General features: G+C 36.5%; 3 protein-coding genes across 3 annotated transcripts in view; 2 read left to right on the top strand and 1 right to left on the bottom strand.

Annotated features, from left to right (window-relative positions):
• Positions 1 to 13,846: 13,846 nt before the first annotated feature.
• smarca2 (SWI/SNF related, matrix associated, actin dependent regulator of chromatin, subfamily a, member 2) lies at positions 13,847 to 59,405 on the top strand. The gene is given in 39 exon segments (XM_052556983.1): positions 13,847 to 14,023; positions 14,025 to 14,072; positions 14,258 to 14,387; positions 15,220 to 15,293; positions 15,295 to 15,568; positions 15,764 to 15,841; positions 18,049 to 18,336; positions 20,730 to 20,819; positions 20,822 to 20,850; positions 21,799 to 21,972; positions 22,845 to 23,018; positions 24,478 to 24,648; positions 24,824 to 24,874; positions 25,019 to 25,149; positions 25,999 to 26,056; positions 26,298 to 26,398; positions 30,555 to 30,695; positions 31,148 to 31,342; positions 31,979 to 32,045; positions 32,174 to 32,231; positions 32,234 to 32,274; positions 32,903 to 32,971; positions 33,263 to 33,336; positions 33,338 to 33,362; positions 33,713 to 33,820; positions 33,900 to 33,986; positions 35,090 to 35,136; positions 35,310 to 35,476; positions 35,645 to 35,808; positions 36,765 to 36,992; positions 39,800 to 39,877; positions 42,879 to 43,097; positions 50,569 to 50,795; positions 55,071 to 55,176; positions 55,505 to 55,606; positions 56,291 to 56,349; positions 58,235 to 58,251; positions 58,345 to 58,523; positions 59,274 to 59,405. Coding segments are annotated over 39 exon segments (4,542 nt in total). The 3' UTR covers positions 59,310 to 59,405.
• Positions 59,406 to 81,822: 22,417 nt separating this feature from the next.
• On the top strand, positions 81,823 to 241,587 carry adamts3 (ADAM metallopeptidase with thrombospondin type 1 motif, 3). The gene is made up of 22 exons (XM_052556227.1): positions 81,823 to 82,190; positions 84,192 to 84,216; positions 85,298 to 85,698; positions 101,300 to 101,456; positions 122,033 to 122,220; positions 189,579 to 189,662; positions 191,094 to 191,250; positions 197,408 to 197,513; positions 203,162 to 203,305; positions 205,771 to 205,903; positions 208,809 to 208,922; positions 209,007 to 209,152; positions 210,099 to 210,274; positions 212,012 to 212,145; positions 216,017 to 216,140; positions 221,777 to 221,857; positions 225,580 to 225,743; positions 229,926 to 230,082; positions 230,665 to 230,797; positions 235,547 to 235,754; positions 236,750 to 236,867; positions 239,169 to 241,587. The coding sequence occupies exons 1-22, from the start codon at positions 82,125 to 82,127 to the stop codon at positions 239,645 to 239,647; spliced, it is 3,495 nt and encodes a 1,164-aa protein (XP_052412187.1). The 5' UTR covers positions 81,823 to 82,124; the 3' UTR covers positions 239,648 to 241,587.
• Positions 241,588 to 281,929: 40,342 nt separating this feature from the next.
• npffr2a (neuropeptide FF receptor 2a) overlaps positions 281,930 to 288,358 on the bottom strand; it is an 8,613-nt gene continuing 2,184 nt past the window's right edge. The window contains exons 2-3 of the mRNA XM_052555706.1: positions 286,373 to 286,472; positions 281,930 to 284,729 (exon numbers count right to left, since the gene is read on the bottom strand). Of these exons, the coding sequence (XP_052411666.1) occupies positions 283,889 to 284,729; positions 286,373 to 286,472 (941 nt within the window). The 3' untranslated portion in view covers positions 281,930 to 283,888. The remainder of the gene's footprint in view (positions 284,730 to 286,372; positions 286,473 to 288,358) is intronic.

Raw genomic sequence — 288,358 nt, 5'->3', positions numbered from 1 at the left:
TTAATGATTAAAATGGACACAAAATAATTAATATGTACAACATGTAGTTTGTAACTGAATGTAAAGCACTATCAAGGATCATACTGAACTTTCTCCTGAATTAATCTAAAGAAAAAAAGAAGCTGTATCATATACTAGTTGTTGCAGGTGAGTGTTTGCCAAGGCCTTATGTCAAATGCCATTCACCTGATGACTTCTCTTCCCACAACAAGTCATCACGAGCATAAAACAAGGTGAAAAAGTTACATACACACCCGTCCTACACAGAAAAAAACCCTTCATTGTTTCCAGATCTGAAAAATGAAAACAAAGATTTTCCTTTTGAATGCTAACGTGAGAGGGCAAGGACGTACGAAATGATGTCTATGTACATAGGAATCAGAAATTAATTACAGATGGGGCAGCTGTCGTTCTGCCAGTGGGAGCTCAACAAAGCTGAGCGGAATACCTGAACCATGAGTTTAGAGGGGTAAACACTTAACTTATTCACTGCTCCTTCATATGGCATCTGATCTTCTGTCAGAAAAAGACAAGCACTGTTATGTCTACAGTCAATTGAGATGCAATTACGTTGGACTAATCTGTCATTACTGCTAAAACGAACTAAGCCCAGAGACATTGTATCAAGTCACATGCATCTGACAAAGCATTCCTGTCAGATAAGCTTGTTGCATACCAATGAGCGCAGCACTTGTGTACTCAGGCATAGCATGAAAGAGAGAAAAGGTCAATGTTTACTGTATGTGGCATGCAAAAGGCCGATTAGCTCAAGCTGTCAATGATACGACAGATCTGCCTTCTTCAGAGTGGTTTTGGTTTACTTGTCACCAGAGCGCCATCGTTTATTAATTGTCTTTTACTGACATCCATTTGGTGCCTTGATGATTCAATAGGCTCCTTTATGGCAGTCAGCGTTTGGCCCCTGAGAATATGAGACTGACAAATTAAGATAGAAAGTCAGGCCAAAACCGTTTCTCACATACCACAAGCTTCATGTCTTGCTAAAGTGTTTTGAAAACCCGAGATCTCCACTGACATGGCTTGCTAATGTATGAAACTCCTCCTCTATGGCCTGTATTCATTACATGGTTCAGAACGGCCAAAGACACTGACCGGTCCTGTGCTGTCTTACTCTCTGAAAACAATATCTTAATCCATCAGAAGTCCTCAGAGGGCCGGACAGGATGTGCAATTGCTTTTTTTTTTTCATATGCATGTGCATGCATGCCCCTAGAGAAAAATAAATATACTAAAGAAGTATTTGAAATACATTTATTTCATGCTAAGTATACTACAAATGAATTTTGCAGTATACTCACAGTTTGCTAAATTGTAACAACTAATTTTGTGCTTAATGCACCTTAATTTGTGAAGACCAACTAAAGATATACAGAAGTATAATTGTGCTAATGTGGAACTATTGCAGGTATCATTTAAATGTCCTGCATTAAAATACTGATTATTATTCAATAGTGACATTAAAACACATTTTAGCTTAATGTAAAGAAATGTGCATTGTGCACAAGTAGTACTCCAAATAAAGTTTAATTATAATTTTTATATCAGTATGACTTGAGCAATGTGTCAGTAAATATGCTCATAGGTTTGAACTATACTATGAAATAAATGTATTTCAAATATATTACCTTTTTTTTTTTTTACACCAGGGTGGACACTGCAGATGTTCAAAATGTCAATATATTGAACAGATTTATGTTTTCATTTCTATAGCGTGTGTGCTGACATTTTAACATTGACTGTCTCTGTCTCTCTCTCTCTCTCACACACACACACTTGACACTAAGGGTGCGAGAATGAAGTATCTCTAACAACTCCCAGATGCTAGTTGGTCGTTGGTGTAAGCCAGGTATTTTGCTGACATCATCCCTCAGGAGTTGAAAGTATTCAGTGTGACAAGTTAAAAACACATTGTAAGCTTAAATTGCTAAGCTCATCTTGGTTTGAAGCTAAAAGGTAAAGCCAACACACTCTTTTCAGAGCTCCAGACTAAGAAAATGTCTAGGAAGCAACTGGCTCCTATATGAATATATATAAATATATAAAAATGATTTACCTCCCATTGAGGCTGCCATTGTAGTGACCCTGATCGTATGTCTTCTATTTAAATATCTATTTTGCAAGAATATGTATGTGTGCTTTAAAAATATTATGGTCCCAAAATGTCATCATCAACTTATAGTTTTACAGCCAGTTAGAGATTCCATTACAATACATTCAAAATAACAACTGAACCTCTAAAAATATTATGTTTAACAACAACACATTTTTGTTAATAATTAGGTTTTTTTTTTATGTTTATTTTTTTTATTGTTTTAATGATTCTTTAAATCATTAATGGCACGAAATTAAATCATCACAGTGGATGCAAGAAATGACTACTTTATAACGGCAAATATATAGATCTGAAATGATCAGTAACAATAATTATTAGTGTTCAATTGAGAATTATAAAAAAAAATAATACAATTATTTTGTTGAACAATTTAGTCATAATTTGTATCCTTCCTTTTAAAAGTTAAAGGAACAGCCTTTTTGTCCAGTGGAACATGGGTGGGTCGGACATTTCTCAATTTCTTTTATTTTTTAGAAATGATTTACCTTTGCTTGTTGGAACAGCGTTTACTCTTCTTTACAACAATTTACAGATGTTTGACAGATCAGACAATGAATTCAAACCTGGGTGCAGGCCAAACCTCTGATTCTCATGAAACATGTTAGACAACATGTAAGTGAGCAGCTACCCAGTCCATGGACAAAATTTAGTTGATTCTCTGTATTTTTTCTGATAGTAATGTGTCTTAGTTTAGCAGATGTCACGCAGGTAAAAATGATGAACAGACAACAGAGGATAATAGTGAGTGGCAGAACACCTGCAGCAAAGGCAACTACAAAGAGGCCTCAATGACAGCATTTCCTTCCCCCCAGTCTATATCTTGACCCCTCTGGAATCCCGCACCATCTTGGAAAAAGATTTCCAGCACTGCTCTTTATCAGATGCTTGTCCCAAGAGCCTGTTTAAAATCCCGGGGTTCGCAAATTGAGTACCGGAGCGGTGAAATTAACGGGTCAAGTGATGGAAGGTGTCCCACACCTGCAGATAAATCCAATTTCAATGGGATGACAGAGGAGCAAATAAACAGAGCGTGCAAGATAAAAAAAAAAAGAAGAAGGATGTAGCCAATTGGCCAAGAGGGATCTTTAAGAAACAGTTTATTGCCATAGATGGTCAAAATGGACACTGCTTAGATTCTTAGAAGTTAGATTTAGAGGTGCTTGACAGGTTCATTTGTTTCTCTGGATGTTTTATTTCACAAGAACAGACATATATGGTGTCTGTACGATGATAAAAATAACCCCAGTTCATTAGGCCACAACTTATCCCTGCAAAACAAAAGAGCCTGGAACCAGAGAGTGTCATGCATTGAAACATGACACGAGTATATTCAAACTTTTAAGTATCCTCCACAAACTGATATTTGTTTTAGGCATATTTGGTGTCAATAACATCAAATTCAAAAGCGTAATAGCTCACGACAGACCCCTCTGCCGTGTGGCTTCATTTAAATACGAAAGGCTTAATAAGGAAAGTTATCCACCTGGGACGCTCAAAATACCAACAGCACCACGTACAAAACAAACAAGCCCCCGAAACAGATGTCACATGTAAAACTAAACATAACGTGCCTTTGGTTGGGTCACACCTGGAAAACACAGGCAATTAGCCAAAGTAGCCCATGAAAGCCACTCCAATCCATGACATATATATTTAGCTGCGGCCGCTGTGCAAATACAGAGCGTGGTGAATGCCGATACTGCCGTGGTGACTGTAATAACCGATGTGTTCATATGACACCCACACGAGCTAAAATTGTCATGAATACATTACATTTGTTAAAACACTTGGGCCTATTGAAATGCACATGGGATTGTTATTATAAGGCCTATTTCCATAAAACTAAATGCCTATATGTGTTTATTCTGTTGTACTCATTTGACCTGGTAGTTAAAAGGCATATTTGAGATTTAATCACTTGGCATTAAGCTGCTAAGTATCATTTAACATATTTAAATAATTCAAATATGCATAGTGACTGATCACCTGACTATAGGATGAGTACAGGTTAGGCGACTACACATGCCCTAATTTGGACAGTGGGCAAATTTCATGGTGGGCAGCCAGAGGAGGTAATGGTTTTAAGGCAAATTGATTTTGAAACCACTGTCCACTGTCATTTTCCATGTCAAATAAATGCTGGTCTGGTCTTTCCTGACCAGTGAATCTGAAGTGGAGGCACTAACCATTCAGGTTATCTGGAGGCTTTATTTGGATGAATTTACATTCAGGAACCTTGCACACATCCTTTTTGGAAAATGGCAAGAAAATGAAGGATTACTGAGGAAAGGAAGCAGAGACAGAGCCAAAACCATATACTTTGTTTACCTGTCCAAAGGCTATTCAAATACAACCTTTAGTTTGTGCCTTGCAGTCCAGCAACTTTTAATTTGATTCATTTCACTTATCTGTCTATTGTTGATTGGATTTAAAAAAACGCATATGACGATAATGGACAGTTCATAGTTATCATAATGGACTTAACATGCTTTGCTCAGTATGACCAGGTTTACATTTTATATTATTTATGATCGATTGTCTGTAAAAATAAAAATAGAATAGAAAGAATAAAATAAAATAGAAAGAATAGAATAGAATAGAAAACTTATATTGAATATCAACCTGTATATAATCTGTAGCATGTTTTAATGAGAGGAATCTCGGCAATCTGAAAAAAAAAAAAAACCTTCCACATTTAACTTTTTTCTCTTTCTTTTTGTTGTTTGTTAAAAACCCTGAATCATGCTCTGAACAGTGCACATAAAATCTCCACCTGTGTTACAAAAGGTCATTTATTTTACCATGCGGTTGGAATTGACTTGATAAGAGAAACAGCCACTAGAATGCAATCTGTCATTCCAACACTGAAGTCATATTCCACAACATGCCTATCTCACCTGATAGCATCAGCCAGTTGTCAGAGGAAGCCTTTTGGGCGATAAGGTTACACTGCAACCCAAATTACATGCTGCTGTTACAAGTTGTAAATACATGATTACTATCCAAAAATACAAATGTATCATTTCAATATGGTTTACATATTTTAATTTATAATGTAAGAAAAAAACAGAACTTAATCTATCTATCTATCTATCTATCTATCTATCTATCTATCTATCTATCTATCTATCTATCTATCTATCTAGCACATGTATATTTGTAGCTATAGCCAATAATAAATTGTATGGCCAAAATTATTATTATTATTATTTTTTATTTTATGCCAAAAATCTTAAGGATAAAGATTTTAAATACCATGTTCCATGAATATATTTTGTATATTGTCTACAGTAAATATATAAAAACTTAATTTTTGATTAGTAAAATGCAGTGCTAAGAACTTAATTTGGACGACCTTAAATGCAATTTTTATTGTGTAATTCTAATATTTTTTTTTTTACATCCTAAGATTCCAGATTTTCAAATAGTTGTATATCAGCCAAATATAATATAGTGTTATTTTAGGAAAAAAAATTTTGACCTTTATAAGTGGTTTGTGGTCCAGGGTCACAAATAATCAGTATATGTTAGCATGCCTCTTGTTTTGCTAAACAGCAGGATAAAACTATGACAGCATGCTGATTCTGTTGTTTTTAGGGCTTTGTGGTTTAACCTTCATCTCTCAAGCACTCAACACCACTTGTATCTGTACCTGCAATGACATCTGAGGTTTATTCAGGTCTTGATTTCTCTCATGTAGGCCTACATATGCAAACAGTGTGCTTTATTTTAGGGTGCTATGAAAACATTTGCCAAGAACATGAATATAAATGTACATTAATGTTTACAAGTGAAGTTAAGATAAAATCAACAATTTCATAGCATATTGCTATTTACAATGACATTACAGCAAGTCTGAAAACTATTGTAGGCCATTTAAACAATAACTATATGAACCAATTAAATGTTTTATTATGATTATTTTACTAGGTCATTTCATTTGTATATTTGTGCTTTATAGCATGGTTGGCAAATTAGATCATTAATTAACTTATGATATAAATGAGTTACAAGGGTCAACACATGAATTACCCTCTTAACACTGAATGTTGACTGATGAATACAGATTGCGTTTTACAGATTGAATTCTTAAGCACTGCCTCCCTCGTGTGGTTACATTATAAAACTGACGTTTTAATAAAAAAAAAATAAAAAAATGAATAATAAAAAAAAATAAACATAAAAGCACACCAAAAAGCTCTAAGAGGCGCGTAAACCAAAGGGCTTATTAAATCGTACACATTAAACAGCCTATTATAGGCTTTTCAGATAATTTTTTTAAACAGTAAAAATGAAGTTCAAAACGTAACGCCCAAGAGAAAACATTTCGGCCAATAAATATAAATAAATAAATTGTAGCCTACACGCCTATTATTGTGACAGCTTGCCTCATAAAATGACATTCATGAACAATAGTTACCCTTGTCCTGAGAGAACTGTTTTACATTTTGTTAAACATTCTTGTTACGCAGCAGATCAGATGTGATATGCAAAACTATGGTTAGTCTATATTGAAATTGTAGTTCAGATTCACTTTTATAGGCTATTCTAATTAAGAAGCTTTTGTTGTTGAAAATGGATACGATTAGGGCTTCAGAGACGGGGACCAATCAGGTACAGCCCTCCAAATGTACCAACAAATCTGAGGCAGAGGAGTTGTTATTTAACGGGGAGTATATTTTCGGGAGTATATATCCAACATTTAGTTAATTATTGTTAAACACTAATTTAAGGATGAGACACATATTCATTCATCACACATGTTTTTCACAGCCAATAAAATGCATTGTTCAGCAAACAACAACATACAGGGACTGCAGTAGGCGTGAATACAACTTTTCAGTTCTGTGACTGTGTAAAAACTTGATCATTTTGAAGCGTGCGTCCCCTAATGCCCCAGCAGACTGCCGAGAAGTTCCAGCACTTTCGCTGATGCGAGTGCGAAGTGAAAGTGCACTTTAAAGGCCACTCCCCTAAATAATTCACGTGATGATCTATGTGTTGCTCAGCCAATAACATCAGAGAGACGACTGTATTTCCTGCGCTCTCAACAAATCAGATATGACAAATCAAATCACTAAAAAACGCGAACTTCAACTTGTCAGTGAAACAGAGGGGGAGGGGGAGGGGGCAGGCATATTTTTTAAGCTGAAATAATGTGCTAGACCTATTATTGTGTTGTTTACCTCGCAGAAGGTAATTGAGTTTAAATACTCTTTGCTTGGACATTTATACCAATGTCAATGGACAGCATTTTTGGAATTTGCTGGTGAAATGCAAGGGGCAAGGAACTCGACCGGAAGTTGAAGTCGGGTGGGGGCTGCCATCTTTTAGCAGAACTTCACTTGAGTTAGCATTCCCATTGACTCCCATTCATTTTGGCGGCGAATAACTTTACATCTGAGGCGTTTAAAGACTCTGTTTGTCCATTATTTATTTCTAAAGATACATGACAATGTATAAAGGGCTCCATTACCTTCTATGTTACATTATGGCCCCGTATAAACAGTTTTTGTAAAAAATAGGCTAACGATTGCGTCATAACCACTCGGCTCTCTGTCGCATTACCGTACAGACAGGTGGAGAAGCTCGCAGGCAATTAACTTAATATGGCGTACTGGCGTTACATTTTAAAATACTATACAAAATAATTAATCAGAATACTTACTCCTGCTCACTCACGACAAAGAACTCTCTGCTCAAGCTCGCCGTCTCTGCAAGATTAACGATGGCAGTTTGCACGCACAGCCACTTAGAAGATTTACATCTGGCAGACAGGTTGCTGACGTCGTCAAGCTTCGTTTGAGTCTGCGCGTCAGAAACGGAAGTGCTAAAAAACACTAAAACTGGGCTTCATTTGTCTCAATTGAGTTCCAATGGGGTCGCTGTGTCCATTTCTTTTACTGTCTATGGTGAAATGTGGCGTGCTAGCATGCTAACATAACTGTACAGCATACGATAAGCGAGCCGCTGCTCAATTATATTAGACAGGAGGATTTTACTGCATGCTTGCTTTTAACTTTGGCAGCATAAAATCAGATGAATAAACTGCTCATCGAAGAATGCAAAACTTTGTAATGTCAGGAAAACGAAGCGCTGTTAATAAACGTGCATTGGTACTGCGCTGTTGTGGGAAGGTCCCAGAAAGTTTGAGATCTCAGGAAAATGCAATGGCGTGAGGAGACACTCATGACAGCAGCTCGAGGATGCCATGATCCGATCAGAGCAACTCTCTCCAAATTACAGCACTGCGCCGCACTAGATGTGCATTTATTTATGCATTGCAATTATTCCATTTTTTAATTAATTAATTAATTTTTATAAATACATTTTTTTCTTATAACATTACGGGTGACGTTGGACACTCCTAATTATCAGTTGCTTTTAAAAGTTTTTCGTCATTCTGCTTTGAACAGTAACCATAGGCCTGCATTAGTGCATTTGTGCAGCCTTTTTGTTCCTAGTTATTCCGTTTGTTCCATTTTGCGTAGATGAACTTAAAGGGTTAGTTCGCCCAAAAATGAAAATTATGTCATTAATAACTCACCCTTATGCTGTTCCAAACATGTAAGACCTCCTTTTATCTTCGGAACACAGTTTAAGATATTTTAGATTTAGTCTGAGAGCTCTCAGTCCCTCCATTGAAGCTGTGTGTACGGTATACTGTCCATGTCCAGAAAGGTAAGAGAAACATCATCAAAGTAGTCCATGTGACATCAGAACTTTTTCTGATGGAATTTTGGAATTGGAATTTTGAATTTTTTGAAGCATCGAAAATACATTTTGGTCCAAAAATAGCAAAAACGGCGACTGGCCGAGCCAGATAACAAACAAAACATTGCATCGTTCACGAGTCAAGAACCGTTTCTGTCAGATGCGTCCGATTCGTGAACCAAGGAGCTGATGACACTGCGCATGTGTGATTCAGCGTGAAGCAGACCGACACACAGAGCGTCTGAACTGAACTGATTCTTTTGGTGATTGATTCTGAACTGATTCTGTGCTAGTGTTATGGGCGCGGGTAAACCGAAGGCTTGAATCAAGGGCAATCATCGCAAATGACGCCATTACGTCGAGCGCAAAAGAACCGGTGAACCGTTTTCTTCAACCAGTTTATTGAATCGAACTGTCCGAAAGAACTACTGGTGATCCGAACACCGATGCAACCGGTTCTTCACTCGTGAACGAGTCAGTCTATTGTTCGTTATCTGGCTCGGCTCGGTGTCCATCACAGCAGTTCAGTCAGATACTGTTTGAGTGCATGCATTACTCCGGGATATTGGTTTGTTTGAACTCAGAGGGAGTGTAAGCCACATTTAAAAAACTGAACAGCTTAAGTCATTTGTGGATTAATGCATATTAGAGACGCGAATCGTTTAAAACGATTCAGTTACATTTGGTGAACTGAATGATTCGTTCGCGAACCGGATATCCTGTTTTGATTTGAACTCTCTCTCACAACAGACACAGAAGAGAAGACAATGCTGAATAAAGTCATCGTTTTTGCTATTTTTGGACCAAAATGTATTTTCGATGCTTCAAAAAATTCCAACGGACCCTCTGATGTCACATGGACTACTTTGATGATGTTTCTCTTACCTTTCTGGACATGGACAGTATACCGTACACACAGCTTCAATGGAGGGACTGAGAGCTCTCGGACTAAATCTAAAATATCTTCAACTGTGTTCCGAAGATAAAAGGAGGTCTTACATGTTTGGAACAGCATAAGGGTGAGTTATTAATGACATAATTTTCATTTTTGGGCGAACTAACCCTTTAAGTCGTTCATATATATACAAGAATAATTACTGTAATTTTCAACGGAGTGTGTAATTAAATGTTAACGTGTTGTTACATGATAAAAGAGTACCATTATCTCACCCTGTGCCTGTTTATTTATTATTAATTTTTAAAACTCCTTTCCGTCATTATTGGCATCCTGCGCTGCTCGGGGGGCGTGTCAGATCAGCGTGGATCATTGTTATGCAAATGACGCTGGAAGAATTTGCATCAATTTAGAAGAACTCTATTTTTGTCCTCTGAGTCTTTGTATGTTTCGTATTTATACTTTTCCCTCCTTTTCTTAATAAAAAAAATACCAGCCATAATAATAAAGCAACATAACAATAAACCAATATTACAAAAATAATATAACTTGTTTAATAATTTGTTTATTTTAATTGTGCTTATTATTTTTACTATTAATAATAATAATAAAGCAATATTAGAATTTTAATGCAACTTATTTATAAAAAAATAATAAATGAATTGAATAGCTTTTTTTCCTCTTTGTACTACCTCATATAATAAGTGTCAGGGTTTCCACCGTCATGGAAAATTCAGTAAAATGTAAAATGTTGTTGTCCAGGGCAGGAAATAGACGTTGAAATTCATTACTCAAAATGTGGATCCTGAAAATTCATCATAGTACACCTGCATTTATTTCCTTATTATGACAGAACTTGGTTTCAGGTTACTTATAAATTATGATGCAATAAACCACAAGAGACTGTCACATGCGTGGCCTCTCTTGGCTTATTGTTTATTTATTATTATTATTTTTTTTAAATAAAAGACAACAGATGTTGTGCAAAGTTTCATATATATTTAGGGGCCAAGCACCGTATCCATTAGCCTGATTTCCTTTTTCTTCCACTGCATGTCTATGGAAGCCCATAGGACTGCTTGGAAAAGCATACCCATAGAAAAGTTGTGAAATTTGCCACACTGATAGAAAAGTCATGATCCCAAATTTGGAGTCTCTAACCCAAACTCTCTAGCGCCACCACTTGTCCAAAGTTACGCTCATATTTATGCTATTAACTTGAACCATAAGCCAGAAAATTAAATATTTTTTCCTCTGAATCGTTGGCTCTTGCAAAGGTTTTTTTTTTGCTATATTTAATTGTTCGTAATTGTTTAATTTTTACTCCTTTTTCAAAGTCGTCCTGGACCGTTGCACCGATTGTCACAAAATTTAACCAGATTATCTTCAGACCATGCTGGCAAAAGTTATGGAATTCAAGTTGATTCGTCCAACCGTTCTTGAATAACACTTGAAAGAATTCTACAAAAAGCATGTAAAAATGCAAGTGAGGCTATATCTCCACAACGGTTAGACATATTGAGACCAAACTTGGTGTGTGTTATAACAAGGATGATCTGAGACTACCTGCTGCATTTCGGCACTGTGCCACCTAGTCAGGAGATATGAAAATGCATTTTTTTGCTCATAACTTTTGAATGGTTGGGCCAAAAATGACATAATAATGACATAATAAAATTTTCCCATGTCAGCCATTTTGGATATCTGCCTTTTTTAATTTTGTCATAAAATACTATAATTTATGAACACATTGACGGATTTTTACAAAAATCTGTAAGCATCTTTGACACCATACCCTGATGTTACTCAAAAGGTTTTAGACCACCTTGTAGTCAAAATTTATAATTACATTTATAAAATTCAAATAACTTTTGCTTACATTAGTCTATTGTATTTTCATTACATTTGACTCAGATCATCTTCAGATCATGCTGGCTAAAAGTTATGGATTTTGTGTCAATATACAAAACGGTTCTCATTTAGCATGTCAACAAATTTGCTGGAAGGATGCCAAACTGCATATGAGGGCTGTATCTCTGCAACGCTTTGACATATTTACATCAAACTATATATGTGCCATTTGACACCTCAAACTGATCCTGCCACATCAATTTGGTAACAGCCAAGTTGACAGTCAAGAGTAACAAACCATTCATTAACTGTTAATTATTACATTTCCAAAAATGCTAATAACTTTTGATTGCATTAGCCTATTGTAATGAAACTGGTGTCAAAATATTATTTGGGTCATGCCAACAACATAGATACCAATTTTCCCTCAGACGTAATTTTTTTAACTCCTCCTACTACACCATCATTGGTCCAATATTCACCAAAAGCGAAACCGTTTTCATACAGCACTGCAAAATTTTTTAGGCCAAGTGCCAAACTGCATCTCTGCAAATTTTTGACATATTGATACCAAACTTTGTATGTGCCATAAACACCTCAACCTGACCAGTGTTGGGGACGTTACTTTAAAAAAGTAATTAATTATAGTTACTCACTACTTTTTCCAAAAAGTAACTGAGTTAGTAACTGAATTACTCTATAATAAAAGTAACTCGTTACCAGGGAAAGTAACTATTTGCGTTACTGTAATATATATATATATATATATATATATATATATATATATATATATATATATATATATATATATATATATATATATATATATTTATTGCACGTCAACAGACAGCAAGAGTTTTATCCTGCACTTCAAGTATTATATCTTAGTAAGAAAAGTGTTTTTTGACCACTAGTTTTGTAGATGCGTGTCACACATTACATGTACACATTACATGCACGTTCTTGCCTTTGAGCACAATGAATTTGAAGTAGTGCTTATATCTTCACCTTGAAAATGCCAACTTTTCATCGGATTGCTCCTCGCCATCTCGCCATCTCTGCTGCGAAGTGCGAACCTCTGTGTAGCTGTTGCGTGTGTGTGTTTGGCTCTGATTGGCTACCATGAAACACATGACTCTGCCTTAGCCAATCACAACCGCTTATCTCGTCATTAACCCACTTGCTCACTCGCTGTGAGCCAAGGGTGCGTTCGGATTGCATATTATTAAATCAATGCATAGTAACGCACCGCATTTAACGTTCAGTAACGTTAACGGCGTTGTAACGACGGGAAAAGTAATTAGTTAGATTACCCCGTTACTGAAAAAATAACGTCGTTACCTAACGCCGTTCTTTTAAACGCCGTTATTCCAAACACTGAACCTGACCATGCCACATTCATTTGGTAACAACGCCACCTATTATGCGAGCAATAAACCATTCATTAACCGTTAATTATTAAGTTACAACAAACTTCTTGTCTGCCATTTTGATTCATGTTGTTAAGCTACTTTTTTTTTTTTTTTTTTTTACTTCTCATCAACTATTGGTTAGATTTTAACCAGAATTGAGTAAGATGATTTTAAGACTGTGCATGGTGACAAAAAGTTATGGATTTTGTGCCAATAAACGAAACAAAGTTTTTGTACAGCGCCACTACAAATTTGAAGGCATAGTTCCAAACTGCATCTGAGTCTGTATCTGCAAATATTTGATGCCAAACTTTGTATGCGTCATTGTCACCTCACACTGACCAAGCCACATTAATTTGGTAACAGTGCTACCCATTGGTCAAAAGAAATCATATTACTAGTGGTTGTATTTATGATTTTTCAGCCATTTGGACAAAAATACTGAAATCTTAAAATGGTTTTATATAATCATTCCTGCAGTTGGTCTGAGGCTTGCTTCTGTAATGTTTGGCCCCATAATTGCTGCTTGCAGCTATATTAATAATCAGAATAAACTAAATTCTTCAGGTTAATTAGTTTTGGTAAACAATGTAGCAGCTTGTCACAGTCTGTTATAATTTATTAATATTAAGTTTTATAGCAACACTATTATGGCTTTGAACCATCTTTTTCATAAAATGTTTTGACTTAATGTATATATATTTTATTTTAACTATTTTTAAAAATACTGTAAATTGGGAGTCAAATAATCTTTAGAATTTGTAGAAAAGTGAGAATCTGTAATTTACAGTAGGTCCAACCTTTTTTCCCCCTTCCTTACCACAGATTTTTAATCAATAGATGTCCACCCCTAATGAGCCATCAGTTGCGATGTCCTATGCTGGTCCCTCACCGGGTGCTGGCCTGTCTCCGGGGCCCATTCTAGGGCCAAGCCCTGGACCCGGCCCCTCTCCTGGCTCTGTACACAGTATGATGGGCCCCAGCCCAGGGCCACCAAGTGTCACGCATGCTATGCAGGGGCCAAGGGGCTGGAGACTATTCACAGGACATGCACTCAATGCATAAGGTAGAGGATGGCTTTTGGCACTGGTTTTATAAAAATAGATCAATAGTTGTCCAGTACATGCAAAACCAGAAAAACGCTATAAATAAATGTAAAGGCTCCTGATGCAGGTTCATTTTTTTAAACAGTATTTTTGAAGTTGCCAGTTTGCCAGCAGCATGTATGACTAATCTCCTGCTTCTATTCAGCCTATGGATGGAATGCATGAGAAGGGGATGGGAGACGATATGCACTTCGGCCAGATGAAGGGGGTGGGAATGAAATCCCTACACAGTGGCATAGGTCCTCCACAGAGCCCCATGGATCAACACAATCAAGGTACAATTACATATTGGCCACAATATAATAAGAAAGCACCCAGAGGTTATAATTTTAACCATAATTGTAGTTCACCAGAAGAGGCTCTTGTTCTTCTGCCACTGAAGGAGGTAATTAAGGCAATTGTCTCACAGTGTTTATTTATTGATTTATTTATTTTTTGTGCACTTATCTTTGGGGCTGCCTTTATGTTATACTAATTATCCTCATATGGTAATATGTAAAATCTTTTGTACTTTGCTTTCTTCACACCAAGATTTTCTCCGATCTCAACCTTTTACTGTTCTAAATGTATCTTTAAATGTTCATAATATTCTGCAATGAACAGTAATGGATTGTTGAACGAAAATGCAGTATAAATGTTTATTTATAATTGTTGATGGTAGCCTAAAGTGAAATTCAGCGGGCAAAAAAGGTCCATTGTCAGTAATGTAGAGAGATGCATGAAGCATAAGTTATACAGAAGTCTCTTTTAAACCAAGCAGCTTTCTTTCAGTCAACATGGTAATTTGTGTGACCAACTTAACTCCCAGTAAAATCTTTGTGGGGAACGTTTTCACTCTTATTCAGAACTTCCAAGCATGCGGATTCCCATCAAAATGGATTTTGCTAAATTTCACAGTAAATGTGGCCACACCATAATTTTTCAAAATTTACATTTGTACAGTCTACACTTGAGAAATAACAGTACATTTTCAATCACATTAATTAAGGCCTCCATTCTTCTACAAAAAACTGGTTTATTCTACAGAAAGAAAAAGACGAAATATCAAAATAATGACACCTTTGATAGCAATAAACTACATAAATCTTGCCTTTTTTTGCTTCTTAGGCTACATGTCCCCTCATCCCTCGCCAATGGGCCAGGTTCCGGAAAATGTGCCCAGCCCTATGTCAGAAGGAGGAGCCAACCCCACCACAAATGTCTCAGGATCAGTCACCCATGATGCCCATGGATCCACAAGGGATGGGACAGCAGGCTAGGGGTCTGTCTGCCTTCAGCCCAGTCCAGCTACAGCAACTAAGGGCTCAGATCCTGGCATACAAGATCCTGGGTCATGGACGGCCTCTGCCTGAGAATCTACAGTTAGCTGTGCAGGGCAAGAGGAGCCTCCCCACCATGCAGCAGCAGCCCATCAACACTGGCCCCTACAATAGACCTCCAGGTGAATATGCTTATGGTCATTTTGGTGTTAGTAGTCTAATTTCCTTAGGTTCAAATTACATTAGTGAAATTTTCTCTTGTACTTTTATTTTTGCAGTGTTTTAAAGCCTGAATGCAACTGATGATATTTTGGATGAATTTGGTCGTCATGTTAGTTAACTTTTTTGTAATTCTTTTTTGGCATTTCATAAACCTATTTTTGTTTTGCTAGGTATGCCAGCAACAGGCCCATGTCCCTCTCCAGCCATGCAGACTCATATCGGTTCTGGGCCAAAACCCTGGCCCGAAGGTGAGTTTGGGATGTATTTATTCTTAAAGCAGTTGCATCTCTGCAGTCCACCAGATGGCAGTGTTTCTTCCCCCATCTTTTATTCATCCTCATGTTTTTCCAAACCTGTATAGGCTTCTTTCTTATGTTGAAAACAAAAGAAGATATTTTGAAGAATTTTGAAGAACCAGACAGTTGTTGGTCCCCATTGACTTCCATAGTAGGGCAAAAAACAAAAACAAAAAAAAAACTTTAAAAGTGACTATTTTTCTATTTTAAAGTTAACAATAATTTGTACATTATCATAGTATTACATAAAGGTCCCATGATGTGGTTTTATTTTCTTTTTTAAAATCCTTTTTTAATGTTTCCTGAGGTGTACTTATATTGTTAGTATTATTTTTACATTTCAAATTTAGGAATAAAAGGCATTTATATCCTGATTTTAGTCATCTGTCTTGAATGCTCTGTTTAAAGGGGCGTGTCTGCTGTGCGACTCAATCAGAGTAAACCCCGACTGTTTTGACATCTTTCCATTCGAAATGCGTATTACATGTGAAACCCCTCTCTAATACTTTTTCTGTGGTTTCTTTTACTATTAAAGCTGTTGAGATTAACACATTTTCTTAATGTTAAAAAACCTCATAAAGTGAAATTTTCATCAAATGGGACCTTTAATATATTGAATTAAGTTTTTATTTTTATATTTTCAGCTTTAATTATTATTTTTTTGGTAATTTTGTTGTGCTGTTATCATTTTTATTTGTTTTTGTATTGTTAATATTTCGTGTTATTTTAGATTTAGTTATTTTAGTGCTTTAACTTTTTATATCAGTTAGTTGCTGTCCAGCATCTCAGATCAGATGTCCAGTTTTAAATTTTTCATCTAATATTTATATTTTATTTAAGACATAAATAATAATTCTTACAAATAAGAAATAAGAGAAAATCATAGAGGTATTCGTGCCCCTGTCTTCAAATTCCAGGGTACATATTCTGGTTAAGCCTAAATAAGATGTTTACGTGGTTTTGGCATAATGCTTTATACTAGACATGGTAATCAGCATATTTTGAGCTTTAGAAGTAACATTCATGAAATGTCCAGACAGTCACGTTCTAGTACTGCTGTGCTAATCTGCTCAGTCTTGCTTTATTGTGCTGCATGTAGTTATTCAATCAAATCATCTCATATATGTCCATTAAAATGGCAAAGGTGCATTGTGAATGTAAGCCAGTAACCATTTTGAAAATGAGACATTTAGAGTGCATTTTATCTATCTGTATATCGATTTGTTCATTTCTTTTATGTTTGTATGTGTTGTATTTGCTCCAGATACTGATTAAATAGGAGCAAATTCAGATTTATGTATATTCTTGTGCACATATAAATGCTCTATATAAATACAACTTTGAAATTGATTAAAAACTTACCAAGGGGTGACCTTACAGAGGTTAAATCACCACGCCAACATGCTTTCAAATGACAGGGAATTAATTTGTGGATTGTAAGATCTTTATTGAAAAGCCACTGAAGTTCTCACAAATTAAAGTTCATTGTTCATCTTTTCTTTTCAAGTGAGCTTGATTGGTGAGTCAGCTTGGTTTAATTGTAATCCACTCCTGCTAATTGACTGTGCTTGTGGAAGATAATATGCATCACCTCAGGTCAGTTGACATTTTCACTGCGTTTTTTTAGCTCGATATGAAATGACTATGGACTGTTGCATGCCCTCACGGCAGGTTCAACTACTGATTGATTGTGCCCTGCCTGCCAGAAATAAAGATCCAGAACTTTTTCTTCTGAACATGCTCTTCAATTATCTCGTGTTTATGTTCTCATTGAGGGAAGGCATGCCCTTTAAAAAGTTTCTTTAAAGGCATTGAATTTGGTTTGGAATGGGTCATATGAGTCCTTGTAAAGATTTTTTGTTTCAGTGGTGGACGTCAGTTGTTCACAGTGTGCTTTGAACTGTTTTAAAACCTTCTGCAAACAGCCTTGATTAACTCTTTTAGTATGATCAAACATCCTGACGACAATGGGCTTCTGAAATATAAAAGATGTTACTTACGCTGTTTCATAATGGCACATTCTATTGATTGTACTGACAACAGCGTAATGTATCACTGGAAGCTTAATGCTTTTTGGCAACATGAGCATTTCTTTCACAGACATGACATTTTGATAAATCTCACAAGACGTTCACAAAGAGCATCTCCTTTATTGTCAGGCCAAAGCTCAGAGACCCCAAGCGCTCCACAGAAGCTGTTGGTCCCAGGTCCCAGCGGCAGACCCTCTCCAGCTACCCCGCTGGCCCCCACTGGCACCCAACCTGTGCCCAGCACCTCCCTCACCTCCCAAGCACAACCTCAGCCACCACCACCAGGACCAGGACCAGGCCAGCCCTCCCTCATTATCCAGCTTCAGCAGAAACAGAATCGCATCGCACCGATTCAGAAGCCTCAGGGTCTGGACCCTGTTGAACTCTTGCAAGAGAGGGAATACCGGTATGTAATGAGTAATTCAATTCAACTTAATCTACACCAAGCAATCTACACTGGTCAAAGGAGTCATGAATTACAGTTTTGCAGAATTGTTATTAGTTCATGATCTTACCTCAGATGCACTAATGTCTTTGTCTTCTAATGTCTTTGTCACTGCAGTTAAAGGGGCATGTCTCTAAGACTCTTTATCCGTTATTCCAAATGTGTATACATACCAAGTTAAAATAATTGCTGGGTGATTCTTTGTTAACTAAACCTGAGATCCTCGGCTTAAATTTTGTATTATATTTTTTTTTCAGAAGAAAGATAAACATGATGAAAGCCAGAATATTTAATGTTGTGGATGAATATTTACTGATTAGTCTACTATTTTGTAAAGGGGTTTAAAAACGGCAATTTTCACCTTAGATTCAGAGCCAGATTACAGGGGGTTAAAAATGACTTCAGAAAGATGACAGCATCATTCTTTTACTTTTACACTGAGATTGGTAGGTCAATTTGTACAATCTGTTGATTTTACCAATCTTTGTTGCATTATGTACCAATGGTGACCATTCAAAAATGGGGAAAGAGCACTTTTTCAAGTTTGCAGGCCTGCAGCTCCAAAAGTATTAAAGATATCTTAATGCCCTTTTAGATATTGGGTCTTGACAAACTTAAGTTTTGGTGTCTTTATTTTTAAGGCTCTATATGGTTCAGTTCCAGACATATTAGGAGACAATTTGTTAAATTGTTCGTATTTTCATTTTCAAAAACCAAATGTGGGACACTTTTGGAAAAAATATGATACTTGTTTTCTTTTTAAAGAGGAAAGTCTGATGAACAAATAATATTCAAACTAGAAATGTGTCTTGCTTCCTTCTGTCAAAACAAGCTGCATTGAACATGAATGTCTTACAATAGAGTGCAATAAATATTATTTTTTCAAAGTTTGCATGTCTGTAACTCAAGAAGTATTAAAGATATTGCAAAATCTTTTTCCCAGAGATAAGGGGACCTCAATGAGATCTGGACTCAATCTGAATTCATCTTTACAATCTGTTAAAATGAACACAGTTTCTTTCAATGATCACTTAAGCTTATTCAAATATAGAATCTTATGAATAGACCATTTTTTTATTCTACAATACATTTCTACATTTTTAACCCCCTGTAATTTGGCTGTGCATCTCAGGTGAAAATTGCCATTTTGACACCCCTCTACAAAAAAGCGGAGTACTCAGTAAATATTCATCCATGTTCATGACATTTAATATTTTGGCTTTCATCACTATACATGTTTATCATTTTTTCTGAAAACAATATTAGCAAAATCAGTAATTTGAGCCAGGAACCTCTGGTTGAGTTGAAACAGAACGACCCTGCTTTATATTTATTTTGCTGGAATATCTTGAAAAGTGAAAGTGACATTCATCTAAGTATGGTGACCCATACTCCCAAAAGCACACGCACACACGGAGCAGTGGGCAGCCATTTATGCTTCGACGCCCGGGGAGCATTTGGGGATTTGTTGTCTTGCTCAAGGGCACCTCAGTTGTGGTATTGCTGACCCGAGACTTGAACCCACAACCTTAGGGTTAGGAGTCAAACTTTCTAACCACTGGGCCATGACTTGCCTCTAGTTTTGTTGCTGAAGCAAACAATTACAGCTCATTTGGACTACAGTGCTTTTTCCAGATATTTTGAAGTAATAATTTCACTCATTTTAATAATTTCCATTCACGTAAAATGCAAAAATAAAAAAAAGGCATATGGCCTGATTGAACTGTGCTAGAGAGCATAGACTGTAAAAAACAACAAAACACTCTGAAATATCCTGTGAAATCGGTGCTGCAAAAGCTTTGCAGAATCCACTTGTTCGTTCATTATTGGTATGGCAAAATGGTATGGAAAAATTGACACCATTGTTAATGTTTGCAGCTGATCAGATGAAACTCGCGGTTATGGTAATATGTGTGTCATTTCCGTAACCTGCTCTAAACATGAATGTTAGTTAATGTTAGAGGACAGTGAGCAACCCTCTGAGGTTTCTGACAGTTCCTTAGAACTTGGTGATTAGACTGGCTTGCACTGTCTGAAGCAACAGGAATGTGTTGATTGTTTGATGTACCTTGAGGTCACCAGGTTTTTTTTTTTTTGTTGTTGTTGTTGTTTTTTCCCCGGTCTGTACTATCTATTTTTTTATGAAGTGAAAGGTTCAGATCTTGCAGGTGATTTAGACTTCTGGCGAACTCTAAGGTAACTAAAATGGATTAATGCCTAGGAAGTTCACCTTCAGAGACACCTCTATTCAACAATACATCTGATAAAACAGATCCGTGCTTGATTGAAGGTTCCTGCTCTGATATTTTAACTGAATGACCTTTATACATATACATATACTGTCCTTTTTCATTTGTGTTCGAAGTCTTCTTGATTGCTCACAGAATTCAGGAGCTGGAGAATGTGCCAGGATCACTGCCACCTGATCTGCGGACTAAAGTTACCGTGGAGCTGAAACCTTAAGACTGCTCAACTTCCAGCGGCAGGTGGGTTATTGACATGGCACTCATTTTTTGTCATATTTATTTATTCATTAAAAAAAGTAATTCATACAACAATTTCTGTGATGAGGATGTTTTTATTCTATAAAAATGAATATTTTATAATTATGTATAAAATTGTTATTTAATAAACATTTTATGTTTTTGAACTGATATCATAAGGAAGACAAAATAATTCTTAAAAACCTTTTTAGAATAGTTTAGCATATTCTTTAAACTCATCCATTGCTTATTAATACTGTATTAATATCATGTGATGCAAACAATTCAGATGTGTGTACTCACGTCTATACATATGTTATTTTATATTATGTCTTTTTTATTGATGGTTACACTACATGATATTATATCATTTAATTGAAACCTTCCTTGAAAATGGTATAAAAGCATTTCTAAACCCTTGTTACTCGTATATATAATTAATTCCGGTATAAGTGACAAATAAATGTCATAAATTATAACAATATTAATAAAGTACTCAAAATATTCTCACTTATGCTGAACACAACTAATACAATCTTCATAAACGCATATTTCCAGTAATTTATTACTAATAATTCACTCATAAATTGGGAAACACTTGCGTTTGTTGTTTCTTAACAATCAATAGAATCATTTACAATAAGCCTTGTGCATATTTTTGATTTGCAGGTTCCATTGAGCTTTGTCCTATTCCCATTGTGTGTCTGAAGTTGTGCTAGGAATATTTATTTTTGCAGGACAGTGAAACTCACCATTAGAGGGAGCTCATGTTGTATTTGTAGCACACAGTCCCTTCACAATTCACAGCCTTTTCTGCTGTAATTAGCAACAGTTGTGAAAAAAGAATGTGTGAAATGCATGAGAATATGATTATCATTTGATGAAACTCATTAGCTTAATGCATTTTGCCACAGATGACTATGATGATTTTTTTTCTTTCTTTTTTTTTAGTTGAGGCTTGATGTTGTAGCCTGTATGCGCCGAGACACAACTCTGGAGACGGCCCTGAACTCCAAAGCCTACAAACGCAGCAAGAGACAGACGCTTAGAGAAGCTCGCAGGACAGAGAAACTAGAGAAGCAGCAAAAGATTGAACAGGAGAGGAAGCGCCGCCAGAAACACCAGGTGATCAATGAATGATTACTGTACCAAGTGTAATCAATTCAATCGACTAAATAAACTCAATAAACTAACAAAAACAACAAACAGGCACCCACAGCAAAAGACTTATTTACACAGTTTATGTGCTTACATATTGACTAAATGATAAAGCTGTTTTTAGAGGAGTCTTATCAAGAGGAATCAAATACCCTTGGCCTGAACAGTCATGGTGTGGCAATAATGAGGAAGTACGATCTTCGACCTACACACCAGAAAAAGTGAAAAATGTTCCTCCTGGCAGTGTGTAATAGTTGACACTATGTCTGACCTTCTGAGAGTGCCTAGAGTTAGAAACAGGTGGCTAAAGGTTTTTTTTTTTTTTAAACATGTCTCTAAGCATTTCAGTCTGACAATAACAGTTTGTGCAGTTAAAACTCTAAGCACAGATAGATTTTTTTTTTTTTTTAACACACAAAGGCAGCATTCACACAAAAATATTTAAGTAGCAAGTTTTATTCTTAGTGTCGTAATTATAATTCGAGCACGACACTGGTGCTCTTAAGTAGGGTTAGTCATGTAAAAAAAAAAAAGAAATATTTCAAATGCTGTTCTCTTGAACTTTCTCTTTGGCAAAGAAATCTGAAAAACAAATGTTAACTGTTGAAATGTTGATAATAAGACATGTTAAGCATATCTTACTGATTTCTGAAGAATCATGCTACACTCAAGACAGGAGTCCTGGTGCTTAATATTATTCTTTTCCATCACAGTTACTTTAAATTATAACAATATTTCACAATATATGTGACTTTGTTTAAAAAAATCTAAACTTATGGCCAACACCAAACTCCAGATTTTGCTCTTGGATTCATGCTGTGTTTTTCTTCTTGTTGTAGGAGTATCTCAACAGCATTCTGCAGCATGCAAAAGATTTCAAGGAATATCACAGATCCATCTCTGGAAAAATCCAAAAGCTGTCTAAAGCCATCGCAACATGGCACACCAACACAGAGAGAGAGCAGAAGAAGGAGACGGAAAGAATCGAGAAAGAGAGGATGAGGAGACTAATGGTATGATATACTCAGTACCGCCGCTCCCTATATGTCCCAGTTCAGTAGGGCACCAACTCCCAGCGGGGCACCATCTCAGTTGCTCAAAAACCCAAAAAAGTAAACATGCGCCATTCCCCCATCAGCACTCTCAACCACTTGCACCTCATGTTTGCGGCTGAATGTTCATAATTGATTTATGGACATCTATGCCAGGTTAAAAGACATCAGCAATCAGACGCAGAGAATAGAAAATACACTTCAAAAGTATTTGAAGAGAAAAACAACTTTAATGTGTTACTTTATGTGTCAACTACAATGCGCACCTTATGCATTTTTTATATTTATTAAAATAAATTGTAAATCAATCATCTTTTTTTTTCTTTTTTTTTGTTGGCTGTTGACGTTCATAACGAGTTTTAATGTCGCAAATCATTTCCCCACCACCAACGTATCTAATATTCCCTCGGTCTTTCCAGGTTCCCTTACGAAGATTTGTCTTGGTTTTAACAATAATAACACCAAAAATCATCATTCTTGCAACCATGGTAATAGCAAATTAACCATGGTTTTGTTACTTCAAATATGAATATACAAAGAAGTATTACTATACAGAAATATTATTGTTGTTGTTATAAAAACTAAAAACTTAAAATGCATTATATAAAAACAATGATGTAATAATGACTGGTTAATAACACTGTTAAAAACACATAATGTAGTTTAATACTAAATAAACAATTTATGTACATAACATTGTTATAATAAAAACCTACAAAGGGAGCCAAAGGGTATTAGCTGCTGCTACTGTACACTTACAGGATGATCAAAAATCAAATCTTTGTTTAGGCCATTGGCCAAACATTTCATTCAAATATTCACTTAAACTATAAAATAAATTAGAGTCATAATAAATGTATAGCCATAAATAAATGTCGAGAGCTACAGTTGTCATTTGTGAATAATACAAGTTATTCATTTATTTACTTTTTTTATTTGATTCAAGTTACAGTATACTTTCACCCCTATAGTAGTTTCTTTTTTTTCCCAACATATTTGAGGAAGGGGGGCACAACAATACAGTCCTGCTTAGGGCACCCATTTGGCCAGCAGCAGCCCTGGATATACTTGTTGGTATACATTGGTATTAAACATGGTATGTTTCAGCATCATAAACTGTATAATATTTTTTTACATCGTCTTGCTGACTCCATTCCAAAATGAGCATACAGCACATCACACAGTCTAGTGCTTGAATAAATAGCCCAATCCGTGATTTTTCTTCTGTTGAACATTAATTCTTAAATTAATTCATTCTTTAAAAAAAAACATTTTGTAATAAAAATATTATGCCTGTATATTGTTTAAAATATATTGAATTTATATATAGAAAATATAACTAAACTAAATCCCTTCAAGGCTCTTAGGGAAGAGGCTTTTCCTTAAAGGTGCTCACAGGCTCTCCATCTGTTTTCACTAGGCTGAGAATGAAGAAGGTTACAGGAAGCTAATTGATCAGAAGAAGGACAAGCGTCTGGCCTACCTTCTTCAACAGACAGATGAATACGTGGCCAACCTGACTGAGCTTGTCTATGAACACAAGGCTGCTCAAGCTGCCAAGGAGAAGAAGAGGAAGAGAAAGAAGAAAAAGGTGTGAGAAACCGTCCAATCGCTTATGATGAAGATTGATGTTGTTATTTTAGACGTGTTTGATTTGGTTCAGTCCTTACAGTTTATTTCACTCGACTCCAGTCAGTAGCTTTAGGATATTTCTGTGATTATCAGACACTCTATACTTGTTTATTTCTTTCATCTGTAACCTTTAGAAGGAAGCTAGCGATGCTGAAGGAATGGGAGCCATCGGGCCTGATGGAGAGGTAAATAAATTGCTGTGAAAATGAAAGCAGAGTAAACGTGAAAAACCAACTGCTGTATGTCCCTCCAGTAAACACACTCTGTCAAACCTAATCTAACACAGCTTGTCACAGAAAAGCTGCTTTTATGTTTACTTATTCGTGCAGCTCATAGATGAGACCAGCCAGATGAGTGAGCTGCCAGTCAAAGTCATTCAGACTGAGACGGGGAAAGTGCTGCAGGGGACAGATGCCCCCAAGTCCAGTCAGTTAGAGGCCTGGCTCGAGATGAACCCTGGGTAAGCTGCCCTTACATTGCATCCTCTGTGTGTCCTGTAATTGAAAACATTTCCATAAAAATATGACCCGTCACTTGTATTGAGCTGTGAAGTGTGCAGAAGTGATTTGTGAAGGAAATGACGAAAGGATGCACTGAAATGTTGCTCACTGAAAGGAACAAGAACAAATAATTAAATGCAGGGACATTAAATCAAATAGAAATGAAATGACCGTACATGTGTATCGTCTTAAAGCGTCTGCTAAGAAGAATATTGCATTAATAAAGTATAAAACCTTTGAGACACTGTAGTTCACTGCAATAACATTAGAATTGATAATATTTAAGTCTGCATTTAAAAATAAATCATGTTATAGATCTTATTGTAAACAATTCACCTGTGAATATGTTTCTTTTTTGAATTGACCTCATAAAGGTCATACATTTTTCTTTTTCAATAATCTGTTACACTCAATACATCATAATACAGATGAAAAGATTCGTCGCTGCTTCCGTATCATTTGACCAATGCAAGTCAAGTATTCCAGAAACTGATCAGAATTTTGGTTTGTGTAATCATTCATGTAAAACTAAAAAATGCCATATAAAATAGTGTTTAAAAGGCTCATTTATAATTAGCATTTTCATGTGTCCAGAAGTTTTGGGTTTGGCCAAGAATATTCCTTGAAGTGCATCATTCGATGAAAGGGTGCTATCCAACAGAGAAGGCAGCTTTGGAGCATATTTTTTTTTATTTAACTGTGGGGGTGAGGGAAAGCTTTGATAAACAGCACCTTTTTGGAGCTCGTGTTGTCAATAAACCATCCTAAGGCTTTGAGAGTTTACTAGTGCATTATGCCCTTTAAAACAGCTATGAAGTTGCTCCACGGTCAGACAGTGAAGACAGTGGCTCGGAATTTGAAGATGAGGTGAGTGTCCTCTTATTCTCATTAAGCATTGACAGCTCCTTTGGGTTAGAGTGAGTCATTCATAAGTGCACAAAATCACACATAATACTATCCTTTTCTTTGCGTCCATAAATTGTCTCCCATAAGTCTTTTTAGCATCTGCCTGAGTAGCTCCTTTCTTTTTTAGTTCTGCTGTTATATTGTGTAAGTCATGCAATCATTGAGCGTTAAATGAGTGAAATGTACTAATACTCCCTTTTAGGATGATGAAGAGGTGGCATCCAGAGCTGAATCGGAAGAAAAGAAAGTCATCGATCCCAACAGTGATGAAGTATCTGAAACGGCAGCCAAGCACATCATAGAGTATGTTGCTTGTTCTCACTTCGAAGCAAAAAATGCCTTTGTTGAGCTGGAGTGCAAAAAAAGTAGGACGGCAAGATTCGGGTGTCGATAGCTGTTATGTTCTTCTTTTATTTCTTACTTCTGTTAGCATATGCCTCAGCTGGAGTTCACCATTTGCTGAACATTATATTGGGGTTCAAAAGTCCAGTTGTGAAAATGCTTCTATTTTGCAATTTTCCAGATTTTAGATTTTATTTTTTCATGGCGAATTATATTATCGGCTGAACAATTAAAGCAAAAAAATGGAAATTCAGTATACTGTATCTTTTTGTCTCTGTTTTACTTTAATAACAGCAGCAATTGAGCTGCAAGTATTTAACATGTACCTCAGATGGCCATGATATGAGATGATTCAAAACATAGTTAAAGCTGCAGTAGGTAACTTTTGTAAAAATATATTTTTTACATATTTGTTAAACCTGTCATTATGTCCTGACAGTAGAATATGAGACAGATAATCTTTGAAAAAATCAAGCTCCTCTGGCTCCTCCCAGTGGTCCTATTGCCATTTGCAGAAAGTCATCCGCTCCCGTTAAGAAACAACCAATCAGAGCTGCGGTCCGTAACTTTGTTTGTGTTCAAAATGTAGAAAAATTTATATAATAAGCGAGTACAGCATTAATCCATTTTCCAAACCGTGTTTTTAGCCTGTCCTGAATCACTAGGGTGCACCTATAATAAGTGTTTATATTCGGACTATTTTAGATTGCTTCGGGGATACCGCAGCGGAGTAACCCAGTACCTTTGTGATTCTTCATAGACATAAACAGAGAGAAGTAGTTCCGGCTACGATGTTCTTCCGCAAGATGCAAGCAGTTCTGTTTATTAACCGCTAGAGCGTCAAAAGTTACCTACCGCAGCTTTAAGAATAAGGATATCAAAAACATTTTTGTTACTTGAAAAAAATAAATGCTAACTTAAAATAAAATATAAATATCTTAAGCTGATCTTATTTCAGCTGGTTTCCCAGGCAGCATTTCTCATTTTCATTTAATTTAACTTCTTTGTCATAAAGTTTAGTTAAATTTCTTTGTTGGGAAGTTTATTTGTTTAAACTTTGTTTATTTACTGGTTTAAATTTGATTAAATTCCCCAGACTTTTGAACTTACTTGATTACTAGAGCTGTCAAAATATTAAAATAATAAATCAATTAACCTGTAGATGTTTTGTTTAACACAATTCATCTCAAATTGTAATTAGATAAAGTTTTCGGTAACACTTTCTATGAAGCCCGTATTTAAAATACATAAAAAGTTTATTCTTAAGGCATTATAATGAATGCATAATGCATTTTAAAATGCAAGGTCATACTTTTTTCATAGTTATAATGTATTATAAGTCTCATATCTTAACATTTTTTTTTATGCTACTTTACTTAAAGTGGTCAAAAACCACTTATAAGTTGTAATAATATTAATAAAAATAATAATAAAAAAATTCTCTCAAACAGCCATACGATCAGATATCAGATTAGATGAATGTGTAATTTGACACATTTGCTTTGAAGTATTTTTATTGTAATATCAGTTTGATTATTTTGATGGTACCCTTTAGAGTACAGTTTATGTCTGCTTCTGTAAACGTATGCTAACACTTTATTTTGATGGTCAACCAACAGATAAACTGACTATAAGTGTCTTTGCAAGTACGTCGGCTTATTCTACCATACTAGATTCAACCATTCTTGAGCATACTAATACTTTGTTCAGATCTTAAATAAACAGTGTCAAGATATGATACTGTCCATTATACTGTAAAATAAAGTAGATTAAATATGGTTTTCATTGTATGTTATAAATAATCATACTCTTAAACTTACAACCACAAATACGTAGGTGTTATGATGTATTATAATTGCTATGATTATTCATTCATTATAATGCCTTAATAATACCCTTATATGGGCTTCCTAGAAAGTGTTAACCAAGTTTTACTCTTAATATACTAAATGAGCACTTCATTAGCTTTACATTCACACTGCTTCTTAATACAAACATCTAATCAGTCAGTTTTAATGGCGACTCACTGCATGAAAAGATGCACACATGGTCAAGAGATTCAAACCTGAGAAAAGCCAAGAAATGTTACTTAGACCGTGAAGTGATTGTAGGTGTCAGATGGGGTTACAGTGTCTAGGGAACTGCAGATCTCCTGGGATTTTCACACACAACAGTCTCTTGAGTTTCTAGAGGGTGGTGTGAAAACTAAAAAGCACCCCGTGAGCAGGCAGTTCTGTGGGTGAAAAGTCCTTGTCAATAAGAGAGGTTGGAGGAGAATGGGCAGTCTGGTTCAAGCCGACAGGAAGATGAAGTAACTGAAATAACCATGTGCTGACATTCTCTCCTGCACAGCAAGTTCAGCCTTGAACTATTGTAGATGGGCTATAGCAACAGAAGAGCACATCAGGTTCACAACATAAATCTGTAGATCTGTTTTGCCTTGTGTCAGTGGATCGGGCTGATGGAAAAGTCTTAATAGAAATGGAGCATCATTTGAATGGCACAGCTTATTTGCATATGGCTGCCAGTCAGCACAGCCACCGATTGCATAGTGTTCTCTGTAGAATCTTTTGTGAAAACACAAGGCATGTCATTTCAAGCTGGTTCAATGAACGTTTCTGCCAGTTTCCAACAAAGGGGAGTTGTAGATCTTGTCAACACTGACCATAATGTCTATGGATTGTTTCCAACATCTTGTTGAATTCTTGCTGTAACGAATTCAGTCATTAACGATATCCAAAGTTACATTGCATTTTATACATTTTCCCTGGAAATTGGACTCATGTCCTTTGCATTGATAGCCCCATGCTGACCAGTGAATTTACAGGAAATAATCAAGTGGCCACAGACTGCACAGAGTGTAATGTATATTTCTAAAGGGTTGTGCATCCAGTTTTAATGTATTTATTTTACATATATTAGACAAATTGATTTGGTGAAAGGTGCAGATTTACCTTGTTTGTTGCAAGCATCGCAAAATAAATATTTTTGAGACACTTAAGTTTAGGAACCAATTCTCATATTATTAAATTGTATTAAATGGGTGATTGATTGTGATTTCACTTTTTTAACATTAGTTAGTGTGTAATGTTGCTGTTTGAGCATAAACATTATTTGCAACGTTGCAGCACTGAAAGTTCAATGCAAACGGAAATATCATCTTTTAAAATTCTGGCAGATTTAATGCTTACAAAAACGGCTGGTGAGGGGGTCCAATGAGCTTCTTCCCAGGTCTGTTACTTCACGAACCCAGATAAACCACGCCCCCTGGAACACACAACAGAGGGGGTAAGGCCATGTTGTTCTGCTTTAGAGAAGAGGAAGAGAAATCTAGGGGTGCATGTAAAAATCTGTTCATATATGAATTGCGATTCTGTCTTCTAACGATTCTAATGGATTCATAAGTTTCAAAACCAACGTTCTAAAGCAGTGGTTCTCAATCCTGTTCCTTGGGTAGCCCTGCTCTGCATCTCTCTCTCTCTCTCTCTCTTTCTCTCTCTCCCTCTCTCATTTAGATCGTTAGATCAGCTCCAACTGTTCCATTTATACACTTGTTTTGACATAGAATTGAGAAGCGTTACATTTTGCTATGCTGTATTAAAGTTTTAATCAGAATAAAAATGTATATCAAAAGCTAACAGAAGCAGTAACATTTACAAACAACTGTGTATGTAAAAGTATGAGACAACAGCAAATAAACATGCATTATGAGCCGTGCTTGCACAGGTTCTACTGTAGGTGATCCTCTTCATTAATATTCTCTGTGTCTCAATTGGGCTCAAATTGATAAGCAGTATAGAGGACGTCATTGTTTACAATGCAACCGGAGCATAAAAGTCATAATCATAAAACACTGAGCCAGCTAACCAATCTCAATCCATTGCATATTTCTGAGGTGGGGGCTTCATTATAACAGGAAATAATCGAGGCGTCTGTGAGAGGAGGGACAGTTCGGTGTGAAATAAAGGTAAATTATGTTAAAAATAATGCGTAAAAAAAAAAAAAAAACATGAACACATGTTAGAACAACATGAGGAAGTGTGGGCTAAATGATGAAAGACAGATATTTACATTTTTGAGTGAACTATCCCTTTTAATGTTGGACCCTGTGTTGCAGGTCTGCTAAGCAGGATGCGGATGACGAGTACAGTGTTCAGGCAGGAGAGACCAGCTCCCAGTCTTACTATGGAGTGGCCCACGCGGTCATAGAAAGGGTGGAGAAACAGTCCACCCTACTGATCAATGGGACCCTCAAACAGTACCAGGGAAAGGAACAGTTAAACCAAACTAAACTGGCACCTCCACTGTTACATTGCACTCAGAATCCATCTTCTCTGAAGAGAGCTGTGTAGGGTTAAATGATATTTCAAGGGATTATACTCTAGAAATGGAAAGAAATCACACAGAGAGGAAATATCAAAAATTGAGTGGTTTGTATTGAATCTGTTATCCAGTTTGTGCAGTAATGGATTTCGAAAGGAAGAGCAAGCCCCATTTCTTCTAATTTTCTTTTCTTCCCAACCTGATTGCTGGAGTGTTTTAAAGAAAAACTTCAGAGAGACTGTTTATCCTTTTGAAAGAACTAAGTGAGCACTTGGATTCCTGCTTTGATTCCACTCAGCGGCTGTGAAACACCATTTGTGTCTATTGTCCCATGTTGTTCAATGAACTAATTTTCTAGTTGTCTGTTTGTAATGATTTTATATGAAGTTACCGCCATATAACAAGCCTTTTTGTTCAGATCCAGGGTCTGGAATGGATGGTGTCTCTATACAACAACAACCTGAATGGTATTCTGGCTGATGAGATGGGACTGGGGAAGACCATTCAAACTATCGCACTTATCACTTATCTGATGGAAAACAAGAGGCTCAACGGGCCATACCTCATTATTGTGCCGCTCTCGTAAGTCCAGCAAACAAGCTGTGAATAACGTGATAAGGTGTAATGAGGCGAGCTGCCTGAGAGGATTTGCGGTGTAATGGCTTCATTAAGTAGCTAAACACTGTCACACATAGTTCGGTTGACCTCTAATGACTGAAAACACAAGAGGGATTCATGATAGTGATTTGTGATGTTGCGTTTTAGGCAACATATGGCAGCGCCTCAGGCCACTGAACCGTTGTCATATTGATCATGCATGACTGGTTGGCTGGAGATTGGATTACATTGATTCTCTGATGGCAGAGCATCTTGTAACATTATTTGTGTAGTTGGGGGTGTTTTATATTCTCATTAATGTACATTTAGGCTGTGCTAGGATATCCTTCCCCACTAATGTCACGGAGACTTCCTGTCTGTAAAAGCCCCTGTGGGACATAGAGAAAATGGCCATCAGCGCTGTTTAAGCTTAAATTAATGTGATTGATTTGTGCAAGGGCCAGAAATGTCCTCAAACTGCCTCACCTCACATCCATCATTAACTCTGTTCCACGATCACACCATCACATATCATTTAGGGATGTGACTTCATTTAAAGGTGAATCAGTGGCTTCGGATATAAAAATGACAATATTGATTTTTGTTCCTCTTTTTTTACAGGACTTTGTCCAACTGGGTTTATGAGCTGGACAAGTGGGCACCAAGTATTGTGAAAATTGCCTACAATGTAGCCATTGATTTTTGTTATCACTGTGTTGTGTTACTTTGGATGATATTGTTTTATGATGTAATATTGCTTGAAGGTAATAAAATCAGAGGTAATAACGGTTTTTTTTTTTTTTTAATTTTAATAAGGGCACACCATCAATGCGAAGGTCTTTGGTGCCGCAGCTCCACAGTGGGAAGTTTATTGTCCTTATAAGTACATCATCAAAGACAAGCAAATTCTCGCCAAGGTGCAGGCCACATATTTGCATTTCTGCATTTGCAGACACTTTTATCCATAGTGACTTACAGTGCATTCTAAACATAAATAAACTAACGTTCAAAAGTTTGGGGTCGGTAAGACTTTTAAATATTTTTTATGCTCACCAAGGCTGCATTTATTTTATCAAAAATACAGCAAAACAGAAATATTGTGAAATTTTTATAGATTTAATATGTAACTTGTATCCATTAGTCCAGTCTTCAGTGTCACATGATCCTTCAGAAAACATTCTTATATGCTTATTTGGTGCTTAATAAACATTTCTTCTTATTTTATGCTCAGTATTTTAATGGAAATAGTGATACATTTTTCAGTATCCTTTGCTAAATAGGAAGTTAAAAAGAGCAGATATTTTCTAACGCTGTATAAGTCTTTACTGTGTTTTTTGAACAGTTAAATGCTGCCATGTAAGACTATTAATTTCTTTCTTTCTTTAAAAAAAAAATAAATAAACCTGACTCTTCTGAACTGAACGGTAGTGTACTTTTTATGTTCATGCATTCCCTGGGACTCAAGTCCATGACCTTGGAGTTGCTTAATGCAAAGCTCGTTCACTGCCTTTATGCTCTAATTGTTGAATCTCTTCCAATTCCCAGATTCGCTGGAAGTATATGATAGTGGACGAGGGCAACCGCATGAAGAACCATCACTGCAAGCTCACACAAGTGTTGAACACTCACTACGTTGAACACTCACTTCGTTGCTCCCAGGAGGCTGTTACTTACTGGAACTCCTCTGTAGAACAAATTACCCGAGCTCTGGGCCCTGCTCAACTTCCTTTTGCCCACCATCTTCAAAAGCTGCAGCACCTTTGAGCAGTGGTTCAATGCTCCTTTTGCAATGACAGGAGAGAGGGTAGACTTATATTTCACCCTTGTAGATTTAATTGGCTCTTTTTTATATATCACTGGCTTAATCAGTTTCTCTCTGTCATGGATTGCTCTGGTGTTTGATAGGTGGATCTAAATGAAGAGGAGACCATCCTTATCATTCGTCGTTTGCATAAGGTGTTACGTCCCTTCCTTCTGCGCCTCAGAGTCTCAGTTGCCTGAGAAAGTAAGTAGCCACTCTGTTTTTTTAGACATTGTTGATGGTAGTAAAAATAAAAATTAAAACTAGATATGCATTGGATCTACTAAATAGAACATATAGTGCCTTGTCAAAGCAATTAAATGGTTACAATTAAAATCAAGCAATTAAAGCAATTAAATCCAGTCACAATTCAGGATGCAAATATGTTTACTATAAATATTTTTTTAATGGTCCATTTTTCTTGTATTTTTTGCAAAAAGAAATGTATATTATATATTCACAAAATTGTTGTATTTATTTAACATTTTTTGAAATAACTCTATATGGCATGCAATTCAGGCTATGTTGATGCATTGGCTCTTCATTTGTCACAGGTGGAGTATATCATCAAATGTGATATGTCAGCCATCCAGAAGGTTCTGTACAGGCACATGCAGGGCAAATGCATCCTGCTCACTGATGGGTCAGAGAAAGACAAGAAGGTAAAGAGAGAGACTGTATGCTGCTGTGCAGACTGAGTAGATCTTCAGAAGTTTTTACCATGACGTGTTTCGTCCACAGGGCAAAGGAGGAGGCAAGACCTTAATGAACACCATAATGCAGCTGAAGAAGATCTGTAATCATCCCTACATGTTTCAGCACATAGAGGTATCACCATTTGATTTAGTACACTGGAGTGTTAAAATCTTTAATAATACACCCACATTAGTCGGGATACGTTTGAAAATGCATGTGTTCCTTTATGTTTTGACTTTATCCATACAGTACTGTGACAGAATTTTAGTCAAGCGAAAACTGAGCTTTAAATTTATTTTCACAATGTAATCTGAACTGTGAAAATGGAGGTTTTCGGTCATGTGATGTATATTTGACCCTTATTGGATGTCAGGGGTGTCCATATCCTGCTCCTGAAGTGCCAGTGTCCTAAAGAGTTGATTCAGGAGTGTTTAAGTTTAGAGCTAAACTCTTGTGGACACTGGCCCTCCAGGAACAGGCTTGGGCACCCCAGTTTAAAGCTATACTGACATTGTTGAGCCTACTTTTCTTTTTCATTGTGATGCTAAATAATAAATGTTGATTTATACAATATTCACATTAAAAACAATCTAAGAATATTTACTCACAATGATGACATTTGTGTTACTGAGAATTACATGGAATGACGATTTTGAGTGTGACCCGGACGCATCAGTGAGTTGTGGGATAGTTTGCTAATATAGCCAGAAGAAGAAGAGTGCCAGAAGAATAGCTTGAGAATTGTATTATGTCTATTCTGTTTGTGTCATCTCGGTGAGCTTTAACTACTGTATGTTTTACACATGCACAGCGAGGGGATTTAAACCTTTTCAGACATGTCAGTGTGGATGAGCAACTTTTGGAAAAAGCTTAGACACTAATGTGGACATAGAGTGTTTTAAAACAAAAACGCTGTTTTCAGATATATGCAGATCAGTGCGGATGTAGCCTTAATGGTACACCGAAAAACGAAAGTTCTGCTTTAGTATTACTTTCTTTCTCCTGAAGAGCACAAAACAAGACAATAATGAAGAACATTCATACCATGAAAGTTAATGGGGTCCGAAAACATTGGACCCCACTGTCTTTCACTGTATGGATACAAAATAACTTCTTTAGTATCACCTAGAACGACTTCATAGCTGTTGTCGTAGACCTAAAAACATGTCAACAATCAAAATGAAGCATTCAGCAATGTCATGATATCTGAAAGTGTCTATTTCGTACCTATTTAGGAGTCCTTTGTTGAGCACTTGGGATTTCCAAATGGCATTATCAATGGGTGAGTACGGATCAAATAGACCATTACTTAACCTTATCATGATGTGTTCATTCATGTCAAATGTGGATCATTAAACACACCACAGGCCTCCCTCGCTACATGACTCAGACAGTGGAGCTGTACCACGATGAAGGCATTGACATTATAGACATGCTTTTTTCTTGTCCACCTAGCCCTGACCTGTACCGTGCCTCTGGCAAGTTTGAATTACTGGACCTCATCCTGCCCAAGCTGAAGGCCACCAATCACAGAGTGCTTTTGTTCTGTCAGATGACCTCTCTCATGACCATCATGGAGGATTTTTTTGCCTACCGTAACTTCCTCTATCTGCGAATGGATGGTCAGTAATCAGTGCATTTCTTCTTTAATGATTTCCTGTCCTTCGGGAACTCAGTTCTAGGGAGTTCCAATTTGTGCTCCACCACTTTCTCGTTTAATGAGTGTGATCACACGAATAGGCTGCCCTTTCTCTTTCATTAACGTGTTTGCTGCTGGATGTGTCCTCCAGGAACTACGAAGTCTGAGGATCGTGCAATGCTTTTAAAGAAATTCAATGACGAAGGCTCAAAGTATTTCATCTTCATGCTGAGCACCAGGGCAGGAGGTCTGGGCCTCAACTTGCAAGCTGCAGACACCGTTGTGATCTTTGACAGCGACTGGAACCCCCACCAGGTTTGTGTGAATAACTGCCCAGATTAGAGAGAAACGAGACAGTTGTATGGCTAGTTTACAGCTCAGCAGTGATCTGTCATTTGTAGATCAGACTTCAGAAACATCAGAAACTTCAGAAACATCTTGTAGTATGTGTATGTGAAATGAAACTATTAATTACAATCATTGTTAAAAAATGATGCTGGAAATCGATCGTATATTTATTAAATAATTATGAAAAAAAATGTTTTGTCATTACATATTTATTATTAAATTAGATTTAAAATATATTAAATAGAAAACAATTATTTAAAATTGTAACACTATTTCACAATATTACAGTTTTTACTGTATTTTTGGTGGTGAGCAAGAGACTTATTTTCACATTTAAAAAAATTTAATGGTAGTGTATACTTGTGAATTTCTTAATCATTAAAAAAAATTGTTCTACATATGAAAGTATACCATGAAGTCTCTCTTCAAAAATTCCCTGTAGTCTCTCAGTATGTAGTCTGTCTCTAATATATAAGTTACATACTGAATAATTTGAATAAAAGAATCAGTTTAAAATAGTTTTGAAATACAGCATCTTAACACCACAACACTTTTTCATGCCAGCTAACCTGGAAGTATACATTCTGAATCAATGTTTGAAATCTATGCATTTTTTTTGTTCATTTATAGTTAATTTATGTGTTTATCTACTGTATGTGTGGTGTTTGTTGGATGAATTATATTTTATGCAGCCGCTTGAAGTTTGGGTCTTTTCCGCACACATTTTCACAGAGGAAGCTAAATTTATTCCTCCATCTGCCTCCACAGAATAGTGATCTTCAGCCAATTTGAAATGTTTCTTTTTTAATTATCTTAAGAACAAGTCAGAAAGAATTCCCCATGCCCCTTCTAAATAGTATTCTCTCTCTTTGATTGTAATTGATGTAAGCTTGTAATCACACAGCTGTGATTTGAATCATCAGGACTTGCAGGCACAGGACCGAGCCCATCGTATCGGCCAGCAGAATGAAGTACGTGTACTGCGTCTGTGCACTGTAAACAGTGTGGAGGAGAAGATTCCAGCAGCGGCCAAGTATAAACTGAACGTTGATCAGAAAGTCATTCAGGCTGGCATGTTTGATCAGAAGTCCTCCAGCCATAAACACAGAGCCTTCTTGCAGGCTATTCTGGAGCACGAGGAACAGAATGAGGTGAGTCACTTTAACAAACACAGATGGCTGTAAAGTTTCACTCCGACAGAATTAGACTGGCTAATTGTGTCTAGTGATGCACTGAGGTGACAATTATTGGAAAGAAGGGCCAACAACAAAGTGGCAGATTATTTTTTTTTTTTTCTCATTTATGTGAATATATTTTTGGGCCAATTTATACTTAGTCATTTGAGAGATAGGTCCAGTTGGCTATGCATATTTAAATTACTCTGCCACGTAATTGTGTCTTCGCAAAATTGATGTAAATCCAATCTACTATTGCCACGCACAAATATATAAATATGCAAATATAACAGAGTTAATTTCAGATTCGGTTAACTTGTTGAATGCTTTCTTTGCCACACATAGCAATACGTGTTGGAGTTTCACAGATTCTCCATCTGTGTGTCGCATCCATGTTTGCTCATTCGTGTGTGTATTCTGGAGCTCTCAAACGTCTGTATTCGGACACTTGTTTGGTGTGGAGTAAAGTTTATGTACTGTATGTGGCTTGAACAACCAGATGCATTTTAACTTAGCAGTGATTTGTCTTTCGTGGAGATGATTTTAGTGATTAGATTGCTGTTTGCCTCAGCATAACAGTAGTTTTCCGATCTTTAAAAATGTTTTAAACATTAAGGGGATAGCTCACCCAAATATGAACATTTTGTCATCATTCCTTCATATCTTTTTTTCTAAACGTTAACACTTTAGAATAAGGTTCCATTAGTTAATGTTAGTTAATGTATTAATTAACATGAACAAACAATGAATAATACATGTATTACTGTATTTATTCATCTTCGTTAATGTTAATTAATGAAAATACAGTTATTCATTGTTAGTTCATGGTAATTCACAGTGCATTAACTAATGTTAACAAGCACAACTTTTGATTTAAATAATGCATTAGTAAATGTTGAAATTAACATGAACTAAGACTTCTAAATGCTGTAGAAGGATTGTTCTTGCTTAGTTCATGTTAACGAAAGTAGTTAACTAACATTAACTAATGGAACCTTATTCTAAAGTGTTACCTTCTAAACTTATATGAATTCCTTTCTTATGTGGAATAATTCCAATAAAACAATCAAGATGAAATTGAAGTGCCAACTTTAAGCTTTAATTCAAGTTGCTGAACAAAAATATAACATAACATGCTTACTAATTACAACAATTTTTGTTGAGAAACCTTTGCAGGCAAAAACTTCCTATACTCATGCATTTCATCAGAGACTGGGTTTCCTCTTTTGAGATGCTTTGCCAGCCCTTTTTTGCAGCTGACTTCAGTCTTTCTTCCTTTAGTTTTGTCTTCAGCAAGTGAAATGCATGCTCAATCAGGTTGAAATCAGGAGACTGATCAGGCCATTGCAGAAAATTCAACTTTTTTACATTCAAAAACTCCTGGGTTGCTTTTACTGTATGTTTTGGGTCAAGTGTACATTTGTATTATGAAGCACCGCCCAATCGACTTTGCTGCATTTGACTGAAACTGTGTAGACAGTATATACCTATACACTTCAGAATTCTTCTGGCTGCTTCAGTTTTTTGTCACGTCATCAGTAAACACCGGTTAACCCAGTGCCACTGGAAGCCATACATGCTCATGCCATCACACTGCTTCACCAAGTCTCACAGATGATGCTGTATGCCTTGGATCATGAGCTGTTTCTTGCCTTCTACATACTTTTTTCTTCCCATTATTTTGGTATAGGTTGATCTTAATTTCAGCTTTTCAAAGAATGCTTTTCCAGAAGTGGTGTGTCTTTTTTAGATGTTTAGAAGTCTAATCTGGCCTTACTTGCTCCTTGTGGTGAGCCCTCTGTATATTATGTATGTATGTATGAAAAACTGCTGTGATGGTGTTTGTAATACAACTGCTGAGGGAATAATGGTAAATTTACCATCATTATCTCTTCTGGCCACCATAAAACATATATCTATATTTGTTCATTCTTGAAAAGTCATTGAAAGGCAATACTGATTTTTATTTTCTTTGACCTTTGGTGCAAATGGTAAAGTGAAAATTATATTTGCTGTGGTCTCTTATATACTGTACCTCTATGTAAGTTTACCCAGTTTATTTAAACCCAGAAATGTTAAAAGGGTCTAATGTTCATTCGTACATCTTTTTTGAGAAGGGTGTTTTCTTGTGTTTGCACAGAAGTGAGTGCATGCCTTAACATATTTGTAAAGATCTTGAAAATGATATTAAAAAGCTATTGTCACACAATAGCAGGTTACTACATATTTACCCATTACAACCACAAAAAAAAAAAAAAAAAAACCTGCTTCAAAAATTTCAACATTCTTTTATGTGAGAATTAAGTTTTGGCACCATGCAAAGAATAAAATTGCGATTTGTAGATTAATTGATTTTCTTTCTATGAATCATTTCATCATTCATGGCCTGTTCCATTATAATGTCACTGCCATTTATTCAACAAATTACAGTTTATCACCGGCATAAATTTTTAAGCTTTGACCCATAAGAGAATGCCATTCAGCAGAGGGCGAAGTCTGTTTTTCTATTTATTTTGACTGTGACAAAGGCTGAAGGAAAGGCATGCAATTTTTTTTGGCAGAGTAGCCAGAGTGCAGTTAATTTTGAGCTGAATTACTCACGAGTACAGTATAAAGCATTTATTTGGTGCCTGATAGCACCTGTTCTGGTGATATTACAACTTGAAAAAGCAAGGCACCCATGTGAGATGTTAATTTAAAAATGCCAGGTTTGAAAATGCTAGTTACTTGCAAAATAAATGTGTCTTAATTATGTTTGTTGGCATATGTGTGTGTGATACCAGGAGGAAGATGAAGTTCCAGATGATGAAACTCTCAATCAAATGATTGCTCGTAATGAGGGCGAATTTGAGCTTTTCATGGTAAGACTGAAATTGCACAAATTTTGCTACTTTTACAGGTGATTGACAGTAATTGCCATCTCTTTGAAAAGAAAGCCACGTGTTTTTGTGAATTAGTGCATTTTGAATCCATTTAGAAGTAGAACAGGAAGTTATCAGCAGTGGTGGGAAGTAACGAATTACAACTACTCACGTTACTGTACTTAAGTAGTTTTTTCGGGAACTTGTACTTTTTTGAGTATATTTTTAAAGCTGTACTTTTACTTGTACTTAAGTACAAATTCAGCAAAATAATCTACTTCGTTACTTTTAAATCATAGTTCGTTACTGAGTACGCCCACAATTTGAATTGATATTCAAATTTTTGAAGGCACTTCAGTAGCCAATAAAGATATCCGATCATAAACGGACCAATCAAAGCGCTGATATCTGAACCGGGAACAGCGCCGCTGCAGCGGGTGATCAGACATAGATGGAGCTCAGCGTCATCTATGGACTCAGAGCTTGGAGAAACAAACTACATGGTAGTGTTATCATAAATATCTATATTTTGATACCGATACTGAAATATCTGACACGGTTCCATTACTCATTTTCCACCGTATCTGAATATATACCGATACAATCTGCGTGTCTCTCTCCTCTCCGAGTGAGTTTGACACGCATCCGTTTCCTGTCACTTACAGTCTGAATGTCTGCGCGGGATTGCAGGTATTCCGCATTATTATTATAATTCCTGCGCAAATGTGGCGAGCGCTTTATTGTAACATGAGAACACTGTCATGTAATCGCAGAAAACTGGATGCGAGCTCTCAAATAGGCCTAATATACAAATGAACTGCTTCTGTGCAGTCGCGATCTCTCCGTGCTTTTAAAGTAGAAATTATTTCTCTTTGCTCCTGGATTAAAGTTTGTCAAAAGTTTTCAACAATTCAGAATAGATCCACGCCTGACCGATGAAAATCCTTCAAGAAATGTTTTTGGTTGTAAATGAAATGCATCAGAAAGTCTTTCAACAATCAAAGATGGAACTTTAATTTCTTTACAATGTAAATTTATGATAGAAATGTTTTGGAATGGGATTTTTGTCTGATTTGTACATATAAATATCCTGTCTACTGCATCAATACATTTTGCAGTCATTGCAGGTCAAAGCCATCTGATGTTCTATTTATCTACATAAATAGTCCTAACATATTGTATATGGCTCTTAAATCTGTGCTTGTAAAAATTCAGTGTGGTCATATTTTTTTAATACCTCAAACTGAATTGAGGTCATTTGTTTTATAAGTTTATTACTGACTGTCTTTTTTTTTTTTTTTTGTAAATTCAATTCAGTTTAAAATCAAATTTGAAATCAAGCTTCCTTGTGCTGTAAGTTACCCTATTTTAACGACACAAATACACAGAATGAGCAAAGGTTTTGAGATTTTTGTAATGGTAATTGGGGGCTTAATATTTATTTGTAAATAAAAGCCTATGTAATATATATTTATTATATAAAGTGAATGTGTCTTTTTAGAAGACTTGGATTAAACCAATTTCGAAGCTTGAAATAATGAGTGCCTTGAAAAAATGGATGGACAAAAAAAAAAAATCTACAGGTATATGGCAGTATACAGTATGTGGTAGTTTTGCCAATGGTATTGAAAATGATTGTACATCATGAAATCAAAAATAGCTTTTTTAGTGCACAGTACTAGTCTTGCAGCAAATAGTTGAACCATGCAAGTCAATACACTGGGAAAAAAAATAGTCTGCCGTCGCTTCCGGCTCTGGAATGGTGTTCTTGCTTTGATGGAGTCAGTTTGATGGCCTGGGAGAATCCTCTTGTTAAGTATGACGTTAGGACTGCTGTTTCCGGGTCCAAGCCTCTACTCATTTCACTTGAGAATACTATCTTTGCACTCATTTATTACACTATTTCATTAATATTACATATTTAAGCTACGCGTAATTTGCTGTGCACTCTACAGTCTCCGTGCTCACAGTGTTTCAGACACTAATATTTTAGCTGAATCAGTTTGTTGTTTTTTGGGGGGCGTCTGGCAGAGCATTAGGTCCCAGAAGTGGTGAAGGATTATGTCAGACGTAACAAGCAGATATTCTTAATGGGGTCCTATTATGCTTTTTCACTTTTTGAATTTTAGTCAGTGTGTAGTGTGTATGTTTGGGCATAACAAAGATCTACAAAGTTACAAATCTCAAAGTCCACTCCAAAGAGAGATATTAAAAAAAAAAAAATTAAATCCCTTGTCAAGAACTACAATAAACAGCTTGTTTGGACTGCAGTGTTGTTTTCCAATACAATATCAAATTGATATGGCAATATTGATGCCATCCTTATCAGAGGGAACTTGCTGCTTTGGCAAGGGGCGGGCAGTACTGAAACACCATCTGAGCTGTTCACCAATCACAACACACTGGGACAGCTAACCAATCACAACACATTTTGCTTTTCGGAAGGCAGGTCTTCATCAAACCCGGAACTAATCGAGACATTTGTGCCAAGCTGTCGAGAAAGGTATTGTAATAATGTAAATTATGTGACAAATAATGTTTTTCGAACCACCAAGCATGAGAGCATGTTCTAGTACACCCCCAAAACAAATTCAAGTAATTGTAAAAGTGCATAATAGGACCCCTTTAACCACTCCTATCCAACCAGATATTGAAGTTAGTATCATGACCACTAATTAACATGCTTTGCCAATAAGATAAAAGTGGGTTTTGTTCAAAGTTGCTATTATCCATCCACATAGATCTTTGATATGAATATTTTTTGGTAACTAAATATCGCCAGCTAAAAAGTAACTAGTAACTTGTACTCTGAGTACTTTTTGAGAGGAGTACTTTTTACTTTTACTTAAGTACTATTTTGACAGCAGTACTTTTACTTGTAATTGAGTATTTTTTCATCAATGTAACAGTACTTGTACTTAAGTACAAATTTTCAGTACTCTTTCCACCACTGGTTATCAGTTACTTTCAAATGTAAGTAATCCATTAACAGCACTTTTAGCGCATGGATTTAGACCACCGTCAAGAGGATGCACGCAACCCTAGGCGTAAACCTCAGCTAATGGAAGAGGATGAGCTGCCATCATGGATCCTGAAGGATGATGCTGAGGTGGAGCGGCTTACCTGCGAGGAGGAGGGGGAAAAGATTTTCGGCCGTGGTTCTCGACACCGCAGAGATGTCGACTACAGCGACGCATTGACGGAAAAGCAGTGGCTGAGGGTATGCTGCTTGTGTTATATTTAGCTCATTATAGTCCATGACAAACATTATTCCATGTGTCATTCTTAAACATAATCCCATCCATATGTTGAGAGCTCTTGTTACCGTAACAACAGGTAGTCTTGCGATCTTTCTAATGGTCTCTTTTTTTATTCTGCATGAAGGCGCACAGTGATGACAGTGATGAGTGTTTCCAATTTGCCATGTTCAAGTTGTTAAGTTACTTTACTTAAGGTTCAGTGCTGATAAGTGTTTACCTATTATTTATATACAATAATAGTGTTCATTAATATTATGATTTTTGTGCTTAGCTTTTAATTCAGTTTTAGTTTCGACAAATTTTTGCTGAAGTTCTTCTTCTGATTTAACCACACTGGTACAGACTCAGAAGCATTAACTTGACCGTAAGAACTGAAATGAAGCAGTAAACTAATGAAGTGTAGACAATGATCATACAATTGTAGAGCTATTAGTATCTGTCTTATTAAAGTGAGTGTCATAAGCTGGGCTATGCAACACTTACATTGGCATCATGAACAGAAAGCTCAGCAGATTTCTGCATAGCTGGGACAGCCATCATTTATAAAATGTACAAAGCCCCTGTTCTTTGAATATTAATTTATAAGATATTTTGGTTAATTTGACTGTCAGCTACCAATAAGAGTGAAGTGATCTTCTGTCTGAGACTAAATATATGGCAAAGGTTTTAGGACCTAGAGAACCAGACTTAGATATAACAGTGATCAGTTTTTGGTGGGGTTTTCAAGTCACTGGCTTTATTGTATGTTTTGATCAGTTGAGAGTACGAATCAAATTTCAGTATAAAAGTCCATACGAATCAGAGCAGAGCCAATATGTGCTGGCTGAGGTTGCAGCTTCAGTCTCAGTGAGGAGAGATTCATGGAACTACCAGTTTCAACACTTGTTCAGTAAATAGGTTCTTAGAGGTTTGACATCACTGGAGTTAAAATTAAGTTAGAAAATTGTTGTTTAAATCTGTAGAAATATGTAGTTTTGCAATATAAATGTTTGACGTAAAAAAAAAAAAGAATCAAAATCAAAACTCAAAAAAAGAAAACATCAAAATTTTACTCAAGATAGTGTTGAAGAATTAATGTATATATATTTTCCTTACTTCTAATGATTGCACATTATATAGCCACAAGATTCCTCTGCAAGTTTTTCATGTTCTGTAAAGGATTTTGGTTGCATTCTGTAAATTATGTATTAAGTGGGTTGGAAAAGGTTTGAAGCATAGCAAACAGTGTCTATTATATTCTCAGTCTGCTCATCTTTTTTCCTCAACTTATCCTCACCATCATGTGATTTCCAAGACAACAACACAACAGCCAGGACAAATACAGCTCTTGTCTCTGTGTGACAATTCAACTCGATCAATGAACCCAACTGCATTACACTGAATCTCCCAATCCCAAATAGCTTATTTTCTTATTTGCCATCCAGACACAAATTGACTGTCCCTTACTCTAACAAGCTTCTTCCTCTGTCATTTTCTTCTGCAAACCAGTCTCAGTACAGTCCTCCTAAACTATTTCAAAGCTACCCAGTGGATTGTTCCGGTCAATAATAAGTGCTGAAACTGTTTCCTTAGGGCACTGCGGTTGTTCTTTGGTGAGGGTTCGTCTGCTACAGGGTTAGGCTGGAAGTTAACAAGAGAAAAACTGTATTCGAGCACAGAGGTTGAAGGTGTAAAGCAGCAAGGGAGGTAATTATATGTGCAGCCAGTTCCTTGTAAACAGAGAGCCACTGAGGAGTAAAAGTATACTGAGAGAGGAAGAAAGTTCGACACATGGCAGTCAGATATTTTGGAGCAACAATGTGGGGTCTGTTAGTTTTATGGAATGGAAAAAGACTTTGATTAAAGCTATCAGAACCACCTTGCTTTTATTGTGGCTTGACAGGTGATTTGGGCCTTGAAAATAATCTTACTTGGTGTCTCACTGTGTCTCATATTCGCTTAATCCTGATGGCAAACGAGACAGTATTATAATGTTTGCCTTTTTATTACTAATAATATAAAAGCAATTGTTATAATACTTTCTGTATACATTACTTCCTTGGTTTAACCGTTCTATCTGATTATTAGGAAAACTTCTATCCGTATTAGATAGAAATGTTAATGTTTAAATAAGAGGGAGAATGTGAGCACTTGTGTGCACGCTGTCCAAATAAAAGTCAAACACATCGGCCAAGCAGAAAAACGTATCGGCTGATACCGATATTTGATAAATGCCAAACATGGGCCGATATATCGGTCGACCACTAGTATCTCCTCATCCACCACCAGTGTGCAGCATCCAGCTGGATCATGCGAAGGCAGCCATAGTGCTCCAGAATGCCCACCATACACCAGCTTATCGTTGGAGAGGAGATAGGGTGATGAAGTCAATCAGTAGATATGGGGATTGTTAAGAGACCATGATGGTCAGAGACCAATGGGGAAATTTGGCCAGGATGCAGAGGCCACACCTCTTCTCTTTTCAAAAGACATCTTGTGATTATTAATGACCAGGACCTCGGCTTAACATCTCATCTGTATGAGGTGCTTGTTGACAGTATAGTGTCATCATATGACTGCCGGCCATATCACCCTGTTAAATTTGTATTTAACATGTTAAATTTTAACATAATATTATATTAAACATTTGTATTTAACGTGATGAAAATTCAATAAAACATTATAAGTTAACAATATAATGCTTTAGGGGTGTGACAAGATCTCGCGAGATCTGACTGGTCTCACAGGAATGTGACGGTATCCTTGTGCACACCTTTCAGATATATTTACATCACACTGGCTTGTTCATCAGTAGTTGTATGTAAGATATTTTATGTTCAAATCAGGCAAGTGGCCGCATAAGCGGGAAAATTATACAGTGTAGTCTTTATCGAATCATAAAAACAGAATTCACATCAGGGATGTCATGGAATTAGTCAAATTTTTAATGAATCAAAAGTAGGTCATTACGCTTAAATCAAATTATGATATGGACTGGTATCTGTAAATATTAAGCAGCAAAAGTCAATTTAAATATGAATGCTGCATGTTCTGCCTGTCACTTTTAAAGGTGCTTTGTGTAATTTTTAGCGGCATCTATCGGTGACCAACGCCTCAGTCCCCAGCTCAGTACCTCCCTTCAGAGAAGCTACGGTGGCCGACACAGGTAAAGATGTCGTCGGAAAAGACAGCAGAGAACAATGAGATTTCTTTACGAAGGTAAATCAAAGAATTATATTTACTTAATTATTCAATAAATCAATGTTACTGCGAATGTTAATGTACTTGTTATTGTGTACTATTACTACTACTACTAAAATTAAACAAACATTATAATATATATATATATATATATATATATATATCATGAGAAAAATTAAAACATTTCATAGGGCCTTAAAAATTTCATTTTTGTTAAACTTTTGATAAATTTATTTGAAAGTTTCATGGTTTTAATTAATTAGACATGCTTTTTAATTGATACAATTTCATTTAACTATTTAAAATGAGTCTAGAAAAATTTAACCGAATACAGAAACATTAAAGCATAAAATTTAATAAAATAGATATTTTATTTCATAAAGAGCAAGTTGAGTTCAAAATGCACTTACTTCTTAGCGTTTTGTGTTTTTGAGTTAAATATATTTCCTCATTGAGGATTTCTTTAAAAAAAAAAGGTGTAAAAATCTTGTCTCATCTCATTCTCTTGAACCCAGTTTCTTGTCTTGTCTCGTCTCATGGGATAAGTGTCTCGTTACACCCATTTAATGGTTACATTTCCTTCAAAAAGCAGCTAAAGAAAACGAGCAAAGAATATTTCCATTACCAAAGAACATCATCACTGACTCAGTCTACACTTCCATTATAATCAGTGAATCTTTTGTACTTACATTGCACGTACATCTGCACTTTGTTTATGATGAGAGAGTTCGCCAGTCAGAATTCACTTAGTGTGCGCTGAACAACAAATCTCAACTGTTTCTGCGATGACTCATTTGCACCTCTGATTAGCCATTGCATTCATAAGCTCAACATAATCGTGTGTGATTGGTTATAATGCGCAACACTGTAAAACACAGAAAAAGAGATATAATGGTACAAATAAGACCTTACATTTATTAGATATTATTATTATTATTATTATTATTATTAGGCTAGTAATAATACTACTACTAATAATAATAATTGTCTTGCTATTATCAGGTGCATCAGCCACAGGCGATATCTCTGGCTATCGTCGATTCATGATATATCGTCTATCGACACAACTCTACTTTGTAATAAGTCTCCACACACAAAAATGGTTTCTTTTGTAACTTGTGCTTCAAATCATTCTCCAAGATTGCTTTTACAGAGGAAATTATGACGAACCATCTCCCCATCGCAAAGCTCAATGGCTCAATAAATTGATTTTGACGCTTGACTGCACAGAGTTTAGCAAACAGTCAACTGTGTTGGGAGAATGAAGCCTGTGGCGAGGTGTGAGAGATTACGTATCAGTCTAGGGCATTTTCCATCAGCCTAAAATCTGTCCTTGCCTTGTGCGATATAAAATCTAAATAGTGTATATGTATGTACATTATGTGTGTTGTGTATATGTGTATGTGTGTTCAAAAGAAAGGTCAGTCACCCATAGTGCTTCTGCTGCTGAAAAGGGGTCATTCACACTGACAGCCATTAGTCATTAGTTTTCAGTGTGAAATGGACACTTGAGGCTACAGTAAGATGACGTGGGTGTCTCCAGTGATTCAGCAAAGCTGAGAAAAGATAACTTTATGGTAATAAGCATTCTTGACCCAACCACTAATAGGAATAAACCAATTGGAACTCTTTTAATGCATCTCCAGTGCAATACTGTAGCCAAGTGTGGGCAAGTCAAAGGAGAAGTACATGTTACTTTGAGCGCTTTCACTGTTCTCAATGTTTTGTTCTTGCCCACATACAGGGATCAAATTGATGCATAAAAAGGTTTTCTTTTGAGGGACTTTGATATGATGCCTTACGCACCACTCAGCTTTCAGTATTAAAAAAAAAAAATTATGTTCAAAATGTTAATGGGGCACTCTAGCCTAATGTTTAGAGAGTCCAACTTATAACCCCAAGGTCCTGGGTTCAAGTCTTGGTACAGGCAGGAATTGTAGGTGGGGGGAGTGAATGGCCAAAGCACTCTCTTTCACCTTTAATACTACGATTGAGGTGAGACAAGGAACTGTACCCCCAACAGATCCCCAGGCGCCGCAGCAAAAACAGCTGCCCACTGCTCCAGGTGTGCTTGTTTGTTCACTACACACTGATGTGTGTGTGTGCGTGCACTTGGATGGGTGAAATGCAGTGCACAAATTCAGAGTATGAGACACCATACTTAAGAACTTGTCACGTCTCACCTTTAACTGCAAGGTTTGGAACTTCATTGGCATCGGTTAATTTCAGTTTCAATTGGTCATGAAAACGTGATGAGATATATGATCATATTTCAAGAACAGCGAACATTTGGAGAAAAGAGAGAAAGAAAGAGGGAAGACAAGACACATTTAAGCATCACAAGGCCTGGTGGGCAGAAGAAAATAAATCACATCATATGGCTCAACCTGGAATTTTTTTTTTTTTTTTGCACCAAAAATGATCTGTATCGATAAAATGTAAAATGTAAGTTGACTAATATTAAATGATTACCTCGCTCTTACCTCGTTCTCTTTATCGTTAAACTGAGGCTTCCCACTCTGCTTCTGTGAACATTAAACCATGCCTACTTTGATTTGATTGGCCTTCTCAATCATTTTGACATTGACAAGCACTGTTAGACCGCTGATCTGATCTTTGATCTGAAGTGCCTAGTATGTGCCGCCGTCACACACGCATCCCTATATTTATAGCTCCTAACAGGCTGTGTGACTATGTTAAGTTATTAACTCAAAATGTACGTCAGTATGCAGTTTTCTCTATTGCTCGCGTGCCAGGGATTATCCCTCTGCATGCCACCTTTGGCATGTGTGCCGTAGGTTGCCAATCCCTGGAGTAGAACATTCCTTAAGCTGTCATTTTGTCAGACTGCCTTTAATATATGCTGATTTTAGAATAACAAGAAAGTTTTGAGTTCTGTTTTTATAGTACAGTGACATATTATATTATATGTCGAAAGATCAAGAGGATTTTGGTTTCTCACTTCATGACTCCTTTAAGTAATGGCTGCTGAAAACTAAACATTTATAAATGACAATTTTAAATATAGAGGTTATTTTAAATTTTTATGAGATTTCACAATAATACGGTTTTGTTCCAATACTATAAATGTATGTTTATTTCTCTGTCTTGTTTCGACAATTTATAGATTATACCCACACAGTCTGTGATTTTGAAGTCTGCACCCCCAGTATCACATAATGTCACGAGCACACCCTTTTTTTCCCCTCAGATTAGTTCTGTACCCACAGGTGTGACCTCACCATGACAACGGTTGAGGTGATAGAGAAGGGGGTTATCCATTATTGGCTCAGCGTTACTAAAACACAGCCAGAGGTGTCCCTGCAGACAGCCGGTATTTGAACCCAGGATCTCAGACATGATGTGTACCCCCTGTGCTGACCTGGTGGATAATGCACAAAATCTGTGTAGTGCTAAAAAGCATGCATAATACGTGCATTTTATGTATCTTAAAACAGGATTTTTTTTTTTTTTTAAATCAAGTACAAACTCAAAACTGATTGTTTTAGTTATTTAATTTGGGAATTTCTCCACAATATGCACTGTTAGGTTGGGTATAGGCCAGGACCCTCTTGCATAATGTCTTGGTAGAGAGCCAAAATCAAAATTGCACCACTGAAACTCTCGCATTCATTTGTTTTTATGTGCGAGTTTTGGTTTCAAAAGTGGATACTCTTTAGGGTCTGTTTATTTGTTCATTGTTCTGGCTCTGTGCGTACACACATTATGCTCAAATGAGGGCTCTGGCTCAGCTGCATAACAGGTGTGTTGATTTACTTTGCTCTGAGGATCAGGTCTTCTGTATTGTGATAACTGGCCATTGAGTTTTACAGCAAATCTTAGAGAAGCGCAAAAACGGAGATTGATGGTTTTACTCTGGAGTCTCGCTCATTCGTAGTGGAATTGCAAATGTTTTGGGGCATATTGTGAGTTTTAAAGTCTTACTGTGCACATATGACTCAGCAGGACCACTTGTATACTTCTGCTTCACAGCAGGGGCAGGCATTACGCCAAACTCAACAGCACAAAAGCAGTGAACCATACAGTATATTCATTGAAGGCAGGATGGAAAAGAGATACCAGACAGATGGATTTAATTAAGAGCAGTTGTGCACAAATGCTGATCTCAGTCATGTCAGTTTGTGAGACTGATGAAAGTCTAAACGGCTCCATACTCAGGGCCCATAGTCAGTTTCTTTACATCGTTATCCACCCAATGTCACCTTAACTGTTGAACATGACCTCTGGCAGGCTATAGAGGATGGCAACCTGGAAAAAATTGAGGAGGAAATACGGCTGAAGAGGCGCAAACGTAGGAGACATGTGGACAAAGACATGAGGCGTGAGGACGCTGACAAAGCCAAGAAGAGAAGGGGACGTCCTCCAGCAGAGAAGCTCTCCCCAAATCCACCCAAACTCACAAAACAGATGAATGCCATCATTGAGACAGTCATCAATTACAGAGATGCATAAGTGCTGTTAAACTTCCACGAATGGCTCATAGTGCGTACCCATTCCTCAACCTTCTGTGTTGTTGTAGGTGACACTTTGAACTGGCCGCTCATGTGTAGTTAAGTGACCTGGAATATCTGGAATGTAATTATGTACCGTTGAACTCTCAGTGGCTTTGTGCTAAACATACTGTTTTCATATGTTCCAGGAATTCACAATGTGGTGATAGACAAATAGTATGTTGACAGGCACTGTTACTGTATTCAGGATATTCCATGTGGAATGACTCCTCATCCAGAATTAATATGAGGTGAAGTAAGTGAGGGCAGTCATGTAGGATGTAGGCATTGTCAAATCTAATTTCAGCCAGCTAAAAAAAATCCTGCATGGTGTTTTACATATATAGTGGTCTTTTCAGTTGATTTGTTCACCGAACATAACTGTTAACGATTGAAAATGAATATATTCCAATTCTCAAGAATGTCCGTAACCGATTGTGATTTCAAATTAACAATCAGTTAATCATTAACATTAAAAATGCTAAATGTATTCACAAAGCTATTTATAATCTACAAATTTAAGCAAATATACTAAAATTTTTATTTTTTTCACTATGAATGCAATTTTTTTCAGTTTTTTTAAGGTTGGTGAGATTATTTAAAATGTTTTTGAAATATGTTTCTCATGATCAACAAGGCTACATTTATTTGATGAAAAATGCAGAAAAAACTGTAACTTGTGAAATATGTATTACAGTTTGTAATAACTGTTTTTTGTTTTAATCTATTTTAAAATGTGAAGTGCTTTAGTCACAGTGTTACATAGGGGTGCACGATATATATTGGCCAATGATTAATGCGCATCTCGTCAGTTAAGCCGGTTATCTAATCATCGGTTAATATCATCAGGTGCGTGATTTCACATAGAGCAGCTGTTATTACACACTAGCTACACTACAAATCCACGTTCATTATCAGCTTGGATTTGTGCAGCTTGTCAGTTAACAACGGCTCCATGTAGTTACAGCTGCTCTGTGTGAAATCACACACATGATTGTATTTACCGCTGATTAGATAAGTGGCTTTATTGATGAGATGTGCATTAATCATCGGCCGATGTATTTTGTGCACCCTTAATGTTCATTTGGTGCTCAGGTAAAATTCTTATTAGTATTGGTATTAAAAATGATTGTGGTACTTAATATTTTTTGTAGAAACAATTATACTTTTTCAGGATGTTTTGAGTAGAAAGTTAAGAATAGCAGAACTTCTTTGAAATGGAAATATTTTATGAATATCTCTCAAATATCTAAATATCTATGAATATGTATTATAACAAAAACATCAGAACAAAAAACACGCAACTTTTGAACAGTATTCTATATGAAATTGTATTATTGTAATAATGCACTTTTTTGTAATGCAATAATATGCGCTTTTGATAAATAATTTGTTATGGATTGTACGGATCGAGGTGATTATATACTTCAAATTACAATACATAGTGTTTGTTCAGCAGCATACAGTACAGTACAGTACAGTACTTAGCATTAGTTTACAATTATATTGGTCACAGTTATCATAGACATCTTACATCAAACCCTTTCAGAGAGACTGAACGATGGTCATTGGTCATTCTTGTACTTAAACACACTGTCAAAGTATTTGCAACTACCTTATACATTATTTATAGTGAAACTGTTATGCCTGAGTCTATCGAGTCCATGCTTTTACAAGCAAAGGGTGTGTGAATCATTTCTTGTTTGCATGTGGTGCACCTGTGTCAGGGATGTGAGATGATGGGCAATTTTTCTCCCTCACTGATCAGATGATTAACTGAACACATTTGCAATTAAATTGATTAAGTGGCAATTAATAAGTTTAATTTAATCAATTTTTTTTGTTGGTTAATCAGTGTTCTTATTTGTAGCTGGCTGAATGTCTGAATAAATAATGCACTGGGATGTTGGGTAATGGACTGTCATGCCCCTCTGAGAATTTCAAATCAGCTTCAGAGTGACACTCAAATTGTGGTGCAGCTGAGAAAGTCTTGTCACACTCGCCATTGGTTTGATTTCAGCAGAGTGGAGGATTTGGAATTACACAGGCGCCTCTTGTCAGGGAAAAAACCCATAGCTTGATGTGTCACCCAATTAGGCTGCAATCCCACAAATTGAAGGTAATTCATCAGATTGATATGCTGGCTGTCTCTTTTGGTCTTCTAGTTAAAAGCACATAACAGTTGTGGAATAATAATTTTGCTGTCTGAACATGGGCAGTAGTTTTACATGATAGACAAAGCTCTCTAATCTAGCCCCTGTTTAAACCAAGACATCTAGAGATGCCAGTTAGGTGGTATTTAAGCTTTCTGAAACAGACTTTCTTGGCAATTATTTCAAATTTATGATGCTGTGGGACTTGATGAGTAACATAAAGTGAAAACTAAGCATAGCCTCATTTGTCCTCAAAAGACTAGAAATTCAGTCTCAGTGACACACTCTCAAGACTAATCCCCAACAAAAGAGCAGAAAGTGCTTTCAGCATTTCAACTTGAAACATGTAATTTCTGTCACTAGCGCTGACTGTTTTCAAACAGGTTTTATGAAGGACGGTTAAGGCCATTGGTTGGCAGATAGTATTACCCCTTAAACTGAAGAGATCGTTTCTTCACTGTTACAGATTTGAAGAATTACATCACTTGTTTACTATTCCTCTGCAGTGAATGGGTGCCATCAAAATAAGCGTCTAAACAGCTGATAAATGCAGGACTCCAGCTACATGTTTGTAAAAAATGTCATTAAGACATTTTTAACTTTAAATGGTTTTCAAGATCAAGCATTGTCAAGCAAAAATAGTCCACAGTCCTACACAAATGTGTTGGTGGATTTTGATGCAAGTGGACAAAATCTTTTTTTACTGAAAGGCAGCATTATTATGGATTATGGACTTATATTTTGGCCAGAAGGGATGGTTTTAAATTAAACTACTTTAATGATGGATTTGTTGGTAGTAATTGATGGGCTGGATTCGCGTGGATTATTATTATGATGTTTTTATCATTTGTTTGAAATCTTATTCAGCACACATTCACAGAGGATCCATTGGTGAGCAAGCTATGTACAGGCAATTATAAATTTCTCCTAATCTGTTTTGATGAAAAAACAAACTGATCTACATCTTGGATGGCCTGAGGAGGAGTCATTTAAATTTGGGGTGAAATATTTCTTTAAGACACTGTTTAAGGACCATACTCAGTTCTAATATTGGTAAGTGGCCAATATTAGTTATATATCTTAATTGATCTGTGTCCAATTATATATTTAATTGTGCATGTACATTTTCTCTTTTTTACAAGAAAACTAAAAAAATCTGTAAATCTGTTCAAATGATCTCTAACAAATGATTATCCATTTTTCAAAATGTACATTATAATATTATGATTATTTGGACAAAATAGTATACTTTTAAAAATTGGATAGCATAAAATTTTTTTGATAACATGTTTTTCAGATTTTAATATTGGTACATTCCAGTATACAGATGGCTTGTTTGTAGTTCTCTTTGCATATTAAGTCAGGATAGGATAAAATATTATTAATATTAATATTTAAAATGATTGCACACCTTATTTTGAAGTCCTGTACAATAGAATTTCTCCAATTGATATTGCAACTATTTTTTTTTAGTTGCTGGATATGTCCATAATAATGACATACTATAGTTTGGATTGCTGCGCTGCCTGTTCAGAAATCTTATACTAAGCTTCTACCAGTTTGTGCTTTGTTGAAAGCTGTTTAGCATTGTGCTGCAGTCTGCACACCTAGACTAACAGTAAATATGCATCTGCAGCAGAAACTATAGATTGAGGTGTTTATGAAGGTCGACACACCATAATTGCACCAATTTAAGCCCTGATTTAATCTCTGAATGTATAATGAATCATCTGCACTGTGAATATTTAGAGTAACTGTTACAGACCGATATGGGCAGATGTCAGGGTCCCATGAGACAAAAAAAAAAAAAAAAAACACTTCTTGTTGGCAGTATGTCTCAAGAAATATTTCTTCTAGAGACCTTTATATCATTTCCTGTTGTCCTGGATTTAGATTTGTATTGTCTCCTGTTGGCTTGGGGTGGGCTTGAGGGTTAATTTTCAGTAGACCACCAGTATGATGATAATGTAAACCAGTCTGACATTATTTCCGCAAGTTGGAAATCGGCCTAGGCTGATCGCCTAGTTTATCTCTCAGTCTGCAGTCCGAGGAAATCAGTATAACCCTCAATCTCTGCCTCTGATCACAGATCAGCCCGTCAGCTCAGCGAGGTCTTTGTGCAGCTGCCCTCCAGGAAAGAGCTCCCTGAATACTATGAACTGATAAGGAAGCCAGTGGACTTCAAGAAGATCAAGGTAAGTGAGTTACAGTATGTATTTTATTTCAGTGTGACCTTTACTTTACACGTTATATGTTCTGCTGTGACACACTACCCTACAATCTGGACTGGCACACTGGACGATAACGGTATTACCTTACAACAGAGAATTGGTTTTTGATGCAAAGCCAGATAAACGGATGTTTTCACACTTCTAATGGGCTGCTTTACTCACTTTATGTGTTTTTCGTATTAATTTGATGATGTCGTGGCTCTTATTTTCTGCTGGCAACTTCCTCAGTTGATAAAGCTGAACCCTACAGGTGAAGAATGTTTTGGTGGAACAAGTGTTCTTGTTCATCTAGGAGCGTGTGCGTAACCATAAGTACAGGAATGTAAGCGATCTGGAGAAAGACGTCATGCTGCTTTGTCACAATGCTCAGACTTATAATCTAGAGGGCTCTCAGGTGTGTGAATAAATGGATTGAACAATCTCCATTACTGTCTTAAGTATGAACTCACAGAACTACACCATAATTTTGTTGTGACTATATGTTACACTAATTCCATGAAGTGCTTGTCATACATGCAAATACTAAGCATGCCATTATTGAACCAAGACCTGAATACACACTGATGTGTTTGAAGAATAGTTATCATGCATTATTACATTTGGATTCTGGGTTTATCTGAATAACTTCATTAATGCCCGTTCCCAGTTACTTATTAATGTAAAGCTTTATACGAACTGTACATTATATTTCAGATATATTTATGCAGATTTCTTTACACAGTACTTTCACTGGGGTTTTTGCATTGTGTATTTTTGAGAGGATTACAGGATTACTGACCAGATTTTGTCTGTGTCTGAAATCAATAATTCATCGTTTCTGAAATGAGCACGATCTGGAGATGCAGTCCAGACCACTGCAGAAATATAATAAACTTTGTATCCTGTTCTTAGCAATACTTTTTATTTGAAAGGAGTGCTGCAGATTATGCCTTTATTATTATTTTTGCTTCACCTTTCCAGGTTTTAAGCATATTCAGAAATGTATTGACATACAGATTACAGATTTATTTCTTAATTTGTTTCTGTATGTTTTGTTTGTTCAGGTTATTGTTTTAAATCAGCCTTTGTTTTTTTGTAGATCTATGAGGACTCCATTGTTCTGCAGTCAGTATTCAAGAGTGCAAGACAAAAGATTAAGTGGCCTTAAATACTATGTACTTACATTTTAATTAATAATGTAGTACAATGTACTTATTGTGTACATACATGTTTTTACATTGTACTTATATTAAAAAAAAACTACATGTAATTACATCTGTATTTAATTTCTGTAATTACATTTATAATTACACTGTTGACCCATACTTTACACCTTAACCCACCCTTAAACTTACCTATACCTCCAACCCTCTCCCTAACCTTACCTTATCCCACCTCAATAGCAGCAAAAGTGTTTTACAATACAACATGAACACAATAAGTACATTGTACTTATTTTTTTTATGTACGTACATAGTAGTTAAGGCCACCTAATATAAAGTGGGAGCACTAAAGCTCTAGATGTCCCTTTCAATTGCATATGCATTGATTTTGAAACATTTTTGAATCATGAATCGCAGATCCGGACAGTAATCATTTTAAAACACTAAGAATCAAATGAACCGCAATTTCTATAGCCATTTAATGGTTTCAAAATATATACACATTAAATTACTACACGAACAAATGAATGGAGACCTTGAACAATGTTCGTGCCTTGCTTCTCTCCTTCACTCGCTCCACTATTACTGCCCAAGACTGTCATAGGATTGTGCTCGCGCTCTGTTCGACTGATGCAGCTGATGTATGATCTCTCCTTAGTACTCATGGCCAGTAAAAGTAGTTTTAGTTTTCTGTAGGTTGTCAGTGGCTCTCTGCATCTTACCGACGGCGTTACAAGAGCAGTCAAAAGCTGCATAAATATTGCATGGATGGAGCAGAAATGTAAGTGTCTAAATCATACACATAGTTCCATTGAATGATAAATGTGTTTTAACAATGCTGATGAACCGAATGTACGAAGGAAACTGTTACAATAACCACAGTATTAATAACGACCTTGAAATAAGAGCGCAAGGTTAATCTGATAATCAGATGTATCAAAGTAGTGTTTGTTGCTTTAGCAAAGAAACAATGGTGCATTTTCTCTCAGAATCATCATTCGCTGATGGAGAGGAAAAGTTAAAATAGCTACTATAGCATTTTATTTTGTGAAAATGAGATAAAGAAGTTTTCAAACTGAAAGAGAAGTGATCTCGCTCGCATAGACGTGCTAGGCTATATCTGCAGCTTAACTGAATAAAAAGCAGAATGAACTGATGAAACATTAAGGGGAAAAAAAACACAATAAATAAATAAAATTTATGAATGATGCAGTGTGAATTGACATCATTTATTACAGTACAGAAACTATAAAGTATATTTTCTACCTTATTCTGTGCAGAAAATTTTAATAATAGCTAATTAAATGTAGTAGCCTATATAAAACTATCATAAAATTGCCATTAGGAAAAAAGAAATAGCAATTACAAATGATTGATTATTGTCCAGCAGTGTATTTGATTTCCTACAGCAAATTAAAGGTAAAAAAAAAATAAAAATAGAATTCCTTTAAAAAAATTAATAATAATAATTATGATAATACATAGGATACTTACAAAAAAATGATTATATTTGACATTTCTGTCACTTCTGAAATGATGGCTATGCCACCCTAGTGTGACAAAATGTTAGCTTATACATAATACTTTTAAAGCTTTTTTTTTATTTTTATCTTTGCTTACATTTTAACATATCCCATCTCATGCCATAGCATCAATAAACTAGCATCTAATGATAGACAAAAGGTTTTTTGTTTTTTTTCTCTAACCTATGGTTCTCTAACCATAAAGACATTTTGCACTTGTGCAAGCTGTTAGTAAATCTGGTCCTAAGGATTTCTTGATGTTTTTAATGTTTAGTATTCAGTTTACATTTGATCAAGCAAACAAGTTAACAGAAAAGTACTTTGAGAATAAGAAAGATGTGGGTGGCAATGTGAAAGATGGGCTTTTAATAGATGTGAGTGAAATTTAAAACAATATGGGTGTTATTCAGTAAACATGACCATTTCTATAAGCTAATTTGTATTTACATCTCTTCTTATTTGTGGAGTTGTGTTGTTTTATATGAATTACATATATTTTTTAATCCAAGCTAAGTCAGTGAAGGTGAAAATTAAGCTGAGTAAACGGGACGAAAGATGTCAGGACAAAGGCAAGAAGAGACCAAGTCGTGGAAAGGCCAAGCCTGTGGTCAGTGACGATGACAGCGAGGAAGAACAGGAGGAGAACGTAAGTCCGCCATTCCTCTCATCAATTAGCCCTGTCATTGATACAGTCTGTTTAGCTGGTTGACATTTAGCTTAATTAGACATCTTGTAAAAAACCTCAGGTGCATTCATTGACATTTTGACTGAATATACTTGAGGAGGATATTATCACAAAATGAAAAACAGGCTTTGATTTAGCACTCATGGGATGGCTAACCTGCAAAGAGGTGCTTCCACTCAAAATGTATCCCACAGACAGCCTCTAAAAATTATATAAACAGATTAAAAGATGCCTAGCCACATGTCCTTATCTTTAATCTTCTAAGAGGTGTTTGAGATGTCATGCATTTCCCAGAGGGAATAATAAAAAAAAAAAAAGGATTTACTGTGCACTGAAACTTAGCTTTAATTTCTCTGTCTTTATTCCACCCGCCGCAGTTCAAGAGGAAAACGTAAGTCTGTTTCTCTCACTTTCACATGTGCTTTCTTTCAGTCGTGTGATTGCTTCATGTCTGCACATCAATCCTGATAAAAAGTCAGTGTGTATATGACAGAACTGTGTGACCAAGGCCTATGAGTCAGTGTGAGATTGTCTCGTTATCCAGAAATAAGGAGGCACATTCAGTAACCAGCTCAGTCCACGAATAATGAGCCTCTGCGGAGTAGTGTTCAGTCAGCTGTGGCGTGGGGGTGACGCGGGTCGCTGCAGCTCTGCCGTGGGGCGATCTGTGGTCCGCATGTGTGTGTAATGTCATCGTGTGTTTGTTTTCAGGAGCAGTCAGAGAGGAGCCTCAGCGATGATGAGTGAGGAAGAGGAGATGAGCCGATCATCAGCATTCCCTTCACATGTTTATTTGCTTCTTTTATTGACTTTCCTCACCCAGCTCAATTATTCTGTGATCGCGAAAAGATTGATTTATTTTATTGTATGTTTAAACACTTCCATTCTGTTTTGGATGCAGCTGACTGAGGAGTAATCCACAGTGAGGAAAGATGTTTTTTGCACCTTTAATAGCTTACAGTTATTCTGAAATTTCCTATGTGTAGTGAGGAATTTGAGATGATTTCTGTATGCTTGTACATAATATACATTTATGCAATGTTTAAAAACAATCAAAATGTGTTTGATTTGCATCAAAGAATGTCATTTATAAGCTATTCTGAGCTTATAGCTTATAAGCTATTCTTTTTTAAACTTAACCTAACCCTTGGTTAAACCATTTGTTTCAGATTTACAAAGCATATCATAAAGTATTCAAGTGTTACTTCGATCGAGGTCCTCATTACACAAGCATTTTGTGATGTCTAGATTAGATCATATATTATAGCAACATCTATATTGTATTGCATGCAGCACAGAAGCCAGCAGAGATTAGGAATGTGAGTGCGCTGATCAGCCCTGCACCGATTAAGTGGTATGTGAAATATGAATTTGACATGCCTTTTGTATCATATTCACAGATGACTTTCTTTCATTGGTTTTTATACTTCATAGTCTGACTTGTCTGCTTGCTCCAAGGATAAATGAAGATTTGTTGGTTGCAGTGTCATTTGCTCCACTTTCTTTTTTTATTTACAGTTTTATTAAGAGCATCTCACAGTATTTCAATATCAGACTATAAACCAGCTCACCTTTTTTCATCTGTGGTTATTTTTCTGTTTTCATTAAAAAAAAAAAAATCCTGTGTTATGGAATGGGCTGTTTGAGTCTTTGCTCTTATACCGTATTGGAAGAAATATATATATATATTGAATGTTGTCAATGAGAAATCTTTTTGATCTGTTCTCCTGTGTGCCATCAGTCATTTCTGACATCATTTTTATACTTGCTTGTACTTGGTATCTCCTCTAAAGTGTCATCATCTTTATTCTCCTTGCACACTGTCTTTGTGGTTGTAGCTCATAGCCCTGAGTAAACATTGCCAAGGATGAACCTTCACTTGTTGGTCTGTTTCTTTTTTTTAATGTAACATCATGCTGATTGTCCTCGTGCTCCTCTTCTAATAGCCATGTGAAATCAATCCTTGTGTACCAGTCATTAAGTGCTAGGAACATTTAGAATATCCCTCTTACGGTTTAGGTGTATATGGCTTCATCTGCTTTATTAAAATGGAAGCTTAATATCCCTAATATTCGTTTGAGATAATTACTTGTCAGGAACTGTTTACCTCAAGCCACTAAAATATTACAGGAACAGTCCCCAAGCAGAAAACCAAGATTAAGGACCTTGCTCAAGGGCTCTTCATTTACCCACACACACAAGCAGAACTTTAACATATACAGTAAGTCAGGCCTTTTCAAACTGCTGTCAAGGGGGAACTGATCTGTTTTATGTCATAGGATATTAATTATGCTTAATTTCAAATATTTACTTTTTCAGAATGTAGCCTTTATTTCACAATTTATATTTTTGATACAGTAAAAATGAGTTTTATACACAACCACCAAAAAGCACACAATACATTGATTAAAAGGGAGAGTAAAGACATTTATTAAATTACAAAAGATTTCTATTTCAAATAAATGCCATTCTTTTAAGCTATTCTAAGCTTTCCATTCAGGAAAAAAAAGGGTTTTCAACCTTAAGCATAAGATGAAATGTTTTTTTTTGAGTAGAATTTTGTATGAGATCATGTGACACTGGAGTATTTCTTATTTTTTAACCAGACTTTTAAATGGTAATGTAGCTGCCTTTATGTCCCAGGAAGGGGTCCCGTACAAAGAGGCCATCATTTTTCAGGGTTCTTGACAGCCAGAAGTTTGACGAGATACTTGGATGTAAGGTTGTCATTACTCCTATAGTTCAGCACATTTATGTGTGATTTACAGTATTGCACTGACTTAAAGAACTCACATCTGGTCAGTTGTACATTGTTCAGCCCACTTACCCACCAGAAATAACACAATCCCATTTTAAGTGTCCTACCTCATATGAGCACTGAGAGGCAGTGCAGAGGTCCTTTGGAGGTTCTTTTTTTCCCTTCAGAGATCAAAAACACCTTTTCTTTCAGCGCTTCAGCCATTTAATTGGACTTCTGCTAAGCGTATTCTCTCCGAGAGTACACAGTCCTTTTCTGCCCTGTTTGTCTTGCACTTTGAAGTGGCAAGCTGTTTAGATAGCGGTAAGCCTCAGAAGAAAGAGATAAATTGGATGGTAATCCGTGTCTCTGTGTCAGTGATGTCAGCTTGAAATAGTCAGGTGCAAGTGCAATCCCTGCCATTCCTCTGTAGCCTTTGTGAGTTCTTTTCCGATCATCCGAGTTCCTGATGTGGTGATAACTAAGGCCGCTTCTCAAACAATCTCTCTCAGAAGTGCATTGAAATTATTCATGTATGACTGAATAAAAGGACCAGGTGCTCCCTATTATTCGAAGTTATGCTGCTAATCATGCTTTATATCACATTTTTAAGTTCTCGGGCCTATGAATACCCTAAAATGCATCACTTAAAAGGACTCGGAGAGAAAGCATTGATCCCTCTGGCATTCCAGAGTTCGTCATCGGTTAACTGCATGACTGAGGAAGCCATCCCCTACTGCTGAAATGAATTAAAACTTACCGTATATATCAGCTTCACCATAATCTGACCGCTGAGCCAGCATTTATGTAACCTGACTAAAGTATTTCCACCTCTGGGGACCAAGATCAAAGACGTGGTCAGCGAAAATTTCTGTCGTACATTCATAAAATGCAGCACTTGAATTGAATTAGCTTATTCAACTTTTAAACTAAAGGCAGATTAAAGGGGTCATATGAATGTTGCTAAATTATATGATGCTAAAAAGAATATTATTTTGTGTATTTGGTGTAATGAAATGGGTATATGCGTTTTAAAAACACATTATTTTCCACATAATGTGCATTATTGTTTCTCCTCCATGACCTGCCTTTCTGAAACACATTTTTTAGTTTAAAAAAATCAAGATGTGCTTTGATTGGCCAGCTAACCATTGCGTTGTGATTGGCCGAATGCCTCAAGCATGTGACGGAAATGCCCCTCACCATAATGTGATGCTTGTCCCGGTCAGAACACTGGCACGACAGGTCAATAAAACCCATTACAGATGAGGCATTTGTTGCATCCAGTGGGGACATATATTAATTACTGATTATGATGACGTATATGGTCTTGTACGCATTACGAATTCCGCTGCGTAAACATAAAACCATTTCTGCATTTGTGATCGAAGAAAAACAAGCACTACTTTACACTGCTCAAATCTCACGTTTGAATCATCAGTGGCAAAAAACATAAAAAAAAAAACGTACTTACAGACTGAGTCAGAAGCACCAGACTGTCCTTGCAAAGAGTGAGGAAGTTAGGAATGGCAGGCTCCTAGAGTGAGGAACGGCCGGGAGCTAGAGTGAGGAACGACTGGGAGGTAGAGTGAGGAACGGCCGGGAGCTAGAGTGAGGAACGGCCGGGAGCTAGAGTTAGTAATTGCCAGCAGATTCGTCGAAGGAGTAGCTGGGGCTTGCGGCAACCACATGTGACGACCCCGGGCTGGACTTTGTCCATGGTGAAAGCAGATATGGTGATCCACAGCACAAAGCTGATATTTTTCCTCAGCGACCAGCACGGATCAACTCTAGGCATTCCTCTTTTGGAAGGCCAAACAAAGTAGTTTTGCTTTCACAATGAAACATAGCATCTTAACATCATAGTGAGAATAAAAGGTACTCCTTCTTTCTTTGCATGAACATTTGGGCACCATTATGCAAATCTTCCCGCATCATGACATAGAGATGTTGGGGCGTGTTTAATCGACCCGTTTTAGAAGGCCGTGGACAAGTCTTAATTTTATAAAGAATATCTCTTTGGATTTGAGACTTTATTCTTTGCAACTTTAAAGCTCTTCTTTATGCACCAAGAACTTGTAACACTCCAACGTGAAAGAAAAAATTTAAATCGCATCATATGACCCCTTTAAGGCAAACCCGAGATTAAAAGGTGCTTTATAGAGAAATCTATAGTGTAATTTATTAAATGATAATGCCTTATTTGGCTCTGGTACGGTATATCTGATTTGCTTATATAAAGTTCTCTTGGATAGCAATAGCTTGGCTCAGTATCATCTCAAATGGAGAGTGCTTAAAAAATCAAAAAGAACAGAGTAAAGAAAACTCAAAATCAGTCCTGCAGGAACATTCGTACATTTGAATGAGATAAAGCCACACTAAGGGAGCCAAAATCTACTGCCTTTTTCATCTCCCATGTGTCTGAAACCAGTAGAAAAGTGCTTTATTCAGATGCATCTGTACCAGAATAGAATATGAGATGCTGGCTAAACAATCGCATCTTATTTCACAGGCTGCCGTACAAAGGAATGTTTGAAGTGGCTTATTTGGAGCACTCATGAGGACTGCATATCAACTATGAGCCGTGCGTTCAGGTCTACTCTGTCTGAAGTCAAGCCGTACACACCGTCCACATGCTTACGTCCGCTCTTAACCATGACGCAGGATTTCCTATTCTCAAGATTTAAAAATTAAACCTGAACCTTGATGTGGACCAAACAAGCAGACCAAGATTAGAACCATTTTTTAGGGATTATCAGTCTGCATCCAAACAAACTCTGGCATTGTTTGACTTAAAGGGTTAGTTCACCCAAAAAATTTAATTCTGTCATTAATTACTCACCCTGTTGCCTTTCCAAACCCATAATACCTTAGTTCATCTCCAGAACACAAATTAAGAGATTTTTTCTTATCGAAACATAGACAGCAACACCACAAAAATGTTGTAAGGATAAACTAGTTCATGTGGCATCAGTGGTTCAATTTCAGTTTTGCAAAGCTAAGAGAATGATTTTTGTGTGAAAAAAAAAATATTATTCAACAATTCTTCTCCCTGAGTTAAATTCATTCACCATTTGCACGTGTTTTCTCCTGAATACATGAATTCGCTAAATTCTGGGGAAAGTGTGCATATACTTTGTGGTGCTCTCCAAAATGGCGCAAGATGTTTACTCGGGGAGAAGAATTGTTGAATAATTTTTTTTTCAGAAGTATAAAATATTTATAAAAGTTATTTTTTTATTTTTGTCAGACCAGACGAGTGCTTACAGGCTCGGGACGGAAGGGCCGGTTTGCCCCGCCAGGTGGAAACAGTACAAGGACACATCTGAATCACAACCAACCGTGCCACCGGGTGGGGGTCCCCGTATACCGCTTGGCTGATCCACCGTCAAGGGTGGTGAGGGGGGAGGAACTGCTAGGCCGGTTTCTGGCAGTAAAAGGTGCCATCCATGACCTAGTGAGCTCCTCATGCATTTCCAGGTAGAATGACACCAGAGTGGGGCACTGAGAACTAGTGCAGGCCACCCTGATAAACCAAACCTCAAGGGCTCGGGATGCGGTGGAGTTTTCTACTCGAGCCCTACCCTCTTGGCAGCCCATGAAAGCATAGCCATCATCTCCAGATCCGTCTTGCTCCAATCCTGAAGGGCAAGGGCACAGCCAAATCTACCTCTACAGAGAGCTCAGACTTGCCCTCCTATACATCGATCGATCCGGTCATCACGAGGAGCCCCAAAGGATATGACTGGTACGCTCTTTGTGGATCACCCAGTGCGTTCCTAAGGGAGCACAGCTGGCTGCGAGAAGAGGAGTGGCGGTCCCTTTGAGGTTGGTTCCTTAGAGGGTTTGCCGTCTATCATCAAACCGCCTGAGCTACTGCCAGAAGTAGTGCTCCCCTGACTTCCGCCAGGAAGAGAACTAGATTGTGGCAGAGGCAACGGAACTCCAACCATTTTGAGGTAGTGGATCCTGGTCCACAACTCCGAGATGGTCATCTTCCAACAATGGGAACATGACTCATCCACAAACGCCACTTCAGCGTGCTTTATGTCCAGACACGTGAGGCAGTGATCATGACCATTACCCGGTGCCAGGTAATGACTGAATCCAGAAATGCTTGGGTGAAATGACATCTTTAAAAAGATGTTCACCCATGAATGCTCTTTTATGATTGCTCTTTAAGTTGTACTGAAGCACACAGGGGAGGTGGCCGCTGCAACACTACAGGGGCTAGTGCAGCCTGTAGTTTGCACCCACTCAACAAAGGTCGACCAACCCGCTGTCATGCCGTGACACCCGCTTAGAGAAGCTCCTTTGAGAGAGCTGACTCGTTCAACACACGCAGCTTGACAGAGCAGAATGATAACACTGTGAAAAGCTGATTATGTGCTGCACCGATTGCCTGCTTAAACTCACGCTGTGATCAGTGGCAGCTGGATGCAATAATCACATGCCAGTATGCACTGGCTCGTTTAGTTTACAATCAAAGTGACATCGAGAGTGTCTGACTGAAAGGGAAATACACGTATATATATATAACTAGGGGTGTGCGATATGATGATTTTTGATCGTGGACGATAAAAATCTCTCCACGATCTTCTTTTGAAGAAACATTGTAGTATAGTGCTACACGCACATTCTATCAGCTGCAGTTCTGGCGCCTCAATCATATACTGTACAATGCTGCATGCATTCACAGCAGTGTTTACTCAGTGGTAGAGTTACTCTCTCATTATTTGCATGTGCTTTTAAATGTTTCATTCACGCGCTGGTCTGCCCTTTGCTTTTTCTGAGTGTCATATACACCCGAAGTGTGCGCGTTAAAGCTTGATTATTGAACTAAGTTATCTTTTGCACTAATACTGTCAGAATGCTAAAGGTTTACATGTAGACTCATGTAGTTGGTTATGTCTGAAATGAAAGTAAACAGATGAGAGAAAAAATTATACTTGCCTATATATTAGATGCATACAGGCTTTAAAGGGACAGTATGCCTATTCGGTTGTTAAGTGATGATGTAAGAAGCGCTGCTTCCGGGTCCAAGCCTCAATTCGCTTCACTTGAAAATACTACCTCAGCAGCCGTTTATGAGCACTGTTTATTCATATTAATCATTTAAGCTAAACGCTTTCAAACTTACTGTATACACTACAGTCTCCGTGCTCACAGCATCCCAAACACAAATAATTTTTATATATTTTTTTATATTTATATTTTCATTGTCTGGCTATCTGGGACTTCAGTATGGAGTTAAAGGTTAAGATTATAACTTTTTCGCTAGTATTCTATCACATTGTGAGTTTATATTAGCACCTTTTATTGTTTTCTCGTGGTAACTGATAGAGCGTTTGGACACGGAAGCGCTGCTACGTGACGTCAGACTTAACAAGCGAATTAAACATGCAGCCTACTGTCATTACTGTCAAGGTATAGATCACCCTAAAATTTCATTTCTGTCATTATTTACTCACTGTCACATTGTCCCAAAGCTGTATTAACCCTTTGGAATCGATTAACATGTATACGCGTTATGAGACATTTTCTCCTGATTATCTGAAAAGAAATGACACTTTCAGTTTTGATCAGACAGATAAGAGCAATACATCAATCGAATCTGTAAAGGGTCTACCTTTTTGTATACAGATATAATAACAACAAAATTTTGTGCATTTATAAAATAAAGATAACAAACAAGGTGTGCTGTCTGCAGCCTTTGTCTGCGCTGATCTTCAGTAACAAATGCGTTATTAAAATGAACTGTAACTCTGTGAATACTCAACGAAGAGACATGAGAGATATCTATAGAAAGCCTGATATGTCTAAACAACTAAAAAACTAAACAAGTGCGAAAACAAATATTATGTGATAAAGTAATCCATATGAAAACAACTTATTTCTTGTGCTGAACACAAAAGAAGATATTTTGAAGAATGTGGGTAACCAAACAGTTGCTGGTCCACATTGAATTTGATAGTAGCAAAAAATACTGTGGAAGTCACTGTGGACCAGCAACTTTTTGGTTTTCCACGTTCCTCAAAATAGCATTTATGTTCAGAAAAAGAAAGAAACTCATTTAGGTTTAAAACCACTTTTGAGTTATTAAATGGTGGTATAAAAATAAAACACTATGACAGAAGTGACAGCTGACAGAATTTTTATTTTTGGGTGAACTATTCCTAAAAAAAAGAAAAAAAGAAAAACACAAAGAGAAAAATCACTCTCTGCTCTTGACTGAAGAAATTTGCTTTAGGAATCAGTTTATGAATTGTTTTATCTTTTAGATTTGTTTATTCAGTTTCTTGAATTCTCATGCTAAATACACCTATTGTACCTGAAAATAAAGCACAGTTTGTTTTATTTGTATATTATGTGTAGTTTTAATGTGTATTTTGTCATTCTTTTATCTTTGATATTAAATAATTATAACAAAGATTTTTATTCTCTTTGGCCGAAATATCTGCCATTAATTTTTTTTGTTACCATGAAAGGCTTTGTCTTTATAATAGGGAAATTAATTTGGATGTGCGATATGAAAAAAAATAAATTATATATTTCTTTCTCCATATCACCCATCCCTACATATAACAGACCATTTTTTTCTGGTCCCAAATGCTTACTCTTAAAAGCAAACAACATACATGCTGTATAGTATAACTGAAAAATCATGATTTTATCCTTTATTTCCATACCAAAATCTCAGTTGGCCAGGCAGTGATTCGTCTTTTCTGGATCTTTAAAATAGTGGTGTCAAAAACACTGTGAGCCTGGAGAAGTGTAGCATGAGTTTTTAAAAGTTTAGCTTAAAGGTATGAATCAATGGTGCTCATAAACAGCTGTTGAGATATTATTATAACTTGTAACTGTATTCAATACGTTACAACAAGCGGGATCACTTTGAACCTATGAACATGGCATTGGTAGCACTGTCCTTACAGAAATTAACCATGGTTTTACCACAAATAAAACCCAAAATCCATTTTCCCTATAGTTAATCCATGTTAACCACAAATTAACCATGTTCCTGTTAGTTTAACCATGGTATCTATTGTAGAACTATGGTTTTACAAATGGTTATCAATGTAACAAAAAAAAAAAAAAAAACATGGTTACTACACTTTTACTATAATAAAATCATGGCTGATTTTTTTAAGGGCATGCTTTACCAGCTTAGCAGTTGAAATGTCAGAATGCTGTGGTATTATTTCAAATGATCATGTTAGTTGTAGTAGTAGTTAATCACACTGCAAAAGAACATGTTCCACAACTGTTTGAAAACCAGAAAGTATCCAAATACTATTAGTTTAATTTTGAATACTTTGTACACTATTTTTGTCTAATGCAGTACGATTAAGACATTTCTAAGTGTGTCTTAAGTGTATATATAGAAAGTGAATTTAAGCTGAAGTTAGTGTGTGTTCTTCTTTGGAGCAGCTGTGCTGACATGGCTGGCTGCCGACAGTGCTGGAAGACCCTGGGATGTGAGTTCACTTTGGGTAATGTTGAAGTATGGCATGCGGAGGGGTGCCACGGCAGGAGTCTGCCCTCTGCTTGATGTGCTCCAGAGGAATTTAAGTCTGAAAGAGGGGGCGGATTAAAAGCAACAGTCCCAGCAGGTGGTTTTATTGTATGGAGGTTGAGGGAATATGTGAGGTCTGCACTCTCTTTTTGTCTGCCATTTGTGTTGTTCTTGTTCAAATTTTCTCCTCTCTTTTGCTTTCTTTCTTTTTATGGTTTCACCATCTTTTTAAAAATTTTTATTTTTAAAGAATTAGCTGAACACACAAAGTATTTTAAAATTGAAGAACAGAAGGATCTGAAGAACAGATTATTATTTTTCCATTATCCATTAATTTTTCAAACTACTTCTCTTTTGTAGGGTCCTAGGGATGCAGAAGTCTATCCCAGTGTTTTGGGCTGTAGGGAATACCGCAATGGATGGCCAGTTTTTACAATACTTTCTTTCTAATCACACAACATGAATAACAAAATAACCTTATGTTTTATTTTCAAATATTTCCAAAGTTCATCATAATCAGAATAATTTTAATTGCATATAATGTAAAAGTGAGTGGTTTGCATGTGCCATGAAATATCTTGCTGTGATTAAATCCTTACTCTGACTACGTTTAAAAAATATTTAATTATTTTATTGTATTCTTAATAAGACAATATTATTACACATAAGGTCTTTTCATAAGTTGCTTTTAGAACATTCCATTCATGTTCTCATTTTACATGTTAACCCTTACCAAAACGTAGTATACTACAAGTTTATTTTATTAAGTATACTTAAGTAAAGTTCACATATATTTTTAAGTATACTTTATATAGCAAGTATACAAATATCAGTGTTCTGTGTTTCAGTAATCATTGGGACTATATTGGCTCACTTTCTAGTATATAAAAATATACTTTTAAGTATACTTTAAGTATAACAGCAGCCAACTTTGAGTACACAACTAGTTTACCTCAATGTTTGTAGTTTGTACTGCAACTTTACTAAAAGTGAACTTACAGGTATACTGATAGTTAATAGTTAGATAATTAAATACTTTGTACTTTGTCTAATTAAACTACTAGTTTAGTAGTTTCATACTGCAAGTACACTCGTTTTCTTTAAGTGAGCTTTACATAATACTTTAAGTATATTACTATGTTCCTATGTAGGTTTTAATTTGTATATATTTTGTTAAATGAATATCTGAACATACAAAACATCCAAAGAAAGAACAGGGCTTGTAAACAAACACATTTTATTCTAGCTTCATGTATTCTTTTTTTAAACACTTTAATGTGGGTAAGTTTCATAAAAAATAAATAAATAACATTTTGGAACAAAAAGCTGAAAAAAGACTATGAATTGGATTCAGAATGATAATCAAAACGTAGATGTGGATCAACACCTCAAAGCTTGACTATATTTATTACCTCTTCATCAGTCGACATTTTATTCCATAACAGTACAGTTTTTATGTTGTTTAATGTCAGATGATCATGTTAGATTACATGTGTTAGTATCTGGTGTTTCTTTTTTCTTCTTCACTTGTGTGTGTGTGTGTTTTTTTTTTGGAAATTCTGTACAGAATATGTGTACTAGCGCCCTCCACCTTTAGGAGTATAGTTCAAATATATTTGGACTTTTTGTAAGTATAAGTAAAGTATACTTAAATGTAATTTTAAATATATTACTGAGGAGTACATAAAGCCAAAAAAGTGAACGTAAACTAAAAGCATACTTTCCTATTTTTAGTTTAAAAGAAGTATACTAATAGCACACTTGAATAAACTTTTTTTTTTTTTTTTTGTAAGGGATAGTAAAGAGATCGATTAATGACATGTCATTACATCCCCACATGACGCCATCAGATGTCCCCTCCAGAAATTAATCTATAAACATACAGCTTTGGGTGTTTCATGTTTAATTTTTTTATAAAAAGCTTCAAGTGCAATTAATTATTTAAATGTGCATACAGACAACAGCGGTGTTGAATCTCTTTTATTTGCCGTCAAACCGTTGACCATTGCCATGTGTGTCCTGTTGCAAAATGAGACGAAAATTCCAACATGATGTAACAATGTGATTAAAGTGTGTATATGTCTAGAATGCACTTCAGTGTGTACGTTATAATTATGTGTAATTGTCAGGTTGGTGTGAGCGAAAGAGCTGTATCTGGAATGACAACACGATTGAGAAAATACTCTGATTAAGAATCTACCATGTACACAGATATTTTTGATTACCTTAATCTGACTAAAGTCAACTTTTAACTGCACTTGAAGCTTGAAATGAAATGAAATTGAAATGAAACATCCAAAACTGTATATGTCATCATAACGAAGGAATTATGGAGATGGCGTCGCGTGGGGACGTAATGAGGTGTGCCATTAATGGCGATCTATGTACTCTAACATGTAAAATGGGAACATTTTAAAAGCAACTCATGTAAACACCTTAAATATAATTTTGTCTTATTCAGAATAAGGTTAATAATTGGATTACTGATGACCATGTAAACATAGTCAACAATGCAAATAAAATAGGAATACTCCATGTCTTAAAGTCTGCATGAACCGGAAGTTGCTGCCGACATATTTCCATCTGAAACGGGATAAAGAATAGAAGGCGTGGTTTTATTTTTGCGCTCCTCCTTTCTGTCTCTTGGTGGGGTGGGTTTAAGATATTCTGCCCAAGCCATCAAACTCACATCATCAGAGAAGGAATGCCATTCCAGAGTGGAAGTAACTGTTCAGATTACCTTGCACGGATTAATTGTTCACATCAAGACTAGCAATGTGCGCCGATAAAGTAAATAAAGTACATTTTTGTTTTGTGTTTGTATTTATTATTATTGTGTTTATTAATATAATCAAAAATCTCTTTACATGGTGTACATCATCTTAATCGTGTTAAAATCAGAATATTGTTGACCATGTAAACGTATTGGAAATAATCTGTTTATTGGTGCACATACAAATCAACAATGCCATGTTTGCCCCACCCCTGGCTTCTTTTTAATTGGTCCAATACTTTAAACCTGACATTGACAACCTGCTTGTCAAAAGATAAACTTGACAAAATTTAAATAATATGCACTTACTGTAGTAAGAGTTTGCTTAGATGCTTTTCTAAATTCAGCTCTTCTTTAAGTTGAAAATGTGTTTTAACATAGTGATCATGAAGCTCAGCAAAACACAGTGCCACATTTAAATACAGTACATCCATCTGTCAGGATCTTGGTAAGGGAGGAACTCAGGTGCAGACAGGGATTCTCAAACAAAGGGTTTATTACAAAAAGGGGAAACAAAAACCCACGAGGAGGAAAACACGGAGCAAGGTAAAGACTAAATAACTAAAACAGGACTGGACTGACAAGATAAACAAGGACTCTAAATACTAACTATAAACAAACACTCACGGTAATACAAACACTTCTTAAGGAACAATCACAGAGTGGAACAATCACAATCACAGGTACAAATCTCAATGACACGACGCAAGACAGAGCACACTAGGAGATCTAAATAGGGGTACTAATCAAGACACGACAGGTGTTACAGATAGGACAATCACGACACGACTAGGATAACAAGGGGGCGGGGCAAGGGAACGAGACAACACAAGCACATGGCCCAAAGACAAGGCCATGCGCTTGTACACAAAACATGGGTCTGTCATGATCCTGCCTCAAGACTAGGAAAAATCAAGGACACGAGGGCAGAATCATGACACCATCTAGTGCATAAGTACATAGACCAAACAAATTCATGGCTAAGAACAAAAGCAGCACAGTGAAATGAAAAGCGCATTCTGCGTCACTACGGATCGGTCCTGTACTCTATCTGTGAGTAAATTACTCCTTTCCCTGGCATAGGTTTTCTTCACCAGTGCATTAACATAACTATTGTTTGGTGAATTTTTGAGGACAAAATCCAGTTATTTCAACAGGAATCCAGGCGCTCAGAAATTTTGCACCTTGGTGATACATTTTCCAACAAAGATTTTCCATTGGTTCAAAATGGCCGAGTCTATTCGCCGTGTTGACCAGCAGTAAACTTCGAATTCAGCTTTATCCGTGGCTACACCATTGGCATTGCCAATGGACATTTTTTGCACATGAAATTGTGGTACAAATTTCACACCAATGTGTGTTTTAAAAATCACCTTATTAATGACAATTGTGCTCTGTAAACACTACATGTTGATTAAAAGCAAACATGATCATCAACGTGGGTGAACAAATTGGAATTCATTGCTAAAAGGAAAAGTTTCAATCGTCTTTTGTGTACATGGCTATATAATGAATGTGTAAAAATTAGGTACATGAGACTGGCATAAAGCAGTCATGCATTTTTCCTTCGGCTAGCTTTTTCTTTCTTAAAATCTAGAAATGTATTGGCTCATAAATGCAACTGTCTTTTTTGTCACTCAAATTCAAGAATCCCTTTGGGAAAATATGTTTTAGAGATTCAAGTTAAACATAGGTTTGTTGTGATGGTGGCACAGTCCCAAAAACATTCAGATTGCACATTCGCTACAAACATTATAGTCAAATATGCCAGTAATGTGGCATTGAATTCTACTGAACATTATCACTACCTGTCCATGCTTTGCAGTCTATTAAATTACTCTTGAGTGAGAGAAAGTCTCCAGCAGGATGCTCCAGGGAATTGCTTTTCCAAACCATCTCACAATGAAAGATTTTCATCTGTGATTAATGGTGTGCTTTTGCATAAGATATGAAAATGGTCAGACTCTTTGAGATTGCTAGTGTGTTCAGATATTTGGTGGATATTTCACTGGGGAAAACAAATTACTGAATGAAGACAAATTGGTGGGTTGGATTTTAAGTGATCATTATCCTCAATGGACTGGAGCACAATTGGAATTTGTGAGCTGCCCTGTTTTACTGCAATGGTTATGACGGTTGTTCTGAGGGAGTTTATCATATGAAAAATGTCAATGTGCTTTCTGAGATATGAGGCAGGTGACAATGTCTGGGGAAATGTGGGTTGAACAATAATGTACCTCTGTGTTCATTAGAAGCGTTTCATTTACAAAGCTGTTACACCATCTCCAGCTGAGAAAAAAGACAAAGTCTTAATAAAAATTGAATTTCCCAATAAAAATATTGTTTATTTATATATATTTTTATGAAATCGAAATCAATTACAGTAAAAGAACAATGATTGTATGGAGGTAATCGCTATATCCTCTTGGCAGCTGTTTGTGATTAGAGAGAGAGGGACACTCACCTTGCTTCTTCGTGTTTAGGCCAGCCTGCAAAGGAAGGATATTTACTGTGTGAGATGTAGAGACTCTTCAGGTTGAATCATTGGTTTTTGCCTGGCAGCTGTAGAATGGAAATTGCATTTTATCCAGCATAAGCAGCTGTGAGTCACAGACACTGAGAAATGTACTTGGAGTCTATATAAAAATATAGATAACAATATTCCACCAGATGTTGTCCCCAGAAGAAACAGTTTCTTATTGAACAATGTTGGATGAGCGAGTTTCCCAGCAGGCTTTGCAGCAGGAATAATTACGTGGTTATTGATATATATTTATTGTCTGCTGTTTGCTGGTTGTAATTATGCTACTGAATTTTATTGTCACTTATTTTGCTGTGCGGTGATGTTATGAGCTCATCTTTTTACTTGTCAGCATTCTGTGTTAACTGCTGATACGCATGTGCTTCTAAACTGTTACATATGGTGTGTGTTTACTGTGCAAGTTTTTTTCCTTGTTTTCAGAGTTACGACTTACTTATGAAGCTACTGTATATATTGCTTTGTTTAACTACAGTGGATATCAGTTTTATTGCCCACAACATATTTTGGTAATGGATTTTAGTGTACATGCATGTTCAAGACTTACAGTTTTTGGATTAAAACGTACAAAACCTAAAAATGTCCATACTTGAGATGGAATTAATTATAATTTTCTGTGTTCATTAATAATTTGCTGTACAGGAAAACTGGTAACTGACCAAATTTAAAATTAGACTTTGTAGTTTTACTAATTATTTGAATAGTGTGCATATTTAAATAGTTTATAGCATCGCATGCAGTTGAGAATTCTTGCACATGTATTTGACAGAGACTATAAAAATGAATGTGATAAAAATTATTTTTTAAATCAGTTATCATGTATCTTGTTGGTTTGAGGTTCCTTCTCAACACTAACCTAATATCAGTATTTTTCTATTTTTCTGTTTTTGCAACTGTGAAGAAATAAACAATTAGATATTCTGAAAAGGTTCAGTAAGTATGGATTTTTTTCCCCCTTTGTCCTCCACTCACCTTGTCTAATGGCCTGAGTTAGAAGTGTTCCTCATGGTTTTCTGGTCATTGATCAAAACATCTTTTCATCATTGGCCAGGTTGTTATTAAATGTCTGGTAACAGAGAGTGTTTTGAATCTAAATCATTGAAATTAGTCTGCAGGGCTCACATTTGGTCTCATCTGTCTCTGTGCATGTCCCAAATAGATTTGAATTTTTTAGATTTTTAATGACACTACCTCTTTAACAACTTACAAATCAAACATCATAAACATTTGAAATGGACAGAAAACAGGATAAACAAAACATTAACTATGTATAATTTATTAATGTCTGCAACGAACACAGAAATGTATTTGGTAAACAGGCTACTATAACAGTTGATGTGCACGTCTTTTAGCAATTAAAACATATGTCCACCTCAAGCAAGCATACCATTTTTATACACAATTATAAACCACATTTAATTTCCCCTCCAGCATTTATTATGCAATACTCCAAAATTTACATTTAAATATGACCATTTTCATGCATAATGTATCTTTACCGAGAAGATCCCATAGTAACCTTTTCATTATTATTGCTCATTTTCAGTGATTTTACAGATCAAAAGGTTGTTCACACCAAGGATGATAACTATTATGGTAACTATAAAGTTTTAATAATAATTCTAATTCAATGAGAAAACACAGAAACGATGTCACTGGAGTAAATTTAATTTTTTTTTTGTTTTGAGCTGATGAATGCTAAAACCATTAAGAAATCAGACAATCAGAATCCACTTAAGTTTAAGGACAGTGTGCTTTTAAATCGGAAGATTGAGGACTTGAAATCCCACTTATAATAAATGAAATTATATTTTGTGTTGGTGTAGATGCTGATGAAGTTATCATTAGGTATATTTACAGTTATTGTTCTTTGTGTGTTTTAAGAATGAACACAAATCATACTATAATTACAGGATTGATAAGTTTTATTTATTTATATTTAAATATATGATTTGACATTGACCTGCTGCTCTGGGTAGAAACGCAAAACTGAATTAAGTTGACCTGAAATCTACTAACCCATATTCCACATCTCACCCCAGTGAAAGGTTTAGTGTATTGCACAACCTAAGCAGGCAGCTCTTGCTCTGCACTACATATATAAAAATTGCACTTCCATTCACAACAAATGGCACATCTGAGCTAGTCTGTGGCAAAGTCTGCCACAGAAATTTCTCTGTCTGATTGTGAACTCTTTAACAAAGCTGACACTCTTGTCCATAATGCACCAAACTAGCAGTGAAAAGTTCAAATATTGGACTTTCCTGTGAGTCTCAGGCTCCGTGACAACATGTTCATGCCAACATCAACAGGGTGGGATGGTGTCGGAGAGCATTTCTGTCTCGTCTGCGGCAAGTGGCTGAAGTGCCATGTGTTTGAGTGGGAAACTGCCCCAATGGACACTTTCCCATTTTCATTCAACTCAAATCTCTTCATTTTACACATGTAGCTACTATCTGTAAAAAAACATTTAAAAAGGAGATCAAACCCCTCATCAAAGTTGCGCTAAAACATGAAACCAAAATGCGTTCTTATCTTAGGACTTAGGACTATATATATATCACCACCATGGATTTGTGCAAAATAAACTTTAAATTGATTTATACTTTATCTACTTGCTCACTGGTGGTTGTCAGGCACAATTTTTTAACGTATTGTGAAAAGTGCTGTGTTTATAAATAAATGTATTTAAAATAATTACATTTATATTGCATTTCATACTTTTAGTAATATAATATATCTCTTTCCTCAAAGATATAATCAGGACTTTTCATAGACTCTGGCCTTAATGCCCCCTACCCCCAAATCACACTTTTCAAATTGGTCCTATACGTTTAGAAAGTTAGAGTTTATTTGTAGCACAATCAGCATGACTGAACAACTTTTCTTATATGCAATCTTTTGCCCTTTTGTGATGGGTTAAGCAGCAATCAGGCCTTTGTTACACTCTGCTAAGAAACTTAGCATTTGATTTGAAAAACTGAAGAGAGGTTTTCTGTAAATGTCACTGACTGGCATTAGCTGAAATTACTTTAAGCATCCTTACCCAAGCAACTCAGATTTTGTTATGGTAGTTTAAACTGCCCTCTCCACCTCTTCTCTTCCCTGCGATTCCTCCATATGCTTATCAAGAGGTATTGGGTAAAAAGAACAGTTAATTCAAGGCTGGATCTAATTGGCTGATTTTGTGACCTGTATTGAGATCATTTAGAGAAAGGAAGCTGAAGACATTTCTCTCTGATTGTACTGTCTACTTCTGCTATATCTTCTCTTTTCACCTTATGATGCCACATCTGATCAAGCTGATTTACAAAGTGGGACTTCATCAGTTGTCTATACATGTCAAGCATCCTAAATTCTTCTGTGATACCAGCTGGGGTGGTGGTCTATAGTTTTACTATAAAATCAGTGCACAACACTCTTGGTGAAAAAAAATCTTCCTTGTCTCCCTCAAAAAAAAATTACAATACGTGGATTCAAACTGAACATATGAAACTAAAGTACAAATCTAAAAAATGTTTTAATCCCACATTAAAACGCATTGCACAAGTGCATGACATGATAACTTTGTGTTAGCATTTTGCTTTGCATTATAGCATCATAACAATGTATGTAAATATGTATAATGTCTATATAATTATAGATATTATCATATCTAGGATATTAAATCCAACACTTATTCAAGGAGGTCCCTGCTCTGTTCATTGTTGGGCCTTATGTTTGAAAAAGACATTTTTAAAACCCCATTACCCTCATTATAAACAATGAATGCCATTATTTGGCTATAGCATATTTGTAATAATAAATAATTGTCATCGTCATTTGAAACTTTGCTTTTAACCAAAAGTTCATGAAGCACTGTGTAACTTATTGAGCTCAAAACATGCATAAAGGCAGGCCTAAACGTGGGCTACTCTATAGCTGAAATGTTTCTCGCTTCAGACATTTTCCTTGGAATATGGACAGTCTTTCTAAAGAATGTGCAATATGTTTATTTGATGCCGAAATACCTGTTAAAGTAAACAGTCAGTTCTCTGTTTGATATTGGCACAATAATATATTAGTCAAGATTGAATTCCATAAGTTTTCCATACAGCAAGTTATGAATACTGTATTGCACAAACACCCATGCACAAACACTAACAACATTTTCTGTATATATATATATATATATATATATATATATATATATATATATATATATATATATATAGTAGGTACACATACACAAAAATGGTGGAAACATCATTCCTCTGGTTGACTTGTGATGTTATCTCTCTGACCAAGATCAAGATCCCAAAAATATCAAATGTAGTAACAGACCAAATTAAGAATTTAAGAGGATGTTAAATGCTTGAGCTGTATCACATATAAGACAGAAAATAATACATACAGCAAGATGATTGTAATGAATGAATGTATCACTTCATTTTTATAATAATATATATTAATTATTATTAAGTGCTTAAAAGTATTACTATTATAACAAATTTATAAAAAAAAATAATGTTACATAAGGCATGTTTTAAAATAATGATACATACATACATAAATAAAATGCAAGTACAAGTGCATAGAAAAATAAATATGTATAAAAAAATAAGTGTATGTGTGTGTGTTTTGCCATTTTGTGATTGCCATTTTTTCAGTCTTGCATTGAATTCCTGCAAAGCTAGATGGGTAGGCGTATAGCACAGTTGTTATGGTTTGGTGTGGGTTTCTAAGTATCATGAAGGGAGTCTGCTGGCAACTCAGTCTGTATATGCTAAGTTTCAGATAGACAGCTTTACTGAAAGCAACTGTGACATATATACAGTACATTACATAGATGCCTAATTAGCAGCTATATATAAGAAGTTTGCCTTATTGGAAAAGTCAAAGCTGGTCCATGAACTCTTGAGAGTAAGTTGACTGTGTGTCTATAACCACAGTTATTTTCCTGTATGATATATCTGTAATATTACTTTATTGGTTGGTTTTTACAGGATTTTAGTTGTATCAGTGATGTAATATAATTCTGCATATGGATGTTGCATTATGAGTTAATACACATACAATTTCAGCATAACACAAACATTAATTTAAAAATTCCTTTTTTATGTCCTTCATGTCCTTGTAAAGTTATAAAAATAATTATAACATTATACAGTTAAAATCTATTTATTTATTTTTTATCTTGTATAATATATCTTGTATATTACAGATTAGCCCCAGAGGACCAATGGGGCTGTAAAAATAGTCTTGTCCTCAGAATAGGATGAGTAAGGGTTAAAATGTCAAAATGTATTGTCCTTCCCTTTGTGAAAAGGCTTTACATGGTAGTTTTTTATTGCTGTATCTTTTCTTTAACTCAAAGATGTGCATGGACAAAAACTACCATTCAGCTCTCAGGGGGTCAAAGCACCAATTAGATGCACACTGTGACTTCGGCATGCCTTCAGTTGCTATTGTGCTCCTAACGTTTTGTTTAAAAACAAAGATGGAATGGCAGCAAGTGGACAGCGTGACATTCAAATACCTACTTCACAGCCATCAGAATGCCCTTTGTGATGTCAGAGAGGTCAGTCCGTTGCAAATTGCTGTTTGGTGTGGTCTGGTGGTCTGGTCACTGTGTCACACATTAGACAAACCACAAGCGTCATGTTTGAGAAAACAAAGCATTTGAATTGTTGCAGGAAATGGGCCTGACTCAATTCCTTTTTTTTTTTTCTCGCATTAACCGCAAAATGCATGACTGACTACATTCAGTTTTTTGTAATATTCCTCATTTATGTCTTGTGCTTTAAAACAATCTTGAGAAATGCTTGGCTGAAAGACGAAACATTAGGCAAGGTGACAGGCCTCAAACTTAAGAAGTGCTCTACATGAACAGTATGGTTCTTAACGTCAGCAAAGTTGCAAATAGTTTATTGTTTCATTGACCACTTTACAACCTCATTACTCAGCCGGAGTCTGGCTTTACAGAATCAAAGCTGAGGCACAAAACAAAAGGGTTGCTGACATTCAATTTTACCTTCCAATAAAAGCTTTAGAGTGTATGGACCTGAGTGCAGACAGATTCTCAGGACCTCCTAACACCTCTTTAATCAACGATAACAATACAGCTGGAATTTCATATATCATTTCAGCAGCAGACTGGTAACACAGAAGCCAGAATTTAGAACCAAGGAGAGAGAAGAATACTATGGTGCCCAGGAGGTGACATGTTTGGTTCACTTAGTTTAGTCGTGACCACAACATAATAAGTGTGATAATGTTGTGGCCACAAGATTTAATTTGTGGGAATGTTATATTAACTCGTGGGAATGTGATGTTATGTTGTGGCCATGCATAAGATCATTTTGTCAAGGTAACGACATCCTTATGTCATGGCATGTCATGGCCATGACTTCTTATATTGAGGGATTAACATATTTTTCTTGTGGCCACAAGTTTAATTCTTAAACAAACCTGCTTGACCATAGCATAACAAAACTAAGTAAACTGAGCACTTAGGCACCTCCCGGGCACCGTAGAATACTACCGTTCTATGAACGTTTCCCACGGGAGAGTCACATGTATCAGAAATTTTATTCAAAAAATACATAAAAACATATCACAGAATAACTTTGTTTTAAAATAAATGAGTTAATTTAATATCTTACAGTAATTTTACAGTTATACAGAATTACATTCCCAGGTGAAAATAATAAAATTGGTATGTGTTTATAAGACATGAAAAATGTCACCAGATGGAAACAGCTTTTTTTTTTTTCACTAAACGTGGGCTATTATTGAGTGATATAGTCTGGGAGCGAACCCAGACAGTGGAGGCCAAGCTTAAATAGGGATGAGGGAAAACATGAGGTGTACAGATGTGAAGGTGATCAGATTACCGAAAACTCACCTGTAAAGCATTTGAACTGACACATGCCTTGAAGACATGAAATACTGGAATAGTGTGGAAGAGGAGAAACTAAGGTAAGATATATGTAAATATTATGTTTAAATATGCTTGACAAACATCTACTGTAGTAGCCCAATATTATTTGGCAAAGATGTCTTAAAAATGTATTTGTGATACACAATCAGACCTCAAACATTTTTTTTAATTTACACTCAGGAACGGAAACTGAGCCAAGCTCTCCTCCAGACAGTAAAAATCTTGTAAAAAAAAAAATAGTTGCATTACCCGGTATTTTTGTCTTGAACAATTTGGTTTATATAAAGACATGGCAGAAGGCCATTAAACAGTACATTGATTGAGACGGGAGAGGATTGTAGCCTGTTCTTTGGTTTGTTCCTCCCTTCTTGTCCTCATCAGAGAGGGAGGAAAAAACAGAACACATAATTTTCAAACACTGCGAGCTGTTATTATCTCTGTTTAAATAAAAGCCAGTCAAGTCACTGGAAAAGTCAGGCCACCTATAAAAATTAGCACCAAATAAATTTTAACCCCACGAACATGTATTGAAATCAAATCTATTGACATTAATGCAAAAGTATGGTATTCTCCTATTATTACCTGCCAAGTAACAGGAGCTGCTTCTGCAGGAGTAGGCTATCTCAGACCTCTTTTGATTATCTTTCCATCACGTTTTCACACGAGCTTTAAGAAAAGCTTCGCCATGTGTTTTCTTTACATATTCCTTCTTTTTTCACCACCATTTGCTTTCTGGGAAAGGTTAGAAAATGACGTCACTTCAGGGCTGGTCTGTAGTTTATTAGTCAGCGCGAAGTGCCAGGTTCGAGCTCAGACAAGGCTCTATCCAGCCAGCTCAACTCAACTTATCCACCACCACTCTTCAGACGGATGTCTTTCCTATAAGTTTACTAAACTGAGGCACTGACCCAAGTTCTACAACTTTAAATTCTATGAATTACTCTTTAATTAAGGTTTCTTGTTTGAGGATAAGTAGTGCGCGACACTTTAAGAGAAGGAACGCGCGTATTGAAACATCCAACTTTGGATTTTAGTTTCTGTTTCTCGTCTTTCATTTGTGAAAACCCGACTCGTGATGGTTGTCCTGTCACTTAGGTTACTATTGGTAGGAGTTATAGTAAGTGTGACTTCAGCTCATCTGGTAAGTGCTAATGATTTACTGTATAAGTGTATATACACGTAAAGTTGTATAGAAAGTGCTTTGTAAACTCGCGGGAGATGTGACAGTCGCCCTCCCGCTGGAACACGATTTAATTTCATATCCGTTTGACTAAAATGTAAGCCGGTTATAAGAATATTCATTCCAGTAGGCTATATTGAGTTTGTTCTACTCACAGAAAATGTACTAACCAAATACTAGAGAGAGAAACGTGCGCATTTTAGGAGAGTGTTCCCAGCTGTCAAACCAATGGCTAAAACTGTCTGAAAAGTTGGCATGGATGAAAACACGTGAAATATGGCAAGCTGTTTTCACATGAATTTCTTTAACAAGTTCAGTAGTATCTTATTAGGAACTTGTAGTAGGCCTATTTGTTTTAATTGCTGTTATTAATTGCTAAGGCTTTATTACATGGCTGCTAGTAGACACTTGCCACATAGAATTATTCAGACAATTTGTCAATCCTTCGTTTTTAGTTGCAATATTAGTTACTATTCCAGTACACTAGCATGTTTTTGTTGCAAATAAAACAATTTTTTACTTTACAAAAACTATGAAGTAGCCATTTTTATTAGTAACTAATTAGTAACTTGTTAACCAGATATGAAATGTTAATCACAACAACTGAGATGGGATATTAATGTCTCTAATAATGTACTAGTCTCTAATAAGTATCAGTAAAGATGAAATAGATAACTATTTGGATGGTTAGAAATAACAAAAATTTAAAGGCACCTTATACTAGTAAATGTAAAATAAGTAACAGCAACAAATTGAGCATATTATTGTTGGAATATTTTATATCTGAACCACAACAGCAAGATGAGTTTCTTGTTCCTCTGCCACTGGTAACTATCTTGTCATTGTTGGGTTACATATTAGCAATTAGTATTAACAAGAAATCAACTTGTCCTGCAACCAATATTCCCGTATATGTAATTTTTCAAAATCCCTGAAATATGACCTATCAGAGTGTTTACTACAATTCCACTAGGGGTGCTCCGATCACGATCGGCCGATCGTTAATGCGCATCTCATAAGTAAAGCCGGTTTTCTAATCAGCGGTTAATTCCATCAGGTGCCTGATTTCACATAGAGCAGCTGTTACTACACAGAGTCGTTGTTAACTGAGAAGATGCTCCAATAAACGCTTAAAATGAAGTGGATTTGCGCATCTTCTCTATTAACAACAGCTCTGTGTAGTAACAGCTGCTCTATGTGAAATCACGCACCTGATGGAATTAACCGCTGATTAAATAACCGGCTTTACTGACGAGATGCGCATAACGATCGGATGATCGTGATCGGAGCACCCCTAAATTCCACCAATACTGGCAACAGGACATTTTCATATTAATGTTTTGTAATCTTTTATTTGCATTGTATTTCGTGTTTTGTGTAGCTCAGTTAGTATCGCATTGCGATATATGACGATATGTAATCTTGTGATCATGGTTTCGATCCCAGATAACGCACATTCTCATAAAATGTATATGCTCTATAAATCATGATTTTGCATGATTTCTGTGAGGGGTAGGTTTTGGGGTGGAGTTAGGTGTGGTCATTCAAACTAATTAGCCACCTAGTAAAATGTGTTTAAATTACTGTGAGATCGTCAACACATTGCATTTAAATAAACGCGCATTTTGATTGGTAATGACATTTACTAGTGATCTCATGATGACAGACGCAACACGATATTGTCATTATATGCCCACTAGAGGGCACTTAACTTTAAAAAGTAAATATAGGTTGTGATAAGGTGCTTGCACAAATGATCTATGTGTCTGTTTTTTGTTGGAGGACTGGCTCCAAAAAATACATGTTAAAAAGGCTTGCCACATGAAATTAAAAGTTGAATGTCAGATTGTATATTCTTACATCCCTTATGGTTTTTACCAATAGTACTTTTTCAGTTGTTTTGTAAATGTCTTGGCTGCATGTTTCATGCATTGTCTCTTTGTTCTCTTTTTTTTCTTGCAGGCTGGTGAAAGTGTAGATAAAGAAGGTAAAGAATACAGCCTTGTGGTCCTCAAACATTTCCCATATCTTTAGGCTCTTTTTGTTTCTTAAACTTATTTAAAGGTCAAAAAGTCATTTTATAAGTTATGATGCTTCATTGATAATTTATGTAGACAGCTGCAAAGTGCAAACTAGAGTCACACTCTGCCAAGTGTCCAGTGGAGTTTAACTGTTGTCAATTGCATCTCTTCTCAATGTTTAATGACAAATATTATAATCAGAAAATTAATCAGAACTGTTTAACAGACTGTCAGTACAGTAAAGGCCCTAAGTTTACCCTAAGAGATGATGCAAATCTATCTCTAAAGAACTTTTAACATACTTTAACACTTTTAATAGGTTGTGGGAGTGAGACGCAAGTTGCACAGGATAATACGTTGTTTAGTCAGTTAGACTTATAATAAATTAACTAAAGGAATTATTCTCTCTCTTTTTAATGATCAGTGGGAGAATTTCAAGAAGTTAATTTGTACACTGAAAACTCTTACTTGATACTGTAAATTTGAAAATGGTGTCAACGTCACAACCTGCAGTGATGTGTTCATTGCATTTTCCACCATATTCAGTTTAATTACCAATGCACTTAATTAGGTTGATATTGACAATTGACAATTTAGTAAGTGTAAATGAAAAATGACTGTATTAATGTTAACATTATTGATTAAAATGTAATGTTTAAAAATGTGTATGTTTATTAAATTAAACAAGGAATTCACATTCAAACATCCTCTACAAAATGTTTTAAACAGATGTTAGTATTGTTGTATTTTAAGAAACTGAATGAATAAATTTGTTTTTGCATAAGCCCTAAAATGGGCAGTCATGGGAGACAAACAGTTTTATTTCTTGCTTAGCTAAAACTGCCATAACAAACAGCAAGGCAAAGAGTTTTTGTCTCTGGCACATTTTTTCGATTTGAAATGTTTTCCCTCATGAAAACCATCTTTCATATGTCAAGACTTGATATACAGCATCCATTTATAAGTGGCATGAGATTTGAATGTTTTCTAATTAATTTTTAATATATTTAAGATAAATTCTACATGTGTGTCTTTATGTTTTATCAGATTCGTTGAAGAGCCGTCTGAAAGAGTATGGCCTCATTACTCCCATCAGTACAGACGCAGAGGGACACTACCTCTCGCATCTTCTTTCGGCCAATCACAAGCAGCGTGTGAAGCGGGAGGTTTTGAAAGGGTCAACGCAAGCGGTAGACAGGCTATTCTTTAACATCACTGTCTTTGGCAAAGAATTCCACCTCCGACTACATCCCAACCAAAGATTAGTGGCTCCAGGAGCCATGGTGGAATGGCACGATGAGATAGAAATAGCTGGGAATGAGACTGAGAATGGAACCCACTCAGAGAGAATACTCAAAAGGGAGTTGCTGAAAACGGACTGCACTTTTATAGGGGACATCACGGATGTGCCTGGAACCTCTGTCGCCATTAACAACTGTGATGGGCTGGTGAGTGTTGTTTCCTTTCCAAGTATATATATATATATATATATATATATATATATATATGAAGAGTTCAGATGCAAAAACCTCTAAATGCCATCAGGCTATTAAAGTGAAATAACTGAACATAAATATAGGAGCCTGAAAAAATTCCTAATTTTAGATGAGAATTTCAGATGGCATGTAGAGGTTTTTGCATCTGAACTCTTCATATACAGTATATACTAATGATCTTAACAAATTGAAAATGTGACAGAAACATGATGTTGCGGTAGGTTTGTGTAGTTAATATAATTGACTTACAAACTATTTTGGCCTATTTTCATACTTCATAATGCCAGCACAGTTCGTTTCTAAACTTCTATGAAAATCATCACTGGCATTTAGTGGTGAGTCATGCCTAGACTCTTCTAAACCTGCAGTGAACCTGCTTTTATGATCATAATTTCTCCCCATAATATTTGCTGTTTCCTTATGTTTGACACTTTCTTTATTTAAAGGGACATATCACCTCCGCACTCAATCATCTTCTAACTCTCATGTCTTTACTACCAATGCAGCAATATTACAATTATAGCCAATACAGAAAAGCCAGTAATATATCTTTCTCTTAATAATTTCAAATATTTTGTTATTATTTTATTATTTATGATATTTTTCTAAATAAAAATAACAGTTAAAGTAAATTGTTTTATATGGTCTAATAGAATTTTGGCATTACAACATTACAATTTTATTTAGAGTTCTGCAGAAGAACATTACGTTGAACATTGTTATTAAATTATTAATGGCTTTTTTTCCCCATACAATTTTATGTAGACTGGGACTAGAGGCTGTAAGCCTCCAAAAAGAAGAAGAAAAAAAATAAAAACTGTCCAGATAAGCAATTTATTATAATCCAAGCCCTCTAAAAGCTGTCGATAGCTTTGTGTGAGTAATGGTCCGAAATGTAAGTTATCCATTGAAGATCTTGCTTATAGCAAAATGAAAAGTTATTAGTTTCCCATTTATAACATGCTGTGCTGAGGGTGGTGCTAAATCACTTACCTGTCAGTCTTCAGATTAGCTCGTTCAGGGAAATTGTGTATTGTACCTTTTGGCCTTTCTATTTCCTCACAAAAGACTATGCAAACTTGAGGTGAGTGTCCAGAGTGACAGCAGAGTTGAGTGAACTGTGGGTCACACCAAAAAGCTGAAAAATAGGATGAAGCAGCTCTCCCCAGGGCCTTTCCAACATCAGAGAACATCAAAGGAGAGCTTTATTCTTGAACAATAAATAATACAGAGGTCAAATTGGAAAAATCGATTTTGCATAAACTTTCAAAGACTTTAGATAGACAAGCATGGGCAAAGGAGTGACGTCTGCATTGATGAGGCTCTCAGTGGAAAAAGGTGTTTCTTTGGAATCAAGCAATGGCATTTAGCACAGAGTTTTATTTATCTGAGCCTACACTTGGACACCACACTCTCCCTTGCTCCTTGGAATCAAGTGGAATGTGTTAGCTTTTCTACAAATGAACTACATAAAAAAAAAAACTTAAAAAAAAAAACCTTACAAATAAAAAAAAACTAGTTTGTACTCAGTCAAAAAGCCATGTAAAAGAAGATATTTATCTGACAGTTTGTTTTAATATATTATTATTAATTTTAGGATGCAGTAAAATCATTGAAATAGAAATTCTGAATTTGACTGGATATGACTGCAAAAGACAATTGAATTGTTAATTCAGTATCTGCTTCGGTGAATTCATTCAGAGAATTAATGTTTTCTCACTAGTGAGTAATATTTAGTTGATTCAGTGAGTTCATCGTTCTGATTCAAGTGGTGGCTCATATGTTTGTAAGTTGTTTTTTTTTTTATCAATTCCTTTCAAGATAAGAGTTTTTTTATCATCCTCCCATGAGGCCCACTCATCGAAATACTTTTGTTCATGAATGTGTTCATGAATTGGTTTACATTGAATGTTGTGTTTTTCCTTGCATTCAATAAAAAGACATTTTCATATTCAGTACTTATTAGAACCTATGAGTTAATCTGCTCTGAGACAAGCTTAACTGTTCCTTTTGAGGTGACTCCTTTAGACATTTTCCTTCAGATCTGAATGTTTAAATTGTCTTAGAATTACATCACTGTTGACCTTTGGAATCTTGCTTGTGTATTTCTTCAAGACCTACTGAGGCTTAAGATTTACTTTTTCCATCTAAACTCCACCACTTCCTTGAGTAATGGATCAAATGCTTACGTGAACAGTCTTTGATGTAAAGTGGCACTCCGAGTCGACACCAAGTTATGTTTCACTGGTCTTAATTACAGCCATGGTGGATCTTAAAGTCTTCACATGTAGCCTGTGAAGCAGATATTTCCTTTTTTCAGAGGTCGTGGGGGATGGAGGGGTGATTTTAGTTGGGGGAGGAGGAGAAGGAGGAGTGGGAGGCTCACTTACATGACACAGGCATGTTTCAGGCCTGTGAACATTCCTCTGAAAGTGGAGAAAAGTGAACGGTTCTGTTTCTGCTTAAAGGGTTAGTTCACCCAAAAATGAAAATTATGTCATTAATGACCCTTATGTCGTTCCAAACCCATAAGACCTCCATTCATCTTCTGAACACAGTTTAAGATATTTTAGTTTTAGTCCGAGAGCTTTCTGTTGAAAATGTATGTACGGTATACAGTCCATGTCCAAAACGGTAATAAAAACATAATCAAAGTAGTTCATGTGACATCAAAGGGTCAGTTAGAATTTGTTGAAGCATCGAAAAACATTTTGGTCCAATAATAACAAAAATGGCGAATTTATTCAGCATTGTCTTCTCTTGCGGATCTGTTGTGAGCACGTGAACTGCAGTGTAGTGATGTCTGGTTTACGAACAAATCATTCGATTTAACCGTTTCTTCTTGAACCTGTTCACTAAAACAAACTGAATCGTTTTAAATGGTTCGCGTCTCCAATAAGCATTAATCCACCAATGACTTAAGCTGTTAACTTTTTTAACATGGCTGACACTCCCTCTGCGTTAAAACAAACCAATATCCTGGAGTAATTCATGTACTCAAACAGTACACTGACTGAACAGCTGTGAAGACAGAACTGAATATGAACACCGAACCGAGCCAGATAATGAACGAAAGATTGACTCGTTCTCGATTCAAGAACCGGTTGCATCGGTTTTCGTATCACTAGTACACTGAACCGAGAACTGTTTCTGTCAGACGCATCTGATTCGATAACCGAGGAGATGATGATACTGCGCATATGTGATTCAGTGTTAAGCAGACTGACACACAGCGCGTGTGAACCGAACTAATTCTTTTGGTGATTGATTCTAAACTGATTCTGTGCTAATGTTATGAGCCCAGGTAAACCAAAGGCTTGAATGAAGGGCAGTTATCGCCAATGATGTCATTACTTCAAGAGCAAAAGAACCGGTGAACCGTTTTTTTCAACCGGTTTATTGAATAAAACTGTTCGAAAGAACCGGTTTGCGGAGAAGAACCGAACTTCCCATCACTTTACCGATGCAACCAGTTCTTGACTCGAGAACGAGTCAATCTTTCATTTGTTATCTGGCTCGGCTCGGTGTCCATCTTCAGTTCTCTCTTCACAGCAGTTCAGTCAGTGTACTGTTTGAGTAAATGAATTACTCCGGGATATATGTTTGTTTTAACTCAGAGGGAGTGTCAGCCATGTTAAAAAAGTTAACAGCTTAAGTCATTTGTCGATTAATGCTTATTGGAGATGTGACCCGTTTCAAACCATTCAGTTCGATTTGGTGAACTAAATGCTGTATAAAATCGTTGTTTTCGTTATTTTTGGACCAAAATGTATTTTCGATGCTTCAACAAATTCTTACTGACCCTCTGATGTCACATGGACTACTTTGATTATGTTTTTATTACCTTTCTGGACATGGACAGTATACCGTTCACACAGTTCAATGGAGGGGACAGAAAGCTCTCGGACTAAACCTAAAAAATCTTAAACTGTGTTCCAAAGATGAACGGAGGTCATATTGGTTTGGAACAACATGAGGGTGAGTCAGTAATTACATAATTTTCATTTTTGGGTGAACTAACCCTTTAACAACTCAACAAGGTTTTGGAATGTAAGCATAAATACTTTGATAGAAATATCAAAGAGCCAAACCATTGCCTGTTCCCTTTCCAATAGGGACTGAAATAGGGTCACCAGTCAGAGTGTTCACAAGGCAATGGGAATTATCATCTGATAATTCGGCTCTGTGTCACTCATAGCTTGGCCTCTATAATGCATACTGCTGTACTCTGTGGCCAGGGTGCTGAATGAGGCTCCTCACTCATTGATGATCAGAGCTGGCTGAGTTACTGAACTCCTGGCTGAGCTTCACACACGAGACTGGCCCTGAGCCAGAACTTCATCCCCAACGCACCTTTGTCAGGAGAATAATGATATTAATGGTCAGAGGAGTCTGTGTTCTTCTGCCCACTCTGCCACTAACAATCTTACATGTTCACAGTCTTTCTCAGATCCATTTCACAGCTGTGATGACTTTGAACTTCTTTTTATCCCATCATGCCTTGAATTCCTCCTTGAGTTCTAGTGTTAGCTCTGTTTCAAAACCTAGTCCTAATGGTGATTTTATATTGCTCTACAAAGCAGCAGCTAACAAACATATGACACCAATAATTTGAAGTAAGCTATTTCTGTGAATGGGCAATGCTTCTGATTCATTAACTGTTATAGGTAAATAACAAGAAGAATAAAAAACTCCAGTGAACTATTTGAAATACAAACCACTGTGTTTATAATTCCAACAATAGATTTAAATAATATGATAAGTAGAGCTGGGAATTGTCAGAAATTTTCTGGTTCCTATTCCAGTTCAATTAAAATCATTAAACAATTATAAAAAAATAGTGGTGAAGAAAAATGTACAATAATCAACTACTCAATGCGCAATACTGTTTATTACTTATTGTCAACTTAATTTAAATGTTGGCAATGCCAAAATGCAACATATATTACAGAATATGGATCTTCATAAGTAGGGTTGAGTATTGTTTGAAATTGTTCTGGTTCCATTTAAATTAACTATTGTTATGTTTTTTTTACTATTTTACCTTCATTGAATATAGTGTTACTGGAAGGTAGTGAGTAATGTTGAGTAATGCTAGTCCAGCAATCAGCTTCAAAGTTGATGCTTTTTACACTATCAATAACATTTTGCTTTTCAAACAGGAATACGCTGGTTTGTCAAATAGTCCCTTGAAGGGCTGAGACACTTGTTCATTTGCCTAAATGAATGAAATATAAACTGTTCTACTTATAACCAATTATACACACTCTTCATAAAGCCCCTATTTCACAAATAATAATGCAGTCAGGAGATGGTGTGATGCAATGAGTGGTTTCCACATTTTAAAAAATTTAAAATTTAAAGTATTAAAATAAATATTTTCTATCACTTTGTTTATCACTCTTGAAATGACCTGTACACCAAATAATCTATCCCTCCTACTTGCATAACAATAGCAGTCTATTTATTTAATGGTCCAAGATGAAATCAGTATGTATATTAATGACAATATGAGACAAATATAATATAATTTAGTGGCGCGTGCACAGTTATCAAGGTGCGCGTAAAGTCGAGGGAAACGATGTGTTCATTAGTTAAAGACGCGACGCAGCGTGTCTGTGGAGTGCGCGTCATTGGAATCAATGTGCTCAGTAAGTAAAGATGCAGGGGGGCATTTCTGTTAGTCACTATGTAACATCCTTTACGGGAAATGTGGAATCTTCAGAACCCCGGCGGAAGGCAGCTCACAGCGCTTGGTCATGTGTCGGAACCGAAACTTAGAAATTGTTCATGGTTCTGGTTCTTTTCAAAGAACAGAACCGGTTCTGAATAAGCAAGTGAATAGTTATTCTAAATAAGAACTGGTTCTCGGTTCCCAACCCTAATGATAAGAAACACTAATCTGCAATGTAAAGCAGCATAAAAAGTAACTGTAAGCCAATCAGTTATATAAATATTTTATTTCTTATTTTGAAACAAAAATGAATACTTTTATTCAGCAGTTATGTCAAATATAGGCTGAATGAAATTGATCAAAAGAGAGTGAAAATGTTTAAACAGTTACAGACATGTCTATTTCAAATAAATGCGGTTCCTTTCAACTAATCATCAAAGAATACTGAAGAAACAAAATTGTGGTTTCAAAAACAAACAAAAATTAAGCATCAGACATTTTCAACATTGAGCAGTGGTCAGCCATTTATGCTGCGGCGCCCGGGGAGCAGTTGGGGGTACAGTGCCTTTCTCAAGGGCAGCTCAGTAGTGGTATTGAAGGTGGAGAGAGAACTGTACATTCACTCCCCCCATCTACAATTCCTGCCAGCCAAAGACTCAAACACACAACCTTTGGTTTACGAATCCGAATCTCTAACCAGTAAGCCACGACTTCCCTCCAAAAATGCACATAAGAGTCATTTTTTTTTTAAATTTATTTACACTGCTCACTCTGTATGTTTATTTTTACATGCAGCCCGTGAGACATGTTTTCTTACTAGACATTATAGTCTAGTCATATGTTGATTCAGTAACCGCTTTAATGGATTCAGTGAGTTCATTCAGTGAATGATTCATCCGACTCATTTAAAGTGAGTCTTGAGCATTTTTTATTTTGTCTGCACTGTTTGCACTGTATTTTTTTATATAGTTTGTGGGTAGTCCATGTGCAGTGTTTTTTTGCCATTATTTTGTGTTAAATCTTTGGTATATTGGAGTAAAGTAGAGCTGCAGTTCAGAGAGGAGAACTGTGCTATTATAGTCATATTTATTAAGTTAAGAGATGGTGGCTGCACAACCTACATCAAACAGAAGTGCCAGTGACCGTAACATGTTTGAGACCTAAACTGTCACAAGTGGGTGTACTCTGTTTTAAGAGTAAACACATCTCTGCTTTCTGACATCGCTGGCATACCAGTGTGTGTCCCTCCCTTTACTCGGTGGATCACTCAATGTGCCTTTTTCTTAATGCTCCAGACTCTCATCATCTGTAACTGCCAGTTTCTAGAGACAAACTGGAAAGTAACAAAAAAGATTTATTGCGCATGTGAATTTAATACGCAATTGAAGAATGGAATGTTTCAACCAAAGCAACATGCCTTTTTAACCTTATAACAAAATGTTCTGTCCTCACATGGCTGCAGCAAAAGTGGGTCGAGAATTGTGGAAGATTCTGTAGATGCACTTACATGGAATTCTATATACCATTTACATAAATAACACAACAGATATCCTTGCTGATACAATGCATTTCCAGTTTCCAGCTACCAGTTATATAATCTTCTCTCATTTTCATCATATTTTTCAAACCTCTTTGACATTATTTCATCCTTATTGCAGAAAAGATTCTGAAGACTGTGCCTGTTCCCTGTTCCATGGCAATTAAAATAATTGGGATTGAAGCTTTTAAGCTTAAAAAAGCTAAAATGTAGCCATTCAAGCTTTGTGTGACAAAGAGACCACAACTTTTACGTCATTCACTGATAACCTTCCTCTCCAGAGAGCATGTTTAACATTTAAGACGTTCATTGAGTTGAACTTGAGAGCTGGATCAATTGGATTTAAGAAGGAATAATTTGACTCAAAAGAAAGTTGCATTCATGAATTCAACATTGCTACCTTTGCCATTAAACCTATTGAGTACTAATTTGGGTTTCCTGTTCTGTGAAATTGGACCGGAAAGGGCATTTCCCCCCCTTTTCTGTTAACTGCTAAACAGAAAAAAGAAAGTTATGAAGGCTTGAAATCGTATGTGGCTGAACATATTATGTCTGGATTTTTGTTTTTGGGTGAATCTCTTTAAGTTCTAGTTGAACAGCTACATTAAGAGTGAAGAAGTGTTCTGAATGAAAGAGAGTAAATCACGTTTTCTGAACCAACAGAGCTATCAGAAGTAGTTGCTTTTCTTTGAAAGGAGCAGCATTAGTTTCACTCACATATTCAAACTTTGCAAACTCAGGTGAGGCTTTTATTCATTCCAACACCAGTTTAAACTCAGAAACCATCCATCTGGGAGCACAAACATTCTTCACCAAATATTGGTTGAACACAGTGACTTCAACTTCAGCATCTCAGCTTGAAATCAGGTAACATTTGGATCATAACGGGCTGTCCAGATTTTAACTGTTACCTCAGTTCTGCTTGTGTTTTTACAGCTAAAGGATTTGAGTCATGCTATAACTAATTTCCCCCTTCTGTGTACCTCTATCTTTCTAAATTCATTTCAAATGCACCAAAAAGTGCAGTTTAGCTGGCAGTAGTCCCAACTTATTTCACAACATTCTGTTTTTACTGGAAAGACTTATTTAATGCGAAGCATTATCTAAAGTGACAAAGAGAGGTTGGAGAAAACAGATGCTTTGATATTTTGGATTAGACTCAAATCACCACTTTATATTTAGCAAGACGCTTGTCCTCTCTTAAAAAGAAGGGCCTTTAGTCCATCTCCAATATGATTTGTTAAGTATTTGTAAAGAATGGTTGTATATGCTTCAGTTATACAGAAGAGGACATGTTGGGGATTTAGCATATCCAGAAAAAAAGGTTTCCTTTGATTGAGAAAGAAACCGAGCCAGTTCCTTCCCCCTGAGAAGTGGACCCGTACACAAGAGTTGTATTCACTAATAGTTATTGATGTACTTTGTTGATTCAGCCGAGGACTTGCCTGTTGCAGAAGCTTGACCCCTGAGCTGTTTTGGTGTATGGTTTGAGGTTGAAGAGGGGAGGTGTTGGAGGACATGCAGAGGCAACTTATTTCTTTAGGTCTGCTTTAGGAGAGGCCAGAGACTAGCAACTCCAGCCATGTGTGTTTGGCTGCTTTTATTAATGTATTAATATATTTATACATTTTTAATGATGACCAGTTTAAAGCCACATTTTCTGTTGTCATTGCTCTGGACACTGGGGCCTGTTCACCAGCAGCTTGAGTTTTATTTAGAGTTAGCCATGCAGGTCTTGCCACCACTCAGAGTAATGGGTAAATGTTTGCTTTGGGTGCTTTTTCAGAGCAGCACAAAAATAAATGAACGATTTTGATTTGATTTCTATGTTGTCTTTTCGAAATAGATTTAAATGACGTCACATACTATGTCTTTTTACTTTTTTCAGAGTTCCTTTGTGCTTGCCAAATACAGAAATTTTGAAAAATCTTGAAAAATGTTCATACTGTGCCAATTATCCATTTTCAGTTTATTCTGTATGGAAGCAGCAGGTTTTTGTAGGTTGTTGTGGGACTGAATGTAGAGCAGATCTGCTAATTACGTTTTCACACTTTCATAGTGATTAGACTGTGGCTGGGATAATAAAAGTGTAATAAATTGATAACTTGTGTACCCGCCAGGCTTTCAAAAGTGTGGTTTTCATTTTTCCTACTGTAATAGTGCATATATATATATATATATATATATATATATATATATATATATATATATATATATATGAAGACATTATTGACTTATTATTGACTATTGTGTGTTGAAAGCAATTATCAATCTCGCTACTGCTCATTTTACAAACGCACACTCAGAGTGACAGATCGCGCATTTTGAGTGGACACATGCTGTAGATTATTATCATCTGTGATATGATGTTTTGAGCTAAATGCTCTTTCATCATACCAAATATCCTACAGCCTGCACATCATTGAAGAACAGTAAGCTGACATGTTGTCCAGTATTATTTTATTTTTTTTGCTTTTTTCCCTGCCCTTTCTTCATAGTTTGAACACTCGTAGCCATATTTTAGATGGTTTTCTTTGCCACTTTCCTTTGCTTACTGGAATATGTTAGACACTTTTCTTTGTAAAGCTGCTTTACATATGTATTTTTCAAAATTTCAAAAGCAAATCAATTTAGTTTCTGTTAGGGATGTAACGATTAACTGCGAGCCGGTTGAAAATGATCAAAATATGTAACGATTCAAACCGGTAATAATGCAATACAAATTGCAATTTCATTTAGGGCCAGGAGTTTATATGAATGCATGTCTGAGGGGAACTTACTGTCTTTAGAAAAGTTTAGATGGTACTTTTCCTTTCATGTTGCCTCTGTATAATTCATGTTAATGGGGGGGTGAAATGCTTGTTTTCACTCAATATCCTGTTAATCTTGAGTACATATAGAGTAGTACTGCATCCTTCATAAATCGAAAAAGTCTTTAGTTTTATTATATTCATAAGAGAAAGATAGTCTGTACCGATTTTTCCCGGAAAAACACGACCGACTGGAGGCGTGACGTGTGGGCGGAGCTAAAGAATCACGAGCGCGAATAGGCTTTTGCATTGAGAGCGTTTGGAAGCTGTGACATTACCGTGAGGGAAAACCCATCATCCAAAACAAACCATGGCTTACAGTTAGATTCAGCCGTTTATTTATGATCCAGAATCAGATCCAGAGGCTGAAACTGAACGAAAGCAGCAGCAGCAACGACTCGCTCCGAGCGGGGCTCGAACCCGGGTCTCTGGCATGGGAGGGGACGCACTAACAAGGAGGCAGAGATATTTGAAGCAGTTTTACTCACCGCCTGCGGTTCTAACACACGATCGTGACCCTTTTTCCTTGGGATTGCATCATCCTTAAGAAATAAACGATGTGCAAATCCGTCGTCAAACTGGACCTTGTGAACAAGCATCTTTGAAATGCAGGGAACAAACAAAAACACTTGCACAACTCCGTTGATGCTCTGTAAAAATAAACTCCATCCACTGGTCCCTTAATGCTGTTTTTTTTTTTGGGGTAATCTGTGCAGGGTTGTCTTGCCCTGGCAACCAAAAACACACTTCTTTTGTGACTTTTCGCGACGCTCTCGCTCTGATCAGTGAAAGTCTGTGCTGCTCAGCCTCGCTATACGGGAGCGTGCGCTCTTCCGGCAGAAGTGCCCTAAGGACCCATATAAGGAAATTCCGCTCCATCTAACGTCACAGAGAGCCATACTCGAAAAAAACTTTCCGAAACTTGTGACAAACCGGAAGGAGTATTTTGGGAACAAAAATACTCCTTCAAATGTACAACTTAATTTTTGAAACTTTGTCCATGTTTAGCATGGGAATCCAACTCTTTAACAGTGTAAAAAACTCAGTATGCATGAAATAGCATTTCACCCCCCCTTTAAAGTTCATAAGTTCAGCGCTGCTTCGTTTACAGCAGAAACCAAGGAAACGCTTTAAGCACCACCTACTGACAGATCAAGTCAAACATTTCTGTTTTTGCTACAAAATTTCAATTATACAATCTAATTTAAATTAAAACCTGCTCATGTTGCATGTATATGCAGTGGTTGCCTTTAATTTTAAATGGAAAGAGCACAGGCAAAGCCTTATTTTGTGTATATGAAGATATTTATTTGTGTTACTTATTTATTTGATTTGGGGCTTGTTTTAAATTTTCAATTTATTTTTGTTATTTACATTTATATTATATTTAAATTTTGTCATTTAGCAGACGCTTTTATCCAAAGCAACTTACAAATGAGGACAATAGAAGCAATCAAATCCAACTAAACCAACTACACACATATATTAAAGTAACAAAATGTATGGTGAAAAATGATTATTATGTTATTTTCCGTAGTACTTATGAAATATTTTTGCTAAACTTTTCACATTTATTTTGAATTTTCTTCCTTAAAATACAGAGATTCCTCTTTTCCTGTCTATTTTAGATGATTAAAAAAATATATATCTTTTTTTCTTCTTCTCCCAGTGAAAGAAATTAACTGGTGTAACTTTTTAAAAGTTCCTTTTAAAGTAGGGATGAAAATGGCAGGTAATGATGACGAAGGTTTACACACATTTTTAAACCAAACACACCTTTAAACAACATGGCGGGTGAAAGGTAGCAGTGTGTCGGCTGAATCCACGCTTTTTTGAAAGTTGCACTACCTTTTTTTAAATAAAGCACGTTCAGACCGGCTCCTTAAGAAGTTTTGACTGGAGTGCCGTCTTAGAAAACTGGACCCCTTCAGCTGAATCCCATATGTTTGTCTTGGCCCATAGCTGGTGTCTGCTTGGCGGGCGCTGATGCTGGGGATATTAAACTGATGGAACACAGGACTCTTGATCCCTTTCGAGTGCTGCAGTTTAGGTAAAGGCAAGAGGCTCTTTCCATCCACCTGCAATTGTCCACTCCACATAGCCAGCTGCTGGTTGGTTGGTGCTGCTAATGGAGCAGAAATAATGTTGACCACCATCCTCCATGTTTGTCGCTGGCACTGAGGGCTAAGTGTAAAAGAGTGTTATTGAGAATGGCAGTAGTTCATTGAACGTGATAAGAGGCGATGTTTTCTGATCACAGTGTCCAGCCACAGCCTTATTATGGAGGGCTGTTTGTTTTCTGTGCAGCCGTTTAAAATGGTTTCTTGGAAGAACATTTCAATGTTCTGTTTTTCTTCTCTAAATTAGTTTCCTTGGATACAAAGAGCCTAAGAAAAAAAAATCATTTATATAAAAAAAAAAAAAAAATACATTTCCAAGCATACAAATATGTCAGAATTATTTTAGCTTGAGATTCTGTCTTAGTCCACTGGACCTGGTTTCCTTACTGTACCCTAATTCGGGAGGACATTATGTACAATACCACATTTTAAAAGTCTTGATAGTTTCGTCCTTTTTTTACATTTCCTCCACTGATGTTCTAAGGCTGAAGCATATTCTTTATTTTTTTTCTCCTTCTTACATCTTCTTCTTTTCCCGAAGTATTTTCCAAACGATTAATTTGTACTTGATGTATGTGATGCCCCAGACTGACAAATGATAAAGTTTCACTTTTTTCAGGTTCACTGAAGTATAAGCAATAATGTCTTCTGAAAATACCATATTAGACTAGCATGAATTTCCTTGTTAGGACTGGTTTGGTGTTTGTATAGTTGGTGGATCACCATTGCCACCATAATGATGCTGGTTGGCCAAGGAAGTCTTGCTAGTTAAATTAGTTCAGAGGTCTGGTGTGGATACCAACATCTAACATGACATGACATAACACCATAACGTAACATAACATAACATAACATAACATAACGTAACATAACATAACATAACATAACATAACATAACTTTGCTGGTGTTTTCAGCAGGTGTGTGGAAAATGATGACTGAAGGGTTTTAATGAAATCCTCCTGAGTTCTCACATATTACGCAGTATTTCTTTCTTTTATCCTTTTTTTTAAAACAATTCATATACATTGACCTCCAAAAGTTTTGGAAACAAACTGCACAATCATAGCATGAATTATTTTTGTTTTCCCTTAACAACTTGCAAACATTTAAGAACCGCAGTAATGATTTTTTTTTTTTCATAATAATGGCCATGTATTCATGTCAGACAGATGAACAGACTAGATTCCATTGATCTAGGTTTCATAATTGATTAGCAATTTGTATGTGACCTTTAGCTTTACTGATTGATTGTCAGTTATGGGTAGAGTACAACAAACCAGTTAGAGCATAGTTTAGGGTTATATTAGATTATTTGCCTATATTAGCATGCACACAAATGCAGCAGTATTTTACACGCTTAAACAGCAGTTGGGGACAATGCTCTGTTAAAGTCCACTGTCATCAGGGAATTATTCCTGCAATAAATGGCATTAATTCACTTCTAATTTAAGTGATTCAAGTGCAAAGATACTCCCTCTCACACAGTCAGACAGCTTGGCTCAGGTGGCTGGTGCAGTGACCTATGTGTCTGCAGGGAAGAATCATGGGGTTAGAACATGTATGTTTGGAGCATACTGATTCTGTCCTTGTGCATATGCAGTGCACGGCATATTTTTATGCCTCGGGCAGTTTGAAACAGACTGGGTATGAATTTTTTATAGTAATACAATATGATCTAGAGTTATTATGGTGGAGCAATTCTCATGGTGCATATAAGCAGCTTTAGGAATCTGCTAATACCTTGGTTGCATTTTAAAAAGTCCTATAAGGAAAAACTGACAACTGAAGCATTGAGTTCATCTGAAATGGATAAAGGCAGCAGCTATGGAGAAAGGTAAACCCTGTGTTCTTGAGTGCACAGGATGGTGCTGAGAAGGGGTGGCCAGGTTATGACTAGGGGAGACTGGACTGAGAGAGAGAGAGAGAGAGAGAGAGAGAGCGCTAGTCTCTGAGCACATTCCAGAGCATGGTCTCTGAGAGGCTGTTCTGTGTCCAGGAGGCCGGCTCTGGGGCTGGAGGTAAAACTGAGAGGCTGTTTTAAAAGAGCAAGGAGGTCGGTCCATGCACACACACTTGAAGTACTGTATATTCGAATACTCTCGTGCACAGAAACAAATACACAGTTGTGGATACGAACTCACACTGCAGAAGTGAGCACATTTACATGTATGATCACATATTGCAAGTCGAGATGGTCTGGTGTGATGTCAGTATGATTTGTAGTGACTCGCACATGTTGTACATAAGTTGAAACATGCAGGATGCAATAATATACAGTGATTTAATAAAAAGACCACTTGTAAAAATGCTTCTGCTTTGCAGTTTATTGCCTTATTTAAAACACAAAGAATGTAGTAATATACAGTGGGGTCCAATGGTCAAAATACAGCTATTCTATGTTATTATATTTTTCCATTAAATATTTAGTATATTATCAGTATGGCAATTTGAGAAAAAAGCCAAATTGGTAATACACACACACACACACACACACACACACACACACACACATATATATATATATATAGAGAGAGAGAGAGAGAGAGAGAGAGAGAGAGAAAGAGATAGATAGATAGATAGATAGATAGATAGATAGATAGATAGATAGATAGATAGATAGATAGATAGATAGATAGATAGATAGATAGATAGATAGATATTTAAACCCTTGATTCTAGAAATTTCTATTCCCACTTTTTTGATTTCTGAATAATTTTGTGTGATAAATAATTAAAAACCGGTAATGCAAGTTTTTCAGAATCATTAAGGAAACAAGTCAGCACATATCTAATCAGTTTATTGAGTTAAGCAGGATAAACAAAAAACTGTGTGTGTTGGTGCGTTTTGTATCCTGAAAGCATTTTTAAATTAAAGATGCCTTTGATTTCGAAACTAATAGGAGGCTGAAAGACGAGAGGAGATTCAAACCCCTGATTATTCACTGACAACCACATCAAACATTTAACTCTCTCTGGTGTTTTCATTTGTTATCGGGGCTTCCAGGCACAGACTGGACTGTCTTTTATCAGCACAATTTGATAGAATTTTCACGAGGCTGAAAATGTGTTGCTTAACTTTGAGGAGAAGGAATGTTTGGATGTGAGCTGTGAGTTCTGTGCCTGTTCATAATATGCTGTGACTGTTACCGTATGTTAGACTGAACGATGACAGTAAATGAGGGGATGAGGGTTGGGTGATAAATAGAGCTTCTGCCCTTCCAAAAAAAAAAAAACCTATGATGTGTGATTTATTGTCCAGATTTATTGTCACCTACATTTATGAAAAACTGTCAAACCTATCTATCTGTCATAGTTATTTATAGGTTTAGTCTCTAGATATGTCTTTGATTAGAGCAACTTCAATTTCCCCTTTATTTCTGTCAACAATTATTCTTATTTTTGTTCTCCTGAGGCTGGAATGATTCGAACTGATTCCGATGAGTACTTCATTGAGCCTCTGGAGCGAGGAACACAGGAACACGAGGACACGGGAAGAGTGCATGTGGTGTACCGGAGGTCTGCAGTATTGAAAGTGCCTTCCGACATCTCCTTGGATTACCAGCCGATTGGTACGTAACACTGGATTATTGAAGTCTTGTGTGCATCAGTTTATTCTAGCCTTATCCCATTTCCTGTGTTTGCCTTAGCCTTAGGATTTTCCACAGCCTTTTATTGTAAATCATTTAATGATGTTTTATTTGAAATCAGCCAAGGAACCACTGAACCATTGTTGCGGTTGACTGATGATTGATAACTTGACTTGCTGTACTAAAATATCTAAAACTGAAATAGAAATTTGTAAAAATGATATAGACAAAAAGTAATAAAAATAACAAACAGAACAAAATTACTAAAACTTTAAATAAAATTAACATTAAATCAGTAAATATAAAAATAAAATAGAATTCAAAATATTAAGAAAAACTGTAATAGTATCTGAATGATACTCAATCAACACTGATTTGCAATATAAAAACAATATATTTATAATTTTACTTATATTTATATATTAATAAACCTATTATTATATTATCAGTATGGCAATTTGAGAGACAGTTGTTAAAAAGTTGAGAAAGTTGAGAGTTAAAATAATTGTTTAATTTCTTGGATATTTTCTTTTTTCATTATACAGTATATGTTAATTTTACAAAACTAAAACTTTGAATTTCTATTAGATTTTTCTGTATTTTCAGGTCTTAATTTAACCCACTTTGTTGATTAGAGCAATATTGTCACACCTGGTTGCCTGTACCACAGTGAGGCTTTAGAGGGCGTTCCTGTGTTTTGTGTTTCTGCCTGTTGTTCTGCTTATGGACTCCATTTTCCATCATGCTGTGTTTTCATTATTGTGTACCTGGATCAGCTGTGTTCCATTTCCTTTTTGGTCCTGTGTTTGTTTATGCCCTGGCCTGCTTTTGTCAGTGTGAATTGTTGTTGATAAGTGTTATCTCCTGTGTTTCTTGTATTCCTTTCTTGGTTCCGTCATGTATTTGGGATGTATATCTCAATGGGTTGTCATTAAAGGACCTTAAACTGCATTTGGACCCGCTGCCTGTTGGCTACTCATTCATAACAAAAACGGAGTCCATAATCGGAACAACAGACAGAAACACTAAACACAGGAACACCCTTTAAAGCCTGACAGTGGTGCAGGCAACAGGGCGTGACAAATATACTATACAATATATATTATGATATTAGTAGAATATTGCATTGCTTTTGTAACTGTTGTAAATAATAACTGACTTAAGTTGCTGACTTGTTTAGTAACATAATTGTGTCTTCTATCACATGAATACAACCTGTCCTGAAATGAATTGAATGCACATGTGCTTTTTTTTGTTGTTGTTGCTTTCCATATGAGTAGTAGTGATATAAAAGTATTTATTTGCACCAGATTTATATTGCCTTTTGCTAAAAGAAATTCAAATGCATCATAGCACTTTTAAGAAATGTACAGCGTACTAAAGCATACCAGAAAGTCTGAAGTCAGACATTCTTTGTAGGTGGGCCTGCCCATTATTGTTGAACAGAATCTTCTCAGCCAGATCACACAAACCTTTTTACAAACCACCACCGGGCAACGTGAATGACTGACAGCACTTTCAATTCACAGCCAACTTTTTTTGTTGTTGGAGTAATTTTATAATCACGTTCGAACAGTGGGAAGCTTTGGGAAGTCGAGCTCTTTGTGTGATTATAACCTTTTGAGAGTTCCTCTCAATTCAGTCGCTTCTAAAGAGTCAAGTGCTTGTGTGCAAGTACAAGTTGCCATGGTGATGAAGGTGGGAAACATGCCTTAAGAAGGGATGATTACGCTTTCGTTCCTGTTGCTTAGATAATCACAGTGTGTAATTGATAAGAGGACAAAAGGTTTTCTTAATTTGTACAGTGTACCGTAAATGATTGCCATTATCAAACCTCTTGTGAATGTTTGCGTACAACTTGTAAAGCTTGACGATATTCAGCTGTATGTGAGTGTTCCGTTAAAGACTTATGAATCCATTTGTGGAGACAAACCTCTCTAAAGGTCTTAAAGGGAAAGTTCACCCAGAAATATACATTTGCTGTTAATTTTCTCAACCTCAAGCTGTCCAAGAAGTAAAGAAGGATTTGAGCTAGAACTGTGGTGCTTGGCGATTTATAAAAAGCAAGTCAATGTCATTTTGAGAATCAGAATAACATAAAACAGGCAAGACAAAATGAATACCTGTGGCTCCTGACAATATATTGAGGACTTATGCAGTGGAACGATTGGTCTGTGCAAGAAACTGAACATTATTTACAGCATTATTACCTGTAATCCATAGACTCAGGCAAATGATCCAGAGGTGTCCGTTCTGCAAACAAATAATTATTTTTGTTGTTGTTTTTATTTTTTATTTTCGGCCCAAACCTTTTGAAACAGTTTGTGGCTCAATCAAAGCTCACTTTCAGATGACTGACAGTCACTCTCGACTCAAAAAGAAACAAAATACCGCCATATTTGATCCTATGATGATAGTTTTAGTTTAAATAATAAGTTTTCCAAACTTAATAATGTTAATGTAATTAATAATGTAAATAATGTTTAGTTTCTTGCACAGAATGATTTGTTTTACCTTAATAGATTGACAGATGTATTAATTTTGTCTTCCTGTACAGTATATGGTTTTTGACTCTAAAGTGACAGTAGCCTTTGATTCACATGCTATAAATTAGGACCATAGTTTCAGCTAAAAATCTTATTTACTGTTCTACTGAAGATATCTTGGATGGCCTGAGGGTGAGGAAATTAACAGCAATATTTTAAAGCTCAGTCGGCAGTGTGTTTCTTGCCTGTTGTATGGGCACAGCTGTATTTTTAGCACAGTATCGTCTTCATGGGGTTTGGTCTCATGCACATCGGAAATACAAGGATCTAAGAGTAACTGCCTCCCATTCATCCCAGGATGTTGTAAACTCAATTGCATGCCTGCATTCAGCTGTCTTTCAAAAACATCACAAATCGAATTTTGGTGTGGTTGTGAGCTGTCTGAGATGTCGAAGAGAGGAGAGAATGCTGCTGAGTTACTTAGCCTTATGGTGCTGTTTCCAGCCATGCGTTATTTGAGCTCCTTCCATGGTACATAGGTAAGGGCCTCTGCTCGCCCTCCTGACTAAAAGAGAAGTTATCCTTCATTAAGTGAATGTGTCTAGAGCTCTAAGAAAAGACCAAAGTATCGATCAGGTTACATTTGCAAGTGTGTACTGTTAAGTGTCTTTCCTGTCCCGCGGTAAAGCATGATTATGGCACTACCAAGGTCATGGGGTTTGATTCTGTATGTCTTGAATGCAATGTAAAGCACTTTGGATAAATGAGTATGCCTGGTGCTTAAATGTAAGTGGGTTTGTTGCACCCTAGAAAATTACACAAATTATCATTCTTTGCCTGTGGAGAAAAAAGGTAGAATTTATGTAAGGTAAACAATATACAGATGCTTGGTTCGTATTTTATGTATGTAATTATATATGCCTACAGTATATATTATATTTTAAAATTGTATTGCATACCTGCATATTTACCATGCATACTCTTTCTTCTTTTTGAAGAGCATCAGCTCCTACTCGAAATATTGTTCTTGTAAATATTTTCCATCATTTCAGTATTACATTTTTTTTTTTCAGTAATGAGTCTGCATGAAAATCACAACAAAGTGCAACCGTATAGTGTTTGGCAGTAGTCAAAAAGATTTACACACTGATTTTGAATCGATTTCTTCTCAGAGATGTGTATTCGGATGGCACAGTTCATAACAAGATTAGCAACAGGCCGTCCCTCTCTCAGTTGACATAATCCAGGCCATGCTGTTTTATTCAGTCAAACTCATTCTGTGATACTGAGCTCTTCTGACTACACAAGCTACAGAAGTAAATCACCCGAACGATAATTCTTATCTGAGCCGTGCTATACAAACACAGTTTTGGGTGTGAATAATAGTAAGCGTTCCCCAAGGCCACAGAATACAAAATGTCTCTTAATGTTTTTTTCTTTCATGCAGATAAATTTCAGCATGTCGAGGATTGAATTGAAAGCGGGTGGAACAACTCCATTATCTTCTTAACACGGTTACCACACAGCTTTATCAACGTGTCTGTGTAGTGTGCAGTGGCTGTAATGGATGATGATAATGGAGCTCCTTAATGACACAGCAACAACGTGAAGCACAGCTGTGAGATTATAACAGACTTGCCACATAGTTCTCGCTTTCTATAACAAATCAGAAGTTTCCAACGTAATTTAGATTCAGTCAGCCTCCAAAGACTCTGAGTCATCTATCTGAAAGGTCATGAGGTCTGGAGGAGCAGATAACATCAGGACATTGATGAACCCATTTAGTGTAAATTGCAGGCCAGGCTGCTGAACACCTACTTTGTTATGGTTGCAGTGCATGTTTCGGTTACTCCTCAGGTGATTTGTCACTGGCCGTAAAGATTGGCTCGAGCCCCTGGAAAGATGAGTTTAACCAAAGGGAATCACAGTCACGGTGGTTGACAGCCTCTGCATACCGTGCTGGGCAAGGCGTCTGTTAGTATGCTGCAGTTTCTAGGCTTTCAAATGAAACATTTTAGATCAAGCGTAGCATCAGTTCTGGCAGGTCACGTTAGTCAAGATTGCAACAGCTGACTCTGAGCTGATCCACGTCTATGCGACACCTATCATACTCATATAAGGTCCTTCAATATTATCACCAGCTTTCACGTTGCTCAATAGCTAATTACTCACTTCCATCCCATACTCCTCCTCTTGTCAGTCAGGATTCAGCCTTCTGATTCTCTTTTGAATCAGACTAATTTATAAATTGTTACATTGAATTACTGAAAAAGCCTTGATGATATCTGCAGTTCATTTATGTCTGTTCTCTTCTGTTTACCCTGGAGGTTATTGCTGCTCTCTGTGCTCTGTGCTGGGCTGCATGGATCCGCAAGGAGTTCTTGCCCAGAACAGATCCATACCACCAGTCCAAACTATATGCTAATTGTCAGTCATCTTTGACCACAAGTGGTCCTGACAGTAATCAAGAAAGAAGGAAGGGACAAAGAGACTGCGCCTATGAGAATCCCTGTCAGATTTGGTCTGGAAAGCATAGAGGTGTAGCACTTTTGGCTTTTGAATCCGACCCTACAGCATCTCAAGGGGTTGATCCAGATTTGGTGAATGGAAAATGGTTTATGTTTGAAATGGAGCTCACTGAGATTGAAGGAACTGGGGGAGCCTTCAATACAAACAGCTGAGGAAAATGAATCATCCACTTAGACACATAATCCTTCCGCAATGCACTAGTCAGATGATACAAGAAAATGGCAAGCCAATTATAAAAGGTGTGACCAACATAGTGAGATAAAGAGAGCTGTTATCTGTGGATGACTTTTTGTCAAAAACCGATCATCAATGGTAGGACAACAGTTTTCTACAACAGTAATCTTTTTCGCAGATTAAACTCTTCAGATCTGGACTTAATTGTTTTTATTGTCCTTTCTTCATTGCTGTGAAGATATAAGGAAACACTGAGATTTTGACTGTCATAAAACTAAAGCCTAATCTGATAAGGATAAACTGACGCAGTTGTAGAATCAAAATTTCAACCAAAAATTGTGAATTGTCACCTCAATCACTCTTATGTTGTTTCAAATCTTTATGATTTATGTGTCAAAACAGTTATTTTAATATAAAATGACAGCTGATGACTATCATGTTACAAAGAGCACATTTGTGGTCAAAATTGAAACACGATAACAAATTGAGCTTGCTCTTCAAAACTGTTTTACCATTCAAATACTTGAAAATTTAACACACATAGCGGTGACTATTTACTAGGTTCTGAATCTTATTGGCCATCATCTGTCTCCAGTGCTTCAGACCTTGAATTCACTTAGTGAAAGCTGCACAAGCAAGGACAGTTGGCTTTTCTGACACTTTAGAGTTCAGCAGCGTAATGCTATGTGGTTAAGTAGTCTAACACCAAATTGTGAGTAATGATATCCCTCAAACAGCCAGTATAAAAGCCCCCTCCTCTTCCATTGTGCTGTCAAATAGGTCAACATAAATATTTTTCCCACATCCAAAATAAAAGGCTTTAAAGTTCCCTTTCATTGAACTAAATAGAAAGCTAGCCTCTTTTCCAGCCCACATGATCACAATAAAAACCCACCACTGACACATGAAAACACAAAAGCAAGTCAGATTTGCACCAGCAATTACGAGAAGGAAGTTTTTATAGATGTTTGCATTAGTATAAACAAAGTCATAGGAGATGAGGTCTGGCATCATCTTAAGTCCTATTCAAACAGGATTAGTATTATCTAGGGACCTTGTGTGATTTTGAAACCCCCCCCCCCCACATCTTAATTTCGTGTGGTGCATTCACACGGGATAACCGAAGCCTGTGATTTTACTCGAATTCACTGACTTATCTCCCGGATATCAAAGCTTTGAGAGTTTTTTTCCATGGTCCAGATTGATTTTTAAAATAGAAATATAGTTTCTTGCACCTTGTCATTTACATTTCACCAGGTCAGAATAAACACTAACCTTAAAACCTTTTCATCTTTCTCTTTCTGCAAATAGTATGGTGTGGAGATATGATGACAGCACCCAAAATACTATCAAACCCTCCAAATTTTTACTTTACAAATTACAGACATGGCCGATTTGCATGGGATTAAGCAGTTGCTGATTAGCAGTCTTTAGCCACCCATGTACAGTTGCCAGATATTTCATTATGATGCTATTGAAAATTTCTTGATCAGGGATCTTGGCAAATTACATGATGATAGCAACGTCTTGTTATTAAGTCAAATTCTTATATTCACAAGGTACTGTAGGAATTTTTTTTTAGTCATTTTAGAAGCAAGTGAAGGGACTTTTTATGTTCTCTTTTATCTAATGCTCTAACCACTTTAATTATTAACCCTTACAAATGACTCCTGTCCTTTTATGTTACAAATTAACCAGTACAAAAATGGGCAACCAAATGGATGAGTTAAAGCTGTCATTAAAATACTGTGGAATGAAATAGGGCTTCTAGCATCACTTGATGGCCCTCCATGTGGTAAGATGCAAGTGTCATGTCTAAGAAAATGTCTTTTATGTAAACATGGTTCCCCAAAAGGAACGAGATGCTGCATGGAATGCTTTGGGAATTCTCCATGGCAAGACCACGTTCTGAGCAGGGTGATGTGAGCAACTGAGAAGCATAAAGGCGCATCTGGCAAGCACAGATGTAAGCTTCTGCGGAAGTGAGCACCTGCTGGGAGTATGGCAGTGAGACGCAGCGTCTCGTTCCCTTCAGGAAACCATGGTTACATACGTAACCTTGAGGTGTTCCCTGAACTGTTTTGAAAACTTTGGGAACAAGAATACCTGTCTGCTTTGTGTCTGGCGAGCACATCAAGCCGAGAGAACTTGGGACCCTGGGACAGATATCAGGTCCAGGCTGTAGAAATGGATGTATGCATGCGCAGAGGACCAGCCTGCCGCTGCACAAACATTTTGAAGGGCCACGACCACTGAGTCTATTGTACTCTGACCCCTACATGTGACTGGAGGCCAGTGGACTCATAAGCCAGTGTGATGGTGTCAACCATCCACCGACTCAGGGTTTGCTTGGTCGCTGAAACCCTTTCTCAGAGTAGGCAGAGTAGATTAATTCTTCCCAGGCATTCCCAGGAAGTGAGTAGGACAAAAGACTTGCAGTAAAATGGGACCCAGCCATGAAGTGGGCGCTTTAGGGACATACCTGAGTCTTGGGTAAAGGAATGCCCTAGCCATGGACGAACTCCAGGCACAGTACAGAGTATATATATACATATACATATATATATATATATATATATATATATATATATATATATATATTAGGGGTGTAACGATACGCGTATTCGTATTGAACCGTTCGGTACGACGCTTTCGGTTCGGTACGCGGTACGCATTATGTATACCGAACGGTTCGTTGGACTAATTCATTATATTAAAAAAAAAAAAAAAAAAAAAAAAAAAAGAGAAATATAATGATATGCGTTCAACAAGGTAGCCCAATAACCCAAACGACGTAACAGGCAACGCCCCTGACACTCCCGAAGAAGAGAAAAACACCAACTTATATGTTTATGTTAGGGTACTACTCAGTCAGGCGCTCGCTCACTCAGTACGCGCTGAAGGCTCGTTGCAAAATGGCCAATGTGTTTAACATACCAGAAAAAAGAAGATCCTCCAGTAACCAACAGGTCTGGTGTTTGGGTGCACTTTGGATTCCCTTTAAGCTATAATGGTGATGGCAAGAGAGTGGTGGATAAAAAAACAACGGTATGTCGCATCTGCAACATGACAGGGTACACCAGCGGGAATACAAAAAAAACAAAAAACAAAAAAAAAAAAAAACACCAGCGGGAATACTTGAAACATGTCAACTCATTTACGCTGACATCACCTTATTGTGTCAGTATCTGGGAAAAGACGAAAAAAATGAGAAACAAGCACGCAACAAACTATCCCTGCAGCATTTAGACACCGGTATTATAGCTTACAGGGAATCCAAAGTGCACCCACACCAGACCTGTTGGTTATTTTAGGATCTTATATTTCTGGTCTGTTAAATGCATTAGACATTTTGCAACGAGCCTTCAGCGCGTGCTGAGTGAGCGAGCGCCTTAGGGGCCGTTCACATATCGCGCCTAAAAACGCGTGGAAAACGCTAAGCGCGTCTTTCTCCTCCTTTCCAAAGCGCTCGGGCAGAAGCGCTCATGAGGCGTCTGTCTTTGCTAAGCAACAATGACGTGCTCTCTCCATGAGACGCGGAAATTTCAGCGAATGATAAATGGATTTGCAAGCTCTAAAAATCGCTTGCAGTAGCTCTGCTACTAAATTTATTTCAAAATTGCAATCCATATACAACTGTGAACAGCTGTTCCTTCATCTTGGCTGAGTTTTCAACGTTGTTACGGGAAAGGATGAAGCTGATTGGTTAGTTCTTGTCACATGACCCGCGGTGCGCTTGCAGCATTCTGAAAAGTTGAGATGTTTTTACATTTTGCTGTATCTAAAACGTACCGAACCGAACCGAACCGTGACATCAGTGTATCGTATCGAACCGAACCGTGAATTTTGTGAACCGTTACACCCCTAATATATATATATATATATATATATATATATACATGACATACTGCCAAGCATGGTGACCCATACTCAGAATTCATGCTCTGCATTTAACCCATCCAAAGTGCACACACACAGCAGTGAACACACACCCGGAGCAGTGAGCAGCCATTTATGCTTCGGCACCTGGGGAGCAGTTGGGGGTTTGGTGCTTTGCTTGGGGGTTTTGCAAGCTTTGGGTAAGCTACTGCAAACTTCAGATATATACTGTTTGGTTTAAAAATCCCCCAAGTTTAATGGGATATGGCACTGATCTTACCTGGGGATCTTAAATTAATTCTTTAATGCTTTAGTTGAAGCAGGAAACTGGAAATCATACCTGATCGCTTCTACTGTACATCATATTGTATGAAGATAATTAATGAATTTGGATTTTGGTTTCCATAATTCTTCCTGCAGTGTTGTACTATGAATGATTTTGACCCTCAAGTCAAAGAGAGAATTACATGCTTCCATCAGTTATTCTTGGCTAAAGCCTCCTTTTGTAATGAAATATTAATGTTTAATGATGGGAAATGGGTTCCTCGGCTGAGGAGCTCCTCACATTTATTAAACTAAACGCCACACAATGAATTCTGATAAATGGCTAATGCAAAGTTTAAAAAGGCGATCACATAAATATCAGCCATGGCTCTCATTTAGCAATGTGTACATCTTCTCAAGGAAAATATGAATATTGGAAAAACCAACAGCTTATTTTGTCAAGCTTGACCTTTTAATCAGAGAGACGGAGAGGTACTGTATGTGCAGACCTCCAGTTCTCCATCAGAGTACCTTTCTTGTCAAAGTACAACTCCAGCAAGTCAACAGGAGAATATTGTGTGTTAGGTGTAGTGAATTGGCACAATTATCCTCTCAAGAGAATTGTTCTGTGAAATGAATCATTCAGGCACTGTTCTTTCCATATTCCCTTTAAAAAATAAGTCATAATAGTTGATGCATTTATTCCATGAGCCATTGTTATAATTTTCCTCTAGTCTTGGCTCTGAAGTGTGTCAAGCCGAGGGCAACCTTGAAAGCATTTTACATCATTTGAATGTGTCATTAGAGTTGGGAAGTTACTCTGTCTCTGTTCCATTGAATCACCCATTTGCTATGCCATCTGGCAGTTAAAAAGGACCGTCTGTATTACCATCCCACAATACCCTTCTTCTTTCCTGTCTGTGCAGGGTATGCTGGAATTAGACACTGGCAAATAGACAAAAAATTTTGAATTCTTGGCCTACAGAATGATGTCATAACTGCTGGGTATTTTATTCCATGAGTAATTTATTAACATAAATAAAAGAAAAGAGAGAAATCTGGCAGAGATCATGCCCAGTGACTGGGGTTATCATCCAAGAATGTATTCCACTTGAGATACTGATTGGTATATATTATGTAGAGAGTTACTTTTCATGCCCCACTTGTTAGTTGTAAATGAGTAAAAACCTCCTTCAAGGCACTAATATTATGCATTTATGCTGTTATCAGCTGGTTTACTTTGTGAATGTTAATAGACTCTTTATAATGTTTTTCTTTTTATGTACCGATGTTTATCTTGCGGCTCCTGGTGTCTTTATTATATGTAATGTTTTAATGTTTGTTTTCTAGTAAGAGTTTTATGTTTTAAATGTACCTGACTTATTTATGCTCATTATTAGGTCCTAGCTGCATTTCCGTCAGTGGACACATCTGTTTTTGTTTTGGGGAGACAAAATGTTGTCTGGAAAAGAACTTCATGGCTTGTTTCTCCCTCTGTCTTTGTGTGTGTGTGTCTGGGGTGTTTACATCTGTGTTGTTAAGAGGTCATCCCCATGGGCCACTCCATGCTGGAAAACAAAGCGTAACAGGCAATAGAGTTGTCTCAGTGTCTCTGTGTAGTCATCAGATATGACATATCCCATCATCCTTCAAGCTCCATGCACTCACTGAAACGTAACGGGCAATATTTGTGAAGGATAACACACCACATGAGGTTTTCATCCTCATGAATGAATTATAGACATTCATTCTTCCACTTTCATGGTGTCTTATGCAAGGCTGAGAGAAGGCCTTTGAGAGCTGAACCCACTAAACAAACTTATATTAAATTCAATTCAATTCAATTCAGTTCAATTCAAGTTTATTTGTATAGCACTTTTTACAATAAAAACCATTGCAAAGCAACTTTACAGAAAATTAAGTTTCTACAATATTTAGTAGTAGCGTGGTGAAGGAATTTTCAGAAAAATGTATACAAGATGTAGTCAACCAGACAATGAACACTATTAACAGCAATTATTATGTGATTGCATAGTATGTAGCAATATTTGTTAGTTCTGTATGTTGTTTCAGGGTTAGTATCATCTGAGGTCCTCTGAGCGGTCAGCATCATCTCTTCTCAGGTGTTCTGGATCCAGACTGGAGCTTGTGTAAATCCTAGTTACCACGGGATGTAAATGCCATGGGAAAACAGAGAAACAAATAGAGACATAATTAGCATAGCTGCTGTTCCAACAAAGTAAAATGTATTAGTTTAACCCAAACTAAAGAATAATAATGATGCACATTTTATCAGATACAACTGCAGTCATGAAAAAGCTCTGCCTCTTTTAGTGGACTTTGCTATCCTAGGAACTACCAAAAATCCAGCGTTTTGTGACCTTTTGTGACTGTGATGGATTGTAGCGTGGTACAAGGCTAATTAATTAGTTATATTTACAGCATAATCCACAACAACAACATATATGCAAAACAATTTTTGGAGCTTTGAATCTTCGGGAGTAATTAGGGCTGGGTTTTCACAGAAATTTCAAGATTTGATACGATTCTCATGAAATCGTTTACAAGACGTTATATTGACGTCTTTGCATGGCTAAAACACTGATTGAGCGATTACAAGAGACAGTATACGGATTGTAAAGTTGTACTCTTTCTTTCTCTGCCCTTCAATTAGGGTTGTCACTTTTGAGAAAAATCTAATTCAAACAGATATCGAACATCATGCAATGTATTCAAATATATTCAAATATCTATGTGCCCACCCCCCTCACATTAAAAACAAACATACAATCCAAAAAAAAAAAAAAAAAAAAAAACACCGTAATGGAGATTCAATCACAAATGTATTAACAGTAACAGTCATAAACAGGACTGTCTGGATTATTTTTAGGGGTTCAAGCACGCAGTGCTGAAACCCTATTGTAATTGTTAAGATTTTTATTATTATTATTATTTTTCCGCCTTAAAACTGAACGTGCAGCCCAAACCGTAAGGCCTAGAGAGCTGAAACTTGGTCAGATGGTAGTAGTCTTGCTCGCTACTCAGATACAAAGAACCGGCCCAATCGGCCTAACGGGGGCGCTACAGCGCAAAAAACTAAAATTTTTGACATTTTTGGCCGCAGGTCGTAAACCGTTAGCCGTAGACTCAAAAACAAGGCATCGTTGCAATCCTTGGGTTAGCCCGAACAAAAGTGCACATCTGCATTTTTTGCTCTACGACGCACCGTTTTCTCGCAAAATCGAGCTATATCCGAAACCTACTTTTGCGAACTAGTCCTAGGATTTTCAACCAATCGGAACGAAACCACTGCAGAAATATTCCCTGGACACTCAATATAAATAATTATCAAAAAAAAGTTGAAATTTCGATTCTTACGCGAAACAGTACGCCAAAAAGCGTCTATGCTAACGTTAGCCAAATGTTATTTTGAATATAACTCTTGAACGGAATGAGATATCTTGACCAAACTTGGTACACATATGTATGAGCTCAATCTTTGGTCAAATAAAAAAAAATTGCGCATCTCTGCCACTTGGGGGCGCAATAAGATTTAAAAAACACATAAATGGCTATAACTAGGCAACCGTTGGCTCGATCGACTTGAAAATTGGTATGCAGTGTCTTGGTCTGAAGGGGCACAAGTACCTATGAGTACATTTGCATATCTCAAAAAACATGGCTGCCATTGGCCAAACAATTTTAAGCACCTATTTGAAAGGGTTAACGGATGTTGTTCGGAACGAAACTCGCTGGGTACGTTCGACTCGTGAACCTTAAGGTCTGTAAGAATTTTGAAAGAAATCGGCCACTAGTTGGCGCTAACGAGTTTTATGGCTCTGTAATCACGTGGTGTTTCACATATCAACACAATATGCATATCATTTGATAGATCTCCTCATAATGCACAACTTTGCCTCAAGAACCATTGCTGTCAATCAAATCGTTCAATTGTTATTCACAAATATGTTAAAAAACTACTTTTGCGAACTAGTCCTAGGTTTTTTGTCCGATCGGAACCAAACCACTGCAGTAATATTCTGTGGACTGTCTAGATCAATAATTATCAAAAAAATGTTCAATTTTGTACTTTGGTTAGCGTTAAATGGGTAATTAAGAAAAGGGGTGTGGCCAAACATACCCCAAAGCCTATAAAACCTAAACGAAAACTCAAAACTTTATGAAACGTGGTGAGAACATGTAACAGGTAACTCTTAACAAGCATGCAAAGTTTCATGGAGATCGCACCATAGGTGGCGCTATAACAGTAGAAAAGGTCTCAAAACACAAGATTTATATGGTAAATGGCCTCAAATTGTTTGAAAATGCTCATATATTCACTCAAAAACACTAGATCTTCATATCATATGATAGATCTCCTCATTCTGAACAACTTTGCCTCTGGGACCAATGTTGTCAATAAAGCTGTTAATTAAATATTCAAGATTATTTCAAAAAGTTACTTTGGCAAACTAGTGATAGGGTATAAGCTGAAAATCAATAAAACCACTGAAGTACAATTCTCTAGACTCTGAAGGTCAATAATTATCAAAAACATGTTGAACAGTTGCATTTGGACAACTATAAACCAGTAATTTTATAATATGTTATTTGCATAGTGTACACTAAGGCCTATTAATACAAACAGAAAGCCCACAAATTATCAAAACTGTGTAAAATAATGCATAATTTCATTCTAAACAAGCATGCAAAATTTAAGAGAGATTGGTCAAAAAAAATAACAACACTATAACAGTTATATTTAAAAACACAGTGTTGCTTGAGTAAATGCAATTTAGAACCACTAGATGGCAGCGGGAGACCACTAATGGGCTCATTCAGCAAAGTTGAACAGTACTGTTGAAAGGATTCATTAATTCATGCCAAAACATAAAAAAAATTAACTGTTATAACATTTTAAATCTCATTGAGTCAATGTTTTCCATTTTGTTCATACAGATATATCAGTTTTTACAATTTTGCCACATTGTGATTACAGTTTAACCTGAAAATGACATCTAAACTGTTAAAAACTAGTTTAATCATTTAATTTCAGTGTTTGTGTCTGTCTGCCAGCCTATTCTTCATTTTGGATGTCTTTAACTGTCATCCATGCATCCAGGTTAGCCAAGACCACCTCAGAGGCCTTAAATGCTTGAACCCCGTAAAATGCTGCTTGCAGCTTTAATTATTTTTATTTTTTTACTTAATGTTTGAAACAGCAGGTTATCAACTTGCATGAATAGCAGCTTATATGAAGTGCCACTATCCATAGCCCACAACATCAGGCTACATGAATAAAAAAAGATTCAGAACAGGCACAAACAATAACGTGACAACTTAAACAGCAGCTGGAGTAAGGCATATAGCCTAGCCTAATTCATTTCTTAATAATGTATTGGCATTTACCCGTGCATCTGACAAGGTGCTGACCGGTTGTGCATGAAAGTATGCAGTTATGCAGACAGAGTGATGAAGCCAGTCAGTGTATGGGGATGGTGAAGAGGCCATGATGGCCAAAGGCCAATGGGTGAATTTGGCCAGGATGCAGGGTTTACACCACTTCTCTTTTTCGAAGAACATCCTGGGATTTTTAATGACCACAGAGAGTCAGGACCTTGGTTTAACATCTCATCCGAAAAACGGTGCATTTTTTCAGTATAGTGTCCCAATCACTACAGTGTGGCTTTATGACCCACACAGACCACAGGGTGAGCACCCCCTGCTGGCCTCACTAACCCCTCTTAGAGCATCAACCTAGTTTTCCCAGGATGTCTCCCATCCAGGTACTGACCAGACTCAACCCTGCTTAGCTTCAGTGGGCAACCAGTCTTGGGCTGCAGGGTGATATGGCTTACACTGTCAAGGTCCATAAAAGTATGAAAGACATCGTCAAAATAGTCCATCTGCCATCAATGGTTCAACCATAATTCTATGAAGCAACAATAATACTTTTTGTAAGCAAAGAAAATAAACAATTTGTCAATTTCTCTCCTTGGTGTGTCTCTGCATCGCCGTAGCGCTATTTTGGAGAATATCTGCAGAAAGCAAGCAGTGTACGCTATTCTGTGTTAGCCACGACACAAGGATATGTTTTCTAAGTGTATTTACACTTTGATTTGAACGAAAACAGTGCATCCGTGCAGCGCGTCTGAAACAGAAGGACGTGCTGTTGAAGCCAATGCAAAAATTCACAACTTGGCACTGCTCAGCGTTGTCTTTGGAGCAACTTTATCGTTTGGTTTCTGCATAGACTTGCTCATTTGCCTCTCTCATAAACACTACATACGCAAATCGGTGGGCAGGGTTAAACAGGCAGCAATGTAGAAGCAGGCATTGATGATCTTCTGTGGAGGTGGTGTTTAGCCACACTATTACATCATAGAGTTATACATTCCACAAGGTGTTGTTTGGTTTTTATAGTACAGTGACCTCTATTATGTCTATATTTTAGTTTCTCAGTTCATCAAGCCTTTTCGTTTCTTAAGAAATTGAAACTGATTCGACAAGAATGCATCCAGTTGATTAAAAGTGACAGTAAAAACATTTATATTTAACATTTCTATTTCAAATAAATGCACTCATGAAAAAAGAACCACACTTTTTAACAAAAATCAGCATATTAGAATTATTTCTGAAGGATCATGTGACACTGAAGACTGGAGTAGGGCTGTGCTGTGACTGTCTATTGTTCATTAATTATGCTGTCAAATTAGACATTTTCAGTTGGAGACTTGTGAGGCCAAAACTACAAATCATACCTCATTATAAAACATGACAGCCCAGGGTTTTCCATGCATTGAAAAGCCTTGAGTTATTGAACAGCCAGAATGAACTTACTAGCCCAGTGTACAGTATGATCCACAGTTGGCCAACTGCATGCATTTTATTAACAGTTGTGAGCATACATTTCATACAGTATTTGTATAGTCATAGACATGTTTGGACATTCGTTCCTATTGATTCTGAAATACAGAACCATTAATAATAGATATCATAGCTGGCATCAAGTCTCAGTGGGTTAAAGAAAATAATTTTTCTCTCTTGTCTTAATTGGTTCTGTGAATTTGATAGCTGAAGAGTAGTTTCTGTTTTATCCGATGTCTTATGAGACTTTTCAGCATAATGGATATTAGCTCTTTTGTTAATGCACAAGGACCCTTTGAACAAATAGACAAAAATAAGAATTAATTAAGATCACCAGAAGATATTTATATTCACAATTACAAGTTAAAGCTAACTTGACAGTCTCAAATAAGGCCAACAAGCGTGTTCTTGAAGCCTTCATACAGTAAGCCCCCTGCTGTCGTTCCTCAGCTACTCTCCTTTACAAGAGTTGTATTATGTCCTAACAAAGAGTTAAAGTTGCTCCCAGCACATTAGATCACAGCTAGTGGTGTTATCCATGAGCACAAAGTGGAAGAATTCCACCAAAACTGGCTCCTGCAGCATCTTTTGATCCTGATGCTGTTTGTTATTAGCACACTGTTGCCTGCTTATTGTTCATGCTTCCAGGGATGGAAAACCACCTTAAACCATGAAAGAAAATGATGGTCATTAATCCTTACACAAGTTTTCTGTGAGGAGAGCAGAGGGCCCTATATTCGAAACCGAGACAGAAGAGGAAAAAGCAGTGAAATCCAGTCACACTGCTCTTGTCAGGATATACTGCATTAAAGCATTTTATATCCTTGTTTAAAAATGTAATTGGATTCCTAGGTGGTTTTAGCATGCCCAACTTGTTTAACAAATAACGTCAGAGTAAGCAGATTTCATGATGATAAAGGAAGCTGTCAATTCAGTTAGTTCATTTAGTCCTATTACAAATGCTTTCATCATGACAGCATGTGCAATTTTACATTAATAATAGTATACATGTAATCATGCAAAATTGTGCTTTTATGTATATTAATCTTTTAAGTAGACTTTTGCTCTGGGAGATAAATTGTATTTGATGTTCAGCACTGAAATATGGGGAGGCCATGTGGTAATTGTGTGTAGCATTAAAAGAATGTATAACCAAAGTGTTAAAACTCAAGGTGCTCCGTACGTTTCTTTGTGTCATCGTTTTAAAAGATGCCATGTTTGCATCCGGTTTCTCCTCCACAGCAGTCTACTGCCTCCTGGGTTTTTATTGTTCAGAGCAAGGCTGGCAAGGCTAACCCACAATCATGGGTCGATGTTTTACGAGCGAAGAATTGAAATGAGATAAGAGTGGAGGTGAACACAAGCACACACACTCATTTGTTTTTTGTCATGGTGGGGACCTTCCTTTAACTTTGGTTGTTGTTATACTGAGGTAATGACATTTTCTGTTCCTTAATCCTAAACCTGAACATGTTTTTTTTTTTTTTTTTTTTTTTTCAGAAAGACATTTTTATTATGTTTATTAATAAATTTTCCTTTGAGACCTGGTAAAACCTAAATGGAAAAACTTTATTATTTATTAAAGGGATCCTATTATGCTCTGCTACGATGTCTTGAATTTGTTTTGGGGTTGTACTGGAACATGCTTGAATGCTTGGTGGTTTGAAAACCGCATTATAAGTTTTTTTTTTTTACATAATTTAAATTATTACAATATCTTTCTCCCCGTCCTCGAAAAAATGGCTTGATTAGTTCCGGGTTTGATGAAGGCCCGCCTTCCGAAAAAAGAGATGTGATATGATTGGTTAGCTGGCAGCTATTAGCATGTTCTAACCTTGACATCAACCCTCCTCATCCCCCAACCATTCGAATTACTGTAGGCTGGAAATTTTTTATATGTATTATAATGAGTCTCTTTGTGATATCACAAAACCCGGAAAACAAACGCTGTATTCCAAACGAGCTGTTCAATGTAGTTCTTGAAAAGGGATTTTTTTTTAAAACTAAATATCTCCCTTTGGAGTGGACTTTGAGATTTGTATGTTTAAAGATCTTTTTTTATGGTTGTTGCAAACCTTTGTTCATCTTCAGAACACAAATTAAAATATTTTTGATGAAATCCGAGAGCTTTCTGACACTGCATAGACAGCAACGCACTTACTATCAAGGTCTAAAAAAAGGTAATAAAGACATTGTTAAAATAGTCATCACATGGACTGTTTTAACCATGTCCTCACTACCTTTATGGACCTTGAATGTGGTAGTTTGTAGTGGTAGACTTACTGTACGCGGTCAGGGCAGTTAGAGTCTCGAGTGTAAAACAAACCCACACATATTATGATTAATATGATTAATCCTATATATTATGATTAAAATGGAATTTTGATTTTGTGATGAAAATTCTCGGTCTGTTATTCTTACCCCCCTGGAGTACTAGCTTATCCCCAACATTTTCTGCAGTAATACATTAGTTCTCCACTGATCTGAGCTAATGAGCTGATTACCTAGTGAGGTAGGGGTCCCGGGAGAATAATATATACTACCACTCTCAAAACCCATTTTAAAGGTCAGGCTATAGGCCTACTGTAGTAGGCTTAAAGGCATTAATTTAATGTACATTCAGTAAAGCAATATGGTGTGCATTTTCCTGTAGTAATTATGAAGAAGTAATTGATTTAAAGTCAATAGATTTCATTCTGGCTAAATGTTTTATTAATAGAGCTTACTCTTTGGTGTGTAGTAATTTGAATTATGGCTGTGTAAATTGCAACTGCTACTATTTCTGTTATTGACCTTTCAATAAAGTTTTGCTATTAAGGGAAGCCTACCACACCATTTATGTGAACTCAGCTATTCATGCCATTTACGTCAGAGGGAACTATTTCAGGCCCTGTTGAGATTTAGAGAAATGCCCATGCTTTTTTATTTTTTTACACATTTCTCATATTTGTTTTATTGCTACTATTTGTGTTATTGACCTTTCAGTAATAAAAAAAGACATATTAAGATTATTGTGAGAGTATTTTTGTATTTTCAAAATACTAATTACTTGTATTTTATTTAAATACATTTTTCACATCAGTATTTTGTATTATATTTTGTTACATTTCATGAGCCAGTATTTGTAGTTTGTAACAAAATAGTTTTTGATGTATTTGTGCCCACCTCTGGCTTCATAAACAGTGTTAAACTACTGATGTCAAATGGACAATTTAAAAAAATATCTTTAATACCTTTTTGGGACTTTAGGGAACGTGTTAGATGCCTTGCTGGCTATGCACAGTCAGAAAGCTCTTGGATTTTATCAAAAATATCTTGTTTGTGTTCTGAAGGTCTTATGTGTTTGGAATGTGAGGAAGGTGAGTAATTAATCACAGAATTTTCATTTTTGGTTGAACAATCCATAAATATGTACACATCATCTCCTTAAATGGATAGTTCACCCAAAAATGAAAATTATGTTTTTATTTACTCGTCTTAGCAAATCTGTATGACTCTGTGGAACATACAATAAAATATTTAGAAAATGTGTTTTTGTACCTCCAGTGGAAGTCAATGGGCACCACAACTTTTATTACCAATATTTTTTTAAAATATCTTTGTTTTTATGAAGCCGAAACAAACCTTGAAATGCTTGAAAGGTTTCTGGAGTAACACATTTTGAACCTCAGAGCTTATAACCTTGCACTTTTATTGGCTGCAGTGAGGCTTCATTTTGCAGTCTAGACATGGTAGATTTCCACTGGTGATCTGGATGGTCTCATTTGCCATCAAAAGTAATTTTTAGAATTGAGGCCAGCGGGGTTAGACAGGTTTGCCATGTGTGTGCTATCCTCACTTTGCCATTTGTGAATGGCAGCCCCTCAGGAAAATGAGGGTGTGCATGGAGATGCTGTGGACCGGGGAACCTGCTAAGGGACACACAGCATGTCTGAGAGTGAGGGGAAGCCCTGTGCTTTTTGAAGTGGAACTTTAGAGACCGTGTTTACTCTTCTGGGATTTGGGCCACACAAGAATGCGTGTGTCATGACGGGATGTAGGTGCTGAGGAATGTTTCTCACCCCTACACTGTAGACCAGAGCTATCCAGATATGTTTAAAATATTTATTTTAGCATCAGTGTTTAAAAAAGACATTCGTTCATAGCGTGTATTGATGTTGGATCATGGAGAGCCCTTGTTTGGATTGCTTTCTGTGGTTCTTGGCTGGTATCCACTTGGACTTTGTGAAAAAACTTGCAAAACACTAGGTCTTCATGATGCAAAGATGACTTTTTTCTGTTTAATATGTTCTTGTTGCCAAATGATCAAGATAATGTGCTGTCTTGAGCCTAATCATTTTTTTTTTTTTTTTTTTGCAGAGCCTGAATTGGATGCACCAAAGGTGCTGGATAGTATTGCTAAACAAGTCAACCGGACAGTCAGGAGACGGAGAAACGCTGGTGACGATGACTACAGCATTGAGGTGCTGCTTGGTGTAGATGATACTGTTGTCCGTTTCCATGGGAAAGAGCATGTGCAGAACTATCTCCTCACCCTCATGAACATTGTGAGTATCCCATCATCCTTAGCAGGGCTCAACAGGAAGATTTATTGGATGTGTTTTCTGGGTTCTAGTTTTACAATATTATTTACAATATAATATTTATATTATATATTTACAGTATTATGTATAAAATAAATTAAGTCATTTATATAAATTTGTACTTCTTATTTTTCCTGTGACGGGGCCATTGCAAGAATAATACAAGGTTATTAATAATATTCGTCACACTTTATTTTAAGGTCCAGTTCTCGCCATTAACAAACGATTAACTAATGACTTTTGTCTCTTTTTTGCCTTCTTATATTGGTAATTTACTGCTTATTTATAGTTATAGTAAGATTGTGGTTAAGTTTTGGTGTTGGGTATAGGATTAGAGATGTAGAATATGGTCATGCAGAATATGTGCAGCCAATATGTTAATAATAGCAATGCTAATAAACAACTTGTTAAAAGTGAGAATTGGTCCCTGTCAGGGTTGGGAATCATTAGAACTTTTCGGTTCTAGTTTCTGGTTCTGCCTAATGGTTCCATTAAAATCAAAACAACTATTAGAATGATTACTGTTTATTACTTATTGTCAACTTAATTTAAATGTTGGCAATGTCAAAATTAAACATATATTACAGTATACGGATCTTCATAACTAGGCTTTGGTATCAGGAATAAGCTGGTTGGCCAAAAAGTCCCTTGAGGGCTAAGACACTTGTGCATTTCCCTAAATTTATGAAATATAAACTTAGTCCCATGTATACACACACTCCATAAAGCCCTTATTTTACAAACAATAATGCAGTCAGGAGATGGTGTGATGCAATAAGTGGTTTCTACTAGGGCTTGCATAGACTAGTCAAGTAGTCGAGTGATCGACTACTTCAGCCACTAGTCGGCACTGTCAGAAACAATCGACTACTCGAGCATGCATTAACCATAATGCATGCACAGTGTTTGCAAGTACTTGAATTTTAGGATTACAATATTGGGTGTAGCTGTCAGTTCCAATGACCTTATCTGTGTTGCATGTAAAATAAGTAATGCAATAATTAGTGGTCTGTCCGAAGCATACCTTATTCGGAATGACATGGATAATGGCTTCAAAAACGAATAACAGAACAGCAATAATTCTGCCTGAATAATCGGCTGAGGCTGGCACAGTCTGGTGTTTGCTAGATAACAGTTGAGCCAGGGGATCAGCGCAATCTTATACACAGACCTCTAAAGTCACGCAATAGAGTGTGAAGTGAATAAATGTAAACTTTATGAGTGAGCGCAAATCAAACGCCACATTGCTGTTGCCTCTGCGTGCATCTTTTTTAGAATTCAGCGCTTGGCACGAGTAATATCACCTATAATAATACATCATAAATGTTCTATTATTTGTAAAGGCAGTGATTCAAACCTTAGTTTACGATATGATACAAATTACAAAACACAAACCAGTTTTCTCTCAAGAGTAGGCTAATAATCAACTTAGATACAGATACATTTTCTATTTGGCCTACAATGTTTGTATTTGGCCTACTGTTTGTATCTTTATCTTTTACTGGTTTGCGTGGCAAACGCACATTTGTTTAGTGAAGTTCACAAAAAGACTTGCTTAAATGCGCATTGAATTGATTCAGTTTTGAGTTCAATTGATCCTTAAACGTTTGTCATGACATCTCTCTGCTTGCATGATAAATATTATTTTAGTAATTAATAATTATTTTAGTTTAACACGGCATAGTTGTTCAGTGATAACTATGAAAAAAAAAGATAGACATAATGGTCTTATCAAGTACTGTACAGCATTGTATATGAATGCACAAACAAATGCTGGCTGTTACATACAAATTTAAATACCTAATGTGATAATTTTAAAGTTTGACAATTTACATATGTTATTGATGCATAAGGCTATGTAAGAATTAATAAGCGTTTATTGATATGAACTATTTCATGTATTTTCATTTACAGTAGCATGAACCACGACTAGTCGAGTAACTCGAGTATTTTTTAAATAAGAAATTGACTAGCAGAAATCAGTAGTCGTGCAACCCCTAGTTTCCACATTCTTAAACATTTAAAATGCATGAAAATAATAATTTTCTATCACTTTGTTTATTATTATTGAGATGAACTGTACACTAAATAATCTAACCCTCATACCTACATAAAAATAGCAGTCTATTTATTTAGTGGACAAAGTTGAAGTCATTGTGTATATTAATAACATTATGGGACAAATATAATGTAATTTAGTGGCAGCAGGAGCTGTGCGCTGCCGGTACATGCACAGCCAGACAAAATGACGTGCACAGTTTTCAAAGGTGCCAGTTCACGTACAGTCGTGGAAAATGATGTGTTCGGCAGTTAAAGAAGGGATGTGGCGTGGTGCCTCTGTGGAGTGCGCATCATTGGAAACATTGTGCTCAGTAATTAAAGAGGCAGGTCGGCATTTCTGTGACATCCATTACAGGAAATGCCAGCACAAGTCTTCTCACATCACTTGATCACATGTCGCACCAGAACCGTTTTCATTACCGAAACTTAGAAATTGCTCATGGTTACAGTTCTTTAAAAATAATAGAATAATAGAAAAAATTCCTCTGTTCCCAAACTAGTCTGAAGTCCCTATACTAAAGTGCTACAAAAAATTAATTTTAATAATTATAAATATTGATAATATATATATATATATATATATATATATATATATATATATATATATATATATATATATATATATATATATATATATATATATATATATTAGGGGTGTAACGATACGCGTATTCGTATTGAACCGTTCGGTACGAGGCTTTCGGTTCGGTACGCGGTACGCATTATGTACCGAACGGTTCGTTGGACTAATTAATTATATTTGGAAAATAAAGAAAAAATTGTGAAATATAATGATATGCGTTCAACAAGGTAGCCCAATAACCCAAACGACGTAACAGGCAACGCCCCTGACACCCCGAACAAGAAAAAAAAACACCAGCTTATATGTTTATGTTAGGCTACTCAGGTCAGGCGTTCGCTCACTCAGTACGCGCTGAAGGCTCGTTGCAAAATGGCCAATGCGTTTAACAGACCACAAATAGAAGATCCTCCAATAACCAACAGGTCTGGTGTTTGGGTGCACTTTACCAATCGATCGGGGCATCCAAACAAGCACGGTAATCAAAATGGACTAGTACTGTACTGTGTCGGAATTTCCTGAGCAGTACGATTCAATTAACAGGCCTGCACGTTATAGAAGAACTGTTATAAATAGAACGTATGCACGGGCAGTTTTGAAAACTCCACCTACTTTGCTCTTGGCATAGTGCAGCGCAAATCGCGTTGTATCTGAAGGGCAACGCTGAGCCCAGGATCCAGCGCCGCGCGTATCGCGTCCTGTGTGAAAGACCCTTTAGTCATTTTGCAACGAGCCTTCAGCGTGTGCTGAGTGAGCGAGCGCCTATAGTGGAAAACGCATGTTTTAAGAACATTCTTAATGTAATTTAGCCCCGTTACTATATTCCTTCACGAGCCCATTTCAGCCAGACCGTAATTCCTGCTTTGTTCCAAAAAACATAAGCCCTATAGAGAACCAATTGAGTAAAAACACACTCAATATAAAGAGTTATAGAGTTCCATATGAAAAGTTACATCTTTGTATTTGTTCATAACTACTACAACAATATAACATTTTCATTTTTTTTAATAAGGAGCTGTTTTTGTTTTATACAGTATGCTGCTAAGAAAACACCATAGAAGATGGGTAAAGAATAGATCATTGTTCAATGTAAAAAAAAACAAAAAACATACTTTGTTGCCAATTTGTTCTTTTTGCTGTATCTAAAACGTACCGAACCGTACCGAACCGAACCGTGACATCAGTGAATCGTACCGAACCGAACCGTGAATTTTGTGAACCGTTACACCCCTAATATATATATATATATATATAAATTACTATTAAATTATTTACATTTTTGTTAAACAATATTTTATAAAACTCCAAGAAAACACACTCCCAAATATTGAGCACATTTGGACTGCTAGATTTATATCCCACAAATCCCCTCAACTGTCTCAAAACTCTCTGACCATGATGCCATCTTTACTGTTGAGCAATCAGTTCTTTTCCTCCTCATAAATGTATTAACTCTCCTCTTGACTCAGTCCTCTGACATACAGGTAAATTGAAGTCACAGGTGCCTAAGTGTCCATATTTAAGGAATTAATTTCAAGACAATTTACTGATGACAAAACAGCCCTCTGCCAGACTACAGAAAGTGGATGGCAGCAGTCCAGCTTATACGCAAATATGCCATTAAGCTATAAAGAGAGTGAACTTGTATGAGGCGTGAAATTGTCCAGATGTGGTCATGTCTCATTGAAATTGAATCTCCATTGTTAAGACCATTATGTATGCAAGATTGACATAATCCTCATTTAGTAAATGGTGCAGTTCTGAGAAGAGCTATGAAACACGTCCACAGATGCTCTGGGTAATCTGTATAGAAAACAGCATCACTCACCAGGCTTTAGAGAGTTAACAAATATACTATGGGCTTCAAGTAGACACACAATGACTGTAAGCTCTTTATGTCTAGAGTATTCATGTTGCCCTTTTATTGGTTGCAAAATGTAACAGGATAAAGTGCAACCAACCCTTAGTTTCGCTTGAACAATTTGCAAGAATTAATGTCAGCTATATATAATATATATGTGGCACACAACAAGGCACAGACAAAATGTGTTGTATTTGAGCATGAATATAGATGAAAATTGAAATATACACTTGTAAAGCTTACAAATAAGTTTCCTTATTTCAGAAGTCCTTTCTCCAGTAGGTGTCCCTGCTGCCCTTTTCACCAGTGCGTTGATGAAATGTACACTATAATGTTTAATAAACCCAGACTAATGATTGGCCCATAGATAGTACCCACAATTCCCTTCTTCTTTCACTCATAAGTACACCACAGGACAGAGATCTCTGCCCTGATGTCAGTAGCGTTGGATGTTTTATACCTGCACATACAGATAATTCTGTGACGGACACATAATATATAAATAAATAAAATCAGTGTTATGATTGCATTCATTTATTTATTTACTTACATTTTTTTGTGCCAAACACAGTCCTAAGATCTGTCCAAAAATGCCTTCTATGCCTCAGAAGTCCACTCTTGTGGGTCTGATATTCAGTTTTGTATTCATTCATTCATTCACCTATTTGCTATTTTTCTGTATGCACATAGATTTTTCCTCTCTAAACTGGAGTGGGTTTGAGCTTTTGGAAGTGAGTTTGGTATAAAAATGCAACATTGCTACAACTTTCACACATGCAGACGTCTTTGATTAGTCCCCTTGTGTGCTTATTTAAAGCCCTGTTGCCTGAAGAGGACAATTTTCTGCTTCAGACAGAACTTCTGTTTAATTGCATGAGATGGCTGGGGAGAAGAGAGGGGGCAGTTGGTAAGAGACTTACCACTCTCTGCTGATTTAGAGCGTCAAGGTAATCTGTGTTCATATGCCAGTGAACAATTTAATCATTCGCACGGGTACATTTTGTGTTGCTCCCTAAAACAAATCACTACATCAACACAGATCTTCTGAGGTAGAGTTTTTTTTTTTTTTCTATGCCCCTGGCCTTCTTTTAAAAGCTGTCCAAACATGCATACAAAAGTAGTGCAGTTTTTTCCTGTGTCATAATTGGCTTTTCTCACCTTTCCCTCCTGGGTGCAGAATCGTACAGCCTCTACAAGGATAAAATAACAAAAAAACATTTGCAGTATATTTTGTATCCAAAATTACCTTTATGGTGACACTGTTTATTAGGGCTCAAGCCCGAAGGGGCGAAGAGCCCTATTGTTCTTCTAAGGATTATTAGGGCTCAAGCCCGAAGGGGCGAAGAGCCCTATTGTTCTTCTAAGGATTATTCTTATTAGGGCTCAAGCCCGAAGGGGCGAAGAGCCCTATTGTTCTTCTAAGGATTATTCTTCTTATTATTATTTTTTTTATTTTTTATTAAACCTTCCGGGGGGTTTTAGGGGCCTTAACATGCTCAAAAACTCTTGAAAATTGGCACACACATTGGAATCTGCGGCCATCAGGACGCTGCAGAGGCTGGGACCCGGGCGTGGCACAGGGACTCTACAGCGCCCCCTGGAACACCTTCAGAAAACTTGAACAATAGCTCACACACACTTGCATGTATTTATATGAAACTCGGTACACTTATAGATCTCATTGAGCCGAACAACTTTCACACTTTATGTCATAGGCTCCGCCCAACAGGAAGTCAGCTATTCAGGGCTGTTTAAAAAAAGCATGCTCTGGAATTTGAAATACTCCTCTGAGGTTTTCAACCCGTTCGCCACGAAACTCGGTGAACATGATCTCAAGACATTGGGGATGAAAAATTGCGAGGGGATTTTTGATATCTTGAACGGTTTGCCCGTGGTGAGGCGTTGAAATTATGGCGAGAAATGAGAAACAGGAAATGTCTAATAACGTCCACATACATTTCCTGAATTTGATCAAACTTCATTGGTTTGTTCGTTGTATGATACAGATCGTATATATGTGACTATTAAGAGTCAACGTTATAGCGCCACCAACTGGCACCAGGAAGTGAGTCATTTTCAAAATGTTTTGAATTCAGCATCTTATTTTTACTCGATTTACTTAAAACTTCATCAGAATAATGACAAAACACGGCCGATGTAAATCTGTTGTGGGGATATTGATATCTAATATGGCGTTGCCATGGCAACGTGTCAAACTTGAATGTTCTGTTATGGTGAGTTTGAGGCAGACAACAACCTCAGATTTACATGAAACTCAAAACACATATCAGTATTAGTGATAGCTAGACAATGGCAAAAGCTTTTAAAAGGGCGTGAAGGAGGCACGCTATAGCGCCACCTTTTGTCAAAAGTGGGGGGGTTAGTTTTAGCTACAGACACCAAACTTGGTACATAAATTGTTCTAATCAAGACGGACAACTTTCTAATTCACAGTCATGAGCTACGATCAACAGGAAGTCGGCTATTTTGATTTGAATGTGTATTTTTGAGATTTTACAGTTGTGAATTAATGCATACTCCTCACAGGGGAAGTACACTATACACACCAAACTTTGTCTACATGAAGAAAAACCATTGAGGAACTTAAATTGCGAACGGATTTTGGTTAGCTTGAACGGTTTTGTCGTGGTGAATTTTTGAAATGACAGTAAAAAGGGAAACATTAATTGTCTTGTATGTTTAAATTGCAGCTTCCAAACACTTCAAAGCATTTTTTCATACAAAGATCAAATCATTCTGAGGAAATATGCATAGTTTCACGACTTTACAACACTGTATGGATAAAAGAAAATTTAAAAACTGTCAGACTTCTCAACTGACATGATCTCACTCTGGCCACCCTGTCTGTGTGAGGGAAGGGAGGGGGAGAGGGAGGGGGAGTGTGAGGGGGTTGGTGACTGTGACAGTGTGTGTGGACTGTAGGGAGGGGCTGTCTGGCAGAGAGAGAGAGAGAGAGACCTAATCATCCCTTTAATAATCAGAAAAAAAAAAATCTGTATTTTAAATTGTTATTGTTTTTGTTGTTGCTAATGGTGGTGTTTTTTCCTTTCATTACAGGTTAAGAAATCTCTTAGGCCTTATCCTTTTCTGACAGTTTTAGGGATTTAAAAACATCCTAAGAACCCTAATTTGTGCTGCAAATAATAATTTCAAACTCATTTGATACTGACCTATGACAACCTGTGACATGACATGACATTTATTAATCTCATGGATGTAACAGTAAAACTCTTCAACTGACAGATAAAGCTGCAATGCAAGTAAAACTATTTCACAAATGCTTATAGGTCATTAAAATCATTACAAAACACTAATACATTATTTAAGGATTTGGTAACACTGTAAAATAATGTCTAATTTGTTAACATTATGCAGTATAACATAGTATGCAGTCTTCATAGGGCACCAACTCCCAGAGGGGGCACCATCCCAGTTGCTCAAAAAAAAAAAAAAAAAAAAAAAACATGCGTCATTCTCCCATCCGCGCTCGCGACCGCTCACACCTCATGTTTGCGGCTGAATGTTCGTAATTGATGGATGGACATCTATGCCTGGGTATAGGACATCAGCAATCCGGCACAGAGAAAAGAAAACTAAAGAAAATAAAACAGGCATAAAGTTGTCTTGACATTGGACTTTCTAGAGTCTCAAATTTAGGGCCGGTCTCTAAAGTTACATGTGATATTGTTATACACTTTTCTAACGTCAGTAGCATTTGAAGAGAATGACTTACAGTCATAAAAACAACTGTAATTGTTCATCTAGGTGACAGCTATAATGCACAATTAAATTAAATGTTTGATATTTATTACAACAAACTGTAAGTCATATGTAAATTATGCAACTTTTTCACATGGGCTCAAATGCAAATTTGAAGCTCAATAGCATTTGAGAAGAAAGACTTGCAGTCACAAAGCAATTGTAATGTGTTCATATAGGTGTCAGCTACAATGCACACCTTATACATTTTTCATAAATATTAAAATAAAGTGTTACTAAAGTTATATATATTGTTCTGTGTATGTGATTTCAAAGTCTAGATTGGTCGGATTAACCCTTTAACTGCCGCATCCCTTAAAACTGATTGTCAGAGGGTTACTGTAAATGCTTATGCCCGCTGGGCACAGTTATCCTGATGCCACCGGGGTGGCGTTGCACTGATGGCTTGAGCCCGACATCGCTGCTTGCAGCTATATTTATTATTTTTTTTATTTTTTATTAAACCTTCCGGGGGTTTTTGGGGGCCTTAACATGCTCAAAAACTCTTGAAAATTGGCACACACATTGGAATCTGCGGCCATCAGGACGCCGCAGAGGCTGGGACCCGGGCGTGGCACAGGGGCTCTACAGCGCCCCCTGGAACACAGTCAGAAATCTTGAACCATAGCTCACACACACTTGCATATATTTATATGAAACTCAGTACACTTGTAGATCTCATTGAGCTGAACAACTTTCGCGCTTTATGTCATAGGCTCCGCCCAACAGGAAGTCAGCTATTCAGGGCTGTTTAAAAAAAGCATGCTCTGGAATTTGAAATACTCCTCTGAGGTTTTCAACCCGTTCGCCACGAAACTCAGTGAACATGATCTCAAGACATTGTGGATGAAAAATTGCGAGGGGATTTTTGATATCTCGAACGGTTTGCCCGTGGCGAGGCGTGGAACTTATGGCGAGAAATGAGGAACAGGAAATGTCTAATAACATCCACATACATTTCCTGAATTTGATCAAACTTCATGGGTTTGTTCGTTGTATGATACTGATTGTATATATGTGACTATTAAGAGTCAACGTTATAGCGCCACCAACTGGCAGCAGGAAGTGTGTCATTTTCCAAATGCTTTGAATTCAGCATCTTATTTTTACTCGATTTACTTAAAACTTCATCAGAATAATGACAAAACACGGCCGATGTAAATCTGTTGTGGGGATATTGATATCTGATATAGTGTTGCCATGGCAACGTGTCAAACTTGAATGTTCTGTTATGGTGAGTTTGAGGCAGACAACAACCTCAGATTTACATGAAACTCAAAACACATATCAGTATTAGTGATAGCTAGACAATGGCAAAAGCTTTTAAAAGGGCGTGAAGGAGGCACTCTATAGCGCCACCATTTGTCAAAAGTGGGGGGGTTAGTTTTAGCTACAGACACAAAACTTGGTACATAAATTGTTCTTATCAAGACGGACAACTTTCTAATTCACAGTCATCAGCTACGATCAACAGGAAGTCAGCTATTTTGATTTGAATGTGGATTTTTTTTTTACATTTAGCTGTGAATTAATGCATACTGCTCAGAGGAGAGCAACACTATACACACCAAACTTTGTCTACATGATGCCAAAACATTTTAAACAACTTAAATTGCCAATGGATTTTGGATAGCTTGAACGGTTTTGTCTTGGTGATTTTTTTAAATGACAGTAAAAATGGAATTATTAATTGTCCTGCATTTTTAAATTCCAAACACTTCAAAACCTTTTTTCATACAGAAAAAAAGTCATTCTGAGTAAATATGGATAGTTTCACAACTTTACAACACTGTATGGATAACAGAAAATTAAAAAACTGTCAGACATCTCATCTCACTCTGTCCCTCTGTTTGAGTATATGTGCTTCAGACTTCCATTGTCTGAGAGAAATAGCGCCCCTACAGGTTCAATTCCCGGACTTTTACTTTCACTTTTAAATTGGTTAAAATACAAATAAATACTTAGATTTAATTCACACTGACAAGCTAAACCAACATATCTGATTATTACCGGGTCAGGGCTCATTAATAATTGATGTATGGTCAGTGATACGTGAGAAACACGAGAGATGAATCACCGCTCTGAGCATGAGCGTGTGGAATGACGAGCTCAGAAAAAACGAGTTTATTCTTGTTTTATAGCTTTTACAAATAAAATATTGCAGCGATATTACACAATTCACCAATTAAAACACACCAAGAGCTAAATTCAGATGTTTTTGAACTGTTTGTGTAAAAATTAAATATTTGCGGCTGCCTATCTGAAATCACCGCTCCGATCAGCGCATAGTGTTACGAGCTGAAAACAAACTAATTTATTCTTGTATAAGAGCTTTTTTAAATAAAATATTGCCACCAATGCACACAATACACCGATTATAACACAACAAGAGCTAAATGCAGGTGTTTGTGACCCGTTTAAGTGTGCAAGACTATTTGAAAGCGCGACTGGCAGAATAACATATATCTCTTGAGCTGCAGGTTTCTGCCTTTCGTCGTACGAACGAACACATCACGGACAAGATTATTTCAAAATAGCTTGGCGAATATAAACGAAAACAGCCACGTGAACATAAACTGTTGAGAAATAAATCTGAAGTGGATCTACTGGATTTGAATATTAAAGTGACCACATTTACCACTTGCTTCTGTCTTCAATTTTAATCTATATAAAAAAGGAAACTCATTCGACTTGGCTGCTTTTTTAATGTGTGCGTATTTATTTATTTACCTTTTTATACATTTTGTATAATTTCATAGTTTGTGTATTACAATTATAAAAACAAAAATAAATTTAGCCACTCACATATAAATAGCTTAGGCCTTATCCTTTTTCTGACAGTTTTAGGGATTTTTAAAAATCCTAAAAAAAACCTTATTTGTGCTGCAAATAATAATTTCAAACTCATTTGATACTGACCTATGACATCCTGTAACATTATATTTATTTGAATTTACAAAATCTCATGGATGTAACAGTAAATCTGTTCAGCTCACAGATCAATACTAAGCTGTAATGCAAGCAGAACTTTCACAAATGCTTATGAGTCATTTAAGGATTTGATAACTGTAAAATAATGTCTAATTTGTTAACATTAGCAAATGCATTGATAACATTTTATAATAACTGCACTCATTAGTAAATAGTCAGTTCATGCTTTATAAAGCCTTGTCCCAATATTAATAGTCAGTAGTAAGCAGTTTATAAATACAGCTATAAATAGCTTGTCCTTGGTTTATAAGCACATTTATTAAAAAGGAGAGTAAAGGGTCAGTTATCTTCCTATGAAAAATAAAAGATAAAAATAAACAAACAACAACACAGATTGATACAGAAATCAGAAATTTTATTGTGGATTTATGAAAAAATCAGCCTGTAAATGAATTCATACTCCTCCTCATACTACTCCATACTCCTTTTTCAACATGATGCCAATATACTGAAATTGTAAATGGGTTTAGGATAGCTTAAATGGTGTTGCCATAGAGATTTATTAAAGTAACATAAAAAAATACAATAGTTATTTTACTATATCTTTAAAATGTTTCATTCTAACTCTTCATAATTTTTTATATAAGTAGAAGTCATCATTTGAAGGAAGCACAGTAAGTTTCATAGCTTTATCATTTTCAAGAGCCAGCATAAAATTAAAACTATCATAACTTATAAATCAAGCTTGCAATTCTTAGTACCAATAATGGCCACCAGAGGGAGCTATAGGATTACTTTTAAATAATTATTGTAGAAACGAGTATAATTTAAATCATTTATAGAAATCTTTCAAAAAAATAATATGAATTGTATGTATTTTACTGATAAAGTGACCCTCACTTAATTAGAATAACAAGCTGAAGTATTGTGAACTGTATATTAAGAATAATTCTTTATAGGCTTTATGGACAGATACGTTTTGAGTGACTCTTGAAGGTTCAGCACCACATCCTCTTTTACCACTGTTTAAAGAATTAATCTTACACAACAGGTGTGAATGAATTTTGGATAGCTTGAATGGTTTTGTCGTGTTGATTTTTTGAAATAATAGTAAAAAAGGAACCAGTAAATGTCTTTTTATTTTTTTAAAGTGCAGCTTCTAAACACTTCAAAAAAAAAAATGTACACATAGAAGACAAGTTATTCTGAGGAAATATGCATAGTTTCATGACTATACAACACTATATGGATGATAGAAAATTAAAAAACTATCATACATCTGATGTCACTCAGTCCCACTGTCACTGTGGGTAATGTGTGTGTGTGTGTGTGTGTGTGTGTGTGTGTGTTGTCAGTTCTTCTTGACCTGCTTTTTTCTTCTTCTTTTCTGACCTCATGACCCAGTCAGCATTTTTTGTACAATGGTCAAGTCTTAACTTATCAATTTCTGTATTGCATTTGTGTTTGATATTTCTCATGGGTATTTCATAATTTTCGACCTTACAGTTTGAGTTAAAACTCTATTTTAGCGCATTTCATCTGTAAAAGAAAACATGCCTAATAATTCTGCACACATGAATATAAGGGCCCTATTTAAACGATCTGAAACGCAAGTGTCAAAGCGCGAAGCGCAAGTAACTTTGTGGGCGGGTCTCGGCGCTGTTGCTATTTTCCCGGCGGGATAAATGGCTCTTGCGCCCGGCGCAAATCTAAAATGGGTTGGTCTGAAGTAGCTTCATTATTCTTAGGTGTGGTTTGGGCGTAACGTGAAATAAACCAATCAGAGCGTCATCCAACATTCCCTTTAAAAGCAGGTGCGCAAGTTCCATTATGGATTGCTATTATGGCGTATTTACCAGGCGCACGCCAAGAGCGGTTCACAGCCGAGCAGACTGATGTTCTTGTAAGAGCAGTGAAAGACAGAGAAGTTGTGTTGTATGAGGATGGGAGAAACCCACCCAAAATAGCGTCATGATTTCCGTCATCTCATGTGTTAATATTTTTTTAGTGTAACAATTTATGATTTGCAAAAATAACTGTTGCATCTGTGTAGATTACATGAGCAAAGTGTATGCGCGTTGTGCACGCTATACATTATGGTCAAGCATGCGCCCTTAAAACAGCATAATGAACAACGCGTTTGACTTTAGACTAGGTTTTTTCTGGTCAGTGGCGCAATTGTTTAATGGAACAGCAAAATAGCACCAGGGATTGTTTGCGCCGGAACAAGCCTCCTTTTTTGCGCTGAACCGCCCAGGGAGCGCAAGTTCATTCACTAGTTTAGCGACGTTCTTCTGTGGAGGGAAAAGCGCGCTTTGCGCAGGTGCAAAATAGGAATGACACATGCGTCGGTGTACAAAGTCAATTGCGCTGGGTGCAAGATAGGGCCCAAGGAGTTTTTCTCTTCCAGCTTTCCTGGACTATTGTATAGCACTCATAAATGATTAAATAAAAAATAATGGTAGTTATTAAGATTGATATGGTTTGGAATTGGTAAAATGTACTTGGAAAAAAATCACAATAAAACAATGTTTTCATGTTTAAGTTTGGAATATTAACTGACATGAATAAATGCTTTATAAATATTGTTCATGTTAACATAATGTTTATAAATAAAATCTTATTGTACAGTGTTACTAAAGTTATATATATATATATATATATATATATATATATATATATATATATATATATATATATATATATATATATATATATATATATATATATATATATTTACATATACATATATTTACATATACATATACATATACATATACATATATATATATATATATATATATATATTGTTCTGTGAATGTGATTTTAAAGTCTAGATGATTCGGATTAACCCTTTAACTGCCGTATCCTTTAAAACCTCACTGCCAGAGGGATATTGTGAATGCATGTGCCCGCTGGGCACAGTTTACCTGATGCCACGGGGGGGTTATGGCATTGGTGGCTTGAGCCCGCCATCGCTGCTTGCAGCTATATTTATTATTATTATTTTTATTTTTTATTAAACCTTCCGGGGTGTTTTGGGGGCCTTAACATGCTCAAAAACTCTTGAAAATTGGCACACACATTGGAATCTGCGGCCATCAGGACGCCGCAGAGGCTGGGACCCGGGCGTGGCACAGGGGCTCTACAGCGCCCCCTGGAAGACAGTCAGAATTCTTGAACCATAGCTCACACACACTTGCATGTATTTATATCAAACTCGGTACACTTATAGATCTCATTGAGCCGAACAACTTTCACACTTTATGTCATAGGCTCCGCCCAACAGGAAGTCAGCTATTCAGGGCTGTTTAAAAAAAGCATGCTCTGGAATTTGAAATACTCCTCTGAGGTTTTCAACCCGTTCGCCACGAAACTCGGTGAACATGATCTCAAGACATTGAGGATGAAAAATTGCGAGGGGATTTTTGATATCTCGAACGGTTTGCCCGTGGCGAGGCATGGAACTTATGGCGAGAAATGAGAAACAGGAAATGTCTAATAACATCCACATACATTTCCTGAATTTGATCAAACTTCATGGGTTTGTTCGTTGTATGATACCGATTGTATATATGTGGCTATTAAGAGTCAACGTTATAGCGCCACCAACTGGCAGCAGGAAGTGTGTCATTTTCCAAATGCTTTGAATTCAGCATCTTATTTTTACTCGATTTACTTAAAACTTCATCAGAATAATGACAAAACACGGCTGATGTAAATCTGTTGTGGGGATATTGATATCTGATATAGTGTTGCCATGGCAACGTGTCAAACTTGAATGTTCTGTTATGGTGAGTTTGAGGCAGACAACAAGCTCAGATTTACATGAAACTCAAAACACATATCAGTATTAGTGATAGCTAGACAATGGCAAAAGCTTTTAAAAGGGCGTGAAGGAGGCACTCTATAGCGCCACCTTTTGTCAAAAGTGGGGGGGTTAGTTTTAGCTACAGACACCAAACTTGGTACATAAATTGTTCTTTTCAAGACGGACAACTTTCTAATTCACAGTCATCAGCTACGATCAACAGGAAGTCGGCTATTTTGATTTGAATGTGTATTTTTGAGATTTTACAGTTGTGAATCAATGAATACTCCTCACAGGGGAAGTACACTATACACACCAAACGTTGTCTACATGAAGAAAAAACATCGAGGAACTTAAATTGCGAACAGATTTTGGTTAGCTTGAACGGTTTTGTCGTGGTGATTTTTTGAAATGACAGTAAAAAGTGAAACATTAATCATCTTGTATTTTTAAATTGCAGCTTCCAAACCTTTAAAAAACATTTTTAATTTAGAAAACCAGTGATTCTGAGGAAATATGCATAGTTTCATGACTTTACAGCACTGTATGATTAAAAGAAAATTAAAAAACTGTCAGACATCTGATCTCACTCTGTCACTCTGTGTGCTGACTCTGTGTGTGTGTGTGAGTGTGAGTGGGGGAGGGGTGTGAGCTGAGTGGCAGACAGACAGAGAGAGAGAGAGAGAGAGAGAGAGAGAGACTTAAACATCTCTTTAATCACCAGAAAAAAAACTGTATTTTAAATAGTTATTTTTTTGTTGTTGTTGCTAATTGTGCTGTTATCATTACATCTTAAGAAATATCTTAGGCCTTATCCTTTTCTGACAGTTTCAGGGATTAAAAAAAATCCTAAAAAACCTTATTTGTGCTGCAAATAATAATTTCAAACTCATTTGATACTGACCTCTGTCACCCTGTGACATGACATTTATTTGAATTTACATAATCTCAAGGATGTAACAGTAAAACTGTTCAGCTCACAGATGAAGACTAAGCTTTAATGCAAGCAGAACTATTTCACAAATGCTTATAGGTTAATGAAATCATAACAAAACACTTTTAAATTATTTAAGGATTTGGTAACACTTTAAAATAATGTCTCAATTGTTAACATTAGTAAATGCATTGGTAACACTTCACAATAGCTGCAATTCTTAGCTAAGCATTAGTAAATAGTCAGTTCATGCTTTATATAGCTTTCTCCCAAAATTAATATTTTAGTAAGCATTTTATAAATACAGCTATAATTAAATTGTTCATGGTTTATATGCACATTTATTTTGAGGAGATTAAAGGCTGTAATCTCCCTAAAAAAAAATGTAAAATAAAAAATAAAATAAATAAAATAAACAAACACAGAACTCATAAATATTTATTTCAAGATGCAATAAAAGAAAACTGTACACTTGAATTTATATATATATATATATATATATATATATATATATATATATATATATATATATATATATATATATATATATATATATATATATATATATACACACAATTGCATAAGTTTATATTTAAAAATGTTTAGCAAGTGTACAGCTAATAATAATAATAATGCATTTTATTTAGTTTTAGCTACAGACACCAAACTCGGTACTTAAATTGTTCTTATCAAGACGGACAACTTTCTAATTCACAGTCATAAGCTACGATCAACAGGAAGTCAGCTATTTTGATTTGAATGTGTATTTTTGAGATTTTACAGTTGTGAATTAATGCATACTCCTCACATGGGAAGTACACTATACACACCAAACTTTGACTACATGAAGAAACAACATTGAGGAACTTAAATTGCGAACGGATTTTGGTTAGCTTGAACGGTTTTGACGTGGTGATTTTTTGAAATGACAGTAAGAAGGGAAACATTAATTGTATTGTATGTCTAAATTGCAGCTTCCAAACACTTCAAGGCATGTTTTCATACAGAGATCAAATCATTATGAGGAAATATGCATAGTTTCATGACTTTACAACACTGTATGGATAAAAGAAAAGAAAAAACTGTCAGACTTCTCAACTGACATGATCTCACTCTGGCCACTCCGTCTGTGTGAGGAAAGGGAGGGGGAGAGGGAGGGGGAGTGTGAGTGTGAGGGGGTTGGTGACTGTGAATCTTTGGTGACTGACAGTGTGTGTGGATTGTAGGGAGGGGCTGTCTGGCAGAGAGAGAGAGAGAGAGAGAGAGAGAGAGAGAGAGAGACCTAATCATTCCTTTAATAATCAGGAAAAAAAATCTATATTTTAAATTGTTATTGTTTTTGTTGTTGCTAATGGTGGTGTTTTTTTCCTTTCATTACAGGTTAAGAAATCTCTTAGGCCTTATCCTTTTCTGACAGTTTTTGGGATTTAAAAACATCCTAAGAAGCCTTATTTGTGCTGCAAATTATAATTTCAAACTCATTTGATACTGACCTATGACAACCTGTGACGTGACATGACATTTATTAATCTCATGGATGTAACAGTAAAACTCTTCAACTGACAGATTAAGCTGCAATGCAAGCAAAACTATTTCACAAATGCTTATAGGTCATTAAAATCATTACAAAACACTAATAAATTATTAAAGGGTTTGGTAACACTGCATAATAATGTCTAATTTGTTAACATTAGTAAATGCATTGGTAACACTTTATAATAACTGCACTCATTAGCTAAGCATTAGTAAATAGTTCATGATTATAAAGCCTTTTCCCTTAATAATAGTCATTATTAAGCAGGAATACATCTCTAATTACATTGTTCTTGGTTTAAAAGCACATATATTACAAAGGAGATTAAAGTTTCAGTTGTCTTATAAAATAAATCAATAAACACAACCCAGTTTGATTCAGAATTCAGAAATATTTATTTCAAGATGCAATAAAAGGAAACTGTACACTTGAAAAGGTTTTGAGCGATTCTTGAAGGACTAGCATCACCTTCACTTGTACGATGGTTTGAGGAATATATCTTCCAGATAGTACCGCCGCTCCCTATATGCAGAGTATGCAGTCTTCGTAGAGCACCAACTCCCAGAGGGGGCACCAGTTGCTCAAAAAAAACAAAACAAATATGCGCCATTCTCCCATCCGCGTTCGCGACCACTCAATAGCATTTGAGAAGAAAGACTTGTAGTCACAAAACAATTGTAATGTGTTCATATAGGTGTCAGCTACAATGCACACCTTATACATTTTTTATACATTTTAAAATAAAGTGTTACTAAAGTTATATATATTGTTCTGTGTATGTGATTTCAAAGTCTAGATTGGTCGGATTAACCCTTTAACTGCCACATCCCTTAAAACTTGATTGTCAGAGGGTTACTGTAAATGCTTATGCCCGCTGGGCACAGTTTTCCCGATGCCACCAGGGTGGCGTTGCACTGATGGCTTGAGCCCGACATCGCTGCTTGCAGCTATATTTAGGGCTCAAGCCCGAAGGGGCGAAGAGCCCTATTGTTCTTCTAAGGATTATTCTTGTTATTAGGGCTCAAGCCCGAAGGGGCGAAGAGCCCTATTGTTCTTCTAAGGATTATTCTTATTATTATTTTTTTTATTTTTTATTAAACCTTCCGGGGGGTTTTGGGGGCCTTAACATGCTCAAAAACTCTTGAAAATTGGCACACACATTGGAATCTGCGGCCATCAGGACGCCGCAGAGGCTGGGACCCGGGCGTGGCACAGGGGCTCTACAGCGCCCCCTGGAACACAGTCAGAAATCTTGAACCATAGCTCACACACACTTGCATATATTTATATGAAACTCAGTACACTTGTAGATCTCATTGAGCTGAACAACTTTCGCGCTTTATGTCATAGGCTCCGCCCAACAGGAAGTCAGCTATCCAGGGCTGTTTAAAAAAAGCATGCTCTGGAATTTGAAATACTCCTCTGAGGTTTTCAACCCGTTCGCCACGAAACTCGGTGAACATGATCTCAAGACATTGGGGATGAAAAATTGCGAGGGGATTTTTGATATCTCGAACGGTTTGCCCGTCGCGAGGCGTGGAACTTATGGCGAGAAATGAGGAACAGGAAATGTCTAATAACATCCACATACATTTCCTGAATTTGATCAAACTTCATGGGTTTGTTCGTTGTATGATACTGATTGTATATATGTGACTATTAAGAGTCAACGTTATAGCGCCACCAACTGGCAGCAGGAAGTGTGTCATTTTCCAAATGCTTTGAATTCAGCATCTTATTTTTACTCGATTTACTTAAAACTTCATCAGAATAATGACAAAACACGGCCGATGTAAATCTGTTGTGGAGATATTGATATCTGATATAGTGTTGCCATGGCAACGTGTCAAACTTGAATGTTCTGTTATGGTGAGTTTGAGGCAGACAACAAGCTCAGATTTACATGAAACTCAAAACACATATCAGTATTAGTGATAGCTAGACAATGGCAAAAGCTTTTAAAAGGGCGTGAAGGAGGCACTCTATAGCGCCACCTTTTGTCAAAAGTGGGGGGGTTAGTTTTAGCTACAGACACCAAACTTGGTACATAAATTGTTCTTATCAAGACGGACAACTTTCTAATTCACAGTCATCAGCTACGATCAACAGGAAGTCAGCTATTTTGATTTGAATGTGGATTTTTTTTTACATTTAGCTGTGAATTAATGCATACTGCTCAGAGGAGAGTAACATTATACACACCAAACTTTGTCTACATGATGCCAAAACATTTTAAACAACTTAAATTGCCAATGGATTTTGGATAGCTTGAACGGTTTTGTCGTGGTGATTTTTTTAAATGACAGTAAAAATGAAATTATTAATTGTCCTGCATTTTTAAATTCCAAACACTTCAAAACCTTTTTTCATACATAAAAAAAGTCATTCTGAGTAAATATGGATAGTTTCACGACTTTACAACACTGTATGGATAACAGAAAATTAAAAAACTGTCAGACATCTCATCTCACTCTGTCCCTCTGTTTGAGTGTGTGTGCTTAGACTTCCATTGTCTGAGAGAAATAGCGCCCCTACAGGTGCAATTACCGGACTTTTACTTTCACTTTTAAATCGGTTAAAAATACAAATAAATACTTAGATTTAATTTACACTGACAAGCTAAACCAACATATCTGATTATTACTGGTTCAGGGCTCATGGATAAATAATTTATGGCCAGAGATATGTGAGAAATAGGAGAAATGAATCACCGATGTGACCATGAGCGTCTGGAGTAAAGAGCTCAGAAAAAACGAATTTATTCCTGTTTTAAAGCTTTTAAAAATAAATTATTACAGCGATATCACACAATCAACCAATTAGAGCACACCAAGAGCTAAATTAAGATGTTTTTGAACTGTTTGTGTGAAAATGAAATATTCGCGGCTGCCTATCTGAAATCACGCCTCCGATCAGCGCGTACAGTGTCGAGCTCAAAACAAACGAATTTATTCTTGTTTAAGAGCTTTTTTAAATAACATATTACCACAAATGCACACAATAAACCCATTGTAACACTACAAGAGCTAAATGCAGGTGTTTGTGACCCGTTTAAGTCTGCAAGACTATTTGAAAGCGCGACTGGCAGAATAACATATATCTCTCGAGCTGCAGGATTCTGCCTTTCGTCGTACGAACGAACACATCACGGACAAGATTATTTCAAAACACATAATAGCTTGGCGACTATAAACGAAAACAGCCACGTGAACATAAACTGTTGAGAAATATATCTGAAGTGGATCTACTGGATTTGAATATTAAGTGACCGCATATACCAGCTGCTTCTGTCTTAAATTTTAATCTATATAAAAAATGAAATTCATTCATCTTGGCTGCTTTTTTAATGTGTGTACGTATTTATTCATTATTTTGCTCTAACAAGAATTAATCTATATTTAATTAAATCAATTACATTTTATTTTACATTTTATTTGTCCATTTCTGCATCTAAACGCCTAAAAACATAAAACATGCTCTATTATACTATTGTTAGCAATTTCTTTATCGTCCAATTTATCTTCTGTACACACTTATATTTTCATAATAAACTTGTTTGTTAGATTATACACAGTTACAGTGGTCTATAATAAATATTAACAGGTTTTATTCAAGCTGTTTAGAATGATTGCAGTAGGCTAATTTTTTTAAATGTAAATCCCAAATAAAAATTATAATAATTAATTAATAAAAAACATTGGAAAACAATTGCTGTTGTACTTTTTTATACATTTTGTATAATTTCATAGTTTATGCATTATAGTTATAAAAACAAATAAATGTAGCCACTCACATAGAAATAGGCCTTATCCTTTTCTGACAGTTTTAGGGATTTTTAAAAATCCTAAAAAACCTTATTTGTGCTGCAAATAATAATTTCAAACTCAAAAAGTAAATAGTCAGTTCATGCTTTATAAAGCCTTGTCCCAATATTAATAGTCAGTAGTAAGCAGTTTATAAATACAGCTATAAATAGCTTGTTTTTGGTTTATAAGCACATTTATTAAGAAGGAGAGTAAAGGATCAGTTATCTTCCTATGAAAAATAAAAAAATAAAAATAAACAAACAACAACACAGATTGATACAGAACTCAGAAATTCTATTGTGGATTTATGATAAAATCAGCCTGTAAATGATTTCATACTCCTCCAAGAAGACACAAGTATTTCACACCAAACTTTTTTTAACATGAAGCCAATATACTGAGATGTTAAATTGTGAATGGGTTTAGGATACCTTAAATGGTGTGGCCATAGCGATGTATTAAAGTAACATAAAAAATACAATAGTTATTTTACTATATCTTTAAATTTTTTCATTCCAAACTCTTCATAATTTTTTATATACGTAGAAGTCATCATTTGAAGGAAGCACAGTAAGTTTCATAGCTTTATCATTTTCAAGAGCCAGCATAAAATTAAAACTATCATAACTTATAAATGAAGCTTGCAATTCTTAGTACCAATAATGGCCACCAGATGGAAGTATAGGATTACTTTTACATTATTATTGTAGAAACAAGTATGATTTAAATCATTTATAGAAATCTTTCAAAGAAAAATAATATGAATTTTATGTATTTTACTGATAAAATGACCCTCACTTAATTAGAATAACAAGCTGAAGTATTGTGAACTGTATATTAAGAATAATTCTTTATAGGCTTTATGGACAGACACGTTTTGAGTGACTCTTGAAGGATCAGCACCACATCCTCTTTTACCACTGTTTAAAGAATTTATCTTACAGAACAGATGCAAATTAATTTTGGATAGCTTGAATGGTTTTGTCGTGGTGATTTTTTGAAATAACAGTAAAAAAGTAACCAGTAAATGTCTTTTATTTTTTTAAAGTGCAGCTTCTAAACACTTCAAAAAAAATTACACATAGAAGACAAGTCATTCTGAGGAAATATGCATAGTTTCATGACTATACAACACTATATGGATGAGAGAAAACTAAAAAACTATCATACATCTGATGTCACTCTGTCCCTCTGTCACTGTGGGTAGTGTGTGTGTGTGTGTGTGTGTGTGTGTGTGTGTGTGTGTGTGTGTGTGTGTGTGTGTGTGTATGTGTTAAGTGAATTAGGTGTGAAACTATCAGGAAGCATTTAGTCTCCAGCGCCAACATTTTACAGAACTGCCACTTTCCTGGAGTCTCCAGAATTACTCTGTGTCAGGTTCTGAGAGATCTAAGATTCCAAAAAATGATTTAATTAGAACACCATGAAGTATTGTGAAATACTATATATCAAGGCTTTATATATATGCTTTATGAACAGATTAGAGTGACTCGTGAAGGACCAGCACCACCTCCTCTTGTCCGATGGTTTGAGGAATATATCTTCCAGAATCCGGGATTAAGATTTAGGAGCTCATTTTTATTCCACCTCCTTTCCTGAAAGTCTGTCTTGCAGAATTGACTAAAAATTTATCTTCATATTAATTCCTAATTATTTAGCAATTCTTTTTGTCAGTTATTCTTGACCTGTTTTTCTCTTCCAGCTTTCCTGGACTATTGTATAGCACTCATAAATGATTAAATAAAAAATAATGGTAGTTATTAAGATTGATATGGTTTGGAATTGGTCAAATGTGCTTGGAAAAAAATCACAACAAAACAAGGTTGAATGATTGTTATATAAATATTGTTCATGTTAACTTAATGTTTATAAATGGAATCTTATTGTAAAGTGTTACTAAAGTTATATATATATATTGTTCTGTGAATGTGATTTTAAAGTCTAGATGATTCGGATTAACCCTTTAACTGCCATATCCCTTAAAACCTCACAGCCAGAGGGATATTGTGAATGCATGTGCCCGCTGGGCACAGTTTACCTGATGCCACCGGGGTGGCGATGGCATTGGTGGCTTGAGCCCGCCATCGCTGCTTGCAGCTATTTAGGGCTCAAGCCCGAAGGGGCGAAGAGCCCTATTGTTCTTCTAAGGATTATTAGGGCTCAAGCCCGAAGGGGCGAAGAGCCCTATTGTTCTTCTAAGGATTATTCTTATTAGGGCTCAAGCCCGAAGGGGCGAAGAGCCCTATTGTTCTTCTAAGGATTATTAGGGCTCAAGCCCGAAGGGGCGAAGAGCCCTATTGTTCCCCTAAGGATTATTAGGGCTCAAGCCTGGAGGGCGAGAGCCCTATTGTTTTCCTTAGGATTATTTGTTATTATTATTATTATTATTATTATTAGGGCTCAAGCCCAAAGGGCGAGAGGCCTATTGTTTTCCTTAGGATTATTTTTTATTATTATTATTATTATTATTATTATTATTTTTTTTTTCCAACGTCTCGGGGGCTTTTGGGGCCCTTAACATGCTTAAAAAGTCTTGAAAATTGGCACTCAGATTGGAACCTGCGGCCATTAGGGCCGGGCAGAGACTGATACACGGGCGTGGCACAGGGGCTCTACAGCGCCCCCTGGAATATGGAGGGCCATATATCATACATTCTTGCTCGTAGACGTATGAAACTCGGTACACATATAAATCTCATCAATCCAAACAACTTTTGTATTGCATATCATGGGCTCCGCCCAACAGGAAGTTGGCTATTTAGGGTTTAGTATTCAAATTTTTCGTCAAAGTTGTGGGGGCTTTTGGGGTCCTTAACATACTCAAAAACTCTTGAAAATTTGCGCACACTTTGGAATCTGTGGCCTTTAGGAGCCTGCAGAGGCTGGGACCCGGGCGTGGCACAGGGGCTCTACGGCGCCCCCTGGAACACAGTCAGAAATGTTGATGTATAGCTCACACATACTTGCACATATTCATATGAAACTCAGTACACATATAGATCTCATCGTGCCGAACAACTTTCGTATTGCATGTCATAGGCTCCACCCAACAGGAAGTCAGCTATTTATAGTTATGTAAAAAGCGCATGCTCTGGAATTTGAAATACTTGTCATAGGTTTTTTTCTCGATTGCCGCCAAACTCGGTCAACATGATCTCAAGACACTGGGGATGAAAAATTGCCAGGGGATTTTTGATATCTCGAACGGTTTGCTCGTGGCGAGGCGTTGAAATTATGGCGAGAAATGAGAAACAGGAAGTGTCTAATACCATCCACATACATTTCCTGATTTTAATCAAACTTCATCAGATTATTCGTTGTATGATGTCGATCGCATATATGTGACTATTAGGAGTCAAAGTTATAGCGCCACCAACTGGCAGAAGGAAGTGTGTCATTTTCAAAATGATTTGAATTCAGCATCTTATTATTACTCGATTTGCTTCAAACTTCATCAGAATAATGTTAAAACACAGCTGATATAAATCTGCAAGGGGGATATTGATATCTAAAAAATTGTTGGCGTGGCAACATGTCAAACTGGAATACTTCTCAGGTGATTTTGAGGCAAATAACATACTTAGAATTTCACAAAACTCTGAACACACATCAGTATTTCTGATAGGAACTTAAATTGTGAATGGATTTTGGATAGCTTGAATGGTTTTGCCGTGGTGATTTTTTTAAATGACCTTACAAAGGGAATCATTATTGTATTTTTAAATTGCAGCTTCCAAACACGTCAAAGAATTTTTTCATACAGATGAAAAAGTCATTCTGAGGAAATATGCATAGTTTCACGACTTTACAACACTGTATGGATAACAGAAAATTAAAAAAACTGTCAGACATCTCATCTCACTCTGTCCCTCTGTTTGAGTGTATGTGCTTCAGACTTCCATTGTCTGAGAGAAATTGCGCCCCTACAGGTTCAATTCCCAAGCTTTTACTTTCACTTTTAAATCGGTTAAAAATACAAACAAATACTTAGATTTAATTCACACTGACAAGCTAAACCAACATATCTGATTATTACCGGTTCAGGGCTCATGGATAAATTATTTCTGGCCAGAGATACGTGAGAAATAGGAGAGATGAATCACCGCTGTGATCACGAGCGTCTGGAGTAAAGAGCTCAGAGAAAACGAATTTATTCCTGTTTTAAAGCTTTTAAAAATGAATTATTACAGCGATATCACACAATCAACCAATTAGAACACACCAAGAGCTAAATTAAGATGTTTTTGAACTGTTTGTGTGAAAATGAAATATTTGCAGCTGCCTTTCTGAAATCACCGCCTCCGATCAGCGCGTACAGTGTCCAGCTCAAAACAAACGAATTTATTCTTGTTTAAGAGCTTTTTTAAATAAAATATTACCACAAATGCACACAATAAACCCATTGTAACACAACAAGAGCTAAATGCAGGTGTTTGTGACCTGTTTAAGTGTGCAAGACTATTTGAAAGCGCGACTGGCAGAATAACATATCTCTCCAGCTGCAGGATTCTGCCTTTCGTCGTACGAACGAACACATAACGGACAAGATTATTTCAAAACACATAATAGCTTGGCGACTATAAACGAAAACAGCCACGTGAACATAAACTGGATCTACTGGATTTGAATATTAAAGTGACCACATTTACCACTTGCTTCTGTCTTCAATTTTAATCTATATAAAAAAGGAAACTCATTCGACTTGGCTGCTTTTTTAATGTGTGCGTATTTATTTATTTATCTTTTTATACATTTTGTATAATTTCATAGTTTGTGTATTACAATTATAAAAACAAAAATAAAATTAGCCACTCACATAGAAATAGCTTAGGCCTTAACCTTTTTCTGACAGTTTTAGGGATTTTTAAAAATCCTAAAAAAACCTTATTTGTGCTGCAAATAATAATTTCAAACTCATTTGATACTGACCTATGACATCCTGTGACATTATATTTATTTTAATTTACATAATCTCATGGATGTAACAGTAAATCTGTTCAGCTCACAGATCAATACTAAGCTGTAATACAAGCAGAACTTTCACAAATGCTTATGAGTCATTTAAGGATTTGATAACACTGTAAAATAATGTCTAATTTGTTAACATTAGCAAATTCATTGATAACACTTTATAATAACTGCACTCATTATTAAATAGTCAGTTCATGCTTTATAAAGCCTTGTCCCAATATTAATAGTCAGTAGTAAGCAGTTTATAAATACAGCTATAAATAGCTTGTCCTTGGTTTATAAGCACATTTATTAAAAATGAGAGTAAGTTATCTTCCTATGAAAAATAAAAGATAAAAATAAACAAACAACAACACAGATTGATACAGAACTCAGAAATTTTATTGTGGATTTATGATAAACTCAGCCTGCAAATGAATTCATACTCCTACTCATACTACTCCATACTCCTTTTTCAACATGATGCCAATATACTGAGATGTTAAATTGTGAATGGGTTTAGGATAGCTTAAATGGTGTTGCCATAGAGATTTATTAAAGTAACATAAACAAAATACAATAGTTATTTTACTATATCTTTACAATTTTTCATTCTAAATCTTCATAATTTTTTATATAAGTAGAAGTCCTCATTTGAAGGAAGCACAGTAAGTTTCATAGCTTTATCACTTTCAAGAGCCAGCATAAAATTTAAACTATCATAACTTATAAATCAAGCTTGCAATTCTTAGTATCAATAATGGCCACCAGATGGAGCTATAGGATTACTTTTAAATAATTATTGTAGAAACGAGTATGATTTAAATCATTTATAGAAATCTTTAAAAAAAAAATGAATTGTATATATTTTACTGATAAAATGACCCTCACTTAATTAGAATAACAAGCTGAAGTATTTTGAACTGTATATTAAGAATAATTCTTTATAGGCTTTATGGACAGATACGTTTTGAGTGACTCTTGAAGGATCAGCACCACATCCTCTTTTACCACTGTTTAAAGAATTAATCTTACAGAATAGGTGTGAATGAATTTTGGATAGCTTGAATGGTTTTGCCGTGATGTTTTTTGAAATAATAGTAAAAAAGGAACCAGTAAATGTCTTTTTATTTTTTTAAAGTGCAGCTTCTAAACACTTAAAAAAAAAAAAAAAATGTACACATAGAAGACCAGTCATTCTGAGGCATATTATCCTCAGAATGACTGGTCTCATGACCATAGTTTCATGACTATACAACACTATATGGATGATAGAAAATTAAAAAAAAACTATCATACATCTGATGTCACTCAGTCCCACTGTCACTGTGGGTAATGTGTGTGTGTGTGTGTGTGTTAAGTGAATTAGGTGTGAAACTATCAGGGTGCATTTAGTCTCCAGCGCCAACATTTTACAGAACTGCCACTTTCCTGGAGTCTCCAGAATTACTCGGTGTCGGACTCTGAGAGACTTAAGATTCCAAAAAATGATTTAATTAGAATACCATGAAGTATTGTGAAATACTATATATTAAGTCTTTATATATAGGCTTTATGCACAGATTAGAGTGACTCGTGAAGGACCAGCACCACCTCCTCTTGTTCGATGGTTTGAGGAATATATCTTCCAGAATCCAGGATTAAGATTTAGGAGCTCATTTTCATTCCACCTCCTTTCCTGAAAAGTCTGTCTTGCAGAATTGACTAAAAATTAATCTTCACATTAATTACTAATTATTTTGCAATTCTTTTTGTCAGTTCTTCTTGACCTGCTTTTTTCTTCTTCTTGTCTGACCTCATGACCCAGTCAGTATTTTTTGTACAATGGTCAAGTCTTAACTTATCCATTTCTGTATTGCATTTGTGTTTGATATTTCTCATGGGTATTTCATAATTTTCGACCTTACAGTTTGAGTTAAAAGTCTATTTTAGCGCATTTCATCTGTAAAAGAAAACATGCCTAATAATTCTGCACACATGAATATAAGGAGTTTTTCTCTTCCAGCTTTCCTGGACTATTGTATAGCACTCATAAATGATTAAATAAAAAATAATGGTAGTTATTAAGATTTATATGGTTTGGAATTGGTAAAATGTACTTGGAAAAAAATCACAATAAAACAATGTTTTCATGTAAGTTTGGAATATTAACTGACATGAATGAATGCTATATAAATATTGTTCATGTTAACATAATGTTTATAAATGAAATCTTATTGTACAGTGTTACTAATATATATATTGTTCTGTGAATGTGATTTTAAAGTCTAGATGATTCGGATTAACCCTTTAACTGCCGTATCCTTTAAAACCTCACTGCCAGAGGGATATTGTGAATGCATGTGCCCGCTGGGCACAGTTTACCTGATGCCACGGGGGTGGCGATGGCATTGGTGGCTTGAGCCCGCCATCGCTGCTTGCAGCTATATTTAGGGCTCAAGCCTGGAGGGCGAGAGCCCTATTGTTTTCCTTAGGATTATTTGTTATTATTATTATTATTATTATTAGGGCTCAAGCCTGGAGGGCGAGAGCCCTATTGTTTTCCTTAGGATTATTTTTTATTATTATTATTATTATTATTATTATTTTTTTTTTTTCTAACGTTACGGGGGCTTTTGGGGCCCTTAACATGCTTAAAAAGTCTTGAAAATTGGCACACACATTGGAACCTGCGGCCATTAGGGCCGGGCAGAGACTGATACACGGGCGTGGCACAGGGGCTCTACAGCGCCCCCTGGAATATGGAGGGCCATATATCATACATACTTGTACGTAGACATACGAAACTCGGTACACATATAGAACTCATCAATACAAACAACTTTCGTATTGCATATCATAGGCTCCGCCCAACAGGAAGTTGGCTATTTAGGGTTTATTATTCATATTTGTCGTCAAAGTTGTGGGGGCTTTTGGAGTCCTTAACATACTCAAAAACTCTTGGAAATTTGCACACACCTTTGGATCTGTGGCCTTTAGGAGCCTGCAGAGGTTGGGACCCGGGCGTGGCACAGGGGCTCTACGGCGCCCCCTGGAACACAGTCATTAATATTGATGTATAGCTCACACATACTTACACGTATTAATATGAAACTCAGTACACATATAGATCTCATCGTGCCGAACAACTTGCGTATTGCATGTCATAGGCTCCGCCCAACAGGAAGTCAGCTATTTAGAGTTATGTAAAAAGCGCATGCTCTGGAATTTGATATACTTGTCATAGGTTTTTTACTCGATTGCCACCAAACTCGGTCAACATGATCTCAAGACATTGGGGATGAAAAATTGCCAGGGGATTTTTGATATCTCGAACGGTTTGCTCGTAGCGAGGCGTTTAATTTATGGCGAGAATTGAGAAACAGGAAGTGTCTAATACCATCCACATACATTTCCTAATTTTAATCAAACTTCATCAGATTATTCATTGTATGATGTCGATCGCATATATGTGACTATTAGGAGTCAAAGTTATAGCGCCACCAACTGGCAGCAGGAAGTGTGTCATTTTCAAAATGCTTTGAATTCAGCATCTTATTTTTACTCGATTTGCTTCAAACTTCATCAGAATAATGTTAAAACACAGCCGATATAAATCTGCTGGGGGGATATTGATATCTAAAAATATTGTTGCCGTGGCAACATGTCAAACTGGAATACTTCTCAGGTGATTTTGAGGCATATAACATGCTTAGAATTTCATCAAACTCAGAACACATATCAGTATTAGTGACAGCTAGACACTGGCAAAAGTTCATAAGAGGGCGTGGAAGAGGCACTCTATAGCGCCACCTTTTGTCAAAAGTGAGGGGGTTAGTTTTAGCTACAGACACCAAACTCAGTACAAAAATTGTTCTTATCAAGACGGACAACTTTCTAATTCACAGTCATCAGCTACGACCAACAGGAAGTCGGCTATTTTGATTTGAATGTGGATTGTTTTTTACATTTAGCTGTGAATTAATGCATACTGCTCAGAGGAGAGTAACACTATAGACACCAAACTTGGTGTACATGTTGAAAAAACATTGAGGAACTTAAATTGTGAATGGGTTTTGGATAGCTTGGATGGTTTTGTCGTGGTGATTTTTTTAAATGACAATAAAGATGGAACTATTAATTTTCCTGCATTTTTAAATTCCAAACACTTCAAAACCTTTTTTCATACAGAAAAAAGTTATTCTGAGTAAATATGGATAGTTTCATGACTTTACAACACTGTATGGATAACAGAAAATTAAAAAACTGTCAGACATCTCATCTCACTCTGTCCCTCTGTTTGAGTATTATGTGCTGAGACTTACATTGTCTGAGAGAAAATGCGCCCCTACAGGTTCAATTCCTGAAAGGGAAATTCGACTGAAAGGGAGGAGACTCTCTTTTAGTTTCATTTTTAAATCGGTTAAAATACAAATAAATACTTGGATTTAATTCACACTGACAAGCTAAACCAACATATCTGATTATTACCGGTTCAGGGCTCATGGATAAATTATTTCTGGCCAGAGATACGTGAGAAATAGGAGAGATGAATCACCGCTGTGACCACGAGCGTCTGGAGTAAAGAGCTCAGAAAAAACTAATTTATTCCTGTTTTAAAGCTTTTAAAAATAAAGTATTGCAGCGATATCACACAATTCACCAATTAGAGCACACCAAGAGCTAAATTAAGATGTTTTTGAACTGTTTGTGTGAAAATGATATATTCGCGGCTGCCTATATCTGAAATCACTGCCTCTGATCAGCGCGCACAGTGTCACAAGTTCAAAACTAACGAATTTATTCTTGTTTAAGAGCTTTTTAAAATAAATTATTGCCATAAATGCACACAATACATCCATTATAACACAACACGAGCTAAATGCAGGTCTTTTGTGACCCGTTTAAGTGTGCAAGACTATTTGAAAGCGCGACTGGCAGAATAACATATATCTCTCGAGCTGCAGGATTCTGCCTTTCGTCGTAAGAACGAACACTTCAAGGACAAGATTATTTCAAAACAGATAATAGCTTGGCTAATATAAACGAAAACAGCCACGTGAACATAAACTGTTGAGAAATAAATCTAAAGTGGATCTACTGGAATTTAATATTAAGTGACCGCATATACCAGCTGCTTCTGTCTTCAATTTTAATCTATATAAAAAATTAAACTCATTCATCTTGGCTGCTTGTTTAATGTGTGTACGTATCTATTCATTATTTTGCTCTAACAAGACTTAATCTATATTTAATTAAATCAATTACATTTTATTTTACATTTTATTTTTCCATTTCTGCAACTAAACGCCTAAAAACTATTGTATACTATTGTTAGCAATTTCTTTATCGTCCAATTTATCCGGTGTACACGCTTTTATTTTCATAATAAACTTGTTTGTTAGATTATACACAGTTATAGTGGTCTATATTAAATATTGACAGGTTTTATTCACCTGTTTAGAATGATTGCCTTAGGCTAATTTTTTAAAATGTAAATCCAAAAAAAAAAAAAAAATAAATAAAAAACATTGGAAAACAATAACTTGTACTTTTTTATACATTTTGTATAGTTTCATAGTTTATGCATTATAGTTATAAAAACAAACAAATTTAGCCACTCACATAGAAATCTTAGGCCTTATCCTTTTCTGACAGTTTTAGGGATTTTTAAAAATCCTAAAAAACCTTATTTGTGCTGCAAATAATAATTTCAAACTAATTTGATACTGACCTCTGACATCCTGTGACATGATATTTATTTGAATTTACATAATCTCATGGATGTAACAGTAAATCTGTTCAGCTCACAGATCAATACTAAGCTGTAATGCAAGCAGAACTTTCACAAATGCTTGTAGGTCAATAAAATCATTACAAAACACTTAAAAATCATTTAAGGGATTTGATAACACTGTAAAATAATGTCTAATTTGTTAACATTAGCAAATGCATTGATAACACTTTATAATAACTGCACTCATTAGTAAATAGTCAGTTCATGCTTTATAAAGCCTTGTCCCAATATTAATAGTCAGTAGTAAGCAGTTTATAAATACAGCTATAAATAGCTTGTTCTTGGTTTATAAGCACATTTATTAAAAAGGAGAATAAAGGGTCAGTTATCTTCCTATGAAAAAAATAATTAAAAAAAATAAACAAACAACACAGATTGATACAGAACTCAGAAATGTTATTGTGGATTTATGATAAACTCAGCCTGTAAATGAATTCATACTCCTCCAAGAAGACACAAGTAGTTCACACCAAACTTTTTTAACATGAAGCCAATATACTGAAGATGTTAAATTTCGAATGGGTTTAGGATACCTTAAATGGTGTGGCCATAGCGATTTATTAAAGTAACATAAAAAAAATACAATAGTTATTTTACTATATCTTTAAAATTTTTAATTCCAACTCTTCATAATTTTTTATATACGTAGAAGTCATCATTTGAAGGAAGCACAGTAAGTTTCATAGCTTTATCATTTTCAAGAGCCAGCATAAAATTAAAACTATCATAACTTATAAATCAAGCTTGCAATTCTTAGTACCAATAATGGCCACCAGATGGCGCTATAGGATTACTTTTAAATAATTATTGTAGAAACAAGTATGATTTAAATCATTTATAGAAATCTTTCAAAGAAAAATAATATGAATTTTATGTATTTTACTGATAAAATGACCCTCACTTAATTAGAATAACAAGCTGAAGTATTGTGAACTGTATATTAAGAATAATTCTTTATAGGCTTTATGGACAAATACGTTTTGAGTGACTCTTGAAGGATCAGCACCACATCCTCTTTTACCACTGTTTAAAGAATGTATCTAACAGTACAGGTGCGGATGAATTTTGAATGGCTTGAATGGTTTTGTCGTGGTGATTTTTTGAAATAACAATAAAAAAGTAACCGGTAAATGTCTTTACTTTTTTTAAGTGCAGCTTCTAAACACTTCAAAAAAATGTACACATAGAAGACAAGTCATTCTGAGGAAATATGCATGGTTTCATGACTATACAACACTATATGGATGATAGAAAATTAAAAAACTATCATACATCTGATGTCACTCTGTCCCTCTGTCACTGTGGGTAATGTGTCTGTGTGTGTGTGTGTGTGTGTGTGTGTTAAGTGAATTAGGTGTGAAACTATCAGGGAGCATTTAGTCTCCAGCGCCAACATTTTACAGAACTGCCACTTTCCTGGAGTCTCAGAATTACAATGTGTCAGGTTCTGAGAGATCTAAGATTCCAAAAAATGATTTAATTAGAATACCATGAAGTATTGTGAAATACTATATATTAAGACTTTATATATAGGCTTTATGAACAGATTAGAGTGACTCGTGAAGGACCAGCACCACCTCCTCTTGTTCGATGGTTTGAGGAATATATCTTCCAGAATCCGGGATTAAGATTTAGGAGCTCATTTTTATTCCACCTCCTTTCCTGAAAGTCTGTCTTGCAGAATTGACTAAAAATTTATCTTCACATTAATTCCTAATTATTTTGCAATTATTTTTGTCAGTTCTTCTTGACCTGTTTTTTTTTCTTCTTCTTCTTTTCTGACCTCATGACCCAGTCAGCATTTTTCTACAATGGTCAAATCTTAACTTATCCATTTCTGTATTGCATTTGTGTTTGATATTTCTCATGGGTATTTCATAATTTTCGACTTTGAGTTAAAACAGTTTGAGTTAAAACTCTTTTTTATTGCATTTCATCTGTAAAAGAAAACATGCCCAATAATTCTGCACACATGAATATAAGGAGTTTTTCTCTTCCAGCTTTCCTGGACTATTGTATAGCACTCATAAATGATTAAATAAAAAATAATGGTAGTTATTAAGATTGATATGGTTAGGAATTGGTAAAATGTGCTTGGAAAAAAATCACAAAAAAACAATGTTTTAATGTTTAAGTTTGGAATATTAACTGACATGAATGAATGCTATATAAATATTGTTCATGTTAACATAATGTTTAGAAATGAAATATTATTGTAAAGTGTCACTAAAGTTATATATATTGTTATGTGAATGTGATTTTAAAGTCTTGATGATTCTGATTAACCCTTTAACTGCCTTATCCTTTAAAACCTCACTGCCAGAGGGATATTGTGAATGCATGTGCCCGCTGGGCACAGTTTACCTGATGCCACCGGGGTGGCGATGGCATTGGTGGCTTGAGCCCGCCATCGCTGCTTGCAGCTATATTTATTATTATTTTTATTTTTTATTAAACCTTCCGGGGTGTTTTGGGGGCCTTAACATGCTCAAAAACTCTTGAAAATTGGCACACACATTGGAATCTGCGGCCATCAGGACGCCGCAGAGGCTGGGACCCGGACGTGGCACAGGGGCTCTACAGCGCCCCCTGGAAGACAGTCAGAATTCTTGAACCATAGCTCACACACACTTGCATGTATTTATATCAAACTCGGTACACTTATAGATCTCATTGAGCCGAACAACTTTCACACTTTATGTCATAGGCTCCGCCCAACAGGAAGTCAGCTATTCAGGGCTGTTTAAAAAAAGCATGCTCTGGAATTTGAAATACTCCTCTGAGGTTTTCAACCCGTTCGCCACGAAACTCGGTGAACATGATCTCAAGACATTGAGGATGAAAAATTGCGAGGGGATTTTTGATATCTCGAACGGTTTGCCCGTGGCGAGGCATGGAACTTATGGCGAGAAATGAGAAACAGGAAATGTCTAATAACATCCACATACATTTCCTGAATTTGATGAAACTTCATGGGTTTGTTCGTTGTATGATACCGATTGTATATATGTGGCTATTAAGAGTCAACGTTATAGCGCCACCAACTGGCAGCAGGAAGTGTGTCATTTTCCAAATGCTTTGAATTCAGCATCTTATTTTTACTCGATTTACTTAAAACTTCATCAGAATAATGACAAAACACGGCCGATGTAAATCTGTTGTGGGGATATTGATATCTGATATAGTGTTTCCATGGCAACGTGTCAAACTTGAATGTTCTGTTATGGTGAGTTTGAGGCAGACAACAAGCTCAGATTTACATGAAACTCAAAACACATATCAGTATTAGTGATAGCTAGACAATGGCAAAAGCTTTTAAAAGGGCGTGAAGGAGGCACTCTATAGCGCCACCTTTTGTCAAAAGTGGGGGGGTTAGTTTTAGCTACAGACACCAAACTTGGTACATAAATTGTTCTTTTCAAGACGGACAACTTTCTAATTCACAGTCATCAGCTACGATCAACAGGAAGTCGGCTATTTTGATTTGAATGTGTATTTTTGAGATTTTACAGTTGTGAATTAATGAATACTCCTCACAGGGGAAGTACACTATACACACCAAACGTTGTCTACATGAAGAAAAAACATCGAGGAACTTAAATTGCGAACAGATTTTGGTTAGCTTGAACGGTTTTGTCGTGGTGATTTTTTGAAATGACAGTAAAAAGTGAAACATTAATCGTCTTGTATTTTTAAATTGCAGCTTCCAAACCTTTAAAAAACATTTTTAATTTAGAAAACCAGTGATTCTGAGGAAATATGCATAGTTTCATGACTTTACAGCACTGTATGATTAAAAGAAAATTAAAAAACTGTCAGACATCTGATCTCACTCTGTCACTCTGTGTGCTGACTCTGTGTGTGTGTGTGAGTGTGAGTGGGGGAGGGGTGTGAGCTGAGTGGCAGACAGACAGAGAGAGAGAGAGAGAGAGAGAGAGAGAGACTTAAACATCTCTTTAATCACCAGAAAAAAAACTGTATTTTAAATAGTTATTTTTTTTGTTGTTGTTGCTAATTGTGCTGTTATCATTACATCTTAAGAAATATCTTAGGCCTTATCCTTTTCTGACATTTTCAGGGATTAAAAAAAATCCTAAAAAACCTTATTTGTGCTGCAAATAATAATTTCAAACTCATTTGATACTGACCTCTGTCACCCTGTGACATGACATTTATTTGAATTTACATAATCTCAAGGATGTAACAGTAAAACTGTTCAGCTCACAGATGAAGACTAAGCTTTAATGCAAGCAGAACTATTTCACAAATGCTTATAGGTTAATGAAATCATAACAAAACACTTTTAAATTATTTAAGGATTTGGTAACACTTTAAAATAATGTCTCAATTGTTAACATTAGTAAATGCATTGGTAACACTTCATAATAGCTGCGATTCTTAGCTTAGCATTAGTAAATAGTCAGTTCATGCTTTATATAGCCTTCTCCCAAAATTAATATTTTAGTAAGCATTTTATAAATACAGCTATAATTAAATTGTTCATGGTTTATATGCACATTTATTTTGAGGAGATTAAAGGCTGTAATCTCCCTAAAAAAATGTAAAATAAAAAATAAAATAAATAAAATAAACAAACACAGAACTCATAAATATTTATTTCAAGATGCAATAAAAGAAAACTGTACACTTGAATTTATTTATATATATATATATATATATATATATATATATATATATATATACACACACAATTGCATAAGTTTATATTTAAAAATGTTTAGCAAGTGTACAGCTAATAATAATAATAATGCATTTTATTTAGTTTTAGCTACAGACACCAAACTCGGTACTTAAATTGTTCTTATCAAGACGGACAACTTTCTAATTCACAGTCATAAGCTACGATCAACAGGAAGTCAGCTATTTTGATTTGAATGTGTATTTTTGAGATTTTACAGTTGTGAATTAATGCGTACTCCTCACATGGGAAGTACACTATACACACCAAACTTTGACTACATGAAGAAACAACATCGAGGAACTTAAATTGCGAACGGATTTTGGTTAGCTTGAACGGTTTTGACGTGGTGATTTTTTGAAATGACAGTAAGAAGGGGAAACATTAATTGTATTGTATGTCTAAATTGCAGCTTCCAAACACTTCAAGGCATGTTTTCATACAGAGATCAAATCATTATGAGGAAATATGCATAGTTTCATGACTTTACAACACTGTATGGATAAAAGAAAAGAAAAAACTGTCAGACTTCTCAACTGACATGATCTCACTCTGGCCACTCCGTCTGTGTGAGGAAAGGGAGGGGGAGAGGGAGGGGGAGTGTGAGTGTGAGGGGGTTGGTGACTGTGAATCTTTGGTGACTGACAGTGTGTGTGGATTGTAGGGAGGGGCTGTCTGGCAGAGAGAGAGAGAGAGAGAGAGAGAGAGAGAGAGAGAGAGACCTAATCATTCCTTTAATAATCAGGAAAAAAAATCTATATTTTAAATTGTTATTGTTTTTGTTGTTGCTAATGGTGGTGTTTTTTTCCTTTCATTACAGGTTAAGAAATCTCTTAGGCCTTATCCTTTTCTGACAGTTTTTGGGATTTAAAAACATCCTAAGAAGCCTTATTTGTGCTGCAAATTATAATTTCAAACTCATTTGATACTGACCTATGACAACCTGTGACGTGACATGACATTTATTAATCTCATGGATGTAACAGTAAAACTCTTCAACTGACAGATTAAGCTGCAATGCAAGCAAAACTATTTCACAAATGCTTATAGGTCATTAAAATCATTACAAAACACTAATAAATTATTAAAGGGTTTGGTAACACTGTATAATAATGTCTAATTTGTTAACATTAGTAAATGCATTGGTAACACTTTATAATAACTGCACTCATTAGCTAAGCATTAGTAAATAGTTCACTAATTACATTGTTCTTGGTTTAAAAGCACATATATTACAAAGGAGATTAAAGTTTCAGTTGTCTTATAAAATAAATCAATAAACACAACCCAGTTTGATTCAGAATTCAGAAATATTTATTTCAAGATGCAATAAAAGGAAACTGTACACTTGAAAAGGTTTTGAGCGATTCTTGAAGGACTAGCATCACCTTCACTTGTACGATGGTTTGAGGAATATATCTTCCAGATAGTACCGCCGCTCCCTATATGCAGAGTATGCAGTCTTCGTAGAGCACCAACTCCCAGAGGGGGCACCAGTTGCTCAAAAAACAAAAAAACAAATATGCGCCATTCTCCCATCCGCGTTCGCGACCACTCAATAGCATTTGAGAAGAAAGACTTGTAGTCACAAAACAATTGTAATGTGTTCATATAGGTGTCAGCTACAATGCACACCTTATACATTTTTTATACATTTTAAAATAAAGTGTTACTAAAGTTATATATATTGTTCTGTGTATGTGATTTCAAAGTCTAGATTGGTCGAATTAACCCTTTAACTGCCACATCCCTTAAAACTTGATTGTCAGAGGGTTACTGTAAATGCTTATGCCCGCTGGGCACAGTTTTCCCGATGCCACCAGGGTGGCGTTGCACTGATGGCTTGAGCCCGACATCGCTGCTTGCAGCTATATTTAGGGCTCAAGCCTGGAGGGCGAGAGCCCTATTGTTTTCCTTAGGATTATTTTTTATTATTATTATTATTATTTTTTTTTTCTAACGTTACGGGGGCTTTTGGGGTCCTTAACATGCTCGAAAACTCTTGAAAATTGGCACACAGATTGGAACCTGCGGCCATCAGGGTCGGGCAGAGACTGATACACGGGCGTGGCACAGGGGCTCTACAGCGCCCCCTGGAATACTGAGGGCCATATATCACACATACTTGCACGTAGACACATGAAACTCGGTACACATGTAGATCTCATTAAACCAAACAACTTTCGTACTGCATGTCATAGGCTCCGCCCAACAGGAAGTTGGCTATTTAGGGTTTATTATTCATATTTTTGGTCAAAGTTGTGGGGGCTTTTGGGGTCCCTAACATACTCAAAAACTCTTGAAAATTTGCACACACTTTGGAATCTGTGCCCTTTAGGAGCCTGCAGAGGCTGGGACCCGGGCGTGGCACAGGGGCTCTACGGCGCCCCCTGGAACACAGTCATAAATGTTGATGTATAGCTCACACATACTTGCACATATTCATATGAAACTCAGTACACATATAGATCTCATTGTGCCAAACAATTTTCGTATTGCATGTCATTGGGCTCCGCCCAACAGGAAGTCAGCTATTTAGAGTTATGTAAAAAGCGCATGCTCTGGAATTTGATATACTTGTCATAGGTTTTTTACTCGTTTACCACCAAACTCGGTCAACATGATCTCAAGACATTGGGGATGAAAAATTGCCAGGGGATTTTTGATATCTCGAACGGTTTGCTCGTGGCGAGGCATTGAAATTATGGCGAGAATTAAGAAACAGGAAGTGTCTAATACCATCCACATACATTTCCTGATTTCAATCAAACTTCATCAGATTATTCATTGTATGATGTCGATTACATATATGTGACTATTAGGAGTCAAAGTTATAGCGCCACCAACTGGCAGCAGGAAGTGTGTCATTTTCAAAATGCTTGGAATTCAGCATCTTATTTTTACTCGATTTGCTTCAAACTTCATCAGAATAATGTTAAAACACAGCCGATATAAATCTACTGGGGGGATATTGATATCTAAAAATATTGTTGCCGTGGCAACATGTCAAACTGGAATACTTCTCAGGTGATTTTGAGGCATATAACATGCTTAGAATTTCATCAAACTCAGAACACATATCAGTATTAGTGACAGCTAGACACTGGCAAAAGTTCATAAGAGGGTGTGGAAGAGGCACTCTATAGCGCCACCTTTTGTCAAAAGTGGGGGGGTTAGTTTTAGCTACAAACACCAAACTCAGTACAAAAATTGTTCTTTTTAAGACGGACAACTTTCTAATTCACAGTCATCAGCTACGACCAACAGGAAGTTGGCTATTTTTATTTGAATGTGGATTTTTTTACATTTAGCTGTGAATTAATGCATACTGCTCAGAGGAGAGTAACACTATACACACCAAACTTTGTCTACATGTTGAAAAAACATTGAGGAACTTAAATTGTGAATGGGTTTTGGATAGCTTGGATGGTTTAGTGGTGGTGATTTTTTTAAATGACAGTAAAAATGGAATTATTAATTTTCCTGCATTTTTAAATTCCAAACACTTCAAAACCTTTTTTCATACAGAAAAAAAGTCATTCTGAGGAAATATGCATAGTTTCATGACTTTACAACACTGTATGGATAACAGAAAATTAAAAAACTGTCAGACATCTGATCTCACTCTATCCCCCTGTTTGAGTGTGTGTGCTTAGACTACCATTGGCTGAGAGAAATAGCGCCCCTACAGGTGCAATTCCCGCAAAAAAAAGGGAGGAGACTCTCTTTTATTTTCACTTTTAAATCGGTTAAAATACAAATAAATACTTGGATTTAATTCACACTGACAAGCTAAACCAACATATATGATTATTACCATGTCAGGGCTCATTAATAATTGATGTGTGGTCAGTGATACGTGAGAAACACGAGAGATGAATCACCGCTCTGAGCAGGAGCATGTGGAATGATGAGCTCAGAAAAAACGAGTTTATTCTTGTTTTATAGCTATTAAAAATAAAGTATTGCAGCGATATCACACAATTCACCAATTAGAACACACCAAGAGCTAAATTCAGATGTTTTTGAACTGTTTGTGTGAAAACGAAATATTCGCGGCTGCCTATCTGAAATCACCGCCTCCGACCAGCGTGTACAGTGTCACTAGTTCAAAACAAACTAATTTGTTCTTGTTTAAGAGCTTTTTCAAATAAAATATTGCCATAAATGCACACAATACACCCATTATAACACAGCAAGCTAAATGCAGGTGTTTGTGACCCGTTTATGTGTGCAAGACTATTTGAAAGCGCGACTGGCAGAATAACATATATCTCTCGAGCTGCAGGGTTCTGCCTTTCGTCGTACGAACGAACACATCACGGACAAGATTATTTCAAAATACATAATAGCTTGTGGAATACTATATATTAAGAATTTATATATTGGCTTTATGAACGGAATATTTTGAGTGATTCTTGAAGGACTAGCATCCCCTCCTCTTGAACGACGGTTTGAGGAATATATCTTCCAGATAGTACCTCGACTCCCTATATGCAGAGTATGCAGTCTTCATAGGGCACCAACTTCCAGAGGGGACACCATCCCAGTTGCAAAAAAAAAAAAAAACATTCACCATTCTCCCATTCGCACCTCATGTGTGCGGCTCAATTTTTGAATTTTGGATGGACATCAGCCTGGGTAAAGGACATAAGCAATCAGGCACAGAGAAAAGAAAATTAGAGAAAGTAAAAAAAAAAAAAAAAAAAAAAAAAACAGGCATAAATTTGGCTTGACATTGGACATTCGAGAGTCTCAAATTTAGGGACCGTCTCTAAAGTTATATGTGATCTTGTTATACACTTTTCTAACATCAGTAGCATTTGAAGAGTATGACTTACAGTCATAAAAACAACTGTAATTGTTCATCTACGTGACAGCTATAATGCACAATAAAATTAAATGTTTGATGTTTATTAAAACAAACTGTAAGTCATATGTAAATTATGCTACTTTTTCACATGGACTCAAAAGCAAATTTGAAGCTCAATAGCATTTGAGGAGAAAGACTTGCAGTCATAAAACAATTTTAATGTGTTAATTTAGGTGTCAGCTACAATGCACACCTTATACATTTTTTGTATATATTAAAATAAAGTGTTACTAAAGTTATATATATTGTTCTGTGTATGTGATTTCAAAGTCTAGATGGGTCGGATTAACCCTTTAACTGCCGTATCCCTTAAAACTTGATTGCCAGAGGGTTACTGTAAATGCTTATGCCCGCTGGGCACAGTTTTCCCGATGCCACCGGGGTGGCGTTGCACTGACGGCTTGAGCCCGCCATCGCTGCTTGCAGCTATATTTAGGGCTCAAGCCCGAAGGGGCGAAGAGCCCTATTGTTCTTCTAAGGATTATTCTTATTATTATTTTTTTTATTTTTTATTAAACCTTCCGGGGGTTTTTGGGGGCCTTAACATGCTCAAAAACTCTTGAAAATTGGCACACACATTGGAATCTGCGGCCATCAGGACGCCGCAGAGGCTGGGACCCGGGCGTGGCACAGGGGCTCTACAGCGCCCCCTGGAACACAGTCAGAAATCTTGAACCATAGCTCACACACACTTGCATATATTTATATGAAACTCAGTACACTTGTAGATCTCATTGAGCTGAACAACTTTCGCGCTTTATGTCATAGGCTCCGCCCAACAGGAAGTCAGCTATTCAGGGCTGTTTAAAAAAAGCATGCTCTGGAATTTGAAATACTCCTCTGAGGTTTTCAACCCGTTCGCCACGAAACTCAGTGAACATGATCTCAAGACATTGTGGATGAAAAATTGCGAGGGGATTTTTGATATCTCGAACGGTTTGCCCGTGGCGAGGCGTGGAACTTATGGCGAGAAATGAGGAACAGGAAATGTCTAATAACATCCACATACATTTCCTGAATTTGATCAAACTTCATGGGTTTGTTCGTTGTATGATACTGATTGTATATATGTGACTATTAAGAGTCAACGTTATAGCGCCACCAACTGGCAGCAGGAAGTGTGTCATTTTCCAAATGCTTTGAATTCAGCATCTTATTTTTACTCGATTTACTTAAAACTTCATCAGAATAATGACAAAACACGGCCGATGTAAATCTGTTGTGGGGATATTGATATCTGATATAGTGTTGCCATGGCAACGTGTCAAACTTGAATGTTCTGTTATGGTGAGTTTGAGGCAGACAACAACCTCAGATTTACATGAAACTCAAAACACATATCAGTATTAGTGATAGCTAGACAATGGCAAAAGCTTTTAAAAGGGCGTGAAGGAGGCACTCTATAGCGCCACCATTTGTCAAAAGTGGGGGGGTTAGTTTTAGCTACAGACACAAAACTTGGTACATAAATTGTTCTTATCAAGACGGACAACTTTCTAATTCACAGTCATCAGCTACGATCAACAGGAAGTCAGCTATTTTGATTTGAATGTGGATTTTTTTTTTACATTTAGCTGTGAATTAATGCATACTGCTCAGAGGAGAGCAACACTATACACACCAAACTTTGTCTACATGATGCCAAAACATTTTAAACAACTTAAATTGCCAATGGATTTTGGATAGCTTGAACGGTTTTGTCTTGGTGATTTTTTTAAATGACAGTAAAAATGGAATTATTAATTGTCCTGCATTTTTAAATTCCAAACACTTCAAAACCTTTTTTCATACAGAAAAAAAGTCATTCTGAGTAAATATGGATAGTTTCACAACTTTACAACACTGTATGGATAACAGAAAATTAAAAAACTGTCAGACATCTCATCTCACTCTGTCCCTCTGTTTGAGTATATGTGCTTCAGACTTCCATTGTCTGAGAGAAATAGCGCCCCTACAGGTTCAATTCCCGGACTTTTACTTTCACTTTTAAATTGGTTAAAATACAAATAAATACTTAGATTTAATTCACACTGACAAGCTAAACCAACATATCTGATTATTACCGGGTCAGGGCTCATTAATAATTGATGTATGGTCAGTGATACGTGAGAAACACGAGAGATGAATCACCGCTCTGAGCATGAGCGTGTGGAATGACGAGCTCAGAAAAAACGAGTTTATTCTTGTTTTATAGCTTTTACAAATAAAATATTGCAGCGATATTACACAATTCACCAATTAAAACACACCAAGAGCTAAATTCAGATGTTTTTGAACTGTTTGTGTAAAAATTAAATATTTGCGGCTGCCTATCTGAAATCACCGCTCCGATCAGCGCATAGTGTTACGAGCTGAAAACAAACTAATTTATTCTTGTATAAGAGCTTTTTTAAATAAAATATTGCCACCAATGCACACAATACACCGATTATAACACAACAAGAGCTAAATGCAGGTGTTTGTGACCCGTTTAAGTGTGCAAGACTATTTGAAAGCGCGACTGGCAGAATAACATATATCTCTTGAGCTGCAGGTTTCTGCCTTTCGTCGTACGAACGAACACATCACGGACAAGATTATTTCAAAATAGCTTGGCGAATATAAACGAAAACAGCCACGTGAACATAAACTGTTGAGAAATAAATCTGAAGTGGATCTACTGGATTTGAATATTAAAGTGACCACATTTACCACTTGCTTCTGTCTTCAATTTTAATCTATATAAAAAAGGAAACTCATTCGACTTGGCTGCTTTTTTAATGTGTGCGTATTTATTTATTTACCTTTTTATACATTTTGTATAATTTCATAGTTTGTGTATTACAATTATAAAAACAAAAATAAATTTAGCCACTCACATATAAATAGCTTAGGCCTTATCCTTTTTCTGACAGTTTTAGGGATTTTTAAAAATCCTAAAAAAAACCTTATTTGTGCTGCAAATAATAATTTCAAACTCATTTGATACTGACCTATGACATCCTGTAACATTATATTTATTTGAATTTACAAAATCTCATGGATGTAACAGTAAATCTGTTCAGCTCACAGATCAATACTAAGCTGTAATGCAAGCAGAACTTTCACAAATGCTTATGAGTCATTTAAGGATTTGATAACTGTAAAATAATGTCTAATTTGTTAACATTAGCAAATGCATTGATAACATTTTATAATAACTGCACTCATTAGTAAATAGTCAGTTCATGCTTTATAAAGCCTTGTCCCAATATTAATAGTCAGTAGTAAGCAGTTTATAAATACAGCTATAAATAGCTTGTCCTTGGTTTATAAGCACATTTATTAAAAAGGAGAGTAAAGGGTCAGTTATCTTCCTATGAAAAATAAAAGATAAAAATAAACAAACAACAACACAGATTGATACAGAAATCAGAAATTTTATTGTGGATTTATGAAAAAATCAGCCTGTAAATGAATTCATACTCCTCCTCATACTACTCCATACTCCTTTTTCAACATGATGCCAATATACTGAAATTGTAAATGGGTTTAGGATAGCTTAAATGGTGTTGCCATAGAGATTTATTAAAGTAACATAAAAAAATACAATAGTTATTTTACTATATCTTTAAAATGTTTCATTCTAACTCTTCATAATTTTTTATATAAGTAGAAGTCATCATTTGAAGGAAGCACAGTAAGTTTCATAGCTTTATCATTTTCAAGAGCCAGCATAAAATTAAAACTATCATAACTTATAAATCAAGCTTGCAATTCTTAGTACCAATAATGGCCACCAGAGGGAGCTATAGGATTACTTTTAAATAATTATTGTAGAAACGAGTATAATTTAAATCATTTATAGAAATCTTTCAAAAAAATAATATGAATTGTATGTATTTTACTGATAAAGTGACCCTCACTTAATTAGAATAACAAGCTGAAGTATTGTGAACTGTATATTAAGAATAATTCTTTATAGGCTTTATGGACAGATACGTTTTGAGTGACTCTTGAAGGTTCAGCACCACATCCTCTTTTACCACTGTTTAAAGAATTAATCTTACACAACAGGTGTGAATGAATTTTGGATAGCTTGAATGGTTTTGTCGTGTTGATTTTTTGAAATAATAGTAAAAAAGGAACCAGTAAATGTCTTTTTATTTTTTTAAAGTGCAGCTTCTAAACACTTCAAAAAAAAAAATGTACACATAGAAGACAAGTTATTCTGAGGAAATATGCATAGTTTCATGACTATACAACACTATATGGATGATAGAAAATTAAAAAACTATCATACATCTGATGTCACTCAGTCCCACTGTCACTGTGGGTAATGTGTGTGTGTGTGTGTGTGTGTGTGTGTGTGTGTTGTCAGTTCTTCTTGACCTGCTTTTTTCTTCTTCTTTTCTGACCTCATGACCCAGTCAGCATTTTTTGTACAATGGTCAAGTCTTAACTTATCAATTTCTGTATTGCATTTGTGTTTGATATTTCTCATGGGTATTTCATAATTTTCGACCTTACAGTTTGAGTTAAAACTCTATTTTAGCGCATTTCATCTGTAAAAGAAAACATGCCTAATAATTCTGCACACATGAATATAAGGGCCCTATTTAAACGATCTGAAACGCAAGTGTCAAAGCGCGAAGCGCAAGTAACTTTGTGGGCGGGTCTCGGCGCTGTTGCTATTTTCCCGGCGGGATAAATGGCTCTTGCGCCCGGCGCAAATCTAAAATGGGTTGGTCTGAAGTAGCTTCATTATTCTTAGGTGTGGTTTGGGCGTAACGTGAAATAAACCAATCAGAGCGTCATCCAACATTCCCTTTAAAAGCAGGTGCGCAAGTTCCATTATGGATTGCTATTATGGCGTATTTACCAGGCGCACGCCAAGAGCGGTTCACAGCCGAGCAGACTGATGTTCTTGTAAGAGCAGTGAAAGACAGAGAAGTTGTGTTGTATGAGGATGGGAGAAACCCACCCAAAATAGCGTCATGATTTCCGTCATCTCATGTGTTAATATTTTTTTAGTGTAACAATTTATGATTTGCAAAAATAACTGTTGCATCTGTGTAGATTACATGAGCAAAGTGTATGCGCGTTGTGCACGCTATACATTATGGTCAAGCATGCGCCCTTAAAACAGCATAATGAACAACGCGTTTGACTTTAGACTAGGTTTTTTCTGGTCAGTGGCGCAATTGTTTAATGGAACAGCAAAATAGCACCAGGGATTGTTTGCGCCGGAACAAGCCTCCTTTTTTGCGCTGAACCGCCCAGGGAGCGCAAGTTCATTCACTAGTTTAGCGACGTTCTTCTGTGGAGGGAAAAGCGCGCTTTGCGCAGGTGCAAAATAGGAATGACACATGCGTCGGTGTACAAAGTCAATTGCGCTGGGTGCAAGATAGGGCCCAAGGAGTTTTTCTCTTCCAGCTTTCCTGGACTATTGTATAGCACTCATAAATGATTAAATAAAAAATAATGGTAGTTATTAAGATTGATATGGTTTGGAATTGGTAAAATGTACTTGGAAAAAAATCACAATAAAACAATGTTTTCATGTTTAAGTTTGGAATATTAACTGACATGAATAAATGCTTTATAAATATTGTTCATGTTAACATAATGTTTATAAATAAAATCTTATTGTACAGTGTTACTAAAGTTATATATATATATATATATATATATATATATATATATATATATATATATATATATATATATATATATATATATATATTTACATATACATATATTTACATATACATATACATATACATATACATATACATATATATATATATATATATATATATATATATATTGTTCTGTGAATGTGATTTTAAAGTCTAGATGATTCGGATTAACCCTTTAACTGCCGTATCCTTTAAAACCTCACTGCCAGAGGGATATTGTGAATGCATGTGCCCGCTGGGCACAGTTTACCTGATGCCACGGGGGGGTTATGGCATTGGTGGCTTGAGCCCGCCATCGCTGCTTGCAGCTATATTTATTATTATTATTTTTATTTTTTATTAAACCTTCCGGGGTGTTTTGGGGGCCTTAACATGCTCAAAAACTCTTGAAAATTGGCACACACATTGGAATCTGCGGCCATCAGGACGCCGCAGAGGCTGGGACCCGGGCGTGGCACAGGGGCTCTACAGCGCCCCCTGGAAGACAGTCAGAATTCTTGAACCATAGCTCACACACACTTGCATGTATTTATATCAAACTCGGTACACTTATAGATCTCATTGAGCCGAACAACTTTCACACTTTATGTCATAGGCTCCGCCCAACAGGAAGTCAGCTATTCAGGGCTGTTTAAAAAAAGCATGCTCTGGAATTTGAAATACTCCTCTGAGGTTTTCAACCCGTTCGCCACGAAACTCGGTGAACATGATCTCAAGACATTGAGGATGAAAAATTGCGAGGGGATTTTTGATATCTCGAACGGTTTGCCCGTGGCGAGGCATGGAACTTATGGCGAGAAATGAGAAACAGGAAATGTCTAATAACATCCACATACATTTCCTGAATTTGATCAAACTTCATGGGTTTGTTCGTTGTATGATACCGATTGTATATATGTGGCTATTAAGAGTCAACGTTATAGCGCCACCAACTGGCAGCAGGAAGTGTGTCATTTTCCAAATGCTTTGAATTCAGCATCTTATTTTTACTCGATTTACTTAAAACTTCATCAGAATAATGACAAAACACGGCTGATGTAAATCTGTTGTGGGGATATTGATATCTGATATAGTGTTGCCATGGCAACGTGTCAAACTTGAATGTTCTGTTATGGTGAGTTTGAGGCAGACAACAAGCTCAGATTTACATGAAACTCAAAACACATATCAGTATTAGTGATAGCTAGACAATGGCAAAAGCTTTTAAAAGGGCGTGAAGGAGGCACTCTATAGCGCCACCTTTTGTCAAAAGTGGGGGGGTTAGTTTTAGCTACAGACACCAAACTTGGTACATAAATTGTTCTTTTCAAGACGGACAACTTTCTAATTCACAGTCATCAGCTACGATCAACAGGAAGTCGGCTATTTTGATTTGAATGTGTATTTTTGAGATTTTACAGTTGTGAATCAATGAATACTCCTCACAGGGGAAGTACACTATACACACCAAACGTTGTCTACATGAAGAAAAAACATCGAGGAACTTAAATTGCGAACAGATTTTGGTTAGCTTGAACGGTTTTGTCGTGGTGATTTTTTGAAATGACAGTAAAAAGTGAAACATTAATCATCTTGTATTTTTAAATTGCAGCTTCCAAACCTTTAAAAAACATTTTTAATTTAGAAAACCAGTGATTCTGAGGAAATATGCATAGTTTCATGACTTTACAGCACTGTATGATTAAAAGAAAATTAAAAAACTGTCAGACATCTGATCTCACTCTGTCACTCTGTGTGCTGACTCTGTGTGTGTGTGTGAGTGTGAGTGGGGGAGGGGTGTGAGCTGAGTGGCAGACAGACAGAGAGAGAGAGAGAGAGAGAGAGAGAGAGACTTAAACATCTCTTTAATCACCAGAAAAAAAACTGTATTTTAAATAGTTATTTTTTTGTTGTTGTTGCTAATTGTGCTGTTATCATTACATCTTAAGAAATATCTTAGGCCTTATCCTTTTCTGACAGTTTCAGGGATTAAAAAAAATCCTAAAAAACCTTATTTGTGCTGCAAATAATAATTTCAAACTCATTTGATACTGACCTCTGTCACCCTGTGACATGACATTTATTTGAATTTACATAATCTCAAGGATGTAACAGTAAAACTGTTCAGCTCACAGATGAAGACTAAGCTTTAATGCAAGCAGAACTATTTCACAAATGCTTATAGGTTAATGAAATCATAACAAAACACTTTTAAATTATTTAAGGATTTGGTAACACTTTAAAATAATGTCTCAATTGTTAACATTAGTAAATGCATTGGTAACACTTCACAATAGCTGCAATTCTTAGCTAAGCATTAGTAAATAGTCAGTTCATGCTTTATATAGCTTTCTCCCAAAATTAATATTTTAGTAAGCATTTTATAAATACAGCTATAATTAAATTGTTCATGGTTTATATGCACATTTATTTTGAGGAGATTAAAGGCTGTAATCTCCCTAAAAAAAAATGTAAAATAAAAAATAAAATAAATAAAATAAACAAACACAGAACTCATAAATATTTATTTCAAGATGCAATAAAAGAAAACTGTACACTTGAATTTATATATATATATATATATATATATATATATATATATATATATATATATATATATATATATATATATATATATATATATACACACAATTGCATAAGTTTATATTTAAAAATGTTTAGCAAGTGTACAGCTAATAATAATAATAATGCATTTTATTTAGTTTTAGCTACAGACACCAAACTCGGTACTTAAATTGTTCTTATCAAGACGGACAACTTTCTAATTCACAGTCATAAGCTACGATCAACAGGAAGTCAGCTATTTTGATTTGAATGTGTATTTTTGAGATTTTACAGTTGTGAATTAATGCATACTCCTCACATGGGAAGTACACTATACACACCAAACTTTGACTACATGAAGAAACAACATTGAGGAACTTAAATTGCGAACGGATTTTGGTTAGCTTGAACGGTTTTGACGTGGTGATTTTTTGAAATGACAGTAAGAAGGGAAACATTAATTGTATTGTATGTCTAAATTGCAGCTTCCAAACACTTCAAGGCATGTTTTCATACAGAGATCAAATCATTATGAGGAAATATGCATAGTTTCATGACTTTACAACACTGTATGGATAAAATAAAAGAAAAAACTGTCAGACTTCTCAACTGACATGATCTCACTCTGGCCACTCCGTCTGTGTGAGGAAAGGGAGGGGGAGAGGGAGGGGGAGTGTGAGTGTGAGGGGGTTGGTGACTGTGAATCTTTGGTGACTGACAGTGTGTGTGGATTGTAGGGAGGGGCTGTCTGGCAGAGAGAGAGAGAGAGAGAGAGAGAGAGAGAGAGAGAGACCTAATCATTCCTTTAATAATCAGGAAAAAAAATCTATATTTTAAATTGTTATTGTTTTTGTTGTTGCTAATGGTGGTGTTTTTTTCCTTTCATTACAGGTTAAGAAATCTCTTAGGCCTTATCCTTTTCTGACAGTTTTTGGGATTTAAAAACATCCTAAGAAGCCTTATTTGTGCTGCAAATTATAATTTCAAACTCATTTGATACTGACCTATGACAACCTGTGACGTGACATGACATTTATTAATCTCATGGATGTAACAGTAAAACTCTTCAACTGACAGATTAAGCTGCAATGCAAGCAAAACTATTTCACAAATGCTTATAGGTCATTAAAATCATTACAAAACACTAATAAATTATTAAAGGGTTTGGTAACACTGCATAATAATGTCTAATTTGTTAACATTAGTAAATGCATTGGTAACACTTTATAATAACTGCACTCATTAGCTAAGCATTAGTAAATAGTTCATGATTATAAAGCCTTTTCCCTTAATAATAGTCATTATTAAGCAGGAATACATCTCTAATTACATTGTTCTTGGTTTAAAAGCACATATATTACAAAGGAGATTAAAGTTTCAGTTGTCTTATAAAATAAATCAATAAACACAACCCAGTTTGATTCAGAATTCAGAAATATTTATTTCAAGATGCAATAAAAGGAAACTGTACACTTGAAAAGGTTTTGAGCGATTCTTGAAGGACTAGCATCACCTTCACTTGTACGATGGTTTGAGGAATATATCTTCCAGATAGTACCGCCGCTCCCTATATGCAGAGTATGCAGTCTTCGTAGAGCACCAACTCCCAGAGGGGGCACCAGTTGCTCAAAAAAAACAAAACAAATATGCGCCATTCTCCCATCCGCGTTCGCGACCACTCAATAGCATTTGAGAAGAAAGACTTGTAGTCACAAAACAATTGTAATGTGTTCATATAGGTGTCAGCTACAATGCACACCTTATACATTTTTTATACATTTTAAAATAAAGTGTTACTAAAGTTATATATATTGTTCTGTGTATGTGATTTCAAAGTCTAGATTGGTCGGATTAACCCTTTAACTGCCACATCCCTTAAAACTTGATTGTCAGAGGGTTACTGTAAATGCTTATGCCCGCTGGGCACAGTTTTCCCGATGCCACCAGGGTGGCGTTGCACTGATGGCTTGAGCCCGACATCGCTGCTTGCAGCTATATTTAGGGCTCAAGCCCGAAGGGGCGAAGAGCCCTATTGTTCTTCTAAGGATTATTCTTGTTATTAGGGCTCAAGCCCGAAGGGGCGAAGAGCCCTATTGTTCTTCTAAGGATTATTCTTATTATTATTTTTTTTATTTTTTATTAAACCTTCCGGGGGGTTTTGGGGGCCTTAACATGCTCAAAAACTCTTGAAAATTGGCACACACATTGGAATCTGCGGCCATCAGGACGCCGCAGAGGCTGGGACCCGGGCGTGGCACAGGGGCTCTACAGCGCCCCCTGGAACACAGTCAGAAATCTTGAACCATAGCTCACACACACTTGCATATATTTATATGAAACTCAGTACACTTGTAGATCTCATTGAGCTGAACAACTTTCGCGCTTTATGTCATAGGCTCCGCCCAACAGGAAGTCAGCTATCCAGGGCTGTTTAAAAAAAGCATGCTCTGGAATTTGAAATACTCCTCTGAGGTTTTCAACCCGTTCGCCACGAAACTCGGTGAACATGATCTCAAGACATTGGGGATGAAAAATTGCGAGGGGATTTTTGATATCTCGAACGGTTTGCCCGTCGCGAGGCGTGGAACTTATGGCGAGAAATGAGGAACAGGAAATGTCTAATAACATCCACATACATTTCCTGAATTTGATCAAACTTCATGGGTTTGTTCGTTGTATGATACTGATTGTATATATGTGACTATTAAGAGTCAACGTTATAGCGCCACCAACTGGCAGCAGGAAGTGTGTCATTTTCCAAATGCTTTGAATTCAGCATCTTATTTTTACTCGATTTACTTAAAACTTCATCAGAATAATGACAAAACACGGCCGATGTAAATCTGTTGTGGAGATATTGATATCTGATATAGTGTTGCCATGGCAACGTGTCAAACTTGAATGTTCTGTTATGGTGAGTTTGAGGCAGACAACAAGCTCAGATTTACATGAAACTCAAAACACATATCAGTATTAGTGATAGCTAGACAATGGCAAAAGCTTTTAAAAGGGCGTGAAGGAGGCACTCTATAGCGCCACCTTTTGTCAAAAGTGGGGGGGTTAGTTTTAGCTACAGACACCAAACTTGGTACATAAATTGTTCTTATCAAGACGGACAACTTTCTAATTCACAGTCATCAGCTACGATCAACAGGAAGTCAGCTATTTTGATTTGAATGTGGATTTTTTTTTACATTTAGCTGTGAATTAATGCATACTGCTCAGAGGAGAGTAACATTATACACACCAAACTTTGTCTACATGATGCCAAAACATTTTAAACAACTTAAATTGCCAATGGATTTTGGATAGCTTGAACGGTTTTGTCGTGGTGATTTTTTTAAATGACAGTAAAAATGAAATTATTAATTGTCCTGCATTTTTAAATTCCAAACACTTCAAAACCTTTTTTCATACATAAAAAAAGTCATTCTGAGTAAATATGGATAGTTTCACGACTTTACAACACTGTATGGATAACAGAAAATTAAAAAACTGTCAGACATCTCATCTCACTCTGTCCCTCTGTTTGAGTGTGTGTGCTTAGACTTCCATTGTCTGAGAGAAATAGCGCCCCTACAGGTGCAATTACCGGACTTTTACTTTCACTTTTAAATCGGTTAAAAATACAAATAAATACTTAGATTTAATTTACACTGACAAGCTAAACCAACATATCTGATTATTACTGGTTCAGGGCTCATGGATAAATAATTTATGGCCAGAGATATGTGAGAAATAGGAGAAATGAATCACCGATGTGACCATGAGCGTCTGGAGTAAAGAGCTCAGAAAAAACGAATTTATTCCTGTTTTAAAGCTTTTAAAAATAAATTATTACAGCGATATCACACAATCAACCAATTAGAGCACACCAAGAGCTAAATTAAGATGTTTTTGAACTGTTTGTGTGAAAATGAAATATTCGCGGCTGCCTATCTGAAATCACGCCTCCGATCAGCGCGTACAGTGTCGAGCTCAAAACAAACGAATTTATTCTTGTTTAAGAGCTTTTTTAAATAACATATTACCACAAATGCACACAATAAACCCATTGTAACACTACAAGAGCTAAATGCAGGTGTTTGTGACCCGTTTAAGTCTGCAAGACTATTTGAAAGCGCGACTGGCAGAATAACATATATCTCTCGAGCTGCAGGATTCTGCCTTTCGTCGTACGAACGAACACATCACGGACAAGATTATTTCAAAACACATAATAGCTTGGCGACTATAAACGAAAACAGCCACGTGAACATAAACTGTTGAGAAATATATCTGAAGTGGATCTACTGGATTTGAATATTAAGTGACCGCATATACCAGCTGCTTCTGTCTTAAATTTTAATCTATATAAAAAATGAAATTCATTCATCTTGGCTGCTTTTTTAATGTGTGTACGTATTTATTCATTATTTTGCTCTAACAAGAATTAATCTATATTTAATTAAATCAATTACATTTTATTTTACATTTTATTTGTCCATTTCTGCATCTAAACGCCTAAAAACATAAAACATGCTCTATTATACTATTGTTAGCAATTTCTTTATCGTCCAATTTATCTTCTGTACACACTTATATTTTCATAATAAACTTGTTTGTTAGATTATACACAGTTACAGTGGTCTATAATAAATATTAACAGGTTTTATTCAAGCTGTTTAGAATGATTGCAGTAGGCTAATTTTTTTAAATGTAAATCCCAAATAAAAATTATAATAATTAATTAATAAAAAACATTGGAAAACAATTGCTGTTGTACTTTTTTATACATTTTGTATAATTTCATAGTTTATGCATTATAGTTATAAAAACAAATAAATGTAGCCACTCACATAGAAATAGGCCTTATCCTTTTCTGACAGTTTTAGGGATTTTTAAAAATCCTAAAAAACCTTATTTGTGCTGCAAATAATAATTTCAAACTCAAAAAGTAAATAGTCAGTTCATGCTTTATAAAGCCTTGTCCCAATATTAATAGTCAGTAGTAAGCAGTTTATAAATACAGCTATAAATAGCTTGTTTTTGGTTTATAAGCACATTTATTAAGAAGGAGAGTAAAGGATCAGTTATCTTCCTATGAAAAATAAAAAAATAAAAATAAACAAACAACAACACAGATTGATACAGAACTCAGAAATTCTATTGTGGATTTATGATAAAATCAGCCTGTAAATGATTTCATACTCCTCCAAGAAGACACAAGTATTTCACACCAAACTTTTTTTAACATGAAGCCAATATACTGAGATGTTAAATTGTGAATGGGTTTAGGATACCTTAAATGGTGTGGCCATAGCGATGTATTAAAGTAACATAAAAAATACAATAGTTATTTTACTATATCTTTAAATTTTTTCATTCCAAACTCTTCATAATTTTTTATATACGTAGAAGTCATCATTTGAAGGAAGCACAGTAAGTTTCATAGCTTTATCATTTTCAAGAGCCAGCATAAAATTAAAACTATCATAACTTATAAATGAAGCTTGCAATTCTTAGTACCAATAATGGCCACCAGATGGAAGTATAGGATTACTTTTACATTATTATTGTAGAAACAAGTATGATTTAAATCATTTATAGAAATCTTTCAAAGAAAAATAATATGAATTTTATGTATTTTACTGATAAAATGACCCTCACTTAATTAGAATAACAAGCTGAAGTATTGTGAACTGTATATTAAGAATAATTCTTTATAGGCTTTATGGACAGACACGTTTTGAGTGACTCTTGAAGGATCAGCACCACATCCTCTTTTACCACTGTTTAAAGAATTTATCTTACAGAACAGATGCAAATTAATTTTGGATAGCTTGAATGGTTTTGTCGTGGTGATTTTTTGAAATAACAGTAAAAAAGTAACCAGTAAATGTCTTTTATTTTTTTAAAGTGCAGCTTCTAAACACTTCAAAAAAAATTACACATAGAAGACAAGTCATTCTGAGGAAATATGCATAGTTTCATGACTATACAACACTATATGGATGAGAGAAAACTAAAAAACTATCATACATCTGATGTCACTCTGTCCCTCTGTCACTGTGGGTAGTGTGTGTGTGTGTGTGTGTGTGTGTGTGTGTGTGTGTGTGTGTGTGTGTGTGTGTGTGTGTGTGTGTATGTGTTAAGTGAATTAGGTGTGAAACTATCAGGAAGCATTTAGTCTCCAGCGCCAACATTTTACAGAACTGCCACTTTCCTGGAGTCTCCAGAATTACTCTGTGTCAGGTTCTGAGAGATCTAAGATTCCAAAAAATGATTTAATTAGAACACCATGAAGTATTGTGAAATACTATATATCAAGGCTTTATATATATGCTTTATGAACAGATTAGAGTGACTCGTGAAGGACCAGCACCACCTCCTCTTGTCCGATGGTTTGAGGAATATATCTTCCAGAATCCGGGATTAAGATTTAGGAGCTCATTTTTATTCCACCTCCTTTCCTGAAAGTCTGTCTTGCAGAATTGACTAAAAATTTATCTTCATATTAATTCCTAATTATTTAGCAATTCTTTTTGTCAGTTATTCTTGACCTGTTTTTCTCTTCCAGCTTTCCTGGACTATTGTATAGCACTCATAAATGATTAAATAAAAAATAATGGTAGTTATTAAGATTGATATGGTTTGGAATTGGTCAAATGTGCTTGGAAAAAAATCACAACAAAACAAGGTTGAATGATTGTTATATAAATATTGTTCATGTTAACTTAATGTTTATAAATGGAATCTTATTGTAAAGTGTTACTAAAGTTATATATATATATTGTTCTGTGAATGTGATTTTAAAGTCTAGATGATTCGGATTAACCCTTTAACTGCCATATCCCTTAAAACCTCACAGCCAGAGGGATATTGTGAATGCATGTGCCCGCTGGGCACAGTTTACCTGATGCCACCGGGGTGGCGATGGCATTGGTGGCTTGAGCCCGCCATCGCTGCTTGCAGCTATTTAGGGCTCAAGCCCGAAGGGGCGAAGAGCCCTATTGTTCTTCTAAGGATTATTAGGGCTCAAGCCCGAAGGGGCGAAGAGCCCTATTGTTCTTCTAAGGATTATTCTTATTAGGGCTCAAGCCCGAAGGGGCGAAGAGCCCTATTGTTCTTCTAAGGATTATTAGGGCTCAAGCCCGAAGGGGCGAAGAGCCCTATTGTTCCCCTAAGGATTATTAGGGCTCAAGCCTGGAGGGCGAGAGCCCTATTGTTTTCCTTAGGATTATTTGTTATTATTATTATTATTATTATTATTAGGGCTCAAGCCCAAAGGGCGAGAGGCCTATTGTTTTCCTTAGGATTATTTTTTATTATTATTATTATTATTATTATTATTATTATTTTTTTCCAACGTCTCGGGGGCTTTTGGGGCCCTTAACATGCTTAAAAAGTCTTGAAAATTGGCACTCAGATTGGAACCTGCGGCCATTAGGGCCGGGCAGAGACTGATACACGGGCGTGGCACAGGGGCTCTACAGCGCCCCCTGGAATATGGAGGGCCATATATCATACATTCTTGCTCGTAGACGTATGAAACTCGGTACACATATAAATCTCATCAATCCAAACAACTTTTGTATTGCATATCATGGGCTCCGCCCAACAGGAAGTTGGCTATTTAGGGTTTAGTATTCAAATTTTTCGTCAAAGTTGTGGGGGCTTTTGGGGTCCTTAACATACTCAAAAACTCTTGAAAATTTGCGCACACTTTGGAATCTGTGGCCTTTAGGAGCCTGCAGAGGCTGGGACCCGGGCGTGGCACAGGGGCTCTACGGCGCCCCCTGGAACACAGTCAGAAATGTTGATGTATAGCTCACACATACTTGCACATATTCATATGAAACTCAGTACACATATAGATCTCATCGTGCCGAACAACTTTCGTATTGCATGTCATAGGCTCCACCCAACAGGAAGTCAGCTATTTATAGTTATGTAAAAAGCGCATGCTCTGGAATTTGAAATACTTGTCATAGGTTTTTTTCTCGATTGCCGCCAAACTCGGTCAACATGATCTCAAGACACTGGGGATGAAAAATTGCCAGGGGATTTTTGATATCTCGAACGGTTTGCTCGTGGCGAGGCGTTGAAATTATGGCGAGAAATGAGAAACAGGAAGTGTCTAATACCATCCACATACATTTCCTGATTTTAATCAAACTTCATCAGATTATTCGTTGTATGATGTCGATCGCATATATGTGACTATTAGGAGTCAAAGTTATAGCGCCACCAACTGGCAGAAGGAAGTGTGTCATTTTCAAAATGATTTGAATTCAGCATCTTATTATTACTCGATTTGCTTCAAACTTCATCAGAATAATGTTAAAACACAGCTGATATAAATCTGCAAGGGGGATATTGATATCTAAAAAATTGTTGGCGTGGCAACATGTCAAACTGGAATACTTCTCAGGTGATTTTGAGGCAAATAACATACTTAGAATTTCACAAAACTCTGAACACACATCAGTATTTCTGATAGGAACTTAAATTGTGAATGGATTTTGGATAGCTTGAATGGTTTTGCCGTGGTGATTTTTTTAAATGACCTTACAAAGGGAATCATTATTGTATTTTTAAATTGCAGCTTCCAAACACGTCAAAGAATTTTTTCATACAGATGAAAAAGTCATTCTGAGGAAATATGCATAGTTTCACGACTTTACAACACTGTATGGATAACAGAAAATTAAAAAAACTGTCAGACATCTCATCTCACTCTGTCCCTCTGTTTGAGTGTATGTGCTTCAGACTTCCATTGTCTGAGAGAAATTGCGCCCCTACAGGTTCAATTCCCAAGCTTTTACTTTCACTTTTAAATCGGTTAAAAATACAAACAAATACTTAGATTTAATTCACACTGACAAGCTAAACCAACATATCTGATTATTACCGGTTCAGGGCTCATGGATAAATTATTTCTGGCCAGAGATACGTGAGAAATAGGAGAGATGAATCACCGCTGTGATCACGAGCGTCTGGAGTAAAGAGCTCAGAGAAAACGAATTTATTCCTGTTTTAAAGCTTTTAAAAATGAATTATTACAGCGATATCACACAATCAACCAATTAGAACACACCAAGAGCTAAATTAAGATGTTTTTGAACTGTTTGTGTGAAAATGAAATATTTGCAGCTGCCTTTCTGAAATCACCGCCTCCGATCAGCGCGTACAGTGTCCAGCTCAAAACAAACGAATTTATTCTTGTTTAAGAGCTTTTTTAAATAAAATATTACCACAAATGCACACAATAAACCCATTGTAACACAACAAGAGCTAAATGCAGGTGTTTGTGACCTGTTTAAGTGTGCAAGACTATTTGAAAGCGCGACTGGCAGAATAACATATCTCTCCAGCTGCAGGATTCTGCCTTTCGTCGTACGAACGAACACATAACGGACAAGATTATTTCAAAACACATAATAGCTTGGCGACTATAAACGAAAACAGCCACGTGAACATAAACTGGATCTACTGGATTTGAATATTAAAGTGACCACATTTACCACTTGCTTCTGTCTTCAATTTTAATCTATATAAAAAAGGAAACTCATTCGACTTGGCTGCTTTTTTAATGTGTGCGTATTTATTTATTTATCTTTTTATACATTTTGTATAATTTCATAGTTTGTGTATTACAATTATAAAAACAAAAATAAAATTAGCCACTCACATAGAAATAGCTTAGGCCTTAACCTTTTTCTGACAGTTTTAGGGATTTTTAAAAATCCTAAAAAAACCTTATTTGTGCTGCAAATAATAATTTCAAACTCATTTGATACTGACCTATGACATCCTGTGACATTATATTTATTTTAATTTACATAATCTCATGGATGTAACAGTAAATCTGTTCAGCTCACAGATCAATACTAAGCTGTAATACAAGCAGAACTTTCACAAATGCTTATGAGTCATTTAAGGATTTGATAACACTGTAAAATAATGTCTAATTTGTTAACATTAGCAAATTCATTGATAACACTTTATAATAACTGCACTCATTATTAAATAGTCAGTTCATGCTTTATAAAGCCTTGTCCCAATATTAATAGTCAGTAGTAAGCAGTTTATAAATACAGCTATAAATAGCTTGTCCTTGGTTTATAAGCACATTTATTAAAAATGAGAGTAAGTTATCTTCCTATGAAAAATAAAAGATAAAAATAAACAAACAACAACACAGATTGATACAGAACTCAGAAATTTTATTGTGGATTTATGATAAACTCAGCCTGCAAATGAATTCATACTCCTACTCATACTACTCCATACTCCTTTTTCAACATGATGCCAATATACTGAGATGTTAAATTGTGAATGGGTTTAGGATAGCTTAAATGGTGTTGCCATAGAGATTTATTAAAGTAACATAAACAAAATACAATAGTTATTTTACTATATCTTTACAATTTTTCATTCTAAATCTTCATAATTTTTTATATAAGTAGAAGTCCTCATTTGAAGGAAGCACAGTAAGTTTCATAGCTTTATCACTTTCAAGAGCCAGCATAAAATTTAAACTATCATAACTTATAAATCAAGCTTGCAATTCTTAGTATCAATAATGGCCACCAGATGGAGCTATAGGATTACTTTTAAATAATTATTGTAGAAACGAGTATGATTTAAATCATTTATAGAAATCTTTAAAAAAAAAATGAATTGTATATATTTTACTGATAAAATGACCCTCACTTAATTAGAATAACAAGCTGAAGTATTTTGAACTGTATATTAAGAATAATTCTTTATAGGCTTTATGGACAGATACGTTTTGAGTGACTCTTGAAGGATCAGCACCACATCCTCTTTTACCACTGTTTAAAGAATTAATCTTACAGAATAGGTGTGAATGAATTTTGGATAGCTTGAATGGTTTTGCCGTGATGTTTTTTGAAATAATAGTAAAAAAGGAACCAGTAAATGTCTTTTTATTTTTTTAAAGTGCAGCTTCTAAACACTTAAAAAAAAAAAAAAAATGTACACATAGAAGACCAGTCATTCTGAGGCATATTATCCTCAGAATGACTGGTCTCATGACCATAGTTTCATGACTATACAACACTATATGGATGATAGAAAATTAAAAAAAAACTATCATACATCTGATGTCACTCAGTCCCACTGTCACTGTGGGTAATGTGTGTGTGTGTGTGTGTGTTAAGTGAATTAGGTGTGAAACTATCAGGGTGCATTTAGTCTCCAGCGCCAACATTTTACAGAACTGCCACTTTCCTGGAGTCTCCAGAATTACTCGGTGTCGGACTCTGAGAGACTTAAGATTCCAAAAAATGATTTAATTAGAATACCATGAAGTATTGTGAAATACTATATATTAAGTCTTTATATATAGGCTTTATGCACAGATTAGAGTGACTCGTGAAGGACCAGCACCACCTCCTCTTGTTCGATGGTTTGAGGAATATATCTTCCAGAATCCAGGATTAAGATTTAGGAGCTCATTTTCATTCCACCTCCTTTCCTGAAAAGTCTGTCTTGCAGAATTGACTAAAAATTAATCTTCACATTAATTACTAATTATTTTGCAATTCTTTTTGTCAGTTCTTCTTGACCTGCTTTTTTCTTCTTCTTGTCTGACCTCATGACCCAGTCAGTATTTTTTGTACAATGGTCAAGTCTTAACTTATCCATTTCTGTATTGCATTTGTGTTTGATATTTCTCATGGGTATTTCATAATTTTCGACCTTACAGTTTGAGTTAAAAGTCTATTTTAGCGCATTTCATCTGTAAAAGAAAACATGCCTAATAATTCTGCACACATGAATATAAGGAGTTTTTCTCTTCCAGCTTTCCTGGACTATTGTATAGCACTCATAAATGATTAAATAAAAAATAATGGTAGTTATTAAGATTTATATGGTTTGGAATTGGTAAAATGTACTTGGAAAAAAATCACAATAAAACAATGTTTTCATGTAAGTTTGGAATATTAACTGACATGAATGAATGCTATATAAATATTGTTCATGTTAACATAATGTTTATAAATGAAATCTTATTGTACAGTGTTACTAATATATATATTGTTCTGTGAATGTGATTTTAAAGTCTAGATGATTCGGATTAACCCTTTAACTGCCGTATCCTTTAAAACCTCACTGCCAGAGGGATATTGTGAATGCATGTGCCCGCTGGGCACAGTTTACCTGATGCCACGGGGGTGGCGATGGCATTGGTGGCTTGAGCCCGCCATCGCTGCTTGCAGCTATATTTCTTATTATTTTTTTTATTTTTTATTTAACCTTCCGGGGGTTTTTAGGGGCCTTAACATGCTCAAAAACTCTTGAAAATTGGCACACACATTGGAATCTGCGGCCATCAGGACGCCGCAGAGGCTGGGACCCGGGCGTGGCACAGGGACTCTACAGCGCCCCCTGGAACACCTTCAGAAATCTTGAACCATAGCTCACACAGACTTGCATGTATTTATATGAAACTCGGTACACTTATAGATCTCATTGAGCCGAACAACTTTCACACTTTATGTCATAGGCTCCGCCCAACAGGAAGTCAGCTATTCAGAGCTGTTTAAAAAAAGCATGCTCTGGAATTTGAAATACTCCTCTGAGGTTTTCAACCCGTTCGCCACGAAACTCGGTGAACATGATCTCAAGACATTGGGGACGAAAAATTGCGAGGGGATTTTTGATATCTTGAACGGTTTGCCCGTAGCGAGGCGTGGAAATTATGGCGAGAAATGAGAAACAGGAAATGTCTAATAACATCCACATACATTTCCTGAATTTGATCAAACTTCATTGGTTTGTTCGTTGTATGATACCGATCGTATATATGTGACTATTAAGAGTCAACGTTATAGCGCCACCAACTGGCAGCAGGAAGTGAGTCATTTTCAAAATGTTTTGAATTCAGCATCTTATTTTTACTCGATTTACTTAAAACTTCATCAGAATAATGACAAAACACGGCCGATGTAAATCTGTTGTGGGGATATTGATATCTGATATGGCGTTGCCATGGCAACGTGTCAAACTTGAATGTTCTGTTATGATGAGTTTGAGGCAGACACCAACCTCAGATTTACATGAAACTAAAAACACATATCAGTATTAGTGATAGCTAGACAATGGGAAAAGCTTTTAAAAGGGCGTGAAGGAGGCATGCTATAGCGCCACCTTTTGTCAAAAGTGGGGGGTTTAGTTTTAGCTACAGACACCAAACTTGGTACATAAATTGTTCTTATCAAGACGGACAACTTTCTAATTCACAGTCATCAGCTACGACCAACAGGAAGTCGGCTATTTTTATTTGAATATTTAAATTGAGCTCTGATTTAATGCATTCTCCTCAGAGGAAATGTTCACTATACTCACCAAACTTTGTCTACATGTTGAAAAAACATTGAGGAACTTAAATTGCGAACGGATTTTGGTTAGCTTGAACCGTTTTGTCGTGGTGATTTTTTGAAATGACAGTAAAAAGGGAATCATTAATTGTCTTGTATTTTTAAATTGCAGCTTCCAAACACTTTAAAAAAAAATCATACAGAGATCAAATTATTCTGAGGACATATGCATAGTTTCATGACCTTACAACACTGTATGATTAAAAGAAAATTAAAAAAAAACTGTCAGACATCTCAACTCACTCTGTCCCTCTGTTTGAGCAATGTATGTGTGCTGACTGAGTGCATGTGTGTGTGTGAGTGTGTGTGTGAGTGGGGGATGGGCATGAGCTGAGTGGCAGACACAATGAGAGAGAGAGAGAGAGACTTAATCATCTCTTTAATCACCAGAAAAAAAAATGTATTTTAAATTGTTATTTTTTGTTGCTGTTGCTAACATTGCTGTTTTCATTACAGCTTAAAAAATCTCTTAGGCCTTATCCTTTTCTGACAGTTTCAGGAATTAAAACAAAATTCTAAAAATACTTATTTGTGCTGCAAACAATAATTTCAACTCATTTGATACTGACCTATTCCATCCTGTGACATGACATTTATCTTAATTTACATAATCTCATGGATGTAACAGTAAAACTGTTCAGTTCACAGATGAAGACTAAGCTTCTTTCACAAATGCTTATAAGTCATTAAAGGATTTAATAACACTGTAAAATAATGTCTAATTTGTTAACATTAGTAAATGCATTGGTAACACTTTATAATAACTGCACTCATTAGTAAATAGTCAGTTTATGCTTTATAAAGCCTTGTCCCAATATTAATAGTCAGTAGTAAGCAGTTTATAAATACAGCTATAAATAGCTTGTTCTTGGTTTATAAGCACATTTATTAAAAAGGAGAGTAATCTTTTCAGTTATCTTCCTATGAAAAATAAAAAAAAATAAAAATAAACAAACAACAACACAGATTGATACAGAACTCAGAAATTTTATTGTGGATTTATGATAAAATTAGCATGTAAAAATGAATTCATACTCCTCCGAGAAGACATAAGTAGTTCACACCAAACTTTTTCAACATGATGCTAATATACTGAAGATGTTAAATTGCGAATGGGTTTAGGATACCTTAAATGGTGTGGCCATAGCGATTTATTAAAGTAACATAAAAAAATACAATAGTTATTTTACGATATCTTTAAAATTTTTCATTTCAACTCTTCATAATTTTTTATATATGTAGAAGTCATCATTTGAAGGAAGCAAAGTAAGTTTCATAGCTTTAACATTTTCAAGAGCCAGCATAAAATTAAAACTATCATAACTTATAAATCAAGCTTGCAATTCTTAGTACCAATAATGGCCACCAGATGGAGCTATAGGATTACTTTTAAATAATTATTGTAGAAACGAGTATGATTTAAATCATTTATAGAAATCTTTCAAAGAAAAATAATATGAATTTTATGTATTTACTGATAAAATGACCCTCACTTAATTAGAATAACAAGCTGAAGTATTGTGAACTGTATATTAAGAAATAATTCTTTATAGGCTTTATGGACAGATAAGTTTTGAGTGACTCTTGAAGGTTCAGCCCCACATCCTCTTTTACCACTGTTTAAAGAATTTATCTTACAGAACAGGTGCGAATGATTTTTGGATAGCTTGAATGGTTTTGTCGTGGTGATTTATTGAAATAACAGTAAAAAAGTAACCAGTAAATGTCTTTTTATTTTTTTAAAGTGCAGCTTCTAAACACTTCAAAAAAATGTACACATAGAAGACAAGTCATTCTGAGGAAATATGCATAGTTTCATGACTATACAACACTATATGGATGATAGAAAATTAAAAAACTATCAAACATCTGATGTAACTCTGTCCCTCTGTCACTGTGGGTAATGTGTGTGTGTGTGTGTGTGTGTGTGTTAAGTGAATTAGGTGTGAAACTATCAGGGAGCATTTAGTCTCCAGCGCCAACATTTTACAGAACTGCCACTTTCCTGGAGTCTCCAGAATTACTCTGTGTCAGGTTCTGAGAGATCTAAGATTCCAAAAAATGATTTAATTAGAATACCATGAAGTATTGTGAAATACTATATATTAAGACTTTATATATAGGCTTTATGAACAGATTAGAGTGACTCGTGAAGGACCAGCACCACCTTCTCTTGTCCAATGGTTTGAGGAATATATCTTCCAGAATCCGGGATTAAGATTTAGGAGCTCTTTTTTATTCCACCCCCTTTCCTGAAAGTCTGTCTTGCAGAATTGACTAAAAATTAATCTTCACATTAATTCCTAATTATTTTGCAATTCTTTTTGTCAGTTCTTCTTGACCTGTTTTTTTCTTCTTCTTTTCTGACCTCATGACCCAGTCAGCATTTTTTGTACAATGGCCAAGTCTTAACTTATCAATTTCTGTATTGCATTTGTGTTTGATATTTCTCACAGGCTTTACAGAGTTAAAACTCTTTTTTTAGCGCATTTCATCTGTAAAAGAAAACATGCCCAATAATTCTGCACACATGAATATAAGGAGTTTTTCTCTTCCAGCTTTCCTGGACTATTGTATAGCACTCATAAATGATTAAATAAAAAATAATATTAGTTATTAAGATTGATATGGTTTGGAATTGGTAAAATGTGCTTGGAAAAAAATCACAATAAAACAATGTTTTAATGTTTAAGTTTGGAATATTAACTGACATGAATGAATGCTATATAAATATTGTTTGTGTTAACATAATGTTTAGAAATGAAATATTATTGTAAAGTGTCACTAAAGTTATATATATTGTTCTGTGAATGTGATTTTAAAGTCTTGATGATTCGGATTAACCCTTTAACTACCATATCCTTTAAAACCTCACTGCCAGAGGGATATTGTGAATGCATGTGCCCGCTGGGCACAGTTTACCTGATGCCACCGGGGTGGCGATGGCATTGGTGGCTTGAGCCCGCCATCGCTGCTTGCAGCTATATTTATATTTATCTTTTTTATCACATGCTTATTTGTCTGATTGTGTACAAAAACTGTATACAGTTCATAACACATAAAATTTGATTAGTATTATTATTATTGTTGTTATTTAAAATGGTGTGATTCTTTTTCCAGTGCAGTATGGCAGGACAAAGTGACCATATAGCAGATCTCCAGCTTGCCTGGACATAATATTCCCTCTGATTGTTCACACTCTTTACAAGAAAAGAGTTTTTTTCATAAATTAAACACAGATGTGCATTTAGTTCCACCACAGTTGTCTCTTCTCTGCTGTACAGAATATCAGGACAATCTGAACTTTTTGTTTACAGAATCATATGCTAGAAACTGCTTAACTTGGTCAGTTGGTGTCAATGCCAAGAGAACAACGGTAAAATGTTTAGTTGATTGCACCAGAACTTCAAAATACTTAATTAATATAACAGGTGTTTGTTTTATATCAGTATATAATTTTATTACATTATATCTGCACCACAGCAAGAAAACTTGGATTATGTGTATGCATAAGCTCTATAAAGTCTTGATGAAACATTTGTACCATTTAGGATGTAGTAATTCGATACAGCACTACACCCTGCATTCAGAAAGCAATACTGTGCCTCCAAAATGCAGCACCCCACACAGCAGCCTCTTAGCTAGGTGAGGAAGGAAAAACATCTGAACCTTTAAAAGGCCTCTGTATGACCAGCTCAACACTGGGTTCTTTTCATTTACCGACCTTTCATAGGCTTTTCCATGCCAACTGTAGCCCCAAAGCCTGTCTAAAAACGCCTTCTGTGCCTTAGAAAGTCACTCTTATGGGTCCGAGATCCCATTTCCTCCTGCTCTTTTTATCTTGATGCTGTTGTAGAAAAATCTTTGGTCTCTCTTGCTCATTGTCAGTCATGGTGAGGGTTTGGAAATGGAATGAAGTAGCTTTGTTTTTGTTTTTTTGCAGTTCCTAGAGATGATAAAATCAATAGCTGTCATAGATGACTAGGTGGAGAATGACCCAGTTTGTATCCCTTGCCTGATATTCTCCCATCCCAACACTTTGTGCAAGGATCAGTGTTGTGTTGTTTTATTACATGTATGTTGAGTTTAGGAGAACATGCATAATGCATTTTTTTTTCCATGTGTTAACAGGTGAATGAGATCTACCATGATGAATCACTGGGAGTGCACATTAATGTTGTGCTTGTGAGGATGATCATGCTTGGATATGCTAAGGTAAATTACTACTAAATATCTCAAAACATAAAAACAAAAGTCCTTTATAAACCGTAATAGGTCATATTTTTATGTACATATAACTTTATGTAAGATAGTGTTTTATGTCACTGTTATGTTTTTGTGACATTTACCACGCTCTCTTTGACACTTTATTAACGGTCATTAATAGCCAGATGCCTTAACATTTTATATTCTTGCATTTGAACATAACTGTGCAGTTTTTACAGTATGACAACTGTACATACATTTCTGTTTATAGGATCTCCTATAGAAATACTAAGTGAATAAATTTAGGTAAAAACCAATTGTAACCAATCGAAAACATGGTCATATAGAATAAGGCATTAATGTGCCTTATAATTACTAATAAACAGCCAATGTGCTAGTAATATCAGTGCTATTTAATAGTTAGAATTAATCCTTAAAATGTAATATTTCACTCACATACACACACACACACACACACACACACATACATTTTTTCTATTTGTTTTCATTTTCGTTTTTTATTTCAATGTTAGTTATACTAGTACATCAAGTTAAACTTAATTGAAATTAGAAATAATGCTTTGACAACTAGCTGAAATACGTATATTTTTCTCTTTTTTTATTTTAGTTAACAATAATAACACTCTAATGTTGCATTTTTAGGTAAACATCCATAACTGGCAGCATGAATTAAGTGCCACCACAGCTCCTGCTAGTTTTCTGCTAGTAAGCCAGTTGTTCTTAAAACGTCTGTAGTCACCTAAAAAAAGTATTACAGCTGGGAAAAGAGAAGTTTAGTTGCCCAAGAGTCTTAAATGGGTTATATGTGACAGGTTTGTTTTCCCCACTAAACGTACTGTGACATAAAGCCCTCCCCCATTTCAGCACTTGTCACTTACCACCACAAAGAATGTTTGAAAAATGTGAAATAAAAAGCTTGGAGGAAGAGCACAACTTTCTGCAGTCTATCCTCTTATTTTACTCCAATTATGAGAGTACCTAAACATCTCTCTACTGTACACAGCTATTTACACTTCCATGCAATAACACATACATATTTTCTAATCTCATAATACACAAATTCACAGATGTCATTTCATGTATAGATTGTAATACACAAATAATTGCATACAACATGGTTTGCAACATCAGTGGTTCTCTGCATTGGAAATACATATTAATGTAATAATTCAAATGTAGTAGGAAAAAGCAACAACCGGCAAAAAGGATTTTATTATATTTCAAATATAAAACTTTGAATTTCAATTTCATTGAGCTTCAATGATCTCAACTACTTTTGTGACTATTTGTAAACAGGAGTTTATCTAGAAGACATTAAATAAACAGACTCACAGTGATCGATGTGAGTCAGTTTAAGGTGTTTTATAGATTAATGAATGCTGCATGTGTCCCCTAATGAGTCTTTAATATATTTCCTAGTCCATCAGTCTCATTGAGGGTGGCAACCCTTCTCGAAGCCTGGAAAATGTGTGCCGCTGGGCAGTCATCCAACAGAAAGAGGATCCAGAGCACTCCGAGCATCACGACCATGCCATCTTCTTGACCCGGCAAGGCTTCGGCCCCACTGGCATGCAAGGTTTGACCTTTGGTCTTGACATGCCTGTGACTTTCAAACATTTTCAACCCTGCCATGTCCTATAGCATTTTCCACACCCAAACCCAGACATCTTGAATATGTTCATACTGTGAAAAAGGTTAGTCTTTCTCTCACTGTCTGTCTATCTCTATTGGTGCTTTTCCACTGCGTGGTATGACTCGGCTCGGCATGGCTCAGTACGGCACGGCTTGGCTTTTTCTGAGTTTACACTATGGTTTAGTATCACTTTAGAGTGGGCGGGATAATTAACATGTTGTTATGGTTGTGCCACCTCTACTGAAAATTTTTTCATTCTGTGTCGCCCCAATGATTCTCTGCTGTCAACAAGAGGAACATCAGTACTTCCTCAAAAGACAACAAAACAGCAACTTTTTGGTTGTTAAAAAAGGTGCGCTCGTTCAAAACATTTGCGTTCGATCCTCCAGGCTGTGCTGATTTAAATCTAGTCTTGCTTAGCCAGACCTTCAGACTGACTGCTGAAAGTCTGGAATCCATGGCAGCTTTCATTGGCCAAAGCCTGCCCATGAGGCCATTTGACTGACATGTCAAACAACCAATCACAGCTCGTTTCGTTTAGCGTCAAGTTTCGGGTGTGGAAATGTTGCCACAATAACAAACCAGTTTGTAAAACTGCTGGACGTATTTTAAAGATTATATTCCGCAAACTTTAAATATTTCAAATACTTTTGAAACTCTAGTGTTTAGTTGATCCTGAGAAAAGCTTGTCGACACAGTTTTCTTCTCTCGTGAGGGGGTTTGGCACCACGGCATCTTTGTTTCCACCCAGAACATTAAAGAATGCAAAACTCCAAATTCCACCAATCCGATGACAACTTTGACACTCCTGAAGTGTTTCTACTTTTGTGTCCCATATGCATCAGACGTTAAGCCAACGATCCGTGGGTATGACATCTGAGGCTGAGACTAATTTAAATCTAGTGGTTCTGTTGTGTTTGTGTTGCAAGTTCAGTGACGCAGGTAGTGACGATTCTCTCTGGCCAATCAGTGATCAGCAAAGTTTACATGTCACATTTTGGTAATGGTACGGTTCACTTGGAACTTCAACCGAGTTGGTTGAACAGGTACTGTACCCAGTGGAACCCCCCCCCCCCCACCCTAAAGTGAACCATACCAATCTGTACCATCCCGTACCATGCAGTGGATAAGTGCCATAATACTCCCTTGCAGTCCCCACCGGATTCCTTTCAGCACCACATCAATGCTGTATGAAATGCCAGCCTAACAGAATGCTTGTTGGTGTACAAGCTCTTCTTTAGGCAGATTGTGGATTTTTAAAGGGGTTCACAGCATTGGAAAATGATAGCACAGAGACATGAAAGCACACTTACATAAGCACATTGGAAAAAGGGATTTTGTTGTCTAAGGTTGGAGGCGGCCGCTGAAGCAGCAGTCCTCTCATATATCCTTCAGCACTGACAAAATTCACACAGTGCACATTTAACATCTATTCAGCCTGACAGGAAAACTCAAGTTTTTCCTGAGAAGAGCACTGATCTCAGCATAAAGTGTTTATGCTGTCACTGCTACTCTCCCATTTCTCTTATCATGCCACTGCATGTACTCAAAGCCCTCGTTAATCATCCCTCTCCATTCACCTGCAATGCATTCATTGTCTGGCAGTGGCGATATTGAGTTAATCAAATATGATGTGCTTTATTGGCCTATTGACACCAGATATGAATGTAGCTTAGGAGCTGAGCTCTTCAGTCAGTCACCTGTCCAAGTTTTGTAGGCTTGCATCAAAAGATTGTTTCATTCTTAGCGGTGCATGGTGCTTGTGATTGAACAAACATAGACAAAGTTCTTCTGGTCTGATACCCGTCACAATATACTGTTTCACACTGAATACTGCACTCAAAGAAGCATTTTTAAAGCATGTTGCTGCTTGCTTTGAATTATAATTCACTTCTCAGTGCCACTCTCACTTTTTGAAAAATGATTTTTTTTGTTTTACTTTTGGAGTTTTAACTTTGGTTTATCCAAAAATGAGCTAAAAAATGAACTTCCAAACCTGTTTAAATTTTTATTCTGTGTAACATTAAATAAGAATGTCTCAGTTCTTTTTCTTTTCTTTTTTTCTTTTTGTGATCAGTGGATCGAGTCCAATTATGTTTTAGACCCCATCATTCTTGAAAGTATGTTCCACAGAGGAAAGTCATACAAGTTTGAAATGACATAGGGCTGCACGATTATCAAAATAGTTGATTATCCCCTTGAAATTGTAACTGTGATTTTCACTAACGGTTATCACAATTTACATTGAATGATATTTATACCATTGTTGGATACAACTACTTGCTGCATTTTTATATGTAAGTAAAGCTGAAAAAACTCTAACAGAAAAACTTTTAGTGCTTTTCTATAGTATTAAGCCTCAAATGTCAGCTATAGTTTAGTTTAGTTTATAAAGCACATTCCAAAACCAAAGAAGTTGCAACCAAAGTGCTGTACAGAGGTTTTAAAAATAAAATAAAAAATATTAAAACAGAATTAACACACTGGATCCAAACCCAGGTATAAAGAGTTCCAATAATCCAACTTTGAGATAATAAAAGAATGAATAACGATTTCAAGATCTTTCTTAGAGAGCATCATCTTGATTTTGGCAGTAGATCTTAGCTTAAAGAAACTACTTTTAACAATAGCACTAGTCTTCTTATCAAAACTCAAATTAGATTTGACACATTCATGAAGATTTGAGGATAAAGAATCAAACGGATTAACTATGTTAGAGGTCCTATCTGGTGAGATAGCAATTATATAAGTTAACAATTTCAGTTTTGTCATTATTTAACTGTAGGAAATTCATGTCCATCCAACCATTTATGTTACACAGAACCATTATTATTTTTTGATAGTAAAGTAGAGCTGAGTGTCATTGGCATAAAAATGGTAAGATAAATTGTGTCTCTGTATAATATGAACAAGTGGAAACATATATAATGCAAACAAAAGAGGACTGAGGATGGAGCCCTAGGGTACACCGTGATGTATTGGGGCATGGGAAGAAAAACAATTCCTACTTTGACAGGAAACGTTCTCCCTTTGAGAAAAGAGGCAAACCAATCCAGCACAGAACCTCAAAGCCTAGCACATTTTCTAGTCTGTGTAAAAGAAAATTTGGATCTACAGTGTCAAATGCCGCACAAGCAGAACTAAAATACAGCCATAACCTTCATCCATAGTGAGTAAGATGTCATTTAAACCTTCAACAAAGCCGATTCAGTACTATGTAGCTCCCTGAAAATAGACTGAAACTTATAAGCATTTTGCACTCAGGAATGAAGATATCTGATGGTAAACAAATTTTTCCAGAACTTTGGAAATGAAAGAAATTGGTCTATATAACTAAAATGTACATTGGATTGGTTTCTTCTTTTAATTATAAAAAATAAAAAATATGAATGGTATTATAATGTTATCCTAAAACTAAAATTAAAATAATGGGAAAACCCCTTAAGATAACATGTATAAGAAAAAAAAAAGCATCTTAAGCACACAGAATAACATAAGTCGTCTTTGAACGATTAATTGCCGCTTTGAATGTTCACATAATTAAGGCATCTGGAATTGTAATCATTCATTCATTAGAAATTAGAATAATTGTGCAGCTCTAGAATGACATGAGTCTGAGTGAGTTTCTTCTTTTAATTATAAAAAATAAAAAATATGAATGGTATTATAATGTTATCCTAAAACTAAAATTTAAATAATGGGAAAACCCATTAAGATAACATGTATAAGAAAAAAAAAAGCACACAGAATAACATAAGTGGTCTTTGAACGATTAATTGCCGCTTTGAATGTTCACGTAATTAAGGCATCCAGAATTGTAATCATGATTAGAAATTAGAATAATTGTGCAGCTCTAGAATGACATGAGTCTGAGTGAATGAAGTCAGTTTTCAAATCAAAAGGAGTAAGTTAACTGATTGTTTAGACTAGGCATGGGCCGATTACGGTCTCAATGTATACCGTGATTTGAAATTTTCACATTTTCAAAACCACTAATATTTTCCATTATACCGTTCCAGTAGTATGCGCTGTTTTTCATGTCTCCTCAATGACTGAAGAAGTAGGAATCCCTCCGGCTATGTGCTGTGTAGAGCGTAACACTGACCCCTCCTCCTCCTGTTGTTGTGAGCAAGCGGTCAGTCACGTGTGTAGGATGGCCGAACTCAATGCCTGGGTACACTTCACATTCAGCGTGCCTTACCATCTCTCGCACAGCAGCATCTGCACAGCTTTCAAAAGTATATACTAAACCGCAGATCAGCGCGGACGGATGAGCTGACATGCTCAGTACTATGGGGTGCCCAGCTGTGCGCGAGCCCTCTTGATGACGAAAAAAAACGTAATGCCGTCAGTGCGCAGATGACCAAAATATATTTTGGCCTTTGCGCAATCGACAACCGGCAATTCTTTGCCTTATTGCAACTCTCTGTTCTGGTCTTGCACAAACGTTGCAATGGAATAATTTTCAAAAATGTAATTTATGTGAAAATATGACGTTAACACAGGCCAAAGATGCTAAAGATGGATGCACAGAAAAAAATACTGTAGCAGGCATATCCCTCACTGTTCATGATGCACAAACAAAATATTGAAAATCCTCAATATTGATTTGGGGGTTTATATATATATATATATATATATATATATATATATTTTTTTTATTTATATGAAGCTGACTGTCTTCTGAAAAGTTTACGTGGTATAATTTCACAAGCTTGTCAGAACATTCTGTTTTTGCTTCAAATTTGAATATTATTATATCAAATTATGTGTATGATTGTTATTATATATCTAAATGATATGAAATGATAAAAATGATATGTATATGAATTATATAACTAAAATTAAATTGTGTTAAATTAAAACTGTAATTACAGATTTAGGTTAAATAAAGATGTCAGTTGGATTATTATTATTATTATTTTTACCCAGTCATTTAAAAATAAAATATTTCAGAGCTGTAACAACAATACTGTGATATCGTGAAACCTTGATATTTTTGCTTTTGAACAATTGCACATGCACTTTACTGTATTATACTACAACTGTTTTTGTTCAACACAATGAAATATGGTGTAATGACGAAATCCTATTGTGCTGGGACATACTGACACATATGGGTGGCTGTCACTCTAATAAATGGTATTTCAAATGTGGATTTGAATTGTTAATCCTAAAAAGACTATTGTATCACATTTGATAGGCACATTTTTAAGACTTCTACATTACGATAAAAACTGTGCTAAAATGTTTATGCTATGATAGTGTATTGTTGATAGTTTATACTTTTTAGCAAGTAAAATGCCTTTTAGTATTATTTTAAAAATGTCACGTGGTACACATATCTTTTTGCTATAAAATATATATAATAAATAAATATTTACTGATAAATAAATTTTATATTGTTAGCAATATTTCAAGAAGAACACTTAGAACTACTAGATTTAAGAAATTGAGGTGTTGTTTTGTTAGGCGTAGATAATTTTCCAGAAAAATCATGTTAAAAAGTCAGTGTCAAAAATGATGCATCAAGCATTTGTGAAAAATTTGAGTTTACAGGTATTTGTATATCTCTCAGTCGTAACTTGATTGCATTGCATTATGTTTTGTCCCCTCCATAAAATTAATTAATTGAATAAATAAATAGTTATATTTGCTCAGTTTGGGCCTTTTGTATAGAATAGTTTATTTCCTCCTGGAGTATGAGCTTCATATTCTCCCATATCATACTTTAAGAACTATTAAAGCTTTAAAATATGATAAAAGTATTAAATATGGTTTTTTCATTCATTCATTCATTCATTTTTTTTTAAATAAATAGACATATCAGATTATTATTTGTTTCAGGCTTTGCAGGGTCATTACCTGTTATAATTAAAGAGAACAGGCTAAAACAAATGAAAGAAACCAAAAAAAAAAAAAAATACAAATGATTAGTTCTGGTGGACAGCTCTTTGCAGAGTTGTCAGCATCACTCTGCTCAAAGTATTACCACTAAGTAGTAAGCTGTCAGAATGTAGTCCCAAGTTATGACATAATAAATAAACCCTAGTAACTGTTTCATCCTCTCTGTCTGTCTCTGTCACTCACTCAATCTCAGGATATGCCCCTGTCACCGGGATGTGCCACCCTGTCCGCAGCTGCACCCTCAATCATGAAGATGGCTTCTCTTCTGCCTTTGTTGTAGCCCATGAGACAGGACATGTGTAGGTTTTTAAATGTGACCAGGTGCTTTTCATCCTTTTCAGATTGCTGTTAACTTTTGTAAAGTGATTAATGTCAGTTCAGTCAATATTTGTATTCTAAAAATGTTTTGATACTGATATTATAAACGACAAGGAATGCATGTTTTCAGATGAATTCCCATAGCTAATGTCCTTTATGCTCTTAAGGTGAGTGCTCTATGAAGAGTAATACAAAAATGTCAATGTCTCATACAAATGATCTTACCCTTTGGGGATATTATTTAATAGAGAAAGATGTTGGAATACTAGATGATACTTTTTTCTTACTATCCTCTTTGATATATAGTCTCTTTCATTGTTTAAAACATTAGGTTACTAACGTAACCCCAGTTCTCTGATAACAGAAGTGAGGTATCTCACTATGGGAATGACTGACCGACTGCAGAAGCACTAACTACACCATGTCTGTCAGACTGACAGACCAATTGCTTCAGCGATCAGAGTGTCCCGCCTCACTGATAAATATAACCCACTGCAGCCCACTGTTTTACATGGCATAGCATGTAATAGCAGTCATTCTCCACACAACTTATTCACCATGGAGTGTAGAAGGGCTATAAGGTTAGATACCTAACTTCTGTTATCAGAGAACCGGGGTTACGCAAGTTACCTAACAACCTTACATTCTCTTCTAACATCCATTCAGTACTGTTGGATATAGACCTCTCTCGTATTGAACAGACGCAACATAGGATGGTGAAAACCAGTGATCATGGCTTTAATGCTTGAGCAAACATCATGCACTTCATAACATAATACAGTGAACAACGTGTTTACTGAATTCTAAAATATGTAAGTTTGCCCTTAATGAGGTGCATTACATAGCAGGCACCGCTACCACACTGAACAATGGATGAGCTAGAGATTACTCCATCACATCCAATCTATAATATCTCACAAATGTGTGCAGTGATGCACAGCTCGCTACAGCACACATGTTCTGAATAGAAACTCCCCTGAACATAGCCCAGGATGTGGTCATTCCTTGTGTGGAGTGTCCTCGAAAAGTCGAGTTGGTAAATTTTTGTCCTTGTGACACATAATCACATCTACCACCCAGTGAGAAAGCCGCTGATATGAATTAGGACTCCCTCGTTTATTGTCAGCCCATGACATGAAGAGCTGAAGAGATGAAGAGCTGATTACTCCTTCGTAACAGTCTTGACTTATGCACATAAATGCTAAAAGAGTGCATCAGGAATAACAGTGTAACCACTCTTCCTCTGGTAAAGAAAAAGGTGGTGGAAAGAACACTAACAATTCCACACATCTATTGGCATCCTTGCCAAATTTGCCCATTGGCCTTTAACCATCATGGCCTTCTAATAATCCCCATACACTACACTGGAGTGTGGTGGGCGTTCTGGTGCAATATGGCTGTTGTCACATCATTCAGGTGGATGCTGCACATTGATGGTGGTTGAGGATATTATCCCCTTCTATGTAAAGTTATTTGAGTGCCCAGAAAAGTGCTATATAAATGTAAGGAATTATTATTATTATTATTATTATTATTATTATTATTATATTTGCTCCTGTTGTATCCCTGACTTTGGGAACAAATGCTGGTTTAGTTCATAGTAGAGCCCGACCGATATGGGTTTTTTGGGGGTCGATTATGATTTTGGGGAGTAAAGAAAGACTGATAACGATATGTCAGCTGATATTCTTTATGTGTAGGCTATATTATGCTACAATATAGTCAAAAGTTTCCAAACTCATATGTACTGTCCTGTTTTTTATGTATTCATCAAAAATAAGACAAATTCCATGAAATTCCGTGTAAAAAAGTAAATTCCATTTTTATGACTGGATTCCGAAATTCTGTCCATGTTTTCTGCAACATGGAAATCATAGGGCCCTACTAATGTATCAAACGAATATGATAAGCTCATTGAGAGAGTAAATGACAAGGACATTGTTGTTTATTTACTTATCATTGAGTCTCACCAACTCCATCTATTGGACTGCAGGAAGTTACTAACTTTTCAATCTGCTACGACACTATTCTGACACTGTGTCTGCGCCGCAACAGGACACAACAAACTGACTTTTGAAAATCATTTGAACTTTGTGTCAGTATATCATAGTTAGAACAGGCATGAGTTTAGTGCATCCAGTGTAGACAACATCACTTATTATAATGAATTATATTCGACAAGCGGTGCGGCGCGGCAATATACAATAGAATCCCATTGTATTCTTTTGTGCCACACGAGGTGCTGAGACCGATAAGCAAGAGTTCTGGGCCATGGCACGGTCGGTATAAACACCAGCATTGACTAAGTGGCCACAATCTGCTACGGTGGCCATAACACAGGTTTTAACGTGCCGCAGACGAGTGCCGTGATGCTCAGATCAGCTCTTGTCTCTTATGTCACTGAATCTGCTGTTAAGAATTAGCCATCCATTCATCATATCATCATACAAAAATTAGAATCATCTTAATGTGCCGATTTATATAGGTGCGGATGGGTGGCGGGAGGATAATTTGAAGCAGCGGACTCGGGTAAGGTTTGAACTGATCAGCGCATCTTTAAACTACACTGGCCTGGGTCACCAGTAGCAAACAATGGGGCATGCTTTGCTGGACAAACTAAGTAATTACACCATTTTTAAGCATTTTATCTTTGTCATATGTTCTGTAAAAAAAAAAAAAAAAAAAAATCATATCGGCAGCATAGCAGCTTATTCGCTGGTATTGATATATCAGCGACAGGCTCAAATCATCCGATAATATATGCTAAACGACATATCCGTCAGGTTCTAGTTCTTAGTGTAACTCTTGATCCATCCAATGCAAACTGCATACAGGACAGATGTAATGACGAATTCACTTACACACTTTGCTGGAGTGAGAACGATCAACAAAGCAGTGTTTACAGAAAGACGCCGCAAATCAGTACCCTCTAATGATTCAAAAGGAGGCTGCGAGAGTGCATCCAGAACCGTTGTTAAGTCCCAGGATGGGATCAGAGATTTAGTGACCAGATGTGACATAAATCGACATATCAGGGGAGTCTTAAGTATCATTCCCGAATCCAGCCCCACATGACTGAAATAACTGAAAGATAGACCTTTACATTCAAAAAGGCTCTACCTTTAACCAATAGTTCTTGCAGAAGGCAATGAACATCTGATACAGAGCATAAGAATTAGGGATGCACCAAAACCGATACTGGTATTGGAAATCGGGCCTGATACTGATCTCCAGTACTCGTACTTGTACTCGTTAAAATGCCCCAATACCAAACACCGATACTACACAGCATGTGTTAAGTGCCATATTCAGACAAAGAAACACAGACAACAGACAGCAGAATGGAGTTATTAGAGATTAATGTTGTCTACGTAGGACATCTATGCAATGAATATCCTGTTAAACATTCAGTATTAATGTATAGCTGACATGCGCGAGCTGATAAAGCACGCTTAGTGGATTGAGCCAACAGCGGTGGAGATGTGCTATACATTTCATCACTGGAAAGTTTGTAGTTCGGTTGGATATTCTAAAAACAAGTAAGTAAAACAGTAAACAAAACAAGTTTCTTAACGGTAGGTAGATAGGTAGGGAGGGAGGGAGGGAGTGGGAGAGAGAGAGAGCACGCCTGTGCACTTCTTTTGTGTGGTCTTTGATGTTCACTCTCTTAGCACACACATTTGGATTAAAACTAAATCATAAAAAAAGACAATTTAGAAGGGCATTCACTATAAACATAATTATTTTCAACCTTAGGCATATATAACTTTTTGTCGAAAGTGAATCTAGCAGCTTGTGTGTAATGCGCTAAGGAGTACATTACTAATGTCCCTCTACTTCTGCATCAGTATAAATACATGCGCGTTTTGTGCGTGTTTTGCTTGCTTGCGTGTTTCTGCATTATATGAGTGGCTTTGAAATATAAATAGCAGCACGTTTCAGATAAAAAACAAAAAAAGAAGCAACTTCTGTTTGTGAAAAATATCACAGGAGATTTATAACAAGTGGTTCCCTGCATTATTACAGCAAAGTGCATCGTTGCAAAGTCGCTGCAATGGAGCAGCTGTAATGCTAATAAATTACAGAAGATGAACCACAGAGCAAAACAAATATACAAAGAAACTAACAAAACCTTGCAAAATATATATTTAAATGGGCATAATTGAGTGAGAAAATAACCAATGGATATGCAGTCAAACCAAAAAATATTTAGAGACCAGATATAATTTTTTACATTATTTTTAGTAGTGGGCGCAGGACACTATAGTTAATTTATGTAAGTGAGGATAGAGAAATAAAGTAAACTGTGACAAATTATACTCTAAAATTCTTCAAACAGTGGACTACCAGTAAAACTGATACAAATTTGGGACAAAAATTATTCAGACCCAGTATCGGTGCATCCCTAATAAGAACTAAATAAAATGCCTCTCTGCACACCATTGTTCAAACACTATCCATTTATGACCATACAGAAAGTGTGTGGAGGCTCCCCTTTGCACTCTGAATTGTGTTAATCACGTTAAAGGGTAATCTGTTGGCATCTAAATTCATCCCTCATGGGCCAAGCCCACAGAGCTACTGTGTCCTGGTTTCCTGCTATTGTTGTCACCCTGAGTCTCCTCTCATGGGTTTTTTATTTTCTGCAAAATTAGAACAAATAGATCAGCCCTCTGGGGTAGATATTGCATCTTGGGCGTGCTTGACACCCAAATTAAATAAATCATAATATATAGCAAATAGGAAACTCCAAGGCACCCTCTTTAAGAAAAAATAAAAAGCCTTTATTTTATGGCTTGGTCATCATAAACCTTTAAAAACTCAGACGTGCAAATAAATCATATTTGATCTGAAGACAAAGTGTTTTTTAAAAAAATAGTTTGAGTGTTTTTTTCACTCAGCACGAGACTAGTCATGGAGTCAACCTCCTTACCTTCTCTTCTGTACTAAAAGTATTGTCGAGGATTTTACCCTCTCAAATGTCTCTGTCTCTATCTGTTAATCTCTTTTTTTCAAATTCTGTTATCCAGTTTCATTGCACAAATGACAAAGACTGGTAATCCATCATTACTCTACTGCACCTAAACACCAAACTACTTATAGACTTTGATTTAGTTTGGTATTAGCATTGTTAATAATTAGAAATGTTTCTTGAACAGTAAATCAGCAAAAAATCGAAAAATGCTGATGAAAAATCGTGAGACAATGAAGACTGGAGTAATGGCTGCTAATTTGTTTTTAAATTCCAATAATATTTTACAAGATTACTCTTTTACTGAATTTGTTGTCAAATAAATGTAGCTTTGATGAACAGGATTTCAGTGTGGACAGGGCTACCTACTGCAGTGCTTTAAAAATGACCAAAACTACTAACAATGTGTCATACAGTAGTTAGTTAGCCAAAAGATTTATATTTACATTAAAAACATAACTGTCATTGATTTGTTGTGTCTTTTCTGGTTAGGTCACATTGTCATATTGTAATTTCATACCCAGTTATATAGCTGGGATGCGCCAGAGGTGTGTGCCTTATATAGAATTAACTATGCTAATTGGAGTAGAAAATGTTACTTCTGGCCATTGCTGCACTTAAATGTACCTGCTTACCATAATCATGCCTTGTCTGTAGGCTGGGAATGGAGCATGATGGTCAGGGCAACCGCTGCGGTGACGAAACAGCCATGGGAAGTGTCATGGCCCCTCTGGTGCAAGCAGCCTTCCACCGCTACCACTGGTCAATGTGCAGTGGGCAAGAGCTGAAGAGATACATTAAGTGAGTTTACACTTCTGTCTTCTCTTACATCACTATGTTTTATTCAAAAAAATCTGGAAGGCCTTTTTACTTATGTGTCTATTTTAAATAGAAATGTGTCTCCTTATGGCTCATGGGTTACTTGAGCGTAAATATTGGCTCTTGTTTTGACTGGAGCTCTGCTTTGTTTGGTGTCACCTTAGGGCCAGTCGACTGTTTGTTTACCTGAATTAGTCAGCAAATGGTTACTTGAGTAGAAGTGTGAGATCAAAGGGCTTTCATTTAACTGGTCAGTGGATTGTTGTGATATATTTCAGTTTAAAGTTAATGTGACCAACGACGATTAATTCTAATGCAACCCATAGTTTCTGCTTTATTCATGATGGTATTTGCTCCATTGCTCCATCCAACAGCATATTAATTAAATTGTGCAATGGTTTTGTTTTTTATAGGAAACACTTTACAAATGTGTTGGAGCTCTTTTTAATTTCTGTTTTGAGTCTGAACCTCCTTTGAAGTCATATTCAGATGATTTTGAAATAATATCATATCTGAACAGATAACCGAACAGTGATCTATATGATGGTTTCATCTGCATTGATACTTTTCTGAAAAACAAATCACAGGCACACACAAAAATGGACAATCATTTCACAAACCGTGGAACACTTTGAAGTCATTGTTTATATGATAAATAATGTGAAAAGGCACTCTTTTTTTCTTTAAAGAGATACTACACATAAAAATTCAATTTTTGCATCATTTACTCGCCCTCATGTCATTTCAAACCTGTTTGACTTTCTTTCTTCAGTGGAGCAAACATGGGTTCACACACACACACAACACACACACGCAAACACACACACACACACACACACACACACACACACACACACACACACACACACACACACACACAAATAATTTGAAAAATGTCTAAAAGAAAAGAAAATGAGGTTCAGAGCTTTCTTGGACCCACTGGCTGTATAGACAAAACATATTAAACAAAATCAGAATATTTATTTTCAGCTGAACTATACCTAAAGGAAAGACAAGCATAAAAATATGAATTTATCAAAGGTAAAAAAATAAACTTTAATAAATGAGATGGTGTTTTCCAACTCCAAACCGAGACCCGTTATATGTGTTATGTTTTAGGCTATGGGATTTGGGCTGATTTTCTGTAATAAATCTCGCAATTTGAGGTAATTTATTCATTTGAGCCCATTGATTCACTCAAAGACATCCAAAGGATTTTTGAATTCATACACTGCTCCATGTACAGGGTTAATCCTGTCATGGCCAAGGGCTGATGGGATGTAAATTACCAATGGATCTTGGCAACTTACTGCAGCTAATACAAGTGAGATGTTGAGTAGCTCTCTGTGACAGGAAAATCATTTTCAGCATTATCTTTTGAGTTTAAAGTGGTCACTATTCTCTGTAGCCTTTGAGCATTATCCAGTAATGATTTTTCAATTTACACCAAGAATATCGATTAATTTTAGAAGTTAAATGGGGCATGCTCCTGCACTGATCAATACATTTTATTTGTACTCTTAACGTGAACAGGGCTCATAAAGAATGCTGATGATTAAGAGAAGACTCAGATTTATTTCTAACAATAAAAGGCTTCATTTTAACTGAACACAGTATGCTTGAGATGCTCATCGTCTGCCTCAGCTTAACTAGCTAGTGGGAGAAGAAAATCTCTAAGGAGACTTTTGAAGTTTGAAATCTCTTCATGGGTTGAAAGTTTGAAAGCACTTTCTCCGCATGTCTTGACCTCACTCAGCACTTAAGGATTTTGAACATGTACTGTAAATTATCTATTGCATGGATATTAGGAAGTGTGATTGATTCAGTTATTTGAGGGTTCAGAATGAGCTTTTTTAATGATATGAATCATATGAATCATCTTGAATGTACAAGGCTCATTTTACACCATATGTGACCCTGGACCACAAAACCCAGGGTATGTTTTAGCAATAGCCAAAAAACATTGTATGGGTCAAAATGATCTATTTATGTTTTATGCCAAAAATCATTATGATATTAAGTAAAGATCATGTTCCATGATATTTTATACATTTCCTACCGTAAAATTGATAAAAATGTAATATTTGATTAGTAATATGCATTGCTAAGAATACATTTGAACAACTTCAAAGGCAATTTTCTCAGTATTTTGATTTTTTGCACCCTCAGATTCCAGATTTTCAAATAGTTGTATCTTGGCCAAATATGGTCAGATCCTAATAAATCATACATTAATGGAAAGCTTATTTATTCAGTTTATGGATAATTTAGCATATTTTGAAAAATTGAAACTTAAGACTGGATTTGTGGTCCAGGGACACATATGTCACCTTTAGGATTATCATTTGCTACAGACTTTAGAAGTGGCTTCCAAAGTATATGGGTCCTTATAAACCGTTTATTAAGTTCCCTTAAACAACTGTTGCAACTTTGTTTGTTTTTCACAGTTCATATGACTGCCTGCTGGACGATCCCTTCAAACATGACTGGCCACAGCTCCCTGAACTACCTGGCATCAATTACTCCATGGATGAGCAGTGTCGCTTTGATTTTGGAGTTGGATACAAAATCTGTACTTCAGTGAGTATGGCTAGAGGCTATATTCTCCCTTGACAGATCTGATAAATCTCAGTCATTAAACCAAGCACCAAAATGTTTTTATTTTTTTTATTTTAACGAATGCCTCGTTCAGGTCTCTGTCCAAAGCAATTAAGCTGGAAGTGCTTCAGATATTTTTTTAAAACATTTCAATGGCAGGTTTAATTTATGTATGGGAACATTTAAAGAACTACACGTGTCTGTTATAATATTTCTGCATTCGTTTCTGGCCTTTGAATTACTCAGTTTCAAAACTTAATATGTTATTTTATGTTCTGTTAATCCCCACAAACCCTCCAAGTCCAAAACACCTTCAAGTGTGAAATGAATAGGTGCTGCAAAGTCCCAATCACATATACAGTGTGTCAAGGAAAAGACCATCACACCTGGTTTATGGCCTGACACTGAGAACCAGCAGATGGCAAGATGTTTGGCATTCTGTCATCAAAGGCTATAACACTAGTAAACAAGAACAGCATGCTGTGATCCTTCCTCCCAGCTCCTCTGTCATGCCTAAACTATCTGTGCCAAGCTGTACACGACAGTCCAGCAAAAACTCACAAACCCATGAACCCTTCAACGACCCACTAATCATCCTTTAAACAGTTGGTTCTCTGAAGATTTTATAATAGTGGCCCTATTTTCAGTGTCGCTAGAAACAGTTATTTGTAATTTGGGCTTACTATTTACATATTTACATATTTTGTTAGCAACTATTTGTTTCTTCTCCCATCTGCAGAGTTACATTTTAATTAGCTCTCTGAGGAGTTTGTTGTACAAACAAGCTTATGAAATGTAAAATAAAATTGAAAAAGTCAGCAAAAAAGGATAAAGAAACATGGAAACATTAATTATTCACAATAAAAAAGTAAATAACTTGCATTTAGAAAATAGATTGGGTGATTTGCATTTAATGGCAACTTTTAAATTAACATGACATAACATTGAAATTGGCTTCACTTAGAGCTAAAGACAACTGATATCCTTTAGTCCAGTTGCTTGACAAGAGACTTTAAATGGAAGTTCATTTTACAAAAACAGTCTTTCCTGTCTGTGCCTACAATATAGTGTTGTGTCTCCCCGGACACATCTGTCAATTTATTAACCGTATGTGTGAGCCTTTCTACTCCACACGGCATTGCTAATAAGCAGCACTATTTTGGTGAAGCAGAACTCAGACATGAATCTTGTATAGTATTTCAGCTATCATCTATTAGTTCGCTCTCCCAGTCTTGCATTCCAGACTGCCATTTTAATTTTTTTTTTTTTGCTTGCACAATACTATTTAGATCCTTTATCTTGCAATATGTGTGTTACATACTCCTGCTGTGTTTAATGAAAAGAAAAAGTAGTGAACAGAAGTGCAGCTATGTGTGGATCAGCCTCCAATGGACAACAATGTAATTTCTGAAATTATCTTCACTAGCATTCCAATTCACATGAATTTGTCATAATTAAACCCCTGTACATTTTGTAATATATTACTGTTGCCCTTTTTCATTTAAAAAAATCAATGTAATTTGGTTAATTGTGATGGATGGTCATGAAGATGACATTATACAACATATGCATCTGATGTGCTTTATACCAACAAACAATTGTGTAGAAACCACAGCTGAGGTGAATTAAGCAGAATAGCAGCGTGATTCAACAAAAGCCAATAGAACCCAATTATAGTTGGAGATTCTGTCTTCTGACAACACAGGACAAATGTAGACTGGCCCAAGCTGTTGCAGTGCAATGCAACAATGGTCACACCTGGTCAGGAGTTTACATTTCGTCTAATAGTTGGGGAGGGGGCGGGTGGGGCAATAAACAACATTTCTCAAGAGCATTTTTTGAAGGGGATACAAATAATACAGCTAAAATTATAATTGTAAGGATTTGTGTACACAGAGGAAAAGCTTACTAATAATAGTGTAGCAGGGAGACAGTGTGCCAAATTAGACAACTTCAAACTGTTGTGGTCACACCGCGACAGCGGTCGTGTCCATTGTAGACATTACCATCAAGCAGGTAACGTTATTATTACTAGCCTAGTGGACTCTTCACAAAATACATTTGCATCATCTCTATTAAAGAGAAAATAATCACTTCAGCCTATGTTTAATTGAATAAAATAGCCTTGACAGCCTTTCTTACTGGAGTTCAACAGCTATTGACTTTGTTCTCTCTCACTGGATTTGTGTGTTTAGGTGACGTAAAAGAGGAAAGCAGGCATTTGGACCAAAGCACTGTGAGGCAAGGGAAGGGGATACTCAAAATGTTTCTAAAATTAAAATGCATTTTATTCCCATTTGCGTTGGTGTTTTTTTTACTTCTTAAACAATGATTTTAAGTATAAAACATTATTTACACTTGTTATTTATTTTTACTTCCTTCAGATAAGGGGCTTTCTGTCCCCCTGACCCTTCTGGGATTTCCATCTATGCTCCTGGTGTAGACATAGTGTCAGGTGGCACAAAATGCCTGACTCTAAAATATTGATGTATACTTGTTCATCCCTTCAGACTGAACATATATGCTCTTTTTTTTGTTGTGGAATCTCACTTGGCTCAAATGGCACTATCGGACGATAGGAACTTTTTCTCAATGTGTCATTTGCAGTAAACCAAGTTCTCTGTTTCCATTCTCAGATTAAATTCATCATGAGTGTCTAGCAGTAACACTATAGCTCCAGAGCGCCACTGGCAGCCTCAGCCTCTTTTTTTTTTTTTTTTCATGAATCTCAAGCCCATTTCTTAGAGGAAAGGGATAGTCAGGGCGGTATGGTAGCACGGCCAAAAGAGTTCAAAATTCTTTCAAATTTGTCTCGCCATTTAATTTTCTGTAACACTCTCTTAAAAAGCCAATCAACCAACCGTGGACTGCTTTTCTCTCTCTTCAGTTTCGAACATTTGATCCATGCAAGCAGCTGTGGTGCAGTCATCCAGATAACCCTTACTTCTGTAAGACCAAAAAAGGACCTCCACTGGACGGGACTGAATGTGCACCTGGGAAGGTAATTTAATGTGTCCACATTTTACTAGGCCTGCTTTGTTCTGTTGTTCCTAATTTGATTCTGTTTCACTCCTCCCCCTCATAGTGGTGCTACAAAGGTCACTGCATGTGGAAGAATGCCAACCAAGTAAAGCAAGATGGAGCCTGGAGTGCCTGGAGCAAGTATGGCTCTTGCTCTCGCTCCTGTGGGACTGGTGTCCGCTTCAGAACCCGCCAGTGCAACAACCCTGCGTATGTTATCTACTGTACTCAAAGTCATAATTGCTAATGAAGACCAATTGCTCCCTAGTGTACTTTTCATAATCAGATCCAGTCATCATATGGATGGTTGCAGTGTCTTTGAAATAAAAACTACTGTCTAGAAATAAAGCATACAGGCAGCAGGGGTGAACATGATTGACCCAATGAGACGAAAGGTCAGTCACAATCTTAGCATTCCTCTGATATAAAGGTTAGTTTGTCCCTTATATCAGTATTGTTCCGATAACTCTAATATTTCAAACCACACAACCTCTGCATTGGTTCAAATTGCTCCATTTTCTTGTAATGATAGAGATTTTATAAAAGTAAGAAATAGTCTAATTACCTGTTTACATTCATAAATCTATTTTATTGAGAAAAAAACTGCACATGATGTTTTTAATCAGAGGAGCTGCCATCTTTGCTGTTTAAGTGTAATTTTCTTTTTGAAAAGACTATTTTTTGTGCTGGTCAAATGAGCAGCTGCTTCTTAATTTGTGATTAATATGAGAATTAATTAATATGAGAATAAAGGAAGCAAGGGAGATAGGAATTAAGTATTTTTTTTATTGCCAGCTCATTAGTGTGCTAGTTTTGAGGAGTGTTTGTTAAGGATATGTTAAATAGCATTTGAGTTGAGCAGATGCTCGCACTTACAAAAAATATGCATGATTGAACATTTAAAGTGAGGCTCAGTAATGAAAGCTGCAGAGATTAAACTGATGTAAAAATGTTATACATATTTTGTGTTCCCTCCAAACCTCGATTAGGTTGTCTGAATCCAGATCTAAATATTTTATTTGGTGAAAGAAGCCATAGATGTGTTTTTTAATATCTGTTTGTGCCAGACTTGTTCATTGAAGTGAACTTTGTTTTGATTAACCTTGGATATTGACTGCTGTTGATCTTTGTTTGAACATTATATGTTATCTATTAGTCCATCTAATGGAGGTCAGGACTGCCCAGGGGTGAATTATGAATATCAGCTGTGTAACATAGACGATTGCCCCAAACACTTCGAGGACTTCAGAGCTCAGCAATGCCAACTTCGCAACTCCCACTTTGAATACCAGAATGCCAAACACCACTGGCTTGCCTACGAACACCCAGACGGTGAGTTTGTTAGATTTTAAAGCAGTGTAATTGTAAGTATATGTATGAAACAGATATTTACATTCCAGGTTGTTGTGGTATTCCAAGAGCATTAAAATAGAGTGCAACAATGCACTTGTTCTGGTAGTGTTTCTCCCATAAAAGAGAGAGTATACGATTTGGCAGCCATATACAACAAAACTCTAAAATACATTGTCCCTACTGGTTCATGGTTATGCCTGTATTTTCTTGTTTTGTTTTTTTTTTGTCACATCCAATTTTCACATTGCTCTACGTTTCTTTATGTCTCTTACATGTAGACAGTATATACCACCATTATGTGAAGCCCTAGTTTTAATGGCGACCAAGTAAGACAACAACAGATTCTCTCTTCCATACATTCACACATACAAAACGGCACTCTGTGTTTTGAAGGAGCAGGGACATGTGTAGCAAAGACCAGCTTAGCTGTCCCCACACACACACAGACAGTTTGTAAATGTGTCCTCCCTCCTGGGAGAACCACAACACATCCATTCCAATTGTGGTCAAGTCCACTTTCCTCACTGTGTTCAGCTCAAGAAGTGAAGGTGTTTAGAGTGCCCTCACATGACAAAGTGTCATTTCTGTCAAACTTTATGCTTACTGCAGTCGCTTCATGTGATAATTTCTGTACTTTGCCATATATCTTTGGGCTTTTTCTACATTCTTTTGTTATACTTTTGAGTATGATGTGATAGGGATTTTGAGTAACCCGCAAATGAAAAGCCCACATTGCTCAACACTGAACCCACTGAGAAATGTCACTAAAATCCATCTTGCTATTTCATTTCATTTTTTTTCATTATACATTAATTATATTTTCATTATACAAACCTTAATACCACTCAACAGATCACTAGTTCATGTACATTAAAATGTAATTACATTTTGAAAAATGTAATCGATTTTAGTTTAATATAAAAAGTTATGAATCACTTTATTTTAAAGTATAAAATAATATCTTCTGAGATTAACATAGCTACCTTATTGTGTGTGTGTGTGTGTGTGTGTGTGTGTGTGTGTGTGTTGCTGGTATTTGCAAGTACTAAGATGAGGTGGGATTTTTCTCATTAATTTTAATAATATGTGCATTATTCAGCTGTTGAATTAATCAAACAGAATTGTGAAGGCATGCTTCTTAATTAAGTTACTTGACCAATCAATGCCAAAAGGTTTCCTAGTGTTGTCTAAATTACCATCTTGATTTTCACACACTAGCCGTTCATTTAATTGTGTTCCATTACAGTGCTGTGCTGAAAAAAATGTCATAATTTACTCCAAACCTGAATTTCTTTTCTGAAACATATAAGATTTGGAACAATGTATGGGTGTGTAAAATGACGATAGAATTTTCATTTTTGTATGAACTATTAGTTTAAACTTTAGTAATATTTTTCTCTTGACTAAACATTTTAAGAAGTTATGCTAATGATATTACAGTTTTTAAATTCTGAAGCGTTTATTCAGGTGGCAAATGTCAGACCTAGATATTGAGACCTAAAAAAGCACATCATTTTCATTTTACTTTATATTATATTATACTACTCATCATGCTTGATTAAAGACAAGTTTTATTGGTTGAACATTATCATTGATTTCCCATAACGTAATTTGAATGGGAAAATACAGCAGACAACGGTGCACATAACTGAGTCCAGCTGTAATTTGCGGTCTTTCATGTTAAATAGTATTTCTTTGTTTTCTCTCTATTTTCAGCCAACAAAAGATGTCACCTTTATTGCCAGTCAAAAGAAACAGGTGAAGCTGCTTACATGAAGCAACTGGTGCATGATGGGACAAGGTGCTCTTACAAAGATCCATATAGCATCTGTGTGCGTGGAGAGTGTGTGGTATGTATTTGAGTTTCATTATGGGTTTCAAGTGTTATTTCATAGTTTTATGCTTCCTTTTTCAGATATTAGAACTGGTGCTAGTGTACTAAAATGCCATTAGCACAAATTAAAATTAATATCGGTAGTATTTTTCACAGACTTCAGTAATAGAATGGTGTGCAACAAAATAGATTAATATCATAAGGTAATGTAATTTTTTGAGCACTTGATGCTGAATATTGGTGAAATAATGTCAGTGTCTGTAGCTGCTAGGGCTCTGTTTTGGGGAATTAATTTCTTGGTAAGATGCACACAGGGCAAACAAAATATCTTCCCTTTTTATTGATTGCCTTAGTTTTGTCCCAAATTGTGCCGCAAAATACCAACATGCAGTGTAGAGGGACTCTGAAGTACACATCTGGCTCACTGTACTCACAGACTTGTGTTGACTAAAATGCAGTGGTGGAAAGAGTACTGAAAATTTGTACTTAGTACAAGTACTGTTACATTGATGAAAAAATACAGTCAAAACAGTATTTAAGTAAAAGTAAAAAGTACTCCTCTCAAAAAATACTCAGAGTACAAGTTACAAGTTACTTTTTAGCTGGCGATATTTAGTTCCAAAAAATATTCATATCAAAGATCTATGTGGATGGATAATAGCAACTTTAAACAAAACCCACTTTTATCTTATTGACAAAGTATGTTAATTAGTGGTCATGATACAGGGATTTCTAACAACAATACCTTGGTTGGATAGGAGTGGTTAAAGGGGTCCTATTAGGCTCTTTGACAATATCTTGAATTTGTTTTGGGGGTGTACTAGAACACGCTCTCATGTTTGGTGGTTCAAAAACACATTATTTTTTCACATAATTTACATTATTACAATGCCTTTCTCCCCTGCTTGGCACAAATGTCTCGATTAGTTCTGGGTTTGATGAAGACCTGCCTTCCGAAAAACAAAATGTGTTGTGATTGGTTAGCTGTCACAGTGTGTGGTGATTGGTGAACAGCTCAGATGGTGTTTCAGTACTGCCCACCCCTTGTCAAAGCAGCAACTTCCCTTTGATAAGGATGGCATCAATATTGCCATATCAATTTGATATTGCTTTGGAAAACAATGCTGTAGTCCAAACAAGTTGTTTATAGTAGTTCTTGAAAAAAGATTTAACAAAAATTAATTATCTCCCTTTGGAATGGACTTAGAGATTTGTTACTTTGTAGATCTTTGTTATGCCCAAACATACACACTACACACTGACTGAAATTCAAAAAGTGAAAAAAGCATAATAGGACCCCATTAAGAATATCTGCTTGTTACAACTGACATCATCCTTCACCACTTCTGGGACCTAATGCTCTGCCAGACGCCCCCGAAAAACAACAAACTGATTCAGCTAAAATATTAGTGTCTGAGACACTGTGAGCATGGAGACTGTAGAGTGCACAGCAAATTAAGCTTAGCTTAAATACGTAATATTAATGAAATAGTGTTAATAAATGGCTGCTAAGATAGTATTCTCAAGTGAAATGAGTAGAGGCTTGGACCTTGGCCTAACATCAAGACTTAACAAGAGGATTCTCCCGAGCCATCAAACTGACTCCATCAGAGCAAGAATGCCATTCCAGAAGTGACGCCAGACAATTTTTTCCCCAGTGTATTGACTAGCATGGTTCAATTGTTTGCTATAAGACTAGTACTGTGCACTAAAAAAGCAAGTAGGGTTATTTTTGATTTCATGATGTACAATAATTTTCAATACTATTGGCAAAACTACCACATACTGTATACTGCTATATACCTGTAGATATTTTTTTTTGTCCATCCATTTTTTCAAGGCACTCATTATTTCAAGCTTTGAAATTGGTTTAACCCAAGTCTTCTAAAAAGACACATTCACCTTATATGATGAATAGATTTTAAATGGGCTTTTATTTACAAATATAAATATTTTGCCCCCAATTACCATTACAAAAATCTCAATATTAAACATTTGATTCATTCTGTGTATTTGTGCCATTAACATACAGCACAAAGAAGCTTGATTTCAAATTTGATTTCAAACTGAATTGAATTTACAGAAAAGAAAGTAAAACAAAGACAAGTACACCATCAGTAATAATATTATAAAACAAATCACCTCAATTCAGATTGATGTATTCAAAATATGACAACACAGAATTTTTACAAGCAAAGATTTAAGAGCCATATAGAGTATTTTAGGCCTATTTATGTAGATAAATGGAACATCAGATGGCTTTGACCTGCAATGACTGAACAAAGTAGTGATGCAGTAGACAGACTAGGATATTTATACGTACAAATCAGACAAATATCCCATTCCAAAACTTTTCTAGCATAAATTTACATGGTAAAAAAATTAAAGTTCCTTTAAAGACTTTCTGGGGCATTTCACTTACAACCAATAAAACTTCTAGAAGTATTTTCATCGGTCAGGTGTAGATCTATTCTGAATGGTTGATAACTTTTGACAAAATTTTATCCAGGAGCAAAGAGAAATAATTTATACTTTAAAAGGAGGGAGAGATCGCGACTGCACACAGTCTGCGCACAAGCAGTTCATTTGTATAAGTTAGGCCTGTTTGAGAGCTCGCATCCAGTTTTCTGCGATAACATGACAGCATTCTCATGTCTCAATAAAGCGCTCGCCACATTTGCACGGGAATGATTATAATAATGCGGAATACCTGCAATCCCGTGCAGACTTTCAGACTGTAATTGACAGGAGATGGATGATTGTCAAACTCACTCACAGATGAGAGAGAGACAAAGATTGTATCTGTGTATATTCAGATACAGTGGAAAATGCGTAATGGAACTGTGTCAGATATTTCAGTATCGATATCAAAATATAGATATTTATGATAACACTACCATGTAGTTTGTTTCTCCAAGCGCTGAGTCCATGAATGATGCTGAGATCCATCTCTGTCTGATCAGCTCTTCTTCACCTGCTGCAGCGGCGCTTTTCCCGGTTCAGATATCAGCGCTTTGATTGGTCCGTTTACGATCGGATATCTTTATTGGCTGCTGAAGTGCTGTAAATTTTTTAAAAATCAATTCAAATTGTTGGCATACTCAGTAACAAGCTATGATTTCAAAGTAACGAAGTAGATTATTTTGCTTAATTTATACTTAAGTACAAGTAAAAGTACAGCTTTAAAAATGTACTCAAAAAAGTACAAGTACTCGAAAAACTGAGAGTTGTAATAGAGTTGTGAAAAATTGAGTAGCTGTAATTCGTTACTTCCCACCACTGATAAAATGCATTTAAGAGCAGTTTGAAACTTATCGCACACTTCTGAATAGGTATCTACACATATTAATTTTTGTTATAATTGCAGGCAAATTTGTCACACTGTATATCCCTGCTATTTTCTTTTTAATTTTTAAGTTGCCTTTGTAGTTTGTCGCAGAGCAACTGCGTCTGACAGATAAGTGCCACTTCACAATGAATGTTGTTTGAAGAATGGACCTCTCTGGATGGGGTTGATAGAAGTACATTGATTTTTGTAGATGTAATGGACACTGAATAGTGATAAGCTTTTAGGAGGAAATGATTGATAGTATGTTCTTTAGTGTACAGAAGCTTTATTTGCAGATACATATCACCTTTAAAAAAAGTTTTGTTCTGTAAACTGCTGCAGTGTGTCTCATATTTGTCAATGTCATTATGTACTTTTTTTCTGTGACCAAAATAGCAACACAGGAGATACATCAAAACCAACACAAGCAGCTATAGTTTTATGATATCAGATGCAGACATATCCAAAGATGAAAGCTTGAAGGTCCTTGTGCTTCTTCTTCTCAGTGTGTCTTGCATATCCCTCTTCCTCTCTTTCTCTATCTCTCCCTTTTCTTCAGAAAGTGGGCTGTGACAGGGAAATTGGCTCCAGTAAGGTGGAGGATAAGTGTGGTGTGTGTGGGGGTGACAACTCTCACTGCCGAACTGTGAAAGGAACCTTTACCCGTGTGCCTAAGAAAGCCGGTAAGATACTTTCCTCTTTCTGGGGCCATTGAGGTGCAGTATTTTACTTATAAGAGACGGTTCTTTATTCTAGACTGCAGCCCTGTTATTAAGTTTCAGAGGGCCCTATAATACACCTGGCACAATGCGATGCAAGGTGCAGAGCAAGTGTGTTTGCTAATTTCAGTCCGGCGCCAATCGCATTTTCCCGTCCAGCACCACGTCGTTTAATTAGCAAATGCATTTCGCCCATTTGTGCACCCATGGGCGTGTTGGTCTAAAAAAGCGGTGTGTTCAGGCGCATTGCTGCCGCATTGCTATTTTAAGGAGCTGAAAAAAGACTGCGCCATAGACGAACTCAAACCTGGTCTAAAGTCTGGCACAATGTTTTTTCTTTGTTATTTAAAGAGCGTGTTAGTATAGGCAGGTCTGCAACGCGCGTACACGATATATATATATATATATTCCTACGTGGCATAATGGATAGTCATCGCATGTAGCAGAATTAGGCTATCTATTTGCTAGCACACGAGCAGCTCTGTTTCATCTCGGAGAAGAGTTCCGTCTTTGCACTTGCCAAATTACGCCGTACAAATAGCAAATCCGTCATGGCACGAGCGCATCTGGCTCTTAAATGGAATGGAAGATGAGACTCTGATTGGTTTATTGCACGTTACGCCCAAAAAACACCCATTACTCATTAAGAGAATAGGGACAACCCGTTTAGACCATGCTCCCGGGCACGCCAACTGTTTTTTCATCGTTAAAATAGCAAAAGTGGATTTGGACATGCCCTGTCACCCATTTACAATTGATATATGATGATATGTTCATTTATTAGATATGACATCTCGGAAACACCACATGTCTTTAATCAGGGCTGCCAACTCATGCAATTGACACTTTTCTCATGCTCTCACGCCACACATACATTTTCTCACACAGTCAAAAGCACCCTCAGTTAAAACTATAATAACAGGATATTAGCGAAACAAATTTGGTAAAGGCTCATGTGCACATTTGCACAATTGAAAGCGTCAAGATTCTTTACAACGTGTTTTCGTAGCGCTGAGCAATGTAGCCAATCACAGACATATCTGTTGATTTCCTGAACACCCGTGATTGGCCACTGCATTCACTCACCACTAAACTCTGGATTTTTTTCCTGCACACTTGCAAATCTTCTCTCTGTAACATGATGTAAATAATTTTTGAATGGGAGAAGAATATGGTTTCTCAAAATAGGTGTTCCTGCAGTGCAGACAAACAGATCAATAGAAAAATATTTATAATATAATGCGTTTAAATAATTACAGTTCCAATTATTTATAAAAGTAATGACTAGTAGATCTTGCAATTCTTTCTACATTCTTTGTACAAGTCAGTTATTTTCCATAATTTTATTATAAAAACACAGCAGGGGAAAGTGGGGTAAGATAAGCCTTTTTCTTATATATATATATATATATATATATATATATATATATATATATATATATATATATATATATATATACACACACCCCAAATAAACCCATAAACCAACCCACCCTACCTGCTGTGGGAATTCTCACTCAAAGTTGAACTCAAAAGTTGGCAGCCCTGCTTTAATAGATTTATGCATGTTTGATTTATTAATAAGATTAATAAGCAGAATTATTATTGTAGTATTCAAGGAGAAGTGAGAAAATTGGTTCTAATTATTTACTTTGCATACTCAAAGAGAACCTGTTTTGTTTTAAAGTTAATTTTAGAGTTATAAACTGTGTCCAAGATAGTACTTGATTGATATCTTTAATTTTTACTATGACTCTCCTACTTTAACACCACAGAATGCAAGAGCATTTTTTTAGAGATTTATTTGACAAACACTTTTACAAGTAAGGTGCATCTGAACTTCCATCCTCTTTGCTATACATAGAGTAAATGACCACAATCAAATGTCTTATAACACTCAGTCTACATTCAGTCTTTATCAGACAAATTGGAGGTTTTGCCTGCATCTAGAGAACGTTTTCACTTGTATTTCTCATTCATGTCACATAATAGATAAATTCACTGTTTGCAAACAGTGATGAAATTTCAACCTTTACATTTGTTTTAGTGATGTTATTTATGAGCCGTGCTGGTAAAATGAGTCGGAATGCACACAGTCATATTGAGCTACAGGCAAAACAGTCACAATATTGTCACAATACATATCAGAATATGCTCTTGCTTGTTCTACCAACCTACATTAATGTTGACAAAGATGCCTTGTATATATGCCATGATGATAACGCACACTCATGCTAATGCATTAAAAAAACAGCCCTTGCACAGATGGCAGGACAAATGTGTCTAAGAGTATGGATTCAAGTATGACATGTGGCATAATAGAGATGTTTGGTTTTTATATAGGACTATTTTGTTTTTGGCAAAATTCCTAGCTCTGTTTGAGGATTTCACATGTGCCTTCATGTGTGTTATGAATGCAGAATGTGCAGTTAATTATGATGTTGCCACATGTATTATATTTACTTGTGAAAATGAATGAATGTTTCATTCTGCCTTTAACCAGAATTTGTATGATATTTAAATCCTGATTTTGTTATACAATATGTGTCATAATTGGTGTCTGTACACAATTTGTGATGCTATCACAAATTGTAAATGACTTTATATATTTTCCTACATTCAACTCATTGCATGAACTTAATCAGCATTTTGACCTTTCTCTAACTCTACCATGTTTTATTGTCAATTGATCACTTCTTTAACAGGAAAAAAGTTAAGCAAGAGATCCCAAAAAGAAATGTTGGAAAACACAACCTGCAAGTATCTTGTATTATCTAATCCTACACTTTTCCTCCCCGTAGTATTACTGTGTTTTGCATTAACTCTAGCTTGTAGATTTGAAGCAATATTCAGCACTTGATATAAATTAAAAACCCATTTTTAATTTTTAAGTGCACTTACAATGGATACCCATGTGGTACATGTATTGAATATGTAAGAAGCAGAAATGCGAAGGTCATTCTTTTCTTAAAAAAAGAATGACTCAGATAGGTTTAATTAATCCTTTTGAGGCAGAAGCCTTTGATTTAGTATTACTAATGAAATTCCTGTTTGACGTTTGTTCCATAAACAGCATTTTGTAGACAATTCCATCCTTTGCTCATATTCTTAGATATTTGACTGAAATTTTACTGTTTTAACTTGATTTTACCTACTTTTTTAACCAAGAATTTTAAGCAGCTCTATTATATATACTGTACCATAGTACCAAAGGGTTAATCATTAGTTAGCTTTGCTGAACACAATAGGCTTCCATTGTGAGTGCATTAGAGTAAAAGTCTTTTTCCTTTGTTTTCTACAAAATAAAGGACAGATTAAAATTATTTTCTCTATTCTGATAGACATTAAGCCACCAATAAGCTTGATGTGCATTTAACTTAGAATCTTCCCTAAATATTTGACTTAAAGGGGCGGTGAAATGCTCATTTTCACTCAATATCCTGTTAATCTTGAGTACCTATAAAGTAGTACTGCATCCTTCATAACTCCAAAAAGTCTTTAGTTTTATTATATTCATAAGAGAGAGATAGTCTGTACCGATTTTTCCCGGAAAAAAACGACCGGCTGGAGGCGTGACATGTGGGCGGAGCTAAAAAATCACGAGCGCCAGTAGGCTTTTGCGTTGAGAGCATGTGGAAGCTGTGACATTACCGTGAGGGAAAAACCATCATCCAAAACAAACCATGGCTTACAGTCAGATTCAGCCGTTTATTTATGATCCAGAATCAGATCCAGAGGCTGAAACTGAACGAGAGCAGCAGCAGCAACGACTCGTTCCGAGCGGGGCTCGAACCCGGGTCTCCGGCATGGGAGGGGACGCACTAACAAGGAGGCAGAGTTATTTTAAGCAGTTTTACTCACCGCCTGCGGTTCCAACACACGATCGTGACCCTTTTTCGTTGGGATTGCATCATCCTTAAGAAATAAACGATACGCAAATCTGTCGTCAAACTGGGCCTTGTTTGTAAAACAAGCATCTTCGAAATGCAGGGAACAAACAAAAACACTTGCACAACTCCGTTGATGCTCTATAAAAATAAACTCCATCCACTGGTCCCTTAATGCTGTTTTTTTTTTTTGGTAATCTGTGCAGGGTTGTCTTTCCCTGGCAACTAAAAACACACTCCTTTTGTGACTTTTCGCGACGCTCTCGCACTGATCAGTGAATCGCTCTGATCAGTGAAATGTCTGTGCTCAGCCTCGCTATACGGGAACGGGCGCTCTTCCGGCAGAAGTGCCCTAAGGACCCATATAAGGAAATTCCGCTCAATCTAACGTCACACAGAACCATACTCGAAAAAAACTTTCCGAAACTTGTGACAAACCGGAAGGAGTATTTTGGGAACATAATAGATCGTCACACAGAACCATACTCGAAAAAAAACTTTCCGAAACTTGTGACAAACCGGAAGGAGTATTTTGGGAACAAAAATACTCCTTCAAACGTACAACTTAATTTTTGAAACTTTGTCCATGTTTAGCATGAGAATCCAACTCTTTAACAGTGTAAAAAACTCAGTATGCATGAAATAGCATTTCACCACCCCCCCTTTAAATCTCCAGATTTCTCAATGAATCCCGAGTAAATCGAATAGGTTTAGAATATAAATGTGCTCTCTCTTTGGTCCCCTTATACATACACTGTACGACATCTCTCCCCCACCATAATCACACACTAACTATAATTTCTGTCCATATTCTTTAATCTCCCTTTCTCCCTTCTCAACCCTATTTTATTCCTGCTCCGTTTGGCATGCACTCTAACCTCATCTAAACTCTTTTAGCATTACCCAGCAGCCCCATCTTTCTCTGTCAATGTCTTCCCGCTTACATTATCCATGATAAAACCTTCCAGCAGACGACGCCTTAAGTGACTTGATCCACAATTGCAACGATTAGACTAGTGGCCACTTTTTTACGTCACATCCATGTCTCAGACAGGCGCCATGCTGCTAGTGAGTGGTTCAAAGTCTGGCTTTGATGTAGAGGCTTTTGACATGTCAATGGCAAAAAGTGCAGGGCAAAATGACATAACAAACCCTTCTTATCCTAAAGGGAAAACAAGAGGAGCCTTCTTACTGCCTAAAGGAGCTCGCAATGTGTTTCTGAATGAAACAGAGGATTCTAGAAATGTGATGGGTGAGTGGTATCATGCTTTGCAGAGGAATGGGCATTGGTAGAGAAGGCAAAACTAGTGTTTTTATGTTCTTGTGTTGCAAAATGACTCAAGGCCCTGCCATTCAGCATCCTTTTTAATTAGCCTTACATAACAATCGTTCACCGTCTTCATTTTCATCTGCCATTGTTATTTGAGCTTCTGAAGGATGTCATCTATTCACATGGGTGTGAATCGGTAAAATGAATGGATAAGGGAACCTTTTGCCATGTTTTGATGCTTGTCTCGTAGGCTTGTCATGATCCTGCTTGATGGACAGTTGCAATATTCTGACTGTTCAAATCTTAAAGCTTTAAAAATGTACCACTGTAGTAATGCCTTCTAGTGATGCCCATCTCTGCAAAGATCAAACCGTAGTAGAAATTCTTAGCTAACTAATTGCTTCTGCCATCTCTCCTTTTGCCCTTTTTTCGCCATTGCAAAGGTTACCTAAAGATGTTTCTCATTCCTCCTGGGGCTAGACATGTGATCATACAAGAACATGAGGCTTCTCCTCAAATTCTTGGTAAGTGATATCTGTCCTTGTGTCTCTCAAGCTTAACAGCAAGAAGATCAATTTGCATGGTTATGTATTCTGTGCTTGTTCCGGGTAACTGTGCATAATGGATCCATATCACTCCAATATATATCCATCTCAGTCATGTATTCACATAAAAGAGCTTGTGTATTTGCCTGGAAGTGCATTAGACAGAATTGGTCTCACTGATTACAGAGACAATCACTGTCCCCCACAATTTGTCTGTGGCAGAATAGGTGTTTTCAAACCATGGGTTTATTATGGAACTTTCAGTGGGTTTTAGAATAGTTTTTTTTCTTCTTCTTCTTCTTTCCCCCTTCTTTTTTAAAGAGTCGAATCATCTTTCACATTTTGTACCACAAGTAGCTCTAACTTGAATTTTAAAACCAATTTTTGATTTTAATGCAGAATTTGCAAAAATGCTGCTACTACAACTACTCAGAGTGTGATTTGATGAGTTAATTAATGTTAATGTGGTTAAACAAAACCTGAACATCTCTGTGCCTCAAACAGTAGAGAATGCCACTAGAAATGCAGAAGCTATGGGTTTGATTTCCATAAAAAGCAAGAACTGATAAAATGTGTGCCTTCCAAATGCGTAAGTGTTAATGTAAATGAAAGTTTCTAAAAGTGGTGCTAACCACAGGCTTTATTAAGCTCAAAAACCAAAAGCTCTATTGTAGAAACCCATTAGAAATCCTGACACAACCCATGGGTAATTCGTTTTCTCGGCTGACCGGCTAATTCACATTGTGTCAGTACAGCTCCATTTGCCATCAAATTGTGAGCATTACTCTGTTGCATTTCTGAGCTTCATGTGATATCAATACTGGAGACAGTTCCATTGCAGAATGCGAATAAAAGATAGTTTTCAGTGCTAGTTCTTAAAGGGGACATTGGATGCCCATTTTCCACCACCTGATATGATTTTTTTAGGGTTTTAATGAAAAGCTATACTATACTTTGGTAAAAACTTCGTAAAACAACACCATTTTTACCTTGCCAAAAACAACCCTTTTTAGAGCAAGCCTTTTTGTTGCATGCTGCTTTAAATGCTAATGAGATCTACTGACCCCGCCCTTCTTTTCTCTGGGGTGACTACAGTTTTCAGAGAGACTGTAAACCTTTAGCCACATTTAGCCACGGAACTTGATAACTAGTACGTTATTAGGAAAGGCTATTTGCAAAGATTCTTAAAAAAACTTCTTCTGTTGGTGAAGCTGGATCACGAATGATTCACGCAAACATAAGCGCATTTAGGTAGCTCAGGGGCACATTCCCTAAAAAAAACTAAAAAAACTAAATCCAGTGCGTCTTCAGTGGTTCAGGTGTCAGGAGTAAATGAAGACTGCTATGTTCATCATTACATCTGACAATAAAACACTTCAAAGACTGACGCCACTGTCAATCAACAATCATGAGAGGGGCCTGTCTGTGTGATGTCACACTGTGATAAATGATTGTAGGAGATTAAAAACAAATCATTACAGGGTGGTTGTGTATACACACTGACAACATATTTATGTTCAAACAACATGTAAAAGTCAATTTCGCATCCAATGACCCCTTTAATTTTTCTAAAATCGCTTGCTTTCTTTGAAGTCTTTTCTTATTTTATTCTCTCTGATTTGTAACATTAAGAAAATATTGTCTTGTGCTTTACAATGTCTCTTCTAACTATATGCAGAGTTAAAAGCCAGAAATACAAAATACATGATTGGCCCATTTTCTTTATACTATTTTTTGAATAGTCCACACAGGCAGCAATTATCACTTTGTAATGCAAACAGGTTGCTTTTATTTTAACAATATCCCCCTTCTTATAATTGCTTCTCCATAAATGTAGGAGTTTTAATAATACTCCTCAGTAGTTGAACTTTTAATTAAACCTAAACTTATTATAATTAGTTAGATAAGATGTTCAATGCTTCACTTCACTGACCCAGTTAACCTTCCAAGAGGTCTTCCAAAGGTAATTTTTTTCAATAATACTTTCCTTTGGGGGTGCTTAGTAGCTTATTAAAACAAATTTCTGTTATCCATATATTTAACTTAACTGATTGCAATAATTAGATTCCTTTGTAGGTCAAAATGCTATAGTTTAGAAATGTACATGTACTTTATGTACAGTATATATGTTTGTCTCCATTAGACAATTTTTTTATTATTCAGATAAAAGGCATTTATTTGCATGGTAATTTAATGGTTTAGGTAATGTATGTTACATGTGAATTCCCATCATGCTTGCTCTGATTAATTTTATGATTAAGACCTTTAAGCGTCAGCCCAAATCCGATTGAAATCCGATCATATTTAGTTGTCTGAATGAAAACGAACTATGAAATCTTTGCTAATTTGTTTCAAGTTACATTATATGTGGTTTGAAATCCTATTCAAATCGCAAATCCGTTTCAGTTTGACCATTCAGATCAGATTTAGCTTAGCTTTTTCATGCCGCATAAAACATGGCAGAAACAAGCTTGTGTCTTTGCGAAGTGCAAGTCAAGTGGAAAAACACAATATATTGCTAGTATATGCACCTCTTTGAGTTTTGAAAGTAGCGGAGACAGCAGAACAGAATAAAGTTGCACATTCAAGCCTCCTGCATTTCAGCTGCTGCCTCACAAGACAAAATCTAATAATGCAGTGCAGTTGCGACAGCAGCCATGTCGTAAGACAACACTTGTAGCCTATTGCAAACTGTAGTGCTGTTACCATTTTTTTTTAGTGTAGCAATAATAACGTAACGGCATTACCATAGAAACCAATTCACATTCCGTAAAAAACAAAAACAAAGTGCGCTCATGGACACACAATTGGATATGAACAGATGTAATATGTTGTGTCGACAGTCAGTAATTCAAATCAGATTCCATCCAGATATGTACAAAATCGGATCTGGGCTGACAGTCTGAATGAGGCTTAACGCATTCTAACCAGTTCCGTCTATTTGTTAGTCATCAAATGGGCAGGAAAAATTAACCATTTTTATTTAGGAAATAATTCACACAGAAATAATTATGTTTATGTTTAAAAAAACAAATGATTTTTCAAAAATCACAAGTGGAATAGCAAAGTTTTTAAGCTGAATGGTGATCACATATTTCAAGTCAGATTTAAAAAGATATTTTGTAAATAACACCTTAAATTTTAACACAATACTCTGATATGGTTTGTAATATAGCATACAATAAGACATTTTCATTCCTGGGTGAATTGTCATTTTGAAGGTTAAGATATTATGGTTATGCTGACAAAAATTAAAATAAACTACTCAAGTTAAGTATTTTCATTATTATTTTAACATAATAGACAAAGTACTCCATATTTATTTATTTACGGTAGCAATGGTGATTGGCTTGACGTGTGCACTGCTTTCCTTGTAATCACCATTGACATTCAAGCGAATGACTACCTAATCGCTCTCATGCTCTGAGCTATGTACTTATGTCTTTATGTCAGTGTGTCACATCCTCATACCCTTGCCATATAGTTCAACAGCATTTAATGCTAGCATCATGTTTCTGAAATTGCAATAAAGCTTTTAGACATTGAAATGGCACATTAAAATAAAAAGCTAATTGTTTTAATAGTTAATCATCTTATTCAGTGGCTGATACAGTGCCTTAATTGAAAAGAGTGATCCAGATCATTCTGTTAACGTATTATCCCTGAACTGTTGAAGAGCTGTAATTAATCACTGATTGCAGCTATCAAGAACCAGGCAACTGGGCATTACATTCTCAACAGCAAAGAAGAAGATGTGAGATCTCGGCGCTTCATCGAGATGGGAGTGGAGTGGGACTACCTCATCGAGGACGATGTCGAGACTCTTCACACTGATGGTCCTCTACAAGATGCAGTTGTTGTTCTGGTAAAGAAAAAATTTGTAATAAAATGTTCAATTATTAGGAATGCTTGATAGGTACCATACTGGTTATTGGCCAATATGTGTATATTTTAATTAATTTTTTACGAAGAGTAGACAATACTGGATATTACATTTTGAATCTCACTTTCCCTAGTTTAACATATTAAATGTTTTTGTCCTCATCTGATGTTTACTTAAAGTTAATGTTTCATAACAGTAATAATTCAATAACACATAAAAGTTCATCTTAAGCAAATCACAAAAATAATATTCATTTTAATGCTGTACTTTATAATGTTTATAATCTAGGACTGATTGTAGGACTGATTTTTAGTTCATTTTTTATTTAGACTTTAAGTAAATTTGTAACAATTAAATTTTAAATAACATATTTTTATTATGAGCCAAGAAAATATATGTCCTTGTTGGCCAGAATATGTGTGAACTTTTTAAAGGCATGAATTTTGGAGTTATTTCCATTTCCAACACATCTTTATTTATTTATATGAGGAATAGAACGAAACTAAAGGGATGTGTGTGTGTATGTGTGCATTAATTCATTTTGACATGCCTATTGTGTTTCCTCCTTATGTTCCCTCCATTCACTTTCTGAATGCATGCTTCTAACACAATCTCAGCCTTATCTAATAAAACAATCTGTCATTTTCTAGGGAAAAAAATGAAATACTCTCTAACCACAAATTTTCATCTTGCACTAGCTCTGCGACGCATGTTTGTGACTTCACTCGTTAAGAGATGCAATATATTTCCTACTCTTCTACTGTAAAAGGCTTGGCTTGGTTCTATTGAAGCTGTGGCGTGTGTGAACTGAAGGCCCTCAAGTTTAAGGAATTTTAAGTGAAAATCACCCATTTTTAAATGTGTTAGTCAAAGCTATTTGTCTCTCTGAACTCATTCTTTAGCCTGGAGATTAGAGCCCAGTGTGAATGTGGAAGGTTACTAGCAACATTGGGTTTTAAATGGGTTTTTCAGCCATGCATTGAAAGGAGGTGAGAGGTATTTGGGTGTGATAAACAGATTAGAAGAGAGAATAAGAAGACTATCTGATTTTACTAAGGAAAGAGAAAAACATTGATTCAGTGGCAAAAACAAGTGATTAAAAAAATTGCACTTATAAATAACAAATTACAGCCTTTTGGAAACAGAGTTGTTCGGTCATTGGCACTTTGAATTAATTATTCCATTGTAGTTGAATCGCATTGACACTGGAGATGATTGGGGAAAATGGTTTCAGTGACTTTTCTCCAATTTGCATAACTGCATACATAGGAATGGGAATACTCAGGTTACAAATGTTCATGTTTTGCTGTTGGTAGAGGTGTTGTGAGTTTGTGAGCCTTCTGAAGTTATCTTTAGTGATAGCTTATTATATTTGACCTTAGTCTAAGATGTTGCAATGGGTAATAATGAATAGATTGGACATTGGTATTAAATTTTAGTTCCTGACAGATTTCACATTTTCATTTGTTGGGGTTTTTAGACTCATTTCAGGGACTGTAAAAGATTCTCGTAGGACAAACCTGCCAGTCCTAGACTTGCATCACATTGTCATTGAGTTTTGGGTTGCAGCTCTGCAATGTGAGGCCTGCTGAGACAGTAAAGGCATAATAACAAAAAGGTCATGGGTTCAATTGCCAGGAAATGTTTAAACTGATAATACTTTGGATAAAAGCCAAATGTGTACAGTAAATGTAACTAATACATGTAAATTCTATAAGAAGAATTTGTAAAAGTAATTATTGCATACACTAAGAATATAATGTGATAAAATATAATACATATAACATAGATATCATACACAATAAGGCAATGATGTGAATACGCTTCTATTTTATCATTTTATTGATATGTGGAGTTGTCAGAGAAAAGAGTTATCTTAATTATAATCAGGCTTAATCATGGCATCTTTTGTAGAGGTCTTAAGGTCTTACGTTTAAATGGTGATGTCCACTGTTTCGAATGTGATACATGCTGTTGGTATCAACTTTAGATTTTTTAATCTTAAAAAAAAAGAAAAATATTTGGTTAGTAGTTATTTTTGTACAGAAACATAAATAATGATTTATTAATAAATAATGAAACAAACGTTTTTATGCACTTAACTTTTTAGGATTTAGGAATAATAAGTTACAGTTTCTCTGTACAGTTTTGCTTCAGGCCAATCTTATAATTTAGCTGTCTTGCATAAACTCATTTCAGGTCAAATCACAACAATTCAGCTAGATTAACTTGAATGCTTTAGCTTGTCAAAGCAAAAATGTTTTTATACTTCCACTTTGCAATTCCATTTGAATATTTCCTTGTTTAGGATCTTTTGTGTGGTATGACCTACTTTCTATAAAGCGTATATAAGCTCATGGAAAAACACATTGACACTTTCCTGTAAAATGTATTACAGTTCATAATTAATATTTTCTTTAATCTTGATATTTCTGCCGCCAAATGTCATTGTGTGAATTAATTATTCATTTCTGCTAAAAAAAAATATTTGATTTGAATGCTGTGATTTTTCTCTTTGACATCCTTCCTTTCCCCTTGAGGTGAAATCACAAACACTGACATGAGCCAGTTTAGAAGATATGTGGAGATCTTTAGATGCATTTTAAGCCTTGCTCGCAGAGAAATTAACAACCTAATGCAGAGCAAAAACAATGTTTATTGTCTTCCACTTGGACATTATCAGTGGATTTACATGTATACAGGCCAGTGTTTTAATGATGTTGTAACCTTTACACACACAGATTTGTTTCTGATCAGTGTGTGATTCATACGAATTCTGTTTCAGTTAACAATGACAAATGGGAATGTACAGTATTCAGTACACAAAATACAATGTCTGATATGTTTTTACTAATTGATCAAAAGGATATGATTAGTGTTAGTATTTATTTATCCCCGCTGAGAAATTACATTTGCAGCATACACTCACACAGACATTTGACGATTCACATTAGGCATATATCTAATGAATCTAGCTACTTGGTACCTCAAATTTAGGCAAAATTAATGTGGAAATTTTTGCATTTTAATGGATTCACCACCTTTTTCTCACAATCAAAAATTCCAAAATTATTTTAAATAAGTTGAAAATTGTGTGTGCCGGCTTCTGAATGCAAATCTCTAACTTGCATATTGATTTTATATCAGGTTGGAGACATAGGGGTCATCTATGATGTTGCTAAAAATAACATTATTTTGTTGTTTTTGGTGTAATGAAATGTTTTTATGTGGTTTAAGCTCATCAGTCTGAAAATTGAGGTGTGTTCTGATTGGCCAGCTATCCAGTGCGTTGTGATTGGCCGAATGCCAATGCTGAAAGCATGTGACGGAAATGTTACGCCCCTTGCCATACTGTGATGTGATGTCCCCGTGACAAGACAAAAACAATAAAAATCCATTACAAACAAGCCATTTGTTGCATTCAGTGGGGACATAATTATGGACTATAATGACTTATACTGAATCATCACTGGCAAATCCATTAAATATGTAAACGTACTTACAAACTATGAAAAACAGTCCTCCATAAAATGTGCTGCACACATCTGAATATTTGGGTTGCACTGTTCTGGAACTGTTATTTTCGCTTTCACAATGAAACAGCGTCTCCACAACATGGAGCTGGTGGCAACAGCAAGAATAAAAGTCATGCCTTTCTTTATTTGCGGCATGAGGGGGCGTGTTTAAACAAGGCGTTTTAGGAGGGCGTGGACGAGTCTTAACTTTTATAAAGAATATCTCTTTGGGTTTGAGACTTTTACTTTGCAACTGTAGGGATCTTATCTATTAACAAACAGCTTGTAACACTCCAAAAAGAAAGGAATACTTGAATTCGCATCATATGACCTCTTTAAGAAAATAAGAAACACTATTAGAAGCATCTGAAGTACACATGAAATTGGAAGTTACAAGAAGAAAAATGAATGCAAAATTAGTCATCCTTGAAACAACTCCAAAAGCTTGTGGAGTAAAGCTTGTCATGCTTGTTTTGTTTTCAAATGTAATTATACAGATCCTCATCTGAGTCTTCTCACACAGAGGGCAACACATACATCTCTTACATATGCATGAACAAATGCTAAATCGTTGCATACGCAACCAAAATGCCTGTATATATCACTATGCTATTTCTTATACTTTTGTCCTGTTTTTTATGTCCATTAGATTATACCTAAAGACAATGAGACCAGGTCCACGCTAATGTACAGATACATCATCCATGAAGATTCAGTGCCCCTTAACAACAATAATGTCATTCAGGAGGACACATATGAGTGGGCACTGAAGAGCTGGTCCCAGTGTTCAAGGCCTTGCGCTGGAGGTAACATTCACTTTGTATGATCTTTCAGCTCTTCTAGATAACACACACACGCACACAATGTTAAGATTTATATTATCTTAATGTCTTCTTGGCTTAAATCTACACTTAGCAGATTAGAGCTGGGAGCGATGATATAGTTTACATTTTGCAACTATACAAGCAATCAAGCAATTGGGTTAGTACAAATTGTCCTGTGTGAGTATACTGTATGTATGCATTGTGAAACAGGTGTTAGATATGTTCAATTATTATCTAACATTAAATGAACCTAGTAATTTACAATGAAGCAAGTTTTAATCATATAAAATATTTCTCGACCTATTCAGTTGTATCCAATCATTCAAATCAATGTTATGCGTCATAATTGTATCAATTTATATTTAGTTTATTATAAATGATTCTTGCTCATTAGCTTATTAATTTCTACATAACTAATAATAGTCACACCCAAGAAACAACATCAGGGTCTATTGAGTCTTTTGAGACTAATGAGGGATTTCATTCTGGCAGCCCAGATTGTTGATGACTGGTAGCAATACACATCATGTTTCTTTTTGCTCTTTCATTTTATTTAATCTTTAGGATTCCAGTACACCAAATATGGGTGTCGTAAAAAAGGGGACAACAAAATGGTGCACAAAGGCTACTGTGATGTCAGCAAGAAACCCAAACCTATTCGAAGAATGTGTAACTTACAGGACTGTACGCAGCCACAGTAAGTCAAAATTTAACTGTTTTTAATAATTCTTACAATAGCTGTAGTCTTTTTCACTAAAATGAAAGCTGGAGTGGCTTATCATGGCACATTACAGTAAATGATTTCTTATTTCATCATATATAACTCAATCTAAACATCACTAAATAATGTATAAGCACTCATGTTTCCCATCAGAGCTGGGTTTTGATTGCTTTATACCATTGGGATGTCTTGTTTCATTCATTTCATTTATCATAGGCTATGAAGAAATCTCAGAGTGTGATTGTGCATGTATTTTTTTAATAGCTGGGAATAGTTTGCCTCAGCCTTTAGTTTTTACTGAATGTGTAGCCTTGGATGATTTTTCTGAAAGAAAACCAGAAATATAGCTGTACGTAGCTGCTTTTATTCTGTTTTTATCCAACACGTGTCCATAGCCTGCTTTTATGATTAACACAGGGAATGCATATAAGGATTAAGATGCTTCTCTTTCAAAATCCTCTCTGCAACATGAACATCTTTTTCATTTAAATATGCACAGTAGGATGTAAATGGCATGTAATGTACATCACAGCATCACAATCCCACTCCCTCTCCACCTATTATCTTTGATTTTTGAGTAGTGTTTCAAAGTAGTGCTCAAAGAAAAAAATAACCATTCAAGATCTTACCACTTAGAGTTCTCCTAAATAGCAGAAAAAGTTTTCTCTTAAAACCTATTCACAAAGTTGCTGAGACAAACTTTTACTGAGGAATAGAAAGAAGTCTTAAGCTAAGAGAAAGGACGGGGTTGACCTCGTTGCTATGGATGATGTCAACTTGCTTATTAACTGTGCCTACAGTGATTGGCAAATAGTCTCTGTCAGAGATGTATTATTCATAGAAATACTGAAGAACTCAATATTATTCTTGCCATATTCAAATAAAGGTTTAAAAATAAAACTGCTAATTGCATTTTTTATTTTAAAATGCAGGCTACGTGTCACTAATTGTCAGAATAATCATGGCTGATGGTAAGGCATGCAAATGTAAAAGAAAACCAAACTGGACGCAAGAACAGCTGTTACTTCTTGCCCAGCTGGTTAGTGAAAACAAGGATATAATCAAAGGACAATTTAGGGTTGGGATAACCTCTTAAACCAAAAGTTATACCTTTTTAAAAGCTCATAATTGTCAAATGTTTCTAAAATGTATAAATTCTGAGGGAGATTGCAAGCAACAGACATTTTAGGATAGTTTGTGGTTCGGTCTTAGTGACTTAGGAGTCCTCTTCACTACTCGTAATGCTAGTTTTATTGTTAAAATGCTTTGTGAAATACTATTACAGGAAAAATTTAAGAGTCCTAAATTTGGCACTGACACTCCCATTATTTGTAAGATTTTCCCCTAAATCGGCGAGTTATGAGCTACTTTTAGCCTTAAGACATATTGTGAATACAGGCCCTGAAGTGGGGGGGGGGGGGGGGGGGGGCATGATAAAATATGTCCTGCCCAACCCCACTGTAAATGATGACAATAATGACAGTCTTTGTTGCTGTGACTACATTGTAACATCTTCATATTTCATAAACTTTTCTATCCATGTGTGATTTATAAGCACTTGGGCAGTCAAGGATATAAACAGCGTCTGTGAGAGCAACATTTCATTGAAGCCACACTGTTTCTTTGAAATGACTGAATAGGTATACTAATAATTTGGAGACATCTCTTTTGCAAATATGTTTTATAAATCTTTTTTGGGGGACAAGTCTCTGTTTTAGTTGGTTTTCAGCATCTTAATATCCACATGTATTATTAGTGAAAGGAATAAAATGGATGCCACTTAGATGGCTGAGCATTATAAATTATCTCTTATATTTAAGACTACTAAATAGAGGAATATACTGTAGTAGGTTTTTCAAACAAGTAATCAGTTCCTTTGATAAACTAGCAGCAGAGTGACTATTGCTGTAGAGCTCCACAGAGTAAGTACACTTTAAATGGGATTATAATAAAATCATGTGGATTTCCTCTCAGCAGATATATTAGTATGCTTTAGACTTGAATTATTTTCTAATGAGGCACAGGAATGAAAACTCTGTGCAGACTAACTCTTTGATAACTCTTAATACTAAGGAAAATTAACATAAAATGTCCTTAAAGCTGCAAAACAGATAGAAAAAAATAGGAAAAAATACATATTTAGATATGTTAATGCGTTAATGTTAAACAACAGGATGTGCTACAGAATCATATGATTTTTCATAAGCTGATTTGTTGCTGGAGAGTAAGCTGCTGTGACAGTTTCCCATTTCGATTCTGATATTTCCTCCGTGTACCCATCAGTCACCAGGACTCCTCCTCCTTCACATCTGCAGAGGAGATTGTGCCTGCAGTTCTTCCTGCATTTCATTTCCCCCATTCCCTTTGCCTTTGCTTGTACTAATTTTCTTTTTTATCTTCCTCACTCGTGACTCAGGTGGTGGCCATTTTAGTTTCCCCTGGTTCATCTGCTTCCTTTTTAAAAAGCTTTTTCTTTTTTTTGCTTTAAAATATGTGAGAAATAATTAAACATAGTGAGAAATAACGTAAACAAATTTACGTTAAATGTAATTTTTAATTGATTAAACATGCAAGGAGTATAATTATATATATAGGAATATATATCTTCATATCATAGACTATGTTCTTCTCACTCTGCTGCAGTTTTGGTGGCTTGGGAGCTTGGGAGAACATCTGCATTCTGACCCAGCAATGTCTTCAACATGCAGAACAGCCTACCCATCCATAGACTAGACAACCAATAATTATTGATACTTATTTTTACTGAAAAGCATAGTTTACTCATAAATAAATAAAAAATCCCACATAGTTAGCTCACCCTCATGCTGTTTCAAACCTGTATGGATGGTGAACAGTGGCTCAAAGCTCCACGTTGCTTGACATTTGTGGTCAGCTATCATTTATTAATTGTAAAAGAGCAGTATGGAAATCCTATAATATTACACATTGACAGAAAGTATGTGTCAAAGGACATGAAGGACATGATGAAAACATTTTCATTTTTGGCTGAACAGTCTCCACTTCATCTTATCAATTACACTTCTGTTTGAGCTCAGTATTCGGTATGCAACCAGGTGTTTCAAAAAGCACCCTAAACGTTTGAACACTCCAGTATGGTACATTAATTCTGTAAATGAGACACTTACAGGGGTACATAATGCCTCACCTACTTTAGCTTCTAATCACCTCTTTTAAAGGGATGATCTGTTGACTTAACATATGTATTTTCCTGAAAATCTATTGCATTTGTAAAATGTATTGTATCAAGCACATCAAGAATGATGCTGATAACATGTTTAAATTAAAATCAAATGAACATGAAAAGCACTTTGGAGTATGCACATTACGATGGCAGGAGATAGCTAGAAGAGCAGTGTTTTGCACTAAGCCATTAAAGGAAAATTTTACAATAAATGTAACAAATGTTAACATTTCAACACAACTACTTAATCTAAGCAGATGGCTGTGTATGTTCAAGGTGTATTACATAAGAGCAGTAGTACAAGCTGCACATTTTAATTATGTCAGTTCACACAGGTCAGTGATGCCTCCACTGATGCACCATGTGGATGAGTTAGAAAGTCACAAACAAGGCACAAATGACCTTCTGTAGCGCTTTCTGTTACACAGGCTGGTTCAGCCGCTGAACTGTTGCCTCATTTCCACAAGCGTGCTGTGTAGGGGGTAGCAGGTTGATTCTAGTCATTTACATTTACATTTAGGCATTTAGCAGACGCTTTTATCCAAAGCGACGTACGGTATAATAATAATACTATTTTAAAGGGTTAGTTCATCCAAAAAAATAAAATTAAAAAAATAATTTTGTCTCTGTGGTTTTTTTTATCCCTATAAATAAAAGACATTGCTATGTTTTGATGCCCGTTGACTTCTGTTGACCTACTACTGAGACATGTCTCAATATATAATCTTTTATGTTCCACAAAAGAAAGCAAGTCATTGAGGTTTCGAACTACATAAGGGTAAGTCAGTGATGCCAGATTTGCCATTTTGCCATATTTTCGATGTTAAGTGATCTTTAATACATTGTCAGTGTTGACCAGGTGTCATATTCTGCTGTAGATATATTCTTAATGACTGTATAATTGGTCCTGGGGTTTATGAAGGAGCGACAGATGCATCCCACTTTAAGTTTATCAGGCTGAACATTTACATTCTCTGATCATATTCTGGGTGCTAAGTAGTCCATCTAATTCATTTTTTCCGACACTGATCTGTTAGCAGCTGGTCTGTCTTCAGACAAGGAATAATGAATGGGAGCTCCTGCTGTTTAAGCAGGAAATGTGTTGTGCAGTTTTATAGTCCTGAAATAAGGGGGCAGACCTGTAAATGATAACACTAATCAGACAGATAAGAAGTTTGTCAGTTATAATGATTCAATTATGAACATTGTCAGTAGTTATCTTAGCATTATTTATTTCTATAAATTCATGATTTATAAATTTTGGTTTCTAAAAAATGTAATTAAGATGATTATCACTGTCACAGAAACTCAGATTTGAAACAACTTGAGGGTGAGTAAATGATGACAAAATTTTTGGGTGAACTATCCCATTCAAGGTGTGCTATAAATGAATAGTGTTGATAAACATCTGTTGAGACAGTATTCTCATTTGAAACTAAGTAGAGGTTTAGACATAGAAACGTTATTTGATACATCACAGCTTAAAAAGCCTATTGAACCATGTTTAATTTATCTTCTGACAGATGGATCACAGAGGAGTGGGAACACTGCACTAAAACCTGTGGAAGCTTGGGATACCAAATCCGCACCGTGCGTTGTGTCCAGTTCCTTCATGAAGGCACAAACCGCTCTATCCATAGCAAGTACTGCAGTGGGGAAAAGCCTGAGATCAGGAGGCCATGTAACAGAGTGCCCTGCCCAGCCCAATGGAGAACTGGGGCATGGTCAGAGGTATATTTTTCTTAAGATCACATGATGTTTTGTTGCTATGAATACAAAAGTTGTCTAGGATTTTAAGAGTGGCATTTTGGGAAAGTGAGAATATTGGTCCAATTGTATTTTGCAGAGGTCGGCAGAAAAAAAAAAAATCTGCTGGTTTTATGTGTAATTGGGCTTGAAATTATTGTGAGATTACAAAATCTCATTTGAAGAATGTGTTAGGCACATAAGAGGATTTTTTTTTTTTTTAATCGAGAAACGCCGGGGGAGGGGGGTTAGCACTAATGTACTTTCAGTTTGTACTTTTTACATTGAAATCAAAACCATTTTTCCTGCACTGAAAATGTCTATGTGAGATCTGACATTTCAGTTGATTTTATGTCAATGTTGATTTAAAAATTCACCCGTGGGGATTGTTTAATGACAGTGCCCTCATTACCCAACTGTGTCAGAATGTGAAGCTAAAATCCAGGCTTTGAGTGTTTTATTGCCAAGATGTCTTTTGAAGAGTTCAAGCTAGTATGCAGTTGGTGAGACCTCTAGTGAGTAAGCGTATGAGGTATTGATTTTGACCCCAAGCAGATGGATTTAACACTCTATCTATGAACATTATAGTCATTGATCAGGCTGACCATGAACTCCTACTGTAAATGGGCATTAGGTGCTTAACAGCTTGCATATTCATGCACTACTCTTTGGCATTTTGTTGTAGAAGTAGTGTGTTCCAGCTGAAATTTTCAAAAAGCAAGCATTTACAGATGCATTTAATAAAAAAAAAAGTGTCATGTAGACCCATCCACTTGGAAATCTCATTGGTCTAAAGTTTAACGATACATTAAATATCAAATATCTTCTGTTAGACTGTGATTGTGTCCTCTTGTGCAGCAGTTTTGGGTTCACTGTGGACAAATAAATTGTGTTGTGTTTAGGACACGGTAAGAGATGTTTGAAATGCATATGTATCTGTCTGTAGTGTGGTTCCCTAAACCTTCTTACTTATCACTCAGTGCTCAGTGTCCTGTGGAGAAGGTGTGATTCGACGTACGGTCACATGTCGTATTGGAGATCAATGCACCGGCGAGAAGCCCGAGTTACACAGGCCCTGCAGGCCAGGACCCTGCCATGGTAAGACAACATGGACACCTTTACAAATCCTGAAACACAAAGCAGGGAATTGGTTTGTGCAGAAAGCAGAACAGGGACAAAAAACGTCCCTAATCAGGCAATCTTATGGTGCCTTGAATGACTGAACTGTTCATGTCATTGATCGAACAAAAGCAAGCCTGTTAAAAGAGAATGGAAACTATTGCACAATGCACAAATTCATCTGCATTGATGAAATTATTCATGGTGCTCTTAACCACAGTTAATTTCCCAGAATGCTTTTGTGGTCTGTGAACTCCTCACCTTCTCTCTGGAGAAGCTTGTTTACCCAGTCTTAGGCGTCTACTGAGAGCTTTTATTTAGACACACATTACATATGAGAAAGCTATTAATTAGGTTTCATAATGTCTACAAGCTTGAAATGAACATGAGGTCTTGGCAGCGTTTCTTATTCATGAATAATATAAAAAAAATTCAGCATGTCTTTCCATAGCCAGACTTTTGATTTTTCGAGCCCCATGAGCTAGAAATTGTACATTTATTTTTGCCTTTAATACAACATGTCTACTGCGACTTTCTTTACAAACATGAAAGTCTGACTTTTCTACTGCTAAAGCTCAGCTGGTCAGCATTATTTGTTAGAACACAGACTCCAGTGATAAGAGTGAGAAATCCAAAATAAATCTCAGCAGACATCACCGTGAGTAGCACTTTCTTTATGTCTGCTTGCATAACGCTTCCCCTAGTTTCTCTTTAATGGCTTGAGCCACATCTGGATGTTATCCATCTCGGTGGAAGGCTAACAAATAACCAACCCTTTACAATTGGCACACTGCTTAACTTTCAGCTGTGTAGAGTACAGCAGGACACCTTAGGGAGCTAGAAGCATTTCATTTCTTTTTAAGCTGTAAAAGACAAACCAGTTGGTGGTTCACCTGGTGCAAATAGTCTGTAATCCAAATGCAACCTGATTGGCTCTTTTCATGACTTATATTAATAGAAAGACCTCATGACTTCTGTATTTTTTTGTGGAAGAGAGGAGAGAGGAACAATAAGGTAAAACTGAGGGGAATAGGAAATTACACAAATCCAAATCAGCCAGACATAAGTGGCACAATGTAATTACAGTTTTGGAGTTTACTCCACTGATTTATCACTAAGTATGTTACTCACCATATTGTTCCAAACATGTATGACTGACAAAGGTTCTTCTGTTGAACACAAATGAAGAATACAATAAATTAGGACTTTCTACATTTCAAAAAGTACATTGCAAAAGCAACATTTTATGAGTTGAGCACACTGTTCGATTCATGATCATGAACATATTTCAAAGTCTCTACTCCTTTCCAATTGACAATACATTCTCAACAGCTTTATATGAGCACTGTTAAAAAAAAATCACTGTTGTACTCAAAACTATTGTTATAATCACTAAAGCTGTATAAACTGTGACATGAATCTCTTATTTTGTACATACATCTGTGCTTTGTTGTTCATGATGAGGGAATTCAGTCAGCGAACGTGCAAGCGCTCAACAAAACTGATGAGTTTCAGCGATGAATGGCTGTTTTGCCATTGCAGTCCTAAACTCAACAGAATTGTGTGTGATTGGTTAAAAAGTGCAACACTGTAAAAAACGCCTAAAATAATATATGGCGCGACATGAGCAGATCTTAATTAAATGCCACATTCGACACTGTCTATTCATAGTCACTTTGTCAGCAAAAGACATAATAGATTATATTTGTTTGTGCAGGGGCATTTTTTTATCCAATTAAGTGGCATTTTTGTCCCAAGTCCCCATACGTGGCAGTCATTTGTCCTGCTTATGACTGAGATGTCTTTTAGAGATTATAAATGCAGCGCTCTTTGCTTGCATTCTGCCAAACCATGCAAGCAGCAGCTGCTTGCTTTAGTTAAAAATAACAGTGTTCTGTGAATGTTTATGCTTTAATAACAAATATGTATCGGGTGCTGGGATTTCATAAATTTCATAGGGAAAAAGTAATGTAACTAGTAATGTAACTAATTACTTTTGAAATAAAGTAATCAGAACAGTAATGTGATTACTTTTAAAAGAAGTAATCATTGATCAGTTATTTGATTACATTTTCAGAGTAACATGCCCAACACTGGTTTTAGGAGGGCATGGATGAGTCTTAACTTTCATAAAGAATATCTCTTTGGGTTTGAGACTTTAGTCTTTCCAGCTTTATGGACCTTATCTATTCACAGACAGCTTGTAAAAGCTGAAATGTGGACAAAAAAAGAAAACCTTCTTAAAAAGACACTGAATAAAACCTTCTGCTTTTCTAACAGATGAGCCATGCAGAGGAGACAAGTCCATATTCTGTCAAATGGAGGTTCTGGCTCGTTATTGCTCAATACCAGGTTACAACAAGCTCTGCTGTGAATCCTGCAGTAAGCGAAGTGGCACTTTTGCTCCTCTTCTGCATGAAGCTGCTAAGACAGAAGAGGAACTTCGCTTCGGTTCGGCCTCCCAACTTCTGGAGACACTCTCAGCCTCTGTAAATGGAACTCTGAAAGTCTCTCAGCTACACCAGCAGGGACCCTTGTCACAAGGCCAATTTCCCAAGCAGACCACCACCCCCCCGCCTCGCAAACTCAATACCAAGAACAGCAAGACTCAAAAGCGCCTCAAACTAGGTACAAGGAATCTGCCTGCAATGAGGATCCATAGCTTGTGGAACAAGGATGCCGCTGAAGATGTGCCATGGCAGATGGGAAGTTTCCAAGAGAGTCAGTGGCCAACAGCATCATCCGAGGTGGAGAGATGAAGACTAGTTTGTCTCTTTTTTTTCTTCTGGACTCTCTCTTATTTGTTTGTTGTAGACATAGACCTTTAACATTCATCTTTCCCTTCAGTTCATCCTCAAGATATTTAAAAGCAAGAGAGAGTAAAGTGCTGGTTCACTTTCAAATGTTCTCAATTCCCCTGCCAGCAGTATTTGTTTTGAAAACACACTTGTCTCTCACACACTGTTGTGATGGGGAACGTGCCAAAGAAGTTCTCATGATGATCCTTTCATCAGCTTGGTATGGTCTATAGGGGTTTGGTGCGCGTACATAAAGAGACTCCGGTGGTACTCGTGAGGAAATGCTTGTAGTTGTATCAAACTTCACAATCTTTACGGTTTTATTTTTACCAGCTCCAAACATGTTTGACCAAGTAATATTTATGAACGTTCCTGTAAATACTGTATATGGAAAATGTCAGTATTATTTTTACAAGAATACAAACTGAGGATTTAAAAAAAATAAGAGATTCAGGAGCATTATCGGTGCTTTTTATATTAAGAACACTTTAATAATATGCTAGGAAATGTGCGATCAGCCATGAGTTCAGCTCTGATGAATATATATTCCAAAACAGTGTGAGCGTACAGGAACAAACAACATTGAAATTAAAAAAATTGCCTTAAAATATTTACTTTTCATTCCAAAATGATTTCATTTATGAATCAGCCTCTCAGCAAGTCATCAGTCAAATTAATTATCATAGTTTTTTGTTTACCTCCTCATTTTGCCATGTTGTTGAGGCTTCTCTTTAACACTTGCTTGTTAGATTTCCCTTGTTTTGTCTTATAAATTCATCCTCGCAGCTAGAAGTTTATTTAGCCAACAACAAAATTTAGCATGAACGTCATTAAAAGCAGCTTAACCATGGTGTAGGAGGCCCATCATACATATTGTGAGATGAGTTGGATGTTTAAGGCCAGATTTGAAGGAGTAAAGCTAAACTTTCTGGAGATCTTATACTGTGAGACACTGCTCAAGATATCTCACTTGTCTGAGGGGGAGGAAAGCTATTTATTTTTTATAATTAAGAATTCTATCACAACCACAGTGCATCTGACTGCAATACCAAGGAAACCAGTTAGTCTATCAGTGGAGTTCATAACTGTACACACACATTCACCCGTGTGCCACTGTAAAGCTATTGTATATTGTATACCATTGATAACTTTAGAGTATTTATTAAGATTCAAAGTTCAACATCATGTCTTACGTATGTGCAAAATTATCTGTCATTTCAGACCAAAAATGCATACTCCCATTGAAAGTAGCTCACAAAAGTAGACCTGAATAACCTTGTCATTTTAACTGCCAATTTAGATACAAATAAGACACATGCTCAGTTGTTGAGATGTTAAAAGGTAAAGCTGTTTCACAGCCGTTTTAGAATAGAAAAATTGTGGAGAAAATCCTAAACAAAGCTGTCATTTACAGTGATTCATATTGTCCTTCGACCATAAATCCCCCAATCCTGCACGAAACTGTTAATTTACAGTTAATTCGTAGCTTTAAAAAAATAATTATAGTGGATTTTGATCCTCTAGAATAGACAATATCGTTAAACCAGTTAAAGCTGAGGTCAATGTTGTGTACATCACAAAAAAAGTTCACTTTACTGATAATAAACTGTTGCTAATATTATCAACATGCTTTCAGAGACCCAAAAGAAGGCGAGATAGAAGTTAATTTGACAATCCCTAAGCCACAGACAGACACCTAACATAAAGGATAAAGCATATTTGTCCTTACAATTCCAGGTTCATTTAAGTGTCAATTGTTGTTCTGTCTTACAGTTGCTAACCGCTTGAAGTCATTTCTTTTTGTTTTAATTTGTACTTTTGTTAGTTGTAATGGAAGTGTACACTACTGAGGCTGTTTGTTGTAATGGGGAGCACATAGCAATAAAGAAAATGATAAACCATGCTGTCTCTTGAGAATATTTTTTTTAAGGTTTGCTTAATTTTTTTTCATGAAATGAAAACTCATATTTTCTCCTTTTCACTACTAAGCCCTTATAGTTACACTTAAAATTCATGTTTATAATCCTACGAATGGTAAAGATCCCCCCCAGGGCCCCCTTTTACACAGGCCACCTGGGGCACATCCCCCCCAGACCACCACCGCACCTTTGTTATTCTGGAAGAGAGTCTTCTACATTCCTTAAATGTAATGAAATGTAATTGCATTAATTGCACCTTAAAGAGCCACACAGATGGGAAATCAAAAAATATCTGTATTACAGTGTATGATGTAACTGTCCATCAGTGTAAACAATGTGCAAAGTAATTAAACCAAAAAGTAGACGATTTATAAAGTTATAGTCGACTCTGAATCACTTTGAGAGATTTCAAATCTTTTGTCCATCTCTATGTACGTCACTAGAAAACTTTGCATAATAATCTACCATCTTTGCATAATAATCTACCATCTTGGGAGAAACAAAACTCTGACCTGCCCCACCCCCCCACACAGACGCTCTGGTTAGCAGTTGGTGTGATAGCATAATGTCGAGGAGACAGTGTGTTTTTAATTGTAAAGGCAAGTTTGTTTTATTTTCATTGCCAAAGAATGAAGATCAGAAGAACCAATGGCTAAAATTAATTTTTACCACAATACCAGAGCAGTACAACAAATCCCTTTTGTTGTGTTCACAACATTTCACTGATGACTGCTTTTCTAATCTCGGTGAGTGCATAGTACAAGGCGGGATTTTCAAAGCGTTTGGCCATAAATGAGGGTTCATTACCAACTTTATTTGGACCAACAAGCATCTCCGAATCACAACACGAAGTATGATTATGAAGTTATGTGTTTGTTTTCTCCCGAGCGTCTTATCAGTATGTGTGCTGTCTGCAGCCTGTCTGCGCTGATCTTCATTTACAAACACGTCATTAAAATGAAGTGTAACTCCGTGAATACTCAACGAAGAGACATGAGAGATATCTATAGAAAGCTTGACATGTCTACTTTAAAACTAAACAAGTGCTGCCGAAAACAGATATTCTGTGATAAAGTAATCCATATGAAAACAACGGGATGTCTGTTTTTCATGTCTCCCTTCATTATATCTAATGTGACCACCATGCCCCCGCGCAGAACGCGCGATTCATATTCAAACTGAAGCGCGCGGCTTGAATACACCCACACAGAAGAAAAAGCAGCGAGACTGTTCAAGTTTTTTATTTTACTGTTTGCTTCGCGGTGAGAGGAATAAGACATAATTCACCCCAAACAGATGTTAACGCATTGTTTACCGTGAAGTGACTATGTCAGTTGACCAATCAGAACACAGTATGTTACCGAAAGGTGGGGTTTAAGGAAACCTTTTGGAAAATCTTTTGAACAGCCTCTTGCGAACCGTTTGGGGATCTCTGAGAATTGAGGTAATTTTAAAATGATATTTTGACAAAATGACAATGTTTTTTAACCTTGGATGGATTTAAACCTATTGTACAGGACTTATAAACAGTGATAGGAAGCTTAGAATTTTCATCTTACTGGCTCTTTAAAGCACAAAGTAAAAATATTCAAGTATGAAATGCATATCATCTGCCCATACGGCCACTTAAGAAGAAGCTGAAGCATAATTGACACAAACCTGAGAGCACATTACACTAAGAGCAGCACCTGAAGAGTCAAGAATTAAAAAAAAAGAGTTAAAAATAGCACACACGTGCTACAAACTGTAAGAGCAAACTAACATAAAAACACTCAACACTCAAGTTGATCAAAAGTGGCCTGTCAAAAATGACCCATAGTTATATTGTCTGGAATACTGATACTAGGGCTGCCACCATATCAGATTTTTACTACAGGATTATTGTGCCCAGACCAATTCACAATAATGACAAATTGCGATATCTAGAGATTTTGAAAACAATAATAATAATACTATAAATAATACATTTTTGTTTATTATTTACATATTTGTCTGTTTGTTTACCACCAAGTAATCACACCATTGCATTAAAAGAAACAATTACACTTAGACACTAAAATAATAATAACAGTTTTAGCTTAGCATTAGTGATGGATGCTTTCAAAGCAATGCTTTATAAAACTTTGAAATAAAAGTATGTGTTCTACAGACACTTTATGTAAAATGGTAGTTGATGATTTGTTAATTACATTAATATTGGTGTTTTAATACTTTCAATAGGATATTTGAAATGTAGCATGTTTTACCATCTGGTGTTTTAAGAACTTTGAAACAGTGACTTACTTTGCGAAAGAATGGGTTCGAGTTAGTCCCATTACTACTTGGTACAGCATCAAAGTACAACAAAATAATAAGAATAACAGTATACTTGTACTCCAAACTCACGTTAAAGCATCAGTCAGTGTTTGAAATAATTTCCTTATATGAACTTATGTGGCAGGCTTCATAAAATGAAGCAGAAGTTATCTTATTTCAACTGTATTCCTCATTGCTTTATAAACATACACAGATAAAGCATATATTGTTGTAATGATGTGTTAATTATCTTCATTCAACAGTCAAAACATTTCTATCTGTATGTTATGCATCTACAGCTGGATCAGGGGTTTCTTGGAAAGTCATTAGTTTTTTTGATTACATGTCAGAGATTAACGCTACTGTATGTACTTTTTATTTTATTGCTTATGGTTATCGCTGTATATTGTGACACCACTAATCAACATAATAACAATGTTTCATTTTTAAATATTGTGATTATTATCACCTCTAACTGATACTATTCTGACTGGTCAATCACAGCATTTAGCAACCTAATATTGCTTAACAATAAGCATTGTCTATATTATTTTCATGGTGTAGTGCTTTCCTGTGAATACACAAGCACACACAGTATACATGAACTTATTTCTTAACCTGTCTACTGCAGTAAGGCATTATTAACCTTGCTGCTTGGAAATATAGCTGAGCTCAGATAGAGGAAAATTGGCAAGGTGAGATTTGTCTCACCCAAAATGAAAACCTTACAGCACCATGTTTTATGTTTAGCCCTGAATCCAATATCCTGCTGAGCTCTGAGAACACATACTGATGTTTTATCTGCTGAAGAAGTGACAAATATGGTTACACAATACCTTGTTAGAAATGTTTTAGCCTATAGCCGTGAGACATACTGTGATTTTCTATTATTCACCACAACGTCCTGCACAAAGGCTGCTGATTCGAAACAATCACTATCAGTGAAATTGCTGTCTATAAACACCTCTTGTATTGGACTGATTCCTGGAAAGCACTCGTCTCAGGGAACTATACCGATATTTTTATTGTATCTTTAATGATGGGTGTTCACTATGAACACAATTGCCAAGTGAAATCTACTAAAATTTGTTTTTAAAGCTCACAATTTTATAAAATCAGAGCTGTTTGATGGCTTCCCTGATACTACCAAAGGCTGTAATTACAATATATTTCACTTTAAAAATAAACTGTTCAAATTATTCTCTCAATTCTTGTCCTTGCCTTGAGTGATATAACAGTAAAGATATGTGAGTATAGCTGGGCTATTGCGTAGGTTTCTCTATCCATCTCCATCTCATGTTTTGCAATGATGAAGTACAGGTAGTGAAGTTATTTCACTAATTCCATTCAAAAAGTGGAACTTGTATATTATATTCATTCATTACACACAGACTGATATATTTCAAATGTTTGTTTCTTTTAATTTTGATGATTACAACTGACAACTAAGGAAAATCCCAAATTCAGTATCTTAGAAAATGTGAATATTACTTAAGACTGATAGTATTACTTAAGACTGATACTCTGATAGTGGCCTTCAGCTCTTAAGTGAAATAAATCAACTTTTTGATGATATTCAATATATGATAATTATAATAATTATATGACCAGCACCTGTATATGTAGAGAGGATTCCCATAAAAACGTAAATGCAATTCATTTCGTGTTACAAGCCCCCTTGTGTTCTTACAGCAAGGTAAAATATATATAAATGTAAACAAGCTGTAGCTCTGCAGATGTATGCAAATCACCTGCCCATGTTCTCAGAGGGCTGATGTGTATTTTTTGTGCATCCTAGTTTTTTCACTCACCAGGGCCTGCGCTGAAGGCTGTTAGGCTCTCTGCTGTTCCTCATTCAATGGTGGTTTCTCTGCGAGAGTGAGAGAATGCTGAGTAGAGTGTCTGCAGTTGAGAGATAAGCCTGGACACTTGAGCAAAGTTTTCCTACTGCACACCTTTGTATTAGAGCACATAAGAATCCTTTTTTACTCACACCTTTGTATAAGAATCCTTTTTTACTCATTTAAATCAGGGGTGTTGAACTAATTTTAGGTCTTTGTTAAAATTCAAAAAAGTTAAATTCAAAAAGGCAATAAATCAGAGAAGCAGTGATACATAATAAGCGGAGACTTGGAAACAAATATGAAGTTCACTATTCATTTTCTGTGCCTGTCCATGTTGTCAGCATTGCTGAGTAACTTGCGCCATTTCATCTCTTTTTATCTTGAATTCCCAACAGCTTCTTTTCTGCCATTTTGATACATGGAATTCCGGTGCCATAGGCAAAGAAGAAAACTGAAAATCATAGGAGACCAGAAGACATGATGTGAACTTCCCACAATGATGATAATCAGGTCCAATTATATTACTGTAACTAATGCACTCCAATGTTGGGAGGATAATTGCAAATCCCTCACTCAATTCAGGGAGTAATGTATTATTTAAGTACCAGGGGAGTAAAAGTGAATCACACAAAACGAGGCAGTCACTAGATCCTGAGTCCTTTTATTCTCTTTATATTATTTTCCATTTCCTGCAATATTTACTCAATTTATTTTACCATTTTGAACACAGTAAAAGTGTCTTTTTAGATCTGAATGGCTGTCCATTAAACATCCTCTGACAGACACTCCATGACAAATTCAGAAGGCTGTGCTCTGTTGAAACCTGCCCCATTCACCACATCAGACTCCGGCTGTATGTGTCTCAAGTGTCTTATGCTTCAACACCCACAGTCTGCTGAATTAATGAAATGCAATAAAACAAAGCCATCAGACAAGGCCTGCTGATGTTCACCCCAGCTTTCCTCAGATTTTAGTGATATAGTTTGACTTTATTGGATGGGAGAGAGTGGATATTATCAAAGCTCAGGCAGATGTAAAGTAGAGGAAAAAACAAAAACAAATCAAAGGTAATAATCAAAAGTTCTCCCGTAATTTGGATGCAATTTTGAGTGCATTTCACAACACCAAACATTGTACTAAACATACAAAACACTATCTATACAAGACCTAAAAGCCTCCTCAATTGTATGTGTACCGTGCTTTTGTATGTGCACAATTTCGCTTTAGGAAAGATCTTATTGGTGCTCCAAAGGCTCAGAATATCAAACAGACCTTCCTCTGGTGGTAAAGAGACTATGCAGTGATACCTTTCTTGAAGAAAAGGAGATGAAAGGCTCTGCCGCTGGTGGATTGCGCTCCTGTATTTACCTCTGAACCAAGAAGAGATCCTCTGAGTTCAAAACATCATAATTATTGATGATTGTGTATAATCAGCCATTTCTTGTTGCCTGACATCTTTTCCTAGTGGACTCACTTACAGCTTGCTTTCTCATGTGTAATGGAAGTAATCTGAAACTCAATATACATTTGAATGAAAACCTCAAACCAAAAAGCACTGTTTTAAGCATAAGTAAATTATATTGTGGTAATGCTACATACAAAACAATTTTTGAGAGGACTGATGAACCATGGATAAACATGGGGATCTCTTTTAAACACACACACACACACACATACATATATATATATATACACACACACACACACACATATACATATATATATATATATATATATATATATATATATATATATATATATATATATATATATATATATATATATATATATATATATATATATATATATATATATATATAGTGAGAACATCATGAATCCATCTTCCAAACCATGTTTTGTCTTGACTTTCTCAAAAAACAAACTAGGAGCCCTGGTCAGACAATACAAAGTCTGGAACACCCCCCAACCGAGTAACGATTTTGATCATGAGAATCTTCGCTATAGTTGGGTATAGCAACCCAGCGAGTGCAGTAATCTACAAAAACATTTAAAGCACTCGCAAAAACTCTCACTGTAGTAAGTTCGTGTGGCAAGGAAGAGGACAAAGGGGTCGGCTGGACTGCTGACGTATTTATTTAACCAAAAATAAAAAAATCACAAACACCCAAACGGTGACTCTTATTCTGACACGCTCTGTCAAACTTCCGGTTTACTCCTTCCTTCCTTCCCCCCTGCCACATACCCCCACCACCCGACTCAGGCCGGGGAGCCATCTCCTGGGACAGGACTGCCCCCAGCCCCCTGTCCGATGCGTCTGTCTGCAACAGAAAAGGGAGAGAAAAATCAGGAGAGTGTAACAGCGGCCCGCCACACAGAGCAGCCTTGACCTGAGTAAAGGCCTGCTGACACGGCTCCGTCCACTGGACCGTATCTGGTACCTCCTTTTTAGTAAGGTCAGTCAAAGGGCTGGTGAGGTCCGAATAATTAGGAATAAACCGTCTATAATATCCCGCCAGCGCCAAGAACTGTCTTACCTCCTTTTTGGTCTTGGGTCGTGGGCAGGTCGCAATAGCGGCAGTCTTATCAATTTGGGGACGCACCTGCCCATGCCCCAAGTGGAAGCCCAGATACATTACTTCCACACGCCCAATCGCACACTTCTTTGGGTTGGCCGTGAGCCCCGCTCCCCTCAGCGACCTCAGGACAGCCCTCAGATGCTGCATATGCCGCTGCCAGTCATTACTAAATATAATAATATCATCTAGGTAGGCAGCAGCATATGCAGCATGGGGCCGTAGAATCCGATCCATGAGGCGCTGGAAGGTAGCTGGGGCCCCGAACAAGCCAAACGGAAGGTAACAAATTGGTGTAATCCGAACGGCGTTGTGAAAGCTGTCTTTTCTCTGGACAATGGAGACAAGGGGATCTGCCAATAGCCCTTTGTTAAGTCCAATGTTGGATAAAAACGAGCCGTGCCTAGCCGATCAAGCAAATCGTCAACCCGCGGCATTGGATACGCGTCGAATTTCGACACAGCATTCACCTTGCGGTAATCTACACAGAATCGGACTGAGCCGTCCGTTTTTCGGAACTAAAACTGGCGTCCATAGAGAAGCTCGAAGGGGGAAAACCCTGTGGAGGCTTGTGGGACCTCTCGCACAACAAATAACAAGGGCTCTAGCCACCTATCCCAATTTTTGGCGTCTTCGTGAACGAACTTACGGATCATGGATTTAAGTGTGCGATTACATCGTTCGACCAGGCCGTCGGTTTGTGGGTGATAGACGCTAGTTCGAATCGATTTAATGCCCAACAATCCGTACAGTTCGCGTAGCGTACGTGACATAAACGCTGTGCCCTGATCGGTGAGGATTTCTTTTGGAACCCCCACCCGGGAGATAAGACGAAACAGGGCATCCGCAACACTTTTAGTGGAAATGTTGCAGAGGGCCACCACTTCAGGATATCGTGTTGCATAATCAACTATGACTAATGCAAAGCGATGTCCTCGTGCCGATCGCTCTAATGGCCCGATGAGGTCCATACCAATTCTCTCGAAGGGGACCTGCATTAAGGGAAGAGGGCGCAAAGGCGCTTTTGGGGCGGCCGGTGGGTTTACCAATTGACATTCCGGACAAGACGCGCACCACCTGCGCACGTTGTCATGAATGCCCGGCCAAAAGAAACGGGCCATGAGGCGATTTAGTGTTGCGGCCTGTCCCGAATGGCCCGCCATAGGATTAGAATGAGCCGCCTGGAAAAGCATTTCCCGGTGTTGCTCTGGCGACCGGCCGACCCGCTGGATAATGGCCCTCTTGAGGTCGTCGAAGACCAGGAGGTTCGCCTCCGGAAGTTGTTGCGCGGCCACCTGGGCCTCACCGGAGAGCAGGGGAATGAGGTGTACTGGCCACTGCTCGCGGGGCCACCCGCAGGCCTCCGCCGACTTTTCGAAGAGCTCCAGGAAGGCCTCCGGATCGTCCTGGGCCCCCATCTTGTGAAGCGGCAGGTGCATGGGGGCAGCGGGCGGCCCGGCGGCTTCGGCGCGAACCTCCCGATCCATCCAGCTCCGGAACCTCTCGCGGTCCTCCTGCTGGGCCTGAACGATGGCCTGGAATCGTCTCTCCTGATCGGTCCTCAGGTCCAGCAGGGCCTGATGTTGTTCTTGGTGCAGGACCGCGAGGGAAGCGATGATATCCGCAAGCGGTGTGGAGGACGGGCTTTGCATGGCGGCGGCGGTGGTCCTTCTTCCTTCCCGGGTTTCGGCACCAGTGTAGTAAGTTCGTGTGGCAAGGAAGAGGACAAAGGGGTCGGCTGGACTGCTGACGTATTTATTTAACCAAAAATAAAGAAAATCACAAACACCCAAACGGTGACTCTTATTCTGACACGCTCTGTCAAACTTCCGGTTTACTCCTTCCGGTTTTCCGTCTCCGGTTCGGGTCAGCAGTCCGTCTCTCTCTCGCTTGCATCCGTTTCTCCTGGCATTTTATACTCTCTCCACACCAATTACTAGAACGAGAAACAGGTGATGATAATTTTTGCCCAAACCACTCACTTACCGCTCGTCTCCTGATTCTCTCTCCCGCTGCAGACTTCGCTAAACCACGCCCCCCCTGCCACAATCACTAAAGCAGTGTGCACCGTGAAATGAATATCCTCATACCCATATCTGTACTTTGTTGTTTCTGATGAGATAAATTCTTCAATGAGCAAGTGAACAAAACGATATGGTCATTGCATTCATAATATCAACAGAATCTTGTGTGGTTGGTTATAATTTGCAGCGCTGAAAAAACGCGTCTGTCTCTGGCTTCCTTACCAAAATGTAGTATACATGTTTTTATTGCACAATGCACATTTCTTAATATTATGCCTGAAATGTGTTTTAATATCACTATTAAAAGGGATTGTATGATCTCTGTGTATCAGTCTTTAAATGCAAGACATTTAATGTGTACCTGAAGAATGCTCGCAATAGTTCCACTTTAACACAATCCAATATACTTCAGTATCTCTAGTTTCAAATACATTTGAGTATTTTTGTTTTCACTAGGGTTAACGTGTATACATAGAAATAAATAAGATGAATTTGCATTTCATGCTGACTTCATTAATAAGTTTGAAATAATTACACTCCTTTTTCAAAACACCTGACTCCTGACCTGACACCTGACAAAAGCACATGAATTCCCACCAAATGCCTTGAGACCACACTGAAAGTTAGGTAATTTCAACTAAGGATGTATCTGTATTATTTCAGTAACCTTTACTTTAACCTTTGGTTTGGTAATTTGGTCATGGGTAAATTGGTCATTTAATGCATTAGGCATTTCTTACCAATAGGTTCTGTAAGAATGAGAGTTTAAACGGCTGATAAAAAACATCACATTAATCCACAAGTAACTCACATGACTCCAGTTAATAAAAAGAAGTATACTAATAAGACACTTGAATAAACTTATTTTTCGTAAGGGTTAATGCGAACTGCATGTTCTAATCACAATTTCATTGTATTAAATATAAAAAATATTATTCTGCTTTTCTTTTTTTTTTTTTTTTTGGGTCTTTCGGAAGCTGCATTCAAAATTCACTTGGTTCAAAAATCTGAGGGGGCACATGCCCAATTGATTTTAACTGAAATCGCTGCGGTTAGCACCAAATGTTTCTATAGGACAGCCATAGAGTATAGAAAAGATCTTACATAAAAACTTAAGCAAAAGAATGTGCTAAAAATGGCAAAGAAAATATTCCTGCCAAAAAAAACAAACAAACAAACAAACAAAAAACAATACAGCTCAATTCATTCAGTTTCTTTGGAGAGTTGTTGAAAAAGGGTCAGAGGGTTGACCTGAGAATAGACTAAACTTTTGATTCATCCGGTGTCTTTTTTTCTCATTAATAAAATGTCATGGAAAATAGAGCTTTCCATTTGACATGCAATTTTGTTCATCTTTCAAAGCCCCTGTCAGTTCTTAGATTGGGAGTAAAGAAATGGCATCGGCTAGCCTCAGAGCGATAATTGCAGTGAGCACAGTGGGTAGACAGATGTTATTTTCTTCCGAAAACAACAGCACAGTGACGTAAAAAATACCTACCATTTAGTGAGCTTAGGTTGAATTCTTTTCAAAACAGCCAGGACTGCAACTCCCCTCAATTTAGCATTATGAGCACGCTGTTTCAGATCTCTTGGTGCAAAGATGGGAACTGGTGACATTGATCTGAAACTAACTTTTACTGTGGGTTCCCTATGATTAAGACTCCAGTTCCAAAGCAGAGCATCAGATAAGATACTAATTATTCTAGCTGAGCTTTCATTAACAGTTTCAATTATAAAAGACATGGAAATAATGTTTTGAAAACTTACCAGCCAAATTGATTTTTTTAATTTTTTTTTTTATGTATACTATGTGAAATATGTATTACTTCAATTCTTAAATGAAAAGATCGATTTTGATGTTGAACATTGACAGAAATGAACTACATGTGTTGACTGCCTTAACATCGACCCAGATTGTGGCGATGCTGTAGGGGACAGAGTGTTGGAGTGAAATGAAAACATGTCTTTACCTCCATCTGCAGCTATGACAGAGAACTCGAGTAGAACTAAGCAACTGATGCAACCTCACACTCTGATGTAAATGATATGAGACTCTAGTGTCACGCTTGCCAAGCAACTCACAAGCAGGAAAATGCTACAGCCACCTATGGAGATACAGTTCCCAAATGATAAATGCTTAGGGAACAATACAAGCTCTGCATTGCACCTTGACTTTTTTCTTTTCCTTTTTTTGTTTTGTTTTGTTTTTGTTTATGAAGGCCAGTAGCCAGTTGTTTTTCTGATGCTTCCTTTTTGAGGTAGAAAAATCACAAAACTAAATAAAAAGTTATACTGCTGTAAAGTTATACAACAAACTTATTTAAAATCCAACAAATGGAGGCAGATAATAGTGCAAGCTGGAGGAAATAAAGAAATAAAATAATTTTTGATAACATGGTGTAGCCACTGGATGCCAGTATGACCATATAGCCTAAATACTGTATCCCCTATTGCTGAGAACAGTGTTTTCAGATTTTTTTAATTTTTTTTTTAGTTGGATATGTTGTGGCTGATTTGTAAATCTTGTATGTCCTTTTGTTATTTTATTTTTATTTTTAATTTATTTATATTATGACGGCAAATTCTGACTGTGAACAGAACAAGTGTGACCATTTTTATAACAATTTAGTAATTTAGTACAAGTTTTTTTTGTTTGTTTCCACATGGCAATTGCCACAAGTCAATACGTTCCATTACATTCTAATGAAGTAAATATAAATAATAATAATAATAATAATAATAATAATAATAATAATCAGTCATATTTCCTTTTTGTCACATGAATCTCTGGGTTCCCTTTCAGTCGGTCACTCTCGACATCACAAATTAGAATATCGATTCGATAGACCAATTTACTTCGAGTGTAATCTAAGTAAGCCAATGCAAATTGGCATGCAATCATTGCATCCAGCTGCTGCTGATCAAAGCATGAGTATAAAAGGCAGCAGGTGCAATGAATGCCAGTATTTAGCTTTGGAGCCTCCATCACCCTAGGCAGCTGGACATGGCAGAACGTCTGGCATCAGGCCTTCATGATGAATCCATATTGAATGGTGAATATGATGAATGGTTCCATATTGAGACCTAAGCTCTACTCATATGTGTATAGTCCATGGTATAGCCTTGGAGCCTGTGTTTCCCCGGCAGACTTCTGCCTTTCCAATAACCCCAATTTTCTCCATATACAGCTAAATTGATGCTATATATGTATTTGCTTTTGGGAAGGATGGGGCTTCCACAGCCTCCCTGTTCCCAGTGGAACAGGTACGTTTTCCCAGTGTTATCCAATCTCACCCAGTGAGGTTGCTGTACCGCTGCTGAGCTGCCGGGTCTCCAGCTCGGATCCTCAGCGAAAACCTGGTATGCATTGCACCTGCTACCGACTTATACTCGCGCTGTGATCAGCGGCAGTTGGATGCAATAATTTCATACCAATGTGCATTGACTTGTTTAGCTTAAACTTGAAGTTGATTGGTCTATTTAAGCAATATCCCAATTCATAAGTCTCCAACGTGACATCTCTATTCTCTCCTTCAGGGAATAAGGGGTTACCATATTTAACCAAGACGTTCATCCAGATGCTGGCTTTTACAGGTGAGATAATCCAGGAACCACTTAAATGTAAGCATACCATAACCCCTTTTTTCTTTAGTTCTTCCAGGAACCTCCAGAGCCCTGAGGTTTCAGTGTAATGAAAGGGTAAATCCAGAACCTCAGAACTGGAAACAAAGTGCTTCGAGGATCCCATGAGTTAATGCACAAACTGCAAAGACTATAATGGTTCCAAACCCTATTATGAGAGAGAAAAGCTTTGAGGCACTTAAAAAAAATTAAGTTCCTAAGGTATTCAAAAGGATATCTGAGGCATCTTTAGTTTATACAATCACAGAAAATAGTAAATAACACATGCAAAGCATCCTCAACTCTGACTTTCAACCTTGCGCTGAACCATAAGAAGGTTTTGATTACCAGATCTTAAGATTCTGATTGGGCTTGTAAGGATGCAGCAATTCAGATAAGTAATGTGAACTGGGAGCCAATGAAGAGCTTGCAAAAAAGGGGTGGCAGGATCATATTTGTAAACTTCCATAAAGCTGGCTGCAGCATTTTCAACCAGTTGTAACTGGTCAACCTGGAACTTGGAGATGCCATTGTAACAGATATGCAGGTCAGCGATTCATGGGTTAAATTCTGTTTTATAAATTCAGACTGTTGGTACTAAATGCCAGCCTGGCTGGACTTAAACTATTTACGATGCCCATGCGAGCTTCAAAGAAGAAACGAAAACCCCCAACCCAAATTCTTCCAACACTGGAGACAAAGGAACTTTTCGTATAAGTTCCTTACTTTCATTTTATTATTATGTATTTTAATTATGTTTATGGATTGCATAAAATGGTTAATCCTTGTTATGTGAAGAGTATAAGTTGCAAGCTTATACTTTAGGAAATGTCTTTCCTCACTTTAACTTCCTCAAAGAGAGCCATGCTTCTGCAACCCCCACTTTTGCAGGTCGTAAAGTTTACGACCACACAGGACAGGAGAGAAGCCAAGTCACTGGCTTCTTTTGAACAATGCATTCTATGGAATGTATTCATTAACTTTCTGTTTTCATGTTTTATAAATGTATTACGTATTCCCTTTTGGTACATTTAGATGTTTCCCAACATCTGCAGTGTTATCATGTGTTAAACAAATCTTTAAATGTGTAATTCGATCTAAAAATTAGATCTTTGGTCATATATATATTATGTCTAGTCTTGTTCTAATCGTCATGCTTTGACAGACCCATTTATCTAGAGCAAAGTAATGAAAAATGTATTTAATCTGGAATAATGAACTTGCTTTAATATTCCTGATGAAATCGGACAGGCCCTAAATCATCAGGGGTTTGTCTCAACCGAGACAAAGGAACTTTCCCTCTGCTTCAGATCGCGGACATTCATTGGATGCTCCCTCGAAAATGGGCGTGAACTATTTCAAGCTATAAGAATTGAACAAACAAGGTCTACCCTTCTCTTTTTGCTTCTTCCTCTTCCCCGTTCTCGGATACGCTGCTCTCCAACGTTGTTTCCGCGCGGCCATAGGCCGCGCTCACAGCGCGAACCCCCTCAGCACAGGGGCTGAGAGAAAAAGCCATTTTAATGGCTCCTTTGGAAGCTTTCGTTTCGTTCGTTTTCTTTTCTTTTCTTTACTAAGTTTATTAAACTATTCGCCTCTCCACACAATGAAGACGAATTCTGGAACATTGTTTGTTGAACCTTTCAAATACCGCGCGAAGATGAACGAACACCTCTTTGCAACAAAGGAACACGTGACTCCACGCTCACGCCAAGATCCAGCGCAGCTTGCGCGCGCGTCACACGGCCTCCGGCCCACGCGCGCAGTTTTACCACGCTCACCCACTGGGCCATGCAAGTATCGTTTTCTATGGAGATTTAAATGCTGCTTTAAAGTGTTGCTATTATTTGATTCGTTGTTGGTTCCACTAAGGTTTACTGACTGATTTTCATACCTGAGCTCATTCTGTGATCTCTCTCGCTTTCTACACTTCTCTCTCTCTCGCTCTCTCTCTCTCTCTCTCTCTCTCTCTCTCTCTCTCTTTTATTTGGATTCCGTTGTCTTGTAAATGTTTATTGTCTGTATTTTCGTACGCATATTTACTCTGTGTGATTTGTAGTTTGATGTATTACTAGTTGAATTATTAAAAACTCATATATAAAATGATTGGCTTTGGACTCCACCCCACTCACATTACGAGTCACTGAGATGTGTCTGATCTTTAGCTACAAGCTCTAAATTTAGAAACTAAATTTATCATAAGGATAGGATAATATTTTCATGGCCGGAGAATACTTTTCCTTGAATTATAAGGCGTGATAACTTTATTGAAAATTGATAGGTCTACAGTGGTGTGCTGGACATACCCCGGTTTGATCTGCAGTAATTTACAGTAAGAGATCACAATAATTGATATGAAGAATGTAATATTGACATATTAATGAGTAAATTACAGTGCCCTGTGATTAGTATTGGTATTGGCAATTGAGCTATTTTTCATAATCAATAAAATTAAATGTAACTGTCATCTGAGATATATATTAATCAAATTCTTGATTAATTATTCAAATTCCCTATATATCATTTGAGTTAATTACTATGTAAAACTCATTGTTGTTACATTTTGGTGGAGGAACGCGGCTATTTCAAACTTCGTTTTGTGAGCAATCAATCTGTGTATATGGTTTTTAATAATTTCTGCACGTGCACTATGAAATTATGTAACGTTACTTGTGAGATAAGTCGCAAGACGCGAACTCACTCCTAACTGACTGAGGCAAAAAGCTGGTCAGTAGCACCTAGGTATTCATAGAAACTTAACAGTATAGTCACTGTTATTTTTAATGAAAGTAAACTGCAGTATAATGTTAAAAGTATCCTGTTAAGAAAGACCAAAATCTTTTTACAGTGAGAACATTTTAATATGAATAATTAAAAGATGAAGAAATCTTTTATTAGTTGCAACATGTAAATCTGAACATGAGCGATGTTCCTCTGATTCAGTAAAAAGGCCTTGTTATTAAATATCGTTATTGAATTCATGGTAAACCACATGATATTCAAAAAAAAAATAAACGATAAAAACTCCTGGTCTAGAATTGGCTTAGCTACCCGATTTTAAACCTAAAACATTTAAATCATAAGTGCTATTTTGATAAATGTCTATTGGAGTCAACAGTTGGAAAATTCCTGTTTTTGTTACATTTGTGTTTCGGAAGTGAACGGATCCTTCCTTCAACCTATGTTAATATAGCACCTCAGAGATTAAAACTTTATGTTTGTTACTTGTGATTTTTGATGCAGAAAATCAGCCTGACAAATGATCAGATAAATTCTAAGTCCTATTGAAATTGTAATTCCTCTATCTAAACACTAGAGGGAACGTGTGGGTTAGAAATTTCAGGGTACACCCTGCTTTCTGATTCCAGCTTGCGTGAGTGCAAAGCTGCCAACCTGTGGCCATTTCAGATAATGCGCTCTGATTGCTAATTTATAATCCCCTGTGATGTATATTTGAATTGGATGTCTAAATTCTCGATAATTATTTGCATTTACAGCTTTGCTCGTGCAAATATTATTACAGGGAAACAAAAGAATGTTCCCTGCCTTTGACTGTTTACATTTACTTTGAGTTTGGTTCAAACATGATTTGAATTAAAATGTAATTGTTAATAGTGGAAATCTAGATGTGTCAGGTCAACCACTGATTGACCCACTTAGAAGGTAAGCCATCTAGTGGCAGTCTCCTGTTAAATCGACTAACAGACCTCTGTCTTTTCCATTCTGTTTTGAAATTGCATGTCCACTTTTATCCTCTTTGATTAATCTCACACTGTTTGATTAATTTCATGATCATTAATGATAACTTACAAGCTATCAATGGTTATTATAGGATATTATTCCGATTTTCCTTTTAATTCTTACATGCTTATTTTAAATTTTGATTTAAACCAGTTTTGAATTTTTAATTTGAATTAAGTTTTCTGCTCAGCAGGTTAAAGACAGAGAAGCAGTACTCCCCCCCCTTGTGGTGAAAACCAGCTACTCCTTCTCCCTTGTTTCATTACTGTTTTTTTATTTGATGTTTATTATTTTGCTTCTCTCTTTTGACTTAGGTTATTTTGATAATTACCATTATTATCATAAATTCCTTTGTTTTGTTTTATCATGATTAGGTAAAGCTGTTACCTTTCCTCTCTACATATAGTTACTCAATTGATGTTAAACAAACCAAACCTTAATTAACTTTAAGTTTCCTTTGTTCATCCTTTGTGTATTTAATTGTAGAACTCCCTTGGTGATTGGACAGTCATCTCAGGTTTCCAGTGAGCAAGGCTGCCCGATCGGTGTTACCGATACTGGCTGCGAGTGAAACTCGGTCCCTCTTGTCTCAAGAGACATCAGCAATTTTGGCACTCCAAAGGTTGTGCTAAAAGTCACAAGCCGTGCTGTCCTGCGACACGCCAGAGTAACACAGGACCGGGGACACTGCGGTTCAGTGTTTGGGGAGCACCGGGGAGGTTGACCAAGCCACTGGTTCCCACCTGAATGACTTCAATTCAACCAGGTGAACCAAAAGTGATAAAACCTATCCACTTATTATAAGCCACAGAATATTAGATATTCCCCCGGATATATTTTAAGTGTTCTGACCCTTTTGCTTCTTTAAGCCACACCATATTTCTAGGTTTCCTACCCAGATAGCCCACTCACCTGTTGGCCCTATCTTAAAACCTAGCAGTAGGCTTAGGCCTCCTTATTCTCACTAACACGTTGTGTTTCTATTGTTTTCATCTCATTTCAAGTGTTGTGTTTCACTTTGATCTTTTTCTACCACCTGTTCTGTTGTGATTTGTTTCTTTCATTTCACATAGAGACAGTAACCTGGGAGCCACCAACGAAGTTAAATAGTAGAGCGACCACCAGCAGCCGGTGTCATCACACGACCCGCTAGGCTACTGCCTGTCAAATCTCCATTTCAGGTCCTTCGTTGACCCAAGTTAATTGGCTACTTAACTGTCTGACTGTTTGCATCAGTCAGCCCCAAAATTCTCATAAACGGCACAGCCCGTATGAATATAGCTCGTTAAACGTAGAACGAACTTGCATTGGTCTTTTTTTGTGTGTGTGCTGTGCTTCTCTCACCGACAGAGAATCAGGATGTTCCAGGCATCCAGTCCAGCAGTCCACGGGGGCCACCTCTCGACATGGTTGAAAGCAGTGACGACCCCCTTCCTGCCCAAGGATGCCATTAACCTGCAGCACCCAGAGCAACTAGACACCGAGCTAGATGAACTGATGGCACGCGATCCAAACCAAAGCGACTACTACAGAGAACTCGCCAGGATCTTCGGAAGCCTAGTTCACATTCTCGTCACCCAGGCACGGCTCAGTGAACGGAGCAACATCGCGGAGGAGGCCTGGAAGGACCAGGCCCCAACCCAGAGTCATCTTGATCAGCTCCTCCTCGAGACCCAGAACCAGCGCGAGAAAGAGGACGACACAGATCCAGAGCTACGGACAGGAGTTGAAAGACTTCACAATGCCCTGCAAGATCTTCGCCTCGACACAGATCAAAGAGAACAGCTGGAGAGAGAAGCCAGGAAAGACCTCACCAAAAAACTCCAGCAAGGTGACGCTCTCCTAAAAAGAGCAGAGACTGAATTGAAAGAAAGAGTCTATAAAACCTGGGCCTGCAAAACACACTTGCAAGCGGCCCAAGCTAAATTCAACAAGCTTACTCTGCAGAGAGACAAGCTCCAAGATGAACTTTACACTGTTCACACAGAACTGAGACAATTTCACAGATTACAGAGTGGCTGGATCGAAGAAACGCACACCACAAAATTTCTCCCGGGCCGCCACTCCAACCCTTTCAGCCAAGAACCCAGAGCTGGAAAAGGGGGTGTAGTCTCCCGTCTAAGGAAATCACCAGCCAGCTTACAAGAACATCTGTCAACAACGGAGGGAAGAGAACCCTTCCAGAGAACGCATGTCACCAAACCCTGCACTGCTCACAGAGAACTTCACAAGCTAGCCAGAAGCATCTCTACATTCAATCCAGATCCTGCAGGAGGACATGACGTTCATGCTTCTTTACAAGCCATTGACTTTCATTTGCAAACTGTCGCTAACGTGACAGATGTGAACACATTGTACCTGTTAAAAATCACGTCCAGCCGTGATGTGCATTGCTTTCTGGATCGTCAACCAGAGACTGTCAAAGCGTACTACCAGCAACTGCTACAGACTTTGATTCTTGAATTCTCTGATCCAAACTCAGATCATGGGCTCCTTATTGCTATGGACCTCAAACAGGGCCGATTTGAAAACCCACAGACTTTCTGTAGTCAGCTACGAAACACCTACTTCGGAGCATGCAACGAACCAGGTATGGAACAGGATTTCAACTTAAAAACTCTGTTCCTCCCAAACCTACATGCCAGTTGGAGTTTTCATCTCAGAGTCCCAGCGTGTCCCCGTAACAGAACTACACAAGAGTTACGGAACTTAGCCCACAAAGCTTGCACCAAGCAAAAGACTATTTGTGAAAAGACTGTGAAAAACCCCAACGTCTCTGTCTCTGAGCACTGCTTGGAGTTAACCCTAGATGGCGCTCTACAACACCACAGTCACAGACATCTTTACAGAGAGTCAATACCGTTCCAAGCCAGCAGAGGGCAACACAGTGCAGCCACGTCTGAGACAGCAGAGATCCTGAGGGTGCTGAAAGTGCTTCTTCACATGAAAACTCACAAGGAAGATGAGCCAAGCACCCAGAACACTGCCCGTCATCTACAGACCACAGAGCTAACTGTCACAGCACAAGGTGACAGCAACACCCAAGCTCCACAGTCAACACCTGCACACCCTGAACGAGACAGCACAGGTCCTCACGCCAGGTACCACAAACACAAGGTACCAGAAAATGCTGTTTCGACTACCTGCCTTCGCAGCGAGCTACACAAGACCGGTCCTCATCACCCACCGATCGTCCCACCTGCCCTAATGCCAACATTCCTGGGCAGCCCTGTCAAAAAGGGGGTGGGTCAAAAAGGAGTCAACAGGGAAGACCTGATCGACACAGGATTAAACCTGACGGTGATCTCATCTTACCTTTTCAAAAGACTCCAATTTGAAGCTAAGGGACAAGATCGAACTCTTACACCTCAAACTTATGAACTGAATGTACAGGTGTACAGACAGGATGACATCCAGTTTGAACAGGTTGTTTCCATTCACCTGACATTCGTTGCGATGAGTCTAATACATCCCATGTATGTCCCACCAATGAACACTCATACATTGCTCATCGACAAAGACCTGCTAGAACACTTTGACCCTTTTCTGAACTTCAAACAGCTAAAAGACTTTGCTCAAGTGCGAGAACCTCTTTCTCTCCAGCCACACAGGTTGCTAGAGCCAGACTGTCAGGTCGCAGAGGTCACGGGAACTCCCACAGAGCCAGACGGTCAGGTCACAGAGGTCACGGGAACCCCAGCAGCCAGCCATGAGTACAACGCCCTAACAACAGGCCCAAGTTCAAGCCTCTGTACCTTAGTCAACAAACAGGGTACGGTGGTACCAGCTTACACCAAAGGGGTCGCTGTTCGACTCAACCTGCAAGGTGGTCAAACCTTACACCACACGCTGGGTTTCTTCCAATCCTCACCTGAATGTGTGGAACTCGGACTCACACTTGCAAACAAGCATGTCAAACACCAACACCTGTTCCAGCAATGTGATAACATCACAAAAACACACAATGTGATCGTGTACTGGAAGAAGGAAAAAGGACACTCAAAGTTACCAAGTCTAGACGAGGACTTTAAAGATCACACTGACACCCTTGCCAAAACTGGCACACTAAACAACATTCTGTGGTCACTCCCAACCCACCCACCCACATTCAAGGTTGAAGTGATTACACACAGCACAAGAACTTTACTAGCTAAACTGCCTACCTCAGAATCGCTTACGCAGGCTCCGTTGTCTACACAGACCAACACAGCGGACATGCGGGCTTCTGAAACCTTGATAATGACTTTGTTTTACCACCTCTCAGACCCCTCCATCCACCCTGGCAACCAGTCTACAGTCACTGACAACCAAAGCCCCAGACCACTGCATGATACACAAACCATGCTGCGTGCACAGAACAATATTGTGGGTTGTGCACCGTCTGACATCACAATGCCAGGGCGTGTAATGCCACGGAGCAAAAGGGGGATACTGCCAATATATTTCCATGACGCAGCATGTGCTGCACCACGCAGCACCAGAGCCACTGACACAACACTGAGGCAAGCGTCATGCCAGCAGCAAGATGTGGCAAAACATGGGCGAGGGCGAGCTAAACCCAGTCGCCGCCCACGAAGCAAAGAGACTGTCCTGTCCAACCAAAGACAGGCCTTGTTTGTTTCTTTCTCCCCTTTCTCTCTCTCTCTCCCTATTATCTGTACCAGGATGCTGCTGTGGTTTGCCGTGCTGTGCTGTCAGCCAAAGAGAGGACAGCTGCCACCGAGAAAACCGCTGAGACTCCTGACTACCGATGACAGGGCACACTACCCCAGCACTGTAACCGAATACAGCTGTACAAGGTTCCGATGGAGAGAGGACTCCCTCACTCACACTGAGGCCGATGTCAAACACCTGTTCAGCCAACATGAGAAAGTGACGGTTACACAAATGGAGTTAGGTGGACACCACCACCGCTCCAAACAGTTCCCGGGAGCTTTGCTTAGAGCCGCTGCTGCCGCCAGAATGTTTAACATTGTTATGTCCAGTGTCAATGCAGCGAACCAGACTGTAAACTCCTTGAAACCACTGTTTACTGTCTTCCAGAAGAACTTTACCCAGACTCAGCTGCCTACAGCGTTAACAACAGACATGCTGTGGGAGGTTAGCTCCTCCAAAGACAGCCTAACCACGAGTAAAACCCCACCATACATGATACCCTTAAGCCTTGTGTTAACTGTGCTGTCTTACGCCATCACCATGCCAGCTGACCTGCTACAAATACACCTGGCCAACTCTCTGGATAGCGCCTTCCTACGGCACGTAAACCCCAAACAGAGAGAAGTGAACGTGCTCCTGAACCAACTCATCAGTGAGTCAAACCAAGTCTACAGACCTAAAGACATTGTCAGTGTCAGGATGTGGAAGAGCAACACCCACACCAAAACACACATTCCAAATGTGGTGGCCTACCACGAAAGCGACACACAGCTGTACCTGGCCCCAAACATGCACATGTGTACTTTAACCAAAAACATTCATTATCTCTGCCTTAGCAAACCCTTCCTCAGACACAACTCTGAAGGAATCTGCGAGCTGCAACCCTGGGTCAGCGATACGCGCTGCCCTGCCGAAGCCAAGCCTCGTACACAAGTCACAGAAACGCAAGCAGAGATTGTGGGTAACAGATGGCTCGTCAACACTCCTGTGCGCTCAGCTATGCTGACCTACGACCAGCATGACACCGCCACCCGTGCCAACCTGCTGGACCAAGTACTGAAAGGTACCACCCAACACATTGACATTACTCCTGTCGATACAGCCCTCCAAGCACTGTCTCGACAGCCCATTCTGAACCAGTCATCTGCGGTCCTAGCCTGGACTGCTGCCGACACTGCACGGTGCATCTCCACCGTCATTGGTCCCGCCCTGACTCTTGGCGTGACCTTCATCCTATACAGGATACTCAACGAGATGCAAACCTCTACAGCCAAACTCACGACAACTGTGGCTGGAGGTCTCCGATGGAATCCCCGGAAAAGGGACGCAAAGTCAAAGACAATACCGAACCTCACCAAGCTGAATCCTCAGCTTCAGGAACCACCTGTCATCATGACCCACCTGCTGCATGACCATCACGATTCACCTGTCATCTGCCCATCCGGGATGATTGCCGTCCGATGATGTCCACACAGGGACTTCATCTGACGTAAAGGGGGAGATGTAACAGATATGCAGGTCAGCGATTCATGGGTTAAATTCTGTTTTATAAATTCAGACTGTTGGTACTAAATGCCAGCCTGGCTGGACTTAAACTATTTACGATGCCCATGCGAGCTTCAAAGAAGAAACGAAAACCCCCAACCCAAATTCTTCCAACACTGGAGACAAAGGAACTTTTCGTATAAGTTCCTTACTTTCATTTTATTATTATGTATTTTAATTATGTTTATGGATTGCATAAAATGGTTAATCCTTGTTATGTGAAGAGTATAAGTTGCAAGCTTATACTTTAGGAAATGTCTTTCCTCACTTTAACTTCCTCAAAGAGAGCCATGCTTCTGCAACCCCCACTTTTGCAGGTCGTAAAGTTTACGACCACACAGGACAGGAGAGAAGCCAAGTCACTGGCTTCTTTTGAACAATGCATTCTATGGAATGTATTCATTAACTTTCTGTTTTCATGTTTTATAAATGTATTACGTATTCCCTTTTGGTACATTTAGATGTTTCCCAACATCTGCAGTGTTATCATGTGTTAAACAAATCTTTAAATGTGTAATTCGATCTAAAAATTAGATCTTTGGTCATATATATATTATGTCTAGTCTTGTTCTAATCGTCATGCTTTGACAGACCCATTTATCTAGAGCAAAGTAATGAAAAATGTATTTAATCTGGAATAATGAACTTGCTTTAATATTCCTGATGAAATCGGACAGGCCCTAAATCATCAGGGGTTTGTCTCAACCGAGACAAAGGAACTTTCCCTCTGCTTCAGATCGCGGACATTCATTGGATGCTCCCTCGAAAATGGGCGTGAACTATTTCAAGCTATAAGAATTGACCAAACAAGGTCTACCCTTCTCTTTTTGCTTCTTCCTCTTCCCCGTTCTCGGATACGCTGCTCTCCAACGTTGTTTCCGCGCGGCCATAGGCCGCGCTCACAGCGCGAACCCCCTCAGCACAGGGGCTGAGAGAAAAAGCCATTTTAATGGCTCCTTTGGAAGCTTTCGTTTCGTTCGTTTTCTTTTCTTTTCTTTACTAAGTTTATTAAACTATTCGCCTCTCCACACAATGAAGACGAATTCTGGAACATTGTTTGTTGAACCTTTCAAATACCGCGCGAAGATGAACGAACACCTCTTTGCAACAAAGGAACACGTGACTCCACGCTCACGCCAAGATCCAGCGCAGCTTGCGCGCGCGTCACACGGCCTCCGGCCCACGCGCGCAGTTTTCAAAGGACCACGTGACATCACACGTGCGTCGCCGGTACCACGCTCACCCACTGGGCCATGCAAGTATCGTTTTCTATGGAGATTTAAATGCTGCTTTAAAGTGTTGCTATTATTTGATTCGTTGTTGGTTCCACTAAGGTTTACTGACTGATTTTCATACCTGAGCTCATTCTGTGATCTCTCTCGCTTTCTACACTTCTCTCTCTCTCGCTCTCTCTCTCTCTCTCTCTCTCTCTCTCTCTCTCTCTCTCTCTTTATTTGGATTCCGTTGTCTTGTAAATGTTTATTGTCTGTATTTTCGTACGCATATTTACTCTGTGTGATTTGTAGTTTGATGTATTACTAGTTGAATTATTAAAAACTCATATATAAAATGATTGGCTTTGGACTCCACCCCACTCACATTACGAGTCACTGAGATGTGTCTGATCTTTAGCTACAAGCTCTAAATTTAGAAACTAAATTTATCATAAGGATAGGATAATATTTTCATGGCCGGAGAATACTTTTCCTTGAATTATAAGGCGTGATAACTTTATTGAAAATTGATAGGTCTACAGTGGTGTGCTGGACATACCCCGGTTTGATCTGCAGTAATTTACAGTAAGAGATCACAATAATTGATATGAAGAATGTAATATTGACATATTAATGAGTAAATTACAGTGCCCTGTGATTAGTATTGGTATTGGCAATTGAGCTATTTTTCATAATCAATAAAATTAAATGTAACTGTCATCTGAGATATATATTAATCAAATTCTTGATTAATTATTCAAATTCCCTATATATCATTTGAGTTAATTACTATGTAAAACTCATTGTTGTTACACCATAATACAGAGAATTACAGTTAATCAAGAGGTTATGAAAGCATGTTTGTTTACCCATCTCGAGAGATTTTACAGCAAGGAATAATTTTTTTAAGGATGTAAAAAAAGTGATCATAATAATAATAACTTTATTATAAAATAAAAAAAACTAGAAGCAATCATCTGCATAAAAGTTGAAAAATACCATGCCTTCTCAGAATCAATCCTTAAGGAAACATGTAGGGAGAAAAAAAAAAAAGTTTTTCTGCTTTAGGTCTTTAATCCCTGTCTGTGCTGCAGTGCTGTCTCACAAATTAAACAGAGCCCAATGTATTCAATTTATTATAACATTATAGTGAAAAAGTGTTGGGAAACCTGTTAGCGTTAAGAATCTATTTCTACCTGAAATGCCTTAATGCTTTCTTGATATAATCTAACTTGGTGTAGAATGGTTGATTCAGTCTATGAATAGACTGATATTAATTTATAATTTTTGTCTTTTATATTCTGACAACATGAGCATTTCCCAGCTTAATGAACACATTTGAGCAAGCACTCTAGTGTAACCTCTCATACTTGTTTTACATCATTGTTAAGAATACTGTATATAAGGATTAAGCATATGTGGAAATGGAATCTTAAATTGATTTTCAGCATGTCAGACATATTAACTGGTTAATTACTACCAGATTAAAGTGGGTAGACAACGGATATCTGAGATGAAATGTTCCCATACTTTCCCCATTTAAATTATGTAGAAATTTACAAAAATGTATTGATCACTAATTAGTTTCATGTTCACATTCTTATTTTTTGTAGTGAAGAAATTTAAGCTCCTTTCTGCATCATTCTCATCAAGTCTTCTTATAAACAATAAAAGCCCTGCAAAGATCTTTTTCCATCTTGGATGTCCTTTATGATAGGAGCACAGAGTAAAATACAAAAAGGAAAAGGAAAAAACATTTTTTTTTTATGTCACTATATACATGTAAATAACTGTTTAGATTTTGAGATTCACTCTGTGCTGCAATTAAAGCATCAGGCCACATTGATCAGTCTTATGTTGAAATGGAAATGTCTTCACAAACACACTGAGGCTTAAAGGGTGCCATTTACCATCCACATACTGTGGACCAGACAGCTTGTTTTTGCTTGCCAAAATGCATGACTTCTATTTGCAGTGAAAAAAAAAAAATAATAATAAAAAGGGTAAATTACCTGTCTGTGGTGGAGTGCTGTCTCACAAATTAAACAGAGCCAAATGTACTCAAATATTTATAACATTATAGTGAAAAACTGTTGTGAAACCTTTTAGCATTAATGATCTATTAGATAGGCAGATAGATCTAGGAATCATCTGCATAAAAGTTTAAAGATACCATGCCTTCTCAGGATCAATCCTAAAGGAAGCATGTAGAGGGCGAAAAAGCAAAGGTGCTAGAATAGAGCCCTGGGGAAGTCCAGATTCAAGATTCAAGCAGCAGTATTCCTCTGTTAAATAAGATTTAAATCAATTAAGCAGTTTATGTTCTAAAATCGATGCTCAAAAATCTTATTAAATGTACATTAAAAAAACAATTGTTCTCCTCCTGACATTTTTATGTCATGCCAATTTCGTTTTACATACTGTGAGGCCAATAAGCAAATTGTTGAGCTTGCTTCGGGAAAAGTTAGATTTTTGTGGTCAGGTAAGGCCAGTCAAGACCCCATGAGTAAGGTCTAAGTAGCAGTTTCTGTTGCTTTATTGATACCATCCTAATTAGAACAGAATTCGTCTGTGTGTTGTGAATTACACAGAAAATCCTTTTGACTTACTGGTTTTCTGAGCCTAAAATGTTTAAGACCCCAATGGATTGGTTTATTATTTATAAGAAGACTGGATGAGAATGATGCAGAAATTATAATGATACTTAAATTTCTTCACTACAAAATATATGAATGTGAACATGAAACAATTATTGGTGAGCAATAAATTTTTGTAAATTACCACATAAGTAAAATGGGGAAAGTATGGGAACATTTTTCATCTCAGACATATTGATCCGTTGTCTGCCCACTTTAATCTGGTAGCAATTAACCAGTGTTAATATGTCTGACATCAATTTAAGATTTCATTTCCACATGGCTTGGCTTAATCCTTATATACAGTATTCTTAACAATGATGTAAAACAAGTATGAGAGGTTACACTAACAGTGCTTGTTAAAATGTTTTGTTCATTAAGCTGGGAAATGTTCATCTTGTGAGAATATTCAAGACAAAAATATAAATTAATACGACTGAATCAACCATACTAGATTATATCAAGAAAGCATTAAGGTATTTCAGGTAGAAATAGATTCTTAACGCTAACAGGTTTCCCAACACTTTTTCACTATAATGTTATAATAAATTGAATACATTGGGCTCTGTTTAATTTGTGAGACAGCACTGCAGCACAGACTGATTCACAGATTCCACAAAAATCAACTGGTTTAATCAACTCATATCACAAGGGACATCTAAGATTCAAAACAGATCTTTGTAGGGCTTTCTGGTGCAAAATAGTTTGCTGTATGTCTTGTAAATGTAACATTTTAGTGGATGCCATGAGTAAGAGAGGACTGATTTGCCAAAGGTTTCTTATTCTCTTCCTTGAAAACTATTGCGCATGAGGTTTATAGTTTGCTATAAATTCACCCTGTGGTCATGTCTGGATGGTATTTGTTGTCATGGTTACCAGTAAAAAGCACGTTACTGACCTACAGCCATTTAAAACTGAATTGAGACACCGATATCGCCCATGGTTTTCATGTATTTTTTCTATACATTGGGATTTTTATTCATTTTTGGGAGCCTAATTGTATTGCAATGTAAGGACCATTGTGAACCAGATTAGTATAGGATGCATTCTTTTTTTTTTTTGTCCCTGTAACCATGACAACAGTTGTGAGATTCATTCTTTCCAAGCATATTACATGCAATGACAGCATACTTCTGATTCTTCTTAATGATGATGCAATTCAATGGAAATGACAGAGGTCCAGAATAATGGCAACCGTGAACCTGACTGAGAATAATAGAACTTTGAAGGTTCTGAAACAATTTCTGAATTGTAAAACATGGTTCCTGATTTCTGAAAATAAAATTCTGATAGGAATTGTTGTTACAATTGTCACAAGATTTTAAATTCGTACAGTATGTCTTGCTTTGATGGTTTTTCAATTCACTAGTGTTTTTTTTTTTTTTTTTTTTTTATTACTGTTCACTAGTGATTTTTTTTTTATTTATTATTTTAGCTGAGATGATGCTACTATACACTACAGCCATTAGTTCTGAGAACTAATATACATTTTCACAAAGTCTTCTGCCTTAGTTTTTATGGCAGCCCATATGGAAAGAACCTATATGTGGATATGCGCATATATGAAACCTATATGCAGTGTATATGCTGCATATATGCACATTTATGATAATAGACATACAACAATTTAGTAAAACAGTATAAATCTATACACAACTAACCTACTGACAGATTTTGACTATAAATATACTATATACAAATGTTGACCTATACATAAGCTAAAAAATAAAGAATATACGAATGTTTCACATAATACTTATACACAACTAACCTACTGACAGATTTTGACTTTAAATATATTATATATAAATGTTTACCTATACATAAGCTAAAAAATACAAACTATACAAATGTTACACATAAACACTGTACCTATACACACAACTAACCTGATGACATATTTTGAATATGATTCTAGATAGGGTCTTCCTTATAGTAATTGGAAGGTATGGGCAGTTTTTTGTGCAGATATGTCATTCTGCACTTCAAACTGTGAATAAAAGTGGTTGAGTGCATCTGTGAAGGATATGTTGTCATCACAGGCCTGTGGCGGGGGCTTGAGTCAGTGATGGTCTGAATGGCTTGCCACAGGCTCTGTGTTTCTCTGCTGTCTGTGTCTGTGAAGTGAATTTAGATTTTTTGAGCATATGACCATTTTTCATTTTGATGCCACAGGACAGACTGGCTTTTGGTGTTATGAGGGCTGCTTTATCTCCTGATCTGAATGCTTAATCTCTGGTCTTTAGCAGCCCACAAAACTTCTGCTTTCATCCACGGCTTTTGGTTTACATGTGTGGTGATGGTCTTGGTGACTGTCACATCATCAATGCACTTTTTGAAATAAGCAGTCACAGTTTCAGTGTACTCCTGCAGGTCTGCCCCAACAAAAGTAGTCAAAACCTCAGCACACTTTTTTCCAAAAAAAAAATATTTTTTTTGATGGTGTGAGTGGTGCTTGCTATTGCATTCTAGGTCATTGCTATGTGGTAGACCACCTTCTGTTTGTTGCACAAATAATGTGAGACTCCTTCCACAGCATTATTTAGTATTGTGGATAAAAGTTTAGTGTAAAAATGAATAAGCAGTATATATATATATATATATATATATATATATATATATATATATATATATATATATATATATATATACAGTATTGTTCAAAATAATAGCAGTACAATGTGACTAACCAGAATAATCAAGGTTTTTCGTATATTTTTTTATTGCTACGTGGCAAACAAGTTACCAGTAGGTTCAGTAGATTCTCAGAAAACAAATGAGACCCAGCATTCATGATATGCACGCTCTTAAGGCTGTGCAATTGGGCAATTAGTTGAATTAGTTGAAAGGGGTGTGTTCAAAAAAATAGCAGTGTGGCATTCAATCAATGAGGTCATCAATTTTGTGAAGAAACAGGTGTGAATCAGGTGGCCCCTATTTAAGGATGAAGCCAACACTTGTTGAACATGCATTTGAAAGCTGAGGAAAATGGGTCGTTCAAGACATTGTTCAGAAGAACAGCGTACTTTGATTAAAAAGTTGATTAGAGAGGGGAAAACCTATAAAGAGGTGCAAAAAATGATAGGCTGTTCAGCTAAAATGATCTCCAATGCCTTAAAATGGAGAGCAAAACCAGAGAGACGTGGAAGAAAACGGAAGACAACCATCAAAATGGATAGAAGAATAACCAGAATGGCAAAGGCTCAGCCAATGATCACCTCCAGGATGATCAAAGACAGTCTGGAGTTACCTGTAAGTACTGTGACAGTTAGAAGACGTCTGTGTGAAGCTAATCTATTTTCAAGAATCCCCCGCAAAGTCCCTCTGTTAAAAAAAAGGCATGTGCAGAAGAGGTTACAATTTGCCAAAGAACACATCAACTGGCCTAAAGAGAAATGGAGGAACATTTTGTGGAAAATTAATGTGGTCATACAACTAAATATTAGTTTAGTGATTCACAGAATTGCTAAATCCCAGAAAAAAAAAATGTTTGTACAAAATAGTTTTGAGTTTGTACAGTCAAAGGTAGACACTGCTATTTTTTTGAACACACCCCTTTCAACTAATTGCCCAATTGCACAGCCTTAAGAGCGTGCATATCATGAATGCTGGGTCTTGTTTGTTTTCTGAGAATCTACTGAACCTACTGGTAACTTGTTTGCCACGTAGCAATAAAAAATATACTAAAAACCTTGATTATTCTGGTTAGTCACATTGTACTGCTATTATTTTGAACAATACTGTATATATATATATATATATATATATATATATATATATATATATATATATATATATATATATATATATATATATATATATATATATATATATATCTATCCTATGCATTTTGTTTGCAGCAAATTTTGTGTTCATTATGAAATTTTCTGTAACACTATACTGAGAATTCCCTATAAGATTAGTGAGCTGCATGCCAGTTTGCCTGAGCTACTATTACGGTTTGTTTGCATTCTTCAAGCATATGGTTCTTTAGGCTTCAAACAGACATGGCCTCTGGGACAGAAACTAGGTTGCTCAAGACCCGTATCATTGACATGTTAATCTGACAGCATGAATTATCCTTGAAATCACCAGTTGAGTTCTTAATAATTCAGTTATACCCATTCATATTATCTCTTTGAGCAGTTTCAGTCAAATATAACCTTTGCAACAGAAAAAAAATATCTTTGTACATGTCCCATCATTCATTCCTTCAGTTCATTATGTTCAGTTAATTCATGAAAAGAATCTCTTTTATGAAAAGGAAACAACTTCATTGAGTCTCAGTTTGGTGTGTAAAGGCAGTACATTAAACATTTGACAGAACTGCTCTAAATTTAACAGAATGATTATAATAAGCCCTCTTTTTTAGGTAATGAGTGTGATGTTAATATAAATCAAAACGAAGCATTATTTGTAGTAAATGTAATTTATTTTTGGTGAGAATTTTTTTAAGAGAAAATAGAGCATGTGAAATAGTCTTTCAATTTGGCAAAATAAAACAAGCAAAAAAAACATTATGAATAAAGGGAAATTAATGGCTGTTTTTAAAGCAAGCATTGACCTCAAATACAGACTCTGTTTTGCTAAATCTATAAGAAATACAATAAATATTACAATTAGCTATTAATGAGCTTGTGTACTAAAGCGCTTGCAACATGAAGCTTGCATACAGATATTACAGTTCTGTCATTACAGTTCAGCCTTTGTGGAAAATATATTTATTTTTTTATTTTTTTACTGTTTAAGCTGTATAGAAAACAGGATTACGTGCAACAAAATACCAGCATTCTCAGAGTGTGGACGGGCTAATTCTCTTTGCATTTATTAAATTATCCACTTCAGTAACAGCCTCCTTATGACTAAATTCCCAACTAGATTTGTCTTGTTTATAGAGAAACTCCCCAAACCATTTAAATGTCATATCATGAAAATAGAATAGAATATATATATTTTTCCCTGTATATATTAAGTGCTATAATTGGGTCCCTGGTACTCATGTTTTCTACCAACATGAAAAAAACAACCCAGTAATTTTTTCTGCAAATAATTTTTTTTTTTTTTTTTTTTTTTTAATGCAAGAAATGTTAATTCACACATTCATGTCCTCAAGGTTAGATTATGATAATGCATTATCGGTTTGTTACTCTGCAAACTTGATAAATTCCAGCTGGTTCAAAATGCAGCAGCAAGAGTTCTTACAAGAACCAGGAAGTATGACCATTTTAGCCCGGTTCTGTCTACACTGCACTGGCTCTCTGTTAAACATTGTTTACATTGTTAAATCTTGCTAATAAGCCCTGAATGGTTTATCAGCTCAGTATTTGCTCTTATTGCATTATAGTCCTCCACATCAATTTTGTTCTCAAATCTCTGGCCATTCATTATACCAACTCCGGGTGGCAGATCCTTTCCCTATTTAGCTCCCAAACTCTGGAACAATCTGCCTAAGGCTGGCCGCACACTAGATGATTTAAGCCCAATTTGGACCCTCAGATGATCAGGGGGTGTGGCCCGATTCATGACTTGTCGCTAACAATTTTTTTGTTCAAAAGATCCTATTGTGTGGTGTCATTACAATTATTTAACTGCTCCCAACTGAGACGGAGCGTCACCGAACTCAAATCATAAATCGTAAAAGACTCTTGATCGGGCTGCCTCTGATGTGATACATTTGATATCCAATGAGAGGGAGCAAGCCTCACCTGGATGTTGCGTGCTTCTATAGCTGAAACCTGGCAGCCACAAACATTCCATGAAAGCACAGAACATCACCCATATTCTTTTCTATACTTAGTTTTTCACTGTGAAACAGAATGCATGCGAGGATGTCAGCTGACAACATTGATTGCCCTCTATTTGTTTTTCTTGTCTAGTCATGTTTGATCTCTTGAGTGTCCGTGAGATCACGTGTCACTGTGAAACCATTCCAACAATCATCAAGTATGTGGTCTCGTGGTCCGGTCGAATTGCCTAGTGTGTGCGTTCAGAGGATTATAAAGCTAAAAATTGGATGAACTGTCTTCATGGCTGTGGTCTCCCATGGCTTATTTGGTTAAACTGGTAAAGATTTACAAATTTCTAGTGGGCAGTCATCATTGTTCGAGAGGCAGACACACTCTGTCTAGATTAAAAACCCATCTCTTTAACCTGGCATACACATAATACACTAACATATTTCTATTATTCAAATCCGTTAAAGGATTTTTCGGCAGTATTAATTATGTCGGCTGGAACCGGGAACATGCATCATTAGATGAATGGCATCTATGCTAAAATTTGTCTTTTTTTTTTTTTTTTTTTTTTTTTTTATTCCGAGGTCACCGTAGCCACCAGATCCAGTCTGTATCCAGATCAGATGGTCACTGCAGCCACCCAGACTAAGCCATATCCAATCCCAAATAGCCTTTGGGACAAGACCAAAGGAACCAGATGAGTCCTCTGCACAATCTGACTTTGTTGCAACCTAGAATGAAATGGCTCGTCTCGTCTGGGCAGAGGAGAACGGCACAATATTTTGACACGCTATTTCCCTTTTTAATACTGTAAAGCTGCTTTAACACAATCTGCATTGTAAAAAGCGCTATATAAATAACAGTGACTTGACTTTTTTTTAAGTTGTGTATTTTTAACACAAACTTGTTTATTTGACAGTTTAAGCACAATAATACAAGATAACTAAGAGAACTTAGTTTAGGACTCACATGCTGTGTGACAGCCGCTTTTTGTGTGCGTGCTTCGATTGTGTATGCTCAGAAAGCATACTCGGTTACCAACGTAACCTTGATTCCCTAAGATAGGGACCGAGTACTGGTATGAGGAAAATTCCTTTTCTCTGAGGACTGAAGCCTTTTCAATCATGCAGTGTAGTCTATGGCGATGAAGACTACTACAGCCCACTAGAATGGGTGGAGCCATTTGGCTATATAAGTGGGCATTACATCATATGATCTTAGGTAAATTTGACTGAATCAATGACACTGAGTCATGCAACATCATGGCAAGGCAAGCAATGCAGTACTTGTTTCCATATCTCAGGTATGCAAAGCAATGTAATTAACCAAGTACTGTGTTGCTAGATGCTATGGGGAACCAACACAACCCTACCATGCCATGAAAGAAGAAAGACTGACATAAACTGGCTTTGAGCAATTAAGGCTTACAGGGACCAAGTATAAACAGGGTGACCCTTGCAGGAGGCAAGAGGGCTGAACTCACTAAGGTCAACCCAGCCTTGGATAATTGTTCCAAACAATTTTTGTACAGCCTCAGTTTGTCTTATAGGGGCAAGAGCATACGTGAAGTCAGGCAAATGCATGGAGGATTAGACCCGGCCCTTAGGCAGGCAATGCCCCTTTAAGCAGATAGAATCCAAGCCTATAAGGACGGAACGTCCAAATTATAGATCGAGGAGGCAAACGTCGATCCTAGAAAGCCACAGTTCTGCAGAGTTTTGCTTCAACCCTGAGCAAACACACCTGAACAAGCTTATCAAGGTCTGAACAGTTACTAAGACGCTACAGGCAGGTGATTTTTAATTAGGCTCCAGGTTTCCGATGAAAATGCTCTATGATCCGTGATACAGGCTCCTCACAATCCATGATCCGTGCTCCTCACGATCTGTGATCCGTCCGTGATTTTGACCGCCGTATGTGCATGCCTGATTTACCTATGTTACATTATGTTGCTATTTTCTATCCTTATATTGGCCACTTTTTGCATTTAAATTGGATAATTCTGACTGACATAAAAAAATATGCATGTGTTGCGAGGGTATCAGTTAAATTCTTGATTGCAGTTTTGACTTTCTGCTTGCGTATTTTATTCATGTTCGGTAGCCTAATTCTCTTCAGTGTAATGTTTGCCCTAATTTGATCCATTACTGGGACATTTATCTAAAGTTATATTTATAGCCTATTATTTTGTTGTCATAATTTTGTTTTAAGAAGTTAAAAATGGCTCTTATCGACCTTGATTTACATATTATTTTACGGTTGATTCTACCTCAATCAGAGCACATGGTGGTTCAACATCAAGATGTCATTCTCACTCATGTGGGGGAGCCGGGTTTGAGACTTTAATGCCAGACAAGTGTACTTTCTCCAGTTCAGAGAACCACCTATCCAGGCGTAGTGTGTGATTCAACCACGATGCAGGCACGTCTGTCTCCTGCTCGTAATGAGTCGATCCTCACATTAGTCAAGAAAGTCAAAGAAGGCCAGTCACTCATTGTCAAACAGTTTTAGAGACTGCAAGGTCTGATGGAAGCTGCGTCCAACCAACGCGATACCTTTTGGCCTGCTGTAAATGAGATCTCTACATTGGTGGCTCAAGAACGAGGGATTTTCCCAGAGGGGAACCCACTTCGAAATATCAAGTTCACGCAGAGTTTGGTGTCTTACATCAACCACCAAGGGGGTCTGCCCTCACACCATTCATGCAAACTAGCATACCATATCCTTGTGTGGTCCCAGGCTGAACTCCTCTCGCTGAGAGCAGTCCACATTCCTGGGCATCTCAATATGTGAGCAGACATCCTGTCGAGGCAGGGACCGAGACCCAGGGAATGGCATCTTCACACCGAGGTGGTGAAGCAGTGTTGGAGAGTTTTGGCCAGGCTCTGGTGGATCTATTTGCGACTTGAGAGACATCGCACTGTCCTCTCAGGTTCTCTCTCTGACTCGTCCAGCTCTACTGGGCAGGATGCCATGGTACAGACGATGATTATTTTGTAGACATCTGTTGAAGATGAAAGAACATGAAACAACTGGGTGAGTGTGAGGGAATTAAAATAAATTGGTAAGTAAGTCAGGGCTGTGTTAAGGAAAATTTAAAATATAATGAGAAGTGCCCTTTTTTTCACTTGAGCCTCTGCCCCTCAAAATGTCTGTACAGATTTACATCAGCAAACAAAACATTAAAATATAAATTATGTACATACAGTACACATACATTTACATTTAGTCATTTGTAGATGCTTTTATCCAAAGTACACTTTTGATCAAAATGAAGTCACAATCATAAGGACATCCTAACAATTAAGTCTCGCAGCCAGTCAACAAAGGGAAGAAGGTATATTTTGTTTCCATAACATAAGAATAGGCCGTCTAGCTAATAATTGTAAAAATGGGCATAACAGGTCTCTCAAGTGTTTAATATAATTTATCGTTAAAATGGAAAGGTTTTGTCAGTTACAGTCAATGTGAAGTATTGTTCTCAAAGTTTCCAAGACTCTGGAACACTGGCCTTGTACTTGATCTTTTCACAGATTGTAAACAACCTGTCAGAATACAGAAAAACAGATCATTCAATACAAGTTTGTCCTTGTAGTGTATACTGAATAATTCAGTGTGAGGCCACATCTTACACCGGTAACTAGTTTACTGGCAATCCTCTATAGATCACCCAAGTTCGGTGTATTTATTTTTTTTCGTGTAACCTACACCACTGAATCAGAGAACTAAAGTTGCTTGTTTGCTTTTAAACATGGAGCAGCAGCTTCCTGTGAAATAATTGCTTTTCAGAAAAGAAAAACTCTGGCGGACTGTAATTTATCATTGATGGAAGAAGGAGTGGCTCATACACAGTTTCCCATGGTTGAATTCATGATTAGCTTTATATAATTTGTCTTCAGAGACATATTTCTACTTTTGGTCATTTATTTTGAGTTTATAAGAATTGTTACTTTTAGGAAGAAATATTTCCCTGGGGGAAGACTGTCTTCTGCAGAAAATGAATAATAATATAACAAAATATATATATATATGTATATGTTTGAACTGTTATGAAACTGCCCATTCAGTGGAAGTCAAAGGTCTAAAACAACACACTGGCCTTAAATGTATACATATAAAAAAATCTTATTTTAAAATACGACAGACAAACAGAAAATCTAAAACTATCCCTTTAAGTCTAAGATATTTTTGCAATATTAGTTTGATTATATATTATTGTGTTATATAATAAAAAAAATAATAAAAAACATGTATATGGGTGAAACCTTACATTTTTAATGTTATTTGTGATTAGCTTTTAACCTTGTTCTTCAATTAAGAGACAATCCATAAATGTATTTTAAATTTAAATGTAGAGCAATGTTATAATCTAGTATCTAGTGTAATAACTTTATCAGATGTGTGGGATGATAGAAGAGAACTTGACCTCCTCCTCTGCTGCTCTTTACAATATGCAAGCTCCTTTGATAAACCGCGATCATTAATTTACTTTGAATCATATAATGAACATTTATTCAAACAGTTGCTTGTATTTATAGTATGTTTGATGCGTAAGCCTTTATGTTACTGAGATACATGTAAAATAAAAGCAAATGCTTGCAATGTTGCCAAGAGATAATGGTTTTATTTAAAGGAATAGTTCACTCAGAAATGAATCATCAGGTTCCCACCTTGTTGTTCTAAAACTGTATCTGAACACACACACTTATTCATAAAATGTGTCTTGTTGAATTACATCTGTATGAATAAATGTTTCTGCATGCTTGTAAATGTTTAATTCTACTACTTTCTATTTCTATCTTTCTTTTTGTTTGAAAAAGTTTAAGGTCTGGTTTAGGGTTACTTTGTAAAAACATTTTGTAAATTAAGATTATAACAGTTCATTTTACAAGAAAATTCTATTTTAAATGTCATGTTTCATACAGTGTTGCCTGCAGTTTTTCTTCAATTCTAATCCTTTATTAATAGATTTTCTGTTGTTGTTCAGTGTTGCCAGACGTACAATAATTATCATATTTGTACGATAATTTTTACCTCTGTACGATGTACGATCAATAATGAAAAAAATCATGTACGATAATTTCAGAATTTTATGAAAATTTAAACAATGGCAGTTGTAGTCGTATGGCTTCTATACCTTCTTTAAAGGTGTGCACCTGAGGGTGTGTTAAGAATGCAGGAGAGTGCCCTGCTTTAAAGCCAATGAGCACTAGTTGCAGTCCATGACAGCAAGAACCCCAACATCTGGCAACACGCAGGATTCCAATGACAGCGCCTCAGATGTGGAGTTTACTGCACCACACAGAAAAAGCTAAATTCCTTCTTAACTTAACACGACAAAGCAAGTGTTAAAAATCATTATAATATTGTCCGCGACGCAGACAGTCACTGAAAATAATTGGATAGTATTTTGTCTCACTGCTTCAATCCAACAATACGCCTTGTTATCTATTGTGGTAATTTGCAGGTGGTGTCAAGATGTTGTTGGTTTTGAATAGATAAATAACTCTTTTGACTCGTGTACGATAATTTTTTTCCAAATACAATAATTTTGAACTTCTGGTACGATACTTGCACATTTCCAATCTGGCAACACTGTTGTTGTGTAAGGAAAAAACATCAGTGAGACTTTTTTGAGTATTGTTAGCACTACACATAAATTGAAATGAAAATAGGGACTAGGGTCTATCAAGCTCCGAAAACAGAAGGAAAAGAAAACATAAAAGTGTCAGAAAGGCAGTTTATCTCAAACCATATGATTCAGTAGCTTTGGGTGGAAACCTGACCAAAAAGTGACTTATTTGAGAATCTTGCCTGACAGCTGTGGTCACCATTCACTTTCACTGTATGGAAAATACTGTGTATACTGCTATAAATAACCCTTTTTGTGAGATAAAGAGGATCATTAAGGTTTAAGAAGACACCAAAGAAAGTAAATTATGACAGAATTTTCATTTTTGGGGGAACTGTTTTTTTTTTTTACTTGTGCCTTTTTTCTTCTGTGTTCATTGCCAACAAGAACTTGTGCTAAATCGACTGATTTAGTCCCCTAAGTGGAGCTATAGGCTTTAGATGAGATGGTAGAAAAGAGGAATCAGATGTCTCTAAAACTGAACTTTAACTATGCTCATGGTCAGGCAACATAATATTCCACATCCTCCAATTTAAAGCCTTCAGAGAAAGACAACAGTTTTGCTACTCCTGTTTTTTTACTATTTTGTGCATAAAAGTTGAATTTGATTTGTTATGCACTAAATTATTGTGTCTTTTAATTCCACAACCAATTACCCTGACCAGGTTTTAATGTTCACATGAGAGATGAGTGGAGCAGCCTGCAGAGGAAATGTTTGATTGATTTCTCGGCCACTCACTCCTGCAGCTATTCAGCAGAACAAACAGACCAAGGCCAAGGCCAAGATTTCAGAGCGCTGGTTTCTTTGTTGTCTAAATGACCACATCCAGAAGCTTAACAGGCTTTGAGACTCTGAAACCAAGTGGGACAAAAGTAAGAGATAAGCCCCAAACATGCTGCATTTGGGAAAGCAAATTTCAAAGATAAAATATAGTGCATGCTTCAGGCTTCATGTGCTCAAAACAAATTCAGAAGAAAAACTACAACCAGTTCTAAATGAATGAAATATTGAGTGTTGTTTGATTTTAGTCATTCTGGTTTGCATATATATATATATATATATTTACAAGGGTCTATAACAAAAATAAGTATTTAAGGTTTATAACAAAAATAAGTGTTTTACCATATTTCAAGTAAATTGACTTACTGTAATGTCATGTGGTCAAAGAAAACGTCAAAGGAAAAGTAATAACATGTTTTATTTACGATTTTTTTTTTTTTAAATCACACCACATGACATGCCACCATCCCCGTGGCATTTTGGAGAATGGAAGGATGGATGTCTCACTAGACGTGACAGCTAACCTTGATTCGTTTTAAAAGGGTCAAATTTTCTGACTGACTTGTTGATCCTCTCTTTCATTCCTTTCTTGCATGTTTCTGCATGTTGTTTTCACCAAATGATTGATTTGGATGAGAAAAGCAGAGGAATGAAAGAAGCTGCTTTTTGTACGCAGTGGAATCAAAGATTGTGCCAAAAAAAAAAAAAAAAAAAAAAACATTTTTGTCCACATCTTATTAAAAATACCATGCTTTTAATAAGACTTTTGTCTCCATTCTGATTTTAGAACAGTTGTATCACCTTGACATTTTTTGAATTCAGAATAAAAAATATGCTCATAACAGAAGAGGTTCATTTTTCATATATTAACAGAAGAAATGAATACATCCGGACAAAAAAAGAGCATCACATCAATGATGCTCAACACACAGAGTCAAATGAAGAATAGACTTATATTCAAGCCCTTTCATATTGATTTATTACCCTGAGCACATGATATTTTTATTACATCATTCTGAAACTCACAAGCCTTGGACTCTGACAAATGACAATGATCACCAGAAACAAACATAACAATATAAGTACACTCATTTTGATCTATTCACTTTCCTCAGCTTTAAAACTTAAAGTCTGTACGACTGATGTCTGTTTCAACAGCACCATCATTTTGACCGACATGTTTTACTATCATCTAGCACGGTGGTTCTCAAACCTGTCCTTGGGCACCACTTGCCCTGCACATTTTGTGGCCCTCGATGAGAGTTGTGACCACATCTACATCACTAACACATCACATTAAAATAGTTAATATGATGAGTCATTTTGCAAGTTCCCCAGCGCTGACCTGAATAAATCAACCCGCTCTTCAACTGTCACAACTCTTTTTGAGTTTTCATCTCGCCACTTGGAACATCATACTCATGCACGTCACCAGATTTTCACCAGTACTATGCATTCATCAAGGACTAAAAGCCCAGCAGGTTGAATCGCTGCCAGAATTGTCCTATTTCCAGCAATGTCAGAGGCACTGCTGGAGCCAGGCCTGGGGCCAGGCAATGCTTGATTACATTACCAAAAGCAGATCTCTGCTTCCTCATTGGATACACGAGAAGAAAAGACAGAAGAAAGTTCAGTGTGAATAGATCCGTGATGAATCACATGGCAGTTTGAGCAAACAAATTTAGCTTTTCATTGTAACACTCTATACTTTCAAGACATACAAAATCTGGAGGCTTGTGGCAGGTATCTTGCACCTATAAAGAATGAATAGCATCATATTTTTCCATTTAAGAAAAGGAAACGGTGACAGAATCAGTGAGTTTGAGGAGGTGAGCCATTGACTCCAACCCAAAAAGCATAAAAGACATTCCAGTATTTTTACATTTTGCACCAATAAGGGACCTTTAAAGCTGTGTCTGGTGCAGTGATGTAAAACTGAAAAAAATATTTGCTTTTGAGTTACACTGATTTATTAACATACACCCAAGCATGATGGTACAATATAAACAGCACTCTGAAGGACAGACCGTTTTTAATCCATATCCAGTCAGATTAACGAGAAAAGGTTAACCCTGAACACTGATTGCTTTATTCTTTGTTGCAAAGTGTTTCTGAAATCGAAATGAGTCAGTCACAATCACATATGAAACAACTGTACTCACTATTAGCATGTAGCCAACACTAATATAACAAGATTTACAATGTTTACAGCATTGCTTTTGTCAATACATCATTTGAAATACAGAAATGAACAATTCCACAGGAAGTACTCTGCTTTATGTTCAGTAGACAGACAGATTTAAAATGAAATGTTTCTTCAAGAAATGTGTCCTTGGCGAATCCTGCATTAACAAGTGACACATCTGGAGATTCCATAAAGTCAGAGTCACCTTGTAATCACAGGCTTTTTTTCAACACATTCTCTTAGCTAATTTTCCATCTCACTTTACAGCGGTGTCACTGGTGCTGCTGCCTTAATCATGTTGAGAATGCATTGTTTTATGTAGTGTATGCTGTCAAGAAGAGGGCAGGATGAATATACTCATCTCCCATCTGCTATGATAATCACTCTGCCTGCTGATAGATTTAATCTACAGTCAACAACAGACGCTAGAATTACTTCGAGGACAAATCCTCTGCATGTTGGTATTTTTGAACATCTTCAAAGGTTCAAATAAGAAATCCAGCAAACTCCTGTCACACAATTTGAATCAAAATAGTCTGTTAAATGGAAATAGTTTGCTCTATTTGAGGAAAAGAAAAGACTTTGTTGACATTCACAGTGAAAGTAGGACATTCATTCATTCAAGGTGAGTCTAAAAAAAACATAAACTGAAGTAAACACTGGCACATGTTGGTTTTTATGGTTTATGGGGACTCTCCATTAAATTGTAATGTAATGTTTTTTTGTTCTGTACAAACCATATTTTCTATCGTTATACCCATACCCAAACCCTACACCTAAAACCTAACCCTCAAAGGAAACGTACAAATTTGTGTCCTCATAAACCACATAAACATGCACACGTGTGCACACAGACACACACACACACATATATATATATATACAGCATACACTACCAGTAAAAAAATGCTCTTCTGCTTACCAAGCCTGCAAAATTTCTTTTTTAACAAATTTTTAAAATCTCATTTATTTCTGTGATTTCAAAGCTGAATTTTTTCCATCATAACTCCAGTCACATGATCCTTCAGAAAACATTCTAATATTCTGATTTGCTGATCAAAAACATTTATTATTGTCAATACCAGGCTCAGTGAGCAGAAGAGAATTCTCATAAGTAAAGCAACAAGAGAGGGTAAAAAAAGGCAATGGATGGTTTTGGCATAAACAAACAGGAAAAGCATGCTTCTAGAACACATAAGCTTTAGGCATGTGAATCACAGTGCTACATCCAGACTTATGTGCTTCAAATATTCTTGTTGCCCATAAAACTGTCAGTCAGGGGCAGAAAGGCAAGTGTGACTTACTATGATTATTATTTTCTTATTCCAGCGTTTTGAGGGATCATATCACAGAAGAGGTATGAAGGTTTCATTTTAGTATTCATTTGCAAGTATGTGCCTAAAATCCCACATTGTAATCCAGAAACAATGAATCATTCTTGCAGTTCTGATACTTTCATAAACACATAAAAATAAATCAAAAAATAAAATGATTTACTGCAAAACCCCAGATGTTTACATCACTATAAAGCAGTGAATGCACCTAACACATCATTTTACAACAGTGTAACAGTTTTTTGTTTCTTTGTTTGTTTTTTATGAATTTGATTGTAAAGTTAACAAGAATACATTTGATAAACTGCCAGATGTGCCCAATCTTACTGACAACACCAGTAAGTACATTCATGTTAGCAGCAAATGACTATTCAAAATAAATAAAATCTGCTGTATAACGTTACATAACTGTATAATGTTCACATTGTCATTTTAAGACTGTAAATAAACAATAAGTCTGTCATCAGCTTGCTTTCATTCTACAGTATTCTTCTCTACTAAGCCCCTTAAAGAGAAGCTCCTTCCACGCTGCATTCAGACACTTTCTCTAGATCTTCCATCACTAAGTCTTGCTCGTTGACGTGGTTCATCCTCCTCGAGCTGTTGTTCTCCAGGCTGTTAAGAGAGATGGGCTCTGTGGAGGGTTGCAGGTTCACCGGTTGCACAGAATTGCCCTGCACCCTGTGAGAATAGGTCCGATGCTGACCTCTGACAGGACACAGGCCGAACTTAAACACGGCCTGAAATCCACGGCGGAAGTTCTCATTGAAGAACCCGTAGATTATCGGGTTGACGCTGCTGTTGAAAAAGGCTAACCAGTGGGCAAAAGGGTAAATGTAGATGTTAATAAGCTTGTACTGATGTTCAGTGAGTTTAACATAGTCTGTTAGCATCATCAGCGTCCACAGAGGCAACCAGGACAAGATGAAGAGCAAGGCCACGATGAGGAGCATTTTTATCACTCTTTGTTTTTTCTTTGACACGGAGTGACGGTTATCGTGGCCTGGTTTGGCACCTGCTGGCATGGCCGTTTTGAACAGAGTGATGCCGATCCTTGCGTACATGATCACTATGAGGGACAGAGGAGCCAGGTAAATGTTGGCAAACAGGACGGTGGTGTAGATCTTCCTCATCTCCTGGTTAGGCCAGTTTTCCCTGCACCAGTAGAAAGGGCTTGTTCGGTTGCCATCTCCCAGGAAAACACGGACACTTTGTTCTTTAGTCACCTGAAGCATGACACCAGACGGGCACATGATCGACACTGCCAAAACCCAGATTATCAAAATGATAAGCGTGGCTGTTGATATTGTCAGTTTTTGCTTGAAGGGATACACGATGCATCGGAATCTGCAAAAAACAACCGGCAACACGTTACACATTTAGTAGCTCTTTGGAGAAACAGCTGTGTCAGATAGGAAACAAATAACACGAGGCGCCTCTGTAGTGATTTTGAAGTGTTTTTAAATTTTAACTTGGCAGCCAGATGTGGCAGTGCGTCCGACACCAGGCCCTCACTCGATTAATCCGTGAGAACTAGTAGAGGGCTGGGTTCCATATGTAGGGACCCAAGTGGATCCCATTTGTAACCCTGGACCACAAAACCAGTCATAAAAGTAAAATAAATAAATAAAAAAAATTTGACCAATACAATGTTTTTTTCTGGCTGTTTTGTGGTCCAGGGTCAAATTTGTTTAGTCTCAGAACCTGTGTTTCCCCGGCAGACTTTTGCCATTTCCAGGAGGGTTACAATTAGCTCCCACTTTCCATATGTACCTAAAAGGATGTTCATACTGTATGTGTATTTCCTTCAGAAGCCTCCTCCGCAACATTCCTGTCCCAAGTGGAACAGGTATATGTTCCCAGTTTTATTGAGTCTTACTGAGTGGCTAGTGCCATAGCAGCAGTTGCGTATGGTAGATTTATAATAGTGAGTGGATATAGGCGGGTACTGAGCCTTTGGATGTTCTACATGCAAGCATCAATGTCTTAAACTTGGAGCAAGCTGCAATGAAATGAGTTAAATGACAAGGGCCTGGACAAGAATTTGTGCAGCATGGTGGTCTTTCTGATGTTGTGCAATGCAAACCACAAGATCGAGCAGTTTTTGTGATGTGGTCTTTGAAAGTCAGGTGGGCATCAAAGATTAAACCAAGATTTCTGACTGAACTTGATGGGGTAATTATCTACATACTATGCTGCAGTGAAGAAATCATACAGAAAGGGGATATACAGATAGATTAGAGGGAAACTGAGAGTGAATAACATGAGCTCAACCCAAAAATTTTAATTTACAAAAAAATGTACACTCACAGCATCCAAGATGAACAGTTGATGATTTTGTTTCTACATTGGAACATATTTGGAGAAATTTAGCATTATCTCACCATTGGATCCTCTGAAGTGAATGGGTGCCGTCAGAAGACACTCTGCAGAGGATCTATTGGTAACCAAGTGATGTAATGCATAATTTCTCCAAATATGTTTCAATGAAGAACAAACTCATGTAACATCTTGTATGACCTGAAGGTGCATCATTTTTTAAAGCAACTCTTAATTTTTGCGTGAACTATTCCTTTAATATACCCAAAGAAAACGTAAATGAAATTGTCAGTAAACACATTAAATAAATACCAGATATAACCCCCGATACACCAGAGGCCCCCCTTGCTCTCAAAGATGATTTATTTTTAGTTTATTTATTTATATTTGTTTTTGAATTTGGTCAGCTGCTTTAAAAACATGAATGATCATTTATTTTAATGCAGTGCACTGTCGCCCTTTCTACGTAAAAATCTGTAAAATCATGTAATGTGAATGTAGTACAGTCTTGCTTGAGACTAAAAAGCGAATTGAAAGTGTAAGGAGCCGTGGAAGAGACACTGTTTCTCAAGCACTTTCCACAAGCACAATTCGAGTAGGAGTGAAACAAGGACAAATGTGTTTCATTCATTCATGAACTGAGGGACATGATGATATTACCATGACATTACCTGTCAACCGCAATGGCAACCAAGGTGAAAACAGAGGCTGACACTGAAATGCCCTGGACCATTCCGCTCATTTTGCAGACCATGCTTCCAAATGGCCAACCTGGGGAGAAGATAGAGATCACATTATGATGGATGATTCTGCCTAAATTATACATTTACATTTAGTCATTTAGCAGACGCTTTTATCCAAAGTGACTTACAAATGAGGAAAATGGAAGCAATCAAAATCAACAAAAGAGCAATGATATACAAGTGCTATAACAAGTCTCAGTTACCTTAACGCAGTACAAGTAGCAAGGGCTTTTTAAATAATATAATAAATAAAAAGAAAACAGATAGAATAGAAAAAGAATAGAGCAAGCTTAAAATTATACATTAAATTATACAGACTAATTCACATTAATTAGATTGCATTATTGTTTGTTAAAAGGGTGTCCCATTATATTTTCATTTTCATGATGTTGTTCATCATGTTGAGTGTCATTTGACCTGCATCTTACACTGAGTCACCCAAGCAGCTGATGTAACAGATTTAATGTCCAGTGGATATTATTTTGCATATTGAAAGCGTATAAAGAACCACATTTGAAAAAATACAGATATTATGAATCTACTGACTAGGATTTTAAACAACATTTGCCTGGAAACTATAGTTAATGATACTGAATGTCAGTTTAGTTTATATGGCCAGTTTTGTCTTTAAACCTAAATCAAATATTAGCTGATGTTTAAATAATGCACTGCTGTGAGCCAGAACAGAAAGAAATCTTCAGATTTGCCTTAGTATACAGCATGTGGGTCAGTTGTTATCACACTTACCATCTGGTGGGATTTCATGTATTTTGTCTATGATTAGAGGAGGTGAATTGGCTTAGGAAAGGTTTACCAATATTTCACTGTGGGGGTGGGGAGTGTCTGTACAGGGGACCAGACTTATTTGCATGGTGTTTTATAGTGACTCTTAGGGGTCAGTGAAGATACACGTTAGATCCATGTGTGTTAGATTTGAGCATTTGAGGCCTTAAGTCCCTTGTGAAGAAAAAAAAAAGTATACTTTATCATACATTATAATTTATGCCACATTAAAAATAATACTTATCAGGGAAATTTAAGTGCACACTGAATGTAATGATTTAGGACACTTAATTGATTGTTATTCCTAAATTAAATGAAAATGTTTTATATTTAAAATGTATATACAATGCAATCAGTTAAACTTTAGAATGTTAAAGTAGGACTTGAGTACAATTTTGTAATTTCATGTTTATTGTCTTTGAAATATGGTTGGCTTGTAGTGAAAATGTATTAATGTGCCACTTAAAAATGCATAAAAAATCATATGTTCATTTTAATTTTAAAAGCTTTACTGGCTAAATTACAATAACAACAATAGAATACAATAGAATACATATAATAACAATATAATAACATTATAATATAACAAATATTGCGCTTGTTGACATTGTACTAGTCAGGGATGTGAAGTAAACCTGTTCATGATATAAAATAGTATTTTGTGATTTGTATTTGATAGGTTTGATGAAAATGTATATATATTTTGTATTAAAATACTTAACTGTTTTGTATTTTTGTTGTTTTAAAATACTGTAAAATACTTTGTAAGAAGTCTACAGGATGACATCATAAAAATGTGGCCTATGATTGGTGCCTACTCAGTAGTTTGCCCACTTGTTACTAAACTATTTAAGTATAGTGCTTTTCATATAAGTTTTCTATAAGCTAAACACTTTTCTCCTGTCTGCTTTTTCTTCATTTCAGGAAGAGGTTCACAGAGACCAAGACAGCAATTGCATTTTGTTTGTTTTCTTTATTTTACAAAATGAACAGTGTTTTACAGTTAAAGGTATAGGTTTACCTATAAATGTTTAAAGGTACACAAATAAAAATAGATCATTTTGAATGATGTCTTGCTCTTATCTGACAGATATCACATCTTTCTGTGCTGATATAAAGAATCTAAATGTT

This window comes from Carassius gibelio, chromosome B5, assembly GCF_023724105.1.
Source record: "Carassius gibelio isolate Cgi1373 ecotype wild population from Czech Republic chromosome B5, carGib1.2-hapl.c, whole genome shotgun sequence".
Classification (NCBI taxonomy): Eukaryota; Metazoa; Chordata; class Actinopteri; order Cypriniformes; family Cyprinidae; genus Carassius; species Carassius gibelio.
This window is presented reverse-complemented; position numbering and strand designations above follow the sequence as displayed.

Excerpts from the sequence above, each read along its gene's own strand:
- adamts3 (XM_052556227.1), top strand. The coding sequence starts at position 82,125 with ATGGTTGTCCTGTCACTTAGGTTACTATTGGTAGGAGTTATAGTAAGT. Across the intron at positions 212,146-216,016 it reads GTGTGCGTGGAGAGTGTGTG|AAAGTGGGCTGTGACAGGGA; the intron begins GTATGTATTTGA and ends CCTTTTCTTCAG. Across the intron at positions 216,141-221,776 it reads CCGTGTGCCTAAGAAAGCCG|GTTACCTAAAGATGTTTCTC; the intron begins GTAAGATACTTT and ends GCCATTGCAAAG.